We start from the raw sequence: 288,358 nt of genomic DNA, 5'->3' as shown, positions 1-288,358 counted from the left end.
TTTGGTTTGTTATGTACCCATCATAACTCACAGCCTCAGCACACAGAGAGGAAAACATGGTATTTTTTATCAGTTTTATTCTCCTATAGTTAGAACATGTGAACTGCTGACAGGAAAACATGACTCCAGTAATTTGCATGCTGTGTAGCAACAGGTCACGTCTAAAAAAGTGAGTGTATCAGGATAGGACAGGCAGGAACAGCATGCTCCCTGGTTTGAATGTCAAAAACAGTCTGTTGCCTCACTATCACTTTCAGAAAAAGTGCTCCTACAGTGGATGAGTTAACATCCCCTCAATGCTTCAGCCAAACCCTAATAAGTGTCGGATTGTTCACTAAAAAGAGAGAAAAACCAGAGAGAGTGAAAAGATAGAAATCCATTTGTGAGTCTCGCCTGTTACTATTTGCATGGCGATGAAGGCCCTGAGTGTTCTGCAGCTTTGAGATGCAAGTCCCAGACAATAGAGCCTGTGTTTGTTCTTCTCCAGGAAGTTTGAAAAGGGCAGAAAAGGGGAGAGAAGAAGAAGAAAAGGGGAGGTCGTCAGCAGAGGGGATTACGCATTGTGAGAACCACGCGCGTACGCTTCTGCTATTGTGGCAACTGAATTGCTTTCCAGTACCAGGGTATTTAGTCAAGCAGATTGTGTTTCTTTACACCCCGTGATGATCTCTCTCAGCAGCGCTCGGTGAAGTGGCTCGAGGGACAGCAGCATCACACAAACAGGTGGGTGTGTTGTCGTCTACCGTGCAGCCTATAAGTGATGATCTTTTGTCAGGGGACGATTGGAAGCGGTTGTATGTTTTTCAGGGAGAGATGGAGGAAGGAATACAAAGAGCTGAGATCTTTTCAGCGTAAAACGGCAGAAAAAGGCTGAAACTCATGATAACTGAATACAAACAATCCAGGGCTTCTTTGTGTTTGAAATCAGTCAATTTCTTCCACTTTTAGACATGGTTTCAAGGATTTTCTGTGTTGTTGAACCATTTAAAGCAACTGATACTACTTTCAGTCACTCAAGAGTTGATTTAACTGATGTCAAAAACATTTCAGTGAAAGACTTCTGCGACTCAGGCCTCAGCCCTGATTTTCTAGGCCAAACAGAGTCTCTGATCTTTGTGTTCAGGCCTGTTCTTTGACACGACATAACACAGTCTTTCTTTCAATCAGCAAATTTGGTTCTTTCCTGAGATTATTCATGGCTAAAAGATTGTTTAATTATGTAATAAACGTTGCTTTTGTCAGGATAGTACTGGAAATGCTTGAAGGGAAAAAGAAAAAAAGGGACTGAGTCCCAATATTCACTCTTTGTGCGATGTGAGTCGTACCTGGGTTATCCAGCTCTGTTCTAGTTCCTGTTCTCTTTGTGTCCTTTAGCTGACAGGACAAACTAGGGCCTCATTCAGCAACCGTACCTTTGGAGATGTGTGTTCTAAAAACATACATCCACTTTTTTTCTGAGGTCTTCTTATTTCATTTTTTTTTCTCCGACACAGCACCCTGTGTTTTCTGTCTATCAGAACTTTTCACATAATTAAAAAAAAGTCAATACAATTTTATTGACTGTGATCAGTTTTTATTTTAGTCTTGACAGGTTCAGTTTTAACCTCTTTGCACATTATTTAATTTTTTCAACCTACTGTTTTTTCAATGCAAGCTTTTCACACCAGCAACTGTGTTCCTGTCCAAGCACCTGGTTCTTTACGACAAAAGACATAAAAAATACAAACATTATGATTACAAAGACATCATTTGGAGGAGAATATGTGGTGTGCAAAGGCCTTTGATCTCAAAATGTTAAAGAAGACTTTAAACAAAGAAACTTAACACAATTTTTTTGAAATATCAGAATTAGCTTTATTGGCCAGGTTTGTCAACCTATACACAGTTAATATTATATATTTAATCAATTTGTACAATATTATATGAAACAATAACAAATTATACAATTTATATGATGATGTGTTTTGAAATTAAAATATTCACAATAATAATTTCCCATATTTTGAACATTTAAAGATAAAGAGTAGCAATGCTTATTGTTCATGCTTAACTTGCAGATTTTCAAACACCTTCGTCCAATTTCTGTTAAAATACCAGAATCCGTGAACCAATCAAAATAGTTGTTTTGAAAATATTAGCACAAAGTCTTTATAAGATGCTCACAAGACTTAATGAAATGATAAGACCATCACATAAGGATTGCTTAATTGGTTAATTGACACACTGGAGGCCTCAAACACTAAGGTCTGTCAATAACCCCACTCTTGACAGGCCTCCAGAGGGCTGGCCAATCAGAGGGAAGGGGATCTTTGGAGTGGGGGACCTTAAAGAGACAGCAGCTTAAACAAAGCAGACATTTAAATAAGAGTTTTCTAAAACAGCTGTGTGAAAAAAAAAATCAGATTTGCAAAGATAATAAGGGGGCACCAGAAAAGCAGAATAAAGCATAAAAACGGCATGATACCCCTCTTTAAGAACAGATTCATGAACCTGGAAATCTTTTCAACTTTTTTTATGTACAGAATTAAGATAATGTTGACAAATAAGAATTTCTTTGGCAAAAAAATGTACAATATGAAGAGGACAAGAATGGCTACTGGCAGCTGCAAATTTTTATTACGCATAAAAAATAAAGATAAAAAAAAAAAGAAGAAAGAAAAATCATATAACACCACCTGATACAGCAAGGGGTTCAGTTTATAAGTGGAGTATTTGGTGCACTGCTGTGAAAATAAGTCACTGTGAGGTAAAAACACCCCACATAACCGCCAAACAACCTCAGCACGCACAGAGAAAACCTTGGTGAAATAATGAAATGTCAGAAAACTGCTTACATGACGTGGCATTTCAGCACAATCCTCGCCAAAGGCCTATAAACAGTATTACTGAATGCACTGGGGGGGCGTTGAATACATCCAGTTTTGCCTTTTAAATATCTGAATCCTAATGATTGTCTTCACATAATGTTGTCCCGGTCTGTTGTATCTTAAAATTAAAGGTTTAACAGCTGTCGCAAACTTACTTTTATCGCCCAATTAAGGCTTTTTAGATAATTACTTCTCCTCCAAATTTCCTTTTTACTCTTAAGTAATAACTCAAGCAGCAAGAAAGGAGCAAATGATAGATTTTAATGCTCCTGGTGATAAATGTTGGTGTATGTTTTCTGCTAACCAGTGATCATTCCCGCATAATGAAGTCAAACAAATTACTTACTTGCTGGTACATGATGTCTTGACATTCCCCTGATGTTTGAGATCGGTCTCTGGACTCACTTGAGGACCTGATTTAGGAAACATGAAGCGCATGTCAGTCAGCGTTGTTGTTTTACGGAGCTGAACAGTAAACAAGTGTCATGCTGGGCTCCCCAATGACCAATTAAGGACACTTTGTCTTGGAAGGGCGACGTTTTAAAGAAGCGAGGCCGAACGGATGGATTTGTCTGAGACTGCTGGATAATGATTAAATCAGAGTGTTGAGTCATTCTCACTTTTAACTCTTCTTATTTAAATTATTTACTAATGCACAGAAAGCAGCGTAATTAATCCCTGCATTACTTTAGCATTCTTAGCAGTTAGCGCTGCCGCAGATTGATATTGATCGTGTCATCCACAATGTCAGAGCAGAAGCCGCCTTTCTCTTTATCGCCGCATCCGAGCATTCTCATTGGCACATTAGGCACATTTTAGGAGCACCTTGGAACCATTTCCACAACAGAGCGACGTTTTATTAGCTAGAACACATCACCATATAGGAAAATAATGTGACGGTCTCAGCGCATCTAGTGCTTAACATTGTGAGACTGCAGCTCATTGTCATTCTGTCATGTGGTGGAGCGGCGTTCAGTACATACAGGCTACAGGAAGTCAGCTGGAAATGGGAGGAAGGCCTATTAGAGGTAATGAATGGCTGTCAACCACAGGGCGCTCTGCATGTACTGGGTGTCACGTTGAAATGAGATTTTCTTTTGGAAGGGGAAAATTGACCATTGAGTTCAGCGGTGTTTCTCTCCTTATAATTTTAGCCCTTTTGATTTTTTTTCTCTCCACATCTGAACCTGTGAATGTACAGCAAAGGCTTTCAAGTGTTGAAAGGTCTGTTGCTATGTGTCATGCTCTTAAAATCAAACTTGGCAGGGTCGTCATTATTGTCAAGCACCATCAAGCTAGCTGTCATGCAAGGACATGTGTTTTACTTGCACTCTTTGCTATTTACAGCAGACTTAGGAGAATCTTTTCCCCTTTTTTAAGGAGGTGTACTCATTATTTCCCCAGGATTTCATCACTTATTTCCAGAAAGTCCAATCCGGTTAAATTGGCACCTAAACATCTGTTGACCTGTGCACTATTTCAGCCACATCAGTGCAGCCGTATACCCCCAGGATGACTTTTTTTTTTTTTTTTAAGCACACTCCTTGGCATGTTGGCAGCTGTGCAGTTGCTTCGAGTAACATCATCGAGGGCTGTTGTTGAGTTTTGGCTCGAGGCGTTCGGTTTGGCAGCCCCCAATGAAAGACCAGAACGGCTCACGATTCACTGGCCACTAATTGGAATGTCACTCCGCGAAGCTTCGGAGATATGAAAACGGCTCCGGCTAAGAGGTGCAGAAGCACAAACGCGCACTTTCATTCAAGTTTTGTATTTAAATTGAATCCCGGCAACAAAAGCCCACATCAGTAATTGATTGTACCAGCTCGTTACAAATGAGTCCTGACGTCTAATTTAATTTCACAAGATTAAACAGGAACATTATGAGCTGTTAAACATTTATACTCCACTACTCAAACTCCGAGAGTATATTTAAAATTTCCACCGGGACCACCCTCGTGAGGAGAGTGTGCACATCAGTTCCTCTACACTACTACTCTGAATGTACCAGCCGCTGCCACGTGATTGGCTAATGAGATGTTTGCAGTAACGAGCAGATGAACAGGTGTTCCCTATTAAGTGGCTGCTAAGTGTACATGTGAAAAGCTGATATAAGAGCATCAAAAACTCCATCCAGGCTTCACATCTTTAATAACAAGAAGTGATCCTGCTGAGTGCAGGTGTATGAGAGCTGGGAAGTTAGGCTCAAGGTTTCATGTCTAGACAAATAATTTGTGTTGCTATTCATGCTTTAAGAATACAATACATTAGACTGAAATGATGGAAAATTGAAAGACAAAGCAAAAACAACACCTACACAGCAACATAAAGAAAAATACTTTGAGAAGGTTTCTTATTTTATATGAGATGGATGGTAATTTAAAGAGAAAAGAAAAGTCTGGATACAAGTGATCACTGTCACACAGTGAGACAAAGCAGGAATGAGATAATTTAGTCAAACACTGCAAAAACTGAAATCTAAGTAAGTGGTTACATCCTGTTTTTCATAAAAAAAAAAAAAAATTATTAGACTTTATGTGAGCCACATTCACCATCCAGGAAAAAATCTCTGTTTCAAGATACTAAAATACAAAAACAATGCTCTTCTGTCCCTGATTTCTTGGTAGACATTAACCTCATTTCAAGACACTTGATCTGTAAATTTTTCTAAGCCGAATGTAAGGATTTTTTTTTTTTTTTTTAACAAGCAATTCATAACAGTTATTGTGACCCTCATGGCCTTTTTTTGTTTGTTTTCTTTTGGTCATAGGTTTAACAAAAAACAAACAAACAAACAAACAAACAAAAACATAAGAATCACTGACTTTTCCTAAAACAATATACATTTATATAAAATGGGCTGTGAGGAGTTTGAAAGTGATCTGGAAAAAGTCTCCCTTTTAGATAAATGCCTGATCGTAATCCACACTTTAAAATGAGATTATCAGCTCCATTTTACTGGTTACATGTTATTTCCTGACCGGGTTGACCAGGGGGGTATTCCACGAAGCTGGCTTAGCTCAAAGCCTGGCTTATTTGGGTTAGCCGCGCTAACTTTAGCGAGAGTTGGGTTCCACAAACGAGGCTTAGGGCTAGCGTAGCTTGGTAACCATGGTAAATTAGCCAGTGCGACTAGCCTGGTCCCGGTCAGGCTAAACGTCAGGCTTACCTTAGCTGCGTCTCAGAGAAGGTCAGACCGGCTTCTAAAAGACGCCTTGTGAACTGCAGGTGTCACATTAAATTAATCTATACCTGTAATATTTGATGTTTTTGTTCAGAACCATAAACTGAGACCTTTTGGTAACTTTTCTGACACCTGCTTAAAACCCAAAAAGTCAGAAAGGATCGTGAGGCTCCGCTTTCACGGTCCGTATTCATACTGAAAATCAAGATCAAGCGAGCTTTTGTCCTTCAGCTCCACGGGAGGTTTCCGTCCTCCCTGAGCTCGCTTTAGGACACCTGCGTGATCCTTTGACAGGTGAACCGCCCCAGTTATACTAGACTGGAATAACCGTGAGTCAAGACATGTCAGATGCTAGACTGTCTGTCCATATAATAAGAAAGTTGGTGGCTGAGAGGTTAGAGAGTAGGGCACAGACGCACGGTGATCCACGTTTTATTTGCGGCGTGGGTTCGATCCAACCAGTGGTAACTATTTGAAAATAATTGATTTTCTTTCTTCTGTCTCCCTCGAAGTACAGTCAACATATAACAGAATAAAGGCAGAAATTGTCTTATGATATAAAAGGTGACAACAGCCACAATTTTCCATAGAAATACCCTCCTTTATCGGCGGTCCGTTCTGATCATGATGATAATGTAAAGGTGATTCCACATGGTGAGATAACTTTGTGTCTTCCTCCTTATTTAAATATAGGGCACTGTATCACTGACACATCTCATCTGACAGCTGAATCATCTCTAATAAAAAAATTACATCTCATCTACATGTCTTTTTCTGCTGTTTTAGTCAGTGTTTGATGAAACATCACCCCATGAAGTATATAGGCCTATATATATGAACAGCTTTAATTTGATCAAGAAGAATCTCCTCTGGGCCACAGCAGTGTGAGGAGCTTCAGAGTGAGAAGAAAAAGGGTCATCAAACTCAGCAGAAACAGTCAGTGTTGATTTGACACAAAAGCATGATATTGTTGAACCAGCAGCGTCTCTGGCTTTAATTATTGCCACCGTGTTACCCTTTTATGTGATTTTCACGTTGTAGTCATGATACGACTCTATGAGGGGTGTTTTCTCCGCTGAGGGAAACGTCTCCGCTCTCGGTTTTGACATGATTTGGTCATTTCGACAATCGACACGTCGGGGCTTTTTATCTACCGCGGACGCGCGCTTAGCGGCAGCTTGGATCAGCCTGGCTTGAATAAGCGTCTCTGAAAATCAGCTGAGCCTCGTTAGTGGAACGACTTGCAGCTAAGATTGAAGTGGCCGCTTATTCAAGCCACGCTTACCGGCGATAGCCCAGCCTTCTTTAGCCAGCTTCGTGGAATACCCCCCAGGGCTGGATTTATTATGTCTAGGTCCCTATCACAACACTCTCTGCTAAAAATGACGTCTATGATTAATTTTGTACTGAAGGTGAACACATGAGCCAAACTGTCAGACAGAAAAAGGACAGAAGAGCAGAAGAAAGCTTAACCGGAGGGAGATACAGCCTGAGCTAAAGGCTAATTAGCCTTTAGCTCGGGCTATATCACTCTATAACAATGGGGCTAAGCTGTTAGTGCTAATGTTCATTCCAACCCAGAGTTAGCAGTTATTCTGCAGTGGTCTGTTCAAACTTGAGAGTCTATCAATAAAATGAAGAGTGAGGTTACGTTAGCTCTGCTTGGTAGATGACTGGCAGGACATAGCTAACCAGGATTTACTAACGTTACACATTACAGACATGTCTTAGAGCACCAAGCTGCCAGCTGCACCAAATAAAAATGGCTACTAAACTATTTAGTCTACAGATACGTCAGAACTAAGCTAACACATAGCTGGCTGCTATAGTGTTTGCTTGATGTCACGTTTCAAACAGAAGCACTACGTAACTTTACTGATAAATACCTTACCTTGGGGCGTTGTGTCGAGTAAAAGGTTGTCTTGAACAAAGAAATTTTGTTTTGATTGGATCTCCATTTAGTTTCAAAGCAAACACACAGCTAACTAAAAGTAACTTATGAAAGGGTGCAGAAACTCGAGGCCACAAGGTGGCGAGGGAGTGCAGTTAGAACAGATCCTCCTTATAGCATCTGTACTATACTTATGTTATTATACTTCACCCATTTGACTACCTTTCCTTTAAACCCTTTAATCACTTCTTAACTTCAAGAGATATGAAGTCTATTTAATTTTTAACACTTTAATGTTCCATTCAGGGGGGGTATTAAAATTTTTATTGTCATTATTGTTATTATTAATGTTGAGCATTGAGCATTCAGATAAAAAAAAATATCAAGCTGTAGAGAAAATCCATTTAAGTTTGACTCATTCATCAGATTTTCAGTGAGATTTCATGACTCAAAAAATTCTCGACCAAACTGAGAAACAAATTGAAGGGTCAAGGAGCATAAAATATCACTCAAGCGACCTATTTTGTGGTTTTCTCGCAGATGTAGTTTTCGAAAATGCATCTTTTAGTTGCTGAGCAACTAACCACAGTAACTGTCAAAATTGGTGGCTAGTTTGAGTCTTTTTTTCCCCAGATGAGTGGCTCTGAACAGAAACATTTGGGGAGAAAATTGACTAAAATGTCTCCAAAGGATCGTCTCAGAAAGCTGACGGTTTCTCAGACTTTGGGAGAATGCTGGTGTTATTTTGTTCTTTTGACAGATAAACATTCATAGGCAATGTATGAATTAATTAGGTCCTCAGAAAAACAGATAAAGATGTTTTGAATTCTGGCGCTTCTGGCGTGAACAGTGTTTCACTGCAACATTTTCAGTAACTTAATGGGAAAGGTCTTTATGACAAATTGACAATATTAATGTAAACAAGAGAAGTATATGGAAAAAAATACTGTACTTATACTGTAAACACTGGTAAAGCAACTCTTAATTTTTTACAGTGTATCTTAAAATTAGGCTGTTATGGACTTGTCAGGTTAATGTAGCTTACATTAAATGTAATAAGACTTGTATAAATTTCAGTTTTTGCAGTGTCAATTGAATTTACAGTTGATTACTTTCGTAGTAAAAAGAAATTGAACATACTGTCAAGCCATGCATAACACCGTATAACTGATGTCGTTGGCAGCGACGTCAGCTCCTGTTACTGTATTTGTGTTGTCCAAACTGATTTGCCGCCTTGTCTGACTTTCACTGTCCCCACACTCTTGACCCTGATCCCGGTGCACATTATAATTGGAGCATCGATTCGACTCATACTTTGTCAGAGGCTGGTGTGTCTTTGTTTCCCATGTCCGGGGAGACATTGATCTAATTAGAAGTCTTCATTAGTCAGCTGCAGAGTGCAGTGTCATGCTTAAAGAATGATCTGCCCTGCCCCTCCCCTCATGAAACACAATACAGAGCCTTGTCTGAATTCAAAACAGAGGGCTGTTTTCAGCTGCCGGAGCCGGAGCCGGACTGCAGGATGCAAGACAATAAATTCCCGCTCTGGCTTTCTTGCTTTCATTACACGTCCGTTGTTTCTGTGGAACTTAGTGACCCCTCAGATAAAGGGACGGGTATCATCACCAAAAAAGGTGATATAAAAATTCAGTTTTTTATTTTGTAGTTAAACCTTTGACATCCTTCCAAAGCGAAAAATAAAACTTACATTTTGAGTTCATTTATGTTGTCAGGGAGCTTGTTTTCACTGTCTCTTTACAGGGGTTGCTACCATTTTTCAGCTATGCTAGTGAACTACATCTAACATTCCTGAAGTTTGGCTAACATAAAGTTTTTTAGCTTTAAGCTTAAGTTTCTGTTATTACTTATTCATTATTTTTAAACTAGCATTAGCTTATTCACTTGTCTGCAGCGTTCTGTGTATGTATTACATTTTGCTTGTTTGCTAATTTTACCGTCTTTAGCTTACACTATTTTGAACCACATTAGTTAGCTAACATTGAAATCAATAATTCAGCATTTAAAATAAAGATTTGAAGCTGTTTATAAGTTGTGTATACAATCACTTTTTGCATTTGTTTACTTTGTCCATCAAAGCTAATGTTTACATTTTCAACTTCTAGTATCTAAGCTAATATTTGCTATTTTAGCTGATTTAGCTCATTTTGTTTAGCTTATACTTACTAATTCAGAAGACTTTTATCCATATCAAATAGGCTACAGGTAAACAGTTCCATTAGTGCTTAGCATGAAGCTAACTCCAGCAACAAGCTATTAATTTAAGCAGTTCCAGTCATGTATCTATTAAAATAAAGGTAATATTCACTTATCTAACCATTTATTTGATTAATTATTAAGCTAACATAAACTACTTTAGTCTGTTTATATCTAGCTCTAGTTATTGTAAAAATAGTCCTTAATTAATAAGTAAGCAGATCTGTTACATGCTTTAACTCAAACTTCTATAAATTTACCTTTCATGCACTTAAAATTTACCCTCTCTTCTCACAAACTGATGCTCAACCTTCATCTGTAGCTTTACAGTTTGAAAAATATGACAAAACTTTGACACATAAAGAACTTTTTGAAATTAAAGACTGAATATTTGGACTTGTTATGAAGCTGCCACAGATTTCAATTCCTCCGTTTGCAATCCCCGTGCCTTGCTGAAAGTCCTCAGAGCAGCCATTAATTAAACTGTTAACTTTTATTTCAGAGACATGAGCATGCATACAAAACACCTCTTAACAAGATGGGATACAGCACCGCCGGGATCATGAATTATTGTGCCGTTGAATGAAGAATTGGTAACACTGGAACGAGTGATTCCTCTTTCTCCTGTCCACAAACCATGGGAAGTGAGGAGGAAACGCATGGCTGGTCAGTGAAAATGAGCGTGCCCAGTGTTTTGGCCATGGTGACGGTCTTTTCTATGATTCCTGGCGAGGTGCTGAGTGATATAAGAGGTACTAAGGGCCTGGAAGCCCAACAAATGGCCCAGGGGTCCACTCATCTGCATCGTCGCCTGAAGAGAGGTTGGATCTGGAAACAGCTGTTTGTCCCGGAGGAAGATCCCACTCTGCGAGTTATTGGCCAGGTACTGCTCCAGATTGAACGTCCTCCATGCCCTTGATACGGTACTTCCCTTTGAAAGTGCATGTTGTCTGGTTACCTCTGAAGTGAAACAAGCTTTCATTTCCTCTCCCCTCTGTTTGTAGCTCAAGTCTGACTCTGACCGAGGGGAGTTCGCCATCAAGTACATACTATCAGGAGAAGGCGCCGGCGATGTGTTTGAGATAGATGAGTATTCTGGGGAGATCCGGACGCTGAAAAGGCTCGACAGAGAGGAAAAGGCCTTCTACGTCCTTCAGGCCCAGGCTATCAACAGGAGGTCCAACGAGCCAGAGGAACCCGAGTCTGAGTTCATCATCAAGGTGCAGGACATCAATGACAATGTCCCCCAGTTCCAGAACGAGCCGTATGTGTCCAGCATCCCAGAGATGTGTCCAACCGGTATGTTTGAGAAAGAAAAAGGCAAAGCACACAGCCAGAGTCAAAATTATGAAGGCTGAATTCAATTTTAACAGTTGACTTTAAAAAGTTTCACTCAAACTTGGCTTTTTCCAAGTTTAAACTGTGAAATCTTGACATTTTTTGGATGATTCATTATTAAACTTTGTTCATGATTGGTTTCCACAGAATACTAATGACATCTACTGAAAAAAAGAAAAATCTTTGTCTGATTCTAGAATTCAGTAACAGAAATCTATACCCAGTATTTTTTTACTAGTTATTTTCTGGCAATTTCTGGATGTGAGTAACTGGATCCAAATGTAGAGCCAAGCCCTAACAAGCTTCCATGGTCAGCAACATGTACATGCTTACATTTATAAGTGTATTACTTGATCAGATAAGAGTTCACCATCTGGCTTGAATTAGCGTGAACTCATCTCATATGTCAGGGAAGCTACTTCCTGAAGTCATTGCACAATAAACTTCTCATTTTTTAATGATTCTTTTAACTTAGCTAAGAAGCTATAACAGCTAAACAAGTTTTGGGGACTTCACAGAGGGTTTTGGAGCTAGCAACCTCCTTCAGTGCACAATTTGTATGCTAAGCTAACAAAGCAGAATCACAGCACATATAGGCCCACTAAGGATGTACCTGATGATGTGAAATTGGGCAGCATTCAACAAAGTCAGTCCTAAAATGTGCCCTTGAAAAAATGTAGATGTAAATGCCGTAAAAGTCTGTTGTTTTGGCTGGGAGTCAAGTCAAGTCAATTCAACTTTATTTATAGAGCACCTTCAAGAAGACAGCAGTCGATCAAAGTGCTGTGCACAATACATAGAAATAAATAAATATAACAATAAAAACAATAAAAAAATAAAAAAAAATTTAAAAAAAGGTGTACGCAGTATCTGTTTTTCTGCAGTCAGCCCCAATCAGCTCTTCATTGAACAGCAACTTTTTGCTTTCCCGCTTCATTTTTCTGCCTGGATGTTGCCCCTGGTATGAAGTTGTTGTGCAGCATTTTGTCAAAATTCCAGGAAGTTATGGCCAACAGCAAAGAAAAACTACAACAAAACAAATTTACATATTATTTTGTTTCTTCTTTTTAATTTAGCTAATAAGATATGACACCTCATGGTCTTTACGGAAGTTGTATGGGGTTTCGGTGCTATCTTGATTTGTATGTTAAACCAGCTGAAACGTTAAAATTACCTGTTCAAATAATTACATTTAAGGAAAATAATTAAATAAATAAATAGAAAATACCTCATCTGACTTTTGACATAATAGTTATAAAAAGTGTTTTTCCCAATTGACTACACCCTTTAATGTTTGTTTAACAGGAAGCTAGCACACTGGTGTTAGCACTTAGCTCAAATGTATCTGTGTCCGTGTAGAGCCCCTATGATAAGGTAGCAGAAAGTGTGAAGTTAAAAGCATTTTTATATAACTTAATTATTAAATGTGTGCTTTAATCAGATCTGAAATTATCTGTTAATTGACATTTTTATGTTTTGTCAATTCGAGATTTGAAACTAGTGAAATAAGGACATTTTTCACATTTTAAATATGCAGCTTTATTTCTATGATTAAAGAGAGTCAGAGATCCATTTAACCAAAAATCTGCTTCATCGACAAAGATCACCTGCTGTTTTTATTGAAAAGATAAAACGTTATTAGCTTTATTGTTTTGAAGGATATGGTTTCGATTGAATTTCATGAGCTCAAATCTCGCCCAAAGACGACAAACTAGAGGTTATATGAACGTCTGTCATCTGTCCCCACTCAGGAAGTCAGAAGTATTGGATCCTTAATGGCGGCTCGGATGCTTTAAATTTCTAAAATAATGTTATTAAAACCACTGCCCTTTCTTACCACAAACATTACCATTTCAATTTATATGTAATCTGCTTCTGAAGCATAATATCAGGCTCGTCATAAATCATAATGCGTTTGACTCAGAGAGGGAAGGTTGGAGACTGAAAATAAGAAATCCTGCAATAAATTCCCGGCCTGTGAGAAAGACAGAGTGCTTTCTGGGAGAAAAGGACAAGATAGACAAGAGGGCTGAGGGAAAGGGAGATAGCGTTGAGAGCAAGGTGAGAAGAAGGATATGGTCGGCGGAGAAAAGGGTAGCAAGTGCGAGAGATAGGGAGGCGAAAGCGTATCACGGAGAGAAATTGAGGGGCAGGTGGATAGTGAGAGAGACATCGCTGTGGGGCTGGAGAGGCTGTCACACACACCTGCACTGCCATACTGAGTGTTGAAAGGCCAGTGCTGCTGCTCCCCTCCTCTGCCCGCCTCTGCAGCCTCCCCACTCTTTTGTCAACATCCCTCCTCTAACCCCACCGCAACCTCGTCCCCCTCCTCCCCCTCCTCCTCGTCTCCTATTTGCTCTGCTTCCCCTCCCCCCCTGAGCCAGACAGACAGACCCTGCGGGACTGTGGCATAATCACTTTATTTCCCCGTCGACTGGAACTGCAGCCTGAGCTAACTCCCAACTGTGTGATCCGCTTCCCCCCACAGGGACCACAGTGGCCCAGGTGACAGCCACAGATGCTGATGATCCTATGTTTGGAAACAACGCCAAGCTCATCTACTCCATCCTGCAGGGGGAACCCTACTTCTCTGTGGAGCCTAAGACAGGTACACACAAAACCTCCTTTATTTGTCCACAACAAACACTAAACAAGGAGGATATTGGACTCCAGGAGACCAAACATGGACAATTTAAGGCCACAGTGACAGGGAACTATCTGGTCTTCAGGCTCTGTCCCTCAGGTCCCACTCACTTTTGACAACTCGGACACTCTTACTCACTTTCAGAGCAGTCTATAATCCCTTGGCAACTTTATCTCTCACAACAACTCTTAGCTGCTCTTAGCGACCACAGGGAGAAGTGTCATTGTTAACACCCCAGAAACTGCTCCAACTCATGCGCTGCATGTCCAGCGTTCTGCTCGTGTAAATACAGAGGTCAGATCCAGTGCTGCCCACACACATTGCTGACCTGAACTGTGAGGAGTGTGGGGAGGGAGTTATTGACGTCAAAAAAATGTTTAAATGCGAATAAATCAAATAAGTAAAAAGGGCAAACCAGACTTTTTTAAGGAAGCCAAAAGGAAGTTTGTGTCGAGCAGTGGGCAGCAGTTGACTTGGACACACTAAGTCGAAGTTTGCTCACAGGCTTGTTTAACCTGTGAGAAGTTTGGAGACATTTTTCTGTTTTGTCATCAAAAAATCCCATAAATCACATGAACCTCAGATCAAGCAGCTCAGCAGAATGTAACCAAAGTTTGATTTGTTTTATTCCACAGAGCCAGAGAACTTCAGCTCACATTGTACTTAAATATTCCCAGTTTTAACCCCAGTTTGAATTTCTTAACATCATAATCAAGAGAAATTGACCGACTATTTTCTACCTCCCTGCTTGTTTTGTTCTCATACTGAAGGACAGGCTTTTTAATGCAAGCTAATGTTAGCTAGGAAGCTTCTGCGAACATTAGCTTTTGTTAAAGTGTCGCTAACTAAGTATGAAAATGAAGCATGACCCAGTGATCCTCCAGTTTTTGACAATCCATTTCAGCTTTAAACAGTTGAAAGTTCGAAAGTTGTTTATGTTCCATCAGATACTAAAGTGGGTGTTAACAAAAAAAAAGAAAAGAAGAGAAAAGAAAAGAAAAGAAAAAGGCACATCAATATCAGTATCAATCTACAACAAAGTCCCAAGTTATGAGCCCAAACTGAAAAAGACCAAGTTTAAAATATTTTTTATTGTAAAATCCGGTAAGAGAGCGGGAGATTTGGATGTCATGTGGCCAGAGACTCCTTGGTGAACTCACTGGTACAGTAACCTTTGGTCTTAAGAAATAAAGCCAAAGCAGACGTCTTAAAAACAGCAGTTCCTCAATCGTCCACTTGGGGCTGACACCAGAAGCTCTGGTGTCGGCAGCCACATTAAGCTTTTTGTACATGGGGCACCTGATCAAACCTTTTAGCTTAGTTTATGATCATACTTTTCAATCTTCTACATGTATGTTTTCGTAGAGGACATGTGTGGCCCTCGTGCTGTTAGCTAACTCAGGCCACTCGCTACATGTATAAAAAACTTAACCAGGAGGCCGGGTGTGTACCTATGTTTTTTTTTTTTTTTAAAGCGGCACAGGAAACTTTATTTTTACTTTTCTTTTAAAGGTATTGACAAGTTTACAACATAGATTCACAAAAATAGAGTTAGATCAAGAAAAAAATATTTCAATATTTTTTTTTCAATAGGAATAAAAAGAGGACAGAATGAAAGCTACAGTTCATTCTGTTTATTTATTTTTCTTTTTTTAATGTTTGCTTTATATTTTCAAATATTGTTGTGGATTTTGTAGTTTTGTTTAATTTTTTTAATGCTTTTGTTGTTTTTTATTTTCAAGGTATTTTATTACTTGTATGTCATTTATATATTCAACATTGATAAATAAATAAATAAATAAATAAATAAATAAATAAAAAGACAAGCAGACGAAAGAAAGAAAGACAGAAAGAGAGGAAGAAAGAAAACATCCACTTGAGGTCCTTTTTGTCAAGTAAACAAACAATATTATGAATAGACACTAAGTGTCTACATGCACCTTAAGAAATCAGACTATGAGCTTAGTCAGACTAAGCATAGCTTTATTGATACACACAGAAAATGCGATTGCTTTCCGATACAGATATGACAGAACTAGTCTCATTTCCTTTCAACGCAGCTCAAGAAACTGATCATTTGTAAATTAATGGAAGGTAGAAAAACACAAAATGTCGATCTCTTTAAACTAGTCCGATACACTCACAGCTACGCTTTTCAAAAGAAGACACAGTGCCTCCTGGACTGAGCTATGACCTCAATTTGACAGCTGTGTGCACAGAAATGTACTGACTGACACAGAAATGTACTGACTGACACATGAGAGCGGCTTCATTGGGGTTACAACAATCCACAAAAACCAATGTAAACAACTGCAAAAAAACATCAACACAACAATTACACAAGGGATTTTTTTTAATAGAGACATAAAGGATATAATATCAAACACTTAATCAACGAACAACAAAAACCCCTCAGGAGATGCAGCATGGCAGCACCGAAAAGCTGAAGTTATTGACACATAAGATTCACTGACAGTTGATAAAACTGTGACCTTTGAGACAATTTTTGATCCACCAGTTTTTCATTGCCTACAGCTCTGAAACAGTCACATTCAGTCATGTGAAAACCCTCTCTGTGCATCTTTAGATATTGATCAATTTTTCAGTCTTTAGGTTCTTAGAGCTGTCACACAGAAGAGCTCTCTTAAAGACGACTGGAGGCAAAGTTTGTGTCCTTTCATTTAAACAGACTGTCTTAATGAACTAAATTTGCCCTCCTAAGTAAACCCTCTGTGCTCCTCTTTAGGGATTATTGTCACCTCCTGGCCAGACATGGATCGAGAGGCCAGAGAGGAGTACCTGGTCGTGGTGCAGGTGAAGGATATGCTCGGCTTGAGCGGCGGCTACTCCTCCTCCACCACCGTCACCGTCAGCCTGACTGATGTCAACGACAACGGGCCCACATTCCAGCATCGTGAGTCACCCGCAGTGATGCAAACAGCAGACACACACACACACACACACACACTCAGGGAATCAATGAAGGAGTACAAAGCGCTGCAGACTGCGAGGACATGTTTAATATTACACCTAAGAGGCATTTATTTGATCACACTTCTCCGGTTCGGGTGGGTGGTTCGTGCTGCCAGCGCCGCGTTCGCCTGTACACTTCTTGTTATTCAGACAGCAGCTAAAATTAAAAGGAGACAGCCGAAGAAAGAGGCGAGGGGGAGGAAGGAGAAGGGGATGCTCGCACGTTCATGTGTCCCCCGCTGGATGAATTTAATCATTCACAGATGAAAGGACATTTGTCATGACCTTTGGAAACAAACCTAGCCTTCTCAGCGATAAACCTCACTAAATGAACGCCCTGGGAAGAAATCAATTCTGCAGAAATGAGACAGCAAAGATGAGACTTTTAACTATTTATGTCACATTCTCAGTCATTGCTGGTCTCACTGTATCCTACTGGTTCCACGTTCAGTCAAGAGGCTTTATTAATATTGTATGACCACGCTCCACTTTGAACTCTGCCCTCTGTTTTGTCACATAATTGCAAATTATTATCTGTAGGCTTTTTTTCCCTCGTCTTCAGGAGCAGCTGCTTGCTGTTGAGTTCCTCCCAGTGGTGGCAGACGTCCAAACAGAGTCCCTCAAAGACACAATCACATTTTCTCATCTTCTTATTAGAGTTAGGCCGGGATTATGTGGGGATGCCACAGTTTATCACTGACTCTCACAAATTGACCCTCAAATGCAATGTTCTCCTTCTTATCACTTTCACACCGGCACAGGCCGCTGATTATCTACGAACAGCTCACCGTCAAGTTCTGGAGTCACAATAAAACTTTATGTTTATTCCTTTCATAAAAGCATCAGTAACCATATTATTGTTTCTATAATTATGTAAATAATACAATTACTTTATTTATAGACGTCCCAACATTTATTCTTCATTGTTCTTTTTGACTTTCTGGATCCAAATGGAAATGTTAGATTAATTTTTTTTAAATTCTCCACATTTCTTTCTTGCAATACCTAACTTGAAACTGATAAGAAAAATGGTTAAAAAACAGTCAGGATATTACACAGATACATATCACTAAATGTGAATAAGGGAGACAAAAGTTGCTTTTTCACTGCAAGAACCTTCCCCATGCAGGAACTAGGGGCCTTTTGAGGAACTGTGTGCTTATATATGGCAGGAACTATAGGGCCTTACTTGAATTCTGGTGCACTCGAGATACCTCTTAACTGTTTAGCTACCTCTCCTTTCAAGTCTTTAATTTTCACTGTTTAAATGCAAGGGGTTTAATGTATATTTAACTTTTAACCCTTTAATGTTCAGTCCTAGGAAAAAAAAAAAAAAGAATGTTGTTTTTTTTTATGTCGTAGGAGCTCTAAAATCAGAAACAACAACATAAAAAAACAAATAAATTAAAATAACAGATAATAAAAAAAGGGGAAAAAATAATAATAATAATAATAATAATAATAAAATAAAATAAAAAAAAATATTTGAAGCTGTGAAGACAACCCAATCATGTTTAACTCAGTTTGACATATTTTCAATTAGTTATAGTAACTCAAAAAAGCTCTATCAAGTGGTTAAGCTGCAGTTAAAGGGTCATCAAAACCGCTCTGGATTATTAAGTAGTACTTTACAGAGGTTCCAGAACTTTTGGGGGGTGGAGCCTGCAACTGAATGTTTCTGATTGGTGGAGCTCCTTCAGTATTTTTACATGCCCCTCTGTCCATAATAAGATGACCCCCAGCTGTGACTCACTTGGTTTAGTACCTCCTAAACAATAGTCTCCTTTGAGCCTGATGGTGTGACAACTGTTTACATGACAATGTCTCATCTGAAAACGCTAAAACGCAGTGAAATAAAATATCTGCGTTTACACAGAAACGCCAAGGGACTGAAAACACTGTAGTAGGCATGCCAGGCCTGTAGTTGGCGCTATAACTGTCTTGTCCTGAAGCCGCTTTTGGTAGATCTCCACTGAAGTAGAGTTGAGCTGATCATCTGGTGTGTTGGCGAATGCTAAGTGCAAAAGTGGAACAACAGGTGCTCATTTTGTTGAAAGACAGTCAGCAGATTCAGCAGATTGAGCCGCACAAGCACAGCACGGTAGTCCATGACAATTGTAACAACGGTACTGTTTGTGACATCAGCATTTCCACTGAAAACACCGGCTAACTGTTTAGACGTTTCCGTGTCAACGCAAGGCCGAAACGTAACAATACTTTTGCGTTTCACCCTAAAACTGTTGCCGTGTAAACGGCCCCTCTTCCAGCTCCTGGTGTTACAGTTTAAAGAGTGACCCCTGTAAATTGGAGACCCCCAGCTGAAGATGCCACTGGATATCCAGTTTACAAAAGCTTTCGAAACACAGAAGAAGTCCTTGGGGATCTAGTTTGGTTTTACAAATGTGTAAATTGAAAAAAAAAGATAACAATTTAGTAATAATCTAGTCATTTGAGAAGGATACATCCGGTTTATAAGCTAAACGATTTCTGACACTTTCGTACATTCCAAAAGGCCAATTTTCAAATGTATCCTGCTCATCACCTGGCTTCTAACTACAGACACAAACAAGGTGAAGTAATTTAGAGAAATAATAATATTATGCTTGCTGCTGGAAAAAAAAAGTAGTCCCTCTGATTACGCAATGGGCAACCTTTTTTATGGCAGCTCCCGGTACTTCTGCAGGAACATCTCTGCCTTTGTTTAACTTAACTTTTTCTCAAGGCTTAACATTTCCCTAACACTTAAGACAAACCTGAGACAGAACACTTTGTCTACAATGTTTAGCAACTTAGATTTGTCATTTTGCCACAGTGTCAACAGGCAGAGGTGAAATCTTTTCAACTTGAGCTTGATCTGATATGTTGTGTGTGATCAGGTTGTCTCTTTTGTTACTTTTTCTGTTAAGAATTAATGTTTTAAACACAGTTTGGAAATAAGTGAAGGATAATGATTGAGGATCAGGCTGTTAAACCATGTTGGGGTCCGTCTGCCACCAACAGTCAGTCACAGTCTCAGTTTGAGTCCATTTGGGACTCTGCAGCCTTCATAAAACGAGCTAACTTACAGAAGTGAAACAAGGTCAACGCATCCACACGAATCAGAGCCACACATGACTGAGTTTCCACCTTGTTATCGTCAGAGTCTTTGACATTTCCTTCTCCGTTTATCAGTCCTTAAAAACATAACCCTATCTCATAGCGCGTTCTGTTCCCCGTCACAGCCTCAAGGTTTTGTGTCTCAAACCTCTGCTATCTTTTCTCCTTTTTTCTCCACCAGCATCAAACTTCCTGGACTTTTTTCTGCTCATTGATTACAGTTGGTCCTCGAGAGTCTGTGATTGAAGAGATACGTGTTTAAGAATAAAAAGTGCTGCTTTATTTCATTGTTGTTTGTATTTATCATCACTTTAATGTTTTTTCCTGCTCTAACTCTTAAGAGTGAGCCCTGCACAAATGGAGGTTCAGCAATTTGTCTTAACTCATCAGCATGCATAAGAAAATCATCACTTTTTTATCATCTAGATTACATATTCCCTTTGATATCCTGTTTTGATGTCCAGGCTAATGCTGTCAACATTTCATCTCTTTTTCAGACCAGTACACGTTTGCTGTCCCTGAAAATGCAGCCGTGGGCACCACAGTGGGCAGAATTATGGCGCAGGATGGAGACACTGGCATCAACGCCAGAATGACCTACAGTCTGAAGGATGACCTGGAGGAGAGTTCAACTTTTATCATCCAGACAGACCCGGTGACACAGGAGGGGGTGGTTCTTCTGGCCAAGGTAAATTCAGGAACAGCATCAGGACAGACTAAAATGAGGTTTCTTAGCAGCAAATGTGGCTCTGAACCTCCTGTAGAATAATCTAGCCAACTACTAACAATTAATTGCTACAACAGTATACTTTAACCTACAACAACATTTAGTGATAATTGCTGAAAATTCACTTAGAGCCGGGTCCTAGACCTTCTGACTTATTCCACCCTGAGGAAAAAGAGGAAAAGGTCAGATTAAGTGTTCCTCGTACAGATGAGTCTTCAGACATCTCTTAAAAGTAGAAAGGGACTCAGCGGATCTTATAGAGTTAGCTAATTCATTCCAACATTTGGGAACAACAGAGGAGATGAGTCTGGCTAGAGATTTAGAGCCGCACTGGGCTGGGTGCACGAGGTATCTTTAGCCACGTTTCCACCAAGCAGACCGATTTGGTTCGTCTCGGTACGGTGCGCATTTTGTGGCATTTCCACTGACTTATTCTGGGACAGATCCCATCATAACCGAGACAAGCCATCCCTTTTTTTGGGACCCTTTTGTATGGGTGCCAGACTGGATCGATCCACTCTCGGAAGATGGAGCAACACACTGCAGACTGTTGATTGGTTGAAAGAATCGTCACTTACCCCGCGACAGCAGCGGCTGCATTTCTCCTGGCGGCACACAGTCTTTTCTGAAACAAAGCTTGATTGCACTTTGTATCACAGAGAGGACAAAATGCTGCATGTCTTCCATTGTTGCTTTTTGTTTACTGTGTTATTTTTTTCTTCTTAGTTGGATTTATTAGCGGGGTAAACTGTAAACATCACGCTATTGTTTAACAGGTGCAGCTTTGGGCATCTGACTTACACGCCGCCTACCACAAGAGGGCACAGTTTGCTGTGGAAACGCAAACGGGATCAGGCTTTACTGTACCAAACCGTGCCAAACCATACTGAACCGAACCGGACTGCTTGGTGGAAACGGGGCTTTAGACAGAGGAAAAAAAAAACTAGTTAGTGCAACAAAGTGCTGTAAGTTATTTGGCTGCACAGATGAACCCTGAACAGATGAGTCTTAAAAGTAGAAAGGGAACATATGCAGAACGTAAAGTTAAGTAATTTATTCAACCATTTGGGCACAACAGAGGTGAAGAGTCTGGCTAGAGATTTAGAGCCGCACTGGGCTGGGAGCACCAGGCGTCTTTCACAGGCAGAGCGTAGTGGGTGGGAAGCCTAACATCTGATTTATTTGAAGAGGGGTATTGTGCTTTTTGTTTATAAAAAAAAAAAAAAACATATTCTTCTTATGACTGGGTTTTACCACTAGGGGTTGCTAGTGAACCACTAGCAGTCTGCTGACCACATTTTAAGAAACACTGTTTTAGAAAACACTTATTACAGCCTATGTTGAAAAAATGTTGTCGCAGCTGCTGTCTCTTTAAGGCTCCCTGCTCCATAGAATCACCTTCCCTCTGATTGGCCTGTCAGGGGGCAGGGCTCAGTGTTTGAGGCCCGCCCTTCTAACATGTCATGAAAACAATAAGGTCATCCTTATGTGATGATGTCATCATTTCAGCAAGCAGTTTACAAACAGATTCATATGAGTGTGTAGAGATTTGAAAATTTGGGCACGTGTAGTTTGAGCATCCAGCATTGTTACTTTAAATCCATATTTAAAATACGGGAAAACATGATACCCCCTCTTTAAATAACCCACCCCATTAATATGTGTCTGTTGCAGTCATTACAGTCCTCTCTCAACCCAGTGCTCTTTTTGGGTGCAAGATGCTCAAATGTCTCAGCAGAATACAAAATAATGGTAAAATCAAAAGCACAAAAATTGAAATAAAATGTATGATTAAATTGTTTTACACATATATAATTCATTACTTTATATTTTGAGGCCTTAACTGGGCATTTTCATGTTTCAAGGTAGAAGCAGCCGTGGAACATAGTATTATCCTTGTAAGCTTACCGTGTTTGGGATTTAATTGACATCACAGACACCGGCAAGTACTAAATCTTGAACAGTCATTACACCTGATAAAGGGCACGGCGACATATCCTGGCTCCCCGCAATAACCATGCAAGCATGATCACACACAGACAGCTGGCAGACGGCAGCATCAGCGTAGAAACTAGGCTCTAAAAAAAAAGAAGAAAAAAAATTAAATAAGATTCTTAAAAATTAATGAGCCTACCAGACGCTGTGGTGAAACAGCCTGGCACAGAGATCCAATAATCACACACCGTCTCACACCTGGCAGAAACAGCAGTATCAACACCTCTCTGGGTCACCGACATACAGGAGGGAAGTCTGAGCTCACACTCACAGATAACTGGAGCTCAACAATAGAGAGACTTACTTATCACTTTACTGCAGAGCTGAAATCTTCCAATTTTTGTCCAGGTGCTGAAAAGATGAGTGATGACATATATTTTTCAAAGTTACATTCTGGTAAAATTTCATCCAGCAGCTTCTTCTTTACAAAAATAATAAATTCTGTTACTGAATGATCAGTCAAACATGTCAAGAAATACTGGCTGGTTGGTTGGTCTAAATATCTCCAGAAGACGGTATTGTCACTTTCTTGTATTAAAAAAACAAATATTAAGTTTAAAGGTCTTAGACATGGGCAAAGCTTCAAATTGTGAGGTGATCCCAGAAAGAGACCACAGGCTGCTCTCAATTGCTTGATCAAAAATTTTGCAGGAGAATTATGACATTGGATTTGCTCAATCTGTGACATCACAGATTGGTGAATCTCCTGAAAAGGGCAAAACTATCATATAACCAACCAAATTGCTCCTTTTTTGTTCTTTATTTTTTTTAAAGACCTATTGGCTAGGTTGTACCAGCACCCCTTTTTTGTTGTTTAGGATTCATTTTGTCCATCTTCAATCTTTCCGAGTCACATTTTGGGTCCAAAACTCATTTTAAAAGAGACACATGACAGGATGAAGATAGCCTAGTGGTCTAGGTTGTTCCCCATGGAGTTCGCCCATGAGTGGGTGGCCCAAGTTCCTATCCATTTCTGCTTGTTGTTCCCTGCTTTATCCACTGTCCTCTCACATCTTATCTCCCTATATTGCAGAATGTATCATATTTGACACATAGGTTTCAAAGACTTCTATCTCATCAAAGTGATAAACAGTTTCCCTTAAAAACCTGTTAACATGTTTTTAAACTATGTATTTTACCCCTTTGAGAGTTTTCATACCATGTTATACATATACAGCTGAGGTTGTATTTCGGCCCTTTTCAATATGGCTGCTCTCATGAAATTATTTATACACTTCTTTTTCAGGAAAATCTGTGCCAATTTTTCGACAAGTTTTGGCAAGAGTTACAACTGAACTATTACTCTTTTTTAAGGTGTTTTCTGCATTGAAAGAATGCACATTTACTAAAAAAATAATACTAAAAAAGTAGCCAAAACCACCCAATTGATCAAATTTGATACAAAAAAAATATCATAACCAAAATGATAAAGCAATATTTTTTGTGGATTTTAGTTAAAGTTAATAAAAAATCTCAGTTCAGTTCTCAGTTCTCAGAGTTTTCTCTCTGTTTTTTTATCGGTCAAGCTTAACAGGGTTAAAGGAATAGAAAAAAAAAGCCCCCAAAAACAACGAATGAGAGACATGTGACTTTGAAGCATGGCAACAGTGGAGGAGGCTTCTGGAGTGACACTTTTCAAACTGTTCAAGAGGTTGAAGTTTTTTTTTCTTTTTTTTAAGTTGACTTTAGGAATGGGTACCTTTTGCATTTGAAACTATACGGTACCAATGCCTTGTACCTGGCCATCGATACCGGAACTCAACGGTACCAATTTTTGGTACTTTTTTTGTGTTAATGTGGTAAAAATATCAATTTGTTTAATTATATATATAGTTTTTTTTTTTCAATTTAACATATTTGTTCTTCAATATATAACCTTGCAATGCTGTATTCATGTCCAGCATGGAAAATATCCTTCTCTTCCAGTCCCTCACAGTCACAAGGATGCATTTAGGTACTTCAACAAGATACTTTTTGATTTTACGTGAATTGGGATCTGGTACTTTTGGCAGAATTTGGTCGGTACCTATAAAAGTACCTAATTTGGTACCCATTCTTGGTTGACTTCAAGACTTAATGAGCTGGAAATCAACTCTAAAGCTCAGCCTAAAGATATTCCTATCGTCCTAAGGTTGACGATACATGACAGTGTATGTCTATGGTAAAGCTTTAGCACCATGTTCTGGGCAAAAATAATACTCCCTACTTATCATATGAGAAAATTCACCACTGGAGTTAGCTGGAATAGAGGACGCAGCCTTCTTTTAAGTTGAAAACAAAGGGTATCTGAAGTGCTGGATGTCAGTTGGTGTAGCAGTTGAAGCTAGCACCCTATGTAGAGAGGCCTCACATCACTCTTTTCTACTTCCCACATTTTCTGTCACTTTTCAACTGTCTTAATAGGGACTGGAATGTCCCAAAAAATACACCAAATTTCACAGTACCTCTGAATGATTAAGAAAGTCAGAGTCTATAAAACTTTCTATTCACTGAGTCAACTCAGACAGGATTGTTAAATCACTCTTGTTGTCTTCTCTGTCTTGTATTTCTATTTTTCCCTCTTTCATACAGCAGGTTTATACTTCTCCACTAAAGCTCCAGAGATTTAAATTCAGATGCCTCTATAATGAAAAAAAAAAAAAACAATATTGATTCTGTCTCTGAATCATTTTGAGAGTGCAGTAATGTTTTGCATGCTGTTTCCTTATTACGAGCATCATAATGTTTATTGAAACCACAGCATTATTTAAGTACGTGCTCACAGCTGGTAGCTTATTGACATTGACTAAACAATTTTAACATCCAGCCTGGGTGGCATCCTGTTCCCAACAGAATAATAAAGTGTCTCAAGTATGAGTTGGCAAAACGTATTTGGAAAGCTGCAGCTCTTTCGGCACGCCTAGTGATAATCAGCAGGAGTTTCTGCTTTAAGAGCAACTTTATTGTGACACTTTAAAAGATATTTCTTCCCTCCACAGGCACTGGACTATGAAACTAAAAGGAGGTTCGTCATGGCGGCAGAGGCGGTAAACGATCACGTGGACACCAGGTTTCTGACTCTGGATGAGTTCACTGACAGGACGACGCTCAAGATCATAGTGGAGGACGTGGACGAGCCGCCCGTCTTCCTGTCTCCGCTGTATGAGTGGAAAGTTCCTGAAAATGCCGCTGTGGGAACTCAGGTTGGCAGTGTTAGTGCTCGAGACACTGACACAGTCAACAATCCCATCAGGTAATGTGAAACGTCTGAACCAGGAGGAATGGCATCTGCCAACCAACTGCCAGTATGATAATGATAAGGTAGATGCCTTGGTGTTAGTGGTGGTGGGGGTAACGTCCCCAGACAACCTGCCCTAGACAGCTTCCTCCACGGGGTGAAAAATCATTCCATTTCAAATAGTGTTACTGGCCCGGTGCATCCATTTTTACCCTTGATCTCTGGATACCCTGTACATGGTCATATTTATCTCATATTACTTTAGTAGGAAATGAGCCCTGCTGAATAAATCATGACCATTTTTTTCCCTCATACCTCACAGGCTTTTCTATCTATTGCTGTGGTATTATCACAAAGCGGCGTGGCTAGGACGTGGGAATGTAATAAAGCACCATACAAGGTGGCATATGGAATTGAGATTTGCAGTCATTTGCAAGTGGGGCACGTTGCAGAGGAGACAGCAGCAGTACTGGTGCCTGCAGTCAATCTCAACACAGCTTAAGAGTGGCAGGTGCTGCATATCATCCTCAGCCTGGCGTCTATTACTGTCCCTTTGGTGACAGTGTCTCATTGATTAATAAATTCAGGCTGACATTACAGGGGTTTCCACAGCTCTACTAAATATGATTAAGTTTGCTTAGGTCAGATTAGCTTATTCATGTTGTTATCAGCAAAGTGGCTCAGGATGATTCATTCTGTGATATAATTTGAGCAGTCGTGATAACCACTTATATCAATGAAGGGTAAAATGCTGTAAGGGGTATGTTAACCAACAAGTGAATATATTTATTTAACAACTGGTCCTGCTTTTTGTATTGGCGAAAAAAAAAAATCGGGTTTAGTCAAGTAAAATTCAACATCAAAATGCAGGCCTTGAGCACAGGAACATTTACCAAAATAAATAAATAAATAAATAAATAAATAAATAAAAAGAACATTTAGACCACTATTGTTAACTTCAAAAATGTTTGACCCAAGGTTTTTCTCTGTGAACAAGTATCTATGGTAGTATACACAGCAAAAAGTAAACAAGAATGTGAAGGCAGACTTATTTTGTTCACTTCACTTAGTTTGACCCAAATTTCTCTATTTCCCAAAGTGTACAAGTTTCTCTGGCAATTTAGGGCAGTGGTTTGAGTGGTCAGAAAAACTAGAAAAATGCCATACAAGTCCATTTACCATTTTCCATAAGAGTTTCTTGCATACAGGAAGTATGTAGGAATAAAGTTTACTGACTTTTTTTTCTTCTCACACATTTGACCCAAGTTTCCTTCTTTAGTATATGTACAAGATTCTCTGACAGTTTTAAAATCTGTAAAGGCCTCAATCAAGACAAAAACACTGGAACATGTTAAAGAAGATAAAAAATAATAATAATATGTAGCTTACTATGATTGATTGCTTAGACAGTTAACTATGGTCTTCTTCTTTTCTGCATGCACAAGATTCTCTGGCAGTATTTGAACAATACATGCAGGCTTTATGCACAACACATACATAGAAGAGATAGACAGACTTTTCCTTCTTTAGCATGTTTCTCTGGCAGTTTAAGGCTAGAAATATTAGCATAATAGCATTTTTGCCTAAGTCTTGTTTTTTTAAATTATTTTTAAAATCATTTTTTAAATTATTGTCATATTTTCTATAGTATTATTATTTACTAATTTATTTTATTAACATTTCTTTGTCTCCAGCGATCATGTTCTAAAGCTCACAAAATAAATATTTAATTGTTTATAATATGTGACCTAGGCAGTTATGTTATTAGGCTAATGACGTAAATCGATTTAGCGTTTACAACAAGATTCTCTGGCAATTTTTGGGAAACTTTTGCACACTTTAAGAGCAGAACCCAACACTAGAACACCTGTACATATATTTTTTTAACATACTGATAATGCCTTCTGAAATATTTGACCTAAATTCTCTAATTTTTGATGCATATAAGATTCTCTGGCATTTTTTTAAAATGTATGCAGGATTAAGGTGTAACAAAAACAGAAGAATGTGTTTAAACAGACCAATTTTTAAGTTTTTCGGAAAATACAAACAGGCTTCAAGCAGGACACAAACACAGGAACATGGTTTTTTGAAAAAAAAAAAAAAAAATCTAGAGATGGACATAATTTGAATTCTAGAGCACTGAAGTCAAGTTTCTCTTTCCTACACAAGATTCTCTGGCACTTTCTGGAAAATATAAAAAGGCCCTTAAGGAGACCACAAACCCCGGACCATATATTAAAATCTTGTAAACTGACAAATATCTTCTTCCAGAACGTGACAATTGAGTTTATTTTATATTCTACATACAAAAGCTTCTCTGGCATTTTTTAATATGCATACTTCAGGCATAACAAAGACAGAGGAACTTATTTAAACAATGTATAAATAAATCATTTTTCTTTCAAAAAATTTTTGACCAAGTTTTTTTTTTTCTTTTTTCTATTTGAACAAGATTCTCTGGCAGTTTCTGGAAACTATGCAGGCTTTCAGTACAACACAAATACAGGAATATGTATAAAAACTGTAGACAGGCTAATGTTTACTTATTAATATTTGAAATGAGCTCCTGACTGCCCTGCATGTTCAAGCTTCTCTGGCAGTTTTTGGAAAATATCTCCAGGCTGTCACCGTGACAGAAACACTAGAAGATGTGCACAAAATGAAAAGACTGCTAATATTTACATCTGAGACATCTGAACCAAGGTTCTCTCTTTACTTTGTTTACATTATTCTGTAACAGTTCTATAAAAATGTTGCGCAATATGAACACTAGCAAAAGACTTGAGCTAAGCAGAACCAATAAATATAGCTGAAAAGAAATACACAAAATTTTGCTTCCACCATCTGTTTTCTGCAGTTCGATGTTGCTCTGTCACTTTTGCTTGTGTGTGTTCTCTCATTGTCACGTATCAGTCATCAGATTAAAGAATTCAGCTCTTTGCCTAATTAATCTCCCTGTGGTATCGCAATGTTTTGTGTGCCCAGAAAACAACCTTGCCTGCTAAATGTGTGTTTCCTTCCATGATTTTTTTCTTCTTCCAGATATTCAATTGACAAAAGGAGTGATTCAACAAAAGCTTTCAAAATAGACCCAAACAATGGCACCATAACTGTCGCTAAAGCTTTGGACCGAGAGACTTCAAATTGGCACAATGTGACTGTTGAAGCCAAAGAAACAAGTAAGGACAATTTCATGTCTTCTACAGCAGCTTTTTTTTTTTTTTTTTTTTTTGCTCACCATACTTACAAAGCCATAAAATCTGTCTAGGATAGATTCACTGCAAAGTGTTGATGCCAAATCTTTCTACAGCTGAGCCGTGACTCACCTCTGTAGATGACTCATGTCACATCGAGAGTCTGTGCAGTCACCTTCTTATTTAACAAAAGAAATATAAAGACACCAAAGTTTTATTTAAAAACATTTACTAAGTCGGATGTAGCACTATTGAAATCAAAAGTCTAGGAAAACTAATTGCAAGCAAGTAGAAAGGTAATTAGCTAACTTTTAGCCACACTGGAACGGTTTAAACTGTTTTAAATTTGCACAAAGATATTGGGAAAATACTTGAAATTATGACATAAACACATTATTGAGTAAGTTAAAAAGATGCAAACAGTTATGAGAAATTAGTTTTATTTGCAAGAAAATGAACAATTATTTACTGTCAGGCTAAGATATGGGGGGAAAACAGTACTTAGTTTAAAGAATACAGCAAAGTGAGAAGAGAAAACATGAATTAGCATTTATGTTTGGAGCTAGCTAGATTTGCTATCTAATAGTAATGGCTAAAGTTATGGACAAACTTAAAATAATAATAATACTGTATAAGTTATTGCCTGGAGTATTTAACATATATGACAAATGTTAGCTTAAACTTGTGAAATAGTCAGTGGAAAGTACTAAATCACAGTTGAAAATGCTAGCTAAATGTTAGTTGGTTACCTGGTTAGTTGTTTATACAGTATAGTTAAGAAAAGATACTTAATGGCTCAATAAAACATAACTGAAAACTAACTGAAAGCTAACAGTGAGCTATGCTAGCAAAAATAATTACGAATATAGGTAAGAATAGCTAGCTTCAAGTATTTTATCAATTAACAATGTACAAAGTGCTAAAAACGGAATTCAAATATAGAAAGCAGACACTACAAAGAGTCATGAATGGACAGATAAAAACAGATTATTTGGGAGTATTAAGGTAATGATATTTTTTAAGCAGTTAGGATTAGCTGTTGAACACAGTTCGCCAAATTTATCAGTATGTGAAAACAAATGTCCAGCTTTAGGAAATGTAAGTGTTGAAATATTCAAGCAATACTGACCTCTTTTTTTATTGTTATTCATTTAATTAATAGCTAGCTAATGGCAGTTCACTGATTTACCATAAAGAAAATGTGTGTGTTAATATCTAAATTTAGAAAACAAACAGTATGAAATGCTAAGTTTATAAAAAAGAAGAGGGAAAAAAAGTTAGCTTTGATTGATAAACAAATTAAGATGGTTGGTTAGCTAACTAGCAGTAAGGATTAGCATTAGCCAAAGTTAGACAAAAGTAAGATAAGATAAGATAAGATAAGATAAGATAACATAAGATAAACTTTGGAAAGTTTCATCAAACTTTGGACCATGGTTTAAGCATTTAAGTAATATTCAATTATTTTTGGTGAATTAAAAGTGTTAAATAATTTCCAGTTAAAGCAGAATTAAACATGAATACCAACAAAACAAAACACTTCTCATCAGGGAGGACTTTTGATGTACTAATGATGAAATAATATCTTAGTTTGGTGAAATTTAAGCCTTTAAATTTCCACAAAAGGATCTTTTTCAGCTTTTCAGTCTAGTACACATCTTGGTTTAAAAAAAGCAGTGATGTATTCGTCCTTTTTCATCTTTACCCCACAGTCTTGTGTTGAGAAGGAGAAACATTTATCAGTCTTAAGTGTTATTTTGTCAAAGCTTTTACAAAGCGTTTATGATACATGCACCCAGTGGACTCCTGCAAATGTCTATCTTCACTACTGCAGCGCAGAACCATTTATCCTCCTCTGTGGTGGTGTTCATCAAAGTGCTGGACATAAACGACAATGTGCCAAGGCTTGCGAGAGATTACCAGCCATATATCTGCGAGGGAACACAGGCGGGAGAAGTATGCATATTATGATGCACTGATGTTCATGATTTAGGGCATAAAAAAGTGGCAATGACATACTTAATGAATATTGACAGTGTGTTACGTCATATTGTATAAAAACAGTTCTACCATTATGCTCAGAAATGCTGAAGGACTCACAAAGAACCATTTGACTATTGAACACTGAGCTATACCATAACACTGTCAGCAGCTGAATGAGATGCTCCACATTTCTAAGAAAGGAAATACCAAGGCCGCATGTGATTCAGTAGACTTCCTAGGAAAATCTGTTTGTGTATGTGACACCAGTGTTGCTCATATTTCTCATTGAAAAGCTCTCTTTGTGTTTCAGCTCATTCAGCTGCTGAATGCGGTCGATCCAGATGACCCTGTGGAGGGGCACCACTTCTACTTCTCCATGGTCCCTGAAAAACACATCAATCCCAATTTCACCATCAGAGATAATCAAGGTTTCAGTCAATTAAATTATGTGGTGCATCTGATACCCCTGAAGTTTTCAGTTTACAGCCATCCATGATTTTTGTGGAAGTTCTGCCCCAGATTCATTTAAAATTTAAAGAGGTGGTATTCTGCTTTCCATTATTTTTAACATGGATTTAAAGTAACAATGCTGGATATTCAGACTAAATGTGCAGATTTTCAAAACTCTACATATTCATAGGTTGTAGAAGTCCCTGAATCCATCTGTAAATTGATCAAAATGGTCCATTCTATAAATGCCATAAGATCTTAACAAGTTTTTCACAAGACTTGCTGAAACGATGAGGTCATAACATAAGGATTTTTTAATGGGTTCATTGGAGAAATAGGCCTCAAACACCAGGGGTTGTCTAAAGCTCGTAGATAAGGGGAGTTTGTGCCGTGTTCAGCCTTGGGAGGGCTCAATCTTTTTATTTATTTATTTTTCTATTTATTATTATTTATTTACGTATTTATTATATATTTATTATTATTATTATTATTATTATTATTATTATTATTATTATTATTATATATTTATTATTATTATTATTATTATTATTATTATTATTATTATTATTATTATATTATGATTATTATATTATGATTATATTATTTATTCATTTATTTATTTATTTATTTTGCACATATGGAAAATGAAAAAACAAAATGAGCTATTACATAATGATTGGGTGAAAAAAAAAAAAGCCCAAATAAAAAAAGCAACAAATTGTAACTTCGGGAGATGTTTTGAAGTAAGTAAAAGGCCTAATATATATATATATATATATATATATATATATATATATATATATATATATATATGTATAAACATTAAAGATTAAAAATAGAATATTGAAAACAAAGTCAAAACACTTGTGTAATATTGCAATATGGCAAAAAGAAAGAAAAAAGTTGCAAAAACTACAAGCTCTGGTAAATCTTTGTGGGCTGATGGATGTACCCTCCAAAATGCTGGCCAATGAGAGGGAATGGGGGTTTTGGAATGTGGAGCCTTAAAGTGACAGCAGCAAAATTATGAGTTTCAGACAGAGGCTGAAATGAGGGTTTTCTAAAACATTGGTGAAGAAATATTTGGGATTATTTTGGCTGTAAATCATGTAAAGCTACAACAGGGGAACCAGAGGGACAGTAAAAACACCCCCTCTTTAACTTCTGGTAGAAAAATAACTAAAAACAGATGAAACCATTTGAAGAACACCATTTGGTGGCTGGAATAACGAGTTTCTGCCAAACCACAACCTGTACAAGCTGCTATTTTGCATTCTTTCAAAGAGTCTCTATTTCAAACACTTTGCATCCCTGAGTGTTGTTTTCGCCACATTTTCTAACACAAAAAACTCTCGATGGGTTGTATTTTTTGTGGCCGACAGCCTGTAGAGTGAGTAAATTGAAAGTGTGTTTGCCTTGTAGTCAGTGATCAGTCAACCCCCTTTTTTCCCAGCGTATAATGAAAATGGGCAGTAAAAATCGAACAGTGTTGTTAAAGTGTGGAGCAGAGGGATGTTTGAATGTGTCCAATAAGTTAGAATGAAATGTATGCCTGTGCAGTGAATGGGTGGTTAGCCACGCAGGCACAACCGTCCAGTCAGCAAGCAGGTAATGAATAATGAATCAAGAAGAAACACATTTGTTAGATCACATTTGCATACGCTGAGAGGCTTATTGGAGTCCTAAAAAGTTGCTAAATGCACTGAGGAAGTCTTCTGACCCTGAACAGAGACAGTTAGTCAACTTACATTAATGCTCATAGAAATCAGATTTGACAAGGTGTTTGCAACTTTCAGAAAGTGTGGATTATCTTCCAAACCACATTAAATGTGTCGCCTTACTTTGTATTCCAACTTTACTCACTATTTCTCACTATGTTTTTAGACAACACAGGCGCCATCGTGGCACGCAGGAGCACGTTCACCCGCAAGGATCGAACCCAGTACCTCCTGCCCGTCGTGGTGACTGACAGTGGCTCCCCCGCCCTCTCCAGTACAACGACTTTAACCGTCAGTGTGTGCAGCTGCCAGCCGGCCGGTCACTGTCCCACAGGAGGGGTGGAGGCCCTCGCGCTGTCGATGGGGGTCAGTCTGCAGACCTTGTTGGGGCTTCTGGTCTGCTTGGTCACACTCACAGGTAAGAAAGCGTTTTCTTATTCTGTATTCCCACTCCCACTGCAGTCCACTTTATCAGTCTGTTCTGGAAGTTAAATGTATCACAGAGGGAATAAAGCCTTCTTCCTCTGGAGATTTGTCTCTTGCAAGTTTTAGAGCCATCCGTCATCATTAAGATTCTTAAAACTTAGGAAATGAACTAAAGCTGTAGGATCGGTTCATTTAGTGAATTATGTATAAATGGATTTCCTAAACTGAAAAATGTTGTTAACAATGTCACAAAGATAAAGTTATGTTTGAATACATCAGTGAATAATTCAGGCAAGTGCAGCAGTAACAGCAAGATCTTCTATAAAAATCTTTTATGAGTTTTTTTTTTTCCTGGCTTAATAATTTTCCAAAGTTTTCCTAAGTCGTATTTATATTTTTTCCACAACATTTTAATTTTCTTCATTAAAATCATAGACTGTATAAAAACATGGACGTAGTCTCTCTGACATCACCCGTCTGTTTCTGAAACAGAAAATGAAGCATATCGGCTATTGCTGCCATATTGGTAGTGGCAAGGAATTTGTGTACTGCTATAGTGCACCTGTCGGTCATGTGACCTGAGCTATGCCTCTGATTGGGCGAGCTCGTGATCTCAATATCTTCTGAACGGCAGAGTTAGAAAAAAATTCACTTCATTCTGCTTTGAAAACTGCTTTTTTGTATCTGACTTCTGGTACTTCTGGAGCCAGCCTCAAGTGGACACTCGAGACACAGCAGATTTTAGCACTTCCCCATTGTCTCATATTCCTAGACCGGAGGTTGCCGCTTGATTAACTGCATTAGAGACTGGATCTATCGTTCCAAAAGTGTTGCTCTTGCTTCTGAACTCTTTGAGGATTTGCTACAGCAGCTGAGGGTAAAAGCTGGTGAATTTAGCGAGCTAAAGTTTTGTAGAAGTTTAAGTTTTAGTTTTTGAAAAAGGTTGGAAAAAAACTTTTGTTTCAGTCCTTAAAAAAAACAAGAGACACTTTAAAAAGAAGTTACTTTGATTACGATCTAGGAGCCGTTTACACGGCAACAGTTTTAGGGTGAAACTCAAAAGTTTTGTCGCGTTTCAGCCTCGCATTTACACAGAAATGGCGTTCCAGCCGACCGAAATGCAAACTTTTGAAAACGACCTCCAGAGTGAGATTTTTCTGAAACACTGCTGACACTGTAGCCCTGTAAACAGTAAGCCGGCGTTTTCAGCAGAAACGCTGATATCACACTCGACTTCGCACCGTTGTTACGATCGTCGCACACTACAGTTTTGTGCTTTGTCTTTTTCGTTTTGTGCTGACTGTCTTTCAACAAAATGTGCATCTATTGCTCCACTTCTGCACTTAGATTTCACCAATACACCAGATGATCCGCCAAACTCTACTTCGGTGGAGATCTCCCAAAAGTGTCCTCTGGACAAGACAGTTATAGCGCCGACTATAGGCCTGGCATGCTCACTACAGCGTTTCAGTCTTTCAGTGTTTCTGTGCAAATGCAGATTTTTTTCACTGTGTTTTGGCATTTTCAGATGAAACGCTGTCATATAAACAGGGCCTTAATCCTTCTGTCTGGATTTAGCATTACCTTGTTAGCATACAAGTGAAAGCCTTTGGAGGGCAAATACAAAATGTCGTCCTGAAACTGCAAGGGGCGATGTATGCACATCTACCACACTAAACTAGGGCAAAAGAATTTGTTTACACTGTTTACAACATTTTCTTTTTCACCAAATCCTTTTCTCTGCCGAGTTTGGCCACAATTTTACGCCATCATAGTTATTACGGTGATCTCTGTGTGATGAATCATATGAATGCCAGTATGTTTTGTGCATCCGATACCAGGAGCTCCATTTTTTTTTTTTTCCTTCTTTCTTTCTTTTTTATGTTTCACAAAAATAACTTACATCATAGAATTTTGAGATGAAAGACAATTTTATTCCTGCCAAGTTCTGGGACGACAACCAGAATTTGCTGTTTTCGGTGCCAGACTCTCAAAACTTTGTCTTCTATAAAAAAAAAAAATCCTCTGAATTAGGATCACAGTCAGGATTTTTGACATGAACTCGAAATTCCAATATTCTTATTTAAGTTACAGAAAAAAAGTATTTGACTTCTTTTGAGATCCCTAACAGATCAGAATTTTGAGAAAAAAGTAAGAGGTCTGAGATAACTTTGCTTTTTTTTCCTTACAAATTCACAAAAAAAGTCAGAACTTCATTTTTCCTCCATCAAGCATATTGTGATTATCACCAACACTTTAGTCCTACTTTAATGTTATACTCCCTTTCAGCAGACTGTCTGCTACAGTTTGGTGTTAGTTGCAGGGTTGTACAATAATTGATGATGACCCAGTACATATTTCATATTCTGGATCTTAGGACGCAGTCACACTGGCCAACCGTGCCGTGCCTAAGCACGCTTCAGCCGTAAAGCACGTTTGGAATGGCCAGTGTGACAGCAACTGTGCCGTGCTCAAGCACGATTCCCTTCCGTGCTTCGGCACGCTTCGAAGAGGTGGGCTTCGGCACTGTGGGCTTCGGCACGGTTTACTTCATGCACAAGCACAAGCATGCGGACAGCGCGTGCGATCCATTACGTATAATCACCGTGAGTGCATCTGTCAACAATCATTTTAAACAAAGCGGGGGTGTTAGAGGGCTGCTAGAGGGCTGTGTCGGGCGAAAATGACTTAATATAAGTCCTAAAGTCTCTTAAGTTGTAGCAGTGCTCTCTGTGTCTCATTGTACTGACTCTGATGAGATCGTACTTCATGTAAACAGATGCTTCACAATGACGAAGGTGGGCTGTGCGCGTGTCCGATACCCGCGCGGTCTGGTTTATATAGGGGTAGTGTGACCGCCGACCGTACTCTCCAGCTGGGGAACAGCGCTGCAGGGGCGCAATCGTGCTTAGGCACGGCACGATTTGGATGGCCAGTGTGACCGCGCTCTTAGTATCCAGAATATTGCCAGGATCTGGATTGTACTTTTACATCTGTCAGAAATTATGGTGACCTTGTCTTGTATTGTTTTACAAAGCAATCCGACCATTTATGGTGGAGTTATATACACATATGGTGAAAACAGCCCTATCTCACGATGATAAAGAATCCTTTAACAAAGTCTTGGATCCAGAAGGTGATCTGGATCATCTCCAAAATTTAATCACTTCTTCTTTATCTCATTTTGAACATTTTCTGAAAATTTCATCAAGATCTGTTTGTTATGTTTTTCACAGACACACTCTCCCAAAAACATAACCTCCTTGGTGGAGGTAATGAAATGATTGTGGTTTTTGTTTTTGTATTTTTTAAAAATCAGACTCCTCAACACTCCACAAGATGAGAATTAACCTCTCAGTAAGAGGCAGACGCACTGAGGGTTTTTGAAAGACTTGATTTAAATCCACACTCTGAAATAAATCAACAGAAAATCATCTGGAGCTTCTCTTTCTGAAGAAATATGTCTTCACGTCTTTCATGTGTCAATAACACACCAAAGATCTTTCTCTTGCTGAGTTTTTCTTCCCTTTCTTGTGCTGAGAGTTCTCAGAGAGATTGACAAGGCAGGCGTCTGGTTAAACACGATTACTCCCTCTCAGAGGCATGTTGCAGATTTAGCGTGTTTTGTTTACACAGGCAGCTTGAAGAGTACTAGAGAGCTGATTGTTTTTTGCTCTATGGCTTCAGAAGTAGCTTCCCTCGTGATGTAGGCTGAGAATTTACGGAGATGGAAAACTCTAATCAGTTTGAATAATAACACAGCGAGGAGGACTCACCTCTACACTCACGCCTTGGGTGAACCTCTGTCTGATTTTCCAAATTTATTTCTGCTACAAATTGGAAGCTAGAGAGGCTGTGAAACAATGCCAATCTTGCTGACATGTTGTGAACGAATCACTTTTATTTTTTTTTCAGGGGATCTGTTGAGCTAAAGCAGTTCCTCCTTCACATCTTTTTTTGGCAAGTATGATAACGTGTGCTTAAACAGCAGGATTTTTCATTAACAAATCTGCACTTTGGTTTGATTTCCCTTTTAAAAACTCACCGGTGTGCCTTTAACACACACTTTGAAAATGCTGAAAGCTTGCAGAGCGATGATGTCGGGTAATGAGCGTATTGGTTGCAATACATCAGTAGCAATGCCACCCTGGGACGCTGATGGGTTTGCATAGTGAAGAGCTTTATTATGACCTCGGCTGCTTTGTGTCCTCCCTGTGCCCATCACATGAAAGATTAATGGCGCTACCTGCTATGCTAACATTGTGGCGGATGAGCACAAAAGCCTGTGGAAACAATCAGGAGCTCTCTTTCAGCATTCAGGATGAACTTTGTGTGTGTGTGAGCTGAAATTAAAGAAATAATTCACAGCCTAATTAACGTGCATTTTCTGTTTTACATCCATGAGTTACTTCATTCTTTTTTCCTGCCGTTATTCTTCACGCCGCCTTTCTCCCTACAAAGCTCACGCCCTGGTGTTTAACTGTAATGATCCCCCGCTGTGTTGTGTCTGCAGTGCTGTCAGTTCTAATGCTGGTGCTGAGGAGACACAGGCGCAAGCAGCAGGAGGGCCTGGAGGTGGAGGTGAAGGAGCTGGAGCTGCCCGAGACGGTGTCGCAGAAGGTGCTGTATTACGGAGAAAAAGGAGGAGGAGGAGGAGACTTAAGCTTCTGCCAGCCCGTCGTCCCGCTGCGCCGACACCCCAAGAGGAAAGAGAGGCGGCTGAGGAGGGAGGATGTCAGAGCCAGTATCCGAATGTCCCTCAGAGAGTCGCACCTCATCGGGCCGGAGGACGAGGTCTTCAGGCAGTTCATCCTCGACAGGCTGGCTGAAGCCGACGAGGATCCTCATGTTCCTCCGTTTGACTGTCTGAGAACCTTCGTTTATGAGGGGTCAGGGTCTCCCACAGGGTCTCTGAGCTCCCTGGATTCTCTGGAGCTCTTACCAGAGCCGCAGGTTTATAATCCCAGACCTCCCTTGGTGAGACTCACCCCTTGGTACGGGGGAGCAGAGGAGGACACCGTCTTTTAAAGGGTTTCAACTTGAAGGGCCTGTTCTCCATCCAGCTGTCTTCCTCTTTTTCCAGCCCTTATGCTAAGCTAAGCTAAGCTAAGCTAACAGGCTGGTGGCTGTAGCTTCATATTTATTGTACGGATGAAAAAATGCTATCAGTGTTCTAACATGACTCGGCAAACATGTGCGGATTAGTTTTACTGCATTAAAACACGAGTTACAGTATTTCACTCCACAGCATGTGACAAAGCTGAGTGTAAGTGTTTATGTCCAAGTTAAAAAAAGGTCAGCTTTGACTTTTCCTTCATGCCCCCGCTCCTCAGTCTTTTTTCAAGAACAACCAAAAGTCAGGTTGAGTCAACATTTCCTTCGAAGCAACGTGCATCATAGCGCTTCAGAGCAACTCTTCAGGAACCAAAAGAAGAAAAAATATCTGATTTTAAGCCAGAGTTCAGCTTTTTTTTCTTTTCTATAGACGTCTAAGAATTACAATAGTGTATTACATTCACCCAAAACAACATAACTATCTCATAAAAACAGTTTTTTTAATTGATTTTGGTTAATATTTTAAATTTTAAATCTGAAAAGTAAAGGAATTCCTGAAAATCTTCAATCGTCATCTCAATTGAGAAACTTGTAACTGTTTACTAAAACACATTAAAGAGCCAACCTCACCTGTATTGACCCAGCCCCACTGGTTAGCTACAAAAACATGCAGCAACAAGTCATGCAGTGGAGAATCATGGGAAATCCTGTTTTTATGAAACAGTATCACCTAAGAACAGGAAAGTCAAAAATAAATAAAAACCTGTTTTTATGTGATAGTTATGTTGTAAAAACAGGAGTTTTTTTTGTATTTATTTTCTAAGTGAATGCAATACACTGCCATAAAGAACGTCAGAATCACAATTTTTTTTTTTTTTTTTTAAAGATACTTTAAATTTCTTTCTCTGCATTTTGACCCCCATGAAACTCTGCAAAAGTATGAATTTAGTCTAAAATTCTCTGAGAATTTCAGACTTATTTCACGGTGTTCTGAGATTATCCAGAATTTTACCTTTTTCTCTGAGTCCTGACTTTTTCCAAAAATTATTACTTCAAAGAGTTCCGAGATTAAAAGCATAATCTGTTTTTTATTCTCAGATTTCTATGGTCATAATTCAGAGAAGTGGCCCAAACAATCTACAGTTCTGCAGTTTCATTTTACAGAGGCTTTTGTTGAAAGCAATGTACAACACAAGCAAAGGAAAGATCTTGGAAAGAGTGATAAAGTGCCTCACATTTGATTGGCCACCAATCAAACTTGCCATCTAGAGCCAGAAGAAGCGCATGCTTTTTTTTTTTTTCGCTTTTTTTTTTCCCCCTTGTCTGCATTATCTTTTCTGCTGAGCACTGTAGAAGAAGCGCATGCTTTTTTTTGTTTTTGTTTAAAGACTTTTTTGGCTTTTTGGCTTTGTATGACTCCATTCTAAGAATTCTAAGTCGGCTCGATTTTTGACTCAAAACTCATTCAGAATTGAGACCTTTTTTAGACCGAAGTCAAAATTTAAAGTTATTTTTTTGGAATTTGGACTAATCAGGGATTCATGACTTTTTAATATTCATTTGAGGACAAAATTTTTAATTTTGGCTCCTTTTTGAGATTCCTTTTCAGAATCTCACATGAATTAAATTCAGATATATAATCTTAAAACTTTTCAATGTTAAAGCCAAAACTAGTTAGTCTCAGATTTGTGTAAGAACTTTCAGAAAAATTGGGCAAAATTCAGATTACTCTCAGAATACCTTCTGAGAATCCAAGTCAAAATTGTGATCCCCTTTCTCAGAATTCAAAGAAAAAAGGACATTAGTTTAAAGTCAAGGTTTATGGCTGACTAAGGATTTGTTTTTCTTTTTTTCCCTCAGAGCGCTGATTTGAAGTCCTAAGATAGGAGATGAAGTCTTTGAAGTTGGGTTTTGAGAAATTCTGTCAATTTTCAAAATTCCATGAAAAATATCAGAATTTTGAGATGAATTGAAGCTCTGAGAAACAGAATGCTATAGAGCCAGGATGCTGAAAGAAAGGTTAGAATCCTGACCTAAGTATTAAATGACAGAGGCTCTGAAAATCATATGCAAGGAGAATTAATCACATTTCATGTGGATAAAGTCAAAGTATTACTGACCTGAAATATGTTTACTTTTCACTCTTCTATGGTATCACTACAGCGTTAACATTTATAACTGTTTTGTCTCTTGTCCTCCTGTATGTGTGATGTATTTTATACCTTGAAATCATATAAATTAATGTTTACTTACATGTGAGTGGCTGCTGTGTTTTCAGAGTTCATCTCCAGAGCATCTCTGTAGATCTGTGTGTGAAACCACCAGAGAGCACATCACACATCACACGTTAGCCAATCAGCAGTGAAAACACACACACACACACACACACACACACACACACACACACACACACACACACACACACACACACACACACACACACATACACAGGTGACTGGCAGCGAACCTCCAGCAGAGAGTTGTTAGACGGGGAGAGAGAAGTTGGCGAGGCTCGATGTGAAATTTACAAAGGGAGTGAAACTCAACAGCTTGAGAGAAAAGCATGATATACCGTCCCTGGCTCTCTTCCCTCTTCTCGGTCATTTACAGGATTATTGGCAAACTCAACATTCTCGCTGTTAGTCGTGTGGGCGGCTCCTCCAGGGGTGACTCGAGGTAATTACACGGGGGAACAGGTCCCGCCCTCTTTCACCTCCTGGTACACTAAGTGGGCTGTTTGCCGTCTGTGAAGGTCAGCGATTGAACTCGGAGAGAAAACTGAAGAAATAATGCACAGACCTTTTTCGAGAAGTCGCTTGAAGCCTCAAAGTGAGACACAATATGCAGGGAACTACTAATTGCTGGAGTCTATTCAGCTTTTCCTTTGCTGCCGTGGTTACTCATATGAGGAGGCGTGCCGCTCAGCGGGACAATTTTCCAGACATCGCTGCGACTCAAAGAGGGCTTCAAATAGCTTCCACTGTTGGAAACAATCTCTCCAGCCAGCGCTTTTTAGACGAAATCATCTCACAATGGCTTCTAAAGACACAGGTGTTCACAAAAAAAGGCCTTTTTAAAGTTCTCTCAAAGCAATCTCCACAGTCCAACATGTACGCGATTGGATTCGGCCATAAAGCCTCTGTTCTAATTCCCTTTTTCAAAAGTGCCGTAATGTCAAAAGTCATTCAGCTCCTGGTGTCATTTAACCTTCTGAATTTCTGTCATTACCCATGGTGCATATCACGGGTAATTTAACCTAACAGCCCTTTTCTTTGTGTAATTATACCCATTACAGCAGTGTGAAGGATTCCACTCTGTCAACTGTCTCTGTCCGCACTCGCCCGCACACAGGTTATAGATTCAGCTCCTCTTTTCAAACCCTCGGTGCCAGACTCATCACAAAGCGCCACAATGCTCGCTGGAGAGTCTTTGAGAGGAGGGTGCTCTCATTTGGCAGACAGGGAGCTGATTGAAAAGATGCCTGAAAGGATTTTTTGAAAGCCATTAAAGCGAAAATCATTAGGAACATGTATGCCTTAAGGTTTGGCTGAGGAGAGATCAGATCTTTCATGTGCAATTTGGAAACGCAGACGTAATTAAAGAGGGAAGAGTTGGAGCTGGACGTGGTTTTGTCTCACATGTTTATCCAACAGAAGTTTAAAATCTCAGGGAATATGTGGAAGGTATATACACTCACCAGCTGTTAGAGAAGGTACATCTGTTCAGCTGCTCGTTGACGAAAACATCTAATCAGCCGATCAAGAAGTGGTAGGTGGCACCTGGATGCATTTAGACATGTAAGCATGGTCAAGACGACCTTGCATGGTTGTTGGTGCAGTGTTTCAGAAACTGAGGATTGACTGGGATTTTTACCTACAACCATTTCTCAGATTTAAAGAGAAAGGTTCCAAAAAAGAGAAAAGTTTTCTGGGAAGACTACAAAGCCCAATTCTAATGAAGTTGGGACATTGTGTAAAATATTAAACGTAGCGTTAGTTTAGGCAGGCCACGACATCAAGCTCTAACTTAGCTGTCACCATCAATGCAAATCAGCTGATGGCTCGGCTGACTCCCGTGTCCACCTCCTATTGGAAAGTTTCATTCAGAGCGGGCTATGTAAACAGCTCTAGCCCAACCTCCTTCCTGCTTCCTCTGCTGGCACTCCACAACCGACCTCCAGCCCAGCTCCTCCTGTCTTTGTATTCATGTCGATTGCTCTGCTTTGTCTGGGTTTTTATTTTTGCTGCTGCGCTCCCTGCTTATGCTTTTCACAATGGCTCGTGATGGGCAGGAAGGTGTGCTCTTCCTGCCTCAGGCTTTCCACACGTGTGAAAGAGCAGAGAGTGCCAGAACAGAACCATACCACCAAATGAAACTGCAAGTTAAAGATTACTTTGACAAAGTGGTCCTGACTGAAGTAAATAAAAACAGAATACAATAATTTGAAAACCCTTTTTAATCTTTATTCAATTGAAAACACCACAAAGACAAGATGTTTAATGTTCAAACTGATAAACTTTATTGTTTTTGTGCCAATATTTGCTCATTTTGAAATGGATGCCTGCAACACCTTTCAAAAAGCTGGGACAGGGAAAAGTTGATGAATGCTCAAAGAACACCTGTTTGAACAGGTTAATTGGAAACAGGTGAGTGTCATGATTGGGTATAAAAGGAGCGTCCCCAAAAGGCTCAGTCGCTCACAAGCAAAGATGGACAAGGATCACCTCATTGTTTCTCAACATTAAATTGCAAGGAATTTAGGGATCCAATCATCTGCAGACCATTTTTTAATTAAGAAGATTAAGACCCTCTCCTGAGCGATGCAAGTCTGCTTTATTGTAGCGCAGCTCTGGTTGTGAGACGCAGCCAAACTCTGAATTTTAGCCACCCCCTCAAAATCCCTCATGAAAGTTTGTCCAAGGGCGTGTTCCAGGGTTCGTTTTCCACGCTGGTGCGGACTTTCCATGCAGGTGTGAATAGACACAAACGAACCCTGGCCCGGACCAAACAACCGGACTGAGACCCACTTTTTGAGGTGGTCTCGGTCCGCTTCCAAACGAACTCTGGTGCGGTTTGTGGTTCTTCGGTGCAGGTCTGGATACAAACCAAGGTCTATCTGAACTAACTACAGGATACATGCACCTTTTGGGCCTATAAAGCCACCGTAACCTAACCGTCTTTAGTTCATACCTGATCCTCAGTCTTCTGTTTAGCCACGCTGTTGCTAGCATGTGGTGGGCAAGGAGACGCCACAAGGCGTCTCCTTGCTGCACGCATTCGTCTTCGCTGTTCCAAAATTTGAAACGGTGTTGTTAAGCCTGCTTTGAAGGAGCTGCTCTTGAAGCTGAAAATGATTTTGCAGCTCTAATAAGAGCACAAACACACATGTTTACCTCCATTTCTGGGTCTGTATTCTGTGTGCCGCCTTTGTCAGCACTGATCGTCACACACGTGGATGTGTTTACAGAATATAGTCCACTTGCAAAAAGTACAATCTGAATACGAACCGCACCAAACAAAAAAAATAAAGTCCGCTTTTGGTCTGGACCAAACAAGTGGACCAAAGGACTTTTCTGGTCTGACCTGGCCCAAAACGCAGCATGTATTCCAGTGTGGTGTCTTCGAACATTGTAACCTTCCAACACTGCGACGCACTCATTGCAGAGCAAGCACATTGGTTTGGTTTTTGGACTTGGTGCTAAAATAAATACTTTCCAGTCCACGCAGGATTAGTGTTGATTTTCCTTGCTGATTTTTCATCTTAGGGTAGAAAGAGACATGCTAGTTTCATGCTAGTCAATATTTGTAATAATGTTGGGATTTTGTCAGAACAGAATTAGTAAAAGATGTTTTTCTCATTGGACCCAAATCCCAATCACTTGGCAGCTGCTTGTAGAAGAAAAGTTACTTGAATTCAGACATTATTCTAGTTTCAAGCAAATTTTCTTGCAAATTTTTCTTGCTCCATCGGAAGATTTTTGGAACTTGTTACAAGCAATTCAGACCTCATTTTTGTCTTCATTTAACTTGAAACAAGATATTTTTCTGGACCGATCAGTTGAATGTGACTCATTACAGGTATAACAAGACATTTTTTATTAAAATAAGACAAAAAAAACACTTGATAAGACTCTGTTTTTTGCAGTGATTTTTCCTATGTGGGAACTCACAAACTGAAGGCATTTACCTGAACTTCAATGTCTTGGACTTTTTGGGTGTTTCGTTTGTGGGAAACCCAGTTTTGCTACCTGGAGAGCTCCGGAAGAGAACAGGTTGTTGTGGAAAGGTCATGTCTTACATCTGTTTCTGGCGGCTGCTGACAACCTATGCAACGTTGGTCGAGTCTCTTAAAAAACAAATGTCTGTCTTGCTCTGGAATTAGAGTGTCTTACTACCGAAGAGACAAGGAGGAATGATTCAACTTTCTCACACGTAATGATTGATGAAATAGCACTACTTTTGTTTTTTTAGCTTGAGAGGGGAAATGGTGTGACTGCATCATGCTGTGACTGTTTTCTTTGAATATTGTACGTCTACCACTTCAGCACTCTCTCCTGATCCAGTCGTGATCTCAGGACTGTTGAAATGTAGACCAGCAGGAACAGGTCAGACACTCCACAATAAAATGTAAAAAAAAAAAAAGTGCACCAAACATCACAATAATCAATATGAAACTTCACACACTGCACTGTTTCATCCAGCCGAACTGACACCGGCAGCAATTACTTCCAAGTGTGAGCCCCATGTGTGCCGGAGTCAAATCTGACAGCAAATGTGTTAAAAGATTATGCAAACTTTAATATTTCAGGATTTACAGAATACATTTCCTGAAAGTTATTTCATGTGAGCTTTCTCGATTCTGGTCCTTTAATGAGCTTTCCTTCATCGCCATGAGACTTTGGGATTGTCAGACTTTGAAATGAAATTAATAAGTAATGATGCAAAAACTTTGAAACTTGTTTTGTTGCTCATCAGAGGCTAACTGCTGGCTGTTTAGAGGGTGATGTGTCACAGGATACATTTAGGCGAGTGGATTGTTTCTGAGTGCGTGCTAAAAGATGTAGGTTGGGGTCATGCACCTGGATGGCAGGATCTTAACCCCAAACACTGATTGCAGAGCATAAACGTGAGATGGAGATGTGAGATGTGACATCAGAAGAAAGCACATGTGGCTTTCAAAGGTTTATCGACCGAAATAGAAAATACGCTCTCTGCCAATTCCTTTGACAACTCCCATCCAGTTCGACCCAGCTCCCAAGCTGCACAAGAGTTGATGGAGTGGTGTTTTGAATAGCAGAGAGGTCGCCTTTCAACTAAGGACTCTTCAATCCCCATCACAGCAATCATTATCACCAACAAAGTGTTTACAGGACTCAAGATGCTTCTCTAATTTCCTGTTTGTTTTTCATTTGTTGGAGTGTCCAGTTTTGAAGAGACTATGAAAACACGTAACCCAGTGCTCCTGTAACTCATGCAAATAAATGAGCTGTTATAACATTTCCATATGGATGAGGCTGAATTCATCAAAGCTGCTGGAGCTGCCAATGCCGGTTTGATTCTGTTCAAAACTCTCGCAAAGCTTTGAGATGTCTTTAATTCCCAAGTGGATATTACCTGATATGGGAATCAGTTTCTCATTTGTTTAAAATAAAAAAAGTAGATTTTAATTTGTAGAAAATACTTTTTTTTTCTTTGAATATACCAACAATCTTTCTTTTTTACCATAATAGTAAACCTTTTTAGTACTTTTTTTTTGGTACACAGAGCTCAGCTGTCGGCTAATCAGGAGAAATTATAAATTCGGAGTGCGGCAGGAGAAGGGGTAAAGCAAGAGACCCGCAGAAATTGGTATTGGGCCTTTCTATCATAATTTGGAAAAATAAAAATTCTATATTAACATTCATTTTCAAATTTTCTTTTCCATTTGATTTTTAACCCTTTAACATGCACTCCAAAAAAATACATAAAAATATATATAAATAAATAAAAAAACATTTATTAGAAAAATTGTATTGCTGGATCTTTATCCAGCACAAGGGTCTGCAACCTGTGGAACCATCTGGCAAAAAATACAGATTTTAATTCTGTGTGAATGGATTCAATACATTGCCAACGTGCCAGCTTAGTTTATGGGCTCGATATGTTGCAAAACATTAGTTAATAACTAAAAATCAATAAAGTAAAAATAATAATAAAAATGAATAAAAAATGTAAAAAATTGCAAAAGTTTATAAAAAATCAAAACTTTTAAAAAGTTGCAAAATTTGCTAAATTTTCTAGTTTTTGAATTTTAAAAAATTTCAAAAATTTGCTAATTAAAAATATATATATAAAACTTGCAAAAATTTGCTAAATTTCTCTTTTTTTTTTGAATTTGCAAAAAATTCATTTTACTCTTAAAATTTCAACAACAACAAAAAAAAAAATCGCACAAGCTCCACAAAGTTTTTGAGAAATACTAATAATTGGAGTAATAAACACTTTTCAGCCACCAAAATGCAGATGTATAGCCAAAAAAAAATGTTTTCAGAGTTTTTAATGCAGCAAAGTGGTGGCTAAAAACAAGTCAACCATGGGGTTACAATGCCGATTAACTTTTTGATAACACAGAGAGTAATTCAAAGTAAGCTGTCAACTCAAATCAGTGCTAGTTGGGTTAGCATTATTGTTAGCATTATTTGGCTAACTCACACACATGCGGAGATATTTACCAACTTTACTTACCTGGAGTAGTTTTTTAAAAAATGTGTTCATTTTCAGCTTCAGCTTGGTCTCCACCAATTCAACCACCTAAATCAGTAGCAGTTTAAAAAAGAGTTCATTCATTTTTGTGCCGTTTTCTGCCCATAACAGCTAAGAGGAACCCACATCGATACCTTACACTGAAGAAGACCACTTACACCATCTGTAGCGCAGTCTTCATTCTTACAGCTTCCAGTTGTAAAGCCCCATTTTCAAGGATTCAGCTCAGAGGTTTCGAAAGTGCATTTAACAGCCACACAACTTGGTTGATTGTGTGCTGTGTTTCTTTACCAGTGTATCTAGCAGAAAGAAGGTCAACCCATCATCGCTGTGTAAAAAGAGAGTCTTTTCAACGCTGAAATCGGTCGTCACTGAACATCTCGTGGAGCCAAGCTGTGAGGAAGGAAATCTTGGGAAGAGAGTAGAAAGAAAAGAAGAAATCGTCAGTGAAAAAGACGCTTTCAACCAAGTTTCTGAAACTATAGATCAATGTTGGTTTATATCGCAGGAAAATGGCATGAAAAGTGAAATCAGTTGGTTTTGAACTCACTTCTCTGCTTTTCAAGGACACCGCAGCAGCTAAAACTGAAGCACAATTATCAAATTAGTCGAACTGACACACAAAACACAAACTAAATAAACCGCTCATTTCAAACTGGATCAGCTAAATAACACGTCTTCCTTTGTTGTGTCTCATCACAGGAGAGGTTCTCCCTCTCAGCGCGCGCCGTGAGACTTTTCATCGAATCAGAATACCCTCTCATCTTCTTTCTTCTCGAAGGACGCCGCTACGTTTCCAACGAGTCGCTCTCCACTTATCATACACAACACATCCACTTGATCTGATTTCATGTTGTTCTTTCCTTTAGGTCTGTGCCATGGAACTACTATTATGGAATACCAAAAGGCCCCGGGTCCAAAGTGAAAAGTCCCATTAATAAGGAAGAGATTACTTTCACTTGCTGTCAAGGCCCGCTGCTACTAAAGGATTGATGCTCAGACATTAAATCAGCCCCTTGAAAGGTCCTTCCAAAACTCCATGAGTGCCAACTGTATGGGGACATTGTTTTCTCTATTATGTTTCACTTTCAGGGCATGTCCAGTGGTATTATTAACGCGCTGATATCAGGATTCGGCTTTGTTTGTTTGGTCATTTTTCCCCAAACAGAGCATTTGTCAGCGTTAGCGAGCTAGCTTGTATCTTTCTCTTCCTCCCTTTCTCTCCCTCCGTCTTACTTTCCCTCCCTTCATTTCTCTCCTCACAGCCACAGGGTTTGTTGTTCACTTTTTGTTGTCTGGGCCATCATTCAAAACGCAGGGCTTTTCTTCTGACAAGCACCGAAGCAAGGAAATGAGAAATGACTTACACAGTTTAGCTCCTCTTCATTTTCACTTGCCTTATTATTACCGAAACACGTGCGCTCGGGGTTCACACGTATGCAGGCACACTCACGCACACACACGCCATCGTTGCTGCTGCTGCTGCTGCCTCGCGCTTTCACAGATGATCAGTGAAGTCTCCTCAGCAGAAAGACACCCAAATCTGTAAAGAGCTGAGAGGTTTTTCGTCAATGTCCACACTCCGTGACTTACAGTACTTCAAGTCGACTCTGACACTGCAGAGAGCGATGGCCTCGGCACACCACTAATTAGCTGTCATTCATAATTGATTAAAGTCCGAATGTAAATAATGAATGGGAACTCAGTTTTATTTAGGGTGTCTTGTCAACTGCATTCACCTAAACATGGCTTCATAACTGAAAAATAATTATCCAATCAGATACAACTTATTAAGAAAAGACAAACAGGAGATTTTTTTTCTTTTTTTAAACCAAACTTTCAATCTATTCAGGTCAGATGGAGAGGACAGACCAGGGTCCTGCTCCTTCTCTGCAAGCAGTCCTTTAAATCAAACACTTAACCAAGCTTAACTTCAGTCTTCTGAAAGATCTTTATGAGACAAATGCAAACACAAAGTACAGGAGTTTGTATTATTTATTTATTTATTTATTTATCTATTTATATTTGGTTGAACGAAAACCAATCAGTCAATTCTAAACGCACACGCCTGAACTGATCTGTTTACTCTACTATACAAACATAAAACATTTTGATGTATCAAAAATAATTAGTTGATTTGTCAGTGGATGGTATCAAGCCAAAGACTGATCAGATAAGTGATTAGATTCTTATGCATATAAAGAAACAGGCCGACCAGAAAATTGAGCAATTGCTCATAAATTCATAATTCTAAGCTACTTTCATGCCTACTACATCACAGTTCACAAAGAACATTTAAAGAGGGGCTATTGAGCTTTTTCTTCAGATTTAAGATTTCCCCCCTGGTGACGCCATGGTATCTTCACATGATTGGCAGCAGCAAAAATCCTTATTTTTCTTTAATAAAAAAAAAAAAAATAATAATAATAATAATAATAATAATTCAACCAATTTTTTTCCCAGGTACTGTCTCTTTAAGGCTCCCCACTTCACAAACCCCCTTCCCTCTGATTGGCCCTTGAAAGCTATGGGCCAGAACATATGTTTGAGGCCCACCGCCACAGTGTCGTGAACAAATTAGAAGGTCCTTATGGGATGATGTCATGATTTCCGGAAGTCTCATGAAAATCTCTAGAAGATTGCATTCAAATTTGGTTTTCAAAGTGTTAACCATAAGTTCAATTTTCTGAGAGCTTTGAGTTCACAAGTTCTGTTGATATTTTCAGAAATGGTTTCCCCACCACTGAAGGTAGTTAAATATTACTACATAATTTTGTAGTTAGAGGACCGAACATCAACAAGAGCCCAGCTTGTACAATGCAACTTGATCAAAGGGGCTGCAAGGACTTTCTAAGTGATCTTGAAAACGTTGCACTTCTAGATATTTGTCTAAAACACGGGTTAATCTGTAATATGTTCATTCCAACCCACAGTCAGCAGTTTTTCTGCAGTGATCTGTTCAAACTTGAGAGTCTATCAATAAAATGAAGAGTGAGCTCTGCCCGGTAGATGAACGCTGGTAGGACATAACCAGGACTTACTAACATCACAGATAACAGACATGTCTCAGTGCACTGGGCTGCCAGTCTTGTTAAATATACCTGGCTACTAAACTACAGTACAAACTTACAAAGTTTGCTTGTCACATTTCAAACAACATTACCATGTAACTTTTGATAAAAACGCCACCTCTTTGCATTGTATCTGGTAAAAAAAAGCTGTTGTGAAGAAAAAGTAGTGTTAAAAAGAAGATCTGCTCTCTATTTATTTTCAAAACAAACACACGCCTTGTTAAGTCAAGTCTTCACGACAGTGTGCTCAATTCTGGTCAAAGGTGTCTTTGAAATCCACTTTAGACAGACAGTCCTCACAGCCTCTTTAATGCTATCCACGGACAGGACCAAAATGAGCTACACCAAGTGTTTATCCAGATTGTTTTATTTTTATTTTATTTTTTTGTTCCTTCATGAAGCGTTTCAGAACAGAAAATAATAATAATTCAACTTTCCACACAGAAACCAAAGACAACAAATAAACATCAGTGTTCCCATTTGGTTTCCACTTGAACAACAAGCAATTTATTACTAAGTCCTCCAAACTAAGAGTTTGGCAACAGTGAAGGAGGCTTCTAGAATGCTGGGTTATGAGGGTGTACTTAAAGAGAGAGTAGGCTGCAATGAGCGATTTCCTGAGATGAGTGAAGATTTTTTAATGTAAAAGTGAAATAAGCATTGCTTTGTCCCTTTAAATAATGTGAAAATATCAATCTCAAACTTAGGGCTTTGCTTTCTTATTCTTCTGTTTTGTGGTCAGCTTGTTTTTTATTTTTTACCTGACCTTCTTAAAAACAATTTATTAGATGAAAACAATTGTTTTTAGTCTACAATTAAAGCCTCTTGTAAAACCCTTAATTATCACATTATCATTACAGTCTCTTAGCTGTTTTCCCTTTGAAGTGCAAATGAAGTAAAACTGCATAAATACACAGGACTCCCTGCTTTTATTTTGAAGGGGCCTCACATGACTGAGTTTCGTAACCTCTCTGTGTTCCATTTGGCTCATGTCGATCAACTCTTCAGTGCTGTATTTGACCCTGTTTTCATGGACAGCATAACATATCATGTGTTGTGTACAGTGTGTGTGTGTTTGTGTGTGTGTTCTGGAGCTGGAGCAGTTTTAGTAATCACATCCAGCCACCAGCTGCCTGCTGCATTTTGGATGTCTGCGTATCTCCATTGTGTATGCGCATATTGTGAGGAGCGTGCTCCCCGAGTCAGAAAAAAAGCCATCGATGCAGTCCTCAGAAGTAGCACATCATTAATAACGGGGGGACCTTTGAAGATCCTGCATAAATGTCTAATTAGGTTTGGTAACCTTTAGGAAACTCAAGTGGGTGAATACTAAACAGGCACGGAGATCTTGTACTGCATGGCAAACTAAGCACTCAACATGTGGGAGAGAGCGCTGACATTGAGGAGGTTTGTTCCCCTGCCCTGAAAGGGCACGCAATTTACACCACATTACAAGCCCGTCTGAACTCATTGGCCAATTTCGGGCCCATTTATCGTACTTAACCATCCTGTGTGTACACGTCATCGTAGAGGTGGAACAAAAATATGCATTTTTTTCTTCGCTGCCCTTCAGGCTGCATTGTTCTGCACCAGCATGACGACGGGCCTGCCTGGCATTTAGAAGACCCTTGAGTCTGAGCTTCTGGAGCCAGCAGCCATGTTTGTACTCATACAGTGTCACAGGATGTGACCTAAAAAAACACAGGCGCTTGTTTTACAGCTCACTGTCCTTGTCTGTGTCTCATAACACGTGAATTTAAAGGTGACAGCACATGACGGAATAACGCCTTCTTTACTTTAAGAGCACCCTCTGGCTGCTACGCTACTGAGGATAAACTTAAACTCTTGTCAACATCAGTACCTCCTGAACCTATTCTGCAGTTTACCTACAGATTTTGACAAGACCTGGGAAAAAACATCAAGAGAAAACAAGACCTCATCCACAACTGTCGCACTCAGGGTTGGAGTTTTTGAATCATTCTTTATGAAAATGAAGACTGAGAGAAATCTGACTCAGGAACCAGCAGTTGCTTTTTATAAAAAAAAAAACACCAGTGAGAGATGACAAATTTCTCAAGATCTCTAAATTCATACTGTACCAAGTCTGCCAGAGCATATCTTTACATTTTTACATGCTGTTTGATATTTTTTATCGTACAAAATTTTGCTATACATCAATATAGCCATGATATCCCAAACTTTAATAGAGTAGACTTATATCCTGAAAAAAAGTGAAAAAAATGTTAAGAAAAAACTGCAAAAACCATTAAAAATTAGACTTTTTTTCATGTTTTTCAAAATACAAAAATGGAAATGCACTAGAAAAGCACTCAGAGAATGCAGACCTCCACCAAGCATATTGTTATTATCACGCAACACGTGAGTCCTACTTTAATGTTATACTCCCTTTCAGCAGACTGTCTGCTACAATTTGGTGTTAGTTGCAGGTTTGTACCTTAAACCCCAGTACATATTTCATATTCTGGATCTTAGTATCCAGAATATTGCCAGGATCTGGATCGTACTTTTACATCTGTCAGAAATTATTTTGACCTTGTCTTGTATTATTTTGCAAAGCAATCCGACCATTTATCGTGGAGTTATACACACATATGCTGAAAACGGCCTTATCTTACAATGATAAAGAATCCTTTAAAGATATCCTTGATCCAAATAGTGATCTGGGTCACCTTCAAAATTTAATCACTTCTTCCTTACCCCATTTTGAACATTTCCTGAAAATTTTTATCAAGATCTGTTTGATAATTTTCGAGTTATGTTCACAGACAAACAAACTCTCCCAAGAACATAACCCCTTTAGCGGAGGTGATGAATAATGGCGCTCAGCTGCCAGGTCGCTCACCACACTTTGGTAATCCCTGGGCTACGGTGTTGATCCAACACAAAAGTACGTCATCATCCATTTCTTAAGATATTTAAAGTTGTTGCATCCACGTCACTAGGATTTGCTAATCCACTGAAAACTCACCGTCTTTGTCTGTGCAGGACTATGTCATCAAGCCTTCCTTTCATCCGTTACCTACACTTCATTACTTTCCACAAACTGGGATTAAGATTAGCTATAGTTGCCTCTTGAGTCATGTTTTTCAGCAGCAGCTGCTGAGTCTTCATGTTTTTCTTTCCTCTGTTTTATGACGCGGCACCTGACGTCAACACCCGCTACCACCCCCTTCTTTGAACCAGTTAGACACATGATATTATATATTATTACTGCATCAGTATTTGCTCTAGATTCTCTGTGTGAATGCATTTTTCCTCATTTTTTTCTGTTTGTATATAAGTCTATCGTACTCGTATTGAACTCTTTGGGCCACCGTACCCTAGAGCTGTCTGGAGGCAAATTACGTCAAACGTGCTCTTTTCAAAGCCAACAAATGTAGGCGGCAAGAAGAAATCACAGCTCCTTGATTCCTGATGTTAAAGCGTCTTTGATGACGCCTGTTTGAACATATTGTAGTCTTTGAAAGATGAAAACTCACTCTTAATTTCGCTGCATGTGACTCGAAGAACTCTGCGTCTTGTTCCCTTTGTGACGATCTGTGCTGTCGTATCAGAAATGATGTTGTGTATTTGGGAGACTTGTGCCTCGCACTGCAGGCTGTAACTCAAAGCTTTAGCGATGTGTTTACTGGAACATATATCATTTAAATCTTCAGCATTTCTCAGGCTGTCCAGAGTTTCCAAAAATACCCGCAGCCTGTCCCGGTCATGATACCTCAAGCTCTGAGCCGTAGAAACATCCCCAGATGTACATCACAGGCTTATGCACTCAAACATATTTATTAAATGCATCCGCAGACACACATCAGAGCAGAGTATCGCACACACACACACACACACACACACCCGTTGAGTTGTCAGAGCGCGGTGTAAAATCAGAGGGGCTGTTAATGGAGGCGGACAGCTTGGCTGCTGTTTCATCAAAGTGCAGAGGAAATGCAGATCTGTGTCCTGCAGGAAGCAGGGAATTGGATCAGCTTCCTTCTGTCTGCTGAATTTGAAACACACAGCAGCGGGGTTTAAACAGCCTTTACCACTGAACAGTGACTTTCTAATGGTCGTCCATGGGAAATATTTACTCACTGTCGTGCATGTGTTGATACGCCCATCAGGAGCCCAATCGTGTCCCCTGGACTGATGGCTTTATTTAGCTGCCAGCCATGTGGCAACTTAAAAGATATTTTTTTTCTTGTGAGAGCAGAAGAGCTGAGCGGTTCAAAATTCAAATAGCAACAGAACATTTCTCCGAGCTGGGAATCTTGATAAAGTTATGAAACAATCTAGCTAAGATTGCAACAAACCATAAAATGTTTATTAATCTGTCATATATGTTAACGTTCATTGTGTAAAGATCATAATGTAATTTTAGGCTATGTGACATTGAGAAAACAAGCCTTTTTGGAAGCAGTAGTATTTTGACATAAAATGAGTGTACATATAATAAAGTGAGTGTGCTGAACACTTTACATTTACTACATTTATTGGGGTTTTTTTCATACTTTTTTGACTGATTTTCAAGAATATATTCATATGTATCCAATCAAGACTTAACCAAAAAGATAGAAGCAACACATGCTTGGATTTATACATGTACGTATGTATGCATTTTTGTATTACTGTAGGTATATGTTAATATATGTATGTTTGTGTTTGTATTTAGGTATGTTTGTACATATTTATGTACAATATATTCAATTAGCTATTTGTTTTTGTCTGTATTTGTATACTTGTGTTTATGTTCTCAGTGTTTATGTACAAATGCCTGTATCAGTGTATTTATATGTATGTAAGTTGCATGTAAGTATGTGATTTTGTTTGTTTGTATTTTTATGCAAGTAGGATTTTATGTATGTATGGTTGTTTGTACAGAAAGTCCTCGACTTACATGGTTCTCGACTGTACGACGCCAGTAAATATATGTACGTAAGGAAATAGAGATTATTTTTTAGTTTAATTTATTTTACTATATTTGACTACATTTTATTACATTATCATATTTATTTTAATTTAATTGAAATGTCCATTTTAATGGTCTGTACTGTTTTCCCACGTGTATGATGTATTATACATGTATTTGGATAGTTACTTAGAGATTTAAGGGGTAAAAATCTGACATGCGCTGATATTTTGGACTACGACGCGTCATAGCAATGGAACTCGTTCGTAACTCGAGGACCGTCTGTTGTTATACTTTGATCTGTGTATAGTATGGATGAAAAATAACAGGATAAGAGAATCTTTTTAATTATATTTTTTTCATTATTATTTATTGTAGATTAACTCAACCCAGTGAAGTTTTTATATAAAAAAAAGATCTACATCCCAATGAAGCAAAAAAAAATATTTTGTTGAAAAACAAAATGTATTCAATTTTAACCTGCTTGTTCAGATGTTAAATTCTAAAAGCCTTTGCACACCAGCGGTGACGCAAATAAACAGCAAAAAAATTGTGAAATATTTGGTGTCTCATATTCAATCTCTGCAGCTCTTCTCCTCCAAACGATGTCTTTGTAATCGTTGTCTTTGTAGTTTTTTATGTCTTTTGTTGCAAAGAACCAGTCAATGTTGAATGTTTTGGTATGTGACTTGTCAACAACGAGCATTTTGATTGGTTGGATGTGTACTCGTTGCCAGCGAAACTTTGGAAAAATTGACCTTGGTTCGAAAAAATAAAAGCCAAAATTTCACTCAGTGAAAGAACGTTGCCGGTGTGAAAGCTTGCAATGAAAAACAGTTGGTACAAAAAAAAAATCAATAACATGCAAAATATTCACGTCTGGTGTGCAAAAGGCTTAATTTAGATATTTGATAGACTTTGCAAAATGGGCTTAAATTGGTCTTTTGCAGCCACACTCAAGTGGACACTTAAGGGAATGCAACCTTTTTTAAAAAAAAAATCAGTGAGGAGGTTGACATATGATCCAAAGACAAAAGTTGCGTCTAAAGTACACACACTCCAACAGAAAAGAGTATTTTCATTCTTAACACCAAACAGCTTCCCATTATGAGTTTTATACTCCATCGGTTCATCAAAAAAGGGGAAGGTGAGAGGAATATGGAACAACACTTCCAAATGAAAACTAAGTTAGGTAAAGAAAGCAATTTTCCTGCTAATTATCAAGTTATCAGAGTATTACTGGTGTTTTTTGTTTCCTGAATTATGGAGTCACTTTACAGGTTTTCATTTTCAGTGTGCAGTGAATGGAAAATATTTGTGAAAAGAAAGTTTTTGGACCCCAATTATACCATCCCTCCATCATTTAGTGGGAAAAGATGCCTCTGAGTTCACTTAATGTACAATAAATGTGTTCTGTTGGGATCCTTAAGGTCCTCCATGATGTAGTTATCCACAGCGAGGGCTGCTTTAAGTGCTTCTTCACTTTTATTTCCTACACAGGCAATTAAAAGAACAGCCGGAGAAGAAATGGGCGTCAGGTAAACCACATTGACCTTGCAGGTGCACACGCGCACGTCTTGAGCTTCGTTCTCCTCGATTAGTCCGTTTATTTGTTGTGTCCCACATTTGTGTTTGTATTTGCATCCCAACCTCTAATTACCTGTGAGAGGAATGAGCTTCTCTTTACAGCAGCTTCCCATTCAGAGGGTGCGACGATAACAAAAACTGTTTAAGCTTCACGCCATTAAAGGTGTCAAAACAAGGTATTTTCGAAGACTAAATGCGAAAGCTGCTGCAATTCAAGCACGGCGCGTCGACAAGGCGCCAGATGTTTTGTCATTAGGTTTTTCAAGGCAGTGTAGGGTTCATCTCCAGCATTCAACAAGGACGTTTTCTGACTGGAGCTTTTCACAAATCACTTAAAGACTCATGTTGTTTCCAGAGAATCTGTGAGACACACTGGGAACCATATATGTTTATAGCGTTCGGCAATCTGTCTGCTTTTCTTTCAAAGGTGAAGGTCAGGAAATAAGACAAAAGTAGATTGTACACAACAGCAAGAAATATAAAGTTTTCCATGTTAATTTTATCAAAAAACACCTGGAAAACCATTTTCCTCCCACGCCGTTTTCCACTCTGCGTCTCCCTCAGAGGAAGGTGTCACCGCTCAAGCTTTATTGATGGAGCCGCGGGTCTATGGAGACCTCTAATTTTCTGAGTGAACGGTCCCAGAAAGAGCTAATGATATGTTAATGCTGAATGGCAGACGTTGGGGAGGCCAAATGACGGCAATCCCAATTACCTCCGAGGGACGTCCGCCGCCTTGTATGCTTTGTGTCGCGCAAACAAACTTGGTAAACACAAACACGGTGCGGAACATCGGCGGGGAAGGACTCAAGGGTGGCTGACAAAGTGTCACGAGTCTTGAAGAAGAATCCAGGAACTGGAGACCGTGTGACTCGCACTCTGATTTACGCCTCCGCGCTTTGTTTGGAGCGGCAGAATTAACAGCTCTGCTTACCTTCTTTTGAGAAAAAGAGTCAAAAACTCCATGAGGTCTTTAAAAATATGCCTGAAAACTTTCTTTGTCCTTTCGTTACTTTTTTTTTTTTTTCCCCGCCAGTCTGGCAGGGATTTGGGACTGTCATCATGTTTACTTGAGCAGCAGCAGTTGTAGCTGCGTGGGGTGGAAGCCGTGGGAGGAGGTTAGTTTTTTTTTGTCTGAAGACAAAACAAGATTGAAATCTGCCACACTGCTTTTGAATTCCCGAGCTTCCCCACTTACGTTTCCGCGTGTGTGGGTTTACCTGTGAATGTGCGTACGTATGTGTTCCTGCTCGACCGGGCTTAGCTGGAGATTGCTCTGCTCCCCCCCCATCCTCCCTACCTCCTCCTCCTTTTCCTCTTCGTGCTCCTCCTGTGTGTGCAGCATATGGCCATTGTGATGGAGGGTAAAAGGAAATGACAGGCCATTTGAAGATGCTCTAGTCCCTGCGTCATGAATAATGCAGAGGGTGCAGCGAGCAGGTTCTCAGCGCCGGCTTCAAAGTTTATCGGCCTCCCCTGTCTCCCCACGAGAGAGACTACAGTGCCGCGGGGAGATTAGACCGACACTGAGCAGGGACCTGGTCAAACTCAATTAAATACAACCAGGATAATTCCATCCTCTCATTGTGCCATTCGGTTTTATTAGCAAAATAAACCCGGCGTGCACGCACCTTGAAATGACGACTGAAAGTGAAAACAGCCTGTGAATTATTAACCATTCGTCTGTGCGCTCGATTGTCGCATGTAAAAATATGTAAATGAACGCATGACAGCAGACATGATCGATGGATGTTTTCATTAATTACGTCGCAGAACACAGCGAGACAGGAAGTGCTGCAGAAATCCCATTTCATGTGCTTTTTAGGCTAATTTTGCGCAAATAAATCCAGCTGAATGGCTCTGCTGCACAAACCAAATGTTAATGATGTGTCTCATTCATGGATACAGAATCAGTCGTCTTGATTTAAATGCACAAAGCTCCTAAACCTTCTGTAAATCTTTTTCCTAAATATGCACGCTCCCTCGGGTCTTTTGGATCCCACCCCCGTCCCGATGTCACCCACAGGTCTGCAGCCAGCCTGCTGTAGCATGTAACTGTTTTCCATGTTGACATGATAAACAAACACTTCTGCCACCCACGTAATCCCAACCATATCAAGCCAGGCTTGGCTAATGATGATAAACCTATGTAAAATGTACAAAGCTCTGCTAATTGGGCCTTCGTCGATTACGGCTCATTACGGCTGATGTTGCCCTGACATGTTTTTTTGCCAGTCATCACTGGAGAGGGCTCCAGTGCATCATTTCATAATGATGTTCATTCATTGGTGTGTATTGGCTTTAAGAGGGCTTTAAAGTCACATGTCAAAGCATGAAGTGGACTGTCCTCTGCCTTCATCGTGTAGCTCTGATGTTTTTTATTATTTATTTGTTTTATTTTTGCCCTTGCTAGAGAAAAAAATGAATGCATTGTGGGTCTCTTTTCATTCATGGATAGTTTTTCAAAGGTCAAAATGTAAAAAGTCAGGAGAGTTGAAATCAGAGAAATTTGTGCTGTCAGGCGATTGAAAAATTAATCGAACTAATTACAGGATTTGTAATTAATTAATCGCATTTTAATCTCATATATGCTCAAGGTCCCTGAATAAAATTTAAATTTTGGGACATCACAAAATTAAAGTGCATGACACATAAAATAAAAACATAAAGAAGAGAGGATCTGTAATTCCACATTTTTTTCAACTGGCCAATATTAAAATGTGTATTCGCTGCCATTGATGTCTATAGACTGCCAATTAAATTGCAACAGTTTCCTGCGTCTAAAGAAATATATTCTGTTTTTCAGCAAGGGGAGGCAGGGTTTGTCACAGTTTGTCTATCAAAATCCTGCTTGTAAACTACTGTGGGTGAGAGCAGTGCTGTTTTTGGATGAGAGCTCAGCATGGATATGAGGAGATGTGAGATGACCGAAGCAAAGCAAGACGCTGCAGGTCAGAAAAGTTCAGGCAGCTCACGCTCCAACTGAGGATGTGTTGCGGTAGTTCAGGGAGACAGGTTGGCATGATCATGAGACAAGACGGAGATCATTGAGAGGATCAAATGATGGAGCCTGAGACAAGCGCAATCAAAAAAGTATGCTTTGTCTGTTTTTAGGACCAAAAACAAGAAGAGTGACATAAAAGAAGAGAATCCACTCTTCTTAGGTAGTTTTGGTGTTAACATGATCAGAGAAAACAAGATTAATATGGTGTTAATTTTTCTAATGCATTTATTCGCGATGTAATTAATAAATCTAATTCACACGTTAAAGTGACAGCCCTGAAAGAAGAAATATATTTCTTGTGTGCATGTCCTTTTTTTTTTTTTTTTTTTTTTTTTTTTGTGTGTGTGTGTGTGTGTGTGTGTAACAGCTCCTAATGTTTCAGGTCACATCACTTCCTTCCTTGGTGATTGCGAACCTCGCCTCTCACGGTTCCCACCTGAAACTGAAATCTGCACACGTTTTTTTATGTCTTTAGTTAAAATTGTCAGAGTGGACTTTATGTGAGCCACATTTGCCATTAAAGTCTGGAAAAGTCTCTTATTTTGTGAATGAATGTATAAATTTCAGCTCCTCTCCTGTCCTGTGCCGAATCATTTGGTCTTCTCTGGTGCTGATGTGACGTCTTATCAACCTTCTATTCCTTTCAAGCTTTGTCCCTCAGCTGTTTCTGCTTGTTTGATTTGTTTTTTCTTGGTTGTCACTTTGAGATTTAGTTTTTTTTTTTTTTCCAGCACAGCTGTTTTTTTTGTTTTTTTTTAATACTTTGTTCTTCAGGCTGAATTTGTGTTGATATTCTTAAAAAAAGAGTGTTATTTGTGGTTTTTGGTCTTTCCTTCCTGATTTTTATCACATTATAACAAGTGAGATAAAAACCAACCATTCAAAGTTTAACAACTCAGGTAAAAAAAAAAAAAAACTTTTACGAAGTTAAGTGAAATCCTTCTTGCACAGGTCTCACAGGACAAAATAAAAATCTTGAGGTTAAAATCTAATTTTAAAAGGAAACAGTTTGAGCTCGTGAAATGTGTCAACTTTAAACTGTATCCAAAAAGATTTTTAGTAAATGTGCAGACTTATTGCTCTGGATGAAAGCTTTTTGACACTGAAAGGAGTGATCTGCCAAAATCTACTGGGTGGAAAAAAATCTGAAAAAAGTTGTATCTTATTTGAAATAAAAAAAAAATTAAAGTAAAAAAGCATTAAAGTTCTTTAAGTTTTAGGCAAGAGTTTGCGTCTTAGTAGAAATATTTTCCTGAGACCTGGCAAGCCTAGAGTGTTCTTTCTGAACCCATTGAAAAAAAAAAAACAGTTGCTGTTGGATGTTATTTGAAGTCTTTATAGCTTTTTTTTTTTTTTTTTAACTAAAATTAAGACAACATTACTTTGATTTCTTTTCTTTTTTTCCCTTTTTCTTTTTTCTGTTTAACTCACTTAAAATGACTCACATTCGCTGATTTATTTTATCTTATTTTTTGGTGTGTTTTTTTCCCCTGATGGGGAATAAAAGTTGTATTGTTTAAATTTCTTGTATTGACATCATTCTAAACCGAAACAAATTTTTCTGCCCTATTGGCAGATTTTTTTAAGCAATTCAGGCACATTTTTTTTCTTTTTAAATCTTAAAAATGAGATATTTTCTGGTCTTTTCTTAAGTCTATTTTGATACTTTTTTTTTTTTTTTTTTTTTTTTTTTTTACAAGAAATGAGACATAAACACTTGTTAGATTTCATTTTTTACAGTTCATCTTTTTTGTCACCTTCCTGAAACGATCCAACAGGCAGTTTTCAATTCTCCAGTCACACTTTTCCTCCCCTGGCGACTAATTTTGGTGAATTCCTTCTGAGTTATTTTCCAGTGATTAGCCTAAATCTATCCCCCTTTTGCACATTATTGCCCTGATCTTGCCACTTTGACCTACTTTGCTCTCCTCACATTCCCCAGGCGACCGGGGAGCGAGCTGTTACCCCTCAAGAGAATTATTTATACTGCCCCGGTCTGGGACCAGTCTAATTTGTGTGGAACTATAGAGTACACAAACCCCAGGTCTGACATTCCTCTTGCTGAGGGCGAGGCGGTCTGTGAGCTCTGCAGAGAGACAGAGAATAAAACATGCTGCTGCTCTGGCCTTTGATCTTCCTTTCCCCCCTTTTCTCTTTTTCAAAGGGCCAGTGAGGAGTCGTCCAGCTGATGCCTGAGCGGGGGCCCCGGCTTTTTTTCCGCCCGCCACCGACAGACGCCCTGGAACGGAGCAGCAGCGAGCGGATTTTTTAATTTTTATTTTCAGTCTGTGTGGGAGCAAGAAAACAGAGACTTTCTTTGGAGTTTGGTTTCACGCTGGGTAATCGCAGAAATAAATATTCACACGCATGCATAAATATGTGAGGTCTTACTCCCCAGTTGGCTTAAAGTTAAGCTTGTACTCATTTCTCAGCCACCGTGCTGGAGCGGAGCAACGTATACAGGAGGTAACGTCTTAAACCCTGCAGAGAGATAAACCTAAAGCAAGTTTTTTTTGTTTTACCTTAATAAGGAATTCAAGCATACACATCAAAATGCTTCTCTTTAGTGAATGTGCAAAAATCACAAGCTGTTAACCACAAGAAAATGCTAATACCACTGTTTTTCACAGAAGCTATAAATAGCAGAGTAATTATGCGATAACTGATCTCAGACACCTGCGCTGCACGTGGAGCAAAAGGCTAAAGCAGAGAGAGATTTCTTTAACAGGTAGCCCAGAGGTCAGAGTCTATTAGCGATGTTCCAGGAGACAATCTGAGAAAAAGCGGGCTCCTCATCTCGTGGAGAGTCTCTGAAAGTGGGCACCTCTTTGTCAGGGCAATTTGTTGATGATGCATGGTTATGATAAGAATTGAGTGAAGTGTCTGTAATCGCCCAGGGCACCTGAAGCTGAAGGCGCCGGGGCCAACATGAGTAATCAGCTGAGGTGCAGATAGAGCCCCTGATAGCAAAGGGTCCCTGATTGCTCATAAGTACCCCCGAGCGGCACGCATTAAAGACACTCCGGGCTGATTTTGATTGACAGCTGGTCAATCAGAATCAGCATCTGGTTGCAGCCTCTATCAGCGGTGGAGCGAACATCAGTCTGTGCTTGAGCTGCTGTCGGGTAAAATAAATATCTAACAGATGTATCCTGGCGTAACATCACCAAAGTCAGTTTGGATTTGACTACATTTGAAAAATAAGTGCCTCAAAGAAGGCATTAATTAAGTTTTACCACATTTTTCACCAGGCTTACATATTTAGCTTAGCAGCCCTTCCTCTTGAAAGAATTATGAGATACTCAACAAGGTTAGCATAAATATAAAACAGAAACGCTAAACTGTTAGTAGCACAAGGAGAATCTAACTTTTACATTTTTGGAGTTAATCTGTTTTTTAAAGTGAGAGTTCTGATGACAAGAATGTTAAGCCACTGCCAAACAAGGCTACCAATGCTAAACCTTGCTAAAATAAGCCCCAGTGAGTTCTAATGGTACTTTAAAGTGATACTCCGGGATGGAACAAGTTGGGTCCTATCACAAGGTTTAGGGCAGAAATTACCCCTACAGCAGTGTTTTTGTGCAGCAGAAGCCCAGAGCGCTCGGACCAAACACCCCCTCCCTGCTCCTCTGCCGGTTTCCTCTGCACTCAGACGGGGCCATATTTTACTTGACCAAAGACACAAATAAACAGACTCCCACCGAAAAAATCTGATAACGGTCTGCATTCACGCTTTATTTAGAGAATTTTTAGCGCGTTACTTTACAAAAACACAGCTAAATAAGGCTCTAGTTCTCATCGTGTCTCTTTGTCCTGGCAGACTACCTGCGTTTGTTTATATCTGGCACGCCGCGCGCGGACTGATACACTAAGCGGCAAGCGCCTCGTAGCCAGCTGTGGCTCTGCAGCGGAGGTAGCGCTGTTTCACGACACGATGAGAACTAGAGCCTTATTTAGCGGTGTTTTTGTGTGAAAGTAACGCGCTGAAAATTCCCTAAATAAAGCGTGAATGCAGACTGATATCAGATTTTTTTGGTGGGAGTCCATTTATTTGTGTCTTTGGTCAAGTAAAATATGGACCCGTCTGAGTGCAGAGGAAACCGGCAGAGGAGCAGGGAGGGGGTGTTTGGTGCGAGCGCTCTGGGCTTCTCCTGCACAAAAACACTGCTGTAGGGGTAATTTCTGCCCTAAACCCTAAAACTTGTTCCATCCCCGAGTATCACTTTAAGGCTAGCTCAAAAATTAAGCTTGAATGCCCAACAGCATTTGCATAAAATTAATTGAATTTTATTGCTTTTTAAAATAAAACTGTTGTTTTCCATTAGAAGTTTAGCCAAACAGGGCTACTGTTAGCTTTGTTAGCTTGTGCAAGTGTCTTTTGTTCTGTTTCTCTTATCTGTTGTTCCCTTATGGAGAACTTTGGGCTGAGTGCTCTTCTACATGAAAGGTGTGAAACGAATTGAAGTTGTGACAAGCAACTGTGACTATTTTGTGTAAAGCTAAAAATGCTAAACCATTGGTTTATAGCATAGACTGTAAAAAAAAAATTGGCATCATCTGGCTTGGCTCGAAGTGAGGTCATCACAAAAACTGCTCCCCCTGGTGACTGGCTGCAGTATCGGTCAAAAAATCAGTCTCCCCAGTCATTACAGTTGGGCTGTGGTCACACTTTAAAAAATTAATGCACCTTTTAGAAAAGTTTTTCACGTCTGATTGTTGTGGTGATTTGAAGATATCATTTGGCTGCCTTGTATTCAAGTCTTCTTTTTTCTGAAAAGTTTCATTTTCATTAGTTGTAAGAGGTTAAAAACAAGGCTTTACTTAATGTTTAACGATGATCGACAGCTGCCGTAAAATATGTCGGGAGGTGGAGTAAAGAAGTGATTGGACTCTAGAAAGAAAAAAAAAAAAAACATTATAATTTTTGTCACTCAGCTCCACTCAGATTCTCCCAGAATCCCTCATCGTCTCTACTGCACAGACTCTGGCAGCACAACTGCTACCAATGGCTGGGCCTGTGATGAGGGTATTTTTGCTTTAAACCCCTACAATGGTAAATGGGGGAGCCACGCTGTCCTCTCTTAATACTTAATACACAAAATAACTACAGCTGCAAGTGTTTAATCATTCCTTTTTGAATTTTTTAGTCTTTTCAAGGTAGTGTGTGATTACTCCGAAAGACGTTTCCTGACTGTCAGTTTTTTTTTTTTACATTCCGTCAACGGTCTTTCCCCATAAATTAGTCTTTTAAAGCAATTACTTTGCACTTTTGAAACTTTTTGGCTTTTCAGCTCTTTTTGTTATTCCTCATATTAAAGCTATTTTTCCATCAAAATTGTTGTGTCATTTTGAAATTATGTTTATTTTGCTGTATTTATTAAGCCCTTTGTTAGCAGTAGTTTTGGTGATTATTTCCTGAGAGGGTTTGCTGATGTTTTCTTAAATAAACCAGAAACGGCCTGTTCTACCTGACAAATGAAGGTTGAGATTACAAACCTCAGAGTACATTTTAATCCTTATAAATCCATCTTAATAAATGTAGAGTTTGAGCGGAATTCTTAATCTGAACAGTGTATTTTGCCTTTTTTGAAAATCATACCTTTCTTTTAGGTTTGAAGGTCCTTTTTTTTTTTTTACATTTTCATTTTCTCTCGGGAAGAATTAAAAAGAAACGACAGAATGTTCCAACTTCAATTGATTATGAATGTGCTCCAATTCTACTTCAAGTGTTATTCCTTTCAGCAGAATTCGTCTGTTTGCTGCGCCTCCTCTTCACAAGTGATCTTTGGGGTTTTGAATATGCTCTGCGAGAGGCTATCACCTGTGAAAATGTGTGAGAGAACACTCTCCACATCTCTTCCTGTGTGAACTGCATCGTAATGATGCCACACTTCGACCTTGGTTACTGCTCGCTCCCGCTGATAAAGAAAAGAATCTAAGATGTTTTGTTTTTGCCAGGTTCAAAGCTTAGGAAACTGTGTCAATACCTGTAAGGAGACGACATATTTACCCAGCAAAGATTCATAATAAGTTCGTTGCAGCGTCTTGCATCACTGTGAATTATTCTGTCAGTTGTATTCATGAAGCTGGGAGTGCCGTGGAGATGCAGCGACAGCTCAGAGACGCTAGTTGTTACTTTTCAACACAACACTTCATTGTTGTGAGTCCTCAGCCCAGTTAGATTACTGACTGAAGAGTTGACGGTGAGAAAAACAGAAGAGTGACCATATTTGGATTTGAGGTTTGGTGTCTGTATTTCTGTGTGGCAACAATTTCTGTTGTCAAGAAAAAATGTAGCGATCTGGAGCAATTTGCTGAAAAACAGTTGTGTAGTCGAGTCGTATAACATTGTGTTTTTTTCATTGTTGGATAATGTCTATAAGCTGTTTTTCATCCATAAGACAATATTTTTGGGGGATTTAAATTAGTACAGCTTTTCAAACTAAAATGTTCTTTTGCTTTGACATCTTGTTTTAAATTGTTTGAGCTTTAGGCCACAATCAACCAGATTAAAAACAGGATAAGACTTAAAAACATTTAAGCTGACGTGTAATGAATTTGGAATATTAAATCTCATTTTCTTATCTAACTGATGGAAAATATTAAACCTCTTTTGACAGTGTTGTTTTTTTTTTTTTAAATCATTTTTATGTTTAACCATGATTTGATTGTCTTTGTCATCTCTGATTTATTTTCACTTTGATAAACTTCATTATTTATTTATTTATTTACTGTTTTTTTAATGGGCTGTATAAATAAATAGATTAGATGCATACAGATGAACTTTGTCAAATGTTTAACCGATTTAACCGAAATGTTTTTTAAAATCATGTCTGGTGGTATTAAACAAACATATATATATATATATATATATATATATATATATATATATATATATATATATATATATATATATATATATATATATATATATACACTGCTTATTTGATTAAGTTCACTTCATCCTTGGGTTAAGACATGGGAGATTCTGCTGTTATTGGTCAGCTCATCCAGCTATGGATGATATAATGATACCTACACAAAGACATGCGATCTTAACTCCATATTTGTCTGTAGGGATGGATCACATTTGAAACAATGGGGTACCGATGCCTGACACCTGGCAATACTCAACGGTGCCAATTTTTGGTGCTTTTTTGTGTTAATATGCTAAAAAATATCAATTTGTTTAGTAATAAAATACAGCATTTTTTCCAATTTGACATATTTATTTTCAAATATATAACTTTGTAATGCTGAGTTCATGTCCAGCATGGAAAATCCCCTACTCGTCAGCTCACTCACAGTCACAAGAATGCATTTAGGTACCTAAACATGTTACCTTTTGGTTTTACATGAATTGGTACCTGGTACTTTTGACAGAATTTGGTCGGTACCTATAAAAGTATCTAATTTGGTACCCATCCCTTTTTGTTTGTACTCCTTTTTTTTGTTTGTTTTGTTTTGTTTTGGTTTTTGTTAGTGTGTCTCCTCTTTTCAGCTTTGTAATGTATTTTTCTCATATTCTGTTAGGCTTTGTGTTTTACTGTTTCTTTTATTTGTTGTTACGTCTATACTGTATAAATAGTGTTTGGGGCCCCTTGTAAATGAGATGATTCATCTCAAGGAGCTTTCCCATCAAGAAATAAACTGTACAAATATTTTTGTTTGCCTGACAGTTGTTAAACATCTTTGCTGTATTGACCATCATTATTTCAAAATCAGCATCATAACTCGGCCTCAGTTGTCTGTTCAGTCACCCAACTTTTGGTCCACTTTGCTCTGTGACCCTCTTCATTTCTAATCTCCTGTCACTGCGTCTCTGCTGTGATTGATTAATCCACACACAGTCACAGTGAGGTCACTGGCTTTAGAAAAAGATGGCGCTCTTTGCTGTTGCGGTCATGTAGCGACCCTACACAACTATCAGCATGTGTCAACAGTTATGGGACGACCTCACTTTTTTACACTTTTTTCAACAAAATAGCCCTTGTCTTATATTTGGGTTAATACAGTAATCATGTTATAATGTGATAATGCAGTGTTACGTTATGTTTATGATGATTTAGCGTTACATTGTTACATGACACTTATAACATTAAAATGTCAAATTTACCCCATTATTTTGTGTTTATTGATACTTTTTTTCTTTTTTTTTTTGTCTTTTTTATTTCTGGTATGGCAGCAATAGGCTTCCCTAGTTTTGGAAGTTTTTAGAGACAAAGTATCTGAAGTCAAACAAATTACCTTAAAAGCCATTTAATATCCTACACGAAAATAAAGATCACAGGTAATATTTAACTTTTAAATGATAATGGTCAATTTAGGTGACCAAATGTAGTCTGTTATTGATGTTGGAAAAACTCACAGGTGTTTGTTGTCTTTTGAATTTGATGATGCAAAGAAGAGTTTGTCCTCTGTGGTTGTATTTCAGTTACCTAACAAACATTGTTTTAAAATAAAACAATATCCTAAAATCAAACTGCTCGTTTAGATTAAACATGTTTTTTTTAGCTGAGTTATTCCCAAAGTCTGAGCCGAGGCCCTGCCTCTTGTCAAAATAAAAGTATTCTGGCAAATGCAGACAGAGTTTTTCCAACCATACATGCAGGCTCTGCACATGTTCCTTTCATCCTCACGCTGGGTGCAGCATTTGAACGCACCTTTAATGGAGTGTCTTTTAACTGCATGAGAGGCAGGCTTGGCTAACTCGCAAAAGGCACCTCGCATGGCCGACAGTGAGCCTCCCAGTCATCACACAACGCCTCTGTGCAGCGTCCGTGCTCCGTCTCCATCAGGCCCTTTCAACTACAAAAGCCTCATCAAAAAGAGATGTGGAGAAGAAACCCTCACAGACGCCTCTCTGGTTCTCCCCAAATACACAGATTGGAGCATCACTTTTTAATAATCATTGATTATTGTGGTTGGATGCTGGGTTTTTACTCCATCATCAGAAAGAATCTCAGTTTATTTACTCGCTTGTTTACGTTCTGACCGGCTGCAAGAAATCCCTTCAGTCTTTTAAGGAACTGAATGTCAATTTTATTTTCAGCAAAAGGATAAAAACATCCTTTGCACAATTCTGCCTCTTCAAAATAAATAATACATATCGGTTGTACATGACACCCAGTTGAAACAGAATTTTTTAAGCTGGAGGAACAAAACGGGCACAACGCGGCGCATGAATATTATCATACAGTGTGTCCTTTCACCATCAATAAACAAACCGTCATAATATGCTCGACTCAGCAAACTACAGAAGCTTTTACTTACAACGTCACCTGCTCTTGCTTGGGAATTAAACTCTACTTTCAACGATGACAGACCATCCTTCACCACACGACCCACCCATCCCCACTTCTTCGCACAAAAAGCAGAACAACTCATTTTATAGCTCAGAAATCAAACATCGGACTCAGAAAATCGAAAGGCGGAAGGAAAAAAGGGACAGACATAACATCGCAACATCTGCAAAATGTGTTGTTAGCAGAAGCAGAGAAATCACACTCTTTCCTGTTTCACCCAGTGGAGACATCAAACTGAAGAGAGTCAGTCTTTTTTTTTTTTTTTCATTGTTTGCACAACTTGTGTCTTCACATCACTTCCTTAGCACGTCTACTTGTTTATACTGTATGCTGCACTTCTCAGAAAGTGTTGCGAGGTACAACAGAGTCCGTGAATAATGTGGCTCTGCGTTTGAGTGTTTATGAAAAACAGCAACCTGCTCCCAAACCACCCCCTGAAAAAAAAAGATGAAGGGAAAAGAAAACAACATAGAAAGTGTTGTCAAATTTCATATGAGCAGTCGAGTGACTGCTGATTAGCCGCCAGGGACACAGCATTTCATGTGAAATGTTTCTTTCTTTTTTTTTTCTTAAGCATAAAGATAGCAAAGGAATGCATCAAAGCAAAGAGTGCTGGGTTTGTGCCCATCGCTGGAATGAAAGGACAGGTTCCTCCCCGTAGAAATGCTCCAACATGTATGCATTCGGCAGTCAATGGTTGGACCGGACCCCAAACTCTGAAACCTTTAATGTCTTTTGCACACAAGGTTTCTTCCTCAGCCGAGTCACTTTTGAAGTCTGTGTCAAAACTCACCATGGCACGCTTTTGAAAATCCATACAAGGAGGTAAACAAACCGACAACCTTTGAAGTCAAAGCGTTTTTCTTTCAATCTCTCCGGTGTTGTCTCTGAATCCTTTCCTCCAATGCTCTAAGGCAGACAAAATCATTTTCTCTGACAATAAATTACTGGTATTTTTTTTTTCTTGAGTCCAAGAAATGTTAAGAGAGACATTACGGGGCTATGAGAAGACACTGGTGCTGTCGCTGTTGCCGTAGAGGTCGGCCAGCTTTTTGAAGCGTGGTCCCCAGTTGCTGAGATAGTCATAGTTCTGATCTGAATCTGTACTTAGTGACTCCAGGGAGCTTAGCGACTCCGCTACAGAGCCGCTCCCTTCAAAAGCATAAGTCTGCAGAGAGTCGTACGGGGGAGCCGACGGGTCCACATCAGCGTCCTTAAGACGCTCCCAAATAAACTCTCGAAACACCACGTTGTCCGGCAGGGATTTATAAGCCGGGCGGGCTGTTGATGGGTAGTGGAAAAAGGTGGGAGTATCAGGCGTGACATCCCGCCGCACACTGGGGTCTCTGATGACGTTCAGGTTACGTAAGGTGACCATGTCGAAGGCCTCCGTGTCCTCCTCTCCTCCGCCCTCGTCGTCGTAACGGACAATGTTTTCTCTGATGTCCCTCTCCTCCTCCAGGATCAGGGGCTCTTTCCTCCTCCGACGCATTGTCACAATGAGCAGAACCATCACTGCAGAGAAACAGAGACATGTGAAAGCCATACAGTTTTAAATGTCTATTTGGATTAAAGCTGGCAAAGCAGCAATGCTAATCGCTAATTGCTAAAAATGTTTGCCAAAGAAAAGCTTTAAAAAGACTAAGAAAAAAAATGTTTAAAATTAAAAACAGGTCAAAATTTTATGTAAAGGTATTGTGGGGAAAAAGCTAAAACTTTTGGCTAGAATTAATTAATTAATTAAGAATTAACAGTTGAGAAACAGTTTTTGAGTTAGCTTAAAGCATCAGATCAAAGGGCTAAACTTGTCTGAAACAACTCATGGACAAATGGTTGAAATAATAAGCCTAAAGTGATGGAAAAGGTACCTTACATTTTTTGTTTACAATAAAAGAAAAATGTGAAAAAAAAAAATCTGTTTAAACAATGATTTTTTTTTTTTTTTTTTTTAAGATTTTTTTTTCAGCTAAAGGAATTTAAGCTTTAAAATGGTTTCAAACTAAGGGAAAAATAAAAAGCTATTTACTTGTAAAAGTTCAAACACTAAGCAAAAAAAAAGAACTGTTTTTGAGCTAGCCTTGGAGAAATAGCTTATATAATAGCTAGCTAATATTAGCTTGCTTAAATTCTAGCAATCTTGCTAGCTTTAATTTAACTCAGCTTACTTAAGCCCCAGCCACTGAAATGGTTTGTGAAAGATCTTTGAGAAACCGATAAGGGTGTCAGCTAAAGTTTTGGTTAGCTAAAGAAACAGCTGAACTAACAAAGCAGTTAAAAAGCTAACAAGAGTGGCTGGATGTAACAGATTAACAGTTAAAATAATGAGCGTAAAGTTATAGTTGATTTGAAACAGAGGGCTTGATTTGTTTGGTTAAAATGATGAAAGTATTAGCCTATTAGCCAAAGCAGTGGTTTAGCAGTTTGTTAGCTAAAACTAACAGTTAAGCAGCTGAAATAGTTAGCTTAAGAAACAAATTAATCACATGAAATGTTAACTTAAGCTTTTACATGAAAAGTGGAAAGGCTAAAAATAAACAACAAAATTTAACCAACAATACCAGTTAAATGTCTTGCTCGACAGTTTAACGTGCTAGCCAAAAGTAAGGATAGAGGTGAATCGCCGCAAAACAGCAGCATTTTTATGGTCGGCAGTGCCAATCAAGCTGTTTTCATCTATTCAAATTTCTACTCTAGAGACACGTAAAGGAGTTCATTTAACCTGCTGTTAGCTAAGAAGAGTTTCTGAGGCACTCTGCAATGAATCTAATCAATGTTTACAAACCAGCCCTGTAATGTAATATATATTTGTCCCGCTGTGGTTTCATCCACCTACATTCTGCCTCAAGACCTGCGTGAAACCTCACCAAACCCGACTTCTTGGCCCTGTGAGATCTTACCAGAAGCTCCTTTCTAGCCTCTGCTCCCTTTCCCATACATTATTGCTGAAAATAACTCTACGCCCAAGCAAACTGGCAAATGTCTAATGATCCTCTATCCATCAATGTCAAGCTGGTGCCAGTGAAATATCGTTCCATGAGCCCATATTTCTTTTTTCCTTCTCTGAGTCGAGCTACTGCAGGCAGCCCGAGTAAGAGGCCCAGGAACCAAATTCAAACACCACTTCACACCCTCTAATAAGGGAGTAAATGGAAGAGATGGAAGGGGGGAAAGTGTCACATGGAAAGGCTGAAAGAGATGAATGGGCAGCTCTCTGTTGGCCATTTGCTGACTGCTGATACCCTACAACAGAAGCACTTCTACACTTTTCTAAGAATACCTGGAAAGGTCCCTCCTGTCTTATAACCACGACTAATATCCATGACACCTTCCCCAGCGCTTCATGCATAACGGCAAACATTTCTGTGGAAGATTGTTTCCTCTGATTTTGGGAACTCATTCGAAATTCTATTCGATTCAGTAAGGCTTCTCCAAAGTGAATTACAAAGTGCCACATTGAAATATAATATTCTCAGTGCTTTCCAGCAAAGCTCTTTAGGGTTTAATGCCTAGAAGGCAGGCAGGCAGGCACGATGCGTCACAGGCTGGAAGCTGGCCCACATCCAACCACGTCTGAGCGGGATGAGCAGGTGGATGGCCGAGCATACAAAGTCAGTTTCTGTCGGGTACCAAAGATTCCCAGCCCTGCCAGTTTAGAGTCTTCATAACACACTCGGTGATGATGTACACTAAGCGAAAAACAAAGATCAATTCAGCGTAACAAAAGCTTTTGCAGTAATTGGTTTGTTTAAATGATCCATACTGCACAATCGATAGCAAACAAGGTGAGTTTTCTGCACTGCCCTTTCTTTCAAGCGTGAACTAGTGAATGTGCTTTCTCATTAGAGCGTTTTCACTTGTGGTGTGATTCCAGAGAAGCTGGGACTGATTATTTGTCTGGTTCTTCACAAACACTTTGAATGGGACTGCTGCAGGGGAGACTCTAGCAAAGGTATCAATCCAAGACGGTAGAAATGAAAAGGTACTGTGGGGGACAGAGTTTATATGTGCACAATTGAAGGATTTGAAAACTCTTCAGTGTCGACACAAGTTGGAGTTTTAAATCTCAAATTCTTTGGGACAGGAGGGTGGAAGTTGACAGTTAGTAAATGGCCACCTCCAGGGTCTTCCAACAAGTTTTGAAAAAAGGTGGATCTTAGGGGCGATTTATACGACAACAGTTTGAGGGTAAAACGCAAAAGCATTGTTGTGTTTGGTCCTCGTGTTTACAAAAAAATGGCAAATTTCTGAAAACGGCCTCCAGAGTTGAATTTTTTTGGAACGCTGCCGACACCATTGCCATGTAAACAGTAAGCCGGCGTTTTTAGTGGAAATACTGAAGACACACTTCGCTTTGTGCAAGCGCATACAACATTTCAACAGTACCGTTGTTACGATCGTCTCAAACTACCATGTTGTGTTGCTCAATCTACTGAATCTGCTGGCTGTCTTTTAACAAAATGTGCATCTGTTGCTCCACTTTTGCACTTAGTAAATACACCACATGATCAGCCCATCTCTACTTCAGCAGAGATCTACCAAAGGGGCTTCAGGGCAAGACAGTTATAGCGCCAACTCCAGGCCTGACTTGCTCACTACAGCATTTTCAGTCTCTCTGCTTTTCCATGTAAACGCTGATTTTTTTCACTGTGTTTTAGCCTTTTTGGACAAAATGTCGTCGTTTTCTGAACCGATCAAAACTTTGCAATTTTTTGTTGGGCAATATCAGTGGCCTTCTTAAGCTTCATAAAGCTTCATGAAATTTTAACTGTTTTCTATTCATGAGCTACAAGGGCAAAAAACACCATCAGTCAGAAGTTATGACTTACAACTTCTCACTTTTAACGTCTGAAACTGGATGGGTGGGTCAGAAAAAGCCATAGTTTACTTTTACCACATCTAATGAGTCCAATGATAGGGTCACAACTGACCCAAATAAAATTATTTTTGCAGGTGAAGTACATGTCAAGTCAATGTGCAGAGTGGGGCAGATTGAGTGGTGTAAATGGAGCCAATAACTCAAATTTGTGGCGTGTCCAAGGCACTACTCACTTTATTTGGATATTGACAAGACTTGAAAAATGTTTCCTTCAGCGAATCTTTGCATGATAACAGTAACCAATCAGCATTAAAATCCATCAGTGAGTGATGGTGGCTATTACTTCATCAGGGTGATGACTAAAAATTCTAAGTGTTTGTGTGAGGCTAGCCCTCAAAAAATTAGTGAGGAAGTCAGATTTTTAGCAAAGTGGTGACTTGACATAGGTGGCGCTGCTTCAATTAATATAACTGACATTATTAATAGCTAACATTTTTGCACATTTGTATGCTGTAGTATTCTGTGTTTACTAGATAAATTTACGCAATTAACTTCATCCATTTTAAATCACTGGTGTCTAAGTCTGTGGATACTTAGATTACCAACATGCAAATGAAACTATTTATTCATGCAAAATAAGCACGTACAAACAGAAAATTGTAGAATTCAATTATGTGCAAATTAAGCTAGCAGTTAGCTTTTTTTATTATTATTATTTAGCATGAACATACTTACAGCCTGAGGGATGATATTTGCGGTTTTGAAAGCACAACTTAAGCATGTGATTAATGGTGCATTCCATTTATGTTGGAATTTCCGAGTTCCGCGTGGGAAGGAAGGCCCCCTTAACTTGTAAGTCCAAGCACCCACACCACTCCTGAGTTCCCAGTAGGAAATTACAGTAATTAAGCTCCATTTAGATTCTTTTCGTTTGAGAATTTCTGACAAGTGTTTGTCGCCATAAGCTGTATAGATAGTATTATTCAATGCATATATACAGAAATACTGCTGTTAGTTTTTCCAGGTTTTTCCGACTTGCCGGGAATGACGTCATTCCCACTCCCGACTTCCCAGCTCCGAGCACAAATAGAATGCTGTAGAAATGTGTGACTTTTTACACATGGAAGCACAAAAAACAACACAACCCAAAACTCCCACACAGGAGCTTTAACTGCAAATAGACAATATTTTCAAATTTTTTATAACCTGTTTTCCTATTATTCCCTTTTATGTAGTATTTATTTTTGTATGAGGAAACGTATTGGAATTTTCAGGCAGTAAAGCATTTGGTGGATGCTGATGTCATGGGAGTCCTCATTACTACATCAGACTGGCTGAACTCAGCTGATACGCAGATGACCTACTGAAGTGACAGACCTAGCATCACTTTAATTACTGGAAAACAGAGCTGGAAGTGTACCGTGGATTTCTCCTGTGAGGCCATTTTGAACCCTTTAGCTGCAGCCACCGTTTTGGTGCTGATTTAAGCTGGATTTGATGGGAAACTAATGCAGCAGCTGTTCTGTATCTGTTAGAACAATTAAAACAGAATGGGATCATTTTTATGTCCAACGTGGGAGCAAAGCCAGACAGCGTACTTTCACATACAGAGTGTGGGATTTAAAGGAACTTTGTGTTTATTTCAGGGAAAAAGAAACTACTTTCTACTCAGCTGCTGTAAATGAGGCATTTTGGTTTAATTATAAGTACAAACTGATCATAAAAGCTATCAGAGAGAAAAATCACAGTGGGAGGTTTGTGTGTTTAGAGTCTGTCTGCCAGACTTCAAATTCAAACTCTTCTCATCACTAAACCTCAAATAAATATTAAAATAGATGAAAATCTGTGATTTAAAGAAACACGGCCCAGATATTTCAACACTTAGTTTTTCTTTTCCCTCATCACTTTTTCTCCAACCATGTGTCATGATTGATTTGTGAAGCACTAAAAGTAAAATCTCGATTTAATCTTGGTATTCTGAAAGCACTTCAGTATTTCAGAACATCACAGAGCTTCACTCTCTTCCAAAACACCTTTTAGCTTCCAAATGATTACTGTCAAACATGATTGAGTCCCTTTTTTTCAGATTTATAAGCTCACATTTGGATCTCGAATAAAAGTTTGTGAGATTTAAAAGTGGTTGTTTGTTTTAGAACTCTTACCTGAAGGTGGCGCTATACCTACAAACACTGTATATTGAACATGTTACATTGTAGGTGGACTCAGAAAAGAATTTTATTGACACGTGAAGTTCAAGGCAGTTTTGACCCTGTGGGCTTGACTTACAGCAACTTCCTGTTTCATAGCAAGGCCAAACTTTGAAGAGCTGCTACTGCTAGCCCCTTTGAGGTTTTCACACGAGTTTGATCACTTTTAATCGTTAAACTCTCATCAAACTATACGTCAAATTTAGACTGGATCAGATAAATATCCTTTGAGGAGGTTACAGAAACACAGCGGCTGGTTTCAAAATAAAAGGAAGCCATGAGATGTCTGGTTTTTCAAGTTTCTGTCCCCTACTCTGCGGCACACCTTCATGAACAGCATAATCAGCTAAAAAAAACAAACAAACATGGTCATGGCTTAAGCTGTGATTTCTTTTTTCATCAGTATCTTTTTTAATGCAACTGATTTCCTCCTCGAATCCCGTACAAAGGTCGTTTTTAACTCCTGTCAGTCTTCCCTGTGCGAGGACAATCTGCTCTTAATTGACTCGCTCTGTCATAAAAGAGCTTATTTCCTTTTCTTCTTCTTGCTTTCACTGTCAGCGTGTCAACTAGCGATAGCAAAACAATTACACAAATTAAGCTCACAAATGTGACGCAGCGATTTGCAGATTACTGGCGTGCCCAGTGAAGCCTAAAGATCATATCTTAGGAAGAAATTGTGTGCTGTCTGAGCACAGACACATAAATAGAGACGCAGACACAGAGCTAAAACAGGAGACAGACAGAAAATTAAGAGACAGATGAATGGACATGAAGATTTATAGAATGAGTCTGATAAGCTGCACGCAGACAGAAATAACTGTCTGGAGAGCTGGAGTGCTACGTAATGTCCTAATTGGACCTCTGGAGGATTGAGCAATACCTGACCTGGACTGGAGGGAAAAAGGACTCGGGTTCTTAACAAGATAATGATCGTCTCAGTAGTTTGGTTGAATCATCTAAAAGTGACTGTTTTATTAAAAAAGGTTTTGTGTGACATTTACTAAAACACATAGTTGTACCCGGGCTTTTTCAGGATTATTACCGCAAGGAGTAGAGGACAAGCTCTGTAATTAAATCTAAAAATATCAACCCATGATTAATGACCACTTTGCTTATGAGCACGTGGAGACATAGGTACAGTGTGTATGGCTGTGTGTGCTTGAACCCTGTCAGACGGACTGTTGCTTTTCAACATCACCCACTAAAAAAATATCTGCTTTTCTTTCTCTTCTTGAATACCCAATCAGATTGTAGCCCATTGTTATTACTCACAGTCTTATTGAATGGTAAATTTTCTTTTTGGTTCAGTAATTGAGCTATGAATCAACACAACTAGCAAACTTTTATGCAAACATATCCCCATATTTCAAAAAAGTAGTTAATAAAAAAAAGAAAAATCTAGAAATTATGCATTTATTTAGTCACTTATTGTCAAAGAACTACTTATTTGCATGCAATAAGTTACACTTGGCAGTATGGTTCTGTTCTGGGTGCCTGCCCTTCCTGGTGCCAATAAGGAATGCAAAAGTCTGAGTTAGGGACTGGACACTTCCTCTTTCTTTACTGTTCATACATTAAAAAACAAGAGGTTGGGACTCTTTAATGTATGTGTGCGCATTACAAAAAGGAAGGGAGAGCACACATCCTCTCCCATACATTAGCATAAATTAGAAGCCAAGGCAAAAGAGCACACATTTCCTCTTTTCAAGTGCAAACATGAGAAGCCAAGGCAGGGAGAGCACACCTCCCCTCTCTATTATATGTGTAAAAATAAAAAGCCAAAGCAGGGGGAGCGTATCTGACCTCTCTTTCATGTGCACTTATGAGAAGCAAAGGCAGGCAGAACACATCTCGGCTGTCTTGTGCATACACAAAAAGCTATGGCAAGGAGAGCACACTTCCCCTCCCATTCATGGGTATTCATGAAAAGTCAAGGCAGGGAGAAAACACCTCCCTCGTCTTTCATTAACACAGATAAAAAGCAATGTCAAGGAAAGAACAACTTCACTCTCTTTCATATGTGTAGATAAATGGAAAGGAAGAAAGAGCACAGTTCCCCTTTCATTCATGAGCAAATATTCAAAGCCAAGGCAGGTAGAACACATCTCTTCTCTCTTACATGTGTAAATATAAAAAGCCAAGGCAGGTGGAGCAACATTTTTCTTTTTTTTTCTTATGTGCAAGCTTGAAAAAGTCAAGGCAGGTGGAGCACATCCTCCCCTCTTTACTCTCTTTTATGTGCAAATATAAGAAGCAAAGGCAGGGTGAACACATCTCTGCTGTCTTGTGCATACATGAAAAGCCAAGGCAAGGAGAGCACACACCCCTCCCATTTATAAGTATACATGAAAAATCAAGGCAGGGAGAAAACACCTCCCTTCTCTTTCATTAACACAGATGAAAAACAAAGTCAGGGAGAGAACAACTCCCCTCTCTTTCATATGTGTGAGTTAAAAGGGAAGGGAGAGCATAGCTTTCCTGCCATTCATGTGAACACAAGAAACCAAGGCAGGGAGAGCACATCTCCACTCTATTGTGCATACATGAAAAGCCATGGCAAGGAGAGCACACCTCCTCTCCCACTCATGAAAAGACATAAAAAGCAAGGGCAGGGAGAGCACATCTCTCTGTTTTATGTACATACATTAAAAGCCTAGGCAAGTATTACACATGTTTACTCGTTTTTATCTGTATACAGGCAATATGCAGAGAGAGCAGCAGCGAAGGTCCTGTTGGGTACAGAACAGAACAAGTATCAGTGAGGCCAAATTTCACATTGGTAAAATCAGACAGCATATAAAGAGGTGCTGGGGAAGGCAGAGGGAGCAACAGGGAGTAGGCAGCTGAAGCAGATTTAATAGAATGCCATCTTTGCAACACCCAAGCAGGAATCTCTGGTCTAGAAAAGTGAAGACAATTTTTAAGATGCAAAAAATATGCAGCTTATGATTAGACCACAAGAGGCTGTCGGCAAAAGCCACCAGGTCACATGTCAAAGAGTCTTTTCTTTGGTTATGTATCTCATATACTGGTATGTACTCAAGCTGTACCGGGGCTTTCTTTGTGGGATGAGGAGCCCTTCGAAGGCGACATATGCATCACCTATTGGGATTGAAGTGTCTCACACACATTTGATGAATAGTGAGAGGAGGAGAGCGGCTCTGGAGAGCTCTTCACGTGCAACATGCATTGTAGTTATTAGTCTGGGTCATGATGACAGATAACTGGAATCTGTCTTTCTGGTGTGATTTTTTTCCCCTCTTACTTGATGAGACAGAAAGAGATTGATGGAGGGAAGAGAGAAAAAAAAAAGGAGATTTAAGACCGACAGCCCCCGAGGATGACAGCAGCAAGACGTAGCTCAGGGTCTTTTTCTGATTCGTGTCTCATCCGAAACAATACAATCATGCGCAATCACAGCCTGGATTGCTACCTGAGAGATTGAAAGAGGTCTTGATGGAAGGCCATCAAGGAAGATCAGAATAAAGGATTGGGCACAGTGGTCCCATACAGGCCGTTAATAGAAGAAGGGAGGGATATGCACAGAGAGGAATGAGAGAAAAGAAGGGAAGAGGATGATCCAATTGAGGGAAACAGACTGATGGGGACAGCTTAGGACACACACCGCACTCGCACAAACACAGAGACGTCTTGGAGGTATATTAAACTGGAGGCCATTAGTTCTAAGCCTTAGGCCTGAGGCCACGCTGAGCAGAATGGACCAGGCTTTCATTAGCCATTCTGGGTTCAGGCTGCTGCGGCCACGTATTTCCCCCTGTTGCTCTTTTGAAGTTTTCATTTATCACACGAAAAGTATTCTCTGCTGCAATAAAGGCGAAAAACTTCAAGGGGACTGGAATGAAAAGCAAAGTCTGACCCCATCAAAGAGCTCATTTCAGTTATTGTATGTGCTGTTTGGATCCTCCTCGGCTTCCAGTGAAGATCACCTGAGCGTTAAACCGCGGCGCGGCCCTGATGTGATCAGGCTTTGTCTGTGGGTTTTATGAGCAATAATGCCGCCAGGAGGTGACGGCTCCGAGTCGCAATATCTTTAAGGTTATGTTAATGAATTCTCCCTTTACAAGCATCTCTCCCAACATCTTAACATATGGTGTTGCATTAGAAAATACAGCGCTTGCCCTTGAGATACAGATCCCCTGTACAGTTCTTATCTGTGTGACCTTCATGAGATATTATAATGAGGTTTATAAAATACACTGACACGTATCTGGGGGAAGCCATCATGAGAGCTCCTTTATAAGGGAAGGTGATCTAAAATATGAAACCTCATCACTGACTCAGGCTGCCTGCAGGCGCTGCTTTCCTTCAAATAAAATGCACATGGTTACACTTTACTTTTTTACTGGAGTGTGCACAAAGGCAAGAGGGGGAACTTTCAAATAAATGACACATAAAAATAAACTGGCTGGAAAAAGTTGAGAAAGATCTTGGAGAATTTAAAAAAGAGTAAAAACTTCCTATGATGAACTGTTTGTTTTAAGCTAGGTTTTATGCCCTTAAACTGACATAATCTCAATGCAGTCTTCTGCCAGTGAAATATATTCCTCTCTGTACATATTTGCTGCTGTAACTTGACTCATCTGACACCTAGATGGTGTGATAAAGAGGTACTGTATTGATTGGGAGAGAGTTAACACTGGTGCAGGCAGATGTAGAGGCGGAAAAACACCAAAACTTGCCATATGATCCAGAAGAACCAGTGCACAAGAATTCTGCACATAACACAGCTTTCTAAACCGTGCAGCCCTGAATTGACTTGACTGACACCTGTTGCAGAGGTTTCAAGCATTGACTAGAAAAGCACTCAGAGAGTGCAGACCTCCGCCAAGCATATTGTGATTATCACCAGCACTTTAGTCCTACTTTAATGTTCTCCATTTCAGCAGACTGTCTGCTATAATTTGGTGTTAGTTGTAGGTTTGTACGATAATTTGTTTCCCTGACAGGGTTGAAAGTTATGATAACCCAGTACATATTTTATATTTCGAATCCTAGTATCCAGGATATTACCAGGATCTGGATCGTACTTTAAACATCTGTCAGAAATTATGGTGACCTTATCTTGTATTGTTTTGCAAAGCAATCCAGCCATTTATGGTGGAGTTATACACACATATGGTGAAAAATGGCCCTAACTCACAATGATAAAGAATCCTTAAAAAAGTCCTGGATCCAGACGGTGATCCGGATCACCTCCAAAATTTAATTACTACTTCCTTATCCTATTTTGAACATTTCCTGAAAATTTCATCAAGATCTGTTTGTTACTTTTTCAGTTATATTGTTCATAGACAAACTCACCCGAAAACATAACCTCCTTGGTGGAGGTAATAAAAACTGAACCGCATCTGCCCAAATAGGTGTATTTTTTTTCTTTATACATCAAAACTCTTTGAAATAAATCAATACAATGCTGAAAATCACTGACTTTTCCTACAAGTGTCTTTATTTTAATGTGAAATTATTCATAGATTACACTTCCGGAGCATACAATATCACTCAGCCTACCTATTTTCACCATTCGGGTTCATATTTTTTCCTTTTTTTCTTGTTGGTTTTTTGAATAGTTGTAAGAGTTGGTTGCATTCTGGAAGCTTTAGACACTGATGAGTCAGATGCTGACACAGTGTCAGAGATAAATGTGTTTTTAAACTTGTAGAAATTTAGTTCTTACAGCATTTTTAGCGCTAATGGAGGATTGGCAGCTTCTCAGTTTCTCACCTCATCACCTAGGTGGTGATCTATGAGGGTTAGAATGCTTTGATAAGGAAGTTCTGCACTAATTTGCTGCCTGGATGTTGTTACAGGGGTTGTCAGACCAGTGCAGGCAAATGTAGTGGCGGAAAAACACCAAAACAAACCTTTTGTCACTAGTGTTCATTACCTTAGGCCTATGAAATCTCAGAGGGGCTAAACAGTTAGCTCAAGCTGTTGGAGCAACCCTCTCTGAGCCAGTTTCCACATATTCACTGTTAGAAAACCCCAGTAAACAACCCTTACCCTATCCAATGAAGCCAAATGATGATAGTGTACATTATGAAAATGCAGTCTCCAGCTAACTTTGACTGATCTGGAAAGCAGCTAAGTGCCACTTGTAGAACAACCACCGTCCACTCATATGGATAAAAAGTCTGACCTTTGGTGCCTTGGGAACTTTGGCAGAACTCTGGAAGTGCCACCAACTTGCTTAAAGTCCAAACTTGCGCCACACAAGGACCTGAACTACCAACGCCCTGGTTCCCAAACCAACCCCCAATGAACTGCCACCCAACCAGCAGATATCATTTTAGATTCTACAGTAAAAATAGGCATTTATGCATGGGCTGTAATGAATATGACCTCAGTTTTTGGAACCAGCCTCAAGTGGTCATTCAAGGAACTGCAGTTTGATGCATTCATTCTTTTTTGACCTCTGCATTGGCTTCGTTTAAAATAAACTTGGGCGAGGTTAATGCTTGTCACCAACCTTTTCCTAAATCGATGAATTTATTATTACCAAACCTTTTTCCAACAGTGATATTAAAAGTTGAAGATACAGAGATGCCATACGGTCAGAGTGTATTTCTGACACACAATCTCACATTCCTCATAATTTCCACAACACATATCAAATATAAGAAATAAAGTCAAGGTAACAGCCTTGGGTGTCCACATACTCCATTTTTTTCCAACTCCGGTCTGAATACCTACGGACTGAATCTCACCACCTGTTGGCTCTGACTAAACATTCGCTGAAAATAAATAAATAAATAAATCTAAAAGTTGCCCCAAAAACCGAGCAAACCAACTCCACTTAATTGATCCTGTTGGCAGGATTTCAGTAAACATCCAGGCTGCTATTGAGAGCTGGCTGACCTAGGTCACACGTATTTTACCAGAGAGGATATACGAGGGGAGGAAAACTCCCCCTAGGTTTGACATGCTCGAGACCTCAACGTGGAAGTGTGTTTTAACAAAAAGCTCACATTCAACATTCAGCCTGGAGAAGGAGCAGAAGCAGGGCTAACTCTGAGACATGCGGTAAATACTAAGAGGTGTTTAGAGACAACATAATGTAAATTACATTATTTCATATAGACTTAAACATGAACTTCAATCTGAACTCCTGAGGTTGTAAACTGAACTATAATCCCACTGAAATGTAAAACAAAGCTGGTTGAGGAAGGCAGCTTGGAAGGGATGATATGCTCGAGAATGCTTTGGCTGTTTATGCTCTGCAGCACTTTTGGCTTTGCAAGAAATATTAGCAGTGGGTCAGAAAAGGGAGAGAGCATGCAGTTTTTATTTTACCAAAGGAAATATGGTTTAAAATGTTTTCGTTTGCATAAAAATGATTGATTGTTAGTTCTTAGCTTGTTTGGTGCCTTTTTGTGACCTTAAAAAAAATCATGCAAACCATCAATGACCAAATTCTCGTATTCAAGGTTTTACCATAAGAGGATTGCATGGTGAGAATTTTGTTCACAAGAGGGCACCAAAATCAATCCATAATTTGGTTTGCAAAAGGTCTGTGCTCCTTTTTTATCTGTTAAACCTGAGCAATAGGGAGTGGTCTGAGACGTCAAAAAAAGTCAGATCCTCTGTTCTCCATGTATATGCATGTATATACTTTACAATTGAGCTGTGACCTTGGCCAGACTGCTGTTTGCATGTAAAAATACTGATTGTATCATTTGCAAAGTGGACGCAAAGAGTAAGATGCACCACAAACTGCGCATCAAAGTTGTCAATGTACTTGGAGCAAATCAGCCTCTATGTACAGTAAAGACTGAAATCTTAATTGTCTACAGAGAGCTTTTGTCAACCACGCTGTGTGCTTGCAAGTGTTTTTCACTTTTTTTTTTTTTTTTTTTTCACTATTTTTATCTAACAAGCAGCTTTTTCCAAGCTAACTTCAGGTAGTAAACTGGAATTTGAGTCCTGTTTGTCTTGAATTAACTTCAAACATTATAATGACTTATCTTCTCTATTCAGATGAGAGCACACAGTGCAGCTCTGCCCAGGATAGAGTGCAGATGCTAACTGCTCATCTCGGGCACAAAACTGAACAAAGCTGCAATCCAAGCGAGTGTACACGTCTTATTTTGAAATCTGTTGTGGCAGCCATGAAACACATGGGAAGGAAGAAGCGCTAGAACTGCGACTTCATTCTTATTCCGAGAAACTCAGCAAGAATATTATTATTTTCACTCTTTTGAAGAAATTCAGACATTATTTATTGTCTTTTAATATTTGAGATAAGGCATTTTTCTAGAGTTGCCGATGACTCTTAAGTACGGTGGCCTTTGTAGGTTTCTTTGTCTGAGGACTTCAGAATTAAAGAAAGATCACAGCCCTTGAGTTTTATTAAAAGAGGATATTAAAGGAATTTAAGACAGCTGGGCTTCAAAGACTGTGTAACTATTCTTCAATTAAAATATTCTTCAATTAAAATATCCTTTAAACGCAGCAGCTTCGTTTGTGACACCAGTAGCGCTCATGTTTGAAAATAGCGCTGAAAGCAGAATAACTTCCTGTTCAAATGATGAATGTTGCCTTCGTCCAATCAAGTCCTCCCTTTTGTCCTCCCTTTCGTCCTCTCTTCCATCCAATGAGTGATGACTCATGTCGCCCACCAGCACCTTCCTCTTCCGTTAGCCTAATGTTGTGTTATTTGTTGTTGTGTTTTTTAATTTTCAGTTGTGTTTAGTTATTTGTGTTAAGTTATTTGCGGTTCTGTTTTTTTTTTTTTTATTTGTAGTTGTTGCTATTTGCTGTTGTGTTGAGCTTTTTGTGGTTATGTTTATTAATTTGCAGTTGTGTTTAGTTATTTGTGTTCATGTTTGGTTATTTGTTGTTGTGTTTAGTTTTTTTGTTGTTGTGTTTAGTTAATTTGCGTTTGTGTTTTTTAGATTTGTAGTTGTGTTTAGTTATTTGTGGTTTTAGTTTGCATTTCAGGGTCACCATACTTATGTCGAATAAAACACAAAAAAATGATTCAGATTTTTCAGTTTAGAACTTTACGTCTGTGTTGTTTGCACTTGATTATCATTTTCCCAGTTTTTCTCCGTAAATGAGATCTTAACATGTAGAAGCCAGCAGCAGAAAGTGATTCACTAATCTTGGTGCCACTACCGGCTGCATTCCATTTTTAATGAATTCTCCTGAGAGAGTTACTCACAGGAGCTTTAACCATCCTTTAGTGGCATTACTTTGTCACTATTTTTTAGATTTTGATTTTTTAAGAAAGTGGTCCATCCTCAGTGTCCCTTCTTTCGTAATGGTCCATTCCCTTGCTATCTGTTTCTCTGTAGGAAAATCTTTCTCCCTCCACAGCATGTCCTTATATCTTACACACACTCACATGCAGGCATGGAGGCGGAACAGAATCTCTGTTCTGCTTTGCTCTGATTCGATTTCGCTAACATAAGCTGGTCGCTCTAATTGTCTCGGACACAAACACACAGCTTTAAGACAGAAGTATCGTTTCCCTGCTCTGTTCTTTGAATGCTTCCCAAAGGCTTTTCTCTCCACTGAGATCCCAGGGCTCACTTCAATTCACAGAGGTCAACGTCTGCTGCTGTTGCTAATGGAGAGTCAATGTCTTGTTCTTTTAAGTCTTTCTGCTTTTTCCTGACTCTAACTTCTGAATATTTGCAACCATCATCTCCTTACAGTGCGTGCTGGGGGACCTGTAATTGACGCTGAATGCAAAGTAAGGTCTTTCACTGTGTGCAGTCACTTTCTTATAGTATTTGCTAAATACTGCAAAGATCTGAGGATACAGCATTTCTAAGAGAGGGCAGGGAGCAGTGTTAACTCAAGCACTTTTTGTATACATACACACACATACATACATACACATATATATGTTGCAGAAATCCCTGAATCTCCCTTTGCACTGCTCAAAACAGTACATTCTAGAAATAGCACAAGATCTACACGAGACTTGCTGAAATGATGACTGGTACATGACAAATTGGAGAGCTGTGCCTCAAACACCAGGTGTGCCACCAACAGGCCTCCAGAGAGCTGGCCAATCAGAGGGCAGGGGCTAGGGATGGGTACCTTCAACATTTGAGTCAATATGGTACTAATGCTTGGTACCTGGCAATGGGTATCGGTACTCAATGGTACCAATTTTTGGTACTTTTGTGTGTTTATGTAGTTAAATATATATATATATATATAGAATTTTACATATTTATTCTTCAATATATAAACTTGCAATGCTGTGTTCCTGTCCTTTATGAAGAATTGCCTACTCTTCAATGAAGGGAGTTTTTCTGTCTCCAGGGTAGATTTCCATGAAAAAATACATTTTACAAAAAACAATTATTGTATTTGTCAGTTAGGTTAAAGAAGCAATGAAAAAAAAACTGTGTCTCAGTGATGGTATTTTAATACTTTCTCTGTGCAAGAATTTCACTGTTTTGGGCTTGTCCCCAATCCAGGTATTAAAACAACCCTTCTATAATAAAGCAATAAAAGCGCTAAATTCATTTTAACACTTACTTTACATTTCCTCATAACAACTCAAAATACATTTTTCAAATACAGTTTTTATTTGTTCAATTTGCAATTAATTTATGGTTAAATTTTGCTGCCCCTTATACTTCCACTATTACAATCCATCAACATTTTACAGACTAATAATTTTTTTTATAAAAAAAAAATACTGACATTTTTGTATGCTAATTAGATGCTCCAGCAGAACATCCAAGACATGAGGCAGAAGCCTGATTTTTTCATTCCCACATATGTGAGTAATTTCTTTTATACACCCTGATATGAGAGTACGTTTATTAGGTGTCATTACCAAACATGCTACTATGTGAATATTTTAACCCATTAGCTGGAAATTTCACTTTATTTATGTGTATTTTGTGTACATTGTATGCTAGCTAACCTGTTAGCTTAGCAAGTCTAAAACTTAACCAACATTATCTGCAAAAAGTGAAATGTGTCATAACAGTCACATAGGTGGCGAGCCCAAAACAGTGACATTTTTGTACATTTGAATTTTTTAACACACAGAAAAAGTATTAAAATATCATCACTGAGACACAGTTAATTTTTTTCATAACTTCTCCAGTCTGACTCTTGCAAATTTGTTTCTTGTAAAAAACATTTTCCTTCTTGTAAATCCACCCAGGGTACAGAAAAACTCCCTTAGTTAAAAAGTCACCCTGCTAAAGACAGAATTTGGTCGGTACCAGACAGAGGCTCAAATAATAGTTTTTTTTAGAACACCTGAGTGCAAAACAGAGATTATTTTGGAGATGTCGATTATGTAAAGTGACTATGGGGGCACCAGAAGGACAATTTTTAAAAGAAGCACAGTATGCCCTCTTTAAAACTTGAATGAGGTGTTTCAATAGAAGAAAGTCACCTCATCATTAGACAAATCCTAGGTTAACTTTTCATGATGTCTTGGTCACAGTTCCATTGAATCTGATGTTTTTCTGTCTGCCAGCATGAGGCAAAACCACGGCTCTACAGCGGTGTTTATTCTGAGCTTATACCAAACCTCTGACTGCACTTGTTGTCAGCGCCTGACTTATCCGTGACTCCATATCTGTATATATCTTACCCAGAAGTGTGATGATGCAGCCCAAAATAGCCAGGAGGGCGCCGGTGCTGAGGCCAGTCGCAGTGTAGGCCACGGCTCCACAAGACAGAGCCACGCCGTCTGAGTCACAGTCGCACACACGCACCGAGAGGGTGTTCGTGCTGCTGAGGGCGGGAGTTCCACTGTCCACGATCAACACGGGCAGGCGGTACACGGGCTGCTCTCTTCTCCTGAAGCCACCTCGCTTTGTCACAATGGATGCTGTGTTGTCTACAAAACAGAGGGAAAAATCAAAGTAGAGTGGCCTCAAATGAACAACGAACTGCCTTTAAATATACCATTTATCATATAAAATATATCTGCCTTTAAACATCAGGGGGTTTAACTTCTACTCTGTAATGATTGCCGGGCTTTGGTAGTGCACTTTCAAATGATTTTACAGTTTTAAAAGAAGGAACGCCAACAGATGGTGTCATTAACGCAATTCATTACATGGCACGCTGTGGCATCTCTCCCTGATCTTGCCCACCTGTTAGCCAATAACAGCTTGACTTTGATGGTAAAATCATATATGAAATCTGGTCGCATTTCATCGAGAAAAGGAGGAAGACAGATGAGAACAGTGTGCCATTACAGCAGCTAAAAAAAGCCTCTTCATGACAAGTGTTTCAATGGGTTTAAGGCGCTTTCAAACCGAGCAGCCACAATTGAAATGTAGATTTCCCCTTGAAGGACAACTTCTTTGTTATTTCTGAGTGATTGTCAGATTACTCTTTGCTTTGCTTTTAACTGGGAACAAAGTCAAAAATTAAGAAAGAGATGCTTTCTCTTGTAAATTCTGCTCGAGTCAAGTCGGCAAAACGTTCTCACAGCCCGCACAAATGAGTCTGTAACAACTGTCACGGGTTGAAAATAAAGCTGTTAGATTGTTGGATAAACATGTTGTGGTGCTAAATGGGACACACGTGGTCATGAATATTTTTTGTCCTCCAGGGAAATCTGCATGCAGCAAAGCAGAAAAAGAGGAAACTATGACTTTAAGGCATTAGAATACATGGCAAAAGAATGTAGGCAATCGCACGCTACACTTACAGGACTGTTGAATAATTTATCACTCAACCTAAGGAGGCTACATCAGCCTCCACACTTCTGGATTTAGGCTTTCTACAAAACACTGGCTGCAGGGATATGCTCCAGTTCAACTTTAGGAACATTTCTGAGGTCACTCATGTTGGCAATAAAGTCTTGATTCCAAGTGGTTGTGGTTCAGGTCAGGGTCATGGGTTTTCCCCGGGGGCCTTTTTTATTGAGTTCCAGTACAAAAAAAAAAAAAAAAAAAAAACCTGAGCCCTGAACATAGTCAATTCTGGGGTGATTTATGGTGATTTAAGAAGAGTGGGTTGCTTCCAATGTCGAGGTTCAATCTGTAATCTGTGCTTACTCTAGCATCCATTTTTACAATGTGGGGCAGTGAAATGATGGGATTCTACCCAATTGAGGTCTTGACCCCTCTGCTTTGATATAAGAAAATATTCTGTTGCCTGACTTGATCTCAAATCATCCCAGAGTTAGACTTCTTATTTTCCAGTATTTCTGATATTATAACTTGGAAATTAATTTCATTAAAGGACAGAAAAGAAAAAGATCTAAGCCTTCCCCTAACCCAAAGATTTTCAAAGTAGAGGCTGTGGCCCCCTGGGGGGCTGCCAGGGAGCACAAGGGGGTCCCTAGAAAAGGGAAGAGGGAAAAATAGAATCCATTGATGTAATTATTTTTATTCATTTATATTTGTTTTTAATTTTTTATCTATTTTGTAACCATTTGTCCTGGAAATACAAAACGTAAAGTGCTGGGTTCACATGTTTCCAACTGTACCTATCTGCACCTTGTGTGACAGTGGCAACTTCAGCATGACAATGTCAGGATCTGTGTCAGCCTGGAGGTTTGCGTCTCTTATTAAGCTATCTAAAAAACTGATCTGAACTTTGAGGCTCTTCCACTGCCTAACTACTGGCTTGTAAGAAAAGAGTATCTGACCTTGGCTAAAAGAGCCATGAAATACCTTCCCCCTTCTGTGTGAGTCTGGCTTTTGTTTGTTAATACTTTCCTATTCTGAACAAATGTAATAATTATTGAAAAATGAATAAAAGTTTGAAAATGCATTCTTAAAGTTGACGTTTCTTTATTTATTCTGAAGTATTGTCTGTTGGTTTTCAAAGGGAGTCCCTGGCCAGAAGCATGCATGTTGATTCAGAATGCTGATTTGGGGGTTTTAGAAAAGTAAAGTTTGGTAACTCCTGCCCTAACACATAGGAATGAGCAAAAATCATTCAGGGTGATACATTTTAATTCTATTATTGAAAATATATTTCATTGGTTGTTTCATTTAAAGGAATTCTCATTGGCCACTTGTAGTACCTTCACTGCCCACCAGGGGAAAGATATGCTCATTTTTTATCATAACAATACAGGTGATTTCTTTTCTTTTGTCATTCTCATTTACTCAACTTTGGTGTCCTTGTCCTTTGACAGTAGGGAGGCCAAGTTTTTTGCACCAAGAGCAATTTAGTATTGTTTCATGTGCATCTAAAAACTGCTTGAAGAATCTGCTGAATTACAGCCATTAAGTTGGATGGCTTAAAGACCATGTATTTCAAGTCTCTTTTGGCCAATAAGTGTTGACAAAACTACCTAAGTTTTGTCAAATATATAAGTCCTTAAGACCTTAACAGTGTTTTAAAATATGGCCAGTTTAAAAATGACTCTAACGTATCCATTTACCTGAACTGTTTGAAGTATTATACCTCATTAACTTGTTTCAAAAATGAAAGCTTTGATCGATCAGAAAACCTCACAAAATCAAGAACCTTTAAATTAAACAAGAACCATAAAACGTGAAGTCAGTGGAAGTTATGGTTATTTTGGATGGACTGAAAGTAAAAGAATCAAGCAGAGATCTGGTACAATGATACCTCTGTCAGTCAGTCTGACTGAGGACAACTTAGCCTCAGAAAAAAAGTTTAAAAAAGAAACTATTCTTGCGGATTTGGCTTCTTTGACCAAAAGATAGATCGAAAAATGAATGTCTTACTTGCGTCTGTTTTGAAAAGTTGATGTATTAGCATATCAGAGATTTTCTGTCCAGGCTGAACAGTAAAACAGTATATAGATACTGAAAGTTCTTGTGTGGTTATTATGTTCTTGGCTAGGTTTAACTAAATGTCTGTGTATAAGGTAAGGAATATGATGAACTGAGAAAAGCAAAGATCTTAATGACAAAATACTGGAGGTAGAATCCAATTGGAGATTAGAAACTTAATCAACCAAAATAGAAGAAATTAATAAAACAATTCAATTAAAAAAAGATTAAAGTAATCAAAGAAGTTAAGAGGCAACACCAGGAGCTTCCAAACTTTAGAATGCCAAGGCTCCCAAATCCGCATTTGCTTCTGGCCTGGGACCCCCTTTAAAAACCAACAGTCAATACTTCAGAATATTTAAAGAAATGTCAACTTTAAGAATGTATTTTCAAACTTTTATTCACCTTTTTAATGATTATATTTGTTTAGAATGGGAAATTATTAACAAATAAAAGCCAGACTAAAGGGAGAAGGTATTTCATGGCTTTGTCAGCCAAGGTGGGGTACTCCTTTTATACATGTACCCAGTAGGTAAACAGGGGAAAAGCCTCAAAGTTCAGTTTAGTTTTTTAGATAGCTTAATAATAGATGCAACATGGAAACATGTGAAAGCTTTGTATTATTATTTTTTTTTTTGGACAAAGTGTTACAAAATATAAAAAATAAATAAATACAAATATAAATGAATAAAAATAAATCAATAGATTCTATTTTTTCCCTTCCCTCCAATTTTCTGAGGACCCCCTTGTGCTCCCTGCCGGCCCCCCAGGGGGCCACAGCCCCTACTTTGAACACCACTGGGCTATGCTACAATTTAATAATAAGGTATTAAACATCTGATAGATATAAAATTAGTTACTGAAAAAAAAGGATTAGATTTGATTAAAATGTATAAATAAATATATGAATTTTTAATATATTAAAACTATAGAATTTGAACTTAAGTTACTACATAAGGTAGAATAAAACCCAGAAACAGTCAGACTGGAGACACTGAATACAACAGAATCAATACATTAGAAGCAGGTAAATACTGTGTATTCATGAACAGCATCTTGAAAATAAGCTGTGAAACTCCTTCTTCCTGCGAGGCTGCTATTAATCTTCTGAGAGGTTGCGTGAAACATGCACTTCATCATGTAACACAGGTCTGCACTCAGTCATATCACAGCTGCTCCCCCTGAAAGCAACCTGAGCTGATCTCCCACACGTATGAACAAAACACTGAGCAAAGGTCATTCCTTCAGAGAGCGTGTCAGCTCTGCACATGTTTTTAGAGCGTCGGCAGGATTTCATGTCAGTAACTGATGATGGAGCCGGGCTCAGCCCTGTATGTAAATGAACATTTAAGCTTTCCATTAGGAGGAGCTAATTTAGTCTTTTCACCCACTGCTCTGTGAGACGGTGGTGAGCAAATGCATTCTCAGACTTTTTCTGTGATCGGCGACACAGACACCTCGCTTTGAGTAGAGCAAGGTTGTGTCTCTGTGGCATGAAATGAGTTATCAAGGATGCGCTCCAGTTGCAGCAGGAAGTTTCTTTTTGCATTCAATTTTGATGAACAATTACAAAAAAAAGGTAGTGGGGGCATTGTCATAGCAGAATTATGGTTTCATTTGGCACAGTCAGGCATGCCAGGAGCCCCCAGCTACTCTCTACCTCTCCTCCTGAGTCAGATTGCAGTGCAGATTGTGTCCAGAGAGCTGGAGTGAGCAATAGCCAAAGTGTCAATTGAACTGCTGCAAGGCTCAATCTGAGGGAAGTAAGCAGCAAATAGACCGAAGCTAACTTGACCAGCACCTTTAACAGACTCTGAGATCACTTGCACTTTTCTCCAGGGGGGGCTGGGGTTCTAGGGCTGATCTGACAGGTAGAGCTTTGATGAAGATGCATTTATTTGGTAGATGTTCAAATCAGTGACTGATGTAAGAGTTCAGAAAGTGAAGTTTATCTCTATTTCAACAGCACACTTGGGGTATGAAAGTAGATGGAAAACTAACTCAGTATTAGATCTTACTTTCTTTAAACTTTGCATGAGTTTATCTAAACTACTTTAACGATGTTATCAAAAGAAAGATTAACTAGACAGGTGTTTAGGTAATCACATCAGGTCTCCATAGGGTTCCAAAATGAGCAACGAGAGCAAAAAAGTCTTTGTTTTGGTGACTAAACATATTTAAATGTATTCAAAAGTAACATTTATGTCTATTTCACGATCATAATGCTCAAAATATAAATGAGAGATGCAAAACAAGGGAGGATAAAATACCTTGAGACATGAACCATTACTTCTCATAAATTCCAATAATGTTTAATGATTAATTTTGAATAATTTTAAGGGGAGGTGCCCATATATAGATACTGGAAGAATGCATTCATGGTCATATAATGTTTTTCTGCTCACTGTCATATAAATAACCTGGTTCCTCTGGAGGTCCTCAGGTAATTAAAGAGGGCAGAAGCAATGTCCTCATTTTGCCCATAAACAGGTATGCATGTAATTAAAACTTACATTGAAGTCTGTTTAACACTGATGATACTCAAATATGAATGAAGGAATAAAAGCCAAGGAGAAAATAAATCATATCTCAATATCATTTTATGCTTTTATAATGTTCCTTGTTTATATTGATACAAATGGACCATTTCCTGATGAGGTCCCAAGAAGAGCAGTGAGGGCACAAAGAAAAGGCCTAATTTTATCCATAAACATGTATGAGTGTAATAAAAAGTTGCAGTTTTCCTGTTTCGCAATCACAATGCTTCAGTTCTACAGTTTCATTTAGCAGATGCTTTTGTCCAAAGGGAGGTAAAACACAAGCAAGAATTTAGACAGAAGCAAAACCTAGTTAGTGCAACAGTGCTAAAAGTTATTTGGCAGCAGGTGCTGACATTAAGTGCAGGATTTTTTTTTTAAATGTAGAATAATCCAGCCAACAAACCACAATTAATTGCTGCAACAATATACTTCAACCTTCAAAAAAATCAGTAATAGTGCTGAGAAAACAATAAGAGCTGAGTCTAAGACCTTCTGACTCATTCTACCCCTGAGGACAAAGAGGAGAAGGGTCAGCTTGAGTGCTCAAGTGTTCCCTGAACAGATGAGTCTTCAGACATCTCTTAAAGTAGAAAGGGACTCTGTGGATCGTGTAGAGTTTGGTAATTCATTCCACCATTTGGGCACAACAGAGGAGAAGAGTCTGGCTAGTGATTTGGAGCCGCGCTGGGCTGGGAGCACCAGGCGTCTTTCACAAGCAGAGCGTAGTGGGCCAGAAGGAGTGAAGACCTGGATGAGGGACCCCAGGTAGGCAGGAGCTGTTCTTGTCAATGTTTGTAAGCCAGAAGAAGAGCTTTGAATTTTATTGGACTGGAAGCCAGTGAAGAGAGATTAACAGCAGGTGACATGTTGTTTTGGGCTGGGTAAAGACCAGAGGTGCTGCTGCATTCTGGGTAATCTGCAGAGGTTTAAATGTACACGCGGAGAGGCCTGCTAGGACGGAACCGCAGTAGTCGATTCATGATATCACAAGGGCTGGTACCAGAAGCTGCGTGGCCTTTTGTGTCAGGTAGGTAGGTCTTTTTTTTATTGCTGTATGGTAGCTTCACATAATTTACAATGTATAAAAATATTCACTTGTCTTTAATCCAGTTATTAAACCTCAACCTTTTATATGTCAGTTATAGAAATACTTAATTCAAAAGAATTTCAAACTTTGAGGTTGACAGATAAAAAAGATGGTTGCTGCACCTTTGTTGTCTCGCAGGGTGAAGTTGAGGTTGCCGGCAACAGGTGCAGCCAGGGCAAAGTAAAAGTGGTGACCATTTGAGGGTTCGTCCTTATCCACCGCACTGATGGTCTGGATCACCTGAGGATAACAGAACAGCACACACACACACACACACACACACACACACACACACACACACACACACACACACACACACACAAACAAAGATAGACATTTAAGATTAGTTACCGTACTGATCTTTATCCAATCTCAAAGGCTGATTAGGTGTTAACTCAGGCTGTTAATTGTTTAATGTGTGCATGCAGTGAGAGCTATGGTCTGGTTTTAAGGACAGCTCTGTTGTCAAACCTTCGTACATGCATCACTTTCCTCTCTGACATAGATTTATGTAAAGTGAGACATAAATCTTTCTTAAAAGGCCACCAACAGCGTGAGTGAACTGGAGAAAATCAACTTGATTCTGATTGATGGAAAAGATTTGCTTTATGATGTTTGGCTGTGTTTAAGTGTCATTTATCTCTAGAGTACAGTTAAGTGCTTATTTGGCAAGAGCTTGGCACCCTCTTAGGGATGAAGTGTTTGCTTTTGGGAAGTGATTTCGACCAAGCAAATCATGTCAAGCTTCTTTTTTCCAGCTCAGGCTCCCCAAAAATGCTTTTCATCTGAACCTAATGTGTCCTGGAGTAAGCCTAAAAAAATCAGTAAAAATAAAAAAGTTGATAAATGTTGGCGCCCCCTGTAGACAAAGTGGTGTATTTTATCTCTTTGCTTATTATAACCTGTCCATTTATAAGTATGTTTTCAACAAGCAATCTCATTCTGCTGTTTTTCAATAGTCAAGTGTATCACCTGCTGTGTGAATCTGTTGTTGATGTAAGCATGAGACTAGTCAGTATTTGAACAGCAGAAACACCTGTTAGTACCAAGAACTTAACTGTTTGTGTCAATTTGTGAAAGACTTTAGTTTGCAGAGTGGTAATAAGAGGTAAAATTTAAGAAGGTAGTAATGCCAAAAAAAAAGAATCTCTCAAAGAGAAGACAAGTTGATTTCAGTCTTGTCTCATCCCACCATTTGCAATGCATTTCAGGTCATTATTATGTCTCTTAGATTTGATTTTTATAAAATCCATTAATAAATTCCCCCATACCCAACCTGCTTTTATTATATATCTTTTTATTTATTTTTTGTTTTGTTTTTCTTTTTTTGTAATTTATGTTTTTGTGCAAAACTGGCAAACAAAGTAATACTTTATAAAACTTTTTTTAAAAAGCTTAAGTTGAAACTGATTTGGTGTCACAAAAAACATTAAAAAATTACCACAATCTGCAAAAACTGAAATCCGAGCAATTGTTCATGTCCTACTTCACCTAAAAGTCAATAGAAGTCTTATTTAAATTTTAATGGACAGACATGATGCCTGAGTTGAGTAAAGAGAACAATGGACCCAAGGGGATAATAAAATAATCTAGTTTGTTTAAAGACAAAATCCTTTTAACAAAAAGTTGAAATTGCCTCATTGGCATTTTTTTTTACTCTTTAGTAACAGTGAAGGTTCCATTTTTGAAAATCATGAAATTATGATAAAGACATTTTACTGGATTTTTCAGAAATATATGCGTCATAATAAGTCTATTAACTGAAAATAAGGCATAAACTTTTGCTTAGATTTCAGTTTTTGGTAGGATCTCTGTTGGTTGCTGTCAGTAAGGCTTTTGTTTGATGAATCCCTTCACATCAAAAGCTTCACAAAACCTCTCCATAAAAATTTAGCTCTTTACATCAACAACAACAAAAAAAAACTTAACAGGTACAAAAAGTGTAACAAAGTAAAAAAAAGAAAAAAACATGCGGCTCCACCCTCTGGTGTTAAACCCCTTGATATCTGTTGTCATGAATTTTTATGACATACCCTGTCAGGTCTTGATGCAGCTGAAATGACCTTTGTATCCCACTAATACCTATTGATTTACGTTCTGCACATACCAAGGCTCATATCAAATGCACTATTTTCCAATAAAACCAGCCAGAGGGTGAATTTTTACATCTATATATGTCATATAACTTATTTATCACTACTGTATGTTTCATATCTAACTTTACAATTGCCACTCAATTTAGCATCTGTAAGACAGCAAAAACACACAAAAATGTATATTTTTAAATAAATGTAAATGAATTAAGGCAGAGAGTGGTTAACTCAAAGAACACCTGTCCTTTGAAGATCGAGGGGTCTTATTAAGGAGGGGTTGTGGCCAGTGAACATTCAAAACTACAACAAAACTACTTTTTTTTTAATCAATACAAGAGCTCACTTCACATATTGAATAACAGCATCAATTTTTACTACCTAAACTGTAAATATTCATTTGAATCTTTATAAATTGAATGTAAATTAAAATATTTAGGCTCCTACAGTCATATTTCTGTAGGTTAAACAGAGGCATCAGTGTGAATTTCAGTCTGTTTTATATCCAGTTAAATAAAGAGAAGATATGAAATGATGCCTCATTAATGTAAGTTGTGTACTTTGAAATTTAAAGCAGCTTTGGATAAGCCTGCTTGCTCAGATCACCATACAGTCAATATATTCCATGTCAGGTCAGTACACTGAATGTAGTTAAACTAATGCTTTCAAAATGAATTCATATGTTAAGCAGTCAGGCAGTCCCACTTCATTAGAAATATGAAAATGACTCATGATAAGAACTGCTCTTGCTCGAGGCGATGCAAGACGAGCATTCATTTCCAGGAGTTAAACAAGTGAATGCTATTTGTCTCGGCCCACTTTATTTTGCCTCTGAACCTAACGCTGAGCAACATCTCACTCCTTTTATTTTACAGCAGCGTTGACAACGATAAATAATGCAGGAAATCAAATTACCAAATAAACCAATTTATTTACACCCACCAGCCTGAGCTGTAATGACTTTTTTATTCATACAAACGTGTTGTCTGAAAATCAAGTTATCTCTTTTTGGTAGAAAAAAAAAGAACATTGAGCGTTAATTTCAGCGCCGTCTGTGCAGCAGCACTTAGCCGCAGACGGGGAAAAAAAAGTCGCTCAGTACATGCTGTACAGGAGAAGCATATCACACACAAACATGCCATATGGACGACAAATGATAGCCGCCGAGACGACCATCAAAGTGGGTGTTTTTGCAGCAGTGTCCTTATAAATTTAGATCAAACCTGCAGACTCCTTTGTAGGGAATCGAGAAACTCAACCTTGTGACAACTCACACCCGTGGACTGGATCCAAGAGATTCTTAAAAGCAATTCACACTAAATTATCACATTTCCCAGCCCTAAACATCACTATGCCTCACATCAAGACAAAAACAGACTTTAAAAAAATCAAATAATAAAAAGGGCGAGGAAGAAGAGGAAGAAATAAAAGCCACTGATCCATCAGTGCACAGACGTGGATTATCAGTTGTCAGCTGTGATTAAATGCTGCTGGTTACAAGCTGTCAGGTATTAGGGGTTGGTGTAGGTGGTAAACGACATCCTGCCAATTATTAAAACTGGCAGGCGGGGTGAAAATTCATGAATATTTTACTCTGTGTCTAAACAAAATTAAAATAGTTCCTCTTTCATCAGCAGAAGTAATCACGAAGTATGCTTTTTGTGTTTGTTTACCGTTTGGTTTTTGCAGCGTGAGGGAAAATTTATGTGCGAAGCAAGAATGTGAAAAGGTTATCTTCCCGGAGTCGGGGGCTGTCGGGATATCTGTAAATACAGACACGAGTGATGTTTGTGTGAGCGATAGATCAGTGACAGGTAGACGCAGAGTACCCAGACATGCAGCGTGTGCATGCTCGGGTGCATATCATGAAAGCTGCCATTGATTCCAGGATCATAATAACTCACAAAGCTCACACTCTGTTATGGAAATTCCACATCTGATAGAAACCTTTCTCTGTGCCTGTTACAGCGACACCTCCTATACACAATTTGAACCCTTTGATGTCCTTTGAATATTGCAGATTTATCCAGAGCTTATCTCCAGAAAGGTTTCTGCTCTCTCACTGCAGAGGGAAAGGACTGTAAATCATCCTTAAATCAAACACTTTGTAATGTATAATGCCTTTCATTAGTGTGGCTCTGATGCAAGACGTTCCAGAGAACCTTTGGTGGGGAATTCTCTAATGGGTTGAGTAGCAGACAGGAGAGAGGAGGCATGGATGGAGGCATAAATTCTCCCTGAAAGACATTAGCAGTTTTCAGACTGGTGCCTGTCGCGGGGTAAAGCTGAAGAGGCCTATGAGTCACGGAATTAAAGGGATTTTGAGTTTATACAAGGTTGCACGTCAGATCAAAAAGGATCTAAAAGGACAAAAGGTGCCTGTATTTGTAGGAGGATGTGCAAACAACATGAGGCTTGTGTACACAGAGGAGACAAAAAATTGTTGGTTGGCATTTCTTAATATCAAGTTAGTCAGAAAGTCTGCTGTGTTGAAAACATTTAAAGGTACAGTACCAGCAAAAAGTCAAAGAATTTTGGAAGATGGAAAAATACTGTCCAACAGAATACCCGACTTGTATGCAACCACCTGTTTTACAGATCCATCTGTATTCAAGAAAACAAAACCAAAACATAGAAAGTTTGACAGATAACACAGATCATACTGACCCATCTCTAGTATTTGATAACCTAGCTTCCGTGTTATTTCTCCATCTATTTTTTTCTACAAAGAAGTCAAGTGACTGTGTTTACTTTATATATTTAGTGTGAACATTTTTTTCTTTTTGACAGAATTCCTGACCCCGCACCCTTGACTGCTCAGCTACACTGCAAAAAACTGAAAACTTTTTAAGTGATTTTGTCTTATTATCAGTATAAAATTTCTTTTTAGGCTCAATATGAGCCGCATTCACCAAATCAGTCCAGAAAATTCTCTTGTTTTAAGTTACTTAAAGAAAAAAATGAGGTCTGAATCGCTTGTTACAAGTAAAAAAAACCTGCCAAAGCAACTAAAGAAAAGATACTTGTAATAAGACATTATTCTAGTTTCAAGCAAATTTTTGTTCATTTTTTTCTTGTTCCATTGGCAGATTGTTTTTATTTGTTACAAGCAATTCTGACCTCATTGTCTTTAAATAACTTGAAACAAGACATATTACTGGACTGGTTTGGTGAATGTGGCTCATATGAAGTGTAATAAGATAATTCTTAATTAAGGACAGAAACACTTGATAAGATTTCAGTTTTTTTGTGGTGTAATTACCCTCATCTCGCGCCTTACCCACCCACTGGCAACATCTACAGTAGTGGTGGGTTTCAAGCATAGACTTCAATATGGACGTAGTGTCCACGACGTCACCCGTCTGTTCCTGAAATGGAAAATGAAGCTCATTGCCTATAGCGGCCATATTGGTTTTGGCAAGGGCTTCCTGTACAGCTATAGAGGACCTGTCGGTCATGTGACCTAAGCTATGCCTCTGATTGGGCAAGTTCCCGATCTCAATACCCTCTGAACTGCAGAGGAAGTAAAAATTCACCCCCATTACAGTGTGTGCTGATAGTAAAATTAGCGATTCAGACAGGAGACGTTTTTTGAGAAACAGCAGATTTTAGCACTTCAGCATTGTCTCATGTTCTTAGACCAGAGCTTGCCGCTTGGTTTCAAGTAAGAGTATTGAAAAAAATACATTTTACTTAGAGCAGCAGCCAAAACAAACAAAGGCAATCAACAAATTAACAGACAAGAAAAAAAGAACAATCAACCAACCAAACGGTCAGTTAAACAACCAGCTAACAAGTGACCAAAAATAACAAAAACAAAAACAAAAAAAAACAGCCAAGAAATGACAAACCAGCCAAACGACAAATGAACAAATTAAGAGACAACAACATTAAAAACCAACCAACAGATGAAAAAAAAAAAAAAAAAAACTGACCAAACTATGAAAATACAAATGACCAAACAAAACACCAACCAACAAACTCTCAAGCCAACCAGCCAAAGAACAAACCAAAAAACCACCATGCTTGCCAACAAATGAGGAAGGGAAAAATCAACCAAATTGGCAGCCAACCAACCAAACAGCCAACCGGCCAACACAAGTACAAAACAGGAAACAAACTATTTAATGAAAAAAAAAAAAAAAACAAGCAGCAGCTCCCTTATTGCCAGTCATTTTGGATCATTTCCCAACACTTTAAATGAATCACCCAGCATGTTTAACACTAAATTATATTCAGTCAAAACCCCTTTACAGTAGTAACTAGTTTTCTGATTTAAAAACCAACATGAGTCAAAACTAGATCTCACGTCTTATTCAAGCAACTCCAGTCCAGACCATTCAAATTTCACCTTTTCTGTTGCCAATGTGGCAATGAGGTAGATCTGAGGGTCATGGTGAATTTTAAATTCTGGGTAAGCAGCTAAAAAGCAACATAAAAGTTTTGGAAAAGAACCTTAAAAAGGCACTGCTGTTATTTTCTGTAGCTGTTAAAAGTTACGTTTTTTTATCAGTAAGAATCTGAAGTTTTAGTTGGTAGCTGAATATTTAGCAGGATCGTTTACAGTGAGATGGTAGTTGTGTTAAACAGAATCCCTTCAGGAAAACATTTTGTTTACCTGTCTTTTCTCCTCTCCTCCCTCTGCTTGGAAACAAACCAAGACTAGGTACAAACTGTTCGGCGAACAATGATAAGACGTCTGAGTAACATAATTTATCCTGAAAATGAAAACGAATTGGATGCTGAGCAAAGACATTAAGTGATACTGCTTTGTGCATGTAAACAGAGTCGGTAAGAAAACACCGGAGCAGGATGCAATCCAAAGTGTCTGCAGCAGAGGTGACAGAGCGGCTGGTGCTGAATGTCAAGTTACTTCACAGTGTTGACATCCTGCACACAACTTCTAATGAAGTGATAGAGTATGAAGGTGGTGTCAACAACTCAGAAACACATGACAAACAGTTATTAACACTTCAGCATCGAAGATGGTATAGGCTCTATTTTTGATCCTAAAACGCACATCATTATACACAACCTGTTAATAATCATCAGAAAAAAACTAAAAGTCAGAAATCAGAACTCAGACGTTACATGTAGCTGTACCTTTATTGGAAACAAGTGTTAAAAGTATCTAAATTTACATGTTGTTGACTTTTTATTTGAATGTTTGCTAGCAGATTTTATCAGTTAGCTAACTATGCTTATGTTAGCTCCATTAGCAGATTGGAAAAATATCATATGGATGTCTTTAATACTTGAAGTGAAAATCTTTTGTGAGGACAAAATACTTTATGACAATATGTAAAATACAAAATCAAGCTAACTGCATGTCTAAGCTAGCTCATCAGGTAGCTTCTTAACCCTTTAAAGCTTTACACATCTAAAAACCAGACAGAAAGTTCTGTTTTTCTTTTGGAACTGGGATATTTATTAACCTTTCTAACAAAATCCAGAAAAAAAATTGCTAAATCATTTTGTTTATGATATATTTTTTGTGCTGCATTTGATAAATTGGGCAGTTTTGATTTATATTTTATTTTTATTTTTTAAGTAAATATATTTTCTTTCAATGCAGAAAACACTTATTTGAAAAAAAATGTGAAGAGCAATTTAGATGTCATTCTTACCGCAACTTCTTCAAAATTATTTATTTCCTGATAATTTTTTTTTTCTTTCGCAATTCTAATCACTTGACTCTACCTTCCGACATATTTTACAATCCCCCCAAAAATACACAAGAACGACAGCTGTCAATCATTGTTAAACGTGATGCAAAACCTTGTTTAACCTCTTATAACTAATGAAAACGAAACTTTTCAGAAAAAAGAGGACTTGAATACAAGGCAGCCTAACATTATCTTCGAATCACCAATCAGCCGTAAGAAACATTTATACAAGGTGTATTCATTTTTTAAAGTTTGACCACAGCCCATCTGGAATGACTGAGGAGACTGATTTTTTTTTACCTATACTACAGCCAGTCACCAGGGGGAGCAGTTTTTGTGGTGAGATGACGTCTATTTTTTTTTCACAGTCTATTTTTATGATACATTTGAGGGATAGGCCTCGAACACCAAGGTCTGGCCAAAGCTCTGACAGTTCATGAGAGGTCTGGCTAATCAGATGGAAGGGGGTCTGTGGAGCAGGGCGCTTTAAAGAGACAGCTAAACCAAAGAGTTGAGGAACTCATTTTTTTTAATTATTCGATTTATTTTTTGAGCTTTTGAACATGTAAAGCTGCCACGGGGCACCAGAGCGATGGTTAAAAAAAAACAAAAAACAAAAAAAAACGTAAAAAAGCACAATTCTCCCTCTTTAAGTAACTGATCTGAACTTCCACAGACTAAAACACTCACAATAGTTCCATAAATAAAATCCTACTGACTAAAATATGTCTGTTCCTGCTGGTGTACATTAATAGTCAGCAAGATTTACCTCTACCACACACCTGAGTAATGTTAGTGAACTACAATGACCATAATTCACTGCACCCATTCCCCTCAGCAGCTGTGCTCCTTTGATGTGTGGTGCATCCACTGTAAAAACAGACAAAAAGCAGCTTCTGTAATGAGGGAAGTAATGTCTGCTAATGCAGCCTGGCTAGACTCAGAGCCTTTCATGTCTTTAAAGAAAAAGTCACAGGCATAATGAGATTGAAAAAACTCTTAAAACTATCTTTTTAAGCTTTAAAAGTGCAGTTTTTCAGAGAGTCATCCAGATGAGTCATGCGATAAGATCAAGCCAGCCTCTTGAAAGTTGAGCTAAGTGTATAAATAAGCCCTGCATGGAATAGATGACACTGGTTGCCATAGAGATAAGACAGCTGTCACCAGGGGTTGTGTTGACGTAGGAGGTGGTGGTCCTACAGTTTCACACCCCTCACTCTGCGCTGCACCGCCGCGCCTTTCTCTGACACCGTCACCCAAAACATCACCCACATGTGACACCCGCAGCTTCAGCGACGGATCAGCACCCCCCGCTCTGCTCACACATTGCACCCCGCTGTCATCACAAACACGCTCAAACACACACACAGATGCATTTCACTTACAATCAACACACACCATTCAACAAATCTCTCAATCTCCAATCCTTTTTTTCCCTGTCGTTTCACATCGACCACCTGATCCCGACAAGCCAGAACTGCTGAGGGTAGAGTGATGTCCTGCTGAGATCTGAGCTTAGACCTGATCAGTCTTTTTATACAGCAGCTGGTAAACACACTCGCACACACACACACAAACAGACCAAACATTTCCTGCATTTGTCATTCTGTTTTCATCTTCCACCTCAGTCCAACACCTTTAATAAACTGATAACTCTGATTTGTGGTGAAAGGGTTGAAGTTGTTGTTCCTGTTTGTCTAATTGATGCCAAGGTGGAGGTGATAATGAAGAAAGTGGTAGGTTAGGTTCTCAAAACGGAGAAGGAAAAATACACCTCTAAAATGATGTTAACCAGTTCTGAAAACCTGACACTATGTTCTGAAAGTGGTCTTTAAAAAGATGAAAAAAGACCAAGGAGTTTTCCAAGACATTAAAAATAATCAATAAAAAACTAAGGCTTTTTGAAACTCCATCATTTCTGTACGTAGCTGTTCTTGTATTAATGTTGTGATAAGTTGGTGCGGCACAGACTGCTGTTAAACTTACATTAATGAAGATCACACAAAACAACCATTTAATAAAAGCCAGTTAGCATCTTATCTGTGAGCGCTTCAGCTCTGGTGAACACTGAGGCAGGGTAGGGAGTTTGAACCTACATTGTGACAAATGCCAACTCAGAAAGTTGGCTTTCCCGCATCTTCCAACACAGAAATGTGAATTTATAGAACTAGTGCTTGTTGTAATGAACTGTAACTTCAAAAATAAAGTTTCAATAAGTCAGTAAAGTCTTTTGAAGCAGACAAGTGGCTTGGTTTGCAGGGCTAACTCACAATATTTAATCAAAAGACAATAATTCACATTTTCAAATCCTTACAACTGGAAATAGTATTTTAGGCCAAAAAAATGTACTGTGTATGGTGTGTATGTTTGGGTGCTAAAATCATCCACAGTCTCTTCAATTTTCTCAGTTTCTGAGCCTCACAAAACTTCATTGCTAATGTTTTCTTCCTTCTTCTTTGGCTCTGGTTGAAACTCATGTGGAGAACTTTAATTTGTGTCGAGTTTGGCGCCCTCTGTGGACTGAGGATAGACACATCAAAGGTGAATACTATTTAACGGTCAGTATGTCCTGTGGCTGGGGCTAATATTTTCTTCTTCCTTGGCTCAATCTAAAACGGCTTAGACAGATGCTGTTGTGTAACATTTTCAAGCGCCCCCTGTGGACTAGTGACAGACAATTTAAGGCATAATACTATTCAACAGTCACTGACATCTACTCCTAATAATCACCACCTGTATCCATGGCATTTGCATTAACTAGCATAAGAATGAGGTGCCGCTAGCAATTAGTGGTTCCTGGCAGCCTCTTTTTTAATTTGTTTTTATGTTAACATTTATGTTTATGTATGTACGCTAACATCAAAGCCGTGCTTAGTCTGTGTGATTTTCTCCTTCTCGAAACGCCATTGTACAACATTGGTATTTTGAATGAGGACGCTAATGTCTTTTTTATTTCTTTTGGCTCCAGTTGGAACTGCTTCAAAAGACATAGTTTTGGTTTGTTTTAGTTTTTTAGTTTTTATTTTTTCCAATTATGGTGCCCCCCTTTGGAATAAGGATGGGCATCACAGAGTTAAATACTATCAAACTGACACTTAAAAAATTTCGGTTCACCTTAGCATTAACAGGCAAGAGCTGCTGCTAGCTTGTCGCTACGTAGCATGTATATTTACATTCACACTAATGTTCAGTCAGCAATTTTCAAGTCTTTCATATCTAAATCAGTGTTTCCAGAACTGTTGCTTTTTTTTTCTTTTAATTTTGTTACTTAATGTGGTTAGCAAACAGCTTTAGAGCGAGCTACAGCCACCGTCTGGTGGGAAACTGAATTACAACAACTCACTGGTAGGACAATGAAAATTACTTTTTAAATGAGATATTTGTTTTAACTCTTTGACTTCCAATACATTCATGAAGATTCCAGCATTTGAACATCATCCCCATCCCTACCCTTCATCTGTTTACTGATTCTGCTTTAAACTTTTATGACGCTCTCTGACAGATAATCTTGCCCTGGTGTCTTTAGCCAGAGTAATATACCCCAATCATGCATCTCTTTGATTGAATATTACAGTCTGTTTTGCCAGCGCACTGTGAACTTCTTCATCTGACGCCTTCCATGTGGCAGTGTTCACAGACATGGAAATAACTTTATAGAAATAATCACTTTTCTTTCTAATGGCTCTGTTTGCTTTTGTAGCTCATGTAGGTACATCAATATACATTTCAATCACTTTCACTACATGATAAGAACAACTCATGAGAGCTTTAATTGGAGGATAAAGCAATGATTTTTCAAACTATTGAAGAAAAAAAAACTTGGTGATAGAAAGAGAATCACATTGCTGCAAAGAATTAATTTTGTTGGATGCAATCATCTTTGATTTTCAGTTATATCTTTTTACATGGGCACAATGTAAGCACTTTCAGCAAGACACCATAAAATAAAGATCATCCTTATTCAGTTATTGTTTTATCTTTTATTATTATTATTTTTTTAATATTTTGGGGACTCTCAAACTTTGTGAGAATCATTTAATATGTGTGTGTATATATCTGTGTTTATTTTCTGTTTCTCTTGTATGTGCCAATGTTAATTGTCCTTACCTGCCTTAGGACTGCAGATGTAAATTAGCTATTGTGCTAACTTTGGCATATTTACATTGAAGCTTTTGCCGATATGTTGATTAATATGCATTGTCCTAATTTGAATAAATAAATAAATAAAATAACTATAAACATAAAACCTATATATATATATATATATATATATATATATATATATATATATATATATATATATATATATATATATATATATATATATATATATATATATATATTGTATAAAACAGGATCTTTAGAAGACAAGCTTTTCATGGAAAGACTTTTTTTTTATTTTGGGGGGGCTTTTCATGCCTTTAATAAAATAGGAGAGGACAGTGGATAGTGTATGAAAGGGGGCGGGAGTGGGGAGTGACAGGCCACAGGCTGGACTTGAACCCGGGCCACCTGTCGAGGGCAAACCTCATGAGGTGCTACCCAGACCACTAGGCCATCTGGGCCCTAATTTTTGAGCATATTTTTGAAAAATAAACATGAAGAGAAACATAATCCTTCATAGTTTAATTCAAATAAACTACAACATGTAAAATTGTGATGGTAAGTTACCTTTGGTTGAATTATAGCACACAGAAGGAGGGTAGTTTTGAGGGCAAAATCATGGGTTTTGTACTTTAAAGCTCCTGTGTATGGATCATTGACTGTATATAGAATGGACAGTGTGGCTCCGCCATTTGTCATTATACAGTTTTGAATGATATTTATATGATAATTATTTTTTTTCTTTCAAGAGTCTAATCACTTCTGGATTCTACCACCCGACATATTTTACAGCCCCCGAAAAATACACAAGAACGACAGCTGCCAATCATTGTTTAACATGACGTAAAGCCTCATTTTTAACCTCTCATAACTAATCAAATGAAACTTTTCAGAAAAAGAGGATTTCAATACAAGGCAGCCAAATGATATCTCCAAATCACCACAACATTTGGATGTGAGAAACATTTCTACGAGATGTATTAATTTTTAAAGTTTGACCACGGCCCATCTGGAATGACTGGGGAGCCAGACTTTTTGGCCTGTGCTGCAGCCAGCCACCAGTGGGAGCTGATTTCGTGGCGACCTCACTGCGAGCCGAGCAAGATGACGTCCATTTTTTTTTTATTACAGTCTATTGTAGGGATGGGTACCGAGTTAGGTACTTTCATTGGTACTGACTGAATTCTGTCTGTAGTACCTAATACTGATTGATGTAAAATCAAATGGTACCATGTTTAGGTACCTAAACACATCCATGTGACTATGAGGGAGTGAAAGAGTAGGCAATTTTCCATACTGGACATTAACGCAGCACTGCAAGTTTATCTATTAAGAAATTATAGAAATGTTGTGTTGTGTTGTGTTGATTTTGGTGCCCCCAGGAGGAAGTGTTTCTCACATATCTTTGTCACCAAAAAAATATCATCCTTTCTTTAAACAGTCATATGAATCACTCAAAAGCTGGCTTCACTTTGCCATCTGGTCTGACAACTACCCCCTCATTGAGAATTGAGAGTTGCTTTAAAACTAATACTTCAGAAATAATCTCTCTTGCTAATAATCCTGTTTTCTATTGTAAGTTAAGAGGCACTGCAGTTACTTTCAGCCTGTTTCTACACCAGCTAAAAAACCTCACAGGAGCTTTAATGCCTTCATGAGCTACGTGCTAAAAGCTCCAACTGCCGACCATCTTAGCATGTTTTCGACAAGTTGTTATTTTAAGTTCATCTATCTAGCATTAATTACCTTTGAAAATCTTTAAACTCTCTGTTCCAGACGACTAAACATTCACGAATCTCCAGAGGACACTGAAACCTTCTCTGGGATGCCCAGGAAGGAGCAGCAGAGCAGATTGGGGGCAGCAGAATGCCAAGGCTGCTCATGTATGTAATAGTTTCACTGAAGTGATTGTACAACCTGACCCCATACCCCCCTACTATCCCAAGTGCCTCTGCCCCCTCCACCCCATCATAATATCAATTAATATTATGGCAGAAGACAGACGCACCGATGATCCGTAACAAGTGGCATCTCTGGAGAGAGCCGGTGCCGGTGCTTAATTAGGCCTGAAAAATGGCAGGTTATTCCATCCCTGCACTCGCTGTTAATCTGTGCTTCAGAGCCACAGAGTCGACCCCGGCCCCAACTGGCAAATGTTATTATTTCATCTCTGTCGCAGCTGTGGATAAGCCAATGGGCGTGACGGCCAGTGGGCGGCCTCAGATCCTCAACGAAGCCATGCGGGGATGCAACCACAGCAAATGCAACCAACTGTTCCCCGCTTCTGCCGGACATGCACTGCACAACAGGGGCATTTTAATTAATTAGAAATCAGGAGGGCTGGCGGAGCACACAGCCGACAGGTTATGAGTCCACCCGGTCCGTCTGCTAACAGACAGCCGACACCTAGTTGTAATTCAAACCGGGTGTTGCATTCAAATGTCAAGCTCCCTCCTTCCCTTTGCTCTGAATGTGTTTTTGGGTGTAAATTTCATCATGAAATTTCCATTTTTGCCTGCCTTCATTATTCAGTTTGGAGGTGCAATCCCGGCGGTGCAGCTCCGTGTTGCCTAAACAGAAGGCTTTATTTGAACGGGGTGGAATAGAAAGGGGAATTAGCAGATACAGATTGGAGGCTGAGTGCTTTCACTGTTTGGTGGTCACTTACTCCAATAGGAAGAAGACTGAAGGGTACAAGAGCTAATCAACAGTCAAACATTTAAAAACATTTATGGTGGTTATACAAATCACAATGTGCGAGGTGTATAAAACACATAGAAATTAAGATTAAAAGCGTAAATATGAAAAAAAAGAAAAATGTGCATAACCACACATGTGCAACAATTAACCTTGTCTTATGTGTTGGAGTCTCACCTCTGAGTTTTGGAGTTTTTCACTTTTTAATCAAATCACAACACTTGGCAAAAGATTTAGAAACCAAGCGCAGCAGCAGAAGTCTGTGAAAACTTCCTAAATGAAAACCTAAAAATATCACAATCTAAATACTGGGAGGGAAGTTGCCTCAAAAGTGAACATGAGGTACTTCATCACACCTTGTCTGTACACTAAATGTTCTCCTCTAGCAGATACAGACTGCTGTAGAGGAAGTGGATGACAAAAAAACAAATTACACACGCTTTTTTCTGTCCTGTGTTAGGAGCACATTGAAAAGGTTGAGAATGTATTAAGACCATAAAACTGTATACGACTTACTACATAGGAATGTAATAAGTAGTCTGGCTGTTCTGTTGGGTCGGTTTTGTAGTATACTACACTGGTTTTCAGTTTTGGAATGTGGAAGTACAGCTCATAGAAAAACAGCTTCCAGATAATCCACGTATAGTTTGAAAAATTCAAAGAGTAGCTTTATTTAGTGAATCTGTAGACATAAAGTATGTGAGGTAGACGCCCGTTGGATACTGAGAAATTTTCCCAAATCAGTAGGACATCCAAGTATTTTTGGCATACTGCAGATTCTGCTCTTTTCCACATACTACATAGTAAATTTTCCCCTAGTCAGTCAGCACTACAAGTAAGGTAGGTGATTTGGAAAACAGCAGTAGTCTCTGTGACATCATCCATTTGATTCTAATACAGAGTTTTGAACCCCATCGTCAACAGTGGCCATATTTAAAACGCTGAACTCAACCTAGCTTCCTTTCAAGTTAGATACAGTGAGTCAGCCTGTCTGTCAAGTCGGCCATACCCTTAATGGTCAAAACTTGTAAGTTTGATAAGTTTTCCAATTACAAGTTATAAAAAAAAATACTCCTGTGCAGTGCTGCAAAAGTCACATTTGGGATTTTTTTTGGTTTGTAGGGTCTCTTCAGCTTTCAATAAGTAAAAATGAAGACTTTTGAGACTTTTTAAGACCAAAGCAAATATAATTTGAGGCCCCCTTTACATTCAAACTGGCCAAAAAGTACAAAAGACATGAAGGGAAATCAGCAGGGTGGCACGGAACTACTTGCAAGGCATTTTAATTTATTCACAGCTCCACCGTAGCCATAGACTGTAGGCTGTAACACACCATGGGGCATAGCACACATGTTGGTTGTGCCCAATAAATTCTGACTCGGCTGCACAGGCACTTTGTAAAGTTATGTTGTAGCATCCTCAGAAATCAAAACACTTAAAAGCGAGACTGAAGTTCATGAATTTGTTTCAAATTTTGAGGCAGTACGCCCAAAATATCTAATTTTTTAAGTTTTTTTAAGGCCCCATAAATACACTGTTATTGTAGTTTCTGATGTTTCTGCAGCTAGCCTCAAGTGTCCACTCCAGTGAATACAGTTTTTAGCATTTACAAATTAGCTTAATCTTTTTTTAAATTTAACACTTGCTTAAAACATATTTTCAAATCGAAGCGACAGTCGACACCAGCCATTTTTATTTTGTTGACATTTTGAGCAGCTTTAACGCTGTGATGAAGCTTCAGTTATACAATACCCTACTACCCCAATGTAAACAAGAACAGACAACAGCTAGATTCTCAGCACAGTTAGAGAGTGTTTCTATATTTCTCATTTGAAATGATACGGTTTTCAATTTTTGGTACTTTTTTGTGTTTATATGGTAAAAAAAATATCAATTTGTTTTACAAAAATAATTATATATATATATATATAATTTTTTTTTTTTTTCAATTCAACATATCTATTCTTCAATATATAATCTTGCAATGCTGTGTTCATGCCCAGCATGGAAAATCACCGACTCTTCGCCTCCCTCACAGTCACAAGGATGCTTTTAGGTACCTAAACATGGTACCTTTTGATTTTATGTCAATCGTAACCTATTAAAGTACCTAATTCACGTACCCTAGGTAAGTGGCTGTTAGCTTGCGAGCAGAATGAGAGCTCGTCGTGCTAGCTCTGCCATTGCTAGCAACACTCCGCTAACTAATTTGACATTCTGTCTTCAAGCTCCTGTGTTAAGTCACATCAAATAAATTGTGCTACCTTTCTGAAGTTTAGTGTTTTCTTATCTTGTCTGATAGAATGATATTTTTTGTGGCATGATTTCAAAACTAGTTCAAAATCTTTGACCTGCATGAAAGTATTTGGGCAAATGTTACCAGTGCTTTAGCTATTAGCAACTGGCACTCAGCTTAAGCAGCTGATTTTATGACTACGGCAGACAGAATTTGAACGCTGCTCTTTTTTCTCTCTGGGTGAATGAAGACAGAGCCCTCGTCTTCAGCAGCTCCTCGCTTTACAGCAGAGTAGCTCTTAGCTACACCTGGGAGGGTGGGGGGGTACCTCACAGCTCAGCTATCACTGGCATTGAGTAAGCAATCTGTCTGCTCCAGCTGAGTAATTACAGATTTGCGGCACCTTTTCCTGCTGATGATGCTGTCATGGGCCGTGGCTGTTGCTGTGTCCTGGGGGGACCGGTTTGATTGTCAGGGAATGACTTTGTTTCGGCATTGTTACACGTTCTATACCGTAATTTATCTGCTCCCAGTGGTGGGAAAAAAATGTACAAATTATGATTTGTATCTGAAAGTCAGAGCATATTGATGGGTGATAGATTGTGCAGGAGTGGCTCTAAATTTGTTATCACTGAGCTACAACAATAATATCAGGATAAGTGGCAGCATCATTAACCAAAAATAGACATCCAGCGCTGGTGGGATGCATTCTTCAATAATGATGACATCTTACGTAGAGGGGTTGTGTTTCTTATTCCAGCAAATACTCTGCACCCTACGGCAACAAGATGATTAATTAAATTCAGATACGGCGATATCTCAAAATATCTCAAGGTGAGTTGAGTTGTAGGCGCCGAAGTTTACTTCTTTTAGTTGCAGTTTTGAGTCGGAAGTGAAAAGAAAGTGGAGGAAAAACGCAAAACATCACCTGTGCAGCTGGTGTAACCTCTGGAAAAAAAAAAATGTCAGTGTTGTGGTCTCACACGGGAAAAAGCACACGTGAAGTATAGTCTCTCCTTTCTGCAAATGAAATCATTTGCTATTTTGGTTCACCCTCCTGTGGGCACGCTGACTAACGGCGACGAAATATGAATGCAAATAACATATTTAAAAGGAGGCCTAATAGCCATTCCCCATACAATGCATCATTCTGATCAATTGTACTTATTCAGGTCTACACGCCTCCTTTACCCTTCGCTTCTGATTGTATTTTCCAAATGCCAGGAGCAGACAAATCACCGCCACACTCACACAAACACACGCACACACACACATCATTTAGTAACAATGAGGCCTGATGCTAAACACAGAGAGAATCCGATTCACAGCTCCAACAAAAACCTCCAAAAACTGAAACCTCTCAGGGTTTCTTTTGTTGTTGGAAATTATGATGCGTTTTCTGCCCCGCTGCCCTCCGTAGTGATCATCTAATTACACCAGGTCTCCTGAACAGGAAGTCAAACCGCGACCACTCCACAGCAGCATGAGATTTCACATTACTCCAGGATGTTATTGTGGAACAACCCAGCACTGACTCATTAGTTTGCTTTCTTTTGACGGTGTCGTATGAGCAACACCACCTGCGATTAAATCTTAAGGTTGTGTCTTGTACTAATGATCCAGTCCCCAAGCTGCGAGGCTCCGATGTGTGCGCTGAGGACTTATTCTGAGGAACAAGAAAGAGTTTTAATGGCTTTAGGAGTCAGCAGGAGGCCTTTGTGAGTCAAACCTCGTGTGGGCATGGGGAGAGAAAAGGAGAAAAGAGAAGCTGGACCGACTGCGGAGAGGCTGCCGGGGTCTTACCTGTCCTGGCATGGCATTTTCACAAAGGAGGGTTTCATAGTCGATGGCGAACACCGGGGCATTATCGTTTATGTCCTGCACTGTGATGAGAGCGACACCTTTTCCAATCTGAGCGGGATCCTCTGAAAGAGAAAGAAGAGAGGCACAGGCTTTCTTTAAGTCTGTGTTGATGCACACCCAAATTATGGAATATTGATCTTCCTCGTGTGTTTTAATTAATCACAAAGTCGCTGCCGTAATGAAACACACAGCTCTAACAGCTGGCTCTGCTGTGGAAAGTGATTACACCGCGTATCCGCGCCATGAGCTTCGCGCCTCGCCCCGTCTGACACACACTGATGGCTAAATGACCACGTCTGAGCGCAGGATGATGATTCCGTCTGGCGTGGCTGCCATGCCGGCCACAGTTGACGCGCTGACATTCGGGGGCCGCCCTGGTTTGATGGTGATAAAAAGGACATGCAGCGCCGCAGGCCGCAGTCTGCTCGTCGCTGGCGTGGTCAGGGGGGGCAGAGGGGGTGAAATGTGAGTGACTGCAGCTCAAAACGCACAACATCCCTCAACCCCAAAAAGTCCCTGCACTCTTTTCACTTACAAAGAAGCCGTTTACTATAAATACCATCACAAGGCATACAGGGCAGGGGATTGTGGTGCCAGTGTGTGATGTTTTCAGCTGGAAACAAGGCCAAGTGTCACTACGTGTCACAAGTCAGTACCTCATGCATGAAGCAGCGTAGTGACATTTCATATGGCTATTATTATACGCTGCCTTCTCTTTGTTGCTATATCAGGCGAGCACTCACACTCGGGAATGAACCGAGTGCAGTGTCTGTGCGCTCTTAGATGTAAATAAAAACACATCTTTTGAAGCTAAGAGTGATAAAAGGTTTAGAGGAGAAAAAAAAACACTGCATATCCTTTTACACACAGTGTTGGGTTTGAAGATGTGAAGCAGAGGAAGTGCTGCACTGACAGCCTGGTTGTCTTTTTTAACTTATACTGATGTGACGCAGCTGTCGAGAGCGCTCTGTGAGATTGTGCGCTGCTGATTGTTGTCCGTTGTGTTTTCCATGATAGCGCGAGGAAAAGAAAAAAAAACTACAAAACAAAACAAGCTCTGGTGTCCTTTGAGTCACAGAGAGATAAACAAAAAAAAAAGGCAGCGGCACTTTTTCACATCACATTAACATGGATCACCCGTGGGTGAGATGCCCACCCTTAGTCAGCATCTTGTCCCCTCTGCAACTACGGGACGTGTGGAGGTCAAAATGACCGCCCCCATGTGCGAATTAACATTCTCCCCGACAGCCCCGCAGCAGCACCAACAACTGCATTGTTCACAGCTTCGAAGGTTACAGGATAACACGAGGAGGATGACATGACAGCCAGCAGCCAAGGCTTTATTTACTTTCTCACAGTCACACCAGTGAGTAAAGTGATCTGTCGTTGAGAATTAGCACTCAGATTTCTGGGTAATTTCATAAATGGGTGTTTAATATCAGAAAGAGGACGGTTAAAACATTAAACATCAAATTTTCAACCAGCAACAATAAATATTGGAGTTTGATGTGGCAGCTGTTGCTAGCAGGCTAGCTAATTATGCTAACTTTGGCTCCATTAGCAGATTGAAACACTTTTTTTATGGCTGACTGTATGATTTTAAGTGAGAATCTTGGAGAAGGCGATAAAATGCTTTATGGCTACTTGTAAGAGACAGAATTAGGCTCACAGGCTAAAGTCTGAGCTTTTAGCAAAATTCTTCGTCAGTTAGCTACTTAAAGAGGGGTATTGTGCTTTCCCATATTTTGCTAAAAATGGCATTTTACAAGATCTTCACAAGACACAAGACACTAGGGATGCACCGACACCGATCCAGGTATTAGGTATTGGGTGTATCAGTGCCCCTCAAAGCTGGATCAGTATCGGTGGGAAAGGGTCGATCCATGGTGCCTTATCTAGGAAACCAGCTCTAGGCCTTTTTTAATATTTTTTTTTTTCAGCAGCGCTCTCTTCTTTTTTTTTTTTTCTTTTTTTTTTTTCTTTTTTTTTTGGAGGGGGGGGGGGGGTGCATAACGATAACAATAATTGTGATTGTAAATTTTCATATAGGAAACATCATATAAACTGAAAGAAAAAAACAAACTGAAAAAAAAAGAAAAAAGACAAAAAAAGGAAAAAAATAAAATAAAATACAATAAAATGAAAAAAAAAAAGTTATTTACTATCTTTGTTTTTTGCTGCATCACCAGTCAACAGGGTATAAGAGTTTACATTTGAATATAATCTTCTGTACATGCTGAAGCTTTTTTTTGCTGGTACATTTTTAAATATTTTATAGTTTATATAAATTGACTTCACTAATCCAATCAATTATTTTTTTGCCTTTTACCCAAAGCATTACCAGTCTTTTCCCACAGTAGAGCATGCAGCTTATTATTCAACACTGGTTTTGGATTGGTATCGGTCGTTACCTAAAGCCCGGGTATCAGTATCAGAAACAGAAAAGTTGGATTGGTGCATCCCTAGTCATCACATAAGGATCTCCCAACTGGTTCATGACATGCTGAAAGCACGGGCCACAAACACTAAGGTCAGCCCTAAGCTCTACATTCAATAGGCCTCCAGAGGTCTGGCCAATCAAAGGGAAGGGGGAGCCTTAAAGAGATGGTGTCCAAAACGAAGCTTTTTTGACAAAGGCTAAATAAGGGCTTACAAAGCACCAGAGTGAGAAAAAAAAAAATTCTAAATCATGTTAAGCTTCTACCTGGGCCCCAGAGGGACAGTAAAAAGCTTTAAACTACCCCCTCTTTAATGTCTTTTGCATGTAGAGGACAATATTGAAAAGGCTACTTTTCTTTTCGTATTTAAAACATAGTACTCAAAGCTTAAATTAGGGTAAAAACTGAGTGATTAAAGACCTGTGGCTGAGGGGTGAGAGCGTACTGTCCACAGTTTAAATTACTGGCCGTTCGATCCCTGGCTGCTCTAGTCCAAGTGTCAAAGTGTCCATGGGTAAAATACAGACACCCAAATTGCTCCCAAAGGCAAAGCCATCAGAGATTGAGCGTGAGTTTTTCAAAAGTGTGTGTGAAATGGAGTGTATGGCTTGGAGTGTAAAGGACTGTAAATGGCTACATATAGCACAGACTTGCTGGTTAGCTTACTTAGTCATATTCAAAGTGGAAAGTTTTGCTTATGGTGAAGTCTTCCCATTTAACGTCCACTAAAACCTCAAAGTTGATGATTTGTTGAAAACTTTCATCTAAAGCAGCTCTTACTGCTCTTAAGCTCCTACAAAAAGACTGTAGGTGTTGCATTTTGACTGACATCTGCCCGCCTCTTCACAGCAAAATGGTATATGTGACAGAGGTAGTGAAGCCCTTTGTGTTGGAGCTGTCTGAGTCAGATTCAGAGGAGACAGAACTGCTCTGATGAAAACATTCATTTCAAAAAACTGCTTGAGGTCTTCACATGATCTTTACAAGCTCTTAATGAGACTCCTTGTCTCATCAAATGATGATGTCATCACATAAGGATCTTCTAACTGGTTCACAGCATGTTGGAGGGGCTAACACCAAGGTCTGCCTAAAGTTCTGCACTGGACAGGCCTCCAGAGGGCTGGCCAATCGTAGGAAAGGGGTTTGTGAAGCAAGGCGTCTTAGGCCATGTCCACAAGTATCTGGGTATTTGGGCAACCACAGCTTTACGTCACCAAAAACAATGTTTTCTAAAAACTTCGGCCAAAGTGATGATTTCGGAAAACTCCAGTTTTATGGTTTCATGTGTTTGCTGGTAAACAGAGTTTTTGGTTCTCAAATGTCACAACTGGATGACAGGGGCTCATTCTGATTGGCTGGCATGGGTTTCACATTTGGAAAACACTGCCAAATACAGGTTTGGCATGTCTCGAGCAGCCCTTGGCAGCGTTTTTGCCTGCTGTGTGTGGACAAAAGTATTTTTAAAAACGAACAAGGGGGGATACTCGTTTTTGAAAATACCTGGCTACGTGTGGCCATAGTTTTAAAGAGACAGCAGCATTTCAGACAGATGCTGAAAGTGAACACCAGTGTGACAAAAAATAGGCAAATTTTTTGAGCTATGAATCATTTAAAGCTACTACAGGGCCCCAGAGGGACAGTATAAAGGCCAGGAAAGAAACACAGTGAAATAGCTCCTCTTTAATTTCGTTGCATACAAGATGAGTTACATCTTGTGTTAATCCATGTCTCATAAGTAGACCGCTAACATGAGAGCACCCAAAAGATGTTAGATTTATTTTTTTGGGGTGGTAAATCAGATAAAAACACCCCTGACATGGCTAATCTCCACAACCTGAAGGTAGTTAGCTAAGATGCGAACCAATGCAGTTTACATTCAAGCAGATATACTAGGGATGCACCGATCCAACTTTTCTGGTCCCGATACCAATACACACTGTCAAAACCACTTGTACTTTGATGTTTTGGGTTTTGAAAATTGCATTTTTTAATTTCATTTTATGTTGTGTTTTTGGGGGTGCTATCATGCCTTTATCTGGAAGGATAGGACAGTGGACAGAGACGGAAACAGGATGGAAGTGGAAATGAGACCATAGGCCATCTGCACCCCTGAGAAGTGTATTTTTTGTGGATTTCGAGAGTCTCATGACATGCATTGTAGCAGTTTTCAAACATGAATGGGGGTTTTTCCCATTCAGGGGCAGGATTTTCAACTTACGGCTCTCGATGGCGAGGATGGTGAGGTTGTGAATGGAGTTGGCTTCCCGGTCCAGAGGCTTCGCCGTGCTGATGACCCCACTTAAAGCGTCCACATTAAAGAAGCGCTCCAAGTCGGTGTTTCTGTCAATGGAGTATCTGGACGAAAACACACAACCGAACACACAAGCCTCTTAAAAATTGCTTTTGGATGGAGGTATTGATTTGACATTTGAGAGTTTCTTCCACTTGTAAGAGAAGAATATGACGGTTTTCTTCCATCAAACTGAGCAGCAAACATACTGCAGTTGATACAGAGTTCACCTGGATCAATGACTCATATTTTGTTCACAATTTAACATATAAAAGTACAAACAAGGAAGACAAGTTTGAAGAGTACAGACAGCAGAAACTTAACGTGTGGAACAAAGGGCTATTGAATTTTGTCTCCTCGTCCCTCAGCTCACAACACTGATCGAAACCTTTCAATACCAGGCAACTCGTATTTCTAGAGGAAATTACAGCTTCAATTAGCCTACATCCAAAGGGTATTATTGCAATGTAATTTGACTCCCGTGGCTGCATTAGTTCCACAATATTTTTAATTTCAACAGATGTCCTGAAATATATTGCAGACGTTGATAACAGCCACAGAAGCAAAAAAAGAGGCAATTTACAGCTACAATGGAGGAGTAATTTGATTTTCTGATTACCAACAACCCTCACAGAGCAGCCATGAATACCATACAATATTCATTCAATTAATGCAAAATAGACGCGGATCTCAAGAGTGACTCTGAACAGATTGGCGATGTGAGTGCTTGTTTTGAGTTGTAAATGCCACAAGAGCACAAGTGTTGAGACTTGACCCTCCTGAAGAAATGCCCTTCTCACACTCAAGATGGCATTTTTAATTTTGCTAGTTCTGCACTCCTTGGTCCTCACACCATCTGGCGCTGCTATTGTGACAATAACATGAGTACTTTTAATGGTCAACAGATTCTGCCTCTATGAAAGAGGTCAAGCAGTGGAATCAATAACTCCACTTATAACAACCTGGACATTTTTTACTATGATTTTGGACATCCATTGGGAATTTGTTGATTTCTTTTGTAGCCTTGTCATTAGGGATGGGAGAAAAAATTGATGACATGTACTATTTGGATTTTTTTTGTCTGATGAAAATCAGGATTTTTTGTTAATTAAAAAAAATCAAATTGAGGTCCTTTATTTCAGTCTTTGTTTATGTTCTGGGTTGAAAAAAGTTGAGATGACAGATCCCCTGAATTAATCTTAAGAACTGACTCACATGTGAAGTGCATTTTGGGGAAAATATAGTTCCTGATATAGTCTGTAAACATCATCATCATCATTCGACTGTTTATTTGGTCTGGTGTTAAAAAAGCAAACCAAAGGTTGCAAAAATTGGAACTATCAAGGACTCGCAAATCAAATTTAATCTGCACCCCCAAAAATTGTAAAAGAATGGGATCAGGAGAAAAGCAGATCGTTCCATCCCTGTAGGTTATTGTCTCATTTGGCTCTCTGTTTTTCAGATTTTTCTTCTTTTCTTCTCAGACTGGATTTTTTCCTGGCTAAACCCCCCCCAAAATTTTTTCTTTTAATGTGTTGGATACTTGACTTGTAGTCATGAACTGAGGGGTGGATACTTTGTAGATACCTGTCTCACTGGGAGCATTTGAAAACTCAGATGGCTTATCCCTTTTTAAAAATTTGACTTGTTTAAGATTTTTGGTTTTAAGGTTTCTTATTCCTAACTTAATGGGATTCTTATCTGCGATTTCTGGATTTTTTTCTCCAGCTTTAACCCCAAAAAGGAATTTAACGTGTTGGATACTTAAAAGAGGGAAGGAACCACAGGAACTGGCAAATGAGCAGTTTGTAGATACTTCTCTCATTTGGTTAATTGAGAAAGTTGAACAAACCCATTTTTTGGAGAAGTTTAGTTTAACTTTTTCCATTTTGTTTGTTTGTTTCTTTGTTTTTCGGATTCCCTTATCTCAGATTTTGTTGGGTTTCCATTGGGAACTTATAGATTTACTATCTGGCTATACTGCTATACATACTATAAAATAACAGTATTGATTTTTTTTTCATTGTATTCTAAAAAAGGCTTCAGATTTGTTTCTGGTTTAAAATTGTCCTTTTGATTTTTTTTGTGAAAATTCCCAGAATTTTATTGGAAATCTTTGAAATACTTTTTTGCCTTACCACCTTAAAAAAGATGGATTCAATATTTACCTTTTAAAGTTTGAAAAATTGAATCAACAACTGTTTTTTTTTTTAACAACTTGAACTTTATTTGTCTTGAGATTTTTTTTTAAAGTCTCTAATGTTAGATTATGAGGTTTTGTTTCCATTTGGAAAGTTAGGAAAGTTGCATAGATTAAAACATTTTTCAACAAATTTGACATTTCTATCATATTTTTGCGGGCATTGTTGGGTTTGCACTGGGAATCTTTGGGGTCACCAATAAATGATTTAAGATTTGAAAGGAACAGTCATTTAAAAGTGCTGAGCAGATTACCAACTTGTTGGTTCAGTACCTGATTGAGTTGTTGGTGGTGTCTGGGTCATGGGCAGAGACCCTCCCAATCGAGGTCCCCGTTTTGGCGTCTTCTGAAACCTTCATCTTAATAAGTGGTACCGAAAACACTGGCGGCTCATTGACATCTTCCACCGTCACTTTGAGTGATGTCGTGTCGCTAAACGGCCCTGAACTCAGGAAGTTGGAGTCGATATTCCTGTTTGTGGCTTCGATTCTCATAGAGAAGCTGCTCTTTGTTTCAAAGTCCAGAGGCTGGAGGAGGAAAACACAGAGGACAAAGGCTGTTCAACACAGGTTGGATTGTCTCAATGTTCTCTTCAGAGTGAAAAGAGTGTTCTTGTCTTTGTTGGAAATGTACAGAAATAATCACTGTTTGAAACACTCCAATCCAGTCAAGGCTTAAGGAGCAGCTCATATTTGTATGTTAATCTGTCAATCATCCACACAATGCTGAAGTATTGATCCCAATTAAAGTAGCAGATTTCAAAGAACCATTACAGTTTAACACTGAGTCAGACTTAAACAAGGTAATTTGCTGATGGATTGTAGTAACTTTGTGCTGCAAAGGCAATGATATTGATTTTAAAGAAAGCACACAGCATGGTGAAAAGCACTCTCAAATGAATGCCTTTGAAGCATTTTGTCATTTTGTCTGGAACTCCCCGATGCAACATGTAATATACTGCGGGAGAACATTGATTTGACACTTTCATTGTCAGCGACTCTCTCCAATGGTGTAATTGTCTGAGTTTGGTGCAAAACAAACAAAGGATCAAATTGGCCCATCTGACAAGAACTGCTCATGTCCAACAATGGCTCTGGCTCTCCCACAAAGGAGCCTCAGCAATGAACTGTCACATCCATGTGGCCCGAGGAGCCCATTTGTAGTCCTCTGAAACCCTGAAATGTGAAGTATGTGCCATGAGCTGTGTTGACTCCAAGTGAGGCAAGAATGTGCAACAAATATCCTGAAATGAACAAGCTGCTGTGTCACATACACAAAGTCACGAGATCTCTGGATGTAGGCAGATATCACTGATATCAGTTATACTGTCTTGGTTTCCATAGTTAACTCAGACTTTGGATTAATTCAATCAGAGGTGTTGATGAGGAAATTCTTTATTCATCTCAAGTGATTATCACATAATCCAAATACATATGAGCCACTTTGATAAAAAGATGTAGAGACATAAGAGTTGCTTCCTATATTAAACCAAAGGAACGTATACTTTTCCTGCATGAAAAGACAGCAACCAGGTCCTCCTCCTTATCTGTGCCCCTTCGTCCAATTTAACAATGTATATATCAAATATAAAGTCACAAATACAAACTTGAAGAGGCCTCGTTTGTGGAAAAAAAAAAAAAAAACTCACAGTGCCCGGCAGTTATATAGACAAACACTGCTCAGAAATGAGTAAACAGCACAGTTGGTAGGGACTATTTCCAGCAGCGGATTAATACGCATTTGGTTCTATTGTAAATATTTGCAGCAGATGGTGCATATAGGACTCAAATCAACTATACTTCCCAGAATTCTTTGTAATAATGGAAGGAGTTCTTCACTGCAGCCGTTTTTACAGCTTTGGGGCTCTGAGGCACAAAGATCGCAAGTGGTTTCCAAAGTGTGGCCCGTGGACCAAAGATGGTCAGGGCATTAGCAGCTCCCATCTATTTGAACTGCCTCCTCTTACTGCTCTGCCCGCCGTCCCTGTTTACAACGTACCTCCACCCAAGATCCTCCTTTAACGCGCTGCATCTGAGATCTACCAGTCTCTTATATGTTATCGCTAGTGCTCAATCTGTTCCATACACTGCAAAAAAATGAAATCTTATCAAGTGATTTTGTCTTATTGTCAGTATTAAATGCCTTTTAAGACTCAATATGTGCCACATTTACCTGACCAGTCCGGTAAACTGTCTTGTGTCAAGTTTCTTAAAGACAAAAAGCTCTGAATTGCTTGTAACAAGTAGAAAAAATCTGCCAATGGAACAAGAGAATAGTTACTTGAATTAAATTTTTTTTCTAGTTTCAAGCAAATTTTTGAGCAATTTTTTCTTGTTCCTTTGGCAGTTTGTTTTCACTTGTTACAAGAAATTCAGACCTAATTTTGTCTTTAAATAGCTTGAAAAAAAACCTTTTACTGGACTGGTCAGGTGAATGTGGCTCATATCAAGTCTAATAACATACATTTTTTTTTTCCACTAAGACAAAAACACTTGATAAGATTTCAGTTTTTTGTGATATACCTTTAGGGCAGGGCTCTCAAACTCGTGCCATGAAGGGCCAGGAGGCTGCAGGTTTTCTTTCCAACCAAAAACTCCACCAGTTGATTTCACTGATTAGCTCACACACTGAGAGGGAAGAATCAGTGAAATCAGCTGGAGGAGTTTTTGGTTGGAAAGAAAACCTGCAGCCTCTTGGCCCCCATGGCACGAGTTAGAGATTCCTGCTTTAGGGTATCTCTGCTGATGCTCTCCCTGCCTTGTTTTTCATGCATGACATGGCCAAGAGGGGAAGTGTGCTCTCTGCAGAGTTAAAATGCATTGTATTTTCTATATTTACTTTTGAGAATATTTCTTTATGTTATTAAGTATCTGTGAATTTTATCTCGTTTGGATGTTTTTTTATGGTTTCTTTGGTTTTCCTGTGGAGGATGCAATTTTTGTCCCTCTTGGCTTCTGTACCTCCTTGGGCTTCCATAGCTCCTCCTCTCCACCTCACAGTGCCACTTTGCATCAATGGGGGTAAGGTGTGTAAAAACGCAGTTGTTAATTTGTTCTAAACATTATGAAAGGAGTGTATACAGAGTGCAATCTTAGGTTTTTAGCAGTAAATGTTGTTAATATAATGTTATCCAGCCAGTCCGCGCTGTTTTGTATGGTTTCTCTTAAAAGTTTACATGCAGCCCGTTGGTGGGATTGGTGATTCTGTATCCTGCCAAACGTGTGGAGTAAATGTGAAGGTTGTCTGCCTTATTCTTCTTTAACATCTGTTGTTTAGGAAGCTGAGGCACAGCAAGGGAGACAGAGGGCAAATGCCTTGTTTTTGTGTCTTTTGAAAACTAATAAAGCCCCCAAAAACCAGACCCTGTGTTGATCTTCATACATGTCCAAACCACAACTGTTACATAGGGGATGTATGCTCTCCTCATCATAAGCTTTGGCGTACCACGTAGGCACATGGAAAGGCAGGAAGTTCCCAAAAAAAGTGCTAATCACCATTCAAGTTGCGGCTTGTTGAAGCAGCTTTCTGTTTTTCCTTTTTTAATTCTCTTAATTTAGATCCTGTCATTACTTTCTATGTCTCGTTTGTTGGCTAGTGAAACCAAACAGGTTGAGTTTGCAGTGGTGATTTTACTTTTTTTTTTCCCTGTGCATTTGTATGTTTCTACACATGATTTCAGCTGATAGCAGCCTGTAGCATGTTGATGCTAACTGGTGCTAGGCCTGAAGTTCCCTGCAAGCTGAGCTAAGAACGGACAACATTGACCTGTCCTTCCATCCATCCATTGTTATGGATATGGAATGGCTATTTCCAATTATGTGGACAAGCTACCCATGCTAACTCAGCATCAGAGTGAAAACCAGAGGGCTAAGTAGCATCATGCTAAACACAGACAGGGCTAATAGCTCAGTCCTGGACCCTTTGGAGGTGGAGACTGACTGGAGACTGATGGCCAAGCTGTGTTGTCATAATTCATTTTTTATGAGAGTGGTCCTGACCGAAACGTTATTTTCAAAAAATCAAATCTGGTCCTCTTTAAAAAAAAGTTCAGACACCTCTTGCGCAGATAGTTAAATCGTTTAAAATAGGAAAACACACATAGATGTGTTATTGTTTGTAAGATTTATCTGGAACAAATGTCTGTCTCATGTAGTAGATTGTCAGATTAACTGCTCTGGTCTTGCTTGTAGGAAATTAACCTAGTTTTAAAGACATAAACTGACATAAAAACACATTTTCACTGTACCTTCAGGAGTATAATGACCCCATCTTGCGTGTCCTCGTCCGTTGTAATGTTGAAAGTACCCGGCCCATCCCCGTCCATGATCCTGTAGTCCATCTCTGCATTGGATCCGATATCAGCATCAGCTGCTTTGATTCTGGCCACCACAGACTGCACTGGCAGAGACTCCAGCACTGTGTACTGATAGTTCTCTAAAAGAAAAAAAGAAAAAGAAGAGGGAGAAGATGCTGCTGGAGCTCAAAAAAATCCTTTGACTTTGATTTTGTCGTGTGGCTGATGATAAATTTATGTTGCATAACAGAGAAGGAGACACGTGGGATAAAAAGTAGACGGTGGAGAGGAGTAAAAAATGCAGTTAAGAAAGAAAAGAGTCGTTTGAGTTGCTGCAAGTTTAAAGTAAAAGAATTTTTTAGTCAAACACAGGATCCCGCAAAGCCGCCTGGATGTGACGGGTTATCCTTCGGACCAAAAGAGATAAAGTAAAGATGAAAAAAGCCAGAGTCAGGCTTAGACCCTTTTTGATAGCTTTCACAGGATGAAATGTCCACTTGAATATTCTATTACTCTAAAAGTCCCCATTGTGCTCCCTGAGCTTTTGTCTGACCCCTTGGATTTAAAGTATTCTTCTTAGTATAAAAAAGGGAATCATATTCATAATCATAATCTCTCCAATCACCGTGGCAGAGCTCATTACCAGACCTTTCTGTGTTCCTCGTAGTGTCTCCCTCAGCCACCGTCTAAATGCTAATCTGCCTGACATTGTTTGCCGCCATGTAATCTTTATAATGGCTTTTTAATTTGCCGTGGAATAGCAGCTCTTTAAAAGACCAAAGAATTGCTTTCCTCCCTCCGCTTTCCCCTTTGCACCTTCCTCTTTCTTTCCTCCACCTCCCCTCGCAGCCTATCCTCTCATGCAGCTAACCTTGGCTTCTTTCTGCTCCTTTCTTCCAAGGACTAGCTATAGCTCCTGACTCTATCAGCTCTGATGCTTCATAATGGTCTATCGATTCTGACCCATGACCCTGTGAACGCGACAGCAGGAGCGAAAAGAAACCCAAACTCCTCCAAAGTCTCTTTCTTCCCAGCTTGACAGCACTGGGTTAAAACGCCATTGATGACTTGTTGTGCAAACTTGGACCTTTTTTTCCCCCCCAGGGGACGGCAAATTGACTCCGCTCCGCAGCAGCCCGGTGACGAGAGCACCGGGCGGACAGTGGTTGGGCTATCAGCGGTAAACCGATTGCCGAAGCTTCGGATTATCATGAGAAGGACTGCATGCCTTTGAATCCCAAAGCTCAGCCTGCACCCCATTAGCAGCGCGTGAAATAGGCTGACAACAAAAAAAAGGGAGGCTGATTGATCCCGGTATCCTAGGCCGAAGCAGCCCACAGCTGTGATGAAGAGTAAAGCAGGGAGGTACACACCTTGCAGGAAAGCTGGTTTTTAATTTGGAAGTATAGGGCAAAGTGTTATTGGAGATAAAAACTCAGAAGTAAGAAAAAAAAAAGTAAGATGAAACTTTGTAGGATGGGATGTTGAACAGTTAAATTATGTAGCACATGTAATAAATCCCATATATTTCATTAATTTCTATTGAAATGTAAAAAAGCCCCCCTGCCTTTCTCTACCCATGCATCCATTGTGTACAGTACAATACAGTGTCCCTAATTTGGTCCTTCATGTTCAAGTGTTTTTCCAGCAATCACGGATCTTTAAAGTCCCATTTATTTGAACAAAGAGCACATAAGTGAAGCACAGGGCCCATGGCGTCACTCTGATTGCTAAGTAGCTGCTGAACACATGCCATGCGTTGAACATTGGAAGGGGGATTATAAGACAGAGTCTTACTGTGAGTGAAGCGTGGCGGGTTGTCGTTGACGTCAGTGAGTGTTACAGTGACGGAGGTCGTGCCGGAGAGGCCGCCCATCTGGCCGACCATATCTTTGGCCTGGATGACCAGCACGTACTGGTCCCTCGTCTCTCGGTCCATGTTGGGCAGAGCTGTTCTGATCACACCTGAAGAGAGGAAGAGGATTTACATCAGCGGTTTTCATTCCGCTAACAGTGGTTTGCCATAGCTAGCTCGCAGCTGAAGCTCAATGGTTTTATTATTTATGTATGAAATTTTAAATTCCCTCATGCGAGTACTATGCTAATTTTTCAACCCTATACATCAAACTATGTCACTGTTATTCTGAAATTTACCTGTGCTAATAGTAGAATAGAACTATAAACCATTAACCATTTACGTAGGGTATATTTAACTGGTTTAACTATTTGTTCATTAGCTCATGTCTAAATATCAACTGTTTAATTTTAGCAGGTTTTTCACCAAAGTGTTAAAAATGCTAAACAAAAAAAATTATAACTAAAGAAATAAACTTTTGATTCAAAGCTAGTGGTTGAATAAAATAAAATAAAAATAAAATAAAATAAAAAATCTTTTCATTCAAAGCAAGAAGTTGAATTAACACCCCCCCCCCCCCCCCCCAAAAAAAAATAAAATAAAATAAAATAAAATAAAAAAAAATTAACCATTATGAATTTATCCAACCTCTTTTTAGCCAGCTCCTTCAGGCATTATATCTTTGCTAATTCAGTAAATTACTACAATAACCTTTCAGGCCAACTTTTCGATCATATCTCTTTATTTAAGCCAACTTTTTCAACTTTTTTTTTTTTATCAATTCCAATCAACCAACTTTATATATCAAACTAATGCACTGTACCACTAGACCCTATAGCTACCTTGGCTAGCAGTAAAACTGTTACTGTTACCACAAAGCATTTATGTGGGATATTTTTTGACTTTTTCAATTATTTGTTGATAGCTAAGACCTAAATATATGAACCACTTACTTTCAACATATTTTTAACATATTTTTTAAAATGTTAATCAGAAAGAAAACTCTTCATCTATTACTTTAGCATGCAGCTTGTTATGATTAGCATCTATTCATTTTTATACTTTAAGAACACCTTGGTCACTGGACCATTATCAGTCATTTACCCTGGCCTGTCAACCTTAAAAAGCTGTCTCCGCCATCATCCCTTTGCTAACTCAAAAGCTTACACAGCTAACTCTTAACACAAATCATTTTGAGCAAATCAATCAATTCTATGCAACATTTTTCTGTATTCCACCAATTTTAGCAATTTTTTTCCATGATATACACTAAAACATTGTGCTTTTCTCTAGGGTTACTTTAAACTATTAATTTCAAGCTGTATGCTAACAAGCCCTCTTTAAAAACTTTAAGCTAACTAGCCTATTTCAAATGTTTCATCCGTACTAATATGAGCCGTTTTAAGCACTCTGAGCTGATAACTCAAATGGCTTTCTTCTTTAAGTAATTCATTCCTCATGTTCAAAGCTTAAAACTTCAGTTAGAGTAAAGCTTATGTTCAACTCACAGTTTGGTGTTATTTTTGTTTCATTTTAATTCTTTTTTATTTCAAACAAATAAATTTCACTTTTTAAAAAAAACTATGTCACTACAGCCTGAGTGACCTGAGTGAAAATTGTTTTCCTAAATGCTTTGTTACAATTAGTGTCATCTTTTCTTTCGCCCCCCAATTCAATGCAATGGTTTATGTGTGGTTAGATTTTCACTTTGCCACAGATCTTTAAATTTCTACAGTTCACTTCACATGTTGGGGAGTAATACAAAAACATTTAAAAAAGCTTTTACATGGCCAAAAAACTAAATTATACCTTCATGCCCTGAAATTATTTCAACAACAAATAAGCTGGGTGACAAGAAAAACATCAAAGTACTGGAGGGATTTATCAATGTCAAAATTTATCGTCCAAAACATTTGCTGGAAAGAAGTATAAAAAACACATGATGTAAAGCTGAAAGGAGATGTCTGTAATGGCTGGTAGCTTGTTGGCACATCAACAACATGAATCTGAAATGGGGTGTCACTCTGAGTAGTTTAGAAGTGACATATGATGAGGTTTATGTTAAGACGTCGCTGAAAAGTGAGCACATACAAAGGGACGTTTTGACCGCCAGGGGAGGTATAATCTGTCAGCGCTCTTGTCACGATCGATCCACATCAGAAGAGGATCAGTGATGTGACAACGCTGGCATCAAATGACTGGCATTTGTCTGGAGGTGTTTCGCTGTTTGCACCTGAGCTGCTGTATGAACCATTGAGCCAAGATTTGGATCCACTTCACACACTCAGTCAGAAAAAACTCACACATGAATCTTTCATTAATGACATTTTTCCAATCTCTACTTTATCTCCCGACGATAAATCCAGAAAAATTAATGCTGTGCATTTAAATGCAAAGAATCACATCCTAATCCTTCAAAAGCAATCACTGTTGCCTTCAAAGTTAATGAGTTACCACACAATGTGTTTCCTTCATTAAATGGCACTTATTAAAGATTCCTACAGAAAATAGAAGATTGCTCATTAGCAAACGACACATAGCCATAGCACGCACTTCCTAAATAAATGAATCATTCTTAGTTGCGTTATCACATTCACAGCCTGATGAAGCAGATCAAAGGGAGGCTGTTGCTTGTAGTCTGCACCTGAAGAATTTCTCATAATCATTTAAATTACTCAGAAATTTGACATGTAATTGGGGCCCACTCTCACGAGGAAAAAAAACATGCTACAGGATTCTCAATCAGCTGTGCCCTTGACGAGGAGTGTGCTGTTTTTTAGTTTCTAAGAATGTTTGCAAAATATCACTGCCTGGCATTAAGCAAAAGCAGATTCATGTCTGTTGTTTCCTTACCCAAAGCTGCATAATAATCTCTATTTCATGTTAAAATAGGTCAAATGACAATGCAATGTCTGTTTTGTTAGCATCCTGTCAGCCTTGTTTTTATCCACAGCAGGCAGCTGTTTTTAGGAATAAAGAAGTCTTTGAATACACCAGCCACACACCTCCAATTCACCACCAAACTGTTGTCAAACCAACAAAGTGGCAACACAATGAACATAGCGAATCATTTAGTGACTCCAGAACCAAACAAAAGTTTACTAGAAAACAAGAAGAGGTTTATGTGCCTACAATACAGCCAAGGTAAGTCTGCTTTTCAAGCAGTTGCAAGTAAGATTATGGTGGGTTTGAGTGCTTTCACAAATTTTTCTAGTTAAAAACATGGATGGATAATGTCACTAAAGCTTTGTGAATTTAGTTGGGACAACTCTTGTCAAAAATAATAAATCGTCTGTATGCAGTGAGTTACTATTTTTGACATTTGGCTTTGTTCTTGGAATTCCCTGCCCTGTCATGTACCTGTGTGGAAGGGCAAATGTTTCCTGTCCCTTCCATATAGGCCTGGAGGTAATTAGCCATTTAGCTAAACTTGCTAACTACTTACCAAATCCACAAACTATAACTTTATTAACTATTTAAGTTATCCTGCAAATATATAGATAAAAATGGATCAAACTGAGTACTACTCAAAAAGTCTAAAACTTAATATGCAAAGTGATGAAAAATTGCAACATTTTGATGGATGTTAAGCTAGTCAAGGCACTTTTTCAATATAATTTCTAAACCGGTTGCATATTTCCCAACAGATTTCTAATAAACTGCTAACTTCTTGTTTGTTATGAGGCTTAGCAAAAATGTTGATGCATACACCAGTGTTGCCCGTCTGAACAAAATAATGTCAACAGTAATAGCAAAAGACATTAACTGTAAGGCTAACTGAACATCATTCTTGCTTAACCAGAGAAAAAAAGCTGGCATTTCAAGTCAAGTGATTGTAAGACTAAACCCATAAGATTAAGTCAGGTCTAGCCAAAGTCTTTAAAAAGAAAAAAAAAAAACATTAGAATGAAACCAATACAGTTGTAGGATAAATGAAAGTTTAGAAAACTGAGAACCAAAAGAGTTTCTTCCAAGGCAACATATACCCTTGACACCTAAGTCCCCAGTATGATAGCTAAACAAGGCAAACACATACAGTGCCTTAAATTGGGTTCAACCCATGAAAAAAGCAAGATTTTATTTGTCATCCAACAGTTCTACTGTTCTACAGTTTCATTTAGCAGACACTTATGTACAAAGTGACGTACAACACAAGCAAAAATTTAAACAGATGGAAAAACCTAGTAAGTGCGAAAACAGCGCTACAAGTTATTTTGCTGCCTGTGTTGCCATTAAGTGCAGGATTTTTTGTTTGATTGTTTTTTTTTTTTTTTAATTGTTTTTTTTTTTGTTTGATTGTTTTTTTGTTTGATTGTTTTTTTTTGTTTGATTGTTTTTTTTTGTTTGATTGTTTTTTTTTGTTTGATTGTTTGTTTGTTTTTTAATAATAATGTAGAATAATCTTGCCAACTGACCACAATTAATTGCTACAACAACATACTTTAACCTTCAACAACATTCAGTAATTAGTGTTGAAAATTCACTAAGAGCTGGGTCTGAGACCTTCTGACTCATTCTACCTCTGAGTACAAAGAGGAGAGGGGTCAGATTAAATAGTTAAGAGTTTCCTGAACAGATGAGTTTTCAGAAATGTCCTAAAAGTAGAAAGGGACTCTGTGGATCGTATAGAGTTACGTAATTTATTCCACCCACCCAATTTATTTGGGCTCAACAGAGGAGAAGAGTCTGGCTAGAGATTCAGAGCCGCGCTGGGCTGGGAGTACGAGGCGTCCTTCACAAGCAGAGTGTAGTCGACGAAAAGGAGTGTAGACCTGGAAGGTGGACCCCAGGTAGGCAGGAGTCGTTTTTGTCAATGTTTTGTACTTAAAAATCTTTAAAAATAATTTATGCTCAATCAGTGATTCAGTGATGAACAATAATTTAAAAAAGCTTTTTGTTTTTGACATTATATTTATGTGACTTGAAGCATGGCTTAACAAGATGTCACTTGTAGGTGGATATGCCAGATGATGGAGTCCCCTCTGAGATAGGTAGACCAGTGCACCCAGGCCGCACATTCACTCAAAATTGTACTTGCAATTAACCTCAATCTGAGAAAAAAAGGAGACTTTTGTTTTCAAAATTAATCTAGAAAATATGAGGCATAAGAAAAAACATGACCTGAAAAATGTCCCCTGTTGGTTGATGCCTGAGATGGCATCAACACTGTGACCACATGCACAGTGTTTGAACTTAAACTCAACCTCAGGGAAAAAAAGACAGATTAATTGTGTTTTCATCTGAAAAAAAGTCACCTGTTGGTCAGTCCCCTGTTGATGGCTGCGCAGACTGATGAAGTCCCCACTAAGACACGTAGACCAGGGAGCACACGTACACTCTCTAAACAGTACTTGCGACTAAGCTCAATTCAGGAACAAAGCAGGAAGGACAAACAAATCAGGAAAAGTGGGTCAAAAGACTTCAAGAGAAAAATGAAGATGCCTTCTGACCGCCGCTGCGGCTGTACTTGAGAATAAACAATTCCATTAAGTGTTTAATTTTCTCTCCCTGCCATCCTTTATTAATGTCATTACAGTCCCTCCAGCAGAAAACTGTTATTGGCTGCTCTAACTAAAGGCCTCGGTTAGCTAAATTATAGTGAGCTGTCCGCTTCTGTTCTCCAAAGATGCTGCCAGTGGGCTTACAGTGGGATGACGGTGGTCAATAAAGCAATAATGGTGGCCTGTTGCTCTACAAAACATGCCATTTCAGTCCTGCATCAAATAATGAACAGCGAGACGTTGTCATACAGAGCTGGAGGAAAGAAAACACAGCTGCCTCTTTCTTCTCCAGTTAAGCCTCAACGACAAAGTCAAAACATATCATGTGTTGTTTTTTATCCCATGCTTTAATGCAGCATCCATCCCTGTGCTGTGGATATTCACCCATCTGCTTCCCTTACATCCGTCCTCCCTCCACCCATTCATCACATCTCTGCTGCTCCTTCTGCGGTGTAACCTCGTAGCCAATTAAAGAGCACCACCACTGCTCCGGAGCCTGCTGCGGCGACACCTGTGAACCCTGTTTACTGAGTTGCATCTGAAAGGTTACTTCAAAACCTTCAATCCAAGCGAGGCTTCCTTATTGCCAGCGAGAGACACGAGCAGAAACAAACTTTTCTGTTTTCTCCTCCATACAACTTCACCACGGGTACAAGGCATGCATTTCTAGACTTGAAAGGAGTGACTTTAAAGATTCGGGAGGGAAAGCTGAGCAGGATAATGGTTGGATAATAATACCGGCTGCTGCAGATGACTCTTGAAAGGTGAGATAAAGTCGAAAAAAAAAAAAAGATGCAAAGTTGGTGCAGCCAGCAGTGAAACAAATGAATGCTTCCACTAAAGCATAGATAGGCTTCACACACAATTGATGTACTTATTTAATATCAGCCTGGTGTGTTGGAGCTGGAGAGATATTGGTTGTGGTTAATGATGCCATGAATCCTGATTCCAGCTCGCTTTTAAAAAACAGACATGTTTCTCCTCCCGCCTGGCCAGAAGCACACACACTCCTCACCGAGCGACGCTGCTAACCCACACAGCGATGTTGCAAGGCTGTTGTTTGTCTGCTGGGTGCCAGCACACCCCCTGCTCTCTATCTCTGTTACCCCGTGCGGCGCTGGTGTCATTCCTGGGGAGAGGGGATGATTAAAACCCTTCTGTCGCTATCGCGGCATGGCCTCGCATTGCGCCGTGACTCCATGCCTCCGGTGCAAGCCAGACGCATTGTAGCCGCGCATTTATCTAGCTGTCTCCACACCACTGGCGGCAGACGGGTGGGCCACGCTCCCTGCTAAAGCCCAGATACTTGACATTTGTCTTGAGAAGAGGAAATAAAAAGTGCAGACTTTGCGAGGAAGCCTGCGGCTCTGCGTGCAGCGATGAGAGGTGTTGATGAAGGTGATGAACACTTAAACATGAAGGGTGCAGGATGTGATTTGCTGGACCCTCAGGCGGTCCACTTACAAGGAAAAAGATCCCATAACGCGCAAAAAAACAGGGCACACAAACAGGGGATAAAACCTCCAGACCAGGTAGTTTATTACACAGTGACATTCACGCATCATGCTCTAATCACAGGTCACTACACTCATCCAGGGACTGTGAAAGAACAACACACAACACATGAGCGTTACAACAACACATCATTATGTCAGACATGTTACACAACATCATTTCCATTCATTTGTAATGTTTCCCTCAAAGGAAGTGTGTTCATGTGTGCACGATCTAGGTGTGTATGTGTTTGTGATTAGAATTGAAAAATTGCCTCCCCGACTCTGGCAGCCAGATTTATATCTCGCCTTCAGCTGTAATGTTCTTGATTTAGTGCCGTCACCACAACAAGGATCTGGCACACGGCTGCAGCAGCAGAGAAAGATGAAGAAAAGCTTGTAGGGATTGAAGAAGACGGCAGTTGTGTCTTAAACACAGGAAAGAAACGTCACCTTCTGACCTCAGAGCAGATGTAGACTTCACAAAGAGTGGTGTTTGTCTTTTCATCAGCGTATTCAGTCATACTTCATTTGCTGGTCCCTCGCTGATGACTGTCTAAGTCTGAGGAAGTCCCCACTAAGAATAGACAAGTGCAAAGAGACACACGCTTGTATTCCAAATGATGTCTCTAGTAAAGTTTAATCCTGAATAAAAAGACACTTTTTTTCGGACATAAATTTAGAATAATATGAAGCAAGACAAAGAAAACGGCCTGAAAAAAGCCCCCTCTTGCATTCGATTCAACTCAATCAGATAAATAAATAGGATCTGGTTTTTGACGTAACTTAAGCATGACCGAGAACAAGGCCTGAAAATGCCCCTTGTAGGATGATGTCTGAGACGATCAACTCCACACCAGAATAAGAATGCAAACACAACAGCCAAAAAAAAACTATGAAAAAACAACTTTTTGTCCTTTTTCAAAATAACCTTAAAATTATATGAAGTGTGGCACACTAGAAGACCTAGAAACCATACTCTATTAGGCCCAGTTTACACAACGTTTCATCCAAAAATGCTAAAACGCAGTAAAAACGCAATGCAAAAATTCTGTGTTTACACGGAAAAGCTGAGGGACTGAAAAAACTGTAGGGAGCATGCCAGGTCTGTAGGTGGCGCTATAACTGTCTTGTCTAGAGGCTGTTTTTGGGAGATCTCCACTAAAGTAGAGTTGGGCCAATCATCTGGTGTATTGGTGAATACTAAGTGCAGAAGTGAACAGATGCTCATTTTGTTGAAGACAGTCAGCAGATTCAGCAGATTGAGCAGCACAAGCACAACACGGTAGTATGCGATGATCGTAACCATAACAACAGTACTGTTGCGGAAGCGGAAGTGGCGTCAGCGTTTACACTGCAAATGCTGGCTTACTGTTTACACTGCAATGGTGTCGGCAGTGTTTCAGAAAATTCCACTCTGGAGGCCGTTTTCAAGAGTTTGCGTTTTAGGTCGTCCGAAACGCCGTTTCCGTGTAAACAAGAGGCTAAAATGCAACACAACTTTTGCGTTTCACCCTAAAACAGTTGTTGTGTAAACAGCCCCTCACTTTAAATATTTGAAGGTTCAGTCCCCACTTAGATACGAAAACAAAAATGATCAGCACGCACATAAATCTTTCAATTAAGCTCAATTCAGGATAAAAATAAAGAAAAAATAAATCTGGTTGTTGACATTATTTTAAAATGACATGATGTATGGCAAAGACTGGGACCTGAGAAATGTCAGCCATTGGTGAATGTATGAGACAATGTCCCCACTAAAGGCCTTTGCACACTGAGTCCATTTTTTTTTTTTTGTCCGAAACTTGCTCTCCTTAAGAAAGGAATTTGATCCCTTGCTATGTCAATAATGTTTGCACACTCTCTCTGAAACTTTTGTCCATCAGTTTTTTTTGGAACAGGTTCAATTTATTGCCTTTTTTCGCCTCCGCCCAACTTGTTTCCTGGGTAGTTTGACTGTTCAGAGACGCTGTAGGCTACTTGCCACATCGCATTTTCACTGACAGCCGCTGCTAAGGATTAACTGCTTGACGGCTGCTTGATGATTCAATTTTTCTCATACCGCAAATTTTCACAATAAATACAAAACACGACAAATTTAGTACGCAAGGTGTCTGTTTTTTTTTTTGTTTTGTTTTTTTTCTTGGGATTACAGAATCAAAGAACACATAAAAAAACAGACTCAGTGCGCCAAGACCTTAAGATTGGTACAGAATATAATGGTATGTTATTAAAGTAGGCTTGTTTTGACTGTTACTTAAGAAAAATGTGAAGCGTGAATGTCTGAGACGTTGAAATTCACTCCAAGACAGGTAAACAAGTATGACCAGGACTTATGCATGATCAAGAACCGGACCTGAAAAATGTCTGAGACCATGAAGTCTCTACTAAGATAGATAGAGACAGACAAATGGACCTTTACATTAAGCTCTGTTTCGGGAATAAAAAAAACTTTTTGCTATTGACGGATGTGACGCCCCCTGCTGGAGGTGTGTCTCGGGACTTACATGTTTTGTTTATGTTTTGGAGGCGTCCTGGCTGATCTGGGGCACCTAGTATAAAAGGAACCGTCTCCTCTTTCTCTTTCCATTCTGGCTGGGCTGGGAGCTAGCATCACTCTTTATTCAAGTTTACCTATGTTAACCTGGTCCTCAACACTGCATTCATTATAATGCTTTTACACTCACACCTTTGTACACTACTGACCTTACAGAACACACCCCATTTGTCTTGTTACAAGTTGGTTCAACTTGTTTTTGGAATTGATTAATCCTTTTTCTTTTCTCCGTCTCCTTTAGTTTTTGTCATAACCCATGAGCCGGGAAATGACATATTACTTTAGAATGATATGAAAAAAAATGTAAAAGAAGGGGACCTAAAAATGTCACCTATTGGTTGGTTCCCAATTGGAGAATGTCTGAGACAATGACCTACTAAGACACATACACCCATACACAGGGTGCTTTTGTTCAATCCAGAGGGGGGAAAAAGCCTTTTTGATTCTGATGTTATTTTACAATGATGTGAAGCACATCAAAGAATAGGACCTAAAAATGCCATCTTTTTGTGAACTGTCCCTTGTTGGTGACAGAATGGCCATTTTTAGCTATTTTGTCTTTTATTTCATTCTTAATAACATAAAAATCATAAGTAAAATTCAAAACAAAATAAGTCTAAAAATGAATTAAAAGGGGCAGAAAGAAGAAAACGTCTTATAGTATCTGCCACTCCACTCACACAATGATTAAATAGACATCAATGATGTGATATCAATGGTAATAGAGATTAATGGTTATTGCCCTTTTATTTATATCTATATTTTTTTTTTTCCAATGAGGTCCTCACTAAGACCAATAGACAAGTGCAAACAGAGACACACCTGCACTATGATAATACTTCAATTACAGCTCAATCAATAGAAAAGAATCAAGTTTTTGATTTTATCAGTTTAATAATACTCCCTCAGCCCACCCCACCTCCTCTCACCTGTCAGATCCTGATGTCATAGTCATGTTGCTTTGAGAGGCACACCGTGTCACATCTCAAATACCCCCTCCAGAATGTAATTAATCCTCTCATTCAGACACCTGGCATGTTCCACTAACTAAATTCTTCTCTTGTTATTCCAGCCATTCAGCTTTTGCATGCTTAGCAGTGCTAATGTGCACGGATAATTGTCTCTAAAGGACTTGCAATATCACCAAGGTGTATGGTGCTGGAGGCAGCTGTTCAAACCTCCTTGAGCCTGCCATCAATTAGAACGCAGTCCTCGACAGCACTACCAATTCAGCTTCACCTTCAAACTAAACTACAAGCTATCAATCAATATATATTACAAAATACTGTCTTAACCGAGCACCTCCAGGAGCAGCAACTTCTGTATTTTTTTCCAACATTATGCATTGCTTGTAAGTTACTGGAGCTATTCAGGATTAAGTACTTCTCCCAAGGGCACCTTGTAGATTCAATTTGGGATTAAGACGCCGAGTAAAGAGACTTGTTAGGCAAAAAAGAGCAAGGATGTTACCAACCTAACACCGGGTCACACGCGTCCTCCTCCCCCCTCTGACCATTAGCCCTCTGCCACTTAATCGCTGGTGCAGTATTGCAGTGCAGAGCTTAGAGTGTATTTCAGCTCTGGTACTTTGTCAAAGTCACCCTCTGCTATTGCCCAGGCGTGTGCTGCAAATGGGACTAATTAGTAACTTGCAAAGACAGAAGCACAACGCTCATCCCACAACACTCAATCCTGGGCTGCTGCCGAAGCCCCACTGTCTCACTCAATGAGTGTAGTCTTTAACATACATGGCATTGATGACATGTTAAAAACTAACACTTCGCGGATACTTTTATATTTTGAGTAGAGACAACAGGCCCAATCTTTACTCCTTTGTGATACAATCTAAAGAAAAACTGTAACTTTATTGAGATGATATCACACAGTTTGTCTTCAAAGGGATTTGGTTAAAGTTTTTTTTAATTTATTGCTTTTATTTATTTATTTTTTAGCTCTCAAAGAGATGGTAATCTCTCTGACTGCAGTTCTTCAAATCACCACTAGGGTAAGCTCCAAAAGTGAGACCATCCCAAAGATAAATGGGATAAACGGAAATGGTGTCCAGGCATCACCCATTTGTTTCTAGTACAGAGATTTTAAGTTAATTATTGATATGGGACAATTTTGATAATGCCGAACTCAAACTAGCTATGTTCAAGTCTTAAGTTGACTAACATTGCAGATAACAGGCCAAACAAAACACTCACGTAAAGTGTGCTTCAATCAAAAGAAATAAAAAAAAATTTAAAAAAGCTATTCAGATTGAAAATGCTTTTTTTTCGGCTGTTAAGATACATTTTTTTGGTTTGGTGTGTATGTGGTTTTCGGTAGTTCCATTGCCAGCCTCTAGTGGGCACTTGATGAACTGCAGTGTTAAGCACTTTCACGAAAGCTCCTTACATAATCTTTGCATTGTAACAAAGTGAGGCCAAGCTACATTTAATAGTTTTATGTCCTCTGAGCTGTTCCTTCTCTGAAACAGCTGAAAATGTTCATGTGCCAGTAGGTGGCGATGATGTGTAATTGTCTGTCACATCAAAACACGTCTTCTTTGGTAAGTAAAAAGTGAGTAATCACTCCACACTGCTGTTAAGTGGTGAAATGAAGCTTCATGTTACTGTAAATATGCTGTTAGACCAAAAAATATCAAGAAGGTACAAACCTGTAGTCCGCCATTTTACCCACGCACAATAACTGTAACCAAGTTGAGGTGATTAGTAGGGATGGTTCATGATTTTTGAAGCACCAGATATTCTTTACTTTATTAAAAATTTAAGCCCTATTGAAAATATATTATTAAAAAAAATTAAAAAATGTTTTTCCTGTTGCCTGGTTGTAATACAGTATGCCCACCAGATAATGACACTATTTGTTGGAGGTAGTAGTCAACCCATTGTCGGACAGATGGCAGTGACTATCAAATAGTATTTTAGCTAAAAATGCCTGTGTTTAGTAATATGGGCATGCAGCATAACGATTATGAAAGTGAAATAGTTGTTTTTAACATCTATAAAACAAATGAACGAACGAAGTAACATTTCGACAGCTTTAAACTTGTAATTACATCTCTCAACCACTGGAAGAGGAGGGGGCGCCTTAAACGCAAGTTACAACCAAACAAACATCGCAGAGAAGAAAAAGATGTCAGCTAATAACAAACCATGCTGCAGGGTAAGTGGTCAACAGGCTTATAAACTTCTTATTTAGAGCAGAAAGGAAATAGTGGGAACTAGCAACAACGTTACAGAAAAATAACAAACAAAAGAAAAAACGCAAAACCAACCTAAAGCAGAGTGAACACTTCACCACTGAGCTTCAGTAACACAGATATTTTGGCTATTTTACCTGACAAGAGAGCCGAGACTCTTAATAATGTCAAGTGTTTAACCCTTTAGTTTGGACTCTGTAGTCTCCCCCTGCTGGCTGATGGAGGGATTGCAGGTGAAAGGCATAACAAGAGGCTATGTCCACTTCTTCCACTGAATCTGCTACAGAAAGTCACTTATTCCCTTTTCCAAAATATACAAAGTCAACTGAATCGGGCACATTTGATGTTGTGACTGACATGTCCCAGCATAGACTTCAAATAAAGCGTACTAAATTCTTCTGTGATCGAGAATCTGAGAAAGTAAAATGGTGTCAAGATGCAAACAAATGTCTACATGTAGATGTAGGCGACTGTCACTCTTAACATCTAAGGATGAAATGACGTGCTTTAAAGACTCTGGCAGCTCAACACCAAACAGAATGAGGGGAGACTGACATTTGAACATGTCTGATAGCTGCTGCTGCTGTGTGATATACCAGAGAGCTGGAATTAACTCTGCTCGCCATCACAATCCCCTGTAAAGCTGTAAAACTTTTGAAATATCAACAATTGGATTCAGCAAGTCTACCTGGCTTAATGAAAAGCAGGTCATCCGCTGAGGCGGGGAAAAAATGAGCTCTGGTTATTGAACTGAACGGGGCTAAAAAAACAGGAGAGTAATGGGGACTTTATGGGGCAGACTGCTGTTTGAACACCACTAAAGTGAAAGTCCGCTCCACTCTAATTGGTATTGGTGTCATGAAGTCTCACTCGAGACTCATCAATGGGGCTCGGGTGTTCTAGCAAACTTTGTTAAAGATCGTTGAAGAGCCAGAGGCAGGTGGTCAGATTTCTATCAGTCGCGGCTTGTTTTGGAAATTTCTGCTGGGCATGGCGTGATAAATGAGCCACCTTTAACTTCTTCATGATGAGAATTTTAATACCCCCTCAATAAGAAGTAGCAGAAATTAGGATGTAAGTAGTTGTGTCAAACTTTGCTTAAACTTTGTATTAGAAGCAATTATGATTAAGGACACGGTGGTTATAAAAAAAAAGAAAGAAAGAAAACACAACTTGAACTAAACGTGGCAAGTTTGTAAAAGCTGCGTCTGTTTAAAAATTGATGACACCACAAGATCTTTTTTTCCAGGAAACCAGCAGATCATTTTTTAACGGCATAAATTTTTATTTCCCTAAGGTAGTTCTCCTTGAAAGGTAACTAAATTAAGATGAAGACGAAGGTAACGGAGTGAGCACTTCCTAATATTTCTCCCAATTACAGTTAGCCTCATACTTTTTCAGGGAGGAAAAAAGGATCCATCAAAGAGCAGCTCCAAACCAAGAGAGACTTCTCTGCTGTAACGATGCTGCTGTAAAATCCTGCAGGATCCCACCTCGACACACACGTTCCTGCTCTGTAAGCCGTTGTTTTACACTAGGTTGTTATTAAGGTTAGCCCTGTCAAACACCAGAACATGTCTTCATGCTCCCCTGCATCCAGTCCCACGTGGAGTCGCACCTCTCCGACAGCCGTCCAAGCTATTCCGTTCTGACACCGATATTGCATCTCATAACGTAGAGATCCAATCATCTTCTACGTGGACGGAAGCAGAGCCAAGTGTAATCAGTCGTGGTCGGGCAGAGATGGGCAGCTGAGAGCTGAGGAGCTGGCTGGGGCCCAAGGGCTGCGTCTCAGTGCATATTTAGGAGTGTGTATATGTATATGTATGTGTGTGTATATGTATGTGTGTGTGTGTCACTGTTTGACAGGTTAATAAACCAGCTGTTGTCCTACACTGTAAGTAAAGATGCAAGATGGATCTTTGTGCTTTAAATTTCCACACAATTCAAAAAGATTTTTCACCTTTTATTCACAATCCTTACACTTTTTCACCTAAAACTGTTTCAAGAAATGAAAAAAAATTATCCCCAAATGATATGAGGAGCGTTCTAGCTAGCTAACAGTCAATAGTAGTCAAAGTGTTAATCTTTTTTTTTTTGAAGGTTTAGCTCTGTTAGCTACGGAAAATACCAATCATTATCTTCAGTTTGTCTGTCTAGGACATAAATACATAAAATCTAGCATTATCCAGCTTGTTTCTTTAAGGAAATTTAAAAGGTGTTAGCTTAAAGCTACACACAAAATATTGCTAACACTTGGACATTACTTTACACTTTCTTATTTTAATGACTCAAAACTCCACAGAAAAAGTTGCAGGAATCTGAGTTCATTTCCTTTTACAAAGAAGATCAGACAAGAGGAGACAGCACAAAAATAAAGGGCTAACACACCTAGCTTTAGCACCCTTGGCAGCATTGTAGCATTTCCGAAGTGGCAGCAAAATGTGATTTAAAAATATTTGCTTTTTGTTTTGATTCAGTAACACAGACTAAACTCCTTTATTCTTCTTCTTTTCCTTTTTTCAATGTATAAAACAGACTAAGAATAGTGCAAAGCAAGCTAGCTTAGCTCATTGGGGGATACTTTTCAAAAGTATCTTTTTTTATGTATCTATTTTTTCAATGAAATAATGACTCACAGAAGAAGTCTCAGGAATCCCAGTTCTCCGTTTTTTATAAAGTAGCTCTGACTGGAGGAGCTAGCACTGAAATGATCACATGCTTAGTCGTAGCCTTCTTAGTAGCATTTGTAGCATCCCTGAAGTGGTGGTAATTGGTATTGAACAAAATTTATTTTTTGATTCAGTACCATAGCCTAAGAAAAGTCTAAGATGAGTTCTTTTAAATTTGTTATATCTATTTTAATAAAACAGTGAACCGCAATAACAAGCTAGCTTAGCTCATGGGAGGATTTTTTTCACAGACATCAATTTTGTATGGAAAAAAAAAAAAAAAAAAAACTACAGAAAAAGATGACGTAATTTGGGTTCCCTGTCTTTTATCAAGGAGTTTAGACACGAGGAGCTGTTACTAGAGTTAAAGGCTAAAGCATACTTAGCTATAGCCTCCTCAGTAGCATTTGTAGCCATTCTTGAAGTGGCAGCATGATGTAAATTACCACTAGTTTCTGATTCAGAAAAACAAATAAATATATTGTTTTTTTCTAGTTTTTCCAAGTTCTTACGTGCCTTTGTCTCTTTTTTTAAACAAAAAAGTCATAACTAAGTATAGGGCAAAATAAGCTAGCTCAGCGCTACTATCTTGCAGGGAGTTATTTAGAGGAAGGTTGAGTTTTCAGAAGCTTTCAAGCCAGTTAAACTACATGTTATACGACTAACAACTGATTTTGAATTTTCTCATTTCAGCTTTAAACAAAGGGGGGGAGAAGTTAGCAGCTAGCCAGAAAACACAGTGTAGCATTTAGCAGCGGAAGAGGCTGGTGTTTTTTAAATGAAATTGCAGGCAGAGCCTAAGTTAATACAAAATTGAGTAACGGACAATTTAATTAACTTTTTTCATCCTTACTAAAAACTCTGGCGGCCCATTAAATGCTACCAAAAAGCAGAAGTTGGCAGCTAGCTGATGAACTTAATGAAGCACTCAGCAGCTTAAGATGAAAACACTTTCCCCAGGATTTGGTAGAATCATGAGCACTTCTCCCAAGTCACCAAAAAAAAAAAAAAAAAAGGGAAAGAAAAAAATTCCATTTGTACTGGCTCAAGGAAGGACAGAGGCAGAATAGCTAATATATAGCCTGATTGTTAGCTTTCAAACTTAACTTTTAAAAGTTGTGTGTCAGGAGACACTTAGACGAGAAGCTCATTTGTGCAAATACAACAAATTTGAGGGGTTGAGGGAATGGTAGCTTAATGGATTGATTTAAATTAAGACCTAAGCGTTGCTAAGCTAATCTAAGTCAACTAACACTCAGATGGAATGACGAATTAACAAGCAATTTATTTTAAGTTTCAGGAATGTTAGAAATCTTGGTTTGAGCTTGATTAAAAGATAATGGAGAAACTGCTCAGGGGACTTTTAAAGCATTTAGACTCTAAAATATGTATTAAACATGGTGCGTTAAGGATGTGACAGTGAGGTATAAAATAGCCATGGATACTGTTGTCCCCCCTGAGTTATATTTGGTCTAAGCTAGTTAAAACATGAGCTTTTTTATTCCTCAAGTGCCAACAGCAAACAGCATCCTCGGTGTTCAGGTGCTTGATCACCAGCGGAATTAATGGCAAAGAAGAACTGAGAGAAACACTGAAGCACAAATTCCCAAGTTCCAACCCAAACTCATGGAAGGGAAGGTGATTTCAGCATTTTAACACATTAATTAGCCCACAGAAGTTTTAGCTTCTAAGAAAATCAAAGATTTACAGCCTCAGAGATGTCCCAGTGGAACTGTCGGAGCTTAAAGAGTATCCATGAGGAACCTTTTCATTTAGAGTGGATAAAACATGTAAATGTTCGCCCCGAAACATGGAAACATGGAAATGTTCCCTAATGAAAGCTGCAGCAGGAGGCTTCATTAGCTGAATGTCTCTAGAAAGTGAAAAACAACACAGAAATTCTGTGATAGTGTGCAGACTTCACAGCTAAGTGTGCTGGAGTTTTTTTTTTTTTTCTTTTTTTTTTTTGATGCTCTGCTACATCTTTTCCTCCTCAAACACTGCATCCATAATGCCAACACTGTGAGAAGTCATTTCCTTTCGTGGGATGTGCATTCATTTGTCTTGAATGCTCCATTTTCCTTCGCTGGTTAGGCTTATTGAATGTTTACAGAGAACCTTTCAGGTCACAGAGGAGTTTTTGTTGTTGAGTATTCCTCTCATTTCTGTCTGCCTGACTGTGAAAAATAAACGACATAAATCCCCGCATTGCGGTGCCTTTCACCAGTTCATGAATTAAAACTACATTCATAAAACCCCAGCATGTGTGAATGTGTTACTCTTGTAGCAGAGGATGAAGCCTAATATTATGGGATGGCCCATATTTTTCTCCTTTCTTGCAAGAGTGCTTTGCATGAAGTAGCCGAGGCTCGGCAGGGCAGTGTCTAATGAGCCGGCCATGAAGATGTAGCGAGGTCTGCCGCTGCACTGCTCAGGATAAAACGCCCCACAAGTCAACAAACTACCTCACATCTTATCTTGCAGTTTATTTGAGCCTCTTTTCCCAGGCTTTTTAAAACTGTTTGCCAATAAGATTGCTGATATCTTTATGGCATCTAGTGCTGGGACGTTATTTTTCTTTCTTTTGCTTCATTCTTTGAACCGTGATTTCATTTGCTGATAAGAGAATGAAAGAGTTAGTGTTTTAATAATCACCATCAAAGAATATATTGTAGTCCAATCAATGCTTAAAGACACCCTATGTAATTTTCACAGCATTTAATAAACCTCTGCTGGCTTTAATACACTCTGTGATTTAAGTGTTAGCAAACCCTGAAACATACTTCTCTGTGGCTGTTGATAAAGAGTTGAGATAAACTGGTTATCAAACAGAAGAAACCTGGCATGTATGTGTCTTTCTTAGCTAAGAGAACAAATGAAACTACCGCTGACAAACTCAAATATTTGTATTTGGTCATTTTTCAAAACAAAACCTGCTACCGGGCAGGTGACAACCAAAGAGGCTGTTTATAAAGAAATCAGTAAACAGTTGTTGTGTTGTAGCCATTCCCTGACGTCCCCCACTGTACCTCTTAAGCAAAATGTTGATTGGTATTTGTCAGTAATGTAATGTTCATTATAAAGTTATAGCAGCAACTCCTGGTCCATTTTTGATTCTTTTTTACAGACCGATCTAGTGCTAGTTTTATAGGAGGCACAATCTAACTGCTGGGCCATAGAGACAACCCCCATTACTACAAGTGTTCTCAGTAGGGGTGGGGGAAAAAAAGTCAAAAATCGATATATATCGGGATCTTTTGTTCAACAACATCAAAATAAGGATTCTTTGTCAATTTTTTTTTTTTTTTTTTTTAAATTCAAATTCTTCATTTCAGTCTTTGTTTATAAACTGAAATGGAAAAAAGTTTCCACCTTTCTCCTGCAGGGGGTGAAATGTTTCTCTCTGACTCATGTGATGTGCATTTTATGGGAAAATATGACTCCAGATGTAGTCAATAGACATTGTCATCATCATTTAACTTTTTGTTTTTTCTATCACAGCAGTTCAGAAGACATTAAGATCCCAAGCTTCCCAATCAGAGGCACAGCTCAGGGTCACGTGACCACCAGGCGCCCTATAGCTGCATGTGAAGCCCTTACCACCACCAATATGGCCGCTATAGCCGATGTGCTTCATTTTCCATTTCAGAAACAGACAGGTGACGTCGGGGAGGCTATGTCCATGTTTTATAGAGCCTATGGTATAGACTTATGCCTAGACTAACTTAATAAATTGATATAAAGCACAATTAACCATAAAAAATGAAGCTTTTACATATATTTGTGTCAAAGGTTCCATATTCTGCTCCTTTTCTGTAGTTTAATATGGATCACTGATGTCTTCATGAAATGGTAGTAACATGTTTTGGTCCAAAAAGCCAATAAATCAAGCACAGCAGCATTGTTTCCAGGCTCTCATAGCCCCTCTGTTCAGAACGCTCTGATTTAGTGGGCGTGACCTTCATATGTAAATGAGCCACCGCTGATACCGCCCCGCTCTTCCGCGTCACTGAGAGCGGCGCCACGAGCTCCGAGTGCACAATGTTTAGAAAACAGCGAAGCTTGTTTACCATAACATTACGGGCTACAACAGGCTAACCACTGCTATAGTTAGCATCCTGAAGCTAACACAGAGACAGGGGGCCACTGAGGAAAAGCTCTTACAAGTCTGACCAATCAGGTCAGACTTGCTCCTGATTGGTCAAAAAAGGGAATCGTTGACGTCGGCAAATCCCCAAAATCCAAACAGCACATTTTAAGCCTGGATTTTACATTCACAAGCACTACTAAGTACAGGTTTTGTGATTAAATATCACATTTTGTGGGCTGGGAGGAAAGCCAAAGACCCACAAATTTCACTAAAAGACTTAAAGTGATTTTTGCATAATATGGGACCTTTAATACAGAAATATCATGGCTGTATCCCTCAAAAATGTAAATGTTAACAATGTTGTAAAAAATGTTGAAAACGCAATATGAAAGTGTAACTCCCCAGATTTTATATGCAGAAAGAATGATCAATCTATCTCATCTGATTTCAAATCTACTGCCAGTTGAAACTTCATATGCAGATTGTAGCGCTGGCGCTATGCTGGGCTCTGTAGAGACAATCTGACATCCTTTCCAATGCTAAAAACAAAGGCAAAGTAAAAGACCCAATTCTCACCACAATGGTGTGTGATCTAAAATTCTAACTGTATAAAAACATACTGTAAAATGAATTTACTGTGTTCTAGGACTGCTATAAAAAGTTGCATAATTGGTTTTGCAAAGGCTAAATTTGTGTCAGTCTTAAAACTAGAATAGATTATGTAAACTTGCAAAGTGGCACAGAGAGAGGTAATAACTGCCCATAAAAACTTGTTTTCAACATATTTTTGTGAAAGATATTTCAACAACACTAAATACAGCTGACAAAATGAGCTTTTGCTGAATTAAATCTATCATGAGCGTCCCACACTGGAGTGTACACAACCGCCGCTGACACTCAACACCCACAGACATCAGTGATCACCTTTGGATGACTCTCGTGTTGGGTTTAATTAGCTGAACAGCTTCAGAGAGGCTATTTTTTATGATTTGTTTGTAGAATTAATTTTGTTATTTCCGTAATAATCATCTGAACACAGTCGCATAAGAGCCTGAATTATACTGTGAGAGCCTTTTGTGTTAAGTGTGTCCGAGTGATCACTTCAGAGTAATTAAAGGAACATAAAAAAGGCTGAATTTGTTGTGTTAAATAAAAAATGCTCAGATTAATGTTTGTGGAGCTGATCTTTGCTCATGCTGTAGTGTAAAGCTTCTTGAGTTATTCTAGGGGCTTTAAATGACACCCCATGGTCCTATCTGTGTATTTAATCACCTCTACTTTCCACTGACAAATGCTGCACCCACCTGTCTTGGGCTCCACCGAGAAGTACGGCTGTCCGTGGATGATGCTGTAGATCACCCTGGCACTGTTCCCATATGTTGGGTCATCTGCATCTGTGGCTGCCACTTGCACGACCATGGTTCCTGTGGGCAGACAGGCCATCATTAGTCTCCAAGACAGCTTCCTGTGGCCAAGTCAAGCAGAGCTAAATGCGGAAATAATCTTCACATCAACAGAGCTTGTGACCAATTCCACTCGAAAGGAGGAAACAATGAAGAAATGTGACTCCGTGAATAATCTGATTCATCCTCTTTTTTGTTGGAATCTGTTTGTTTTGAATTAGGGTTCACATATATATTAAATACCCGAGTTTAAAGCAGATTTTCACACAACCTTCAGCAGCATTTTGTGATCTGACATGTGCTGTGTACTCGCTCAAGGCCCCAAACACAGCTAAACAACAACAAAAAAAAACACTTTCAGCCGTTGCCACCGTTTGCAGGGATGCTGCAGCAGGATTAAAGTGTTACTCCCAGCCTTTAGAGATCATTTCACTGCCATTGTTTCCATTTGTATCCCGGAGATCAGTTAGTGGCATCTTTTCCGCGAACTTCAATCTGTTGATTCGAATTTTGCAGCCAAATGTGTGCTGAAACCAATCTGTGCTCTGCTGAGGAGGCTCTTCAACACCAAAAGGACAAAGCTAAATTTGTATGTATCTCACATCTGACTGGTAGTACAACTGATATTTTTCTGTTTGATACAGAGGAGTCAAAGTCTTTGAGTTTGTCCTCTAGCGGTATCAATGGAGGACAGTGTATCTTTGTGTGTGCACTAATTAGGTTCAATAAAAGTGGAATAAAGCACTCTGAAGCACAGAAGTTCAAGAGAAAGTTAGCTCCCTTTCCCTTCTTTTATAAAATACTCATACTATCTTATCTCCCTGTTAAAATCTTTGTTAACATGCACAGATGGCAACTCATAAAGTTAGTGTTTTAGACTCCGCAAACTGCTTCTGAGGATGTTGATCTACCGAGGGGGAAACGTAGCTATGAAAACAAGGACAGGCAGGATAGCGGTTTTGTTGCACAAACATTTAAAGAATTGTTTGTTAAAGATAGTCTGTCGAAATGTGGTGCTGGTACACAGTGACAGGCAGAGCGCTGTGCTTAAAACACTGCAAGGTATTTGTTCTGGAAACACAAGCCAAGACTGCAATCCACATGGTGTAATATATGAGAGAGAACACAAAGAAAAACCTGCAATTTAACATTTTAAACATACCCCTCAACCCCTAATCTGGCGAAATCCCCCAGATTGAATCATTTAAACTGAACCCTTACAGATCTCATTTTTGACTGACCTTGATTTACAGGAGGACCCACAATCTAGAGATATATGAGATTTCCTTTGATTGATATACTTATTCAAAATATTTAACTTGATGTTAAAAAAATCCAAGATATTTAAGTTTATATGTTACAACACAGTCTACAAATAGTGTATGAATGTGTTTAATATCTTCATAAGCCTTACAACTGCATAGCAACACTCAGTCATTCTGATTGGACGGCTGAAAAGTCAATCATCCAATCACAGACAGGTACTGTAGTTCTCTCTTCTCATTGGTCGCCTCTTTTCTCTTCAGTTCCAAAGTTGGAAAGCAGTCAAAAAAAAAAAAAAAAAAAAAAAACCTGTTTCTTTCCTTGACTCAAGAAGTGCTTTTATTCATGTATTTATTTATTTATTTATCTATATACTGACACAATGAAGCAGCTCCAAACTGATGGCCTTGACTGATTTTAAACTCTCCATAGAACCACAAATTAAAAGCTCTGTCCAACTCTTTACAGTTATTTGAGAAAAAAAAAAGATTTTTGAAAGAGTTCACAAAAGGTAAGGGAATGAAAGAAAAACAACAACACATATTTTTTACAAAAATAAAATAACATGTAACCACCAAATTCAGCTACAGGACTACGCATTGCTAAAGGTAAGGAGAAGCTTAAGTTAAAGATGTTGATAAAACAAAAGCTATAGATAAAAAAACAGCAATACTGTCTCTTGAAATGAAATCTAGCAAACCTATTTTTAAGCTAGTAGGGAAGACTGCAGCTAAGCTAGGCTTCATAATTAGTAAGCTACATATACAACAAAATGGACGTGGAGAAACCTGGGTAAATACCATACATGGTTGACAACTTTTATGCTGTGAAAGACTGTTATTAGGGGACAAAGTCATTTATTTATATAATAGGCAGGATAGCAGCTAAGCTAGGCTTCATGGTTAGCAAGCTTCATATTCAACAAAATAGGGAAGGGGGAGCTCGGAGTCATGGTTGTTAATTTGAATATTGTTATGGTTTTTGCTGTCACATGGAGTGTAACAGGTGTAATATTAAGCTAGCAGCTTAAATAGTAGCTATTTTGGGGTTGGCAAGCAACATGTACAACAAATTAGGGGAAGAGAAGCCTGGAATAAAGCATACATACTTGATTACTTTGATCCTGTGATGGACTTTGCAGTCACATGAGGTGTAGAAGGTAAATTATGATGCTAGTAAGTTAGACAGCAGCTAAGCTAGGCTTTGTGATTAGCAAGATACACATATAACAAATGGGGGTTGGGAAACTTGGAGTAACAGCTTACATGGTTGATTACTTTAGTACTGTGAATGACTTTCAGTCAAATGAGGTCTAACAAGTCAATTTTAAGCTAGCAAATAAGATAGCAGCTAAGCTAGCCTTCAAAATTAGTAAGCTACACAGTTAAAAACTAGGAAAGGAGAAGCCTGGAGTTATAGCATACATGGTAGATAACCTAGCTGAAGATAAACTAAATGTATCATTTTTTACATCCCACTGATAGCAGTTTCTATGCTAGCTCAAAGCTGTGCATGCTAAATGAAAGGGGAAGTGTACATTTAGGCTACAGCTGAGTTATTTTTAGGAACTTTTGTGATTTATTTCCATATACAGTTGATAAATAGTGATGTTAGGGATTTAATTGATACATTTAATAACTTGAAACATAACATAAAATATTTAGTTTATGCTAGCCTAGCTTATCTATCCCCATCTATTATCTGTAAGCTACTGAATCAAGATATTAAATCAGTATCTACAGTTTGATTTTGCAACAGTGCCTGTGTCTGTTTTTTAAGTCAGTAAAAAAAATTCCTAGCAGGTGGGTTTCAAACCTTGGGGGAAAATGAGTCGGTGCAGTATGCCAATAAAATCCAAAATATAAAACTTGATTTTGATTTACTTCAGTTTTGCCCCCAAATCCCCAAACTTCTCCCAGGCAAACACACTGGAAATCTGTTTTCAGCCTCGACTGTGAACTCTGCTATCGACTGACAACTGTTGTCTCTGTATTGTCCTCTCCCACTCTTCCTCCAAGGCAGTGAAAATGAAAAAATGAAAAAAAAAAACATCAGACGTTACTGCTTTTGCATTTCTCTTTACATAAAACTGTGGTTGATGTGACTCGAGCTGACAGCCGTGGCTTGGAAGGTAAAGGCGGAGAAGCGTTTGAGGATTTCCCGGAGAAAAACATAATCAGGCACAATCAGTGCCAATCAATTTCAATAGGTCATTCATTATCGTGTAAACGAGCCTTGTTGATCCAACTGGGCTCATTTAATGGAGATTTCTTTTTTCAAGCAATTTCGCATCAAAGAATTTATCTCACATTAGAGAGGAAAAAACATTTAATTGTTAAATGATCACAAACAACCTCTCATGGACCAGGCTTTTTGCGTCTGGTCTTAAAACTGACGCGGACTGTCTACATCGTGCTGTTAATAATTTCAAAACAAATCATCATTTTTCATGAGCTGCCTCTTCCAGAAAAGCTGCTTTGATTGAATAATTCATTTTTATGTCTAACTACGCTTGTTTTGTAGCATCTAGCAGAAAGTGCTATCTTACATGTCAGTGATATTTTACTTTGAGGAGAAACATCCAAATAAAAATCTCACTTTCTTGCATTGGGTCTAGTTTACAGGCTTTTACAGAATGAAGTGATCATGGAAATTGAACATTAGAGTCCTCCATTTTGGCTGTAAAGCAGAATTAACAGGCTCTGGCCCTGGATGTGAACAATATAGTATATATAAAAAAAGCTGTGTGAAGCTGGAGAAGTTATCACCAAGCGGCTGGTAGAAGGACACCTAGATTATATCATCACCTCTTAGTCATGACAGGTTATATTACAGGTAGTTTAAAACACCAAGGTCAAAGTATGATGTGTATGAAAGAGAGCTCCAGCGACGTCTAAATCTCTATTACAGGTTGATAGTTAAAATCACTTCTCACAGCAGGCAAGGTCATAAATTAACATTCAATATGGACTCTGGCGGCTTTTACAGGTCTTTTTTTAGCTTCTCGTACAGGTTATTTGCCCTGTGAGTCCAACAAAACATCCTGTTCTAACAATACTGTCAGAAAAGAAATGTAATACAGGCCACGTGAGGTGGATGTCAGAGAAAAAAAAAAAAACGACAAACACCCTGGATATATTCTTTCTGCTCCACAAGGCTGTCATCTGCTTCTCAATTTGGCCCGTCCACGTCCCTCCAGTGTTTGTCCATCTTCATTGACGTGACGGATCCGATCTTCACTTTCTACATTTTCCGTGTTTATCCCCCGCAGCTGTGTACAAAACAGGGTTTCCTAATCAATCCCGCATCTTTGGCTGAACAACTGTCATCTGCCAGTAATGAAAATAAATGTGGCGTGCTTAATCTGAATGGGAGACAGGTATTCTTCAGGCTCGCGAAAACACACAAGCCGCACGCCGACTGTCAAGAACAATATGCGTTTCCTGCAATGCAAATGTCTTGGAGCTGTTTGTTTTGAGGGAAATGACCCCAGAATGTGAAGTTTGCACCAACACACACTGTTTCACAAATCAATCAGAGAGCGATTCTCTAACTCTAACATATAAAAACTACATCAAATGTATGAAAGTGTTCGGTCTAAGCCCAGTAATTTTGCAATGCCTTCATGGGTATTCAAAGCTGCCACTGTTGATTAAGTTGATTATATTCATGCACAATCACACCTGCTCCCCACTGTTTCAGATAAGCAGGGATTATTGCTTGGAGATCAATTCAGTTGCTGAGTGAAAATGAATCAGAGCTTTAAAACAAAGTTACTTTCTGCCTGCTGTTCTCCATAATTCTCTCGTTTTTTAACATTTTCTAACAGTATGTGGTAAACCTGAACAATATATTTCAACCAGTGCAGCTGCCACAAGGTCTACTTTTGAGATACTCAACGTGAAATAAAAACACTTTCTGGTCCTGGTAAGTGACTGGACACAAAGACAGCAGGAAATAAACCAGGTGTATTGAAAGTCTAAAACTGTGAAAAAGACGCTCAGGTGCATTGATGGTGGAAGGATCCTTATTGAATCTAGTCAAGGATTATTCTCCTTCCTTTATTCATAAATGTGTGGCTTCAGGATGGTGAAATAGTAAGTCTTGTGATAAAAAGTCCTGTTATTTTGATCTACTGGGGTAACAACGATGCTGACTTAAGTCCACAGCAGGTGATTGGTGTAAAGCAGGGGTGGCCAAGCTGTCCACTAAAAAGTTATGAGTAACGGTGTGCCGATCAATCTAAAATACTGATATACTGATGCCAAAGTTGGGATCAGTATTGATCAATACTTGGGTAATGAGATTGATACTTAAGTTTCAGTTTCTCTTCTCTACACGTGCTTCTCTCAATAGCTCATGTGCTCATTTCTATCTATCCATTGATAGATAGATAGATAGATAGATAGATAGATAGATAGATAGATAGATAGATAGATAGATAGATAGATAGATAGATAGATAGATAGATAGATAGATAGATAGATAGATAGATAAATAGATAGATAAAGAGAGAACTTTGTCTCATCTGCAGTAAAACAGACAATTGTCTTTGACACGGCTCCAAATACGAACTTAAACACACAAACACAATAAATCTCGCTTTGAAAATTAGAAACATACCTATTTTTCGTTTTACGTCATTTCATAAATGTGTGAGAAGAAGTGTGTTTGTAGGACCACGTGCGTGATGTGGCTCTTTCTAGTACCACGGTGAGTTTTGTGGCTCTTGGTCTCTGACTAGTTGGCCACCCCTGGTGCAGAGGAAGGGACGAAGCATTTAAAATTCTCTGACCACCATGGCTCTCAAGTTGAGTTCAGTTTGAGATACTTACATTGAGATATATGCACCCATTGGCCTGGATTTTTTCTAAGTTGAGTTGTTCAGTTTTACAGATACAGTGGGTGTCATGTAAAGGTTTGGGGCGTGGCCCCTCGAAACAATGCAAACGTGAAGCTTTGGTGCTAAAGCAAATAGGCTGGCATGACTCTTACACTGGGTCATTACTGACATTTGAAAAAGAACTGTAACATCAGTAGACTAAATGATGCACTACATCACCCCTGAAATTTACACAAAAAGCAGGCCCAAAAAGTGTGTTGGGTGTTTCCCCTTTGATTTTATCCCTGGAAAAATTCTTACATCATTAGAAAAAGGTGAATCTTAGGTGCCGACGTATGACTAGGATTTGCAAAAGGGTGGTCAAATTTCTAGTACCTTGCATGTGAAGTTAAGCTTGAGAAATTTGGAAATGCTCTGAATGTTTTATCAGAACTAACTTGACTTTATGTCGTCCTCAGGTGGTGCCTTTAATGAGATATTCGAGTGAACTTGCATTAAATGTTGTTGTCCTGGCCAAAATTATGCCACAATATACGTAGGCTAGCTATATTTGAGTTCTTCATTATAAATTTCTCTGGAAAGTTTCCAACTTTGAAAATTCCCAGAATTTTGCAACCCTACTTCTGACATGCAAATGTATGATTTCTTGATCCAACTCGGTTCTTCTTAGCAAATAAAACTTTTGATTCAGATTCTTTTGGTTTATTTATGATACAGAAGGTCCTACAGTGACCCCTCAGCAGCATTGTAGCTGGTAGTTTCCTTTTAGCCCAAATCAAATTTGACCTCTGTGATTTTCTATTGGGTGCCAAGTGTTTCTATTGAAGATTAAAAAGCAAAGAGAAAAGGAAACTAAAAATTCTTGAACTATGTTTGTTACCTCTGCCAAGGAGGTTATGTTTTCGGGATAGTTTATCTGTTTGTTTGTCTGTGAACAACTTAACTCAAAACATTACAATTGGATCTTGATGAAATTTTCAGGAAATGTTCAAAATGGGATAAGGAAGAAATGATCAAATTTTAGAAGTGATCTGGATCATCATCCGGATCCAGGATTCTTTATCGTTGTGAGATAGAGTCGTTTTCACCATATGTGTATATAACTCCACCATAGATGGTCAAATTGCTTTGCAAGACAGTACAAGAAAAGGTCACCATAATTTCTGACAGATGTAAAAGTATCCAGATCCTGGCAATATTCTGGATACTAAGATCTGGAATATAAAATATGTACTGGGTCATCACAATTTTCAACACTGTCAGGTAACAAATTAATATACAAACCTGCAACTAACATCAAATTGTAGCAGACAGTCTGCTGAAAGGGAGTATAACATTAAAGTAGGACTAAAGTGTTGTCTTTTATATTGACTGTTATCCAGTTAAACAAGCTGCTAAATGTACCTTTATATTTTTTAAACAACTTCTCTACCTGTGATGAAAAAATAAAGCCATGGATAGATTTTCCCTAAACTGGAACACCTTTTTCATTTCCTGAGTTAAATGACCATCCCATCCTTGATCTGGCCTCATGAATTAGACAGGAACAATGACAGCTGGATATAGAACTGGCGCGCAGTAAATTCAAGAGCTGTGGCCTTGGGTTGACATTACATTCTCTATGCTTGTAATGAGCCCTCAAACTGCTCCTTTGGCCCTTCGCTGAGCAGCAGAAGAGAGCCAAGCCTCGAGATTGTCACTCCTCCAACTGTCCTCGAGCTCTCTTGTCTTTTATTTGACATCCCTGTCTTGATTAAGACAAAAGCCTTTAGAGATCTCTGGGCCATAAGGTCGCCATGTGTATGGACGAGCCCTGCCTCTAATTACTTTAATTAATTAAATTCATGATTTCCTCTAAATTGAAGCCATTAATCAGCAGCGCAGTGCTGTGACCATTAATGATTTAAAGACATCTATAAAGGAATTATTGGGGACAAGAGGTGCTTGGCCCTTTCCCTGTTCTTTACTGCATTGATAATTGCTCTGAGCAGATATTTACAAAGAGAGGCTGTGCTTTTTTTCCCATCTTGTTTCCCAACTTGTGATGAAGACCTTCACAGGAGCCAGCTGAGTAAATAAAGTGCTGAGGGTGACCCTGCATCTCAGAGCTCATCGTGTGAACGCATCCTCCTCTGCGGTTGATATGCCGAGTTGCCGTCTTATCTCGGGTTGGACACGAGACTCCCAGCTCTTGTACTCTAATCCTCTGGTTCCTTAAGCCCGAAGTCTGCAACCCCCCTGTTGACAGTCGGCTGTGTAATCCTTCAGAGATCTCTGTGCTTGTGTAGTAAGCAAAGCACTGCTTTCCTTGGAACGACTCCCACTCCCACTGCAAGCCCACCAAAATATTATTTTGGCTTTAAAGGTAAAAAAAGAAGCTGTAAACACCTTTGTTTGCACAGGTTTTCATCTCTATGGTGCCAGGAGGGTTAGGGAAACCAAGGTGATGCCCATACATATAATAATCTTGTTGTTTTGGGTGTTGATTGAACTAATGACATGATATGTTCTATCTCTCAGCAGCTGTTAAACCCTGAATAACTGAAGCTATCGTAATCATCTGACCCTGCCTCCTCCCATGGCTTTAGAGAAATCTGACAAAACCTAAAGGTCATTCTTGCTTCTTCCCCTAGTCACATGATCAATCACCACTTTGCCAGCCATAGACTGTACTATAGGCGCAATGTCTGTGACATTACCCATCTTTTCCTGACACAGAGTTTTGAATCCTATAGTCAACATAGACAATGTTGGAAATGCCGAGGTAAAGACAGCGGCCTTAATGCTGCGTTTCATTTATACTAATCTTCAAATGGGAACGCCCAGCTGGAGACCCCCCCACCCGAATTTCCAACTGCCCCTGATATATTCTTTTTAATGTAAAATTTCCAACTAGTGTTTGTCGCAATAAATGAGCCGTATATATAGTGTTATTCAATGTTTACATACAGAAATACTGCTGCTAAGGCAAATTTTTCCTTGGCAACTGGAACGCTGAACTGGGAGATGACATCACTCCCACTCCCAACTTCCCAGTTCTGAGTACAAGTGGAACGCAGCATTAGCCTCAATACTACATATAGACATGGCCCACGATGACCTTATAAGGGGCAAACTCGTACATTCAATAACTTTGAAAATTTTAAGTTTAGAAAAAAATCCACCCTGGTACAGTGTTCCGATACAGAAATATTCTAGATCCAGACTCAGGCTGCATGTATGTATTTGCGGTAAAAGTTGTCCTATTTGGCTTGTTTTGCATTTGGTTTTCAGTGTTTCAGCGAGCCTCCAGTGGACACTCCAGGAACTGCAGTTTGGATGCTGTTGCTGCACAGATGTATGGACAGTAATTTTCAAGTTGCATCCAAGCAGCAACCCCCAGCCTTGAGAGATGAAGATCCCTAAAGAAGTGCTTAACATACAAACTAATAAAAAAAATCTTTACAGCAAAATTATACATGTTTACAGCTTAGGTTAAAAAGGCTTATTTTTCTATGGGCACACACTTTATAATGTGTTTTGGGTTTTTTTATATTAAGATCACAAGTGCATCCAATCAGAGGCTTAGCTTACCTGACTGACAAGTATGAACCCAAAAGCTGTTAGCAAGGTGACTCAAAGTCACTTCTTGAGTTTGAGCTTCCCAACAACTATTTGCTTTAAAACTCTGTATCAGAAACAGATGGTGACATCACGGATACTATGTCCATTTATTATACAGTCTATGGTTGCATCTCATAGCCGATGCAAGAAAAAATTGATAGTAAAAAAGTGAGCATTATATAGCAGTTACTTATACAAATGAATAAATAAATGAATAAATAAAGTTTTACCGAACATAGGTGAAGTTGGATTTTATCTCAAGAGCAAACACATCTTGTGACTGAGGCTGATAAGGCATTTTGTAAACACAACAACAGGTTAGAGAACAACAGTGTAGAGATAATAAATGCTGTCAACTTTTTGGCTAAACGTTAGCTAAACATAGCAACTACAGAAGAATGTAAACTGGTCTGTGCAGGTGTGTAACTTTTTTGCCTCCAAAATACATTTCAAATGAAACTATAGTCTAAAATGTGCATTGGCTAGGTGTGAACAGTGCTACCTTTACTGTCCACTGGAGAAGCCGACGTCACAATAACAATGTGATTATTACTTCGTACTTTAGTTTGTATTCACTGAGGAGCTGATGAAAATTAAGACTTCTGCAAAGGGTGGTATATTCTTAATATATGTCCACAGCTGTGATGTTTAATTCTGCTAGATATGGTGATTAGCATTTGGCAAACAGGCTAACTCACAGGTTATCACAGGTCTTCCTACCCCGCCTCTGGTCTCCTTGAGTTCCATTTCCCAAGATATTTCACCTCCACACGATGACACTTCAGAATCTGCCAATCCACTCAATAATCTACTTCTACTTCTAATCTTTTCAACACTGAGAGGATTGATCGCTTGGTCCCACTCTGCTAATGGATTGCTATTCGGACTGAAGAGTTGAGAGCTTGAAATATCAATCTCTTATGTGTAGGTTTGCTATCAAATGACTAAAATAACAAGAGTATTCATAATAATAGTAACATGTAATACACAAATGTGGTTTAAAAAGTTTCTTAAAGTTTGTGCAATCAAATAAAAAGGCTGTTTTTCTCGACTCACACCCAAATTCATTTCTGTCTCCATCCCATCTGTCATTGCTCTCTTGTGATTAGTCTACTGCTCCCAGCATGCCGAGGAACGCCTAAAGATCCCCCCAGGACGAGCTGGAGGAAGTTAAGGATGCCTGTGCTGCTCTTTCTAATAGATGGATAGAAATGTATTTGTCTGGGTCAGACATTTTTCACAGACATCCTCAGCAGAGAGGTACCTGTAAGTACCAGCTAATATGAACTCTGAGCCCAATTTGTGGAAAACATGCCCATGGCCCTTTTGCCTGTTTCAGTCCTTAACTTTGCTTGAGTCAGTTTTGCGTCACTCATCAACATTTCTCAGCCTTAAGGTCTGTGCTGGCATATGTGAGGTGATAAATATGTAAATCAGGGCACATCAGACCTCACATTACACAACACGGAGTCTAGCACAAAAATAAAAAGCCATATTGATGCATTTGACGCTGGGTGCCACCCATTTCATGTTGACCATAACAGAATATAAAAGCAGTAATGCTGAAAACAAAGAAATAAAATCCGTCTTATGTGGCGAGATTCCATGTGTTTCATACAAAGGTCGCACAGATCATGGCTTATCAATATGGACGTCTCTCTGTTTCGCTCTAGCTGTTTTCCAAACACCTGCTTAGTCAAATAAAAAAAAAAGCCTCAGGATGTTGACGTGGCTTCATTTGCATTTACTTGCATTTTCAGCTAAAGCATGACCCCGTTCAGAACCTTGGAGGAAATCTTGACCAGGCAGCAGCAGCAGCAGCCACATGAAGACGGGCTCTGATGTTATAGATTCCTCCAGGACCGCATTTCAAACAGAGATAAAAGAAATGTGTCTGCAGTAATTGAAGCGACAAACACAGCTGTAAGATGTTTTTAGTCATGCAAGCAGTTCATCACTTTGAACAAGTTTGAGTTCAGTATCAGTGTCTGAAAACTTTTGGTGTGATTGGTTTGTAATATTTATGTACATATTCATGTTCCCCAGAGGACAGATCATTTTAATATTGATAATCACATGACTAGATATCGAGGTGTCACCAGGAGAATTTATTTTTAGAGATTCAAATTTTTCTTTGAGATTGTACAGTATCCAGGAATGAATGAGTGACTTATTCTGATGTTCAGTCTCCCCTGAGGATAGTCCACATTAACCTTGATGTGATCTCCCGGTGTTTTTAAAGTACTGCCAAGAGGTTGAAATTAAGGAGTTTTCTTTGGTTTGTTTTCATTTTGTATCAAAAGTCTGTGTCTATGCTGAGGATTATACTCCCCTGAGGATAAAGAAATATTAACTTTGAGAAAAGTTTTCTTTGTTTTTAATCAAAGTGCCACCAGGAGGCTAAGATTTTACAGGGATTTTAAGGTCCTAAAGTAGTTGTAGGTGAAATCAATGTACTTTCTGATGTTTATAATCTCCTGAGGAAAGACAACACTAACTTTTACAACCTCTTATCTTTTTAATTTAGAGCCAAAAGAAGGTTGAGATTTCAGAGGGATGTGCTTTGTTTATGTATTTTAGTGATAACTAATATTATACTTAGTGTATTTTCCGCAAAACCAAATATAGTGAAAACATTTATTGCATTATTATTTTTGAATAAATAAACCATATATTCACACAGCAACTTGTGCTGTGTCTGAGAATTACAAGGTCCAGTGAATGCATCATCCACGACTGGTGGTTTAGTCTGTGTTGTTTGTTTCTCTGCTTGAAAGTGCTAGACGCACTCATCCGAGAGATAAACAGAGAGCTAAGTGTCTTTCTCTGACAGTTTTTAATGTTGTTTCATGTAATCAGTAATCATGTAATTAGCCATTTCTTCTGTTTGAACTGCAATGCATGATGGTATATATTGCTCACATAGTGTGCATTGCTAATACACTACTTTTTAGAATGCACTGTGGGATACGTTGCGTAGACTATATAGTGTATGATCATGCTCACTCAGATTTCAGACCGCACTACAAAAGTGCGTGTTCACTATGTAGCGCACTACATAGTGAATAGTGAGTGATTTCAGACACAGCCTTGGTTTTCACCAAGGCGCCACCAGGAGGTTAAGGTTTTAGAGGGTTTTGTTGTTGCTAAGTAACCCTGACTTAAGTCTTTGCCAATCCTGACATTCCTAGTCCCTAAAGGACAAATCAATAAACTGTAATAACCAGAGTTTTGATCATAGCGCCCCAGGAGGCTGAAGTTTTAAAGGTATTTTTAGGAGGTTTTGAAGGCTCAAAGAAATAAATATGTTTTTTTTATGTTTGTGATCCCCTTAGGATTTATAATTTTAGAGGCTTGTTTTTAGGTTGTTAAGTGTCCTGAATAAAATCTATGTCTTTTCTGACGTACCTGATCCCCAGAGGAGAGCTCACATCAACTTTGATAATCTCCTGGGTTTTCATCCAAGTGCCACCAGGAGGTTCCAGTTTTAGAGGGTTGTCTTCGAAGTTGTAAATAAAATTATTTCATCTTTAAATGTCCATAATCTCCTGAGGATAGATCATCCAAACTTTAGTACTCTCTTGGGGTTTCATCAAAGTGGAGCCAGGTGGTTGAGGTTTTAGGTGGTTGAGGTTTTAGGGGGTGGCCTTCAGTTGCAAAATCAGTCAGTGCCGATATCATGATCCCCTGAGGGTAGAGCGTACATCTATTTCAAATGACCTTTCATCAAAGTGTCATGAGGAGGCTCTGAATTTTGGGGGTTTTCTTCAGGGTTCTAATATTATTCATGAGGATTATATTTAAGTTCTTCATAATATATATATATATATATATATATATATATATATATATATATATATACATATATATATATACATACACACACATAATTGTCTTTATTTTTTAAAAGTTTTTTTAGTTTTCTTTTTTTTTTCTATAAAGCATCTATGAGTATAAAGTCTATGGCAATGTCTATTATGATATGCAGAAGCCCCTGATGATAGACCACATTTAGTTTAATATAACCAAGTGCAACCAGTAGGTTGAGATTTAAGGTGGTGCTGTTTTAAAGGTTGTACCCACAAATCTTTTTGGAGTCTTGTCTCGTCTTCATGATCCCCTGGGGATAATTATTTGCAAGTGATTATAAATTCAGTGTAGCTAACTTTCGGTTCTAACCATAAGACTTAGCTGTATAAAGCTTCAACTGTTCACCAGCTTAACTGCAAAGGTTAGTGTTTGGGCTCAAAGTACAACACTTCCTACATAAGGTGTATCTAGAGCTGAAAACTTCAAGTGATTATTTTTTCCTTTAAAATGGAAAATGTTTCATTTCCTTTTCTTCCATTTTTTCTGTTAGACTATCAGTTTTTTGACATCCATCACTTTTTCAACCTGTTCAATTTTTTACTCTGAATTACTTTCATGAAGGACATTCAGCTGTTAAATGCACTTCACATATTTATAATTGGATTGCCTTGTCCAGAAGTTCCAAGGGCATCCTGGTAGTTCAATCTTTGAACATCATCATGTTTTTAAAATACAAAACTGAGATTTAAAAGTTCAGAGACATCAAGAAGAAGAACTCTCTGCTGTTGTGTATTAGCATACAGTATTGGAGTAAAAAATTAAAATGGAGGGATGCTAAAATCCAAGAGGTTTAACCTGGACCTGATTTAATGTGCCAGAACTTGGTGCGGTTTGAACTGAGCCCCTGTGTGATTAGCAGATTTCAAGTCTTACGAAGCAAACATGCCGGATTCAAATTAATATTGAAAACTTCCTGATCCCTGAAATGACCGAAAGACTAAAAGAGATGAAGACAAATTCTCTGAGGTGGAAAATTATCAAATGCAGATTTTGGAGCGAGGGCGAGTCAAAGAGAAAGGCAGAGAGAGGAGAAGGAGGAGGAAAAAAGGAGGATGTACGAGGAAAAAAGGAGCCGTGATGGGATTATCTTTAAGACAAATGGGGAGGCTTACCTAAGGGTGACATCTCTGGTACTCCTGCCAGGTACGGTCCATCAAGAAACTTGGGCTCATTATCATTGATGTCCTGGACCTTGACCACAAATTCAGACCTGGGCTCCACAGGCAAATTGGTGAGTCTGTCTACAGCTTGAGCTTGTAGCGTGTAGTAGGCTTGAGCCTCCCGATCAAGGCGCTTCGTGGCGTGGATGTCCCCTGTGTTCTCATCAATGGTAAAGATGGAGGTGGCGCCTTCGCCAGAGAGCACGTACTTCACTTTGCCGTCTCCTTTGTCCACATCTGAGTGAAGCTGCCAAACAAAAAGGGGAAAAATATTATAGCAAATCTGTTAGAGGAAATATCTCTTCAATATGTGAGAGCTGGACTTAATAAAGGATAACTTGAGGGCTTCAGCCATCAAGGATTCTTCCACTAGAAGCTTTTAAAAAAAGATAAGACATCTGCGGGTGATACTGTTACGTATTCAGAGATAACAAGCAAAACTGATTAAACTGTAACTTTAACTGGGCTTGTGTTTCATCATATTCATGTTGCTCTTTTTGTTAAATATAATGTGAGAAACTCAATAAAAATGGTGTTGAAATATGAAAATGGGAGAATTATTAACTATTTACATCATCATGTAAATTTCCCTGTACCGGCAAATATGTTTGTTGGACAAACATCTGAAATCAGATCAGAAGATCAAAACATGCGCCATTTATTCATGAATTAATTATGTCACAAAATCCCCCCATGATTTGCATTTCAGCTCCACATAATGGCATAAATGTGAAACACGGCCATTTACTGCAATGTCGCTGTGATTTGCTATCTAATTGATCAAACTGGCAATTTCCATTTAAACCTCCAGCACTTACCATCTCATCTCACATAAAAAAAGATTAGCCTATCACAGCTTTTTTAAAAAAGTGTTTGATTTTGTCTAAGTGTGGTAATTATTGAATAGATTTTAAGGTGTCATTTTCATCCTTTCCCTTTGATTAGGATAAAATCCAGATTTTGTAAAAGAAGCTTTTAAATGTACTTTCTTAACCGCACAAAGAGACACTTTATGCTGAGTACTGCAGCCTGAGCGGAGGACCTCTGATCTGATGTTGGTTTGCTCTTTCTTCTCAAGTGATGACGTCAGCTGAGCCTACTTCTTCGCCCCAGGTACTGAAGAATCCAATATTCAAATGGTCGCTTGACCGAGCACTGAGAGGATGCTTTGTTGAGTAAAAGCCAGACCTGGTTTTCAAGCTGTGCTCCTTTTCTCTGTTTCCTGCCCTGATGAAGAAAAGGAGCAGGGATAATTTAGAAGAAATGGAAAGTCTTTACACAACGCCTCAACAGCATGTCTCTGTCAGGACTGGAAATAGATCTAGCTATTAAAATCAAAATATCTTTAAGAGGAACATCTCATTTCAAGCAGATGGTTTGCATACAAGGAGCAATATACTGTTTTATTTTGTTTTTTTTTATCCAAGACTGATTCATTTAGCTGTACCAGAGTTAGCTATTGGCTAATTTCAGTGGTGGCTGCTGGTCAGTCAAGGAGGGGAAGCTCATTTTCTTACAGCCTACATCATATTTTTGTTTATTTATTTAAACGTAAATTCTACCCTTTGTTCCTTTTCAAGAAAATGATCTGTGACCCTGTCGTACCAATCAGGTGTTTTTTTTCCAGGGATTTTACCAGTGTTCTCTCAATGGCCAGCAGAGCTAGACTGCTTAGGCGGCCTTGGCTCATTGTGTTGCAGGTGTAAGACTTGAGCCACTTCAAACAGGAGAAGCTCCTCTCTACACCTGCAGGCTGTAAGTGTGAGTGACAGGGGGAGAGGCTCCGCAGCTGTAGCTAACCTGACAGGCCAGACGAACAGTTTCATATATCCGCCACGGAAATATTTCACTAGTCCATCTGGGTAGCAGCTCTTCCGATTTGTTTTCAGAGGCGGGACTTCAAAAAAAATCCGCAGCTTGTGATTGGACCACCGTTCTGATTAACACACTCACCACGGACCAATCCACATCAAGCCACGGTACGACGTAGCTTATGTGAGCTGATGCTTCTAAGAAACAATAGATGAACAACTACAGGAACACGAGAAACAGCTGTGAAAAAGGCGTTAGACGACAGCTTCCGTTTTTATAAATTTAACTTAAGAATCAAAGGAACGCTGACAAGTACGAAAGTCTGCTGACGTCACGTCTGCTCCCACAGCTCCCGCCTTTCTTCCCTGACTGGGCCGGTCAGAATTTAGCCGAGTGAATTCGTTGGTCAACGGAGCCTGGCAAGATGGACCTGCAGGAGTTCAGAAACTGAATCAGGCAGGTCCATCTGCTCTGCAAGGTTAAGCTGTTGCTGCTTATTGGTGAAAAGAGAGAGAATCTTTAAAGACAACACTCATCGTTTTTAAGAAAGGTAAACTCGCTGGGGATCGATAAAGGGTCAGCCGAAAGTCAAAAGTTTATGACGACAAACTCAAAAAACAAACATGGCAACTGTGGAAGAGGTGTTGCTAATGTACCTCTTGCATAAAAGAAAAAAAATTGAGGTGGTGGTCGGAGAGGCTTTTACATATATTGCAAAAGTTTTGCCATTGTTATTTCTTCTTTGTGTCCCACTAAAGTTACGTATCAGGTAGGAACAGCAACGCTGCCCTCACGGTTTGTGGTGGTACTTCTCTATTTAGCTTTCTGAAAACGTGCAGAAATACGGATGAAATGAGCACAGAGCAAAGACAGAAGAATCCATCTGGATCTAGATCTGGATCCGTATGTAACACTGAGCATAAATGGGCCTTAAAGCTTCCTGTTATTCTTCCCTTTTATATAGAAGGCATAACCTGTGTCACAGGTGCACATCAGCAAGCAACACAGAGGCCTTTCCGTGCAGCTAACTGACGCGCTGTAACCATATGTTGAAATGACACGGACTGCAAGCCCTGTGATTGGCCCGCTTAGCAGGGTGGTGCTTCCTGTGTATACAATGTCAATATCTGGGTTTGCCCAACATTAGCTGTACATTTTATCTCCTGCGACATTTCCTTGCGATCCTTCCTTTCAATATTTTTTTTTTTTTTTTACAATCTGCATCATGTATCAACTAAAATATACCATAATGTGCTCAATCTGACGATCACAGAGACAACACTGTCCTCAGGTGTTTTGGAGGGGTAGTGCAGGGGGATGCAGACACATCGATGCAGAAGTATGTTGAGCTTAGGACTGCATCAGCCAAAACAGCAGAGTTCACATATGTAGTGTGTACTACATTTGTAGACCCTTCAGATCTACAAAAATTCATACATACTGTGTACTGTGTCTAAAGCAGGGGTGTCAAAAAGGGGTAGACCTATTCTCGGCCAGGCCACTTATCGGGGCCGATTTTCTGGCATTTTGAGGCATATCAGCATCGGCCTTTTTTTTTAAATCCGACGGCCGACAAGAAACAAATTGAAAACTGTGTTGTTGCGGCTCTGATGCTGTCGCTCGGCTGTCAACAATCACTACTCAATCCCCAGCACTGTCCAACCCACAGTACCATCTGACTGGTTACATGGCTTGGGGAACAGCCAATCAGCAATGCAATTATTACAGTTATTGCGGTTACATTGAAGTTTTGGAAAACTTTATTTACTGTAGAAAACTTAAGCTATTTATTTTTTATAAGTCTTCATTTAACTTTATAAAACATGATGCCAAGCCTGGGAGCTGTTTAATAAACTCACGCTTAAAGGTATTTGAATTAAGTTAAGTGTTGGAGTTTGTATTGTTCAAAATTTTGACACCAATATTTGAACTTTGACTGCAAATTAGTATCGGCTTCAAATATCGGTTATCTGCCTCCTTGACAAATAATCGTATCGGTATTGGCCTGTAAAAATCTGTATCGGTCTATCTCTAGTGTCAAACATATGTGGACCAAAACTGTCTGACCTGGTTCCAAATCTGCCCAATCTAACCCATGGGATGACTTTTTCAGATTTTTTAGACTAAAACAAAGGAACAAAGCAGAAAAACAGGGTTGTCATTATTTATAGGAAAATATACTAAGATTTTAATGGTCCAGCCCACTTTAGATCAAATTGGGCTATATGTGGTCCCTGGCCCAAAATGAGTTTGACACCTCTGGTCCAGAGGAACTCTCATGCTGACTAGTAAGGATTACTTTAACCTTAAGCCGTGGGTCAACCACTACTCACAGGGAATTTAGTTTTACAGGTTTCTGTCAATCAAATAAGCTGAGATATTAAAGTAGATCAAGATTCAAACTATAAGATCGGCCTCTATATCAGCTGTGTAACCGCTCTCTAAAACTAGTTGCATACATAAAGAGGGTCAGGTTCATGTCATCACATCGAGTTGTTTGTAGGCGGAGGAAGAAAAGTCAGAGAGACAATGTTTCAGAGACGGATCTACAGGCCCACAAAGAAGTCAGTCAAGTCTGTCTGAACCTGCCGTGTCTCTACAACAACCTTCTTCTTATGGCAGAGTTTTATTCCCAGAAGAGCGATTCATGAGTGTAAAGATGACTTTAAGACCCCTCCTCAAAGTACGACTCAAAATGAAAAAAAAAAAGTCCTTGAACAGCTCTATAAAAAGAACTCTTGATGCTCGGAGCCAACCTTGAATAATCCTGTTTGAAGTCGTAGCTGTCTGATGGCCGTCAACCCCTTCAGAGTGCCGAACATCAGAGTGATCACACTAAGTGCCACATATCTGAGAGGAAGGCCATTCTTGGTATTCAAAGATGGACAGATGGACCATTTTCAACTGTCAGCGTTTAGTAAAGTGCACATTTCTGTCTTTGCTCCATCACCTCTAACATACATAACACCCCAATTAACAGCAAGGCCTGTGAGCGAGCTTTTAGTGGATTTTTGTAGTTGATATATTTCCTGTTTTTTGATATTTGGTGTCAAAAGCATAGAAAGTATCGCCGAAATTGCTCTAAGTGCGATGCTATAAATGCCCTATTTAAATAAAAATCCACACAATAGTCATCTCTGCTGTTCAAAACAAGCTTTCGATTTCAGAAGTGGTCAGCCAAAACAGAACCATCATAAAGCAAAAATGTCAGAAGCTGACTCTTTTGCTAAGCTTCGAGGCAAAAAAAAAAAAGTTAAGGGAGTTGAGTTGGCAACAGCGTTGGCACTGTAGTTAGAGTTTGGCTAGTCCTTTTTCTTCTTCTTTAATGGAAGTTATCTCTTGTTCATGAGTCAGATCCAGATTCTGTCCAAATTGCTTGCTCCTCACTTGGACATTTCCCAAAACTGAGCGGGTCCTTCCTCGGCCTGTGCTGCAGCCCCTCACCAAGTTTCATGAAAACCCAGCCAGCAGTTGTTTTCTTCATCCCGCTGACAACCAGACAAAGAAGCAGCAAAAATCCTGCATCTTTGTTTGAGGAAATAACTTCTTTAAGAAATCTAAACTCAGCTGAAGTAAAAAAAAAAATGCTGAGAGGTTCTGTAAGCAGATTTTTACTCACTCTGAAACAGTTCCTCTTTAATGGTTACCTTCAAAAACAAACTAGAACAGGCAGAAAACTGGCTGAAATAATGGATATGTGTGTGTCATCCAGAAGCTGTGTAGGAAAATGTACAGCATCCCAGCTACCAAAAAGTGAGGCCAAAGTGGTGTGTGTCCCAAAGCCTGTCTCCTCTTAACAGATGGCACATGGGTCAATACTTACACCAAGATACAAATCATGGTAACTTTTCTTAGTCATTCTATTTGTCATAACAGCTTTTCGTTATTGTGCTGATTAACAATGGTGTGTATGGGAAATGTAGTTTAATAAGATTAGCACCTTTGTGGGCAACTGAAGTTAAAATCCAAAGTCCTTGTTCCCACTGTCACCCTGTTTCCTAGTTCATCCACTGTCCTGCTCTAAGTAATAAAGAGTAAAAGAAAATAAAATTAAAAAAAGAAAGAAAAAAAAAAACCTGCAGTTCCTTCAGTGTCCACTTGGGCTGGCTTTGGAAGCACCAGAAACAGCAGTAGCTCCATCCACAGGCACTTAGCTTGGTAAAACAGAGAGTCACAGGTTCCATCCAGGCATGGACCAAGATTGGGAAGTGAGCTGATAGCTGAAGAGGTGTTAGCATAATTTTTCTAGAACTGTTGAGATTCCCTTGAGCAAGGCATCAAACCCCCAACTTCTTCGTGTTGTACATTGCTTTGGACAAAAGCATCTTCTAAATGAAACTGTAAATTATAAATTGTAAACCACATACACACCCATTCATAAAAGCTGATCTTTACATCACAAACAAAAAACGTTTCCGGCCTGGTTCAAAACACCTAGTCTATGGTCTGATATTAAAATTACAAGTTGCGTTAGTAGTAACTGAAGCCATTAGCAGAGAGGCTAAAAGCCTGCATCAATTCAATGTCTTTGCATTATGTTAGCATGACTGAAAATTAGGGTTAAGTCAGCTTTTCCAATATGGAACCCACTAACAACGGTCTTAAAAACTCTGCTTTACAACTGGATGGATGACATCACTGAGGCTTGTCCTTGTTGTTATACAAACTATGAGGAAAACCAAATATATGTTAAATAAGTGTCTTGGCGAGCAAAGGGGGCAGGACATTGATAATACCTCTCATACCACCAGTAGGATAACAATGCCCTTCAGAAAGAATATTTTGGCTTCACTTTACAGAACAGGAGGAGTTAGACCCATGACATCCATCATTATCTTAAGTTTTTGGGGAGATAACAGATATTTTTAAAACATTTTTAGCCAATAAATACCAATTTTACCCAAACTGGCTTCCAAAGTGGACACAAATACAAGCTCTCCATTTCTGCTTTTAAGTGTTTTTGACAATACACAGATGTACCAGACTCATCTTTTTCTAACTCTGTGAATATATAATAATAAGTTTTGACTTTTGTCTCATTAAAACACAAACATACTTTTGTGTCTTGCTGCAGGCAGATGTCAGATTTTCTAGGACACTGGGAAACGCAATTTGCAAACACATTCCTGTCCCTCAATTGTGTTCCTCAAAATAACAAACCGAGTTGTTGTCAGTTCCTAACCTTGAACAACAATGCTGCTGAATCACGCCTGGAAATTCAGATGCAGCTCCCCGCCTGGTTCAGACAAACTCCAGCGGCCCACGCAGCGGTGATGCTGCCTTTTAACCACCTCAGTGAAGCTCCGGATTCAGCCCATCAACATGTCTTTCCCTCTCGGATTTTGTGACATTAAGGTTCAAGGGGACTCCTCTTTGAGTCTGGAGTCGTCTGATGGTTTGTAAGCACCTCTTTGATGTGATTTTTAATAACCTAAGTTCTATTGATTGAGCATTAAAGAGCATGAAAGTGCAGGGAGAGCAGCTTATGGAAAAGATTTTGTTTGGGTAATTTATTATTTTCCCTTGTTAGGATTATTTTTTATTGTCAAACAGAACAAATGACTTGGCACACGCTGTGTTCAGGGCTTTTCAATTATGTACCACCCTCTCTTTGTTGTTTATTGTACAGCATCACTTTCCATATTACTATGTACTCACACAGGATTGTTGTTGAAACTCTTCCTTCAATTTATCTGTAAATGTCAACATCTCATTATGGGATAAATAACAATGGTATTTCAGGTTGTGAGCCAGCGCTGCAGGGGTGGAGAATGATTAGGTCAATATTATATCGGTGGCACTGAAGGAGTACACACCGAACAGAGGATACAACACCAAAGGTCTCTTATTAATGGAATCCATCAACGCCCTGATGGATGCTGCGTTCCGAGCGCCATGATTGCATTGGTTGTGTCCTCGAGCCTCTCTCTGCGTGCATACTGAGCTCGCCGTGTTTATTCACCATCTCCCGCTGTCGGGCAGCAAACTTGAGGTAAATTGTCGACGGTGGGGGGAGTCAACATTCAATCACGAGGAAGCCAACCAGCAGTGCTTTTTGTTCTCGCAGAGAGCCGCGGACGAGAAGGACAAAGCTGAAGGGTTGCAAAGTATGCAAAAGAGGTCAAAGGTCAAGGCTACTTTGTGGGATGTTCAGCAAGGTCTTTGGTTCTTTTTCAACTCTTTTCTGACATGATTTCTGAGATGATGGTCATCAAGGAAAGCTGAGGATTAGAGTCCAAATCTGTGTCTTCATGATGATTTCAATTTAACTGCACATTAGTGAGTTTTTAATTGGAAAAAAAAAAATCACAAACCACTTGTATGTTTTACATCAGTAACCAGTGTTTCAACAACAGTCAGTAAAAGCATTGATTTCTCTTTATAGCCTTAAAAACAACCTCTCCATATCCAACCAGCAAATAGCAAATCTATCTAAACTGTCAGAGACATGCTATCTCTGTTCTGTTTGTCCAGGAGTCTTTGCTGTTGCCCTCCCCTGCCTTAGCTTTTCATGTCTGCAAATAAAGAGGGGTAGTGTGCTCTGCCTGCCTTGGGCTTTGGCTTTCCACATGAGCATGTGGAAGGGCAGGGAGCTCCCAGAACATACCACCAAATATAATCTACTGTATGCCTTTAACTACTTCATTTGATGAGATTGTTCGTGGCTGTAATTGAAGAGCCAGGGTCAGACGCATTGCAAAAATTAAAATCCAAGCAACAGTTTAAATTCTCTTATTAAACTTAAATCTAAGTAAATATGGACAAGCCAATGTTTTTTCTATAACACATTAATTTGATTTTAAGTAACTTGAATTTTTTTCCTATCCTATCCTTTTTTATGAGCAATTTGAGTATGATTTTTGTCCCCAGATATCCTGAAACAAGACATTTTACTGGACCAGTCTGGTGAATGAGGCTCATTATTTGGCCAAATAAGACACTTTCGACTAAAAATAACATGTAAACATATGCTGAGATTTCAGCTTTTACTAGGGATGGAAACCTTTCACAGTATTTCAAATTAAACGTACTGATGCCTGGTATCTGGCAATCAGTACCTGTTCTCAATGGTTCCAATTTTCGGTACTTTTTTGTTCATGTAGTACAAAAAAACATTTTTTTAATATATAATAATAAAATGTATACATTTATTTTCAATTTAACATATTTGTTCTTCAATATATAACCTGTCAATAATAACCTGTCTTACTTTCCGTTGCTAGGCGCTGCCCAAGTAGCTGCCTGTTGCAGCAGCTCTCTCGTCTTTGTCCGTTTCTTGTAATTTTTTTCGTCTCTTTTTCGTAATTTTTGTATTTGGAGTGGATCATCACTTTGTATGGTTCATTGTCGGTCATGGACACCAAACTTTTTGTGGCTTCGGCGATATTTTTTACTACTTTTCTCCTGTGTTTGTCTGGAGATCCTACATGTAACCATGGCTGCATTGTTTACATGCGAAATTAGCTGTTAGCAGTCTGTAGCATGTCAACGCTAACTAGTGTAGGGCTTGATGATTTCCCTCGAGCTTAGGAGGAGGAGGTGAGAACGACGTGCTGGTTCTCGGATGTGAGCTGGGAGGTGACGACGTGGACCTGTCCTTCCATCCATCGTTGTTGGGATCTAGCTCCGGGGGATGGACGAGCTAGCTGTGCTAACCCAGCGGCATCGTGCTGCTCACGGACGTGGCTGACGGAGCTGACATCGGACGCAGGCCCCACATTGGAGGAGCTTCGCCTGCTGTGAGCAGACAGGATCCAGGAGACAGAGACTGAACAGACTGCTGGGGAGGCTCAGTCCTGGACCCTGTGGAGGTGGAGACTGGCTGGGCTGGAGAGTGGTTGGGCTGGATGTCGACATCTGATTTCTTATGGACTTTTTTTGCACTTTCTATACTCTTTCTTACTTTTGTTTTCTTAAATGCTGCAGTGACTCCTGAATTCCCCCTCGGGGATAACTAAAGTATTTTGTATTCTATTCTATTCTATTCTGTCAATGCTGTGTTTATGTCCAGCATGGAAAATCGCCCACTCTTTCCCTCCCTCACAGTCACAAGTATGCATTTAGGTACCTAAACATGGCACCTTTTGATTTACATGAATTGATACCTGGTACTTTTGCCAGAATTTGGCCAGTACCTATAAAAGTACCTAATTAGATAACCCCATGGAGAGGCTGTTAGCTATGACAGGGCTGAACAGATGCGCGAGATCTGCACACAGAGACATGTTAAGTGAAGTTTTGATTAGGTGTTTGATTACATGTCCCCTCCTCCGTATCCCGAGCTTTTACAGTGCAGCTGACACTGCCTCTACTGCTGCAGCTATAGACATCAAAAAGCCCTTAAGCAGGTTGACATTTGTCATGCCAAGTAAATAACTGCATGTATTAGGTTATATTTTATGGTATGGCCAGGGCCTTGTTCTGGGAACACCCTGTCTTTCAATGTGCCTCCTTGGAATGAGGCAGGGACTTTAACAGAGCACAGAACATATAACCAACATAAGGAACCACTACTGCCTCCTATGGTGAGTAGGAGTCCTATTTGACTAGTAACTGACAGCTTTTGTTTGTACATGGATATAAGATGTATATAATAAAGGCAAGTATAAAGTTCAAAAGTTACAAATAATTAATTTTTCAAGCATTTTTCATTCAGTGTGCTGCACAAAGCACTCTGGTGCCACTACTTTTTAACAGCTTTCTTCACTGGTATGCAGAAATCATTCACACAAATTAAAGAGTGATATGCTGTTAAGAAATAAACCCTGTGGGGGGTCGTTTTTATTGAAATGACTCTGAAATACAAGATGGCAAGGGACGAGGGGAAGTGGGCAGTGTGGCTCTAAGCGAGTTGGTCTAGAAATGAATCCTATCGCTCTGTATGTTGAACTATTGATGAGCTGTTGAGAGTTTAAGACAGAGGAAAAAAATATTGAGTTAGGACAGAGTTGACCTACACACTTGGAAAGATGGGAAAACATAAGTTTAAACCTATTTCTCAGATGATGGTTGTTATTATGCTTCATTCTTCTCCCACTTCCTCAGCCTGGCAGAATACGGCAGCACGTATTCCATCTCTAAATCTCATCAACATTAAGGACTACATAAAATATGTATAGCTTGGCAGGGCTTATTAAAAGTGTACCCTGGTCAAATACTTTCCTCTTCCATTAATCTAACCCATTTTAAAACCGTCACTGCTCATTTTCAGGTGCTATTTGAAGTTTCAACTCTTATTACTTTTACCGTAGTTGCTTCACTTGCAGAAAAAGAAAGAGAGAAAAGAACTCCTCCTCTGTAATTCTTTTCTTTGCCTCCCTCGGGGTGAGCGTAGCAGCAGGCGGCGAGGCGCCGCAGCTCAAAGGCACACTGAGGGATGGTGAAGGAGGGGGGCTTCGGATCTAAACACGAACCTTTCTGAAATCAGTGCTGACACTTATCATCGCTTTGTATGCAGGCAGTTCTCCAGGGACCCGCCTGTTAGCTTTGTGTTTGCTTGTTTACCTTGTAGCGAGGGAGAAGGGGTGAAAGGAAAAAAGATGCCGTATCATGCGCTGATACATGCTCGTCAAATCACTGGAACTACAGTAGACGGTGTTCAAAATGTTTTAGCATTTGGGTTTTTATTTTTCCAACTTTATCCTTCCAGAAAGTCATGCTGGAGAGTCAGTTTTGTTCCTCTTTAAGCCTCGAACACTCCCAGTAAAAGCAAAAAAATCCTTGAACAGAAAAAAATAAACTCCAGGTTACACATCTCAAGCTTTGTATTTCTCACAATTCCTCCTATTCACGAACAATCCAAAATGAATACAAAAGCCCATACCTACAGGCAACCTATGAGCAATACTGGATCCAGAGCACCAAACCAGCTACAAGAGCCCTTAATCAACAATCGCCCTCAAGATATTTCCCACCACGGCTGAATCAGTGGATTTTACGGGGTCTCTGGGAGCCAGGTGGTGTAATGTGTTTCACAAACAACCCAAAAATAAAAACGTGGAACACAAACGACGGCTCTCCAGCATTGTTTCCTGCTGGGAAATTGATGTTTCACAAGAAAGAAGCACATATACACTTAAAAATCCCTCCTGCTGTGTAAATCATGTATTCGATAATAATTACCTCCAACATACATCATGAATTTAACCGCAAGTAAAAGGTATTTATTGAGCCAGCAGGGAGTTCAGAGTCATTAAATTAAACATACATGAAGCTCAGATAGAGAGAAGGAGGGAAGTGGATGGAAAGAGAGGAGGGTCATTCTGCTATGGGGGAAAAAAAAAGTGCTAAAAATGCAGACAGGGTCTTTGGTGCAGCTGTCACTGACACGCTTGGCTTTTCATCCATTCACTGGGCCGTGTTCTGGTGAGTAGCCATGGAGCTGAACTCAGAGAGAGACAGAGAGAAAGGCTCCTCTTTTATTCCAAGTAGGGAGGAGTGGAAGTAGACATCACCATGGAGAGGCTGTTAGCTATGACAGGGCTGAACAGATGCGTGAGATCTGTACACAGAGACAAGTTAAGTGAAGTTTTGATTAGGTGTTTGATTACAGGTTCCCTCCTCCCACTGGGATTTTAATTACAGATGTACACGGGGACAGGAAGACTGGATTGTTATAGTACATTTTCTTTTATCAAGGTAAAAAAAATATTATAACGGAAGAAAAGAGGGATAAAAATATCTTTACTATACAGTTAAGTCTCAGCCCTGAATGTAAAACTTAACAACAATTTGTTTGGCCATGCACACCAAACTGATTACGTTTGCAGTGGTGTTTTTACTTTTCTTGTTCTTGTGTGTGTGTCCGGAGATCCTGCGTGCAACTAAAGGTTGTGTTGTTTAAACTTGATATTTCGGTTGTTAGCAGCCTGTAGCATATTGATGCTAACTCAACTCAACTCAACTCAAACTTTATTTATAGAGCACATTTAAAACAACCGAAGTTGACCAAAGTGCTGTACAAACACACACAACACATATGGCTTAAAATATCTAAAACATAAGCAATGGTCTGTCTGTATTCATTAAAATACATTAAAACACATAAAACGAATAAAAATAAAATAAAATAAAAATAAAAACTAAGATGTGCACTCGACTTTAATTAAAAGCTGGTGCTAGGCCCAATGTTCCTCGTGATTTGAAGAGATGGAGGCTGATCATGCTAGTACTGGGGTGTAAGCTAAAAAGAGACGATATAGACCTGTTCCTCCATCCATTCTAATGAGGAATATAAAATATCCCATACCCAGCACCAGAAGGAATACCAGAGGGCAAGGTAGCATCATGCTAGTCACAGAAGCATGGCTAACAGAGCTAACACCGGACACCAACACAACATATGAAGGATTTCACCTTCTCTAGGCAAACAAGGCACAGGAGAGTAAAACTCAACAAACTTGCAAAGAAGGTAACTCAGTCCTGAAACAGAAGGGGTAGCTAACCAAAGAATTATAGCCAAACTGTCATCTTCAATGGACATTTTTTTCTAGTTGACACTTATATTATTCTATTTATATATTCTTGTAATCTTGAGTAAAGGAGTATCTCATCTGACCTGATCATATCTTATGTTTTAATCCATATTTACACTATAAAGGGGAGGGGGAGGGGGAGGGAATACATTTTGAGAACTTGAATTTGAAACCCAAATAAACAACTTAATACTCTGCTGATTCACCATCTCCTGCCATAAAAAAACACTTAACTAGCTAGCAGCTGCCTGTTACCAAAGCCCAACTCCTTTAGTCTGGATACAGCAAATGTAAACAATGCAGTTCCATCTCATCCCGCGGTAAAACACTTTAGCTAACTAGCTAGCAACTGCCTGTTGACTGTAGCCAAAGTGAGTCTTTATCTATGTTGATACTGTAAGTTTTAAACACCTGTTAAAAAAGCTAATGAGCAATTTGCCATTTAATTTACTTTATCAATCAATAAAGGAATAAATAAAGGAGTGTTTTCAAATCAAATGTCAATTATTTCTAATTTTGTCTGCCTCACCACCCACTCAAGCCATTTAGCTGCCTGTCAGCTCTAGCTAACACACACCTCCTTCTAAGGTCTAATTAATGTATAGAGTAGGTTCAGTGATTGTTGTCAAATTGTATTCTGCCTCATGTTCAATTAATATATTAGAATAATGTGCCCAAGTTTCAAAATCTGCTTATAGTCTGATCAGACACAGATACTGCCATGTAGTTAATGTAGTTAGCTTTAGCTAATTAGCAGCTGCCTGTAAGCTGAAGCTAGCATGAAGCTTGGCCTCATAGCATGTGAAAGAAGTACCTTTCACTACTTATGCAGCTTTTTTTCTATACTTCTCATGTTGTTAATAACCCTGTTGTTTTCCATCACATTTCTTTGTCTTTGACACATTTGTCCTTGGGTTGTCAGATTTTACACTTTCACATGTTTTAACAGTGTTGTCATCCAGTCATATGTATGCATCAAAACACACTAGAACATGAGGTGTTTATTCAGATCTGAGACTTATGAAATGGTAGTTATTATGATTTAGCGTATTCCGGCACATAAACAGACTGTTTATAAAAGTCTGAACCTGTCTGCAGTTTTTGCTGTTTGTGCTGCAATTTCAGAGATTTACTAGAACAGAGACATTTCCTCCACAGGGCACTCATCTCTCCAACAAAACCTTGATGTGTTTTTTGAGCAGCTGTATTCTTTTCCGACTCATTTGCAGTAAATGAGTCTATTTTCCTACAATAACTTTAACTTATTTACCTTCCAGATGGAGGCAGACAGACATCTGATGCTCGTGAAGGACACATTCTCCTCATTTCAGAAACAGAGGGGTGTGAAAATTTGAATGGGTTCCTGTCATAAGAGGGAGCCTGGCTGCTGTCTGTTATGTTGAAACATGAGCTTAAGTACCTCAAGTTCTCCTTTCAAGAGTCAAAGTAGATAAAGTCAGGCCAAAAATTCAAAGGAAATGGAATTGAGTTATTTAAATGCATTAAGATCGTAATGAAACTGAGCTGTGTTAGCATTTTGGACACATTTTTGAAGCTCCGGACGTGATTGAGGTAACTGGAAAGCCTTAGATTCTTAATATTCACCTTGACATGTGGTTGTTCTCTTTGAAGTGCTTTGTGAATTCTAAAACTCTCTTCCCACACTTCACCTGTTTCCTGCTCTATACACTGTCCTCTCCACAATAAAGGCATAGGAAGAGTGAAGAAATTACTTGTAAAACAGCAGAATTACTTCAGGTTTGAGATACCACAGCAAGCTAAGCATACAGGCGCAGCACTCAAATCGTGATACGGTTGCCAACAGAGATTTTTGGTTGTGAAAATAGATGAGTAGATAAAACTCTATGAAGCCGAATCATTGTTGAAGACCATAAGACTTTCTGAATTCTCCCATATTATGCAAAAATCACTTTATTAAGTCTTTTAGTGAAATTTGTGGGTCTTTAGCTTTCCTCCCAGCCCACAAAATGTGATATTTAATGACTAAACCTGTTCTTAGTAGTGCTTGTGAACGTAAAATCCTGACCTAAAATGAGCTGTTTGGAATTTCCGGGATTTGCCAACGTCAGCGATTCCCTTTTTTGACCAATCAGGAGCAAGTCTGACCTGATTGGTCCACCGGAGCAGATACCCCCATCCCCCTCCCCACTGCAGGGAGGAGAATGTCAAAGTTGAAGAGCCATCACTGCTCTGTTTTTGGCTGTAAACAGCCACATAGTTCCATGCACAAGCTTCCCATCTCGGAAGAAGACAAGACTAAGTGGCTAGAGTTCATTTATCAAGGAAATGTGCCAGCTACACTCAGTAAAACTGTGCATGTGTGTGCTAGCCACTTCACGGCCGACTGCTTTTCCAACTTTGGACAGTACAACAGAGGGCTAACGAATAGACTGGTCCTGAATCCAGGCGCATTACCAACCATCCACCAACAAACCTCGGACCCTGGGAATGTGAGTATTTTAGATGCTGTGTGCTGTGGAGCAGATGGAAGAGCTTTTCCTCAGTGTCCCCCCTGTCTCTGTGTTAGCTTCAGGATGCTAACTTTAGCTGCTGTTGTTTTAGCCTGTAATGTTACGGTAAATGAGCTTCGCTGTTTTCTAAACATTGTGCACTCAGAGCTCGTGGGGCCGCTCTCAGTGACGCTGAAGAGCGGGGCGGTATCAGCGGTGGCTCATTTACATATGAAGGCCACGCCCACTAAATCAGACCGTTCTGAACAGAGGGGCTATGAGAGCCTGGAAACAATGCTGCTGTGCTTGATTTATAGGCTTTTTGGACCAAAACATATTACTACCATTTCATGGAGACATCAATGATCCATATTAAACTGCAGAAAAGGAGCATCATATGGGACCTTTAAGGCAAAAAGAAAAAGAAAAAGACATCAAAATTGGATGGAAATGGAATTGTATTAAGATAGAAGTTCTGCTGATATACAACAAACAGTTGACATTGCTAAGATTAAAGAAGTTATACGTTGAAGTGAGAAGCTTTTGAAGTTGATGATTTAGCTCTGAAGCTTTTGGGTCAGGTCAAGATGTGATGAATAAAAGCAGACGTACTGTCAGCTGAAGGTAAAGAACTAGAAATAGTTACACAGGAGACAGTTACTCAGGCAGTGACAGCTGTTAGAATAAGAAGTGACTTTACAAAGTAAGAAAGATCATACTACTTTTAATTTATAGAAGAAACGTAAATAAGCAAGAATTATTCTCCTGTCCAGAAAAATCATAATGAGTGAAGACAGCAGCTGAATATGTTTCTAAATTGACACAAAAAGACGACTGATGGCTCGACAGCCACTACAAAGTCAGAGCAGTTAGACTTTTCATGTCGAGTAGAAATGTGAAAATGCAGAGCGGCAGGTTTCAGCGAGGTAAGGCAGGGTTCAGTGCTCTCCCTCTTCGACATAGAGACTGTTCACATAAGGGAATCAGCTTTCAATCAAAGTCAGGAATGATTTTTAAAATCCCAGCTGCCATTTATACACTTTGTCTCCATCAGACAGCAGCAGCTCCTATCTGCACCTGCCGGCTGAGTCGAGCCAGAGATAATGTCTTTGTTTCTGTGTGGAGGGAAAAGCTATGCTGGGTTTTTAAAGGTGCATGCCTTAAAAGTATGAGTCACATTTTAAAAGGTCATAAATTTATCTTTTCTTAAACCTAAATTCAAAACACTTTTAAGAAGAAACAGGCTGTCTAGTTATTTAAGATGAATTGACAGGTATTAAAAGAGTCATTTAATGCATTTTCAAGCAACTATAACCAGTGAAGATTTAACTCAACTCCAATATTCAAGGCTGCAACTACTTATCATTTTTAATTTCAATCAATCTGCCAATTATTTTTACATTCATCCCACAACTGTCAAATATTCTGAAAAATATTCATCAAAGTTTCACAAAGGTCGAAGCAATTTCTTCAAACTTGTTTTTCAAAAGCCCTGAACTCAATAATCGTCCATTTATTCTCATATATTCCATGGAAAAAAGCAATCTATTCTAATATCAAAAAGGCCAGAACCTAAAAAGGTTTGACCTTTTTTCATGAAAAACTGCTGAAATGATTGAGCAAGTTTCAAAACTTTTGTCAAGTTCTGTAAATTTCAGAATATGAAGTATGAAAGGCTGTAGAGGACAGTCTGTGACTGGGGGTTTCTTTGCATTCAGCAATGTGCAGTTTCTATGCAGATGTGTAGCTGTTTCCAAAACAGTCTATTGTCACTGTCTTGCTTTCTATCAGGACAGTAATGGAGCTCAGCCCATGGTTGGAGCAGATAGTCATTAGACCAACTGTCCACAACTGATTAGCTGATACTCTCGCTACTGCCCTCTGCTGGTTGATTGTCTTATAATACAAAATCTTTTCCATCAACCATGTCACCACTAGGTTCACCTCCTTTAACAATATGAATACGACCTTACACTTTTAGAAGTGGTACTGCAAGATAGGCCAACCTCACTTTGTTGACTCCATTATCTACAATGTGTTAAAATGCCTCTCCCAGTGTTTTGTATTGGTATATTAGTCACACCATTATGGCTAAAATACACCGGGTGCGTCTGCGGTGTGTCTGCGTTCTGTAACGGCAAACAGATCAAATAGATTTCATTCAAGTCAATCTGTAAACTTAAACAGGATCTGTTCTGTTGCAGTATTTCTACGTGGCTGGTCCGTCTTGTTGCAGGTAATTCACAGCCATCCTATTTTTGACAGACACGGTGCCGTGACGCATAAATTCAGCGTAGGGAAGATCAAGTGGGCCGGGGAGTTGTGATGGAAACTACCTAAAAACACAGAGTGACTTTCAAAAACCGTGTCAAAATCAGTTCGTATTTAGCTTGACTACAATGACTAACGGACATAATGAGCAGAGCCAGACCAGGAGTCAACAGGTTTGAGGTTTTATAGCCCAACATGAAGGAAGAGAGACTTATCAGTGGAGTGGGAAGCGCGGGAACTCCTAAGTCTGTGACTCTAGGTGCTTGTCGGACTGAACATGCAGCTGGGGTAAGTTGACAAATGCAGTCAAGACACGGCACAACGGAGTCACACTGCAGACATATCTGGTGTATTTCAGGCGTTAGGTGTACTCACACCTGGCTTTTTTGGGACAGTTGTTCCAAAACAGTGACCAACCATCTGTAAACATGATAATAAACTGTGTTAATATCACCATGATGGGCATTTATATACTGCATTGATGATGCATTTTTCGCTTTGTTTAAAGTAGATATTCATGGTTATGCAGTTCTGGTGTCTGGGTTGACCCGTGTCCTATTTATAATGAAAGAGGCCAGCTCTATGATCTTTCCAGTAGCCACTTGTTTTGGTACTTTAAAACACTTTGGCTTCACTTTTGAACATCAGTAATATTGCCCATCTTCTTTTTTCAATCCACTTCATGGCCTGATGTGTGAGAACTAATTTCTGAGTTGGAGAAAAATACATAGTCAAAGTCACCGCTAATTTGACACTGAGTTTATACTTTCAATTCATGCTAGTTGTAATGTAGCATTCTTGCATACCTTTCACTGGATTTGCCATAGACCTTGATCGTAGACTCTGACTTTACTTCACTTTGAGAAGTCATCATTAAGATGTGGATGTGTGTTTAGTATAAAAATCAATTGAGCAGCAAACTATTGCAAGATATTCAGTGCTGGTGTTCTTTTAGTAAGAATACAAAAGCAGATACCTTACATTATAATTCTGTCAAGGCAAAACTCTTTTTCAGATGCCTGACTTGTTATCACAGAAGGCTAAATGATTTTTTTTTAATGTTTGGAATAAAAGGGTTTCAACTGTGAAAAATAATAAGAGAATTAAAAGTATTAAAAGTAGCTTTCACTGTGTGACAGAGCAGAAATTGTGTTAGTTTCACTCTGAAGGCCGATAATTTGAAGGTACCAGTGTAACTCTACAAAGAGCCATTTGAGCAGGTGGCTAAATGCAGACACACAAAGCCGCTCACTCACTGCCCATCATGAACTTTAAAACACATTTCGAATATGATGGAAAGTCTATAATTTGCTCAGGCACAGTGTGTCCACGCTCAGAGCAACACTTGACACACACACGTGTCACTGAGAGACTTGCAGGAGTGTTTCCAGGCCTTTCAGTCTGATGCCAACCTCGCCACCGTACGGATTTGTCACCCACATCAATGAAAGTAATCAAGCGAGCAATCAGAGCGAGCTTTCATTTTATATTATTTTTTTATTTTGTGTCTGTGTGTGTCTGTGTTTCGTGTTCGTCTGCCCTCATCACAGCCACACACATAAATGGAAGACAAGAATAGGCATCCCTTTCAAAGTATTATGGGTGAGGAAATCAAAGCGCTTTTGTCACAAAAAGCCTCTTTAGATGCTATCTCCCTGATGGTTGTTTTATTTTTTTGTATTGTTGTTTTTTCATGTTCAAGTGAGTACAGGAGAACTGACAGACTGCTGATGTACCAATCTAAATAATATATAAAAAAAAAACATATACAGTAGAGGAAGTGTATTTCCATATCAAGCAGTGTGTGTATGAGCAGGATGTGTATATCGGATCTTTATTAACAGACACAGTAGGAGAAAAAGAAGACCCAACTGGATGAAATCAGGCTTATGTTTTGGTTCTACTTCAAGTGACCTTCTTTAACGATTAGTATTGATGACGTAGTTCATGATTCCCACAACAGAGAATGTTAAAAAGGCAAAAAAAAAAAAAAAAAAAATGAAATTCAAGTTTCTGAAACTTAATCAAAGTCATACACCTCTATACCATCAGGGTCAACTCTCAGGACAGAGAGACTCCATAAATTAAGTAATCCAGCCATTATGAATGGAGTCATGTTTGCACGCCTCAAAACGATGCACTAAATGAATGTCCCAATGGCTGCTTCAAAGGTTGGATGGATGGATGGATAGTTGGATGAATGGTTGGATGGATGGATTGATGAATGGATGGATGGATAGATGGATGGATGGATGGATAGATGGTTGGATGGATGAAGTGATGGATGGTTGGTTGGTTGGTTGGTTGGTTGGTTGGTTGGTTGGTTGGTCTGTTGGACAGATGGATGGATGGATGGATGGATGGATGGATGGATGGATGGATGGATGGATGGATGGATGGATGGATGGATGGATGGATGGGCAGATAAAGAAATCAGTATGTGGGTTATAGAATGGAGGGACAATTGCAAGGCTGATTGAATGGATTAACCTTAAAGATAAAAAGAAGGATGGATGAATGGGTAAAAAGATGGATGGATGGATGATAGTGGGATTGGATGGATGGATGGATGGATGGATGGATGGATGGATGGTTGGTTGGATGTTTGGTTGGATGTTTGGTTGGATGGAGAGATGGATGGATGGACAGATTGAAGGATGGACAGATGGATGAATTGAATAATCAACGGAGTAACTGATGGATTTGATTACTGAAAGGAGAATTTGATGGATGGATGGACTGAAAAATAAATGTGTGGGTTGCAGAATGGAGGAATGTTTGTTTAGATGGATAGATGGAAGAACGGATGGATGGATGGAGAAATTTATGTCTGAAGAATAAAAAAGAAGAAAAATTTGAATAAATTATTGTAAGAAAACATTGATGGATGGATTTTAGATGGCTAATCAGATGGATGGATGGATGGATGGATGGATGGATGGATGGATGGATCAATTAATGTATTGGTTGAAGGAGGGATGGATGATTGTTTGGATGATAAAGTGAATCAATAATTTAGATAAATAGTTGAATTGAAGGATGATAGATAGATAGATAGATAGATAGATAGATAGATAGATAGATAGATAGATAGATAGATAGATAGATAGATAGATAGATAGATAGATAGATGGATAGATAGATAGATAGATAGATAGATAGATAGATAGATAGATAGATAGATAGATAGATAGATAGATAGATAGATAGATAGAACAGTTAATGCATTGGTTGAAGGTTGATGGATGAATAGATGGATGGTTGTTTGGATGATTTCGAGAATTAATGAATTGGATAAATAGTTGAATTGAAGGATGATGGATGGATGGAGAATTCAATGAATTCAATGTGCAGATGGAAGAAAAAATGAATGTTTTATAAATCAGATAAATGTTTTGGATAGATCACAGAGAGATTGCTGTAGGAAAAAAAGAAAACTTCCACATAAAGGAACAAACGTTCAATCCACTGTTAGGAACAAGAGCAGGACAAACAGTACAGACTAAGATGCTACAGTAGACTCTAAGTACCTCTGGGTGAACTGATCAGAACCTCTGGTCCTTGAGCGTTACAATATATAAAAACAACTTACAAGGAGAGACTCAACAGCATAATACAAAGTAAAATAATGGGTTATTCAATTCATAGGTAGGACAACATGAGTGAAAAAGAGGCTTAATGAAAAAGAAATCCATCAAAGTATAATTGCTATAGCGATGAAACTTGCACAATGGCAAAAATTCTTCATAAGCAGAGTTCATTGAAAAGGGCAAGAGCAGGACAAACAATCTAAGCGGCTACACCTGGCTCTAAACCCTGTATGATCCAGGGTTAGAATTCATGGAATTGAATTGGCTCTAGGTCATAGATGTGTATTATATTATATGAAGTTATGACAGGCAGACAGACTATATGAAATTTTGTACTTCTTCTAATTGAATCCTAAAGCTGAGTATCAATACGTGCCGTTTGCTTAACTTATCTTCTTCCACATGTGTTAGGATAATACGTTTACCTAGTGCACTTACTGTGCAGGGTTTTCATTTAGTTCAGTATGAACTGAATGTAAAAGAAAAGCTAACAGAGATTGAATTGTTCTCACCACTAAGGAAGATTGAAATGTTCGCAGTGTGACAGCTTCATGTGAACAGTAGGAAGGCAGAGCTAAAGGAAGTAATGTATGAAGAAAGAAATTAGATGAGAGTTGAAATGAGAGAGAAGGATAGAAATATTTTGAATTAAAAATACATGAGGATCTGTTTTATGAGAAAAGGTCATGCTGTGTGTGTGGGTGGGCTGTTTGAATAAAAAAACTCCTTTATTTTATGAAACATTAAAAACAAAATAACCCTGTCATTTCATAACAGAAGTTTGAAGAACTAAAACATCAAGTTTTCTTCTTTTGAAAAAGTTTTCAACTGCTTCTTGGTGGCTATAGAAAGCTTAAAAAAGGTCACCCTGGAGTTGGGTTTACAGGGAGTTAAAATCATTGTATTAAAAATGCATTAGACCACCACCCAGTGTAAGGTGTTTGCCTCGATCCCCTAAATTGTCCGTTTACAGTTGACTACCAAAACACTTTTTTTTTTTGTAATGGCTAATTCACCAGGATGTGAAGGCTCTTTGATCAAAGTCATATTTTTAATGATAAAATATAATTATTATTATCAACCATGAAGTCTCAAAATTACTGCTTTAAAGAAAAATAACTAAACAGAAAAAAGTAAAGCACATTATTACTTTTTGATTGACCAATTACAGTTATTTCTGTTATCCTTAACAGAAAATATTTTAGTTGTTTTTAGTGGTTGGTTGTTATGTTTGATTAATTTCCAACTTCTCAGAGGATCCTAGTTTTCTGGCTCCAACTCGGGTATAAAAACATTAAATCAGTCTGAAACTCCTCAGTCTTTTTCAAAATAGTGAAGCAAAAGAAAAACAGAGTCAGAGTTAGAGCACTTCATGATGATGGGTGGTTTTCTTATTTATATGACAGGTGGTCTTATACAAGTGTTAAGGAGAGTATATAATAATGGTTCTGTGAAAGTAAATGTCACAGTTGATATAGTTGCAAGGCGCTGCCCTGTTGGAGGGGATCATTACTTTGTATGGTTTATTAGTTGGTAATGGACACCAAACTGGTTTTGTCTTCAGTGATATTTTTGCTATTTTTGCTCCTGTGTTTGTCTGGAGATCCTGTAACGATGGCCGCATTGTTTACATGTGAAATCAACTGTTAGCAGCCAGTAGCATGTCAATGCTAACTGGTGCAAGGCCTGATGTTTCCCCATAAGGTGAGGAAAAGGAGGTGAGAACGACGTGCTAGTTCTCAGGTGTGAGCTAAGAAGTTATGACATCGACCTGTCCTTCCATTCATCGTTATTAGGAACGTAAGATCTATCTCCAGCAAGATGGACCAGCTAGCCATGCTAACTCAGCAATAGAGGGAATACCAGAAGGCAGAGTAGCATCATGCTATTCACAGACATGGCTAACAGAGCTAACACCAGACATCAATGCCACATTGGAAGAGCTTCACCTGCTGAGAGCAGACAGGATACAGCAATTTCTATACACTTTCTTACTTTTGTTTTCTTGATTGCTGCTGTGAGTCCTCCTGAATTTCCCCTCAGGGATAAATCAAGTATTTTCTATTCTATTCTATTCTATTCTATTCTATTCTATTCAATTCTATTCTATTCTATATGTTACCTGAGTTCAGAAATTTTTGTTCAAAAGTCAGCAGTGTCAGTGCATCAGTACGTCCCAGCAGTTAAACTACCAGGCTCCAAAAGGCAAGCCCTCTAGCAGTAAGCCAGGGAAACAACCTGGGAACCCTGTTTCCTGCTCTATCCATTGTCCTTTCAGGATGAGGGTGTAAAAAAATATAATATATAAATATGAATAACTTTTTTTTTTTTTAAGTGTAGGAAACATCAAATCTTTCTTATGATTTTGGTCTTTATTTCATTAACCTTTTAATACCCAGCGTCCAAATATGTGGACATTACATTTCTGCCTCTCAGACCCATGATACTTCTTTTATTTAAACTTTAAACTATTAGTCACATTAAGGGACACTGCCCACATCATCTTTTGCTGAAATCACAACACTACACTCATTTTAGTGAAAAAAAAACAATGTACTTATGTACAATACTACTAACAAACAACTCAGAGAGCTCATAACACAAAATATCAAACTTCCTGTACAAAGACCAAGCTTAGTTATTAAACTTATTAGGTCTTACTTATCCCAAAAAGCAAGGTGAATTAAAAATTGCACACCAGACAAAAGCTTGGGTCTTAAGAGGTTACTTTAGTTCAACTTTGCGTATTTTTGATGATAATGCAACTTTAAGGCAAGCCATCTACTGATTAACAAGTAGCTACCAACATGAACTTATCAACCAGAATAGAGGTTCAAAAACATCTACCACCGTATTGATGAAACACGGTTACGTCTGGTGCCAAAAAGGCTAGATGTACCCTTTGAGTACAGTTGCAGTTTGTACTTTCAGCTTATTGATTTGAGGGCAAATGATTCAAGATTCTGGTGAGCTGAACTGCTGAATTCCATCAAAGTGCTTCAACTTTAGCAGATTTCCTGCATGCTTCTGCATTCAACCTAAGAACTCAACTCACTCTTCTGCCTCTGTTGTTAATTTTTGAAATGGATTCTTTACTCAGTCATGTTCAGCTAAAGCTGAAGATACTGAAGGTTTATACAATCAGATTCGATTCTAGCAAGAGAGGCTGAAATAGTGCTCGAAGTCCCATTCTTCCAGGGTGAAATTACTTTTTTCCTCACAGCGCTGATGGATCTTTGTGTGTGAATGGTTTATGACAGGATTCTTAAGCGCAGGTACTGTTGTAATTGTCACTTCAGAAAGCTGACAGTAAGAGGTTAACCTCATTTAGTTCCAGCTCTAGAGAAAAATTCCTACTCCATATTTGACAGATAATGAGGAATAAAGCTAGTCACGAAAGGTGTTCAGCAGTCACAGAATCAACAGGTACTTCAACCGCTATCATATTGTGCCAGCTGTGTAGGGTAAAGCCTCCAGTGAGTCTTCCCTATCATTAGACGGCTCACACAAACTGCAGTGTACTTTGTGTGGTCGCGCCTGTAAAGTTAAAATGTTCTACAACTTTATAAAGTGCTCTATTCTGCCAACTAAAATGACAGGCCTTTCCAAAGTGGCTGCTTTCCATCTGTCTCACAGCCACTCCCCATTGGCTGTCAGAAGAAAAAAGGCTCTGGCAGTTTGTTAAAGCTGGAGGCTAAAACGAGGAAGTATTTCTACTGTACCATGAAGTGGAATTTTCTCCTTTTTTGTTTAAGTATGACAATATAACAACTCCAGTTAAACCGGCGCTGTTGTTTTGGTTATCTATTCATTTCAGAGGCTTCATCAGTCCAATTTAAAGACAATCAAAGAGGCTTTGTGGTTGCTGAGATCACTCGTGAGGTTGCACAGTGCTCTGGAGAGCCATCAGAGTTGTGGCAATTAAGCCTCCTTGGAAGGGATTTCAGGACAGCACTTCAAGTAGTTTATGATCGCAGAACTCCTCAGCTGTGGGAGGATTATTCTGATTTTGGTGATCTAAATTTTCTTCAAGCACATTGATGAGACTGAGACTGTTTTAGGGTGAAATGTCTCATCTATAATAGGATAAATGAAAAGAACATTTTTTGAAGATCTTCATGGTCCCCAAAGGATTAATCTTTCAGAGTCTGCTGTCTCTGCCAACGAGTCAAGATCTACAAACTGGATTGGCTCTAAATTTTGCACCAAAATGTGTAGCTCCCAGAGGAATTACTGATGACTTCCTGAGTTTTATGACTGTGAATTAATGTCTAACATTTATTAAATGAAATTTCAAAGAGTTTGGTACTTGGACATGAAAAAAGTTCTACCATCAAATACTCTAAAACTGGTTAAGACTGGCAAAAGTTACACTCCAATCAGCTAGGGTTCAATCATCTGATGATAATTTGCAAAGTGGATAATCACAACAAAGTTTCCGGTACTGTACGGTAAAAACAAAACATTTCTTCACCCGAGTTAGCATTAGCATAAGGGGGAACACAACATTTCCTTGCAATAGGAAGAAACCTTGAGCCGAACAAGACTTATGTGTGAGTCTGCCACAAGCTGAACTTTATGGTTCAAGCAACGGTGTGAATGTGAATGGTGTATCCATGATTTCCAAAAAGAGTGTCAAGCTTTGATTTGACAAAGCACAGAGCTCCCATACTTTCAACTCTTTAAGCCCAGGAAAGCCATTCCTACATCACACTTCACATCTGGTTTCTACTTTCAACTGTACAGTTTGAACTCACATTTGAGGGAGCACTGATGAACTGTGTTTACAGAAAATGTTTTTTGGAAGTGATTTTGAGCTCGCATGGCAACTTCCACTACAGAGCACCCAAATTGATACAGTATTTGTTCTAAACTCTGTCCCACCAGATTCTCTGAATCATTTTAATTACGCGTCAGATGATTGAGTCCTCAGAGTCTTTAAACCTCTGCAGATGATCCAGAATGCAGCAGCACGTCTGGTCTAATTTCTCTTCACTCTGCTCCAGTGGCAGCTTGAATCAAATTCGAAGCTCTTCTTCTGGCTTACAAAACATTGACAAGAATGGCCCCTGCCTACCTGGGGTCCCTCATCCAGGTCTACACTCCTTCTTGCCCACTACGCTCTGCTTGTGAAAGATGCCTGGTGCTCCTAGCCCAGCGCAGCTCATAATCACTAGCCAGACTCTTCTCCTCTGTTTTGCCCAAATGGTGGAATGAATTACCTAACTATATGATCCACAGAGTCCCTTTCTACTTTAGTTCAGGGAACACTTAAGCACTTAGTCTGACCATTCTCCTACGTCACTTTAGACAAAAACGTCTGCTAAATAAATCTGCAGAATGCTACAACTGTAGAGTCTTTTCAACTATGCACTCAGGAACATTTTTCTGGAATTGTTAAACTATTTACTCACACAGTCTCTCACAGAGTAGTAAACCTCTGGACATCTTTTCTTCTGAGAGATTCAGCTCCTCTGGCCTACCCTTTTTTAGACCCAGTACAGTTATCAACCTGTTGTTAATTAACCTAATTAGTTGGAAAATGGTCCCCCATGATGTTTTCTTTAGAATTACACAATTTTTACAGGGTCCCATCTATTGCAGAATTAAGGTTTCAAGTGTCTGAGAAAATAACATCCTGAATTTGCAGACATAACGAGGGAGATTTTTCTACCTCAGGATCTTTATTGTGAATCAGCCTATTTTTTTTACGTTTTTGTTTTTTCAGAGTATCAAGAAATCATTCAACAATTTCTGCTCATCCAATGTACTTCACAGCCTCTCTACTGATACGAACAATGAAGCAGCCATCTGTCAGTGTGAACTTGAAAGTTGTGCAAGTTTGTCATAGTTATTCTTAAACAAGTATAAAAATTAAGCCTTCACTCATATTTCCATTCAGTAACTCCTGTTCCTATACCCACCCTTAGGGCCCCGTTGTGTTCCTAATATTAATCGGAAACAGTAATCTATTAATTTAAAACAGCCAACAGAAAAACAGCAGGTTTTAGCATAACAATTTATCAGCTGTGAAAAATGAAATATTAAAATGCAGAGCAAATATTTTCAAAGAAAACCTCAGACAGTAAGTTATTCATGGGTAAAAAAGGGGGAAGATAAATACGATAATCACATACGTTTTCTTCACCACAACTACTATTTCTCTTGTTTTCTTTGGGGACTTCGATAAGAATTGCTTTCATGTCATTCATATTATTCCTGAATGCTCGGGGAGGCGTAATTGCTGATGTTTGTTTACTCTTTCTTTTCACACACTCCAGCTCTCCACAGCAAACAGGTTTTTCGGTGGTGTTTGACACACATTATTTTGATTAAAAACCTGTTCACTGAAGAGTACTCATCGCTCTGAGCACTTTGAGGTGACCGCCTGATGACAGTGACATCAATAATCTCATCCAGGGTGCTTGTCACCAACAATACATGGATGAAGATGACCGACAAGGACAATGAACAATCCAAATATTGAAGATGTGGATCAGGAGAACTATCACCGCTTTATTGTGGCTCATAAATCGCACAGATTCAGGAACTGGAGGCCGATGTTACTTCACCTTTATGACTGTAATGGACAAAATCAGTCTCTTTGTTGGGCATCCTGTTGGCTGAGGGGATTGGACATTGGCCACTAAGTTGTAAAGGGATGGTTCAGCCTTGGATATTTATCATTTTTCATTTCCTATTTCTCTCTCCTTAATTTGTGCTCAGATGTTTACTCTCTTAAAAGGGAAAAAAGCCAGACCATTCACCTCGATCATAAAGTCTCTCCTTCAAACAGACTATTAGGAGAATTTAATTTGTTGGGCATTTGCACTTTTAATCTAAAATCTGGATTCATACTCTAATTTGAACCATTTCAAAAAAATCAGAGAAAGCTGAATGTGCTCAATAAATCAAAGAAAGTTCTTGAATATGCAAAGTTCCTGATAGTCATGTTAATATACAATCAAACATGACGTGATTCAATACATTAATATTCAATATGGTACAACACAGTATGATAAGAACAAAAAGTTAACCAAAAGATACACAATGCACAGTACAATCCAGATTAAAATACAAAATGATGGTATTCTGGAAGGTGCTTCCTAGACCACAGAATGATAGCTAAAAAGCTAACAACACATCTAGCCAATGCTTTAAGTCTGTGCTGGGCCCTTTATATGTGTTTGGTGGATCGTGTTAATGGGGTGGGAGATTGTTAAATAATGAGAGTTTACTTTGTGTGTGGGGAAAATAAATCGTTGTAATATGTGATTAAGAAACAGATGTGATGCTTTATTGTTAATAAAAATATTCATTGGAAAAATTAAAAAAACAACATGATATAATATAACAAGATATGATAGTACACGTACGGTATGGTACGGTACGGTACGGTACGGTACAGTGTGGTGCGGTGCAGACAGTACGGTACAGTGTGGTGCAGTGCGGTACGGTGTGGTACTGTATGGTGTGGTGCAGTGTGGTGTGGTGTGGAGGGCAAAGATACAAAATAGTACAGTACGATATGGTATGGTACGGTACATCACAACACAATACCAACAGTACTACAATATGGTACGTTGTGGTACATTAATAAAGTATACGTCCTAATATGATTCACCAGATACAATACGAAATGGCTTGATATGATCCCAACTAGGGCTGCACGATTATCGCAATCGCAATCGCAATCGCAATGTCAGCACATGCAATTATGTCATCGCAAAAGAGGATATCGCAATCGCAATCGCAAAGTCAGCACATGCAATTCAGATTTTTCTCCATGATAACCAAGCAAGTCTGTTGACTCATCATGACACACCTTTTTTTGTTAAATCGCAAGCACAATCGCAATCGCAATATTGTCCACCTAATCGCAAATCGCACCTTTTCCCCAAATCGTGCAGCACTAATCCCAACACTACATGGTACTATACATTATGATACGTTTCATTACATTTAGTAATGAAATGGCACCAAACCATGCTAACAATATTTTAAAGTGCATTACGGCACAATAAGATCCAATACATTATGGCCAAATACAGGTTACCAGTTACAATAAAATATGACTATATCTGATTCTAACAGTACTATACAGCACAATACATTATGGTGAATTTGGTTACATCAACATACCATAGCAAAGGTACTGTACGGTACAGTATGATACAATAAGAAAGGATAGGTTAATACCCAATACAATGGGTAAAATATGGTCCAATACAATTTACCAAATACATTATATATGACCAGATACGATTGCAAAAAAGCATTTCTATGTGATACAGTATGACACGTAATTTTACGGTACATTACATTAAGTTACATAACAATGCCACACCATACTAACAATACTATATGGCAACATATGACACAACATGATATGATTAGATAAGATGATGCAAACTTTGCAATAACACAAGATATACAACAGGGTATGTAGTGCTCCATTATGTTACATTATGTTATTTTACATTACAGAGTGCACACACTCTGAATTGTCATGTAGAATAAAATGGTAGCCAATTGGGAGAGAAAGCTGACTGAAGAAGGAAGAACAAAAAATGCAGATTTCTCAGGAATAGTAAACACACAGATGGACTTCAGAAATGGTTCAGAAACTTGTTGATTCGTGACAACATGAGTGTTTACACAACATACACCAACTGAATTTATAAGTACAGGAGTTACAGTGACAGAATGTAACAGATCCTGTTGCTGTCATTCAAGAATTATCTTCAAAGGTATTTCTTCTATATATATATATCCTTCTGCTTATTTATTCAGTCTTAATAATGTATTTGGTAATAAACACTTAGAGTTTCAGTTCACCTGATGCAATCTGCATGAAATACCTTCTTATGATGATGATGCACTGTTTTACTTTACTGTCTATACCTCCCCACATCCCAAACAGCCGTTGATACCTTCATGTCTTCATACCTTCCTTAACAAAAGGCTTTACCTCTACATAAATCAGATGTATATGGTACTTTTCATTGCATATTCCCTTTTCAAGGCATCATTCAGACTTCACCCCCCAGTCTGAAAAATTCATATGCATTGCTTTCTTTTTTTCTGAGTGCTGTTAGCACTGCTTTTGAACTCAAGGAAAATGCACTACTAATCCCTGGCTGAATCACAGGTACACATCAAACAAAATGCTCATCACTCTGATATAATCTTAATATTTAAAACTCTATGGATCTACATTTCTGCCCTTCCTACCTTCTGAAGAATATTTTACCCGAGTAATGAGCGCTCAGCTTTCCCTTGCAGAGCTGCACTTTTCCAGCTGGAGTGAAAAGAGTCCTCCTCAGCGCTGCGTTGGGGCAGGGGAGGGGCTCAACGTTTGGAAGTGAAAGGGCAGGGCTCCTCAGTGGTGGGAATAAATACTCCCGTCACCAGTGGGAAATGATCCATTTGTTTAATGTGCCATTTCCAAAGTGGAACCCTTGTAATCCTACAGACATAGCAGCAGCCCCACCATGTATATCAGCCCTCTGGAATTTGATCAGAGCTAAAACTGTTTACCAATGTTTGCAGCCTGACATTTATTGAAAGTGGCCTTTAGTAAAAGTCATAGCTAAAGCGTGAAGAGGTTTTCTGATGAGCCTGTGAAGTTTCTCCATCTCCTGAGCCGATAAGACGGAAACTGGCATCTTAATAGTGCAATATATCAGTCACATCAGCTGAAGGCCTCAGCTGTCAGACACTTCCTCAGTGTCTACTTTGACATGTGCAAATCAGCGGTGCAGCAAATTTAGAGTGAACTCAGGGAGAATTTAAGGATTGGAACTGCATGAAGAAACAAACAGAAAGTGACGGTAGAGTGTGTAAAAAAAAACGTTTATGCCCAACAGTTTCAGCCCATGTGGAGGGTTCAGCTGTTTTCTTTCTTCCTCTATGTTGTTGTTGTTATTTTGGTCCCAAAAATATTCACAAATTTAAGTAATGTATGTGAAGTTTTGTGCAGACACTCAAATTTTCCTGAGGATATACTGGGGAAGAATTTCGATTCACAAAGTCAGTACTATTTACCTCAACTTAAAGCTATGGTGTACGATTTGGAAGCTTTGTACATCTTGATAACACCGTTTATAGGGCTGTTATGGTCCCATGGTCCAATCTACACAATATAAAGACCAAAAAGAATGAAGAAAAAAAACATTCAGTATATCTGCTGCAAAGCTGTGGTTTGGATTGGTACATGAGTCCATCCAATCCCCTGTCTTCCTCGCTTTGCACTGTCATGCCCATGGTCCCACCTCATCCTTCCCCACTACCCCTCTCACGTCAGCTAGCTGCTCAGCTGCCGAAGCGTCATGGAGCCAGAGAAGACTGAAACCAGGAAACTGTTACTGCTACCCTCCACAGGGAAGGGAAGAAAACGAAAAAGTTTCAAGGAAAAGGCTAAAACAAGGAAGACTTACGAGCGATACGGGTGCCAACAGAGACTGAATATTGGAAAAATGTACGTCCGGTGGAATAAGCTGCAGAGGGATTTGGGACTGAAGACTGATGCCGAGACAGCTGTTTCTGTTGAACAGGTAATGACTTCGTTTACCACAGTGGGAGATGTCAGCTTAATAACTCTGGTTAGTCTGTGCCTGTACTGGCTAATGACTGAAGATTGTTTTAGCATAAGTTAGCCACACATCTTTAGCATAGTAAACTGAGCTGGTGAAGACACGCTGAGAAAGGTAAAGCCTCGCCCACAGTCGCTCTGCTCTGATCAGCTGGCAGTGGCAGCTGATCAGAGCTGATCGCGCCGGTCTAATTGAAAAAGCTACCACTGTGTGTTACAAGGAGGATGACTGTCTTGATTATTACATTTTCTGCAGGCCGGCTTCTTGCTCTGTCGGAAGGGGTGTGTTGTTAGGAGGCGAAGAGGGCCATACGAGCTGGGGGGCGGGATCTCGGAACATGGAGGGGAGGGGAGGGGTGAGTGAGGCTGCGTTTTTCAAATGTGTCTCATCAGCCAAACTGGGTTTCAGATTGTAGACCATGTGAAATGTTTTCATGGGGTGTGTAACACCACATTATGTAATAACGCCCCAATATGTAATGTAATAAATTTTCACTTCATTATGTAATAAAGTTGCATTTTGTAATAAAATTCTTGAACGCATAATGTAATACACTTTGCCGAATTATGTAATACGTTTTTACATATTGCATCACTTATTACGAAAATACCGGTTCACGCATGCAATAAGTAAGAACTCATTACATAATGCATCGACTATTACAAAACTATGGGAAGATGAGAATCACCTGCAGATATACTCTGGGGAAAAAAACTGGGGTTGGCATTGTTAAAATTATTCTGTTGTGCATGTATTTATTAATATTTGGATGATGTTAGCATGCTAGTGTGACCATATGGCTAATTAGTGTTATTGTTGAAACCCAAAGTTATATGACAACTAAAAGGGAACAAATGATTATTAGCTAAACTATAGGGTATAGGGTATATTTGGTAGTTGTTTGATTATCTATACCGGCTAATAATTTTAAAAGCAGTCGATGTCGTGTATAAATTAAAATAAATAGTACATTGGCTCTGCTAGAGATGTATCTTTCCCTCCATATCTTTTTTACTCACCATCCCGTTTCATCCGGTGTTGATGTCAACAACTATTGAAGAGTCTAAAACAAACCTTTGTTGATATCGCACGTTTTCATCAATTGTAAGGAAGTAACCTGGCCTGTTGAATGATTGGACCAAAGTCAAAATTTTGAAAGAATGTTCAGAATATCAGTCATCTCAAGGCCTGACTATGAGCTACTTATAATCAGCATCAGCACTGGAATTATAACATCAGTCCACCGTTAAAAAACTGCTTTCAGCTCCATCCACCATACTATTAATCTTAGCATGACTCGCAATGACTTCTGATGAAGAAAAAAACCTGCAATCCTGCTCCACAGGAATGTTTTGTGATTGAGACCTCTTTGAAACTAACAGAAGAAGTAAATCATGCAGAATATGACAAGAATTCAACACGCTCCTCACTCAACACACTCAACAATGACACTGGCATTATGATGTGATTAATTAACAGGTTCTTCTGGATGATTCAATGGTGAAACTCTCACCAAGAGATGACCTTCAGCAAAGTTTAACTGTAGAACATAAGTTGCATATTGTAAAAAGTTCTTTGCGTGAATAGCTTTTTTTAATTGCCTCAATAGACAAGCACAGATTTTGTATGTTAAGCCAATTAAATATATCTAACAAGTTTTTGTTTAATTGACTACACTGAATGATGATGCATTGAATCTTAAACTTTGGCCACTTCTTCAGAAGAAACCCTGAGCAGTGCAGAGACTCTAGAGCAGGGATGTCAAACTCGTGCCATGGAGGGCCAAGAGGCTGCGGGTTTTCCTTCCAACCAAGAACTTCATCAGCTGATTTCACTGATTAGTCCCTGCTCTCTGCTGGAAGGTGAGGTAATCAGTGGAATCAGCTGGGGGAGTTCTTGGTTGGAAAGAAAACCTGCAGCCTCTTGGCCCTCCATGGCACGAGTTTGACATCCCTGCTCTAGAGCGTTGAGCTCTGTGTATGTTTCCTTTGTGAGCTAACAGAGTATTATGGGTTACTGTGTTCCTCCGACTGCTCATATCACATCTGGGAATCTGGCTGTCAAGAACAAGTCAACTATGATTTCGTCTTGCTGCTTGTGGGAATCCATTGTGTTGTTCCTGTAGACGTGCCATTGCCTTAAGAATCCCAGACATGGCAGAGAGTGAGCGTGACATCGCGGCTGTGTCTTCCAGCGTCTGAAGACAAAGACCCCGAGGCCGAGAGAGGCAGAGTCAGCAAAAGTTTGGACAGCGTGGTGGTGCCATGATTCCTCTTGGAACAGTATCCTGAATCAATTCAAAACTGCATGACTTGGCAACATCTAGATACTTATCCTCTCAACGATTATCTGGAACGCTTATTTAAACATTCCCTATTTTTAAAAAGGACAGGCAGTGTTTTGCTGCAAAATGTCATCTTTAGCGGAAAAATGCCTTAAGGTGAACTTTTGAATGACAAAAGAGAAACTTGGCATTGAAATATATGGTAGGGAAGGTTCAGGTTCCACCTTATAGAAGTTTTTGTGAGATGAAACATTTTCCACATGGACTGCTATGGCTTCTTTATGATGGACTTAATTAAAGCTCCAGTCACGAGTTTTTGACTGTTTTCTATTTTCTATATAGATTTCTATATTTAGTTTATAATACCTGCCACTGATGGGAGATGTCAAAGGGGGCGCCATAGAGCACACAGACAACTGGTTTTTTAATTAACCACAACAAACCTCTCAGTGAGTAAGGATGGGTATTGATAATTTTCCGTAAAGAACTGATTAGAAATGGTTCGACCCCCATTAGCCCTATAGGTCAACAGTTCCCTTATAGATTCTTTACATTACGATGGACCTTTCGCCAATCAGCTTCAGAATTTTCAAGACAATGGCAAAGAGATCAAAGAGATCACAGCGATAAAAACTATGGTTTCACTTTACCATAAAGGACACTAACAACGCAAAGTGCAATTCATGCAACGCTGTAATATCACGCAAGAGTGGCAACACCACCAATGTGTTAAAACATTTGTCGAAACATGGCCCAAAATACAGTGTCATGTCATATTTATTTACTTATAAATTGAAAATGTTGTTAAGACAGGAAACCTGCAAAGTCCACTTTTTGTACACAGAAAAATAACAGGTGGGATTGTTCAGGGAATCAATAAAGAATTGGATCGATAACCATAACAGGCTCAAGTCCAAACATTTAGACTGCACTAATGACATCTACCTTTACGGGGCTGGGGGGACTTTGTATCCAAACATGATGGTGGACACTGAAGCTGAACAGTCAAAAAGAAAGAGGACAGAAGAGCAGAGGAAAGCTAAACAGGACAGTGACAGAGCACAAGCTAAAGGCTAAAACACAGGGTGAAGGCTAAAACATGGGCCAAAGGCTAGAACATGGGTTAAAGGCTGAAACACGGGTCAAGCTGTTTGTGATAATGTTCATTCCAACCCACAGTCAGCAGTTATTCTGCAGTGGTCTGTTCAAACTTGAGAGTCTATCAATAAAATAAAGAGTGAGGTTACGTTAGCTCTGACTGGTAGATGACTGGCAGGACATGACCAAGATTCACCAATGTTACATGTCATGGATATGTCTCAGAGCACCGGGCTATGAGTAGAGCAAAATGTTCCAGGCTATTAAAATTAATTACAAACTGAGTTTATAAAGTTTGTTTGTTGTCACGTCTCAAACAGTAGCTTTACATAACTGTTGATGAATACATTACCTTGTTTTACCGCGTTACAAATTTGTCTTGAACAAAGAAAAATAATGTTTAAAAGAAGAGCTGATCTCTTTTAATTTTCTCAAAACAAACACGTCTTGTTGGACGAGTCATGTCATCGGGACAATGTGGAGCAAGTACTCAAGGAGAAGTGGAGTTGCGAATGCTAGCTTTTCCAGAAAGTCCTCATGACCTCTTTAATTACTTACAAACTAAAAGCTGTTACACTTGTGTGCATTGTTAGCTTTAAAACATTATTCAGTAGAAAGGTAGCACACAAACCTTTAAAATTTCATCCTCAAAAAAAGTTTAAGTCATTTTTGCATTTAATAGAGCTACTCTAAAATGACATGGCTATAAGGAGCTATTTGCAAAACTACTCTACATAAGTCCCGCCTCTGATGAGGCAAACATTCAATCCCTGCACACCATATTGTATTTTATCCTCTTGTATTGTACTCCACTGCTATATCAGAGCACAAAGACAGCTAGCTGTCAAGCTAACAGCTATGTGCAGCGTGTTGCAACACTGCCCAACAAGTCTGAAACTGATACAGCCATAAGTCCTGGCTCTGGGAAGGCAAACAGCCAATCATAGCTCAGAATTTTGGCACAAGTGGTGGCCGAGAGAAATGAAAGGAGGCCATCACCATCCCTGGTTGTTTTTCTGAACACACCCCTGTTTTACAGCAGTACAGTCGATAGTTGAAAAGAGTAAAGGCTGAATGTTTCAAACTAAAATTCCCCAAAGAATTGAAAAACATCCTGATGTTAACAAAGATATGATTTTGTTAAAGATTCAAAAATGTATAAATGTTCAAAAAAAAAAGTCAATGCACTATTTTTTAAAATCTACACCAAGGCATTTATATTTCACAAGGTTTGTCTAATTCACTCATTCCTTCACAGTAGAGCCTTGTACTTTACTACTGTACTGTATCTTACAAAAAATCAAGCAGAGGTTATTTACTTCCTCTAAAATCTTGAAAACACTAAATCGATGTAGACTGGGTTTCAGTTTAACAGCCTCACAATAGACAAATAATACGCCTTGATATCTTTCTTTTTATGTACTGCGGAAAAAGACAAGCAACACTGAAAAGCGATGTTTGTTTCTCAACTTCCTGTCAAGTTCTGATTCTGACAGCTGAGGTTTGGAGAAATTCAACACGAGATATCAGCACTTAAATGTAGCAGCTGTGAAAAGAGACACACTGTAAGTGCAGTGAGTATTATTTGTTATTCATACTCTAGTTCTATTTGCACAAATGACTCAAGTTCAGCACATTTACAACATATTGACATGCAGGAAGCTTTCTATATACAAGTGTAAGGCAGATTGAGATCAGCAACTTATTCTTAGTTAAAGGTCAAACATAAACATGACCGTGTTTATCCTCCATTATTCATTACAAAGTTACACTTCTCAATAAATCTCCCCTGGCCTTGTCTTCTTCTTCTCCTCTCACATTTTCAGTCCTGCTCACCCTTCATACCTGCCTGATTTCAAAGTGTGGGAGGCAGTGTGTGGGATTCTGTTGTGTGCAATCTGCTCTGCTTTGACAACCTCTTGATTTCAGTTGTGCCTGTAAAGTTCGTCACGTCTAATTTTGTCAACCTTTAGAGAATTTAATTTACAGATTTCTCTATTTTTATTGAGTTCTTTAAGGTCTTGTTTTTGCATTAAATCCTGTCAACGTTAATATCCGCAGAGATGGCAGATGGATTTCAAGCTGATGACAGTTGTGATTAAATTCACAAACTTTTAACCTAGTGTGGGAGGTGAAGAATCTCATTTACATGCAATAAAATCAGCACGTCTTAAGAGCATGTCTCCAAGAAAGGGTCATAAAAATTCACAAGAACGGAGACAGCAGAAGCTTTTAGTTTTACACCACATGTTGTATAAGCTAACTTTGCTCTCTGCAGCCATATGCTTAAAGTCAGTGTGTCACTGCTGAGACAGACACCTTTACATGATGTGCTTCAATTGAAAGGATGTCATGTTAAGTAGATCTAATCATCTCTGTGATAATAAAAGTGATGGAAATGACCGCACAGAGCCTTTACCCAGCTGTGTCACACCACACAGCTAATTTTAATGAAAGCCTATAGCTGCAGCGGACACAGGGTGATGCATGTCTCCACAACAGTTAATCAGTGTATTCTGGCGCCGGCCCTTTAAATAACCATGGTTTGACATGTGCATTACACCATGCCAGGACACATTTCCTCCAGATGTAACACCACTGTGAAAATGATTATAAATATCTTTTTCTGTTTCCAATCGGAAGAAGAGACTTCAGTGGTGAGCAGTAGAGCTTCAGGCTTATGGACAGTGTTTATGTCACTATTATTGGGCATTTTGAAGGTTCATTTACCTGGACTATGATAGATAACAAGTAGCTTTTTTGGAAAAATAAATATGATGAGGCACTGTGTCAAGCAATTCTTCTTCTGTAGAAGTATATTCCCCATATAGAAGCATACCATACTGTGCTGTTTTCTGTCTAGATACAAAGCACCATATCACTCTGTGCCATACCCTAACGTAACATATCATTCTATTACTTCCCATAGTGTGTCGTATCATTCAGTGTCATGCCATTTTGTAGTGTACTGTATCAGTCCTTGTCGTAATGTCACATAATGTACCGTAACATATCATTCTGTGTTGTAACATACTAGGGGTGGACCGATCACAATTTTCTGGCCGATCACCGATCTTTAAACAGCCTGACCGACCGATACCGATTTGGGCTGATACCGTGTTTTATTTCTTATTTTTATTTTTTCTGACAGCATATACCTTCAATGTTCCAATCCTATTTTATTAAAAATCCCTGAACAATACCTATGAAACAATAAAATCTTTATGTTTTAACTTAAACAACCAATAAAGTGTCCTGAGTTTGAGGTGTCAGAGCAAAAAGCAACAATGGCTGGCTGTTAGACCTTCCTGGAGGTATTTAAGATCAGTTTCATATGTAAGGATGGGCAGATCTCCGATCACCAACCACTGATCCCCCAAAATTAAGAAAATTGGCACCAATCGATCGATCAGTGCATGTCTATAACATATTGTATTATTTTGTGTTTTACAGTAATGTCATGTATCATTCCGTGTCCTACAATAATAGGTAGTACGGTGTCCATGTAATGTAACATAATATTCTGTGTTGTACTACAATGTAATGTCCTTCATTCTCTCATACCATAGTATAACAAGTCATACTGTAAATTAAAGCACCATATCATTTCTTGGTGTACTTTGATGTACTTTGATGTACCGTATCATTCTGTGACATAAAAATAAGGGCACCATACTATTCCATGATGTATGATAACATTGTATCCTGCCTTGTACTGTAACTTATTGTATCTCCATTATCTAAAAAAAGAAAGAAAAAAAAAGTTACCCTATCATACAGTGACATAGCGTAGCAGTGATGTACGGTAATATACAGTGTATGGTGCAAAATTAGCATTTCAGCCCCAGCCGTGTTTTGAACCAGATTGTGCATATGGTTTCCGGTCTTTCTGCAGCCAACCTCATGCGGATTCTCAATGAACAGCAACATTTCGTACTTCTGCATAAGCTTCATTTTTCTAAACTGGATGTTGCCCCTTGGTGGTAAGATGACGTGTCATGCTGTCGTGCCATGGCATACCATATTACTCCGTGTTGTAAGATAATGTTAAGTACTGTATAATTCTATGTTGTATCAAAATACAGCATCATTCTGTCATATACTTTGAACAAAAACCAGTATTATTCCATGATGTAAAGACAGGTAACATGATGTACGATAACGAACTGTATCAATCTAAGTTGTACCACAACAATTGTAAGATCGAGTCGTAAGGTAACGTATCATTTAGTGATATACCATGATGCACCATATCATTACAGGATGTACCGTATCATTCCGTGTCGTACCGTATCATCCCCTGACATACTGTAATTAACCCCTTGATTTGATGCCATAATGCACTACATCAGTCCATACTCTGTACCCTAAAATAATGTACTGTGTCTTGCTGTAATGTACCACGACGTACTGATTAGAATCAAATCTTTGTAGAGGGTCAAACAAATCACCACGACTTTGTCCTTATTGGATTATTTTTGTAACCACACACACTATTCAGGGTTGAATTTTTTCACACATTATTTTCAAAGTTGTTAAACTTAAGACTACTACTGCTAATGCTTCATATTCTGTGTGACTCACAGTTACGTCATGTCCATCGTCCACCACTGACACAAGTAAATTATACGAATCCTGAGCCCTTGAGTCAAACCTTCTTCCAGGTCTTTGGGGGAAAGAAAAAAAAAATCCCATCTGGATTATACAGTGTAACCAAAGCCCAGCACCAGTGAGGAAGCAGAGAAAACACGAGGATAACGCCATCTCTTCTCCACCAGCATCCGAGGGGATTATAAACAACTCAAACAAGCAGTACTACTTCAAACAATAAAATACCTTATTAAACCCCAACATGAGAGGGCCTTTGGGATGGGAGACTTTTGATGTGTACACAATCCCTCCAGTAGTGAATATATTTAGTCCCGCACCAGGAAAAAGAGCAAATCATTCTCCTGACTCCATTCTTCATTGTGAGGCACATCAGGAGCCAAATTCAATAACAACTTTAGATCACAGCCCAATCCATCTCTGAATCATCCCATAGTCTTTGCATAGCCTTAGCCCTTCAGCATAATTTAACACTGTCAGACTATGAACTCATCTCCTCTATGGAAAATGAAACGGGCCAAGTTCCAAGAAGCGGATATCTTCACAGAAATCCCTCAAACTTCTCTGGAGTGACTAAATTTATCTGAATTCAGGCAATGTCAAAGTGAGATCTACTGGCAGGGGGAAAATGGACCAAACAGGAGTGAAATTTGGTCTGAAAGGAGTGAAAATAATTTGTCTTGCACCTTTGGTTCACTCTGGATAAAGGCCTTTTTCAAACGACGGCTAAAAGCAAAAGCCGTATTGAGCAGGAGCAAAAGACTAATACAGGTACTTCTGATTTTCTATCAAAGGAGTTGCTTTTGCAGATTTTTTTCAGGGAAGAGAAATGAAAAAAAAAACTGAAAAAAAGAAGAGGAGAGACAAGAAGACAAAAGGGATCACAAACATGTTTGGTAGTTACTATAAACCCAAATTGTGAGCTTGGATCTGCCACACAAAAAAAATGTCCTTGGTTTCAGGGGCACTAGAAAAAAAGAAAAAAGAAAACGAGTCGTGTATGAGGAAGAAATAATTCCTACTTAACATTTTTGGCACCATCTTGGATGCACTTACCCCCGTTGTCCCTGAAATTGAATGAAAGCTTTGGAGAAAGAGAATGAAAAGGAACAGAATTGATTCAGCCAACAGTTTGTTCCAATAACGGTATTGTGCTGATGTTTTTATGAATTAGCCTTGGGCTCCAAAAGTACAAAATCAGTCATGTCGAGTCGGTAATGAGGAGGGCTAGTTTTGCTCAGTGAAGCAATTATGATTTACAGCCACGCCTGTAGCTCAGATGAGGAGCAGAGGCAACAGGGGTCACGTCTTGCATGCTGATGATTTACATGAACACTTGTTTTTTTAGGCAAAATAATCACTCCAAAATTTTAATTTGCTTTACTTCTTTAAAATGTGAAAAGATGATTTTAGAGATGCCAAAGTTGGGCTGTCTGTGACCAAAGCCCAGACCAGAATATCCCATTATCTCTTCAACACACTGGCACAAGTTTAAGTGAAGAAACTCCTAATAATTCAAAATAAAACTGTAATGACACCAAAGCCTGTCCTCGAGCCTTTCCATAATGCTGAAATATAAAGTCTGAGTGAAACAGCTGAAGAACCAACAGATGGATTACTATGAAATTTGGCACAGACTTTCTTATCATAAAAATGAATTTTTATCTGGTGCCATTACCAAACTGAAGTTTCAATAAGCCCAGTTGTAATAAGTGAAAAAACTTTCAGAACTTAGGGTGTTGTGACCAGGTGGTCATTGTAGTCAATATTTAGTGCTAATTGGCTAATGTTAGTAGGTGACTGACATTCATTAACTTTACAGATGATTTTATTAGGGTCATTGAGGCCTGTGTCCCTGTTCATGCTGAGTAAATGGACAAATAGTGTTAGTTTTTAAGCAGCTAGCATGTCTATAGCATGTCCAGAAATTGGCCATTGGCCACTTGCCTACTGTTTGAGCTGTATACACCAGACTACTGGTAGTTTTATTTCCATTAGATCCCAATCTAATTTAGTACCCTGATCTAGAGATAGCTTTAATCAATTGATTTGTATATTACACTTACTAGCGAGGTTTTGCAATGTGTTTTCACATTACGACTAAAAAGATTAAGTAATCCAAACAACATAGAAACCGAAAGACCTTAAACAGCGAGAAAATCCAGCTAACTTTTTTTAGGTTATTTTTCTGACTTGTTATTCCTTTAATTGGACAGTGCAGGACAGTGGATAGAGTAGGAAACAAGGTGACAGTGAGGAATGACATGCAGGAAACATGCAACAGGTTGGACATGAACCCGGGCCACCCACTAGAGGGCAAACTTCATTGGGCGCAACCTAGATTGCAAGGCCATCTGTTTACCCCAGCTAAGTTGAACCTGGACAGCATTTGAACCCAAGCAACCCAAGAACTCAACAACATGAATTGTGCCCAAGAGGACCAAAGATGTAAACAATAGACCAAATAATGTCGTTTTGAAATAATTGACTTACAAAGCCAAGTGAAATAGTAAACAAACAATGCCTGCAGACTAGGCCTGCACAATATATCGTTTGAACATCGCCATCGCAATATGCGCCTGCGCAATAGTCACATCGCACATGTGATGTGACTATCGCATTTCCCCCATTTATTGAAGAAATGGAAAAAAAACAACTGAAATTGAAACCTATTCTATTTTGCACAGAGACATGGCCTCCTGGATCCCTTCCATATACAGCAATCTTCATCGTTCACAGATAAACCCCCTCAGCCTGGATTAAACAGTAGAAAAGGAATACAATGGTGTCATTGTGAGTCAACCAATTTCTTCCCAGAGCTATTCAAGTCATCTGGTGAAAATTCTTCTATCTTTAATAATGCAATATATGTCGCAAACCCCCCAAAAATCACAATGTCAGTTTTTTTCCAATATCATGCAGCCCTACTGCAGACACTGCAGGCAGTTTTGTCAGTGCAGCAGCTGTAAAGCAATCTAAACAACAGAATCTCAAATCGTGTACAATGACTTGCTGGTGTTTGATACATTTTCTGATGACAAATGACAAATTTTAATATTACTTCAAAAATAGATATAAGCCATTGAAATCTTTAGCAGCGTGTTTTCCTATTTCATGAATTCATCATCAGACAGTGTGCTCTCAAAGTATGGGCATTAGCTGTTTAAACACTGCTGTCAGTCAACCTCTGCTTATAATAATCACCATGATCATAATTAGATTATCCATATAGCACCTTTAAAAACACTTAAAAAGTGCTTCAACCATTGAGCAAAAGTAACAACCTGAAAACAGAAAAGTCAAAGAAAATGAAGACAAAGAAACAAACAAAACCTAAGACACACATAAAAGCCCAGCAGCAGAAGAAGCCATCAAAAACTTTTAGTCATAGCTAAAAGTTGTATCAGCTGGTAACTTTTCCTCCTAAAATTAAATCAAGTGAGACACATGTGACTTTACATCTCCTGGCCCGGGACTCACTATGTCTGCCAACACTGCTTAAAAAATCTGAAGACTGAGATGAAACCACATTGCAGGTATAATCAAGTCAAGAGAAGGCTCATCCAAGGTAAGTGGAAATCTGATCCAGCTTTATTTGCATAGCAGCTTGTATGCATAAAGGCATGCAGCTAACGGTGCTTCACATAGAACAGAAATGAGGAGAAGCTTAGCAAAGGTTTGTGGTTGGGATTTTGCAAAGACACAGTGCTTTAGGTTAAAATGCTTATTTATTATTATTATTTTTTAATTTTGAGCCAAAGTCTAGTAGTTTCAAAACAGTCAAAAAAGTAGAGATGGAATGAAATGTTTACCAAAATAACACCATGTAATTTCCCAGTTGAAAATGTTTTCCAGAGCCAATTTCCTGCCAATAAGAGTTCATTGTTAGCCAGAATAACAGCTTGAATTAAAACTAAAATTCCACATTCTAAGATGCAATTAGCGACTTTATGCAATTAAACACCGAAAAGACTAATGAATTCAACACAATGATTCAAACTCTCAAAGCAAAGATAGAAACCATAATTAATGCACTCCTCTCCACAGAACCTACACCGCACAGTTTCATCTTCAGAAAAAAATAATTAAGTCTGCACCATCTCCGTGTTTTCCTGCTGCCAAGTGTTTTTTTTCTCAATGAATGGGTGACAGCATCTTGGGCTGCAACCAACATGGGCAGCAAATGATAAAATACACATCCAAGAGCAAAGGTGCAGAGGCAATATTGTGAATCACCAACATTAGTGTGATGACTGGCTCATACAATACTCTAATTGCCTGGTGCTGCTACGCACAGATTTTTCTGCACAGGGAGACAAGCTTCTCCACACGGCAGTGCTACTCAAAAGACATTTAAACTGAGAAGAAGGTGGCAAACAGTTTAAGGCTAAAAAAGAAGAAGGGAAATAATTGAGTCCTGTGATGTGACACTCTGATGATCCTTCCTGATGCAGCCAACACAGCCGGTGTGATACGTAGTGAAGAGTTCCGATACGGAAACAAGCTCACAGCACTGGTCGTCTTCTTTCAACGCAGCTCAAAGTGAGGTTCCTGTGCATTTTTTAAGCTTTCAGAACTGATGCCAAGTAAAAAAGCTGTAGTAGAAAGGCTATATAAGAGCTTTTTCCAGTACATGTAGGTCATTTCTCCTCCCTGTGGAAATACAGCCTGTTTTAGGATTAGGGGCTATGATTCATTATGACGGAATTTAATTACAGCAAGAGGTGGCCAATGCATCCTCGGCTTTAGCATATTAGGATCCCTTCATCCATTGGATGGGAAATGTCTGGGAGAGAGTGGGGGCTGGGCTGGTGAAAGGAGAGTTTGTGTGTTTTGCGGGTATGTCTGTGTGTGTGTGTGTGTGTGTGTGTGTGTGTGTGTGTGTGTGTGTGTGTGTGTGTGTGTGTGTGTGTGTGTGTGTGTGTGTGTGTGTGTGTGTGTGTGTGTGTTTCAATGGAGGAGCCAGGGAGGTAAAAAGCTTCAGGTTACTGCAATTTGAACACATTTAAATGCACACACACAACACACACGCACACAGAAAAGCAAATTACTGAGACTAATCAGGTTAAGGTGAGAAAGTCGGATAACTCAATTATGGTTTTTTTCCGTTCCCAAACCAGCCTGATGTCTGGAAGTCTCAGCGTAAGACTGTAAAAGAAGAACGCACCTCTTACCATTAATATTAATCACATAAACTACCTCTTTGTCATACCAATTCATTACCTGTCAATGCAGTGGGCAGATGAGCTCTTCCTAACCTTTCTTGTTTGCTGTGTATTGGTGCCCTGTTAATTGAGTCCCCATAGTTCTGCATCATCATCTATGATAAAATATCGCTACTTCAACATTTAATATCAATATTTTTGTGAAAAAAAATCACAGTTTTGGTGAGTTGGAATTACAATACACCTCCCACATCTGCACTGCGGTAGATGGCGCTGAAGAGCTACTAGAGATGGGTACCTTTCACATTTGAAATGATACAGTACCAGTGCCCGGTACCTGGCGTTCAGTATCGGTACTTAATGGTACCAATTTTTGGTACTTTTTTGTGTTTGTGTGGTAAAAAATATAAATTAGTTTCATAATAAAATCTCAAAAATATTCATTTTAACATATTTATTCTTCAATATATAACCTTGCAATGCAGCATTCATGTCCTGCATGGAAAATCCCCTACTCCTCCAGTCCCTCACAGTCACAAAGATGCATTTAGGAACCTAAACATGGTACCTTTCTTTTTTACATTAATTGGTACCCAGTACTTTTGACTGAATTTGGTCGATACCTATAAAAGTACCCAATTCGGTGCCCATCCATTAGAGCTACTCCACTGTGTGTTGCCCACAAACTGTTTGATAAATATAATCTCAAAGTATATTCAAAATGTTTTATTCCTAAACTTGATGATGTGGGTTTTGATGCCGTAAAGATCAATGTTTTCTCTCCGTTGTTAGGTCAGTTAGTTTAAAATCATTTAAAGTTTAGTTTTACAGTGTAGTAGACTGATAAAATAATAATCATAATCATATTTTGTGTATTATCACATCGGTCCCCAACCATTTTTGCGCCAAAAAACGGTTTAATGTCAGACAATAATTTCACAGACCAGCTCTTCTTCAGTCCACTCATTGGCTCTTTTACCATGCCTAAAGAAACTTTCCAAAGATGTTTGTTTTTTTGTCCATTTTACTAGCTTGGGGTTTTGACGTCGAGAATGAGTCATAGAGGGATATGACAGAGAGAAGCCTGTCATTTTTCGAAATAAAACATTGTTCAGAATCAGATACTTAATCAAACATAAATAATGTAAGTTGAGTATTTTTATGTGCAGCCCGGTACCAATTGACAAACAAGGCCTGGGGGTTGGGGACCAATGCAATTTTAGATTGTTAATCAGTAATATTGGTAACACCAAGTGGCATTTATTAGTTACACCACTGGCCATGTATTGAACCCAAAAAAGTTTTGCAACATCAGTTGAATGTCATAGTAGTTTAAGTGACAAACTAGATGCACTTTATGTTTTCAAGTTAAATGTTTGTATGAAAAACTGCATTTGACTTTCATTATTTCAAACACAATGAAATAGAAAAGTTGTTTTCAATCAAATAGTTGACAATGTTGAATATCGCAATACATCACAACATTGTGTTATCATAATATTATTGTATCGTGACCCAAGTATCATGATGCGTATCATGAGTTTCTTGCCAATACTCACCCCTAGCTTATATAATGTATATTTTATAATTTGATAAAAGATAATCTGAACAATCAGGCATTCTTGGATAAAACCGTTTTTGTTTTTTTGGCCTGATCTGTACTTTAGAAAACTTAAACATGCTAACTTGACTCAAAATTCAGTCTTGTTATTTTGTCATCTAAAAAACAATCTGCTGAGGCTCAATTTTCATCTTCTACATGTATTTATCATCCAAAACACAGAACCAAGAATCATTTTTACATACGTTTTGCTAAACCATAATTTTGCGAAGAGTTCCCAATTAGCCAAGTTACTCCACAGTGGTTTGGTTTGCCCCTTGGTCCCCCCTGAGGTACAAGTACCCCTGATTAGGCCTGATTGATGTCATGCGTTCATTTAGACGTACTTTCTCACATGCTGCTTCATGCAGAGGCTCTGAGAAGAACCCAGACAGGATTTTATCCTATCCTCTAATTGGCTTTCACCTTCACAAATCTGGATCTGCTAATCAAATTATTCTCCCGCTCTTAACCTGAAAAAAGAAACCACATTTCTCACTTAAATGGATGTTTCTGAATTTAGACTACTGCTGAAAGTGGGGGATAATGTGATTACTATGGAGCTTCAGTGTTTGTTAAATCAATGGAGGTTTGATAGCCTTAAAACCCGGCGTCCCATGAGCAACGCGGGGTAATACATAATGAATCAATCTCTGAGCACGTTTGACACAATGAGCAACTCTCTGAAGGTATCTGTCGTAAAAGGAGAAATAATAGAGACGAAGGAACTCAATATCTCTATAATTGTACTTTAAGGAAACATTTGTAATGCCTCGAGTGTCTTGTCTGGTGGTGAATCAAACTGTGTGAAACCCAATTTCAGGTAACTGAGATCAAACCGCTTTCATTTCATACCAATCCATGTGAAATGTAATTAGTCAGTCCATGAAAAATGAGCATGGTTTTCTCAAGGCTCATCACATTTTAAGGAGAGCTGAGGAGCCTCTGAACAGAGTTTCCTGACCAGCATCTTTCTCACGTTTCAGGGCATGATGGAGCCGGGTGTTACCAACCCCGACATTCTGCCTGAGTTTAAATCAAAACCAAATTATTGGGCTTAATTGAAAATAAGGCTAGCTTTTTAAGCTTGTTCAATGCTAATTCTGCTGTCTGTATAACTGTGACTTGTACTGCCTTTGATGCTACCAGGCTACTTTTTTTCTTTGACTCCTATCCATGTCCTTATTTATAGATATAAGAACAGGTTAACTAATTCTTAAGTCTCTTAATTGGAAAAACTTTATTTCTTTTCCACCTAGAGTTCTAGGTTTTTTTTTCTGTCAGTGTTTAACTCTATTTAAACACTTCCTTCTCAACAGAGACCTGAACAAATTACACCTGAATTATAAGAGCAAAGTATGTCATGTGCAGCTACATTGTTCATGATTGGAATATAACATAAATAAGTGGCTAGTATGAATAGAAAATTATGTGTTATTAGCTGACAAACAATAATAAGTTGATATTAAGCCTCGACTCACAGTATCACTGTTTATCTGCTTTCCTTAAAGCAGTGAAAAGTGAGATTTTAGTCATTCAAAAAAGAGACCGAAATTACTACTAATGTCACTTTATGACCTAGAAAAGCTAATATGGCCTTGAACAACATGAGTAACAACACCCATGTGGTTGTTTTTAACGTCTACAACCACTGACTGGGGGGTAGGGGTCAGACCAATTAATGTGAACTTTCATAATACAGCCAATTTTTTTTTATTCAGTGACGCATTTGATTTTGAAGTGATCAGAATCAGATTTTATTTCAAGAAATAAAAAAAAATGACAATTTTTTACACAGGGGGGCGCCAATATCAACACAAACTGAAAGGTACTTAGAGGAGCATTAGTCCCCGTTTACACTACATTTCATCTGAAAAGGCTAAAACACGGTGAAAAAAAATCTTCGTTTACAGGGAACTGAAAACGCTATAGCAAGCATGTCAGGCCTATAGGTGGCGCTATAACTGTCTTGTCCAGAAGCCGCTTATGGGAGATCTCCACCCAAGTAGAGTTGGGCTGATCATTTGGTGTATTGGGGAATACTAAGAGCAGAAGTGGAGCACCAGATGCACATTTTGTTGGAAGACAGTCAGCAGACTCAGCAGATTGAGCAACACAAGCACGACATGGTTGATCGCGATGATCGTAACAACAGTACTGTTTTACTGTTGTATACCCTCACGTGAAGCGGGGTTTTACGTCAGCATTTACACTGAAAACACCGGCTTACTGTTTACACTGCAACGGCGTCAAAAGCGTTGCAGAAAAATTCCACTCTGGCGGCCATTTTCAAAAGTTCACGTTTTTTGTTGAAACGCCTTTTCTGTGTAAACGCAAGGCCAAAATGCAACAAAACTTTTGTGTTTCAACCTGTCGTGTAAATGGCCCCTTAATGTCACCTTGCCTTCCAAATTAAATGTGATGAGTTGTTGCATAAGATTCAGGCTTTTGTGGGGGGGGTTGTTTGTTTGTTTGTTTTTTTGGTGTGTGCAAACTCAAAACATGCCATCAATGAAAGTGCAACTTATTGTGCAGCCCTACAGTAATCCCCTCCCCCCAAGGAATTCAAAGCTAATTTTTGGTTTGTTTGTTTTTTCCTCTTTTTACATGAGATGTTATTGTTTATGCTTCCACAACACATTGTTTCTATCTGTCTGTAACTCTTTCATTATTTGTGACTAGGGATGAAAATTAGCTTTTTGGTTAACTGTGGCCTATTAACATTGATACTGCACTGAAATGTCCATTAACATGCAAAGTGTCTTTCATTGAATCAGTTCATAAAACAAAATGAACAAATATTTTTGTTCTGTGTTTGTTTTTTTGCTTATTTCATTTTTTTGTTGTTGTTTTTTTTACTATCAGTGGTGGCTGCTATACCAAAATGTAAGTTTCTTTATGCTTAGGGAAAAAAACCTTTAATCAGAATGAGACTTCTTTGTTATCATAAAAAACACCAGTTCCACAGTTTGTGTATCCGTGTAAAACCTCTAGACACGCTGCTGCTCACATCATGTTATGTTTCAGCTCTCTAGCTAAGTAAATATACATGTTAAAACGGTCTCCTCTTTATATGTAGAACCTTTTGGATTAACAAAAGGCAGCAGTGATCCAGATTTTGTCAGACCTTGAACACAGTTAAGCGCTTCCATGCTTACATTATTCATGGAAATGGGGAGAAATACTTGATACCACCACCGCGATACCAAACACAATCGTCTCTGGGCCACCTGTTATCCACTTTGTAGAGGAAAAATGGAGAGATCTAAAACTTTTGTGTGTATTCATCGTACGTCTACCCTCTCAGCACAGACTGAGGAGCTGTCTTGAATAATTCAAGATCAGACCTGTTGGGGATGTTGAGAATCCAATACATCAGCACTTCAGGAAAACTTCAGCTACCCCATAATGGGATGAGAAAAAACGGCACATGAAAGTGAATACAAACAGAAAACATGAAAATGAAATACACAGCAACTTCAAACTCTGTCAGAATCCCCTCTGCACACAATATTCCCTCAATATTTAATTAAGTTACAGTATTATTGGCTGTGAGAAAGAGTATTCATCTCATACAGTACACCCGGACGCCACAGTGATTTAGCTTCTGTTTTTATCAAACCATCAACACAGCGCCATAAATTAGAAGAGCCGAGCCTAGGGGTGAGACATGGCGAGAGAGAAGGTAAATCCAAGCAGTAAATAATAACTTAAGTTTGCAAAAAGAGACGTACAGCTTCTGCAATGAGGGCAAACACACAGGAAGTAAATCACCGTAAAATCCACAACTCATGCTTTTTCTAGTCGACATGTAGTAAACAAAGGATGGCTCGTTTAAATGCTGGGCTGTCGTGTTATGCTCTGTATGAGAAGAGGAGCTCAATTTGGTGGATTCATCGAATGTTTGGCAAAGAAAAGCTGGTTCTGCATCATTTTCAAAACCTGATCCCAACCATTGTTTGCTCAATCCCTTTTGCACGCACTCATATACCTGATGCTTTACAACCGAGTATATTTTGACTAGAGCTTGGTTTTATTGAACAAAACAAAACAGGCAACAAGGAAACAGCTGGATTCAATGGATCCATTACCTAACTAGCATGAATCCTAGCTTAAAGGCAGCTTGATGCTAATGATAGCATTTACTTAATTTATCAAATGCAGAGCTCTTAGCTGACATTGATGTTAACAAATCTATCAGTGAAAAAAAAGTATTAGAATTACAATAAGGCTTGAATTCCTGGCTAACAACACTGCTAGCTGAAAAATGACTTGTGCTAACAGTTTGAAAATATGATCATATAAGAGAAGCTCAAAATTTTCAGCAAACACTTGCTACTGCTAGCAAAATGCCCAGAAAACTGTTAAGAAATAATACCTCTCTTATCATATTGCAAAACAAAGTGTAACATAGGCTAGCAAGTGGTTGAATGACAACAGTTCTATATTATGGAAATACACTTTATGAAAAGCCCCAAATCACTGTTATAATCTATTACGTTTAAAGTATGATATACTTAACTAAATGTCCAAGCAAATTCTAGTGACTTCTTGGAAATGCTAACAAATCTGTTTGTTTTGCAACTTGATGTGAGAGGTTTTATTTTCTAAGCTAACTGTAGAATAAGCTAAAGCGGTTGGATGCTAACAGTTCTATCTGATAAAAATACAAAACAAATGTCAAGTCCATGCTACATTGGTAGCTAACAAAAGCGTAAGCTACAAAATGCTTTATGCTACTAGTTTTATGAAATGCTGAGTTTCCATTATTTCTAAGCAAAAACGTGTGAATGTTAGTGAAATGCTAACAAACTGTTTTTTGGGAAATCAAACCTCTATTATCATTTTTCATAAGAAAGTGCAACAAAGCTTAGCAAGTGGTTAAATGCTAGCTGCACTATTTGACTGAAAGACAAAACAACTGTATAGGCTACAATTGCTAGCAAGCAATGCTGTTGCTAATAACTGCTTTGTGTTGCCATTTTAAAAATACGGTAAGGAAAGGGAAGCTACAAATCCCAAGCAAACACATATAAATGCTAGCAACATGCTAGCAAAAAAAAAAAAAAAAAACTTTTGTTTAGTGATGTTATCCTAGACATTTGATTTCCTAGCTAAGTGTAACACACCTTAGCATGTAGTTGATTGCCAACAGTGCTTTTGTTTTGCATGTGATACAAATGTAAAGGCTTAGCTTCCTAGCTAACAATGCTCCTAAGAAACATCATTTGCTATGGATCTGAAAATATGATTTGATAAAACGTGCTTTCCCAACACTTTCAAATGCTAAAATGTTATCAACATTCTGGCCACACATACTGTAAATCAATACTATACTTGAGTAGCATCTCATGCTAAAGCCTCTTTTGCCGTCCTGAAATAAATAAGAAGCTGTAAATTCCAGCTGCTGTGTTGCTAACTAATAAAAAAGGGTCTAAAAATACAGCAGGTTTTGAATTACACATTATTCTAAAGTCCTTTTATGATAAATTGATTCTTTGGGGGAGAAAACACTGATTCTTCAGTTTTGCAGTTTCAGGAGCTGCAATAAATATAACAGGGACAGTAGCCGAGCCATTTACTGCACAGTTTTTAATGCAAGTGCTCTTGAATCAGTCTCAGTTTACACCACACTGTCCTGACTTTGCCCTGACCTCCTTCTAGACTTTACTAGACTTCATCTAAAAACCGGCCCCCGCTCATGTTGACACCAGCCTTGGCCCAATATGTGGGAGACGGCACAAGAGTAAACAACGTTCCTCTTCTGTCCTTTCCCCTACCCTGCTGATAACTACCCTCTGGTCTAGTTTACACTGCTGTGTTCATCCTCTTTGATTCCCTGGCTCAGATAAAGGCTTTCCCACCATCCCAGAGGCCCCCAGGATGCTTCATGAGCTCCCCCCCCAACTGTGAGCTCTTGTCCCTGGGTACCGTGTGTATGATGTCCCCCCTGTCAGCTTGAATCACCCTCCTCCCTGGCTCAACATGCCGCACTCACTACTCCCCAGCTGTGCCGATGTGTTTGCAGCACCAGCGAGTGTGAGTGGATGCTATTGAGACTGACCTTTGCAGCGGCGCCCTGTGCTCTATGATTCTAACCCATTTGACAGAGAACGCCTAATAGAATGCTAATGAAGTAGCTTGCATAGCTTCCTGTTAGGCTGGCGCTTTTGTAATCATCTGTGGGACTATCCTTCATGCCCATGATGCATATTGTTTGATTATTAAACTGAATTACTGTCACACACAACACCAGGTTCTTGCCACCAGGTCAGAAATTATACTCATGATGCATGCTCATAAAAACGTCCTGTGATGACTGCAATGAGATAACAGCAAGGCTTGTGGCAATTTACCATAATCAAAAGGCAGCAATAGTCATCCTAAGATGTGCAGGCTCTGATAGCACGTCAAACTGCTGTGAGTGATGTAAAAATATTTACAAGCAAATAAAAGATAATGAATTGAAAATATCCAGGTAAACGTCTCAGTATATATCAAAATATATTTAAAATCACATTAGTCAAAAACACTGTTAGGGTTGACAAAGTACTAGCTAACACTACTTGCAAGAAAGTGGCTCACAAAAACAAAAAAACTATACAACCTAACAAATAAACCCCAAATTCCCAACTAGCCTAAATCATAACATTGATACAGCTGAATGCTAACAACATTTAATAAAACCCAGTGAGAGTTCAGCTTAAGTTCTGAGCGGACAGTGGCATAAGCTATGAAACGTATGCTAACACTACTAGAGTTAAAATGTAACAGCAAAGGCTCAACATGGCTAACCAAACTGTTAGCGAAAAGTTTTTCCACTTCCAGTTTGAAAATATGATAAGCAAAGAGGGGCTCAAAATCCAAACAAACACTTATAGATACTAAAAAAAAGCTGCTTGTTTTGAAAAATGAACCAAGACTTTTTAGCTACTGCTACTGCTAACAGTATGATTTGACAGAAAGACAATTCAACAGCAAAGGCTCAAATCACGAGCTAATATTACTGTTTGCTATAAAATGCTTTTTGCCATCAGTTCCACAACATTTGGAAGATAAGAGAAGCTCAGGTTTTTAACAAACCCTTATAAGTGCTAACAAACAACAAACAGATTGGCTGTTTTGTAATGTTATCTGGGAGTTTTGATTTTGTAGCTAATTTTCATTTAAGTAGGAAGTGATTCAGTGTTTAGAGTATTTTTTGATACAGTTGCAACACAACAACAAAGGCCCTAATCACTAGCTAATAATACTGTTAGCTAAGATTAAACAAGGAAAGACATAAAGTTTGAATTCTATAAAGGTTGAATTCCTTGCAGTTATATGTGCTAGCAATTGGTGGATTGCTAACACTACCATGGTATTGCAAAATGATATGAGCATTAAAGTCCTAGCTAATGTGTATGTGTGCTAGCAATGGGCTGAATGCTAATAGTAACGCTTCATAGTATTGCAAAGAAAGAGAAAGGATTCAGTTCCCAGCACTGCTGAAACTAGACTGAGGACTAACAATAGATGCTAATACTTATTATGGTTTTATGCTAGAAACCAAATCAAACAAGCTCAATGTCCTAGCTTAAATGTTTCTGAATGCTAACAATAAAACGGTGTATCCTGATACAGGAAATCAAGCTTTAACTCCTGGTGGTGCAAGACGGAAGCAATACATTTGAAGTTGCTGTTAACCAACACTCGCTAACTTCACGAATAAGCTAAGAAATGGACGAATAAACTGCTTGTACCTAAAATACAGCTAAGTACTTGACAGACTCTGGCTCTCTACTCTTTTTCAGTTGCTGCTTTATCTTGTAGTGATTAAATGATACAGCTTTGTCAGATCCTCATGTTATATAGGTCTATATTTCATGGAACACTGCAGTAAGACATTGTGACAGCTTCTGAGCTCGAGATCTGCGGAAAACGTTTGCCATGTGAATGGTTTATGAAAAATTCCACTTTGTGGCAATGTCTGAGACAAATTGTTTCCTTGAAGATCTTAAAAGCAATCTCTTTCAGATTTTCCCATCGAGAGATGTTTTCCATCTCCGTGCCCCCCCTCCAGTTTCTTTTATTTGTGTTGGTAGAAATCCTTTTTTTGAGTGTGGCAGGAGAGCCCTGGCTAATGCTGCCTGAATTATAAGGTGAGATAGGTCCATCCATTAGTCTGGTGGTTAGTCAGAGCGACAATTTAGAAGACAGGTATGGAAAAAAAACGAACTGAGATTCAGCATTAGGGCCGGTGTGTGATGTGAAGTAGCACTCTGCCTCACAGGCTGCATGGCTCCAGTCTACTGAGCATAAACAGATCTATGAAAAAATAAATATCGCCAACTGTGGCTTCAAAAAAGTCATTTAACAGAGAAAAACTTTCTCAAACTTTAAAGTAGAATTTCTAACAACTTAAAAACAGATTTCTCCAGAACCCTGTTTTAACAAAAAAGCTGTATTTCTGTTCTTCTTTTTCTTCTTCTGAAAGCTAAGTCTGCTGTTTTTGTATAAAACACAGTAATGTTTAAGACAAGTCACAAGAAGTGCTGAATCCTGCTCTTATAAAAATCCCTGATAGCTCATGCCACTTTTATACCTGCAACAAAACCCTAATGCTTCTCTTTTTACCTTTTTATCTCTAATGACGTCAATTGAGTTTGTTAAATGCAGCGGAAAATGTGATGACAACGCTCAGGTACTGTGAGGCAGCTGCAATCCATCTCAAATTTAATCATAATAGCTGGAGTGTAACTTCCTAAACTGACATTTTCTCTCTCTAAAGGTTTCATAGATATTAAACACTTGGAAATACCTGAAATTGAATCAGTGTTCTTATAAAATTAAGCATTTACTGAGGGCTGTTTTGAATGAGTGTGGTTATTTATGGCTTTGGTGTTCAAGGTCCAAATTCAATGTGTTATTTCATTTTATTACCCAGCTTTCTCACTGATATACCAGCTGTGTAAGATGCTTGAATCTGATTGGTTGAAATCTTGACAACCCCTGGACAATGGTGAACTTTCTGAAACAGCAGAGGAAAACCGATCAATCCACGAAAGAGTTCACCAACTGACATGGACACCATTGACTATAAGCTGAGGCAAAACTGTTAGCATTGTTTCTGTTAGCAAAATAAGGGGGAATATTGTGACAGAAACATTTGTTCCAGTTGGCATGCTAATTCCCTTCAGGGTTCTATCGCATAAGTACCTTACCTCTAACCATAAATTATCCTTTAATCACATGCTGTTTTGCTAAGCCGATGAACTGTATTCCTGCTTCCAGCTGCTATACAACTCAACTGCATATTTTACCACATTAAGAAATTCTCTGCCAGGTCAGTTAATGAGGCCAAAACATGGACTGTAAAAAAATAATGGCGTCATCATGCTCGGCTTGAAGTGAGGTCGCCACAAAAACTGCTCCCCCTGGTGACTGGCTGCAGTATAGGTTAAAAACTCCATCTCCCCAGTCATTCCAGATGGGCTGTGGTGAAACTTTAAAAAACTGATACACCTTGTAGAAATGTTTCTCATGTCTGATTGTTGTGGTTATTTGAAGATATCATTTGGCTGTCTTGTATTCAAGTCCTCTTTTTTTCTGAAAAGTTTCATTTTCTTTAGTTATAAGAGGTTAAAAACAAGGTTTTACATCACGTTTAACGATGATTGACAGCTGCCGTTCTCGTGTATTTTTTTCGGGCATTGTAAAATATGTCGGGAGGTAGAGTCAAGAAGTGATACGACTCTTGAAAGAAAAAAAACCCTATTATTTTTGTCACCCAGCTCCACTCAGATTCTCCCAGAATCCCTTGCAGTTTTTACTGCGCAGACTCTGGCTGCATACAATGGTAAATGATGGAGCCACACTGTCCACTCTATATACAGTCTATGGGTGTAAAGAACTTTGTTAAGTGTGGAATTAAAATGTCACAGAAGTACGTTAGGTTCAAGCTACTACGACGAGCTAAGCATACAGGTGCAGCCACAAACTGTGAAACTGTTGCTAAATGAGAGATTTAAGCAAAACAGGATATTGGTTAAAAAGCATCTTCCTGCCAGCTTGTTTAACAAGTACAGCACTTTCTGGGATCTGAAGTTCAAGAAACGAAAAAGATCATGGAGTTTGGGCAAACACAAACTGTGATGTGATTGCTTGCTGACGTCGCAACCTGGCAGACAGTTTTTTCGAATGAAATATTCCCAAAAGATCTGGCTTTGGAGTGCTTTAAAAAAAAAAAATTAACTAAATAAAATTTGTTTTTTTTTTCATAGTTTTTGTAATGAAGCTCAAAATCAGTGCATTATTTTTTGATGATGAGCTGTTGTGTTTCTTTCTGTACACCATGTTTGAGCTTCCAAAGTGTCTTTCCTAGGCCGATTTTCTGGCCAATTACCAATCACTGATCTTTAAAAAGCCTGACCTGCCGATATCAATTGGGGCTGATACTGATTTTTATTTTTTTTTTATAACTGCCGGCATATACCTTCAATGTTCCAATCTTATTTTATTGAAAATCATTGAAAAATACCTGTGATTTAACAAAATCTTTATGCTTTAACTTAAACAACCAATAAAGTTCCCTGAGTTTTAGGTCTCAGAGCAAAAAGCAACAAAGTGTGGCTGTCAGACCATCGCAGAGGCAAAAAAGATTGGTTTGGATAGATGGATGAAAGGATGGGCCGATCACCGATCCCTGATTACCAGTCACCCAAAATTAAGGAAATTGGCACAGATTGGTGCTTGTTTAGTCTTTCCTGTAGCTGTGATGGAAAATTTCACCACTGCACTTCTAAATCCCATATCTCACTTTGAAAAAACTCCAACAGGGGCATCAATATAATCTTGTCGTGAGCTCTCAAGCAGTCGGCCCAGGTATAAATCCAACCTGTGGTATCTTTCAAATGTATCGCTCCCCACTCTTGTTCTGTTTCCTACAACATCCACTTCTCTGTCCTCTCTGAATAATGGCAGAAAAAAGCATTTTGTGATGTGTCAAGTTAAAATATAACAGAGGTAAATCAAGTTTGAGCTATGCCAAGCAAAGCATACAGGTGCAGCCACAAGCTGTGATGCGGTTGCTCGCTGATGGACGCTTGCCGAGGATGATAACTGGTGTGGAAGTTTGATATTTATTTGAATGATAAATAATGATTTAATTTTTAAAAAAAGCTAAGATCATAACATGCATTTCATTACATCTAATTAAGTCTCAAATCAAGACACTGAAAAATTGTGCTTTACTTTTAATGACTTAAATGTTGTATTACTATGAAAAATAATAAACTAATTCAAATGTGTTTGAAAAGGGGAATGATCAAGATGAACTTGTTTATTTTGTCTGGTTTGAAAGTGTAAACAAACCAAGATCTAAACCTGACACTTGAGCGCTCGCAAGCAAGTCCTCCTCTGCAGACACTACAGATTTGTTCACTTGCAAATATTTAGTCGCACGAGCACCCCACAGAAAATATCACAACATGTTTACCAGTAAGTGTTTGTTAAGTGGATGAGTTGCGGCAGCGTTTCTGCTTGTTCAAATACAAGCGTCACCAGTTTACAGCGGAAGCCTGTGTGGTTTAGGGAGTTTTTTTTCTTTAATGTATGTTTCCACCGGCTTGATGTGACTGCAGCTGATTCCAGGCCAGTACACTTACCCGAGGCAGAGTGCCAAGGCATAATGAGACATTTGGTTGTGAAATTCAGAATCTGACAGAATGCATTAAAGCAAAGCAGACTGCAGATGCAAAGAGAGCAGAGAGGCCAAAGTGATGACTTTCCATTTTCCACCAACTGTATCATGTTTCGCCTTCGCTTCCAGCTAAATAAATGACCGAAATTGTGCAGCGGGTGCGCCATTGTCTGGACACAGATTCCTATTGTTCGCCACATTAGAAACATCTGACAAAGGCAATTACACCTCATGTCATCACCTGCTGAAATTTTACAGCTGAGTATGAAAAATGGGCTTCGGCTGCAGTGTTTTCCTGTCTGAAGCTTCATGGAGAATTCACTCGTAGTGAGGTCATTTCCCTGGCATGACGTGACCTTTTATGTCGCTCAAACTGAGGTCACAGCGTCCCGCTTGGACTTTTCGCAGCATGCCCTTGTGATAGCAAGCAAACACACTTTCTGACAACTGTGATCTCAGGGTACAAACGACGTGACAGCTTCACAAGCTCCAGGGGATGTCTGCTTGCGCCTGCGGGGAGTAAATGAATCTGATTTCACATTCCTGAAATGTTTCGAATGAACTGGGGCATGAGGTCAGATGTAAGGATGGAGCTGTTGGAGGCTTTTTAATGCTTCCTGCGATTGTTTGTTTCCAAAGCTGGCTCAATCTACGACTGCCAGATAAAATAAAGATCAATCAGCGCACAAATGTGGAGAAATGAAACGCCTACCTGTTAAAAAAAAAAGAGGTTTGCAAAATGAGTTTGTGTATATTCCATGTGGATAAGCAGATCTCCACATATCTATGAATAAGTAATCAGCTCACTCAGGTCCTTTGGGATTTACTAACAAGAAAAGCAATCATATACGAGCATGTGTAAAAGAAAAGAGGCACTTGAAAATCCCTCTCTACTGCACCGGCTTCTCGTCTGCAACTTTCAAACAGGCCACACATGCAGGACAAGGACACAACTGCTGAATCTGAAAACAGATGTTCAAAAGTCAGATTTAGTCGAGATTCTGGGACAAACAGATCACATAAGACAGAATTTCAGAAACGAGGGACACGCGGACAAGAAATGACCCTGGTGTGAACTCGAGCAGTGTCACAAAAAGGCTCATTCTGATTTAAAGCGTTTCCTCCGACAGCCCTCTGGCAAAAAACAGAGAAGGAGAACAATAGGACAGTGAAATGTATCCTAATTCCAGCTGGAGACGCTAATCCAGTTCAGAGACAGCAAGGAAATGGGCTTGTGAGAGCAGACCCGGCAAATACATGCAGATGAGAGTGATTATCCTGCAGATGAGCGAAAAGATGAAAACTAATTTAATAATAAGACCAGAAAATTCTCCAAGATAACAGGGATCTGGAGACCAATCCAAGACCCATCTGGCCCCGCACAGCACACACAAGAGCCGCTTTAACAGGCAGGAGCTGTCCATTCAGACAGCGGTGCTGAAATCTCTGTGTATACCGAGCACTGTGGGGGGAAACCAACAATATTACATACGATTTTCCAAAATAGAAAGGCTCGTAATATGGAAGTTAATGAGATCTGACAAAGAAAGACGTACTACAGATGCTTACGACTCAGTTTTATTCTGCTTTGCTGGACTTTATTCAGCAGACGATTGCTTCAGTTTTATCTATTTTTGACAGCTGTGGTTCGTTTGTGGAGCGAGGTTTTATGTGAGGACATTCTGAAGGATCATTTTCATTGAAAGTTCTTTTCTTTGCAACTCTCCCCTTCCACTTCACCACATTTATCAAGGCAAAAAAATCTACTGTCAACTTTTTAAAGTCTTACTTATTCAGTTTCTAACACGGCAGATTTTTGTCAAACAGATGAAATATTTCCCCTCCACATGCCTATGTGGAATGCCAAAACCTGAGGCAGGGAGAGCACACTTTCTCTATCTTTAAAGCCAAACATGAAAAGCCAAGGCAAAAAAAAAGCACACCTGCCTTCTTTTTCATACACATACATTAAAAGCAAAGGCAGGGAGAGCACACTTTCCCTTTGCGTCATATGCTTTTCTGAAAAGCTAAGGCAGGGAGAACAAGAAAAAGAAATGTTTCTCTAAGCCTGCCACCACCCCTTTCTCCCACATTTAGGATGCATCACAGACAAATACAAAATCTCTTTACGTGAATCATTTCTCAAAAATAGTTTTGTTTTTTTTAACCAGCATTTCCAGGGAGAACCACCAGTTAACTTTTGGGAAATTTCCCGGTTTTAGCCATTTATCCATTTTGGGTGATAAAACCAGGAAACCGGAAAAAGTAACACCCACGGGTATCAACCAATCAATAATTTTTGGCAATGTGAGCAGGCATCTCAGACTTTTGCCTATGTCATAAACCATTTTCAAAATGTAATCAGGCTGATTTCAAATCACATTTTAATTTTAATTTTTGGTGTTCTCCCTATGTCACTAAGCATACCCCTGCGAATCACTGGATTAAGCCAAAACAGGAAGAGCACACCCACTCACTTTTTCATATAAAGACTGAATTCCAAGGTGAGGAGGGTACACGCCACCTCTCCATTTACAAATAAAAAAGCCCAGGTAGGGAGAGCACATCTCCCCTCTCTTTCATATGCACACATTAAAAGCAAAGGCAGGTGCCGTACACCCCTCCTTTTCTACATGCGGATTAGGCCAAGGCAGGGAGAGCACACTACTCCAATTTTTGTTTTGCTTACATTTAAAGCTGCAGGAAGAGCACAACAATCTTCTCTTTGAGATGCTAACCTGAAAAGCCAAGGCAGGGGGAGCACACTCCCTCACACATCCATCTGCATACATTAAATGCCAAGACAGGGAGAGCACACTTCTTCTTTTTCTTTTGCATACATTAAATGTGAGAGTAGTGAGACCACATTTCTCCTTTCCTCTATAGGTATACATAACAAAACAAAGGCAGGGAGGGCAACAGCAAAGAGTACCAGAGTCAAACATCATCAAAATTTCTGATTTTGAAAAACGGGAACGTTAATAAAAATAGGTTTTGACCCCAGTTCTCTAAAATGGACCGTCTTCTATGGATGAATGACATATTTCTTCACACCATGTTATAAAGTTGTAATACCCAGTTTATAAAGCATGTATTAACAGTATTCTTCTGTTTATAAATGCTGAAAAAGAGTTTATATTTCAGTGTTTCAGGTGTGTTCACTTCAGTATTTAAAGTACTGTTTGTTGTGTGCTTTATGTATAAAATGAACTACAGGTTGAAGCGACTGTATTCCTTTTTTTAAGTAAGTGAAGTACTTCATGCACCAGTCCGCATCCACTTCCACCTGAGGGAAAGTCATGCATAATAGAACAGCAGCGTTACTGTATCTCAGAAACGCACCATCAGTCACTTTGTCGGCGTAGCCTCACGTTAACTCTGCCATTTGTGTCATTGGGGGGGTTTCATACTTGTTTATCTGCCAAAACACGCATTACTTTGATCTATCGGCCCTGTACCCTGGCAGAACACCTACTTTGCAAAGACACGTTTGAGTAATATGCACCTTTTCTGGGGAATGATTGGGATGCAAATTACCTTGTCACGTCTGCACGACGTCCTCCAAAGTCTGACGGCACATTTGTACGAGCACGTACTTGAGCCTGGATGGAATAAATGCAGAATACTTTTCTGCCTACACTGTCTGTGTTTGCTGTTTTCATTTGTTTAACACTTTATATAGGGCACAGGGAAATGTGCAGCTCGAATAAAACACTTGTGTGTCCTAGATTTTGTAGGTCATTATGCTAAGAGGTTATTGATATGTGTATCACTGAACAGGTGCATTAACAGGAGCTGGATGTGCATAAATAGGGTATGTGAGGCTCACTCCATCATGGGTTTTTTCTTTGTGTTCCTTGTGCATGTAAGGACACATTAAGCCGTGCAAACGCCGCTCCATTAACAGTCACAGATCGCTTACCTTGCCGACATACAGTGGCTCATTTCCTGTGTACTCCTCCAAAACGAAGAACTGGTTCCATACCCAGCTGCGTTTGCTCCTGTGCAGGACCTCCCAAGGGTCTGGATCAGAGTGCGGGGACTTCTCCAGATCCCCAGAGCCGGGAAGGTTCAGCCCCCAGCAGCCCCCTTTTTTCTCCCACAGGGGGAACAGGAGCGCCAGGAGAGCCAGGGTTCTGCACACGCCTGAGCGACACCACCCCATCATCTGGGCGCTCTCCCAAAAAAAAAAAAAAAAAAAAAGGAAACGCAGCGAGGCCAGAAAAGGAGCGAACACTAAAAAAAGACAGTGAGGCTGAAATGTCAAAACCCTCGAGGGGGTTTTATCCACACAGTCCTGACCCTGAGCTTCACCAGGCAGCCAGAGCAGTCAGACCCGCTGCAGAAGAGTCAAGCTCTGCATTTTGCTGTGTTGCTTTTCTTTTTCTTTTCTTGATTGGAGACTAAGAGCGGGGTAATTCCCTTCACTTTGGAGCCGGGGAGTTGGCATTAAAGAGGGTCAGCCGGCCTCAACACACCGGCTGTATAATTGGCACCTATCAGAAAAGAGAGACAGACAGAGAAAGACAGTGAGACAAAGACACAGAGGAGAAAGAAAGTGGTGTCAGCAAAATTGCCTGTGTGACCGCAGTCACTTTCGACAGGGAGTAATGTGCTTCCTGATGCAACGATAATGACATTTTTGCAGCAATTGTACAGAAATTGGTTGGACAATAGATAAGTTACAGAATCAACAAAAAGTCCTTCACTTTTCAGGAGGTTAAAGGTGTTAATGGAGGTGAGGTGACCCGACTCTCCAGAGCGCATCAGCAAAGACATTTCACACAAGGAATAACAATCAAACCCCGTCCGTCCGTCTGGCTCCCAATTATCCGAGCTCCACCTCACCAAGGTCATCATTTTGTCACATTTTCTTTGTATAAGATCATAACCGGAATGGTGCCGGGGCTCGCCACTCAACACTAACAAGCCACATGATCTGTGTGGCGAGCTCTCATCACCCCAGATTAAAAATAAATCTGAGCTGTCAGCAGCGTGATGGCCCCGGCTGCTCCTGACCTCTACTCCCAGCAGTCTGTTTCACAGAGCAGGGCCCGCCGCGCACATGCGAGAAGACGAGGATGACGGAGGGAGGGGGGAGGATGTGTCTCTTCGCCGTCATGCCGTGACAGATCCCCCAAGATGCCTGAACATGAAGACATGTCAAAGCAGAGAAAAGCATCCGCTGACAGATAATGTTCTTTATGTCACAACACATCGCAGCTGTGTGGAGTGGTTGAGCAATTACACGAAATTCATGATACGAGCGTCTGATTCGATGTGGAACAAAGAGTTTGGCTCAAAGAGAGATGGTCAAGTAGGCGCCCCATGTACGGAGGCCTCAGTGCTTCTGCTGCTGGTTAGACTCACAGCCTCAATTTTTAATGTACATCCCAAACGCTTTGCCATAAAGTAGGAACACCTGATCCAATCCTGGTATCATTTGTCAGTCCAATACAGACACAAAAGATTAGACTGGTGACATTGGGCTGATCTAGTCTACTCTGTTCTATACTCTGAGGTCATCAGTGCCAGTAGTTATGCTTATTTCTGGTTAGGCAGAGCCAAAACAGCATAAAATATGTTTTTTTGCCAACAACTCTGACGTCAACTTCTGATATGTGCTACTTCAGTGAAGTTAACGGGTTAACATTTACACATGCATAAATCCATTTATAAGACTTGTTGATTTACAAAGTTTGAAAAGCCTGAAGTTGCCAAACATAGTTCTGAATATCATCTGCATAGAAAGAAATAGAGAATGTTAAGTTAATACTGGTATCAGATCAATATAGTATTAACCGATATGAAAGCCCAGGTATGAGGTGTTCAACAGTCAGATTGGTCCATCACTACAAAAGGATAGAGAATTTCTAAAGCAACATAATTGTTTAATCAATTTTATGAGATCGCCTTAAAGGAGATATTCTGAGTACAAAACGACTCCATGTTTTTCTGTTTATATCGTTAGATTAGGCCGAAGATGAAGAAACGTAAACCTCTGAATCGTCTGCATATAAAGATATACATAATGTTAAATTAATACTGGTGTCAGATCCGATCAGATCAGTATCATTCTCAACCAATACTTAAGCCCAGGTTTTGGGACTTAATAGGTCGGGTCTGTGCATCCGGGGAATAAAAGTTGAAAGTTTTCTTAAACCATGTAATCTTGTTGTCGTGGAATAGTCGTGCAATATCATCAGAAATTTTGCCTGTTACTTTTTCAAGAGCTTTTCTTTAAATCAGATGGGGATGGGTACCTTTCACATTTGAAACGATACCGTTCCAATGCCCGGTACCTTGCAATCGATAGCCGTACTCACCGGTACCAATTTTCAGTACTTTTAAGTGTTTTTATGGCAAAAAAATAGCAATTGGTTTAACTTGTTTGATAATTAAATTTTTTTTTTATAATTTAACATATTTATTCTTCAATACATAACCTCGCAATGCTGTGTTCATGTTCTGCATAAAAATTAACTCCGCTCCAACTCCCTCCTAGTCACAAGGATGTGTTTAGTTACTTAAATTTGTTAACTTTTGATTTTACTTGAATCGATACCTGGTACTTTTGACAGAATTTGGTCGGAACCCATCCCTACAACTAGATCTTTCATAAACGAAACATTTGACCAACCTTTTTTTTCATTTCATTTTGTTTTACACAGTTAAAAAAAATGTTGCCAAAAATTATGTTTTAGAATCGTCTGCATATAAAGTAGTAGAAGACGTTGGATTGATGGTACCAGACCTGAACAGTATCGGTCACAGTAAGTACTAAAGCCAAGGTATTGATACGAGAACTTAGTCTTAAAAGGTCAGATTGGCACATCCTGAGACAAAAAAGTAAGAAAATGTTTAAAATGGCTCAAAATCTTTGTAACCTTGAGGGTAAAATTTTGACCCACAAATTTCCAGAAAGGTAATAACGAAACACTGGACTGCACATCTGTATTTCATTTTGGCAAAAAAGCTGTGAAGCCTGAAGTTTTCAAAACTTAAATCTCAGTGTCATCTGCATATGAAGAAATAGAGAATGTTGGTTAATAGTGGTATCAGACAGGATCAGTATCAGTGTTGGTATTGAGACTTAAAAAGTCAGATTGATGTAACCCCAGAGAAAAAGGTTAGAAAATGTTAAAAACGACCAAATTGTTGTAAAATTTTGACTCACATATTTGGAGAGCTCTCCTCAGACGTTCCAAAAACTATCCACTTGACCGCACGTTTATTTATCCCCTCTCTGACCTCTCCGTCTCGCTCCCTCTCTACGCTAACTATTGGCAGCGCCCTCCGTGAGGAAGGTAATTGCTTTGGCATAAAGTGACCTCTTTTTCTTCCCACACACACATTCTCCAAATCTCATTCTCCTTCCTCCACCCCCAGCAGCAAAATAAAAACAGCACCGCATGCATCCTGTGGAAGTGATTAGTTGTACTTTTGCCAAAGCAAAGTCATTACCCTGCGCTAATAATTAGCACCATGCAAATCACAACAACGCGGATTGTCACCTCTGCAGACACCTCGGTGTTTGTGAGCAACATCTCAGACATGGGGGTTTATTTAGAGACACCTCAAAGCAATTCTTTCGCTATCAAGGTGCAAAAAAAAGCAAACAAGCCGCTCGGCAGGAAACTTTCTGAAGGAAAACAATGCGCTCTCACGTTACGTCTGCTCCACATGAACCAGCACAGACAAACACATCCAAAGTCACAGCCTCCGCATGACAATTTAACGGTCGAGGTGGAAAGTGGAGCAGATCTGGCTGCGGGGCAGCACGACTTGTGAAGGCAGGTTGCAGCGGTGGTTTTTGTGGGAAATGTGGGGGAAAAAAAACTGGCGAACGGAGGGTCAGTTAGCACGTCTCGTTTCATTTAACCCCGAACACTGGAGGAGACGGAGTCAGATGCAGGGTTGAGATAATGTGGCTGTGGCATGAGCTCGATAGTGCAGATATCGGCTTGTTATGAAATTAGTTTCTACTGATTTACTGTCGAGTTGATTTGTCGTATTATTCAGTAATTCATGCTGCAGGGGGATGAGTTTTTCTCTATTTTAATTGTTAATCAGTTTAAAAATTAAAGCGTCAAATCTAGCTTGAAATTAGCCGCTAAAGACACAAAAACACAAAGAGCTGAACGTGGCGAGGGGCCTTTTTTCCCCATCCTCGCTGGAGTCAGGTGATTGACAGCCAGCAGAGTGACATGAAAACACTTGACTCGAGCCACAATGGAAACTTCAGGGGGAAGAAATGAAGGGGTTGTGATGCCTGTGATGGATCATCTCGCTCGGTGGGAGTTGTTTTACAGCAGGCCTGAAGTCGCTGAGTGACTGAGGAGCAAATAACGAGGAAGAATGTAGAAGAAAAGGGCGAACTGGAGGGGGAAAAAAAAAGCATTGTGTGGTTATTAAACTGTCTATTATTTTTCTTTTTGAGGCAGTTTCAGCCCTCTAACTTGAAGCTCTGGCTGTGTTTTCGCTGCCAAATGCTCTCAATGCTTCACTTAGTTCCTCAGCCTGGAGAGAAAACGACTTCTTTTCTCGAAATATTCAAATATCAGTCACAAAATATCAACTTCTGGGGGAAAATCTCAAAGAAAGTCCACACTTGACTCCCTGTCGGGACCTGTCTTCAGGCCTCGCCAGAATAAAGTGAAAATCTGTGAATGTAGAAGCCTTGCAGTCATCCCCAGGCTCTGTTTCTCTTACACACACTGTGTTCTAATCCCATTTGCCAGTCTCACAACAGGATTACCAGTGCTACAGAGCTCGCTAACCAATCACACGCTTCCCCTGATCCATATTCTCCTCCATCATTGTGTACGTGCCCTCACTCATGGGCCAGAACAAACAACACAAACTGCTGCGCTCGTAAGTTAATTACGCTTTGAGACGCTTCATAAAGGCTGACGATGCTTCGGAGGAGATTCTGCAGGAAGATCGGGCTTTAAAGCGCCGTCCTGAGCTCATTTCACGAAAAAAGAACAAGCAGCGTGTGAGCAGGGAGATGGAATCACAGCACTCAGGTGATTCTTCCCTGAAAGTTCAGGTTTTTGTTTGTGTCTTTCCAGGAAATTCAAGAAAAACACAACAGGGTTCCTGGATGTTGGGTCCTCAAGGTCACATACAGGCGATGAGTACATTCAGAGTGGACACAGGAGCTTGTTCATTCAGATTCAAGTGATGAAGAGACACAAGCAACATGTGAGGAGGGTTCAACGCGAGGCCTGAGGAGAAGAAATTCAGAAGTGTTCAGAAATGTGAAAGCGAGGATTCTGCTGCGATGTTAAGCCGCAGACAAATCCTGAGCCTCTCCTTCCAGGGGGGGCGAAAAAAACCTGGGAAATTCAAACGACTGAACCAAAAACAAACACATGTGACTATGAGTCATTTCTGTCGTTTGAAAAAAAATACATTTTCACTTTAAAAGTTGCTGAACTCCCAAAAGCAAAAATATCCCACAGCTCCATGATATGATTTACAAAGCTCCTGATGGTTTGTGAGGGCTTCAAGGAGGACAGGAAAGAGAGTTTACAGCTTTAAAGACTCAAAAATGTCCTCTTTAGCTGAATTGTCGGTCTTTTTTCTGGTCACATTTCTTTTTATCCTCATGCACTGAGACATTTCTAACCTGCCTGATTCTAAGCGTAAAATAAACCTCCCCTGCAGAAAAAAAAATCCACCTCCATAAGTCAATTTATTCTCTATTGATCCGTATGTCATCTTTTGTTTGTCCTTTAAACAAAGAAGAACATTCTGCTTGCACTTGCTCCCACTGCAGTCATTAGTTGCACGGATTTCCTGCACACATGTTGGAGTGCATTCACATTTTTTTTTTCCACTAGGTTTTTTTTTTTTTTCCTTTTTTAACCTATCTTGCAGTTTTTCGTAACTTCAAAGAAACACGCAGATTTATTTATTTATATTAAAAAATAAAAATAAAAAAAATGACGCGGGCTCCTTGCGGCGTAAATCAGCAAGTCTACCCTTCGGCCATCGTGACCTGACTTGCTGTGACCCTGCTGTTAAGTATCAATCATTGCGCATTAGCTGTCAACACCTGCACAATGCAGCGAGAGGGGAGAGGAAAAAGTTCGCACAATGCACCTGTTCCCAATCGATTTGAGTGATACAAACACACACACGCACACACACACACACGAGTCATTAACACGGATCGATATTAAACTTCAGGGTTTGGAGGAATAACGCGAAAGAAAAACAGAGGGGAGAAGAGGAGGTGGAAAATAAGCGCATGATGGGAGTCAGGCAGCTCGGAAACACCGCCACTAAAAATCACTGTGAGCGACCGCCGCAGGAAACCTGTGTCCACGGAATACTAATCACCAAACACACCAAGAAATACAAAAAAAAAAATGCACACATCACGTAAAACACATCATATCATGCCACACATGTACCGCAGGGAACCATGTCGACTACAACATGAGAGCAACGAAACCCAGAAAGATCACTCACCAAACCAAAAGAAGGGGGGATAACTTCCTCGCCGTGCAGATGCGGTCTGCTGCTAAAAGTTGTAGCTTTTTCCCCTCTTCACACACCTCTCGGAGGAAATCTGCGTGTGTGGGAATAAGAGTTGAAAAGTTTCACGGTGGAATTAGTCCTGATGGAAAGGAGCAGTGAGGCTGGAGATCGGTGGCTGGATCGCGCGTAAAATGCTCTCGCACTTGGCAGGGATGTGGCAAGTCTGATCCCTCTCCCTCACACACACACACACTCACACGCACACACTCACACACACTCTCCCTCTCCTCTATCTCGCTCCCTTTCTTCGTAAATCCTGCGCAGTGCCGCCTCTGTGCAGGGAACCCCAGCTGCAGGGTTTTGGGTTTATGTATCTATCTCTCTCTTACATTAAAAAGGCAACAGGGGGACGCGCAGCAGCAGCAGGAGGAGCAGGAGCAGAATCGAGGAGCACCGGACTTAAGATGAGGAGGAGATGAAGAAGGAAAAAAAAAAAAACGATCTCATCCTCTGACTGAAGATTGGTTTATCGGAGAAGAGTTTGACCAAAAATAAGTTGAAGCTCAGAGAGAGCCAAAATAACACACGCAGCGTTTTGGCATCAAGAAAAAGAAGAGCCGGATCTTTCCGAACCTGCCAAGTTTTTTGGCAGCAGATGGCATGTGTACTGTTAAATGATTGCTTGTGAGGAGGAAAAATCAATACAAAATTCTTGACACCATAAAACACTGAGAGGAATTTAAACACCCTACTTCACCTTGAGAATTAATTAAATCTGCCAGTAAAAAAAAAAATGAAAGGGTTAATGTGACACTCTTTTGTTCCTTTCTTTCATTCACACTCCACAGATTGACTTCTTTAAACAAACCCTTATTTCTAAAAAGAAATTAGTTTCTCTTTCAATTTGTGTTTGTTTGCTCCCAATTAGCTGCAAACTGAGATTCTGTTGTGACAGGAAAATGCAGCGTGGTGCTGCCCTCTCCAAACTTCTACCAAACACTATTAGTTATGTCCTAATTAGAGACAGTACACATACAGCATTTTCTGTTATTAATGCATGCATTTGCACAGACTAAGTGTTAACAGCTTACACTTCTTTAAATGCATGTGTGTTTAAAGTTAACGCTTCTTTTTTCCTCACCCAACACCCGACACCTGTTCTTATTTTAGAAAACATCACATCTATTCATACGACTCACCCACAGCTTTCTCCCCTATTTGCATTTTTAAGACAGATTCATTTCACAAGCCTCCTTTTGTCTCCCCCTGCTCTGTCACTTAGGAAGGGAGCAATGACCCAAACTAATAGAAAGAGCAGCCTCTGTCTGTCATACCTGGGAAAGCAGTTAGCAAAGCTGAAATTAGAGACGCAGAACAACAGTGAGGTGAGAATCAGCCCACAGTAGGTAAGAAAGCTGGACTAAATAAGGAGTTAAAGGTGGACACAGGGAGTGTGAGGAGAGGTGAAAGGGAGGAGATGAGGGAGGAGGGGGAGGGAGCAGTTCAGCGCTGAGAGTTATTTAATTGGAGAGTGACATTGGGAGCTCGGCTCGTCAGCTCTTCCCCATCAATCATGTGCGGTCCAGGAGATGCCCGAGGTGATGTGGCCCTTCGTGTGCCGTTCCCAGAGGAACCCTCGCCCGGCCCCGGCGTTTAACCGCCGTGCCTCCATTTCATCTCCTCCACCCCCTTCTGACCCCCACTCCACCAATCCTCCTTCATCAGGATGCCGTGACCTCCGCTCACCTGGTCTACTGTTATCTGCTCCCTGGCGACACGCCTCTTAATGGGTCTCTTTGTTCACAGACTAACAAGCAAAACAGTGAGGGGAGAATGAAGCAGCTCATGGAGCTTTGATAACACATGACCTCTGAGCATAATCACGTTAGCATAACATTAGCTTCCACACACCTTCAGTTACATGAAGAGTTGTTGCTCTGACTCCTTCGGAAGCTACAGAAAATGGCCTACACAATGTATATTTTGTTCATTTAAAATATATTGTAACAGGGTGCTATATGAAGCTAGCTAAAAATCCTAAATGGATTGTTTTTAATGTGTTTAAATAATCCAAGGTGGTTTAGTCAGGTAAGCATCTGTCTTTAGCTAGTAAACATCTTTATTAGCTTACTACATAAACTGTTTTTAGCCATCTAAGCTACTCATACGGCTAATTTGTGACAAGAGCTAACTGAGCTAACATGCTAACTCCTTAATCTAGCTTATAGTGTTTAAATATGTCACTGACTTTTCATTGTATTCTTACTTTGCCAGACTGAGTTTGTTAGCTTATTCACCTAGCTAGTTTATTAGCTGTGACCACTTCTTTTGGCTACTGGTAGTTTGTTGATATATGCAGAGGATCTTTTTGTTAGCTTACCATTTTTACAGCTTGTGCTGTGCCCTAATCTTCCTGTAATAATCTTTAAAGACAATTATAGCTAACCTTTTCTTTAGTGTAAACGTTAACCTAGTTCAATATTTGGCTGATGATACGGTTCAGTGCCAGAATTTGCACATCTTAGCTGAACACAATATTAGCTCTTTCAGCTCTTAGCTGATTAGCTCTTTCAACATCACAACTGCTACTTTTAACAAGCTGTACTGTTTACCAATTTGTCTAATTTTATCAATGCTAGTGCTAATTTACTGACACATGCTAGTTTGCACCATCTAAGGAGGTATCCCCCAATAGCTAACAGTTCTAAGACATTTTGCTGAAACATGTAAACAACTCAAACAATAAATTAAGCTTACATTTCAGCCGGTCTACTCTTTAGCTTTGTTGCTTACTCAACCATGTAGCTAAACGGTTGTGAGTTGTACACACTTACTTAGCCAGAATTAGCTCTCTTGAGGTCAGCTTTAAGCTAGGTCAACAACAGCTACTTTAAGCTAAAGATGCTGTTCAGGCATTACTTAGATGTATCTTAATGTTAATCTATTGATATGTGATGGTTTTTAGCTACGCCCACACTCCTTTAGCTTAACACAATTTTATACAGAGCTACATCATGTGCTTCTGGAAAAAATGTTGCCCACAAATACTTTTAAAGATTTAGCCAATGTTTTTTTTTTTTTGCCTTGACTTCACTCTTGTTGTTACAGCTATTAGCTATGACTCAGCGTTTTAGCAATTACTACTTCCTTCTTCATCTTCTCTCTTGTCTCTCCTCATCAACTTTTCTGTATGTTACTGCTAGCCTACTATCAACTGCTGGCTAACAATTATGAGACCTTAAACATCTTTTAGCTAACTGGTTTACCTTGCAACAGTTTATCCAAAACCTTAAGCTAAAAACTCCAGTCACAAACCTTCCATTTATGCTAGTTGTAGCATTGTTTTTTCTATCTTTGATGGGGGAAGTTTTCCTATGCTGCCTTGAGCAAAGTGATTTCAACTGTTTTATTACTTCTACTGTTACATATTTCTCTGTGCCAACTAAACCAGTTAGCAAACAACCTTTACTGATTTTTTTTTATCCCAGTGGCTAACACTGTTTGGTGTTTTATGGTTAATTTTGAGCAATGTAACTTTTTTTAGGAAGAGTGGGGGATTTCCACTGCTATTGTAACCTTTCAATTGATACATTCAAATTACAAATCTTACTCATCTTCATTCATTGATTATGGCTGCCATGCTAAAACTTGTCATAAAATCCAGGGGGAGGGGCAAATGCAGATGAAACTAAAAATGTTTAATTAAACTAAACTCAAAATCCAAAGCTCAAGAACTTACTGATAAACCACAGAGGCACAGAGCACAAGGATACAACTGGTGACAGCAGATAGCAACACAATGAACTGACCAAGAACACAAGGAACACAGAGGCTTTATACACAGGGGAGTAATCAACTCAAGGTGTGAAAGAAGACACAGGTGAAACTCATGAGGGGCAATCAACCTGGAGGGAAACACAAGGAGAACTAAAACAAACACAGCGGCTGTTTTCCAAACCGCCTACACGAGCAGTGCATACTATTTTGGCTGAAATTCAGTATGTAGTTGCCAGTATGCAAAAACTTGCCAAATCTGCAGTTTATTTAAAATCCCTGGATGTCCTCCTGATCCAGGAAAATTTCTCAGTTTGCAACGGACCAGTCTACCTGGCAAACTGGCTATTTTCCAAACTGTCTACTACATACTATATGTGAATGTTGTATATGGTGGGCACTATATACCACCTACTGCTTTTGCTTCTAGTATGTAGTATGACTTTTCTGTTGGGTCTGTTTTGTAGTATACTACCTTGGTTTCCAGTTTCAGAAGCGAACCTACAGATGATGGGGTTTTTTTTGTTTTTATTATAAATGTACAAAACAATCTATGGGCAGATCTCCACATTTTAGTTATTTTGTTAATCATATCAAACAGAAGCATCATACTTGATTTCTAATCTTGCACCAAAAGTTATATCGTTTACTGAAAATCTGAAAGGGATTTTTTATTTTTTATAGCTGATGGAAAAACACTTTTATATAATCCACGTATGGTTTTAAAAATGTGAATTAGTGGTTTATGTGGACGTTAATGTAGTAGAAGTAAACAACTCTTCCAACTGGAAGTGATGAGATTTACTGGTGTTTCTTCGCACTTCTACTTCACTCCTATCTCATTAACCGTCTTACGTTAGTGTTGTGTTGTAATTATAATGCAGACTCATTCCAGTAGATGGCAGTAATTCACCAAAACCTGCCACCCGCATAGACAAACAGTGTTGGCGCCGTGCATTGTGGGAAACAGTTTGCCAGGTAGACTGGTCGGTTGCATACATAGGCTGTTTTCGAATTCGCCTACTACATACTGCTTATGAAAGTAGTATGTAGTATGACTGTTAAGTTGGGTTAATTTTTGTAGTATGCTATGCTGGTCTTCAGTTCGAAGAAAACGGAAGTTGGCTACGGCTGACTTTCTTCCCAAAAAAACTTTATTGAAAATGTACAAAATAAGCAAACCACGAGTAACTTATCTGCAAATATATTACCAGAGACAGCATTTTATATTAACTTTCAGTGGTGGAGATGATGAGGATTTAAAGATAAAAAAGAAATGGCTCTTACATTTATATTCCTCTGCTACTCCAGTTGTTGTTGCTCCACTCTCTGCCATTTTCACTTCTGATATGGGACCAGGCGCATTTCATTGTGGGTAACAGTAGGCGAAGCAGACTGGTCCGATGCAAACTGTGGATTTTTCCCGATTCAGAACCTCATCCAGGTGTTTTTCTCATACTACAACTCTGACATTTGTTCGCATACTGCATACTGTATACTACATTTTGGTCGAATCAGTAGGCACTGCTAGTATAGTATGCCAATTCGAAAACAGCCTGAGAAATTTTCCTGGATCAGGAAGACATCTGGGGATTTTCAGTATAATGCAGACTTTGCAAGTTTTCGTATACTGACTACTACATACTGAATATCAGCCAAAATAGTAGGCACTGCTAGTGTAGTAGACGGTTTGGAAAACAGCCACTGTTCTTAACAGCGCCAGTGCTGTTTGTCTCTGGGGGTGGCAGGTTTCGGTGAATTACCGCCATCTACTGGAATGAGTCAGCACTATAACTACAATACAACAACACTAACGTAAAATAATCCGTGAGATAGAAGTGAAATGATGAGAAAGAAACACTTGTAAATCTTGTCACTTCTAATTGAAAAAGAGGTGTTTACTCCTACAAATTAATTAAAGCCCATATAAAACATTAATTACCCTTTTCAACCATACATGGATTAAATGGAAGTGTTTTTTCATCAGCTGAAAAAAAGTAAAAATCCCTTTCAGATTTATTTTCAGTAAACAATATAACTTTTGGTGTAAGATTAGAAAACAAGTATTATGATTCTGCTATGATATGATTATCAAAATAACTAAATGGCGATATCTGCCCATAGATTGTTTTGTCATCATGATATCAAAGGCAAAATGAAAAAAATACTTCATCTGTAGCTCTGCCGTCCGAGACTGAAAACCAGAGTAGTATACTACAAAACAGACCCAACAGAAAAGTCATTCTACATACTAAATGCAAAAGCAGTAGGTAGAATGTAGTGCCTAATACATACTAAATTCACATGTAGTATGTAGAAGCCAGGGACCAAATACTTCTAAAACACAGAAACTCTAAGAATAAACACAAAAAAACAATCACATGACAAGAAACAAATCAAAACCACAAGGAACAGGAACTAAAGACAAACAGGAAACACAACACTCAACAAAGATAACTAAAATAAACACCAGAATCACAAATAATAACCAAGAACCTCAAATCCAAAACCCAGAAAAACACGGAACACAACTGAAAACCTAAACCATGACAAAACTGTGTGACTTGCTCCCATTTTTCAGTGCGACAGGTTGGTTCAACCTAAATCTAACTGTATTTGCTTCTTTCCTTTTTGTTTTGTGAGTTTATCTCCAAACTTCCTTCATAACCCTCGCTGCTTGAAGAAGCAGCCTTCAGGGAATAAGTACATCTGGTGGCTGTAATTGCTCTGGGATTGAATAAATGAATGCTGTGTACAGAGTGATACGAGATAGATAAATTGATGCATTCATGAGTGATGCTAATTGTTTGTCGATCCCTGACCCACCAAAAGACAATTGACATTATAATTCCAGTAACTACTGTTCACTGTCATTGGAAACAGATGAGTGTTGCATTGACTGGCCAATTTCAGCTTGAAACAAGGTATTGATTTCCCCAGTGGACATTTAAAGAAAACACGTTGCTGTGCTCACAGCTAAAGAGCTGTCATAACATATGTTATCCTTTGTTGAACAGCACTCTGCAGACACAAAACACACAATACACAGCAAACAAGACTCAAGAAAAGGAGATTAAATGGCTGTTGTGTTATGCAAAAATGAGATTCCACATCTGAGGAATGGAAATGTTCTTAAAATTGCAGATTAATTAATTTTCTTAAGTTTATGAAAATCAAATTCACCCCTCTGCGTGGCCTTCGTCTTCTTTAGTGCACGCAGAGCAATGATTCAAAGCTGGTGACCTTTCTCACACCGTGATCTTGACAGTGGGATACTGATTTATCATCAAACTGAATTTCATTTAGTGCTTCTTCTAATTCATCTTTGACTCCGTCTCCCATCTGTAATCGCGCCGAGACATGTGAACACAAGTTAAAATGCCCCATTAATTGTTGTTATTTCATTCTAATCCTTTTTGCTGATTGATTTTGCTTTCAGGACACATCCAGAGCAGCGTCTCTCCTCATCCAGCTGTTTTTTTTTTTTCTTTCTTTTTTGCATAGGACACAGTATGTGACCGTGCATTTCACAACATGGTGTTTGTACGGCTGCAAAGAGCCGGGGATCAGAGGGAGCAGAGGGGGCCTTGATGTTCAAGGGACGAGGCCGAGGAGTTGATGTCCCCGCTGACTCCGGCACCATGACCAAAATACAAAAGCGGGATTTATTTGCATACGCTGCATCAAAACACTCCTGCTCCTCCTCTTTGAGACGTGGGGATTTGGACTAATCATCCAGGAAGTATTGAACGATTACATTTTCATCAGATTCAATGCAAGAGGGTCGAAAGATCAAGTGAACTAATGGATGACCTAATCATGGGGGATTGGCTGTATCGATTGGGATGGTCATATCCTCATTGTGTGTCAGGCCACTGAGGCCAGAGGCGGATACGATCCCTCACTGGCTGAAACCACCATATTCAAGAAAACCTCATTCAGATTACACTAATTTAGCTCATACCTCTCCTGCTCCCCTGAGGGTTAAATAGATTATGGGGGAGGAATAGCAATCTTGCTGAGTTGCAGCTTAGAACTTGTCTTCCACAGGGTCGGACTTCGAATAATTTAATGTAACAGGTTTTTATCATCCGTACTCCAATTTTAGGTCTTTTTCCTCACACGGAGATTCTGCAGATTCTGTCTGCACCATCCGTACACGAGTTGTTTTAATCCTCATTGATATACAGAGTGTTGAAAATGTTGTCATGCTTGCAGATGCAATTCTGCACGCGAGCAAAATTATGACTTGGGTGCTGGGTGACACTGGCTGCTAACGCTGCAGAGACAGTCATTCTTCAAGGACAATCTTCTGCATCTGTGTGAATAATCAATGATACTGAGAGTTTATCATGAACTCGTGGCATCTTTCACATCGCATCAGGGCGATATCGCTGCTGCAAAGCACATCTACGAGTGACATTCATTCTTCCTCGAGAAGACGGAGACAGAGGACCCTTAGAAGAGATTAAAAAAATATCTGGGTAAATACTCGAGATAGATAACAGGCGAGTACAAAGGTCACTCTCAGCAATTTCCCTCCAGACGTGTTACGGCAGGTCCTGAAAGAGGAATGTCTCACTGCAGACAGACATGTTCATTCACCTCGGTTTGTGTCGACTGAGACAGCATCCTGATCCGAATCCTAATGACGCACCAACTTGTTCGCATTCAGCGGTCTGTGTGTCACAGAGCGGGAGAGCCGTGGCAGCCCGGGCTGTGCTCTCAATTCACACACACACAGATCTGCACCTACAAAATCTCTGCAAAGAGGGAAATAAGGCTGTCAGAGGAGATCCTGGTGTCAACACGGTGACTATCGTGTACTGTAACATACCCAGCATGTAGGCGTGCTTCTGAGACCTCAGGTTCACTCCAAAATACATGAGTCATTGCTGTTTTTTGTCTCACAAATCAAAAGGGATGAGAAAACATTTTGGGCAGAGGGTTTAAAACAGTGTTTGAAATGATAGACAGCTACATGTTAGGGATGGGCATTTCAAGCAAAAGAGCTTTTTGATATTTGCTCGAACACTCACTGTTGATCTGCGGACAGCAACACACTTTCCGCTACATTCCTCACTAACACAGCTGTGTATAGTTGTTCACGGCTTGTAATATACAAGACTCACCTTATAGAGTTTGCGCTGCACCTCACTTTTGTTCATTTTTTCAAAGGAGTTCCTGCACTTCCCAATCCATATTTGAATGTCTCCTTGTTCTGGTTTTGGCTGTAAATCCTCCAACCTGTTGCCTCCTGGTCTGGCTTCGTTCACTACGTCACTTTGTTGCTGTGATCAAGTTAAATACGATCTGGTTTGGACACAGTTTTTATTTTATTTTTTTTCCTTTAACAGGCACTAATATCGGTAGCTGTCAGGCTGGAGATATTTCCTCATCAATTTTCCTCATGTATGAATTCAGCTATCTTTTTCTACAAAAGTAATCAGTAACATAGAACTTCATGTCCAATATACATTTTCTAATCCGCCAATCACATGGCAGCAACTCGATGCATTTAGGCATGTAGACATGGTCAAGACGATCTGCTGCAGTTCAAAGCGAGCATCAGAATGGGGAAGAAAGGTGATTTAAAGGACTTTGAACGTGGCATGGTTGTTGGTCTGAGTATTTCAGGAACTGCTGATTTACTGGGATTTTAACCCACAACCATCTCTAGGGTTTACAGAGAATGGTCCCAGAAAGAGAAAATATCCAGTGAGCAGCAGTTCTGTGGGACAAAACGCCTTGTTGATGCCAGAGGTCAGAGGAGAATGGACAGACTGGTTGGAGCTGATAGAAAGGCAACAGTAACTCAAATAACCACTGGTTACAACCCAGGTCTGCAGAAGAGCATCTCTGAGCACACAACACGTCCAACCTTGAGGCAGATGGGCTACAGCAGCAGAAGACCACACCGGGTGACCATCCTGTCAGCTAAGAACAGGAAACTGAGGCTACAATTCACACAGCAACACCAAAACTGGACAATAGAAGATTGGAGAAACGTTGCCTGGTCTGATGAGTCTGGATTTCTGCTCCACATTCCGATGGTAGGGTCAGAATTTGGCCTCAACAACATGAAAGCATGGATCCATCCTGCCTTGTATCAACGGTTCAGGCTGCTGCTGCTGGTGTAATGGTGTGGGGGATATTTTCTTGGCTCACTTTGGGCCCCTTAGTACCAACTGAGCATGGTTTAAAGTCCACAGCCTACCTGAGTATTGTTGCTGACCATGTCCATCCCTTTATGAGCACAGTGTACCCATCTTCTGATGGCTACTTCCAGCAGGATAACGCTCCATGTCATAAAGCTGGAATCATCTCAGACTGCTTTCTTCAACATGACAATAAGTTCCCTGTACTCAAATGTCCTCCACAGTCCCCAGATCTCAATCCAATAGAGCACCTTTGGGATGTGGTGGAACGGGAGATTCTCATCATGGATGTTCAGCCGACAAATCTGCAGCAACTGTGTGATGCTATCATGTCAATATGGAGGAAACTCTCTGAGGAATGTTTCCAGTACGTTGTTGAATCTATGCCACAAAGGATTAAAGCAGTTCTGAAGGCAAAAGGGGGTCCAACCCAGTACTAGCAAGGCCACCTAATAAAGTGGCCGGTGAGTGTAGCCAAACTGAAAAAAAAAAATTCTGATTGAACAAATGGTGACACAGTTACGGTGACATCACTAAGACAAGGTGCCGGCACTATCAAAGTAGGTAAAGGATTAAAATGTGAGTGAGGGTAACAGGAAACTGCTTCACCTTAGCTCAAAGGGGCTCTCCATTGACTGAATTCAGCCTTGCAGGTTCGCAGATATTAGAAAGAGTCTTGTAGGGCAGTGAAATTGATTTTTGCAGCAGTACTTGGAGTAGTTTCAATGACTTTTCATCAAAACTCTATTCTGTAATTTCACCAAATCCAAGGTGACCAGCGCCAAAGCCTGTGTGAGCAAGTGAAGGGAGCTACAACTTGGTAAACTTCCTCTTTTGATCTCTACAGGAGGTGATTGTTTGATGCACAAAAAATGTTCCCTCCTGAGAAATCACAAGAAATCTTTGTTTGGGATAAAAACCTGTTCCTTCCAAGTAAGACACACAAACAATCTCGAGCAGGTCGCATCTGTATGCATGGGTAGTTTACACATTCCTGGTTTACGTGTCGGACCTGCAGAGCCGCGGTTTTCAATTAGGTTTTCCCTGAAAGGTGGCAAATGCTCCCAGCTTTTGACAGCGAGCCTTGACTGCACATCACCCAGATTCTTTTCTTCCCGTTTGTAAAGAGGGAAAATAATGTCACCCTGTGTTATAAAGCCCACAATAAGAGCGAGAGAAAGAAGCACAAACAACACGGAAATGAGGACAGGATGAGACAGAGACACAGATGAGGGGCAGGATGGGACAGCAAAAAGACAAAAAAAGAGGAAAAGGCATTGGCTTTTTCCTGACAGTCTCCTCTCCCGTGGCGGGGGGAGATGTGTGTTCATATGCTCCAGTAGTCAGGCTGAAAAACCTCGGCCTGTTGCTTTCACTCCAGCCGGGCAGTAGCGCTCATGGTTGCCTGGCTGGCAAAGAAGCTTGTTATCCCACCATCCCCTACCACCCCTTCATCTCCTCTGCTCTCCACATCCCCCCCTTCTCTTGCACCGTGAGCATCTGCATTCTGTTAGCTCCGACAGCCCTCTGTGTTTGCTGACCACCGTGTAACAAGGAAACAAGCAGCTTCTTTTTATTCTTCTCGCAAGGCACAGGTGAAGACAAAGAGCACACGCAGCCAACAGCTGTGGTGTTTGTGAAGAGCCAAGAGTCCTGATCCTGAAAATCAGATGTGGTTCTGTTGAGCAAAATCTGGCATCCATGGTATGCCTGAAACATCCTGCTGGTGACAGAAGTGAGTGCCTGAGCACAGAAAAAGAGAAACGAACAATCATAACTTCAGGTCTTGTATGTTTCGAGAAGTAAAACACACCGGCAATCTCTTCCTTTCCCTTTCTCAAACACAAAAAGTGAGTACAAAGCGAGTCTTTCTTGTAAGCACAAAGTAAAAACAGACTTTACACTGCAAGCAGATTGTGTTCAGAATGGGAAAAACAAGGACAAATATTTGCTGTCAACTGCATAATACCTCAATTTGTTAAGATAATTCTGCTTCACCAAGCTGCATAATAATAATATTGAATTTCTGTAGCAGGGGCATAATTAAAAGAAATACCTGTGAAGATTGAGGATGAAACTGCCAAAACTGTCATTTGCAAATTGTTAATTTCCCTGGTGGCCTCTGGCTTTAGGTGACTTTTATGCTAAACACTTCAGTAAGACGGGAAGTTTTGTCAAATAAGATCTGAGCAGCTCCAACAAGGGAGAGAACGCCTTAAGGTGTGAATGTCTTTAAATCTTGATGTTTGAAGAGGCTGTCATTCAGGAAAGGCTGCTAACAATCTTAAACATGGGAGATAGCGTGAGATTTTGGTGCATCTAAAGAGCTCTGAGTTACCCTGCTGGGGTGAAGGTCCAGAACAGGTCAGACTCTAGGTTTTCAACCGAGAGATCATCAGGGTAAATTTAATATTTTGACCCAAATCCAGACTCTTCCAAATGTTACCAATGGCTAAATTCCACCAGTTCTGTGCGCGGTACGTCTCTGGAGCTTATAGGTTTCAGTTTTGAGTCAATGTGTTTGTTACCTCTGGCTTCTATTCTATTCGTTCTATAATTCATGCCATACAGTGCAACAGCAACTGTTAGCAAAACTAAGCAACTGCTCCACAGATAGCCTTGTGATTGAGCCACTTAGCAAGATCTCATATTAATTTTGACATAACTTATTACACCCGAAATCGCAAGCAGGAAACCTAGCAAAACCAGAAACAGGCAATCTGGCAATGATACAGATCACACTGCCCTCTTGTGTTTCAAATGAGTATTGCAGAGCAACACAAGGGACGCAGAGTTGACAGAAGTATAAACCAGGCTTTTCACAAGGGATCCTATGATCCCTCTCAGGAACCAGATTAACAACTGTACTTAGAATAAAATCATATGAATATAAGCCCTAATGACTTTAAGGAACAAGGCTTTAAAGGTAGGGTCTTGTCAACTTTCACAACAATCAATCAACTCCTATAGGCCTCTGTGCGAGTGTGTCAGTGTCTGTGTCAGCCTTGAACCCTCTCCTCTGCCTGTATGTTGATGTTTTGGTTGTTCCGGGACATATCTGGGTGGAGAGTAGGCATGGTTGCTTCAGCCAATCACAGTGTGCCCTGTGAAACTGAAAAACACAACCAAAGTGAGACAAAACATCAAAATAGATTAAGCTTTTTGCTAAACGAGGGTAAAGCCTGGCTCAACTTTCACTCGCTTTTGGGCCCTTGGAGAGGAGCATGGGACGAAGAGTGATGCAAGTTGCCTTTCTACTAAATACCCGTGGTTAGCTTGTGCTAACATGCTAAGTCAGGTGTACGGCCCTCAAGTCTCTCCCATGTAGAAGTGCAAAACGAAAATTAGTGCAGACCCTACCTTTGAAGAGCAGACTGACGACCTGTAGAGGCTTTTATTCTCTAGCTCTGTCAACCACTGTCTTCAGAACTGAAGAAGTCTTCGGAGGAGAGGTGAAACGTCTTCAAGAACTCTACCAAGTCCAGTTGCCCTCATCAGATAATGCCTGAAAACCACCGTGCATCTGATGTTTTGGCTGTGTGTGGGCCAACATGAGCAGCTCAATCCTGCCGGGTAGCATTGTGTTTCAGACATGAGTAAGTCCTCAGCCTGGAGGCTGAACTCCATCGTTAAGTGAATACTGGAACATAGTGTTTGAAAAATTATTAATTAAATTATAAAATTCACATCTGTTTAGCTGAAGTGGTTTCAAAGCAGCTGTTCCTGATTGAAGAAAAGTCTGCAAAGACAAACCAGATGTCCACTCTAATACAAGAACCCTGCACATGGATTGTATCTGGACTTCAGGAAAAACCAGCCAGAAAGCATCTGACGTGATGTTAAGGTAGTTAAAGCAGCCTGATGTTAGCATGCTAAAGCTACAAGGCAGCATTCCATCAAAAGGTGATACTTCAGTGAGAAGGTGCAGCAAGAAATTCACTCCGTTGACTTCTTTCAGATGGGAAACCCTTCTTTAAAAATGTTTAAATCTTAAAAACTCATCAAAGAAAGCCATGTTAGTGGAGTTCAAGACCAAGAAGTCTGAGTGGAACAACTTAACAGAAGCAGTAAGGGGATAAACAGGTAATATAATGCTTTTAGAGGCTTATTACTATTCCACCAAAGTAGCTTTACATGTTTTATGTCTGAAAAAAAAATCTGTTTTTACTTACACCCCTGTTTTAGGAAGCCCTTATTTCAGCCTCTGTCTGAAACACTTCATAACACTAAGTTTTAGCTTCTGTCTCTTTAAGGCTCCCCGCTCCTCAAACCCCCTTCCCTCTGATTGGCAAGCCTTCTGGAGGCCTGTCAGGGTCAAGTATTGCAGACCTTTGCTTTTGAGAACCACTCTCTTAACGTGTCAGAGGACTCTGTGATGACATCATCAATTCAGCAAGTCTCGTAAAATCTTATTAAGATCTCACGAAGATCCCATGCTTGTACTGAGCTTACTTGGAACCATTTTAAGCAGTTTACAGACAGATTCATGGATTCTTACAACATATGAATACTTACTAGTTTGAAAATCTGCACAAATTTAGTTTAGACATCCAGCATTGTTGCTTCAAATCGATATATGTTTAAAATATGAGAAAGCATAACAACCCCATTTTAAAAACTGATTTATCAATCTGTCAGTTCACAAAAAGGCACAAATCAACACATCTGAATTTATGAGTTTCTGTGCACACAGAGAAAAGAAGAACAAATAACAAAAAGTAAAAAAAAAAAAAAAAGGGTGACATGTAGTGATTAAATCCTTTGTATGAAAAATTGTTGCAACCAGTTTGTGAAATAAAGATTACATAACTGTTTTTGTGTGTGAAAGTGTTTCAAGAATCCACTTTTGATTTATTTTCCTCTCTTTCTTACTTTTACTCCGTCTCTTTTGTGAGGACAAGGCCATGTTCGAAATGAGAAAAGTTGTGCAGCAGAAGTCAGCCTGGAGTGGCACGAGTTGATTGAGCCGATGGTGTGTCTGACGCCTTGGAAGCCTTTTCCCGAAAAAAGGTCCCAGTGGGCTTTCCATGGTTCAGGAATGTGCCGGGCCATGTTGGCTCCAGCTGACAGGACCCCCCTCAGGTCCCGGCAGCTGCCAGGATGAAGAGAATACTCTGAGCGGACGCACGGTGACAGGAGCTGATGTGGTCGTCTACGTCCGTCACAGCTTTCATTTCGCACGCCGGGCCATTGATTCCCCAGCTGGGTGACATTAGTGACACTCCCTTTTAATCTGTCGCACAGAGCCTGACCTGTGGAGCACGTCTCCTGAGGATGAGAACAAACTCTTGGATACTCGAGACCAAATGGAAACTATCACTTTCCCTTCAGCTGCTGCACGGAAAACCGTGCTGCTCGACACTTCAGGATCTGAGGGGTTGTTTTGCTTTCACAGGGAGAATCCCATGGGGGAAATATAAAAGCTGTGTGACACGGAAAAGAGCAACAGTGAGCAAATTGCAAAGGTGGGTTATCGCTATCAGTGATGACTTATTAAGAGAGAAAACTGTAGAAAGCCATTACCCTAGAGGGAGGTGCTGGCATATCATTTTCTCTGGGATATTTGAAATCCGAGTGTGCCTTCAATTTGAGCTTTCCGACACTCTCTTGACGAACGGCGGGCCTCTTCTCTGTGTTGTCAAAGCCGTTTGACATATTGTTTCAGCAGCGAGAACGGGAGGGTGTGCCGGTGTAGACACAAGCCTGCATTCGGCGGGCGAAATTAAAGGTCATTTTGAGAAAGTGAAAATTAATGTGAGCTATCAATTCCAGCCTCTAAAAAATGTGACACATTTCAGCCTGACACATTTTAATTAGGCCATCAATAGTGTGGCAACAGTGGCTAATGGTGCAGAAGACACCACACAGGATAAGTTGCCTTCACTTTAAGTGGCGTGGACACATTTAAATGGCATTTAAAGCACTGTGTTGACACAAAAAAAGACTGTTTATAGAGAGTAAAATAATGTGCTGTTATTAAGAGCTGCTACTGTTAGTAAAACTTTTACACCTAAAGCAGAAAAATATAAACACCAATACTGGCTTCGGTAAACATCCCTTTAAAGAAGTGGCTAATAGCTCCATTCTATCAAGTGAGTCACCATTCTTTAACGCACCAGTAGGGAAGTCCTTTCTGGTCCCAAAGCAGGCTAAAACAACCATTAAGGCTTGTTTATGACCCCAAAAATCAAACAAGATCAGAAGAACTTTTTTTTTTTTTTATAAATTTTCTTTTGGGATTTTTAATGCCTGCAAATGTAGCAACATCTTAGTATTTCCTACAATTGTTTGGCGGTGCAGAGTCAGACTGTCTCAACCCCCCACAGAAACAACACAGGGCCTGATATCACAACAATGACACTATTAGTTGAATGCCGTAAAGTAGAGCACACCATGGCAGGAGCCTTAAGCTGGGAGCATGATGTATCAGAATGTAAGTATTGGATCGCGACTCGGTATCAGCAGATACTCAAAATCAAATGACTCGGACACAGGGGCAAAAATCCCTAATCCGGAAATCCCTAATTAGAAAAGAATACAGCAGCAATACACAAAAACAAAAGTAAGAAAGTGTATAGAAAGTTTAAAAAAAAATGAATAAATGAAAAAGAAATTAAAAAAAAAAATGAGAGTACAGTTAGGAAACCACCTATTTCACTTTTTCTGACGCTAATACTCATGACAACACAGCATATGTATCATGTTGGCCATAGGGGGGCGCCAAATTGGACACTGACCAATGGTTCCTCACAGGAGCTTTAAACTCTTAAACCAACCCAAAGGGAGCATAAAAATATCGGGCTGTTCTTTGGTCGGTTGTCTGAAACAAAACTCTACGCCAACTTCTATGTTATAACCAGCGTTTTGGAGTAAAAAGTGACCGTCGTAACTTGCAAACATCAGCCAGATATTTAAGTTATTGACATAATCAAAAGAGTCCATCCTAGTTTATTTCATTATTTCATTCAAAATAAAGCCATTAGATGTGTCTTTCATAACAAACTGAAGGCATTTTCAGGAAGTGCATTTTCACTTAACAAGGTCACACTTAACACTGAAACACCACCTGACGCCTATGGCTCTTCTGTATTCAGTATTGGTGTAATAGAGTAAAAAGTGACCACAGTAACTTGCAAACTTTAACCAACTATGTGAGTTATTGACACAATTATATATATATATATATATATATATATATATATATATATATATATATATATATATATATATATATATATATATATATATATATATGTATATATATATATATATATATATATATGTTAAAACCTGAAAAGAGTCCTCATAAATGCACCCTTGTGCAGCTGCTCCAAAATGGGATTTCCATATCCGACCTCGGTCAACCATGCTCACCACAAATAAGAAATATTTACTGGTAAAATATGACCCTGTATAGTTACTGAAAAAGTTTGTTACAGATTGAGATTAAGGGCTCAATGTGGAGAGTACATTTAGCATTAAAAGTATAATTAATGGAAACAGACTTCACACTCCTGGAAAACAGACAGAATATTATCCAATAACTGAGTCTGCAAATTGGCAATCCTGAAGAATAGAATTATTAATATGATTACATTTTTAGTACAGTTCAATTTCCAGACATAATGTGAAAAGTTAATTTTCTGTGCCCATCTTTGGCTTGAAATGGTGTTTGAGTTCTTGACATTTAATGCATCAATAATAATGATAATAATAATAAAAACTACAAAAGCACTCAGAGAGCGCAGACCTCCACCAAACATAATGTGATTGTCACCAACACTTTAGTCCTACTTTAATGTTATACTCCCTTTCAGCAGACTGTCTGCTACAATTTGGTGTTAGATGCAGGTTTGTACTATAATTTGTTTCCTGACAGTGTTGAAAATTATGATGAACCAGTACATATTTTCATATTGGTGGAGTTATATACACATATGGTGAAAACAGCCCTATCTCACAATGATAAACAATCCTTTAAAAAATCCTGGTTCCAGATGGTGATCCAGATCACCTCCAAAATTCAATCACTTCTTCCTTATCCCATTTTGAATATTTCCTGAAAATTTCATCAAGATTACTTTGTTACTTTTTGAGTTGTGTTGTTCACAGACAAACTATAATAACTTTATCACCTTGTATACATAGGATGCAGCTCTAACTGCTTTAGCTTTAAAGCAATGAAAACAAAAGCTAAAAAAATAGACAGTCTGTAAAAGTTCATAAATATTGTTGTCAGTGGCAATGAGTGACTTGTGTGTTTTATAAACTTGACCTCTCGATTCAAAACATCTGTTGACTCTCTAGTTTTGCACGAAAATTGGGGTTGTACCATACGTTCAGGGAAACTTCTTTTGGCAAATTGCATTTTTGGTGATGAACCCTCTCATGTAGCCAGACAAATGATTGTTCTTAGCTGTTGTTCTTTCTGGGTCAACCTAACTTGCTCCTCTGTTTACAAACAGTGAAGATGTCTATTTACTCTCACGTGTTTGGATTTCTTTGTGGCTCATTGTGAGAGGAACTTGCGTCTCCTGTTTGTATCCAGGATACTGTCGGTAAATTAAAAGAGAAAGAATGAAAAAAAAATCTTCCACAGTTTCCGAAAAGCAGGACTTGTCTTCATTAGCCACACACTCTCTAAACTCTTCCTGCCTTTGTCCCCCTCCTCTCCTGCCCAGAGAATAAATAAGATAAGGGAGAGCAATGAACGCATCCATCATTCAAAGTGGAAAAGGGTAATTTAGCTTGGCCCTCCTGACAGCTTTACAACTTTGCACGCTATTCTATTTTAATTGGCAATCATGAATTAACTGAATGAAAGCCCTGTTCACTGCCGATGTCTTTCTCATTGCAGCTTTTAATTGGGTTGACTTGATGAGTTCCTGAGATAAAACCAGACAATATATTCTCATGATTGGCAACTCGTTTGTTGCCATATAATTAGGCTGCAGACAATTCAAGCCCGGGACTGTTTCCTCTGCAGCCAGGCCCCCATCCTTTCTATCTGAAGGTACAGAGAGGAGTCACGGATGACATGACAGATATCCATGGCGTACGAAACTGCACCTCATCCGTCAGTTTCCAGTCATGTATCCGTATATTACCTCTAATTATTGATCCTCCTGAATGTCGTCACGCTCTTCAATATCTGAGTGTGATCATAACTTTACAGACCCACAGAGAGGAATACTCAAATCCTGTATTAAAATAATTTGAATAATATGTAAGTCCGCTCCGATAGAGCAATGAGCAAGTTCTTTCTCTCTGGCTGCTGGTTCTTAATGATTAAAACAATCCCTAAGGCTCCTCAGACTCACCCTACACTTTTACATATAAGGTCAAATGTTCAAAGCTTTCCTCCATTCTCCCTCCATTTTAAAAACAGGAGGGAAAAAAAGAAGGAATTAAACTTTAATGGGCTGATGAATAAATATTTTGTGTCTCCAGGACTCAGCACTTTCTCCCATTCCTGCAGCTGGCTTAATTAACTCTTCCTCCAGCCTTTTGGAAATTAACACATCTCTTTCAGTGTCCTTTCACATTGTTTTTCTTTAAGTCTTTTTTTTTTCTTTACAAAAATTTGTTAGACAGCCTTTTTTTTTTCTCCTCTTTTTTTTTTGACATTATACCACACAGAAGAAAGCATAATTATTCAACCTCGAGTCACTATTTTACCTTACCGTGCAGATTTTCCCCTTCAGATACGAGTGAGACCGTTTGCTTGAGGCAGAAGCATTTGGGATGCTTTTGTACTCACCAAATAGTATATGAGTCACTTAAAAATACAAGACTTTCGTTTACGATATTCAGAGTACCTCAGGCCAGGGACTTGGACAGTTTCGAACGCTGGTCTTGAAAACAGAATCGGTAAGTCTTATTTGGATACCACAGTCTTTCACTTCATGACCACCTCTCTGAATATTTTCTCACACGGATATCTACCTAAAAAAAGACCCGGGCTTATCTATTATTGAACACCAGCTTCTTTCATTTTCCCACACAAGCAGACAGGTGAGAGGCCGAACTTGAAGTGTTTTCATGCTTGGTTCTGAAATATCACAAGGTCCCAGTGCTTTAAAGTGTTTGACCTTTAAATGCGAATGACCATCACCCTCACCCTGCAGCTAGTCATCGCTAATGCTAAACATGCCAGGCTATCTTTTTACATATATAAAGCCAGACAGTCATGTCTTACCATTTCTCTTCATAACTGCATAACAGTCCTTGAATTTTAACAGTGTTTTACAAAAGTGGCTTCTCATTTATCTCTCAATGGTTGATTTTTCTAGCTTGAAGAAGAACTAGCTGGCATATTTCAACAGCTGTAGCCAGCTAGCTAAATAGCCTTTTGGTTTAAAACTCAATCTATAGCAAACTTATTATTGTTGCTGTTAAATAGCAAATGCAGACATACTGTAAATTGTAAAACATGTAAAAAGAAATGATCGTTCTTACAAATGTAGCACAATTGTTGGAAAATTCTAGCTAGCTGTATAAGTATCGGGTATTGATCTGTTAGACTTTGTGAGATTAAAGTTCATTGGCTTATTTTAACTTTTTTTTTTTTTTAAAGGAAGACACAGTTGAGGCTAACTTGCTGCTATCTCAAAATGCTAGCTTGGTTTGCTGTAATGTACCCTTTCCAAATCTCAAAGAGCTTCCTTATAACAGCCTAAAATATTTGATAGCATCCAGTGCTAGCAGTGAGCTAAGTATTTTATAAGAGCTTGAAATACTGAGATCTGATGCTTTTTGAAAGCATAATACTCACTGAAGCATAGGACGCTAGTTAGCTGCACGTGGTAACTAATCTAGCTCTTGTTACAACAGATTTGCTTTTAAAGCCGTACATCAGGGATCTCCAACTCCTACCCTGGAGGGCCGAGACGCTGCAGGTTTTCTTTCCAACCAAAAACTCCACCAGCTGATTTCACTGATTAGTCCCTGCTCTCTGCTTGAAGGTGAGGTAATCAGTGAAATCAGCTGGTGGAGTTTTTGGTTGGAAAGAAAACCTGCAGCCTTTCGTCCCTCCAGGGTAGGAGTTGGGGAACCCTGCCGTACATGCTAACCAATGTAGTTCTAGTAACAACAAATTAACTTTCAAGTTGATAAGAGTTTAATACTCTGTGAAAATCACAGAATGCTAGTTAGCCTACATGCTAACAAATGCATCCTTTGACAGCAGGTATACTTCAAGTGGTTTAATGAATAATATCTTGAGAAAATCATAGAAAGCTAATTAGTCCTACATGCTAACAAATCTAGCTCTAGTAAAAACAGATGATTTTTTTAAAGACATAAATGCTAACGGAAGTAGCCCTGGTAACAAAAGACAAACTTTTAAAACCTTTGAATTTATAATACCTGGTGACAATCATAGAAAGTTAGTTTACCAAAAATGCTAATTAACGTTACCCTTGGAACAATATATTAACTTTTAAGGACATAAATGTTAATGAATGTAGCCCATGTGACTTTTTTAAGGGGTTCCTTAAAGTGGCTCATCCAGCCATTTTTTTTATTTTTTTTTATTTTGCCAGGGTTTTCAAATTGGGACACTAACTTGAACACTAACACAACTAGATTATATATTTATGGACAATTCTTGTTGCTAGATATCATATCTACTGTCATTATCAACATTGAAGTATAATTCTTATGTTATATTTTGGTGAACAATGTTTCAGCCTTTAAACACACCATTCTGGCAGCATTTTGTTCCAATTACTTCATTTTACATATTTCTTATGGCAATGATTTATTTGTCATGATTTATTTTCACAACTGGTGTGCACAAAAGGAAACATGCTACATTTAAATTCAAAAGGAAACAGCCCGTTAAAACACTGTCCAAAAAGCTGGTTTCAACATACAGCTTGTCTTTTGTACATGGAAATAACTGTGATAGTTACAAATTTGTAATAAGCACCTGGGTGGCCAATCAGACTGTATGGGGCCATGCCACCCCCGGCTATTCGACTGGATACACCCCTGGTTACTTTTTCTATTATTCCTGTGGTTTTGAAATTGGTATTGGCTCAACAAAAAGTCGCTTTTGTCAAAAGACCATTCAACAAACCCAGGGATTTATTGAGTGATGAGTCAATTGATGCTGTATCTGTGAAACACTTTTAAAATATGAGTCATCATTGTGTTTAAAAAAAGGTTTCAATCACAAGGATTTTTCCATTTCCTCTCCAAACACAATACCTCTCTGTTCTCTAAAAATCTGTCTCATTCAGGTGGTTTCATATCTGCACAGTCACTCTTTACCCTGAATTACTTCTCCTGTCATTCAAAGCTCAGCTCCTCTTCCTCCCTTATATTGTTTGTTTTTTTTTCGCTCTGGCCTACGCTCACCCCTCAGATTCTGCCCCGTCACATCTGCCAGCAAGTGATAAATGTGACGTTACTCCATCAGAGCATCATTAAATGTCAGGTCCTGCCGTGACAGCGGAACGTCATGGCAGAAAGTCAATGGCGTGGGGGAGGGGGGAGGAATCGCCTGGTGGAAGAGCCTGCTGGGAACGATCAATGGCTCATCTAACACCCGCATGCCTTCTCCTGAACTAGGCAACACCACTCACGCCACTCACACACACTCTGCTGGGCGATGAGCTCGTCCAGCTGTTAGAAATAAGTCTGCACAGTCAGACACAACCACTTGTGGTGAGTTGTTGATGTATTACAAGGCAGGGTGGCTGCAAAATGAGGAAAAGTTGACTTTGCAAAGCACATTTTATCTATTCTGTGCTCTCAGATTGAAATTAGCCTTGTGGAAATATCTGATGTGATACAAAGCAGCATCTAAAAGTTGGAAATCAAGAGGAAAGCAGAAAAGGAGTGGCTCGACTGGACCAGGCTTCAGATCTTCTCTGCTTTCATCCCTCTGGTGTCTTTTCATTTAAAGCAATTCTGTGTGAAGTGCATTGCTGTCATATTGACAGAAAGTATTAGATTTTAGAGTTTTCAAGCCTCTTTGGCCACCATATGGTGCCTCTAACATGCAAATGTGCCTTGTGTGTGAAGGAAACTTCACTCCAACACTTCTTTAAAGAGTTATTTATAACCATTAAGTGAAGACACACACACAAGGGGTGCCAATTATACTGCCACTCTGTGACCACGAGTTAGCAAGCGTTCAATTTATCTCACTAAATTTGACTCAATTCACCCTGAAGTTGTAGAATGAACCACCTTTGTTTAAAGATGCAGCTCTTTTCAAGGGCAGTCAGATAAGTCTTTGTAAAGAAAAAAAAAAAAAAGGAAACCCACACGATTACCCCTCAAACGCTTCTTCTTTGCAGAGTTGAATAAAGACATACCACAGCGAGAGATGTAAAACCAGGCACAATGTAATTCTTCAAATAGAAATACAATTCCCTAAACCTTTCATCTTGCCTGACCTTTCTATTCAGGTTTTAAATCATTCTTATCAGTAATGTTTTCTGCTACAGTAATCGTTCAAAACAAAATACGACAAGATAGCTGTCAGTGTATATTCTCCATTCAGTGCACATTTCTCTCATAAGCCGTACAACAGTGAGGTGAGGAGGAGAGTGGAGAAGACAATACAAAGTGACTTCTTTAGGGGAAAGTTGGGAAATTCCAAGTAAAGGCTAATATCAAATCAAAATTATGATTCTAGTTTAATCAAGATGCTATTTATATTTTATTATTATTATTATTATTATTATTCATTTCATTTTATTATTTTTATTTGTGAGGCACCGCCCTGTTGCCATTGCCTGTTGTGGCAGCTCTCTCTGCTTTGTCTGTCTTCATCGATGTACATGTGAAATAAGCTGTAAGCAGCCTGTAGCATGTCAACGCTAACTGGTGCAAGGCCTGATGTTTTCCCACAAGGTGAGGAGAAGGAGGTGAGGATGACGTGCTGGTTCTCAGGTGTGAGCTAAGAAGTGACGACATGGACCTGTCTTTCCATCCATTGTTATTGGGAATGTAAGATCTATCTCCAATAAGATGGACAAGCTAGCCATGCCAACCCAGCAACAGAGGGAATGTCAGAAGGCAGAGTAGCATCATGCTATTCACAGACATTGCTACAGAGTTAACACTGGACATGAACGCCACATTGGAAGAGCTTCACCAGCTGTGAGCAGACAGGATCCAGGAGACAGAGACTGAACAGACTGCTGAAGAAGCTCAGTCCTGGACCCTGTGGAGGTGGAGGCTGGCTGAACTGGAAAATGATGGACCAACTGTCAGCATCTATTTTCTTATGGAGCTTTTTGCACTTTCTACACTCTTTCTTACTTTTGTTTTCTTGAATGCTGCTTTGATTCCTCCTGAAATTTCCCCTGGGGATAAATAAAATATTTTCTATTCTATTCTAGCTGCTGAGTCTGGAAACAAAGTGTAACAGCTAGGCTAAATATAGCTCATTGCTTCATCAAGAAATTTTAACTGCCGTACTAAACACCACAAAATTGCACATGAAATAACTTGAATCAAAACAAACAGCAGTAGTAAACTATCACCCTTTACTGATTTCAGGGGCATTATTTCAGGCACCCAGTGTTTAGGTGTAATAATCATCAAAAAGCTTCACCAGCATCTCTATAACTTGAAAAGTGATGTGGGGGGCCTTCTACTGATAACGTGTTTTTCATGTCAGTGCTGCGAAATGATAAGCAAGAAAGGGGCTCCTAGCTCCAGTACTACAGCTACTATACATGGGGCGCATGATGTAATCACAAGGCCAAGTTGACAGCTCATATTTGAATTAACTATAATAATAACTAATGAAACATTTAATCATTTTTGCAAGCAAAAATGTCAAATATCTATTCCAATTATTCAAATTCACACTGGACAGTCAAGCTCATCCCAAATGCTGTTAGTTAGCTGCTGTCCATTTAAGGCTCCTTGCTTCACAAACCTCCTTTGCCCTCTTTAGAGGCCTGTCAGGGACAGACCTCAGTATTTGAGGCCTGCTCCTCCAAGTGTAAAGAACCAGATAGGAGATGATTATGCGATAACATCAGCTTTTCAGCAAGTTTTGTGAAGATCTTGTGCTGTATTTTTTGGAGCGGACCATTTCGATCAGGGATTTCTTTGACATATGTAGCATCTTTTTCTGCAACACTTACAACCTATCACAGCCTAAATTGCAGTTTGGCTTAAATACATTTTTACCTATACAACATATTTCTTTTGTTATTCTTCAAGTTATGAGAGTAAAATCAACTCAAAATTTGGAAAACCAGACCAAATATCCAATTTTGCAAGCCAATTTAAATCACACAACCCAGCACAAAACTGCCTTATTTGGTAACAGTAGCCGAAGCTGCTGGAAAGAACATCTCAAAACTCAACTGGTCTCGTTTCACCTGGTCCTCATGTTTTTTCTCACCTTTATGCCAAACCTAAGTCCTGGTTGCTGAATATTCATCCGACAGACAAACCTGTTGAATTACTTCTCTTTAATTACACACTGAGTCGGCCACACAACTTGTTTTATCACAATGTCTCGGGGTGTTGAGGCAGCGATATGAGGGGAGATTGATTTTAAACAGCGGTGCATTAAATTTAACACAAGGGGGGAAAAAACGGTGGAATAAAAGCACGCTTCAGGATCCTGTGTTTGATGTACTGATGGTGCATTTAAACATTAATCTGCCTCGTATTTAATAAACACACTCCACACTTCATTTATTCAAGAGAGCACATTATTATTCCTGCTGTAGAGTTCCACACAGGACAGAAAGGACAATGCTCGTTGCAAATAGCGCCGTTTTTTCATGTGGTAATAGTCTAAAGGCTATTGAAACAGTAATGTAGCTCGCCTCAAGGAGTGCAAACAGCCAGACAGGCAGAGGAACAATAGGGATTCATCAAGCAGCAGCCTCTAAAGCCCCGGATCGTGACAGAGTTAAATGAATTGGTCTATCAGTGCGACACCTGAGAGACAGTCTTTGGGAGTCTGTCAAGATAAACTCTTAAGGATCTTGCGGAGGGTGCATTGCAGCAAGGTCATCGTCACATTGCATCAAACAGGGCGCTGGGAGGAGAGCTTTTGTTCTCTTATGTGAAGTCCCGTTTGCCAGAGGTAACAATTAAGACTCATCTGTCAGCACGGGCTAATGTGTTCATTCCTGATTCTGCACTGGAAGTCTTCACTTGCTCATTTGTGCTTTCATTGCCGTCATTAAAGTCCAAGGTGTTGCGGCGAAATGTTGCACCCAGATTGCAGCAAGGTCTGTCATTTGGAGTGGGTTTTTAACGGCTATATCCTTTAAAGTGAGGGTCTGCTGCTGCTGCTGCTGCTGCCTTTGAGGCCTGTTTTTTTTTTCTTTTTCCAAGCTTAAATGATCGTCTGGTGAGAGCCAAGCGAAAGGTGCTTCTCAGTGTCACACAAGTTTCTCCCTGCCGCGCCAGGGTCGCCCACTCAGTTACAGTGAGCTTTATCAGATGTGACAGCTCAGGAGCAATAAAGTGCAGGTCTTTAACAAGTGTTCTTTTAGTTGAATTTGTACAGAGGACGGCTTGAAGATCGAATCGCCCCCATCTCAAAGCAATTCCTCTCTCAGATTCTGGTGTTGTTAGATGTTTGATCACAGTTGAAGGTCAAGGTGAGCTCTCCCAGGTTATCGCACGGTTAGTTTTATTGCTACAGGACGAAAACTCTGCTATGATTAAGCGCCAGCCTCGTGTAAACTACATTATGATGCAAGTGTCACACAAGCCAAGGATTATGATAGCAGCGTATACTCGCATCGGAGCATATTTCAAGCTGTAATGAAGTTGCACTTGAATGAAAAGGGGAGCTGTTTGTGATTCAGGCTTTTGGGAATAACAGACTGCGAGTCAATTCCAGCAGGTCCGCCGGAGAGTGTGGCGGCGAGATAAAGGCAAGGCGACATTGTTTAAGTCTTGATCCTGATGCAGCACTCCTCTGCCGGGGGGGATTGCACATTTACAATGTAGAAATCAGCCTCATCCATTGTCCTCTTACCCCCGCCACGCAAGTGCAAGGGAGACAGGGAATCCAAATGTTTTCCCTCCATCTCAAGATTACACTTTGGCTGCTTTCTTGCCCTGCATCGCCACCCCTCCCCCGGCCGCTTCTCTTTCAAACTCTTTCATTTCGCAAACATCTGTTGGCAAAGGGGAATCCCTAATCTCTCAAGGGCTTTCGTTCAAATTTCATTATTGAGACTGAATGCAGATTTGAGTCACTGCAGAGGCTGCAGCGTCGTTTTTTCTTTTTTTTCATAATACGTCTTACATTTTTCACTCCGTTTTAATGGTTTCATGAAAAAATAAATAATCTAATGCCCACCATAAACTAAATTGCAGAGGTTTCGATTTTGCAGACACAAACAAACTGTGATGGCTCCTGCGATAATTTTTACCTGATGGTAGTCTGCTCAGGCTGCCTGTCATCCATAATCATTCTTTATGAGCGGCTGTCTGGAGTTAGGAGCTGATGTGTGGGTAGTAAAGCACCATAAAGCAGAAAGAATAGTTTGACTTGAAGAAAAACAGAGAACAAAAATCTCTTTTTATTGAGTTAGGGGGAAAAGATCAGGATGACGCCCATGTCTGAACACTAAACTTGTCACAGAATGAAGAAGATGAGTTTTCAAATTCAGTTTTTGTGGTGTTGTCACATCCAAACCTTCACTTCAAAGATTATTTTCAGTGGTTTTGCTCCTGATTTGTCTCTATTCCATTCAGTAGATAATCTTGGAATGAGTGCAGAGGAAGAAGAAGAAGAAGAAGAATGTGTGTCTATGCAGAAGTGCTTAAAACTGCAGTTCCTCCAGTGTCCACTTGAGGCTGAAACCACACACACCCCAATTCAGAAAACGGAAACTGATTTCAGTCTAAATAGCTTGTTTTTCTAGCAGCACATAGTGTACGGGAAATTACATTTAATCATAACTCCAAACTTTTAAAGTTATCTTATGGGGTGCAGAATAGAGGCTGCCATTTTTTTGAGAATCCTGTGCCCCGTAGGATTCCCGTGAGATGGGAGTCAGCTTTACTATTAATCACAGGATTGGGGCGGTACAGGATAAAAAGTAAATGGGAGCACACAGGAGGAAAATAAAATGTGATATGTGGCATGCGCTGCCTTTTTGTAGTTTATTTCCAATTAGCCTTCACTCGCGAGTGAAAAGAACTACACTTCCCAGAAGCCAACAGAAGTCCAAAAAAGAATGGGGAAAAAATCAAATTCAATGTATTGCCCAAAAATTAAAAGAACAGGAAAAATGGGAGCAGCACAGGAGTGGGAGTTATTTTACCAGGGGCCCTTGGCATAGTTAAGTTTGGGAACCCCTGGTCTAGGTCGTGCTCCATGAGGTACACCCTTGCACATGCAGCCCGGGTTCGAATCTGGCCTGTGGCCTCTTTCCTGCATGTTATTCCTCACCCCCACCCTGTTTCTTTCTCTATCCACTGTACTCTCCTCTTTCTTTAAAGGCATGAAAAGCCCAATAAATAACTTTAAAAACATAGAGTCATGTACCACTGACAAAGCACTTGTTCGACTCCAACCCATGACAGGTCTTCCCCCACTTTTTGCTCCCAAAATTACCTGTCGCTCTTCAGTTGTCCTATCCAATAAGAGGCGAAAAAAAATGCCCAAGCTACTGGCTACAATTAAAGATGGACCATGTGTCTTCTACCTCTTAAAACCAAAATATTATCATCAAGGCAAGGTCTGAAATGTAGATACTGGCTTGCGGAGCTGGCTATTTTTCAGGGGACAATAGGATTGTTTTTAGCCTTTCACCAAATGGGCCGTAACTCCTCACAACGTAGCTGAAGGGCTCCGAAACTTCTAGGGTGCGTCTGTGAGGTCCCTAGGAGCGTCCCTAGTGGTTTTCCCAAAACTCAGTTTGGGTCCAACTTTGGGAAAAAAAAAAAAAAATTGCTGTTTTTTTTCAGGGGACAATAGGCCTACTATTAGCCTTTCACCAAATAGGCTATAACTCCACAAAACGTTGCCTGAGGGCTCCCTCCCAAACTTCTAGGGTGCATCCATGAGGTCCCTAAAAGCGTCCCCAATGGGTTTTCTCAAAAGTGGGTTTTGGGTCCAACTTGGGGCGGAAAAAAACAGTTTTTTAAGGCTATTTTTCAGGGGAAAATTAGACTGTTTATAGCCTTTCACCAAATGGGCTGTAACACCACAAAATGTAGCCAGAGGGCTCCCAAACTTCTAGGGTGCGTCCATGAGGTCTCTAGGAGAGTCCCCAGTGGGTTTTATCAGAACAGGGTTTCTGGTCCAACTTTGGGGAAAAAAAGAAGCTGGGATAAAGACATCCCCACCTTTTTTTAGTAAACAAAACTCCATTTAAGTGTTTACTTTAAGAGTAGTTACAGTTAAAAAAGGCGCACCGAATCTTAAGTTAGTGTTTGTTGTCTCATTTCTTGCCAGACCTTCTCTATCCGGCCAATGCAAAGCCGATTTGGTTGACATAGTGCTGCCGCGGTCCAAATTGTTAACAGAGCTGCCAATCATGCCGCCATAGATTATTTTTAACATCAAAACTGGAACAGTTATATAAACAATCAAAGACAGAAACCTTGTTTGAGAAAAATCTCTTTGTTGTTTTGATTTTACAGTTGACCAATGTCCCATCTGTTGACATGGGAGAGGCTGGTTTTATAGCCTACGCTGCCATCAGTCAAATGAAGGAGCCCCGGATGTTTTGGCTTCACTTTTAGGGTAGCCATGTATTTATGGACCAGTCTGCTTTATGCTTTGTTTTTGGAGTCGCAACATGTATCTGTTTATATGAGAGGTAAATTAACTTTTTATTCTCACAAAATGTCAGATTGTATCAAATACTTATGAGATCTGTGCAAAGAAAATGTTATCTCAGGTTTCTTGCACACTGATGCTGAAATAACCCTTTTTTTTAGCCCTGTCCCAGTGAAAAGGACACAAAATTCAGATGAAAATAAGGCCTCTCAATTAAATTCAAGGGGGAAAAAAAGACGAAAGTTGTTCAAAGTTGCTCTGTTCTCTGCTTTTCACCCGCTCCTGTCCAAAGAAAAACCCTTTGTGATATTTTTTTAATTCCTTTGGCAGGAATCTGCACAAGGCTTTACATTCTGATGAAATCTCAGCTTTGAGCATTAGTGGTTTTACTTTTCCATCTCCCAGAAATACTGTAGTTATTCACATTATCTCTGTCCTAGAAAATGTGAAAGACTCATCTGTGTGTATAAATTGAATTATAGTCCAGTTAAATCTCATTTATAGGAGTCCTTGCAAAACTATCCGACTTGATATAAAAAACAGTAAGCTCCACTGCCTCCACTCTCCGCCTCATCGCCTTCAACAAGGAAAAACTTGTGAAAGGGAAGGCGGCTTCAGCCTGTGCAGACCTCACACTCTCCCTGTGGGACTGAACAAAGCTATGGCCTCCCTCCCATATCAACGCCATCGCTGGACTGGGAACATATACTGGAAGTGGAAGAGAGGAACTGGAGGTGGGCAGCTATAATTGAGTCTCAGGGCATTTTGAGGAAAGTGACGTGTTTGAAGAACTTTGAGCTTGTTTGTCCCTGTTTGGGGGGAAAACTTATAGCAATTCATCCAAGGTAAGGAACATAAAAACAAACCATGTATGAGTACATCTTTCGAGAACAACACAATGAAAGAAAGACTTGACTGCCAGAGAACATTTGAAATATCTGAAAAATTATCCATTCTCATATCTCGCGTCTTATCTCCCAGAGCTTTGACGAACATGCTGGTGCTATTTTTGTTTGGTAAAAAGATTGAAAAAACAAGTTTCTTCTTCATTTGTGTTGATTTGTTCGTCTTCCAGCTCTGGCCACATTTCCATTGCAATCAGCACATTCCAAGAATGCGGCCCGCTCATGCCAACATGGTAACACTTGAAATTCTAATATCAGTCCTGAATTAATTTGCTTCTTTTCATCTGTCAGGACCCATTGTAGCTTCTGTTAATGACTGACAGTGACAGCAGACGCTCTCGCCCACACAAATAATAGTAATGGGGGGGAAAGAAAGCAGAACAATAGAAGCCGCAGGAGCAGGAAAATAGCACAAAACCGTATTAAACCGAGTCAAACGGGAGGGGTTCTATTTCAGAGGTGGGTCTCAATTTATAATACAGACTCAGGGTGCTGAAGTGAAAACACTTCACACGCCGACAGAGTAAAGGTGCATGTCTTTTTAAAGATTTACAGGAAGCATGCCACCCAAATGTCCCAGGACTCACTGACTGTGAACTTACTGAGAAACTACAAATTAAATCTTAATATTTTTCAAGAAGAAGACATAAACATCGAGTTTGAGATATCGAGAGCCACTGTCTTTCATTTCCTCAGGGGAAAACTTTTAGCAAATATACTATCCATGGTTTTTCAGTGAGAAATAGAGGTGGGTGGATCGATCCAAATGTCGATTATATCAATACCAATGTTGGTATTGATATCAAATGACTTCAGTGTAAAAAGATCGATACTCTAGTTTATTTTTTTCTCCTGCATGTACTGACTGCTACGGTTTTATAAAAGTGGTGACCTGACTGTGTCAGTGTCTGTGTAAGTGCCACTCCCTCCCCCCATCCTGATTTTTGATTATGCAAGACTGCATCACGTGGCTCCGTGGCACCAGGGAAACCAGCAAACTGACTCTAAAAGAAGAAGTTTGTTCAAAATTTTTGTTCTGGTGTGATGGTGTGATAATCCTTTGTACTTAACTATTGAAACTATTGAAGAAATGAGAAAAATAATGGGGGAACTTATTTTTTGTTTTGTTGTCTTCAACTCTGTACCTCAAAAAAGACTTTGTTTTATTTTTAACTAAGTGATCATTTTTTGCAATTTATTTTCTTAAGAAAAGAATTTCATACAACAATGCTTTGTGGAAAATTTCTTTTGTTACTAAACTTATTGTTTCTGAACATAAATGTTTATCATGACATGAAAGTAACTTGAAGTCAACGCTAAACTTTGCCCAAATTCTGTCAAAGGTTTTAACAATATAATCAAAAGGAAAAATCACAAAACACCTAAAGGTCAACAGTTTGATGATACATTAACCATAAATATTATAAAATATCAGTATCAGCATCAGTATCAGCATCAGTACTGGTATCAGAGTTATTGGCCCTGTATTTACTTGGTATCGGATTGATACCAAGGTTCCCAGTGTCGCCCACCTCTAGTGTGAAAGCTCAATTCATAGAAATGTGACTGCTGTAATAAAAAAGTAAGGCTGCTTTGTGTAAAACAACAAAGATGTAGCCTGACCCCTAATACACATATAAAGCGTGAGCATGGGACACACTTAGAAACCAGTGCTCTGGGGAAACCTTTCAATTTCTGCGTAGCAGATCATAGCACACAGGAAAACAGACACAAAACGATCAGAGTATCCAGTCACTTCAAAACAAAGCACCGTGTTCTGGCTCCCGATCGTAAATCTCATCCTTGTTTATCAAAACTACGTCACTGACACATGGCCAGAAGTCATCAGCAGATTAGATCCAGAGGAAGTCCGACATATTGGACGAGGAAAAGTTAATCTTGGAGGTGAAAAACTTCATAATTCTATGCGACACAACACATTTGTTCTATAAGAAGACCAACAGAAAGGAGAAGACATGAACTGAAAGTGCTGAAGTTTTGGAGGGGAATGAGATCCAAGTGGTTGCGGGGAACTCATTGACCAGAACTGAAACCTTTCAGACGGAGAGGAGACGTACCATACGTGGATCTGGTGGAATTTCGCTGGTAGGCTCCGTAAAATCAGATAAGCTCTGTTCGGCCTCAAGCTGAGACTCTAGTATCTCCAGTATCATCAGTTCTTCGTTAGTGTCCCTTTACAACTCTGGAAGATGTCTGTGCATTTCTGAGCATTTCGCCTGTTAGCTTGTATTTCATGCTCAAAACAAAGCTTCAACCAATTGTGCCATTTTTCATCAGTGCCTCATCAAACATTGTAACTTTTTGGTTGGTCGTTACAGGGTTGACAGCTAACTACACTCCAAGTAATTTTAGACAATTAACTCTTGTTTTTAACTACAACAGAAATCCTCCCATCTACTTAAGTCTAACAGTTTTGGCTAAAGTAAACTGAGAACCTCAAAAAATGAATTTCTTGTTTGGTTTTCTTTGGGTTTTTGTTTGTTTCTTTTTGATTACTACTTATTTGTATTTTCCACTGTCTAAGTTGTAATCTACATGAAATAATTAAACATTTGTTCATTCATTCATTCATAGTGAGCCAAAAAGCATTGACTTAAAATATACTGTCAGCTTAGCCTTTATCTATTCAATAGACAGTAGGTAATTAGCATTTCTACAGTTTGAGAATTTTGATATTTTGAGAGTTTTATGTTCTCTTGGAATCAGTTTTAATTAATAACTAAGACAACTAAATTCAAAAAGTTATTTATTGTTTTTGTTTCATGTTTTATACCAATCCTTTTTGTTCCTGAGGTGCTATAAGGGTAAACTTCATAGCATAGTTTCCTTTTTTAATAGCTGTCTGTAGATTTAATGCCATTAAACTAATTCTGACCCAGTTTAAGCCAAGGCATTTGATGAATTGGATTTTAGACGTCCATAAAACGTGTAGTTACCCAGTCCATTGAGGGCCTTTAACTGTAGACCTGCACTGAGCTGAAGCTGTTGCACTGCTAACACATGGAAAAAGAATGGATCCACCAATCTGTGAAGCCATGAAAAGATTGTTTTGTCCCTCTGGAGCAGAAAGTCTACATTATATTTGTTGAAGTTTTTGTTTGTCTGACCTGAGAGTCGATCTGGAGGTGGAGGGCAACAGCAGCTGAGGAAGCTTGTGGCTTCTCTTTCTGCCAAAGTTGCTCAGTTGCAACTCGATGACTGTGAACAGAGCCTGAGTACTTTAGTTCAGCATTTAAGAAAAATAAAGCTCGCTGACACCGAGTTCAGAGTTAAGTTTTGGAAAATGGAATGATACAAAAACTGGAGCTACTGCAGATTCTCTGCAGCACAAAAAATAGATTTGGTTAAATCAAATGATCCGTCAAGAAGGTTGTGAAGCAAAAAGTGCAAAGAGAAAAATGTACATTTACAGGATTCACAGGAAGAAGACTCAAACAGAGCCGTACTCATCGATACAGAGCCATCTGCAGAAAACATAATGAATGGTGCATCATAGGAAAGAAGATCTCCATGTATTAAAAAAAAGGAGAAGCAGAAGAGTAATAAAACTTAAGCAGAACAAGACTGAACATCAGACGAGGGGTTTACTCAAAGGAGAAAGATCCAAGACTCGACAGCTGGTCAGCAGGATGAAGGCTCTGGTGATGGGCATATCTCTGCTTTGAGGATCACAGTAAGATTTTCTCCGACTGTTTGCATTCCTCAGACGGTCTTTTAGTGCTAACCATCTTTGGACGTTATCTTCAGACACCATATTTCAGTTCAGTCCCTGCTGTTTGAATGTCTTTGTTCTGGTGATAATCTTAAATTTGGTGCATCGTTAACGACTCAGACGTGAAATAACTTGGTTTTGTTTTAAGGGTCAATTTGATTCTGACGATTACTGTACCGCTCCATCTTTCATCCTCCTGGTGTTGGGGTGGTGGCTGATGGCAGGGGTTCACAAAGTCTATAGGTAAGTGGAACCATCCACGGATGAAAAACAGAGCTGGGTGCAAGACCATCAAGAAGTTGATTGTGATTGTTACAGTGTTTTCAGGGCTTTCGACCGACTCTGTCCTGTTGGTCCAGTCAGTATGTGTCACTACGTCAAAGGCAGAGGTAGGGTGACCTTGGGCGAATCTAATTCCAAATTCACACATAAGGCGTAATGGTACGGCTGCACCGGACACAAATTTGCGTCTAGATTGGGGGGATATATATAACAAAGTTAATGCAAAGATGCGTTTCGATGCTGATTTGCCCAGCGTTGGACGCATTTGGCGCGGCGCGTTTGGGGCGTCAGATGCCACTACACTCAAGTTGAAAATATTGAACTTACAACGCAAATTTGCATGAGGCTGTGCCGGGGCAGCCAATCAGTGATGACATTCTCTCACAACGTCATTGATTTGATGACATTCATGAATGATGCATCATTCATGTGAGTCAAGGTTATGTCCTTCCAGAGCTCATCTACCAACTCCAACCTCACTAAGCAGAGCTTACGTAAACTCAGTCTTCATTTTACTGATAGACTCTTCAGTTTGAACAGACCACTGCAGAATAACTGCTGCATGTGGGTTGGAATAAACATTATCACAAACAGTTTAGCCCATGTTGTCAGTCCAGCTCAAGTGTCCATCATTAAGACGAAATTTTTCTCCTGTGTTTGTCTGGAGATCCTACATGTAACCACAGCTGCATTGTTTACATGTAAAATCAGCTGTTAGCAGCCTGTAGCATGTCAACGCTAACTGGTGCAAGGCCTGATGTTTCTCCACAAGGTGAGGATGATGTGCTGGTTCTCAGGTGTGAACTAAGAAGTGACGACATGGACCTGTCCTTCCATCCATTGTTATTGGGAACGTAAAATCTATTTCCAATAGGATGGAGGAGCTAGCCGTGCTAACCCAGCAACAGAGGGAATACCAGAAGGCAGAGTAGCATCATACTATTCACAGACATGGCTAACGGAGCTAACACCAGACACCAACGCCACACCTATGGAGGTGGAGGCTGGCTGACTGGAGAATGATGGACAAGCTGTCATCATCTATTTTCTTATGGACCTTTTTGCACTTTCTATACACTTTATTACTTTTGTTTTCTTGATTGCAGCTGTGACTTCTGGATTTACCCTCGGGGATCAATTAAGTTTTTTCTATTCTATTCTCACTTTCTGCACCAAATAGATTTGTTCTGAGGAAAACAAGGTTTAGAAATAAGAAAATTTTGATGATCTCATTTCAATTCGTAGATTATGAACAGACAGAGTGAGACTATTTCAAGATCCCTTATGAAGTCCTCACAGCGCCTTTGAGGAGCATAATATTTTAAACTATGTTTAGAAAATGCACCACTACAGCCAAGACTGGCATTTCCCTTTGGTCCAGACGCTATTCATGAGTGATCATTATATTTTTATAATGTCATTATGCTAAATTAGCGCTCTATTACCGTGGTCAATGATCCTGCAGTGCCAATTTCCTTTTATATGAGTTTATTAAACATCATTATTATAAGTATAGCTAAAAGCATTGGTGTAATTGTAATATATGAGGTGTTGGTCAAATGCTGTTTCCTTGAAGAACTGTACACAGCTTCAAGAACAGGCTTGTGATTGTGTGTATAGCAAGAGGAAAAGAACACAATTTGCTTGATTTCTGCCTTAAATATGCTCCACATAAATATCGGGGTAATCAGCCGCTGTGCCGCGTCGACAGGGGCAGACAGCAGCTGCTCCGCACAGGCCCAAACACAATGGAGAGGGTGTGTATTTAGTGTATTCCTCTGAGCAGTGGACCGTGGCTGTGCTCATTACACAGTGTCACGCTGCTGATGCCATCATCGTAACCAGGGAGAGAAGAAGAGACGAGAGGGTGTCTCCTCGCCGCGCCGCACTAATTCCACTCTGCGTCGATGTACGGCGTGAGCATCGCATTGATTTATGCTGTGTGTTTCTTATGGTCAATTTCGAGGACATTGAGGTAATTGGTGACCATTCAAAAGAAAACAGCCCAGCTGGGTGGCCTTTTCCGGTCTAAGACAGAGAGGACAAAAAAATTATAACAAGGAGTAATTGCTTGTAGTTTAAATTGGCCCCGTATAGAGTACAGGCAAAGTTATCTCACCGGGCTAAGAAGGAAAAAAATCTACTTTGGTATGGAAATGAAACACAAAATTACAGTAAAAAAAGAAAGAGGCATTCGTGTCCTCAGGGTGGGTTCTTTGGGCGGAGGGTTTGGGACAGGGGTGAGGCAGCCAAGCAGTTTAACCCCTCTCCAATTAGCTGTGAAAGTCCTTTGATTTCAGTGCAAACGCTGCAGCCCGAGCAGCACAGTGCACGTCCCTCAACCCTCATTATTCCACCACCTAATTTTCCGACATAGCTCGCAGTATCATCCCCAGATGTAACGCTGCTGTTAATTACCGCTGCAGAGCCTGAGATGAGCCGAGTGAAGGACGGAGGAAGAGTGAGAGGGCTGGAGACCAAGGAGAAGCAGCCGGACTCCTGTTTTATTGAATCTCTGCTCAAACTGCGATGAATCTGTGAATATGTATCGGCGTGCAAATCATCCAAACACCACCGAAGGGACTCGTGTGGAGGGAAAGTATGCTAATCAGGGGCTGTGTTCCCAAAATAAGAGCACATAACTTAGAAGATATTTCTTGTTCTACATTAATGGTCATTTGGGAGGGTGTCTCATCTGACTGCAGTCTCTCTGCCTCTTTCTCCATCTCTCTGGGCCTGAACTCAAAGAATATATTTCTGTTTTATTTCCTGATTCAGGAGTCTTATTTTAAAGTGACACCTTACATGACACGCTGCATCAAAGTGCTCAAAAAACAACAACACGGTGCCGTGACTGTCGGGAGAAAATCCTGAACTCCAGTCTTGTGATTTTATCAAGGTGACATTGCTTAAAGAAAGAGTTTCTACTTCGTCTCCTCTGTGCGGTGGAGTCCTTTGTGACAGCTGCTGGTGATCCAAGCACTACAAGAGCACTGCTAAGAGGCAAAACACGGGAGTTTCATTATTTAAATCAGAAGGATGGAGTAGAGGAAGTTCAAAAAAAAAGAGAAGAAGAAGGAGGGGGCAAAGCTATGGGGTGTGTTCGCCTAAAGTTACTGGAAAGCTCATGAAATAAAAAACACCACGAAAAGCATGCATTCCCACACTTCCTCTCACTCATATCCTCACTTCATAAAAGTGCCAAGTGCAGCTATTCCAGCCCCTGTCTAATAGACCATAACTCTATGCAATTAGAGCCGACTTAAATGGAGGACACTTTTCTGATAAGTGCATTGTTATGGCTTTATTACCCAGCTTTATTTTATTATTACAACAATGTAAGAGGAGATACTCGCGCTGGAGAAGTTCACGTCATTATTTTGTAATTACAGAGGTCATAAAAACAGAGAGATAAGTGTGAGGCGCGTTATGCAGAAAGACTACACAAGTCATCATCTACAGTACATCCCAGACGCTGCAGCAGTCGACTTTCTTTATTTGCAGAAAAACATCCCTGTCAGCTGTATTTTTCTTTTTTGCCATGCATATTAAAGGATAAGTCCGATTTAAATTAGCGGCTTTATTCTATAAAACGTGACCCACACAGTCGCGGTTTGGTCTCGTCACACTCTCCCCCTCTCTGTTTTCTTGCATTATGAATCCGAATGGATATTTCCAGCATCAAACATTTTAATTATCCCCTATTCTCCATGCTGCTTTTGTGTGTGCTATAACTTCTGAATCATATATGACACCATGTTGCGGTCCACGCCTGCGACGCCGCAGCATCGCCACCCAACTGTTTATTTGACGTAATTATCTCATGACTGACCTGAAGCTCTGAGATCACGTCGCACATTATTTCTGTCTTCCCAGATGATCACGGTTCCAGATAAGGCAATCACAGTAAAAGCTTTTGCTGTTATTTGCAGGAGGGGGAGACATGGTGGATTATTTATTTGAAAGTTTGTTGTTTTTCAGGATTCCCGCAGAGACGACCTTGGGACTGCTGACTGAGTTGCGGTGCCAGAATGTGACAATAAAGCCATAAAACATCCCTTAAGAAAGCGCACAGAGCTCAGTAAATCAAACAAGCTGTGCTATTGATCACAGGGTGAACAGAGAATTTTGATTAAACAAATTGTTAATAAGTTATTTCAAAAATATTTCTTAAAAATGACTTCAATTAAACAAGTGGTTGCATATTTCCATGAGAAAGTAACAAAATGATGTAGAAATTCCAACACTTGCAGTTCCTTAAGTGTCCACTAGAGGCTGGCTTTAAAAGCAACACAGCCCACATACAAATTCAAAGCAGCACATTTTTACAGTTGAAACTGGAAAAGGACTCAGAGAGCACAGACCTCCACCAAGCATATTGTGATTGTCACCAACACTTTAGTCCTACTTTAATGTTATACTCCCTTTCAGCAGACTGTCTGCTACAATTTGGTGTTAATTGCAGGTTTGTAGGATAATTTGTTACCTGACAGTGTTGAAAATTATGATGACCCAGTACATATTTCATATTCAGGATCTTAGTATCCTGAAATAATGGTGACCTTGTCTTGTATAGTTTTGCAAAGCAATCCGACGATTTATCGTGGAGTTATATACACATGGTGAAAACGGCCCTATCTCACAATGATAAAGAATCCTTTCAAAACAATCCTGGATCCAGACAGTGATCCGTATCACCTCCAAAATTCAATCATTTCTTCTTTATCCCATTTTCAACATTTCCTGAAAATTTCATTAAGCTCCATTTGTTATTTTTTGAGTTATGTTGTTCACAGACAAACAAACATAACCTCCTTAAAACATAACCTCCTTAAAACATAACCTCCTTGGCGGAGGTAAAAATAAATAAATAAATAAATAAATAAAAACATATATAGCCGACTTATACAACTTACAACATCTTGTGTCAGTTGACATCCAGTCAAGATCGAACAAAAACATCTGCAGTTCCTAAAGTGTCCACTAGAGGCTGGCTCTGAAAGCATCAGGAACCACACACGTTCCCTTTTACAAAACAACAGAAATAAACATATTTACAACCTGGTATCAAAACTGTATAGCTTTTATAGCTTTTATTTTGATAAACTAGAAGAACAGCTTCACAATTATTGTTTCATAATAATGGAAAAATCAAAGAGTTTATGTTATCTCACCTTAGAATTTCATTTTTTAAATTGTTTTATTTGAATGACTAGTTGTGTTTCCGTTACACCAAGAATTGTACAAAAAAGTAAATATCGTAGTTAAGAAATTGGTCATTGGAGGCACCACATTTTCAAAAAAAACTCTCAAAGTTCAATAAAAAAGTTTTTACACTCTCATGAGGTGGTTTTTCTGAAGTTTCGATAGTGAAGTTTCTTGCTAAAGTGCAATGGAAACACCTTTTTCGCAAAAACGTCACATTGTTATAAGAACGCACCTCTGCCACACAAACGGGCTCCAGCGTTCATGTTTTAACAGCTCTGCTGTTAGTTCTGTGTTCAGTGCAGATGTTTGTGTTTTTGAGCGTCAGTAGTGGAGGCATCAGGAGGTGCGTGCGTGAGTGAGAGTATGTGAGCTGGAGGTGATGAGTTTCATTCAGTGTTTTGTTCCTGCCTGTTGTGTGTTGGCGTGATCACAGTCAACAGTTTGACCAGTAAATAAAAACAGTAATGTCCATGAATCAGTATCATCATGAGAGCAGCATCTGGACGGATGTTACGTTTTACTTTACTCCAGTTGTGCGCAGTTCTTGTCTTAATGGAAACACAGGCGAGGTGAAATTGTTCTTTATTGAAACTTCAAAAATATCACTTTGATTAACGCAGCTAGTGCTGGTACAACTCGTGTGGCACCATAAGATTTCAAACTACAGACAAACTCAGAGGCATCTGTTGCATCAAAGAGTTCTAGGAGAAAGTTCTACAGAAGAAAAACCAACCAAAAGAAATATGTACAAACTTTGCTTTTATTATTATACCTTCTTTTGTCTGCAAGGAGTGCAGGAACTATCCCAATAATCTGTGAATAGTTAGCAGCGACTTTCAAATCATTTTGTTTTGCTTTTTCGCCCATCCTTACTAAAACCCTGCTCAGCTCTAACTCTGACTCCTTTCAGGTCGACCAAGGTTGAGTTGATGCTTCAGAACAGCCCTACAGAAACAGATTACGTAGCGTCATGTCCATGTTTTGTACCATCTAAGGTTACACCTTGATGTAAAATGCACAGAGGTGTAATAAGAAGGAATATTTATTCGAAGCCTATGTTAAAGACAGCAGAGGAGGAATGTACTTTGCAGAAGAAGTCCTTTTTCTGGGGGGTGAGTTTTTCGGAGCAGAAATCAAACAAAAAAACAACCCTCGCACACTGAGTTGGACGTGTATGTTTTTCAAATTCATTGCAAAAATTGAGTCTTCAATTCATCAATTTTGTAATTCTTAGAAAGAAGAAAAAAACTTGTGGTACAATTGGGAAAATAAGATGAGAGCAGGTAACTTTTCACCTGCTGAATTATAACGATTGCTTACGGGTATATTTCCAGATGTCAGTTATCCAGTTTGATATGTTTCTGACAGTGGGATTCTTTTCTCAGCATGGCCTCAGTATCCAGAATTCAAGTAAATATTAAAAAATAATTTAAAGTGGGAACAAAAGCAGAATTTGATGCATATAGAAGAAACCTTCTGAGATTTATACAAAGGTAGAGTCAGCAGTGAGAAAAAAAGTATTGTGAAGTATAAACCACAAAAAATGTGATTTAAATAGGTCATCCTTGGAATCAGGTTATTGTATCTGTCTATCCATCGGTCTATCAATAAAAGCTTTTATTTTATAAGGTACAGAGTTCAGGAGGTCATTGCCTTTCCTCCAAACCAACATCCAACATGCGACCTTGCATTTTCTCTCACTTTCTTGCCTTTCTAACCCAAGGCCACGGCTCCACAGCATTAAGGACTACCCCACAAGATCACATAATATATTGTTTTCACTATCTTGTTACTACAGCTATTAAAACCATACATTCATTTAGCCAGCGGACCATTATAGGCGGCCTGTACATGAAAAGGTTTTGAAGGCTTAAATGGACCTGAGGAAGGTAAAGCCTGTAAATGTACAGTGGGCGTGTGAGCAATAGAAAAGGTGAGCTGGCAGTGGCAAGGTTACCCGTTTCCAATATCTATGAGAGGCCTGTCCATTTATGTGATATTGAGTTTTCAGCGCAGGGCCCATTTGCCTCCTGTTCCACTGCTCATTTTATCTGATTTACTAGGCTGTGTGTGTGCTATGGCATCTATTCATCTGTGTTTAACATCTCCAGGGCCACGGGTTCACCTGCCTTCCCACGTTCCCACTGGAGCTTATTAACCGTTGTCGCTAACGGGAGCACTCCTAGTTAATTACATAAATGGATATGTACACGCCAAAAAGTAGCACATCCTGGTTTTATCTCCTAAATCATTTCACATAAATCTGACTCGATGTCCCCCAAGCAACAGCTCCCGACTATGATTGCACAGTTCACTCCTGCTTCTTTCAGGTTATTTTCTCGGGCTGGATCCACATAGGGTGTGTTACAGAGCTCAGAAACATTGTCAGACAAGTATGAAATACAGTTAAAAATATCATTGTGAATGAATATAATGAAGTGAATAATAAGAAATATTACATTTAATATCTAATAAAACAATTTATTTGATCTCAAAGAACCTAAAGTTAAAGAAAAACACATTATCATTTCACAGAATATATGAAAGCCTAAACTAGTGATTTTTGCGGGCATAACCTCATTTACGCTATGTCTTTAAAGGTAGGATCTGCAAGAATTTTTGTTGCTTGTTTGTAAACACAACTTTCAAACTGGGCTCCTCCTCCTTGGCTCAGTGCCAGCAGCAGCACACACCCACCACCTCCAGCTGAAGATACATTAACACAGACACCAGCCCAGCAACCATCTGCAGCATCAGGTTTCTATGTCAGAGAGGCTCAAGAGCCGTGCACCTGAATTGGCATGTTAGCCCAAGCTAATCACAGGTGTTTGACACATACCTCATTAGCAGAAAGCTAACTTGTAGCTGTAGCCGCTCAGGATAGCTTCATCCACTTGCTACTATCAGCATGCAAAGCCACTTCTGTATTGAACGCACTGTGATAGGCTGAGGTAACCACACTTCCTCTGCCTTGAAAAATGTCCCGATACAATCATAACATCAAGGCAGGCAGAGGAGGGGGTTGAGGCAGACACAGACACACATGCATAGAGCCCTTTAAGAGACAGTTGAGCAGGATTGTTCCTGTAAAATATGACATTTACTTTTTTAGGAAACTCCTGCAGACCCTTTTGCTTTTGTAAAAAGCCTGACACACTAGCAAAGTTAGAGTAAAGTGCCTCAGCTAGCATGCTAACATGAACAGAGTCAGCTTTCATAAGAATTTACATTGTTTATAAACTATAACTCATTCATCAGGGATTTTTTTAAAGTCATTGCTACAATAAAATATATATTTCACCAACAACTTAAGTATTGTGTCATTGGAGCAGTTGAGGTTACTTAAGCTAGCTAGCTTAAACTGTAAACACTACGGCTAATAACAGTGCACCAGACTTTCATGCTAGCAACAAGCAAAAGCTAACTTTCCCATATGGCACAGAATTTTTAGCATTTAAAAATGCATTAGCATACTGTTAAAATATTTTAATAGTATCTGAAAAAGCTGTTTATAACAATGACTTACTAACCGCTACATATTTATATGTTTGCTAAAAACATCAGTGTGAGAAAACAGGGCTGCAAAATGGTGAAAAGCTACTACAGAATATCAGCGGGACAGAATAAAGCCCAGGGAAAAAAGCACAATAACCCCTCTTCAGTGTTTGAAACTTTATGTTAAGGTTTGTAACACTCTTCCAAACATTCCCCCTTTGTTTGTAGTAGTGCAGTATAAATCCATGTGACTATGTAACGGCACTTTTTGTGAAAGCAACACATCTCGTCAGAACACCTGGTCTTCGTGTCAAAATCAGTTCCACGACCTATCAAACACCGACCCAACAGCCAATCAAATCAGACATTATGTGAACTCAAAGGAAGCCCCTGCCAAAACATATACACTGCTTTCAAAGTCCAACAGCGTTGCTTTCATGTCCAAATGCATTGTAACAACTACAAAGTAGTATCATAATGTTAAGTAAACCAACCCTGAAAGCAGTTTGCCCCAGACGCTTCTCCTTTATGTTCCATCATGTGTTTTTGATGTGCTTGTAAACGTCTCACCTTGTGATGTTCCGGAACAGCTCTTTGATCTGGCAGCATACAGGAAGGTTGTTGTAGTCGGTGCCTGGTTGTATTCTGTCTCCAGAGCACCAGTGGACTTGTCATTCTTGTTTTCCTTCTTTCTATGTTTCCTCCTCTCTTCTTCTTCTTCTTCCTCTGGTGAATAGCAGGATGTGTCTCTATGAAAAAGCAAGGGAGAACTTATTGTTTTCAAAACATAAGATTCTGAGGACGGCAAAGAGTAAAATAGAGAGTAAAATATGTTAACATTAAAGAGGGGGTATTCATGTGCAATATATGTAATATATATATAATATGTTTTAAAAAAAATCCTAAATCTGCCCATTAACTGCTCAAAGCAGCCCGTTTTGAAAATAGCATGGGATCTTCATGAGATCCTAACGATAGGATGGGCCACTTGAGGGCTGACCAATCACAGGGAAGGGGGCTTGGGGAGCCTCGGGAGACTGCAACTTAAAAAAAAAATAGAGAATTTTTTTTTGTCAAGCTGTAAATCATGTAAAGTTACTTTGGCGGTACAAAAGTGGACGGAATAAAGTTTTTAAGAAATTACAATACCCCCTCTTTAAATTTACTGAACGCAAAGTGGGTACCATGCAAATCACTACATCATTAAGACATGCTAAAGAAGACCCCAGTTTGAGGAAACTCTGTTTGTATTTTGTTTTTGTTTTTTTTTAACTGAATTTAAAGCAGTTTAAAGGATACAAAAGAAAGCCCAATACACCTCTTTAATATTTTAAAAACGTGCCATATGGTGAAAAATAACACTAAAAGTTGACATTTGGGATAGAGAGGTGTTGATTTCCCACCATCTTTGAGAAAAGGAAACAGGGAGACCTTTTTTAAAATTGTATTATCCAGTATCAGCCAACATTATATGTAGCAGTGAAGCAATGTTAAGTAATATTTTGACAGTTATAACCTTCCACTTCATTAAAAATACAGTTTAAAGAGGATTAAGATGAGCTACTTAAGTATTGAGATACTCTGATTCAACAGCTCTTATTCCATTTAAACTGCCTGCTTTATTTTCCCTCTGTTTGCTCTACAGGACTTTGGTAAATGGCAGGGCTTAGATAAAACCAACATTTCATAGACAGAGCCTGATTGCTTTCTGCTGCCGTCTGATGCAACCTGCTCCACTGTACAAACAAAGAAGAGGTGAGAAGATGGATGGGCGGACTTGCACGGGCGCACTGAGCCGGCTGCATTTCCCTTCAGCCGTGAATCATCGTTTTTAGAAGCTGATCCATCATGAAAAATGAAAAAAAAAAAAAAAAAAGGAAAAGAGCTTCTCACCTGGAGCACTTAATGTAGAAGGAGGCTTTTAATTCTGTAAACTAGGTTAGATAAAACGTGTTTATCTGCTTACCACTGCACTTGGCTTTGGTATCTACAGGGATTTATTTAAAACATGCAAAGTGACGAACAATGAGACGGTTATTAATACTTTCTTTTATCTGCGACACACCAAAACTAACACCCCCTTCTTTTCCACGCATAATGAAATGCACAAGCTAATAAAATAATCAAAATTATTATAAATATGCTGATTAAAGCCTTTGAAGCCTAATAATATAAGTTGCTAAAGAGTATAAATAGAAGTCTCAGGAGATGGCATTGTGAAGCAACTCCCTTAATTTCCCTAAAAGTCACACTTGCTTTCGAGGTAAGAAAGGAGCTAAAAATATCCGTATTTGATGTTAACGCCAAAGGAAATGTGTGCAGTTTTTAAGAAAATGCTTCTTGTGGTTGTGTAAACACGTTTCCTGTGAGCTTTAAACTCTCAGACAAAAGACACTGAAGGTTGGAAAGAGGGATTTTGTTTGACTCGCTGTGATTCTCATACACTATCGAGCAATGGTAAACACATAAGAGTTTGTTCAACGCTTCCTCTGAGTCAGAACTGTTAATTGGCCGACTGCTGGGCCTGTGTAGGTTTTTCAAAGTTCACTTTCTAACCTTGTGGGCAAAAATCAATTATTTCCTTTGAGCCCTGAGGTGCTTTAACATGTTACGCTCCTCCCTGCAATCAGCACCAGCATCTGACTTGTTTTTATAACCCCAGAAAGTCGGAATAAATTGAGCCAAGAAGGTTGAGACCAAAAGCACCGAGGTGCAAGTCTGTGGGAGGGGTGAGGGTGGAAAAAGTAGAACACCAAAAAAATAAATAAAAAATCTTGTTTTAGGAGCAAGAATTCATCACAGAAATCGTCTTTAAATCCAAAACGGGAAAGTATTACTCATTGTTGATGCTGAAGGACTTTTCCTTTCCTAACACGAAACAGGAAAGAGAAGGAAAAAAAATCCCCGCACGAATATGAGGAAGATGTTATTGGACAACCTCCCAGCTGGGAGAGACGACGAGTCACCCCGCTCTGTTTCACCACTTATGTTCGACTGCAGGGTTACTCATGCAGAAGACCTGGCTGCCTTAGTCACTTAAGGTCCCCTCGGCTCAGCCATTAATATAATATAATATTAATTTAACATTAATATTAAAACCCTCAATAAACTGTATCAGGCTGGATATCATATCAGCGCCACATCCTCGTCTTGTATTCTGCTCGTGCCGTCATGCTGAAACCCTGAAGACAGACAGAGAATTAAAGCTTCCTCCATTCATTACCTCAGATGAAGTACAAACATCCAAGCCAAGAGTCAACTAAAGGGTGCAGGAGGAGGGTTTTCATACAAAACTCACACAGAACCAAAAAGCAAAAATAGCTTCTTTCCTTCCTTCTTGAAGAGCTGTTACTCAAATATTCAGAGTTACTTGATGCTTTCCACCTCAAAGAATGCATCTGTTTATTATTTCATACACACCCAGGAGGGTAAACTGAGCGCACAGATGCTGGCGTCCGAGCTTAGAACAATAAAACCACAAGATCCGCTCTTGGTGAGGCAGAAATTCATGCTAAGTTTCTGTAAAAGGCACAAATTTTTTCCCTAATGTCCTGTCTCTGCGCGTCTTTCAGTGGTGGACGGTAATCTAACAATGAGTCGAGTCTCTGCCTCTCAACAGTTAGTTTTTTTTGTGCTGATGTTGCCAAATGCTCATGGTGAGTAAACACTGGTTTATACTTCTGTATTTACATAATGTTGTGTCAATGTCTCTGTGATGTGTTGCAGTACTCCTCCCAAACACATGAGGGCAGTGTGGTCTGTATGAATGTTAGATGGCCTATGTCTGGTCCTTCTACATTTTTAGTTCATTTTCACAGCAGTTTTGAGTTAATGTGTTATATTTAAACTAAGATATCAGAGGAAGTTGATTAAATGGAGAAAGCACATCAATTCCAAAAATATTAGCATGCAAAAACTTGATCCAGATCAGTGGACCAATCACAGAGCTTGCATTTAGTGTTGTTAGCATAGTTACGTTTTTCAAGGAGGTGCACTTCTGCCACGCCATCAGAAAAATAACAAGGCGTCAATGTTGGATTGCTCAAGTAAATATCGAAAGTGCATGCTGTGACTTTTATAACTTTTATGATTTTTGTTAACTTTTTAATCGCAAATGCTGTTAGAGATGCTATGAGTAGGATCAGTTTTGATGGCACTCCCTCGCCACCTTCTGGCCCAGAGTCGCCGCACACTGGCGTAAATTATTTTAAGGGAGGCATGTGTTCGTTTTAGAATTAAATGGAGATAGGATCAAAACAAATTTTCTTTGTGACAACTTTTTACTGGATACAACGCGTGGAGGTAAGGGACTTGTCCGTACAGTTATGTAGCTCTAAGGTTTGAAATGTGACATCAACCAAACGTAACAGCCGGCTATATGTTATAGTGATGGAAAACTCGATTCTTTTGACTGAGTCAAGTTTAAATGAGTCACTCACCAAAGTGAATCGGGTTTTTGAGTCATTTGAGTCACTCCAGTCAGTTACCCAGAAAGTGCATAGAAATCTATATTTCAGAGAGATTCATACCAGCGAAATGACTGAAAAGGAGAATTAAAACACTCCAATGTGAAAAAAAGAGTGAAAGATCAACATATATTAAAGAAACTTCTATTTTTCTAACTCACAAATAAAATAACATTAAATTAGATAAATATAACTGAGAAAATAAAGTTCAAACAGTGCAACATTAGAAAAAATAACTATGTACAATAAATCTAAAGTAAAATAAAGCCTCTTGACAAATATGAAAATAAACAGAAATAGCTTAAACGATAGTGAAACAAAAATAAAGTGTCAGCAGTCATCAAAAAGTCACCCCTCCTTTAAAATGAATTGTCTGAGACGGTAATGCTACGTACGTTCGAGCTGGCGAGTGACTTGTATGTGCTTTGAGTCATACAGTGAGTGAATTAGTGATCCGTATGTACTGTGGGTGAGTTAATGACCCGTATACACTGTGAGCTGAGCCATTCTACGTACCAGCCATTCTCCCGTGATGTGAGGGAGGGGCTGGGCTACCGTGAGCTTTGTACTGAGTCAGTAAATGAGTCATTTGGGGCAAAGAATCATGATTCTTGAGTCAGTTAAGTGATTCTGGGGTGTTGAACGATTCGTTCATGATTCGCACAACACTAATATGTTAGATCAGCAGTCTGGTGCTCTAAGACATGTCCGTAACGCGTAACGTCAGTAAATCCTGGTTAGCTATGTCCTGCCAGTCATCTACCAATCAGAGCTAACGTAACCTCACTCTTCATTTTATTGATAGACTCTCAAGTTTGAACAGACCACTGCAGAATAACTGCTGTGTGGGCTAGAATGAACATTCTCACAAACAGATAAGCCTCTGTGTTATAGAGTGATACAGCCTGAGCTAAAGGCTAATTAGCCTTTGGCTCGGGCTTACTCTCCACCCAGAAACATCCCGACAGAACCAAAACATCAACATACAGGCAGAGGAGAGGGTTTGAAGCAGACACAGACACTTACACACATGTATAGAGGCCCGGAAGTAATGGTTGGGCAAGATTATTCTAAAAGTAAAAGCTGACATTTTATTTTTTAGGAAAATCCTGCATACTCTACCTTTCAGTATAATGTATCAAACATGGCTCACATGGAGACAGACCGGTGATACAACCATATGTTTGTAGTAAGACGTGTGTCATGTCACCGTCTTGATTTTTTCATTGTGATTGTAAGTTAGATGTTTCCACAGGAGAGCGATGATTCGTTAAGCCCTGGAGATATTCAGCGTAATTCTGTCCCCTGTTCATGAGCCTGCTGCGACACTAAACTGACAGTCAGGTCTAAACTAATAACAGAGAACAAAGCTCTTCCTCACTCTTTCACAAATATTAGTCATTATGTAAAGATCAATAGCTTCTTATGAATCTCACTTCCACATTGTCTCCTAAATGTCACAGAGATTGTCTTCTTCATCAATAAGGCGGATATGTGTACATCAAGCCCTCAAATCTCTACCTGATCAAGGCTTCGCAGGCTTTATGAGGTATTTCTGCTCCTGACGTAGCGCGCGGCCTCTTAACGGTCCACCGTGCTCTTTCAGACATCACCGCCGGTGCGTTTTTGGGAGGCCTGGCATTTGCAGTTAACACCTGAAGGAATCTAATTAACAAGGGAGCGGAGTATTAAATCACGTCCTGCGAGTTCACAGTGCACCCTGTACTTCATTTATTAAAAGTATTATGATTTTAAATAAAGCCATCATTCACTGTCATTGCCAGGGCATTTTGTGCACACTGAAGGTCTAATCAAGAGGTTTCACGGCGAGTAGGAGGAAGCGTTTAAAGTTTGAGCTGTTGGAATATTCAAAAAAACTACGCTCAGATGATTTTTGTATGTCCTACATTCAACTTCAGAAAGTTCACAAAGTACATTTACACAATTCTTTTTTTTACTTCTCCAACTCTTCTCAACACTCATTTATACCGACACATTATCGAAGAAAGTATTGCACTTTCAATTACCCTCCATTTGCCAAGTCTGTACTAACTGCATGTAGTCTCATTTTCATGTTCTAAGCATCAATTTCCAGGTCACTCTTGGTTTATAATTTTAATGCAGCGCATAAAATGGATAAAGAAATGTTGGGAGGAAAGAAAAAGTATCTTTTATAATGTCTCAAATGGTGTCATTTAGAGCTGATGTAAGGGGTGAAAAAGAATAAGGTATCCGGTAAGTGTCCTGTAATTTACACAAAGTAAAGATAATGGAAATGATCAAAATAACATGTATGCTTCCTTTCTCCTGCTTCATGAATCATCTCATTGCCTCCCTGGATATTTCTTTCACCCCAGACCGGATGAAACAACCTACAGTAAATGAGCTCCCTGGACCAGGTGGAGAACTGTAATGCATCTGTATCTTTAAAGATAATGATGTCATGTTGAGCGAAGCTTCAGTCCAAAGGCTATAAATATAATAATTGGTTATCTGATCGTTCAGTGTGTACTTATGATTGAGTAATTTCATATTGATGAAACAGAACAGGAGAGGACCTTCTTTTCCTTCTATTTCAAGCTATAATTTGGGACTTTTATGCCTTCGTTCATAGAGACCTGGGCTGCCTGCTTGAGGACTCTGTACATGGGGTACACAACCCAACCATAGGTTGTATAATATATGGACGTAGTTTCTGTGATGTCACCCATTTGTTTCTGATGTGGGGTTTTGAAGCCTGTTGCTGTGAGAAGCCATATTGGAAACCTCCGTCGAGGTAATGTGAGTGAAAATGAAGGGATGAGTTGTGATTTCTGTTTATTTGAATGAAGATTTAGCATTTATAAAATCTAATTGTTTGTGAAACTGAAGCTCATCTTAACAAATGTGTTTTTTAATTGTTTTACCAGTCGCCGGTCGCAATTTCATATAGAGCAGCGTTGTCAACTCCTCAGTAAGGGTACAGTCCTAGAAGCTGCACAAAAACTTGCAGCAATTCACACTAATTGCACTAATTTGCATGATTGGTCATTTGTTCATTTATGTCATGGAGACGAATGTTATGGATGTAGAAGGGGGAGGAATAATGTTGTGGGGGACACAAAAAGTGAGTTAAGAATTAACTTTCTTCAATCAATTATTCAATTTTTTATACCAACAGAGCAACGCTGCTTGTGATAAAAAAAAAAAAAAAAGACATGAACATGCCCGATTTATTAGCATACAGTCGGCTGCTGTGGCTGCAGCTGGGAGGGACTGAGTGACTTGTCTGCCAATGAGAGGTTTGGAATGGGAGAGGGAACCACAACAGTACCCTCTGTTCATTGAGAAAAGTAGTGATGATACATCAGAGTCCCCAAATTTCAGAAAAAGTTGTTTTGCAAAGCAATCTGACCATTTATCATGGAGTAATATACACATAAGGTGAAAACGGTCCTATAAAGAATCCTTCAAAAAATCCTGGATCCAGACGGTGATCTGGATCACCTCCAAAATTTAATCAGCTCTTCCTTATCCCATTTTGAACATTTCTTGAAAATTTCATCGAGATCTGATAGTTATTTTTTCAGTTACATTGTTCACAGACAGACAAACTCTCCCAACATAACCTCCTTGGCGGAGGTAATAAAAAAAACATGTCAACTGCAAACTGTGCTCAGCAACATACATTAACCATATACATTTTTGTATCATATTAACTTGTATTCAACATCTTGTGTATAATGTCTATATTTCTGTCCACACTGGGGGTGAGGAACTATTCCAATAACTGGAAAAGTGTTTACAACAACTATCAAATAGTATTTCTGCTTGAAATGCCCATTATACAGCATTGAATCATCCTTGAAAACAAAATCATGTTTTTATATCGTGCTATTGACATGTTTGTTTTTGTAATTGAAAAAAAAAAAAAAAAAAAAAAAAAGTTTTTTGAAGTGGTGTGTATGTGGTGCCCAATACTTCTGGAGAAAGCCTCAAGTGGACACTTGAGGAAGTGCAGTTTTTTATCAGTCTAGGCATGAAATCGCTAATATTTGTGATGAAGAAGACTAACATAAAAAACTATCTAACTAACCATGGATACAATTTGTTTGCTGTGTTAAATACTTGACTCTGATTGGTCAAAATCTTTTAACATTGGTAATTAATTCTGAATAGCAAAGGTGAGCTTGGCGCACCGTGATCCTACAACATTAAATCAACCTCCAGAAAGGAGTCACCTCTGCCTGTTGACACTGTGGCAAAATCATGACTTCCTGTTAGCATTAGCAAGCGACAGAAACTCGGCTTCATTTCTCATAGCAGGACTTTCCCGCTTGAACTCACCCATCGGACCAAACCAACGCTCCACATGAGTGCTCATTTACCCTGACGTGATGCTTTCCTGGAGCATGACTTCCACATATGTGTACGAAACATGTTGTCGCATAAAATTACAGTATTGAAGCGCCACAATTCACAGCAGATTGAAGTCGATGTATGCTGTATGTTGTGTCCATTAATTATATCCAGTAGGCTGCTTGTGTGATTAAATTTGATTAGCTAGAGTGGCTCCTGATTTATTCTCGCCAGCGCTCGCAGCAGATGTCTAATAATCACACTCGCATCGGTTTCCAAAGTTGTGGTGATACAAGCGACACCCTTGCACATGTCTTCAGCGTCTATCTGCTGCCCAGATGCATGATTCACTCCAGGAATTAAACCAATCAGTGACGCATGTGAATCAAACGTGGCAGAAAGCTGGTGGATTTCTACTGATATGAAGCCAGTTTCTCAGTCTGGGAGTATATATAGGATTAAAGTCCCAAGATCATTAATTAGAGCGTAAAAACATCATTTCATGGGGATGATATATGGATGATGCAGGGTGCATTTTTCCAGATAATATACTAACAGAAAAGAAAACCTTAGAAGAATGTTCCCTGTTTCTCCTTTATGTTTTTTGTGACTAGATAGCAGGAACACAACATGCTTCTTAGATCTAAACGGTGAGTCTTTAGAAAAGAAAAGCATGCATAAACACACCATAACAATGTTTTTCTCTGCCTATGTACAGTATGCGCACCGCCGAGGAGCAAATGAACAAAAGCATGCTCTGAAAATAAATGTTTATCCTAATTTGCTGAACTCAAACTGTGCAAATTTGTGGGGGAACAAACAAAGTGAATTCGTCGCAAATACAGCTGGATTTTTCTGCAGGGGAAAAAAAAAAAAAAGACTAATCAAAACAAATGCCGTGCATTAGTTACAAGTGCCCAGGCCTTGGCGGGCATGCAGGATGTTACAGCCCAATGACTTCCTCATTTAAATCAGAACCGGGCAGAACAACAACTACAACCAAGTCACATCAAAGTGCCGTCCAGAGGAAAAGGGTTCACTGGATTTCATCGCTCACATAACCCCAGGATATCTCCAGGTTTGATGGTTTCATGCAGATGAAATCAGGGTTATATTTTAGTGCATTACATAGGCTGTAAGGTTGATATAATAACCGGAAGCAGCTATTAATTTTGCATGAAGAGAGTGAAACTGAGCCGCATTAGTCCCTCCAGGAACGAGCAGCACAATAAGAAACAGACTTAAAGAGAAGTGCTGCAATCTCCCTGAGTTCTAAGGCTAAGCGATTTAGTGACTTCTTACTTTAATCACTTTAAAAATGAAGCTGATTAGCACTGGTGGTGGGAGGCACATAGTGCAGCACATTCCTCTCCCCGCTCAGCCTATTCTTTGATGTTGTTGTTTTTGTTTGTTGCACCGCCCCATCATTTGAATATCACACAGAGAGGGGGCTCCTACTCGGCCACTTGCTGCGCCTTTGTTGCCGTGATTAAAGCAGGTGTCGCGCAGGGTTGTGTTTGTTAATGACAGTTTGCATTTAAATAGCTGTCACTCGTCTGTCAAGGGGAGGGGAGGGAGGGGAAAATGTTTGTTTCCGGGGCCTCCGACGTACTCAGTATGCATCTCTTTTACATAAACTTAACCTAGCTTTGCAAATGAGGAGGGGAAAGTTTTGCAGGAGTATACCTGCACACACTCTCCACTGAAAGTCCAAACTTTAAAGGAAGGCAAAGTGCATGCTAACCCAGTTGGATTTATTTGTTTACAGTTGGAACATTTGAATTTATTTAGTTAATGCACATTACCTCAGCACAGCGGAGTAAATAAAATCAATCTGCAGGAACAGCACAGAGAAGGGACTGTAATTAGAAAACGCCATCAGGTTTGGATTCCTCCATGAGCTCCATGTTTCTGTTTCAAAAGCTGAACATATTTTAGAAGTGGCCCTCATTACCAGTTCTCTGAACTCACCAAGAAATATTACAGTGACTAAAATTACCCAAACTGTTGGGAGTGGGGGTCAACTAATCTAATCCAGTGAAGTAGCCAGGAAATTTCTTGGCACAGTTAAAGCCTTTTAATTAATTTCAGAGTTAGCCAAAAACAAACAAAAAACTCATTCAACCACTGAGTAAAACTACGGTTGGCTCCACTTCCTCCAGTTTAATAAATTATCTGAGAAAAACAAGAATTTTCACATTTGGGTTATGGACCATCAAACCAAGCAGAGTGGGTCTGTTGGAAATAGTGACCCATGAATGTATCTGTAATGAAAGTAATCATGAAAAAGGTTTTAAATAATGTGAACAAAAACATTTTTTTGTTTGTTTGTTTGTTAGTAAAAATATAATCATTTTAAACATTCACAAGGCTAATAACTTAGGTAATTCAAGTTTAAAAATGTTTAAAAATAGAAAAGATAGATAACCAATATTTTAAGTTGCCAAACTTAAATTTTATCTCTATGGAGCCTTGCATTTTTTTAAATTAATATTTTAACTAATTTTCCGATAATGATGATTAATCTAATTCATGTCTTCTAGTGTTCAACTTGTAAATTGGACATTTATTTATTAATTTATTTGGTTATTTTACATATTATTTATATTTTCATATTTTTATTTGTATTTATTTTTTTCCTTTAATTATTTATTTATTTATTTATTTATTTGTTTGTTTGTTTGTTTTTGAGAAAGCCACTGAATGTTTTTGCTCGAGGCTGCGATACCAGCGGCTCTCAGCTTAGGCTTTGTTCAGTGTTGTTACAATGCTACAGAAAGAACCAATCACTGCTTGGAAAAGAGGGCTCTGATGCATAGTTTTAAGTAATTAACTACGGAAGAACAATGTGTTGAGAAATTTAGCAGATTTTCGCAGCTAATTGTTGCACTCCAAACAACACAGATGTTTCTCAGTGCTTAAGTTCAGTGGATACAAATCATAGCGATACAGAAGATGATGCCCCCTTAGTGAGGAAAGTGCCCTAGTAACACCAGGTTTACAACAAACAACTGGGAGGAGACAGATGAGGTTCTCTGTTGACCTATTGAGATGGCTCTGCCTGTTCATTGGGAAACCCAATGGAAGTGTAGTTAAGAGCACTGTTGTGTGGAAATTATTCAGAAAGGAGATTGGACATCACCGGAACACCACACAACTCACTCTTTTCTTCGGCATGGGTATCACCTCAAAACTCGAAATGTAGTGACCATAGAGTGGACACAGACGAATTAGGGGAGCACACAGTGTGGACAATTCAAACTCAAGTTTACTAAGGGTGTATTCACAACAGGATCATTTGGGGCAGTTGCTCCAAAACAGTGAGTACCCCCCCAAAACCATGGTTTGTTTGCGCATATGTGAACACAGCAATCGCCAAAACTGGTGGTCTCGGCTCGCTTCCATTCAAGCCCTGTAACGGTTCCTGTGCAGTGAGAACACAAACGCCCCAGCAACCAGCACAACTGACTCATAACTGTGGCTCACACTGTAGTGATGCGAGCAATAATGAGCTTGGCTGACAACTGTACAGTCAAAACAGTAGAAGAAGAAGGAGGAGAAGAATCAACCACAGCAGCGGAAAAAGAGAAGGATGTAGAACTGAAGAAAATGAGTCGCGGGCTCACGTGGAGCGGTGAAGAAATAAAGTGCTTTATCAAAGTGCCTTAACACAGTCGGGACACTTAAAAACTACATATGTTGATCATATAGCGCATGGTGGTACGTGAACCAGATGAATGCTACAATGCTAACTAGCCACACACTTTGTTGATGCTCCATGGTTATTTTTCCCTATGGAAAGCGGGCAAGAACATAAATGATTGAATGAATGAGGATAAGGTATGATTTCTGATCAATGAGAGAAAAAATCCATCACACGTGGCATTTATTTACAACTTTGGACCGCAAGAGACTTTTCAACCAAGTGACAACCGCGACAATTTTATTATTTTTGCCCCTGAATTGAAACAAAGCAAATGAGCCACAGGTGTGAATTCACCCTAAGTTTCTTTAAAGCATAAGTTTATTGGCTGCAGGCTCTAAATGCAGCAATGTTTGTATGTCTTTTCTTGATCAAACATTCATTTGAATTAGAATATGTTGCCCCATGTGTCAAATGTTGATATGCGATTAAATGTGATTAATTGCAATTAATCAGTTATGAAAGCCCTAATTAATTAGATTAATTTTCTTAATCCAGTCACACCACTAATTAAGGTAAAGAAAAATAAATGGGAATCGCAATTTCTTATTTTGTGCTTGATTTGAGTTCATATCCTTGAGCCCATTGAACTTCAATTTTAATGAAAACATGAATTTCTATATATGCAACCACCTTCCTTTCTGTCTTAATATCATATTATATATATTAAATTGTGGATGCCCAAAAGTCTGAGATTTACTGTGCAAGGCAGCGTGTCATGTTTCCTTAAGTTCTCCTGCATTTTAATACCAAGTCTGGAAACAGAACATGGCCCTTAGAGACTGCAGAGCGGCAGAGTGTAGCATTGTTTCCCAGGAAAAAGTGACAACCAGGAGGCGAACACGTTTTCTCTGCTCTCAAACAGGTGATGTTCTCAGGATATATATATAAAGTGTGTTTTTTTACAGGAAACTGAAAGAATGAATCATCCAGATTTCAAAGAGCTGTCTGTGTGAGGTGTTAACTCCAATCAAGGGGAGGATGATGTTGGACCTGTGTGTCAAGAACAGTTGAATTGTCCTTTAAAAGAAATTCCTCTTTACCATACTGGCCCTGA

General features: G+C 39.3%; 2 protein-coding genes across 2 annotated transcripts; one reads left to right on the top strand and one right to left on the bottom strand.

The window, feature by feature from the left end:
- Positions 1–491: 491 nt before the first annotated feature.
- cdh19 (cadherin 19, type 2) lies at positions 492–41,181 on the top strand. The gene is made up of 12 exons (XM_074693733.1): positions 492–723; positions 10,656–11,036; positions 11,158–11,452; positions 13,980–14,099; positions 16,882–17,049; positions 20,702–20,892; positions 25,905–26,158; positions 29,189–29,325; positions 31,175–31,296; positions 31,634–31,751; positions 33,658–33,909; positions 38,431–41,181. Exons 2-12 carry the CDS (start codon positions 10,791–10,793, stop codon positions 38,943–38,945), a joined length of 2,418 nt encoding a protein of 805 aa, XP_074549834.1. The 5' UTR covers positions 492–723; positions 10,656–10,790; the 3' UTR covers positions 38,946–41,181.
- Positions 41,182–69,371: 28,190 nt separating this feature from the next.
- LOC141807321 (cadherin-7-like) lies at positions 69,372–235,297 on the bottom strand. The gene is made up of 13 exons (XM_074693242.1): positions 235,238–235,297; positions 231,490–231,589; positions 224,930–225,503; positions 162,312–162,606; positions 147,522–147,641; positions 126,639–126,806; positions 124,794–124,981; positions 120,821–121,074; positions 118,276–118,412; positions 113,560–113,681; positions 95,086–95,203; positions 88,219–88,467; positions 69,372–71,114 (listed from the first exon to the last, which is right to left on the bottom strand). The coding sequence occupies exons 3-13, from the start codon at positions 225,173–225,175 to the stop codon at positions 70,600–70,602; spliced, it is 2,412 nt and encodes an 803-aa protein (XP_074549343.1). The 5' UTR covers positions 225,176–225,503; positions 231,490–231,589; positions 235,238–235,297; the 3' UTR covers positions 69,372–70,599.
- Positions 235,298–288,358: the final 53,061 nt, after the last annotated feature.

Source organism: Halichoeres trimaculatus, unplaced genomic scaffold, assembly GCF_033239565.1.
Source record: "Halichoeres trimaculatus isolate MK-OKI-2021-1 unplaced genomic scaffold, fHalTri1.1 fHalTri1_scaffold_18, whole genome shotgun sequence".
Taxonomy (NCBI): domain Eukaryota; kingdom Metazoa; phylum Chordata; class Actinopteri; order Labriformes; family Labridae; genus Halichoeres; species Halichoeres trimaculatus.
The sequence above is the reverse complement of the archived record's forward strand: the minus strand, read 5'-3'. Positions and strand labels throughout refer to the sequence as shown.

Coding starts and splice junctions, on each gene's coding strand:
- cdh19 (XM_074693733.1), top strand. CDS start 10,791: ATGGGAAGTGAGGAGGAAACGCATGGCTGGTCAGTGAAAATGAGCGTG. Junction 11,037..11,157: donor CTCTGCGAGTTATTGGCCAG/GTACTGCTCCAG, acceptor CTCTGTTTGTAG/CTCAAGTCTGACTCTGACCG. Junction 29,326..31,174: donor TGTTGAAGCCAAAGAAACAA/GTAAGGACAATT, acceptor TCACTACTGCAG/CGCAGAACCATTTATCCTCC.
- LOC141807321 (XM_074693242.1), bottom strand. CDS start 225,175: ATGATGGGGTGGTGTCGCTCAGGCGTGTGCAGAACCCTGGCTCTCCTG. Junction 118,413..120,820: donor ACCACCAACAACTCAATCAG/GTACTGAACCAA, acceptor GTTTTCGTCCAG/ATACTCCATTGACAGAAACA. Junction 71,115..88,218: donor CTGCATCATCACACTTCTGG/GTAAGATATATA, acceptor GTTTCTCTGCAG/TGATGGTTCTGCTCATTGTG.